This window comes from Taudactylus pleione, unplaced genomic scaffold, assembly GCF_031769625.1.
Source record: "Taudactylus pleione unplaced genomic scaffold, aTauple2 ptg000517l, whole genome shotgun sequence".
Taxonomy (NCBI): domain Eukaryota; kingdom Metazoa; phylum Chordata; class Amphibia; order Anura; family Myobatrachidae; genus Taudactylus; species Taudactylus pleione.
The window spans coordinates 4,282,250-4,570,607 of record NW_028284919.1 but is presented as its reverse complement, the minus strand read 5'-3'; positions in this window follow the sequence as shown (position 1 = coordinate 4,570,607).

Sequence of the window (288,358 nt, the reverse complement as noted above, 5' to 3'; positions counted from 1 at the left end):
GGGACAAACTAAACAATCCTAAATCTAACTTTCACTTTTTAATACTTTGTTGCAAATCCTTTGCAGGCAATTACAGCCTGAAGTCTGGAACGCATAGACAGCACCAGACGCTGGGTTTCATCCCTGGTGATGCTCTGCCAGGCCTCTACTGCAAATGTCTTCAGTTTCTGCTTGTTCTTGGGGCATTTTCCCTTAAGTTTTGTCTTTATCAAGTGAAATGCATGCTCAATCGGATTCTGGTCAGGGGATTGACTTGGCCATTGCATAACATTCCACTTTTTAGCCTTAAAAAACTCTTTGGTTGCTTTTGCAGTATGCTTCAGGTCATTGTCCATCTGCACTGTGAAGCGCCGTCCAATGAGTTCTGAAGCATTTGACTGAATATGAGAATATAATATTGCCCGAAACACTTCAGAATTCATTCTGCTGCTTTTGTCAGCAGTCACAGCATCAATAAATACAAGGGAACCAGTTCCATTGGCAGCCATACATGCCCACGCCATGACACTACCACCATCATGCTTCACTGATGAGGTGGTATGTTTTGGATCATGAGAAGTTCCTTTGCTTCTCCATAATCTTCTCTTCCCATCACTCTGGTACAAGTTGATCTTTGTCTCATCTGTCCATAGGATGTTGTTCCAGAACTGTAATGGCTTTTTTAGATGTTGTTTGGCAAACTCTAATCTGGTCTTCCTGTTTTTGTGGCTCACCAATGGTTTACATCCTGTGGTGAACCCTCTATATTCACTCTTGTGAAATCTTCTCTTGATTGTTGACTTTGACACATATACACCTACCTCCTGGAGAGTGTTCTTGATTTGGCCAACTGTTGTGAAGGGGTTTTCTTCACCAGGGAAATAATTCTTCTGTCATCCACCACAGTTGTTTTCTATGGTCTTCCAGGTCTTTTGGTGTTGCTGAGCTCTCTGATGCGTTCTTTCTTTTTAAGAATGTTCCAAACAGTTGATTTGGCCACACCTAATGTTTTTGCTATCTCTCTGATGGGTTTGTTTTGATTTTTCAGCCTAATGATGGCTTGTTTCACTGATAGTGACAGCTCTTTGGATCTCATATTGAGAGTCGACAGCAACTGATTCCAAATGCAAATGTCACACCTAGAATCAACTCCAGACCTCTTACCTGCTTAATTGATAATGAAATAACGAGGGAATAGCCCACACCTGTCCATGAAATAGCATTTGAGTTGATAGTCCCATTACTTTTGGCCCCTTAAAAAGTGGGAGGCAAATATAGAAACCGTTGTAATTCCTACACTGTTCACCTGATTTGGATGTAATTACCCACAAATTAAATCTGAAAGTCTGCAGTTAAAGCACATCTTGTTTGTTTCATTTCAAAGCCATTGTGGTGGTGAATAGAGGCCAAAATATGAAAATTCTGTCAATGTCCCAATATTTATGCACCTGACTGTATATCCTAAGATACATCCTACATGCATAAATCATGTGTTAGTAGCAATTTAAAACTACAGCATGCATACCATTTATTATTAGATGCCATTTAAAACTAAAACTTCCTATATATTAGCCTTATCATTTCATTTTCTACTGTGTTGCTCTTCAAATACCAGCAACATTTATTTAAAAGCAGGTGAATAGTTTTGTCACATAATATGCACTTAATGTAATCTCTCTGCAAAGAATTACTGAATATTGTGATATACACAGAGTGAATGTAAGAGGCTAATCTAAGGCTTATTTAGTAGTATCGTCTGGGAAAATGTTAAGGGATCATTAAATTTATTATTAAATTACCATTTTATATGGGACCAGCTGCTTATTATAATCCCATTGCACAATTGTTTAAATGTTAAGCATTTCATGAGATATAGTTCAAATGTTATACTGTTTAAATACTGACATTCAACTGGGATATTTTATTAATACTGATGGACTCAGTCTGAAATGTGATTGGATAGTTCCCAAAATCATAATCCTAGTTACGTCTTTAATAGTTGTAATGTAAGTAAATTCCATCTATGCACATTGTCTGTGTATTCAAGAGCATTTCCAATGAAAAAAATCATGTATACATTAGAAGTATAAGCAATGTTGATCCCAGCGTACGTGTGTGTGTGTGATGTCCCATTGATTCATACGCTACACATATAATTTCTGGATAAAAATGCAAAAGGGTTTAGAATTTGAATTTGTCTCAGGTTTATGCTTCAGGCATATGTCTACATGTTGTACTGCCTGAGGAGGAAACTGAAATGGAATCTTCTATCCTTTCTATCATAAACACCTATACATGACTTTTGAGCAGGTTGAAAGTCAAATATTGTCATTTGTAGTCATTATTAGATCTAAAGATAAGGTAAATACTGTACAACCAATTTAGAATTTCCTATTAAGAAAATTACAATTCCTATCTAATTCTCATTATTTTGCAAGCCCTCAAAACATACCTTGTGAGACTGTTAAACAGTGGGTTTAGTTGTTTTTTTGTCTCGGTATTAGTTGAAGATGTCCCTATAGGGCAGTGATTCCCAACCTTGGTCCTCAAGGCACACTAACAGTCCTGGTATTAGTGATATCCATGCTTGAGCACAGAGGGTTAAATCAAACCAACTGAAGTACTAATTAAGTCACATGTGTTCAAGTATGGCTTTACTTATAATATGACCTGTTAGTGTGCCTTGAGGACCGTGGTTGGGACACCCTGCTATAGGGGGTATTTAAAAATTATTTATAAATGTCTAGTAAAATACGTGGCAAGCTGTCCTGTTTAAATGATCTTATTATTTGGCATATTTACCATAATTAACATCCACATGTGTTGCCAAGTTGGTTGACCTTCTAATTTAAGAAGTATTATGATCCAGATATTCTAGGCCAGTGGTCAGGGGCGTAACTAGAGGTATGGGTGCCTCATAGCAAAATTTCCACAGGGCCTCCATAGGTATAGCTATGCCCCACCCACCAGCCCTGCATTACTAACTTCCTGTGCCAGGCGTGCCACTCCATCTCTCCTCACTGAAGCTGGGAGGAGGTGTGGTCATGGTTCAGGGATGTCCTAGCAGGCTCAGCACAGCCACACCTCCCAGTTTCTGTGAGTGTGAGACGTATTCAGAAGAGAGAGGCCCGCAGCAACTTGCTTATTAGTCACAGGGGCATATCCAATTGGGTGCAAGGTTTAACGAGGTTAAAAACCTCACACCCAATTTTGGATTACTGTGGGTATGGGCGCTCCCAATACCCGCGGTATCCAATAGAGAAAAGGATGCATTCCTTCCATCTTGTCACTGGGGAGGGGGCTGCTGGGAGGCTCTGGGGGTGCTGGGAGGTGCAAGGGCTGCTAGGAGATGTAGTTCTTCCAGCACCTGCTACAGGGGGTGTACACTCACACCGGGGGCGGGGGGGTGTCACTCACACCGGGGGTCACTCACAAACACATTCACTCACTCATACACACTTACATACGCTCGCAAAAACTCACATACTCACCTTGCTGCAGAAGAGCCGGCTCCCGACGCTGGTGGAAGAAGACACCGCTTCAGAAGGTGAGTAATTAAGGACTAATTAAGCTAATTCGAAACTTTCAATTGCTTAATTAGTACTCAGAGGGGATGTCGCCAGGGTCCCAGAGCAAGTCCCACAAGTTTTTACTAAAATGAACAATTTTATGAAAAATCAGACTTGCTCTGGAGGTGCGAGAAAAAAAAGATGTGGTGACTTCTATAGAAACTACTGCATCCCATTTTCAGGCACCTTATTGAATAGCAAAACCCTGCGGCTGCAGGAAAAAGCCAGCACTGCGGGGTTTTTCAAATATCCCACCTGTAAATGACTGCTTTTAGTCAAGTGTGCCTGTGACTAAAAAGCAGTTTGCAGGAGGGATCATTATCAGCTTCTCTCCTTGTAATGCCACTGAGCTGAACTGGGTGCAGAGGGAAGCGGGCCAAGAGGTGCTCATAGATACCACACCCCCTGCACCCATGGTAGTTGCCAGTGGTTCTCAAACTCGGACCTCAGGACACCAAACAGTTTATGTTTTGCAAGTCACCAGTGAATCTTTAAAATGTGCCTGTCTCTGAGAAGAAGAAAATAAACCTGCTGCTAATAGGTATATTAGTAGTGTGAGGGCAAAAAGTTAACGTGAGGGCTCTCTGATATGATGGCATTAGAAGGAGCGTGTAGAGAAAGTGTCTGATGGTAAATAAATGGGCATGGGGAGTAGAAGTCATATAAAGGGATAAGGGACATGTGTGGGCGCTGATGGTATATAAAAGGGGCTGTGTGTGCTCTGGTAGCATACCATGTAAATGGGCATGTGGGGGTCTATGATGGCATATAAAAGTGAATTTGTGGGCTCTAATGGCATATAAATCGCATTTCTGGACGTGGATGGCATATAAAGAGCCATGTGGTGCAGATGACATATAAAGGGTCATGTGTGGGCTCTGATGGCATATAAATAGGTATGTATGGACGTTGATTGCATATTAAGGGCATATGGAGCATATTATATTTAAAGGGGCATACAATGGTGCCAATGGCATATAAAGAGGCATATTGAGGGATCTAATTGCATATAAAATGGAAATGTGGTGCAGTTGTCTCTTTGGGCATATGGATGGGGTCTGTTGACATTAACTGGGACTTCTGGGGCAGTCCGATGGCATATAGGAATGTCTCATGGAATATAAGGGGCATATGGGGTTTCCCATCACTGGCGTAGAGGCAAAAAAAGAAATGAAGCACATGCTGAGAGGTATGTTATGGAAACATGTTTGGCTTATGGATAAATGGGAGGTAGATCTGTGAATCTGATGTCATAAGTTATTTTTCTGTCTTTATTAGAATGGTAAGAAAATGGGCTGAAATTGGACAAATAAATGCTTGTAACCTTACTGCTCTGGCTGCGTCCCCTGTTCAGGAATCACAAATGTAAAAAGTGGTAACCATATGGCCACACCCCTTTGGTGACACTCGCCTCTGCAGGGGATGTACATACTATGGGGCGTAGACATGCCCTGTATGCTTTGCCATGCTCGCTAGTACTGGAACTTGACAAATCTCTTGGTAGCTGTAGCTGGCTGTATGAGTTCTATGAGGCATGGAGGAGAGCAGGGCCCAGAGATGACAATTCAGACATTACGCCGGGTCCTGACCCTGCTGTGTGTATATGCAATAAAGCCCTAGAACTGAACTGAAAGCACAAATGGGGCAACACTGTGCATGCTCTGTCCAATTCATATGCACAGAAGAGTATGTTACAGACTCCTGAGAGCCATAAACAGTGATATACATCACATATGTATGAGTAACACTCTATAATTAACTAATAGTAAGTTCCATAACGCAATACCAATGAGATATCAGCTTTAATTGCAGCACATTACACCTACAGTATGTAAATACAGTAATACACGTGGCATTTGTTTGTCAGATTATTAACTGCTCAACCTGTTTTGCTTTATTAGTATGCCAAGCAGGATGCAGCATCCTGTTCACTCACAATTAAGTTGCTTATAATAAACCAGTCATGAACAGTTCTTTAGTTCCTCTTGGCAATTTTATTAGCTGTAAATTTAACTTCACAATTAAAGTACTTTAAATGTTTACATTACAATACGAAAGGATCATTATAATCCTGCATTTTAAACATCCTCAATACATTATACATGTACCTTAACTTATTCCTTCACTATGCAGGTGATGGAAATTGGTGATATTTCACACAAATTGAGTTTCATAGTGAAACACTAACAGGCAAGATTTTAAGGATAGCTGTACTTGAGCACAGATGTCTTCATTAGTACCTCAGTTATTTTGATGTAACCATCTGTGCTCAAACATGGATATCATTAAAACCTGGACTGTTAGTGTGCCTTGAGGACAGATGTTGTGAAACACTGCTCTAGGTGCAAACAAATGGCAACTTCTGCCATTGTCATCACAGCTAGTATTGCTTCCATGTTATACTGTGTGTAATTATTCTGATTATACATTTACATTTGTTTGCAGTGCAGAAACCCCAAATAGCAATTATGCATTTGTTTATTATTGTAAATCCTGATCTACAAACAATAAATTACTTATTGATGCTGTCATATAGTGAGATGACCTGGCACATCGATCTTGCCCTAAGTCACAAATTATTTTTATTAAACATAATGTCAGTAAGCATGGAAATAATGTAGTCAAAATGATTCCTTTATAGGCTAGAGCTCATAGTGAATCCGCCACCATTTCCAGAATACTTTATTAATAAACTTCTGTACTTAAGAGAAGGCTAAATTATTAGTTGTCTCAATAATACATCCAATACACTCTAGCTCCCCACACTCAGAGTGTATATCAGAAGTTCCCAAACGCTGTCCTCAAGTCCATGTCTGCATATATTGGCAAACGTCTACAACTTTATGCAAATGCAGCTACATAGCCCTTCCCTGGTATACATCCATGCGTATGAATGTACGAGGACTGATTCGCCCACAGTCAGTGCCCGTAGGTGCTGAAATACCGATTAGTGTATCTTTTGATGCGCCATCGGTCGCACTATCAAAACTTGCACCTGCCCATTGGCAGGTGCAGTTTCTCCATGAGAGTATGGCCTCCTATGTGGAGTGTTTGTACGTTTGTGTACACAGCCACTTTCACCGACACACATGTGACATTCCCACAACACACCCTTAAGAATGACCATGCCCATGCTTCCACTTATCTACCTCCCTGTCACCGCCCACTAAATTTTTCGAGGGTCCTGAGACCAGGCATCTCCTGTGCACCTCAATCGTGACTCCAACTCTGTGCGCACATTTTCTAGACGCATTGCGCAGTGCGACTTAGTCACGTAAATCGTTCCACTGCATCCGGCATCTGCAATGTGTGTGACTCAGAATCAGGCTCTAACTGTATATAGAAATATATATTCTCTCATCAAATTCCAACTGTAGAAGAATAAAATACCTGTAGAACAGAATGATCAACAACATTTTATATCATAGTCATATTCATTAGCCACGAATAGGAGAAGATGAGTATGGTTTTTTTTTCACACAGGTACCCTATGGATAATCTACTGGACAAGGGGACTGATGCTACAGGGATACATAGGTGAGTATGAGTACATGTGTCTGTACATGTGTGAGTGCACAGTTAATAAACTTATACTCTGCACAGTGTGTCCTGTTTTTTTTAATATTGCTTTTGCAGTGGAACTACAGGTACCAGCAGGCCCATAATCCCCGAATGCTCATACTTATGGTTCTCCAAGTACCAGCATGCGGGGGAGGCTTGCTGGGACCTGCAGTTCTACAGCAAAAGACAATGATTAATACTTTTTCAAATGTACTACACCGACACTATCAACCCGCCACCCGCCGCCCAGGGGTGGCGGGGATAGCCCTGGTCTATCAGCCTAGGCTAGGGGTGCCCTGGAGAGGGGGACCCCTTAATTAGAGGGGTCCCCAACTCCCCAGGGATCCCTGGCCTGGGCTGACTAGCAGTGAGGGCTGATGCTGCGGCTGGGGGGCCCTGTGAGAGGCAGATTACAGGGGGACCCTATGCAATTTTTTTCCACTGTAATTCCAGAACCAGGACTGGATCAGAGCCCAGTGCAGGTTGTGCTAAGTACAGGGGAAACCCTATGTAATTTGACCCCATGTCATTTTTTTACTTAATTTAACTGTTTGTAAGCTTGTTACAGTAAAATACATGCATACATCAGTGAGATGCATCCATGTGTGTGTGATAACTGCACATGCTGAAAGTGAAAGCATGAAGCAGTTCTATTCAGTCGGGGATTTGCAGTTCGTTTTGAAGTAGGATTTGCTGTTCGACTTGTACATGAACATGCCAAATTGAACAGCAAATCACTGTTCAAAACCGAACCAAATCGAATTAGATTTAGAAAATGCTTCTAAAATCGAATCTTAGTAAATTAAGGATTTGAAGAGTGATTTGTACTTTCGATTTGATTCGGTTTGAGGTAAGCTAAATCGAACTTCAAAACGAAAGTAAAATCAAATTTTGATAAATATACCCCTAAACCTCTATTTTCAATATGCTGACACTCAAGGGTGGATTGGGATGGAAAACCAGCGTGGGAAATTGCTGGAAGCAGCCCTTATGGGGGTGGGTCTGTTGAGGGGGTGGGGTCTGTTGAGGAGGGCAGGATACTCCCTCCTTTTAGGGCCGGAGTGGAGCAGGATCGGCAACAGAAATCTTGTGAATGATAAACTCTTTTTGGGGCACCCATCCCTTTGAACTAGGTACAGGCCAGTCAGTTTGGAAGTCTTTTTTCTTACCTATATTGTGGTTCCTCTGCAACGGGGGAACCTCTGAAGAATTTGAACTTCACTGGACAGCGTCTTCAGCCGGTATTCACTATTCATGTAGATCACACTGTTTAGAAGATGCCTGTTTACATAGAAATATAACCAATGTCATCATCATAACAAGATAATGTATAGTAACAAAAGTTTTTGTGCAGGGAAAAATGTGAATTTCCCTGATCAAACAATTTCTGTGTCTTTTCAGGCCCCTGTGTTACTCCAGACCCCCTTACGTCTCTCAAACCTCAGGCCCCCTGTGGTTCTCCAGGCTCCCTGTGTCTCTCTCCAGGACCCCTGCGTCTCTCCATACCCAGGCCCACCTGTAGCTCTCAGCCCCTTTCCTCCAGCCCCAGTGTGTCTCTCATCCTCATTCCCCCAGCATGTCTCAGCCTCATTTCTCGGACCCAGTGTGTCAGCCTCATTCTTCCCAGCACCAGTGTGTGTCTCAGCCCCAGTGTGTCAGCCTCATTCCCCCCAGCCCCAGTGTGTGTCACAGCCCCAGTGTGTCAGCCTCATTCCCCCCAGCACCAGTGTGTGTTTCAGCCCCAGTGTGTCAGCCTCATTCCCCCCAGCCCCAGTGTGTGTCTCAGCCCCAGTGTGTGCCTGCCTCATTCACCCCAACCCCAGTGTGTCAGCCTCATTCCCCCCAGCCCCAGTGTGTGTCTCAGCCCCAGTGTGTCAGCCTCATTCCCCCCAGCCCCAGTGTGTCTCAGCCCCAGTGTGTGCCTGCCTCATTCACCCCAACCCCAGTGTGTCAGCCTCATTTCCCCCAGCCCCAGTGTGTGTCTCAGCCCCAGTGTGACAGCCTCATTCCCCCCAGCCCCAGTGTGTCTCAGCCCCAGTGTGTGCCTGCCTCATTCACCCCAAACCCAGTGTGTCAGCCTCATTCCCCCCAGCCCCAGTGTGTGTCTCAGCCCCAGTGTGTCAGCCTCATTCCCCCAGCCCCAGTGTGTGTCTCAGCCCCAGTGTGTCAGCCTTATTCCCCCCTGCCCCAGTGTGTGTCTCAGCCCCAGTGTGTGCCTGCCTCATTCACCCCAACCCCAGTGTGTCAGCATCATTCCCCCCAGCGCCAGTGTGTGTCTCAGCCCCGGTGTGTCAGCCTCATTCTCCCCAGCACCAGTGTGTATCACGGCTTGCCTACTATTCCTCTATGGCATTAAGGTCTAAGGAGTTTCCTGGCCATGGACCCAAAATTTCGATGCTTTGTTCCCCGAGCCACTTCGTTATCACAACAGTAAAGCATCCTGAGACCATTCATGTGTGGGGATGATACTCAGCCAAGGGAGTGGGATCACTCACAATTTTGCCTAAGAACACAGCCATGAATAAAGAATGGTACCAAAACATCCTCCAAGAGCAACTTCTCCCAACCATCCAAGAACAGTTTGGTGACGAACAATGCCTTTTCCAGCATGATGGAGCACCTTGCCATAAGGCTAAAGTGATAACTAAGTGGCTCAGGGAACAAAACATCGACATCTTGAGTCCATGGCCAGGAAACTCCCCAGACCTTAATCTCATTGAGAGCTTGTGGTCAATCCTCAAGAGGCGGGTGGACAAACAAAATCCCTCAAATTCTGACAAACTCCAAGCATTGATTAGGCAAGAATGGACGGCCATCAGTCAGTATGTGGCCCAGAATTTGATTGACAGCATACCAGGATGAATTGCAGAGGTCTTGAAAAAGAAGGGTCAATACTGCAAATATTGACTCTTTGCATAAATGTAATGTAATTGTCAATAAAAGCCTTTGACACTTATTAAATGCTTGTAATTTTACTTTAGTATACCATAGTAAGCAGCAAACTTTGTGAAAACCAATACTTGTGTCATTCTCAAAACTTTTTGCCATGGCTATACTCTGAAAACATTGTGGAGAATTGAGAACATTCCAGTATGCACTATACGATTCCAAACTGTATTAAGCAATTCACAGGACATAGCATAGACAGGGACACCAAACTGCTGATAAAGCTGCACAGCTCACACACAGGAAAAATGGTCAGTGGGGAATTCTGCCGATTCAGTTGGAATATCAGTATTCTTGTGTGGAACAAAACTGCTGTACAGATAATGAATACTACACTGTCAGGGATTTCTTTCCTGAAATTTTAATTTTGTCATTAAAGCCAAAATGCTACTTTTGTTAATCTTTTCTCTGACATAAAATATATTAAACATACTGTAATTGACCGTCATATCTCGAGGAAACCTTGAGAGCAGAAATGGGAGACAGGTCCTTTGTAATTATGTAAAGCTATAATGTTGTCTTGGTTTATTCTTTATGAAAACAAATCCATTGATCAAAAATCCAACAGATTTCCATAATAATAATAAAATGATGGTTTTCATTTAATTGTTTTTCAGACAATAATTTAAATAGCAGTACAAACTTATTGCTTTTTTGCATATTTACAAATAGCTTGATTTTATCATTTAAGGTAAAATAATAGCAAGTATGTGAATTAATTATCTATTGTAGTGTCCATGTCATTTTTTACAGGTTACAAGGTCTCTTTATCAGCTCATGCATTGTATGATGAATGTGTTACCTGAAGGTGAGATTTAAGAATTGATAGCATTGTATTATTTAGGATTATGTACAGTGATGATCAATCACAAGAGATGTAGTGTCTTATGTCTATAGATCGTAAGATTTTGAGCAGGGCCCTATAACTTATTTGTCTGTTTATTATTACCCAGTCTTATTTTAGTAATACATTTGTTCACAACTGGTATGGCTATGGAGTATGTTGGAGCTAATAAATAAATGCATTTATTAATAATAATAATAATAATAGACTGGTTGTATTTTGCAGCAGTGCATGTAACCTTTTTTCATAACAGGTCTTAATATGGTAATGTACAGAAATATGGTCTAATGCAGCTCACTTTCCATGAGATGGCAGACTTGTTCTAACATTTGTGCTTTGTTTCTTCCAGTAATCATATAGTCATGCTTTATAAAGTGATAAAAAGACAGTGTCATTTTTGGCTGAAAGCAGTATTTTCTAAATCCATTAAATCTCCTTAATGCATATAAATATATGTGTCTATGATTATTAGGATTCTGCATTCATGAGGGCACCCAGGCAAGTAAATTGTGGCTTCTGTGTAATGACAATCGGTCCATAAATATTGGAACATTGACAGAATTTTCAGAGTTTGGCCTCTATTCACCACCACAATGGCATTGAAATGAAACAAACAAGATGTGCTTTAACTGCAGACTTTCAGATTTAATTTGAGGTTAATTACATCCAAATCAGGTGAACGGTGTAGGAATTACAACAGTTTCAATATGTGCCTCCCACTTTTTAAGGGGACAAAAGTAATGGGACTATCAACTCAAAAGCTATTTCATGGACAGGTGTGGGCTATTCCCTCGTTATTTCATTATCAATTAAGCAGGTAAAAGGTCTGGAGTTGATTCTAGGTGTGACATTTGCATTTGGAATCAGTTGCTGTCAACTCTCAATATGAGATCCAAAGAGCTGTCACTATCAGTGAAGCAAGCCATCATTAGGCTGAAAAATCAAAACAAACCCATCAGAGAGATAGCAAAAACATTAGGTGTGGCCAAATCAACTATTTGGAACATTCTTAAAAAGAAAGAACGCACCGGAGAGCTCAGCAACACCAAAAGACCCGGAAGACCACGGAAAACAACTGTGGTGGATGACAAAAGAATTATTTCCCTGGTGAAGGAAAACCCCTTCACAACAGTTGGCCAAATCAAGAACACTCTCCAGGAGGTAGATGTATATGTGTCAAAGTCAACAATCAAGAGAAGACTTCACAAGGGTGAATATAGAGGGTTCACCACAAGATATAAACCATTGGTGAGCCATAAAAACAGGAAAACCAGATTAGAGTTTGCCAAACAACATCTAAAAAAGCCATTACAGTTCTGGAACAACATCCTATGGACAGATGAGACAAAGATCAACTTGTACCAGAGTGATGGGAAGAGAAGAGAAGGAAAGGAACTGCTCATGATCCAAAACATACCACCTCATCAGTGAAGCATGGTGGTGGTAATGTCATGGCGTGGGCATGTTTGGCTGCCAAAGGAACTGGTTCCCTTGTATTTATTGATGATGTGACTGCTGACAAAAGCAGCAGAATGAATTCTGAAGTGTTTCGGGCAATATTATATGCTCATATTCAGTCAAATGCTTTAGAACTCATTGGACGGCGCTTCACAGTGCAGATGGACAATGACCCGAAGCATACTGCAAAAGCAACCAAAGAGTTTTTTAAGGTTAAAAAGTGGAATGTTATGCAATGGCCAAGTCAATCTCCTGACCTGAATCCGATTGAGTATGCATTTCACTTGATGAAAACAAAACTGAAGGGAAAATGCCCCAAGAACAAGCAGGAACCGAAGACATTTGCAGTAGAGGCCTGGCAGAGCATCACCAGGGATGAAACCCAGCGTCTGGTGATGTCTATGCGTTCCAGACTTCAGGCTGTAATTACCTGCAAAGGATTTGCAACAAAGTATTAAAAAGTGAAAGTTAGATTTAGGATTGGTTAGTTTGTCCCATTACTTTTGGCCCCTTAAAAAGTGGGAGGCACATATAGAAACCATTGTAATTCCTACACCGTTCACCTGATTTGGATGTAATTACCCTCAAATTAAATCTGAAAGTCTGCAGTTAAATCACATCTTGTTTGTTTAATTTCAAAGCCATTGTGGTGGTGAATAGAGGCCAAAATCTGAAAATTCTGTCAATGTCCCAATATTTATGGACCTGACTGTATGTATATATATATTATATTATATATATATATATATATATATTATATACTATAATATATATATATATATATACACATACATACACATACATACATACACACACATACACACACACACAGGCTGTGCACTCACCAAAGTAAACCAAGGGGTTTTAGCTCATGTTTTGGTCAAAACATCTAAGCTTGCAGCCCCGATTCAGGAACTCCACTTTTCTGCAACAACCTACTCTATCAATCAGATTCAGAAAGTATCCATAAGGATTTCCTCACTGTGGCGTGTCTCTCACCCCCCCTGCTCTCTGTAACTACCTGCGCTGTGCCTCCACCGCCGTTGTCACCAGGCCATCTGGCGCTATAGCTAGAGTCTATCCCTTCCACCGCACCTGCCCATGCCTGTAGTAACCCTCACTCTTCTTCCTGCCCACCCACAATGTAACTGTTCTGTGCTGACCCCCACCACCGTTGTCCCCAAGCTTCTAGATGTCAGTCCTTGCCGCAGCTGCACATCTCCTCACTGCCGCTGTGGGCAATGCTCCCTCCTGGTTCCCCCCGGTCTAGAACTATCATGTGGTGGGCCCCGCTACCCCTCCACCTGCGGCTGCCAGTGTCAGCACCAGCCCCCCTCCCCCCACGGCATGCCTGTATCTGGTGCATGGTATCAGATACGCCATCTCAGAGTGGCAAACAGTATCACTCACAAGTTCTGAAAAAAAATGCTTTTTCTGAACTTGATGAATTACACAATTTCCACATTTCCATACTAAAGTATGGGGATTGTGGAAATCATCAAGGCACAATTCTAACCAGGAGATATCTGTTATATCTCCTGCATTACATAATTGATGAATGGGACTGACACTTAAATTATACAAAATTAGATGAAAATGTTAGGAACCACACTTTTCTGCAAGTACCTACTCTATCAATCATAAAGTTGGTAACTGCTACCATATCAGAATCAAACTTTAAATATGTCTCCTGGTTTAAAGCTCACCTGTATACACACATTACCAGAAATCAAAAGTGGTGAAGAAGATCGCAGAATACAACAGACGTGTAGAAAATCAAACAGGTTACAGACACAAGACGCTGAGATCTGATAACAGTGGAGAATATCTCAGAGAGGTGGAACAATTCTTAAGGAAATATGGAAGAGAGCATGAATTGAACATTGCCTATACTTCTGAGCAAAATGGTGTCAGGGAACAAGCAAACCATACACTAGTGGAGAGAGCAAGATGCGTGCTAAATGATGCAGGCCTAGACAAGCAGCTTTGGGCAGAAGCTGTGTCCGCAGTAGTTTGTTTCAAGAACTGTTCTCCTACAGTTGCCTTAAAGGACATAACTACTAAAGCATGGTCAAAGAGAAAACCAAGTGTAAGACATCTCAGAACATTTGGAAGTACTGCCTACATGCATATGCCAAAAGAGAAGAGGCACAAGCTGGATTCAAAGTCAGTAAAGTGCATCATGCTTGGCTATTGCCATGAGAGTATAAGTTACAGATTGTAGAATCTAAATACCAAAAATCTTGTCAAGTGCAGAGATGTTGTCATCTTTAAAGAAACAATTAAAATTGTAGAAAAGCTGGAAGTTCATATGCAAAAGTATGTGCAGATTGTCCTCTTCCATCTCTGGTGCTTTGATGGCAAATGTGCACACGCATCGTGCCATGCAACTTGCCGCGCATGCGTGCACCACCACACACCAGGCCAGTCAGTCGACCAGTAGTTCCAAAGCAGTCCTTAGCATCCAACGTGCAAATTACGAGCTGAAGAAAGTCCACCAGGTATCCTCCAATGTGTTCCAAGGGGAGATATATAGTCCAACAAAAGTCAAATAGGTCACAGAAGTCCAGAAAAAAAATGCTCAACATGTTTCGCTGGGGTATAACCACCCAGCTTCCTCAGGAGTATAGATGTGTGGGTTACAAGTAGACCTTTAAATACCCACTAGTAAAATACCCACTAGTAAAATCAAAGCACTTGTGGTTAATTGAATAATACAAAAGCAAAAACCGTCCATCATTTCTAACTTAAAACTATAATGAGGCAATCTTACTTAGTCCCCAACTCATATGGATGAATTTCAGTAAAAGAACAAAGAAACAGCATACTTACATATCCCAGAGTTCCGATCACATGACCAGTGACATGGGACTTGTACCAATTAGTGGATCGCTGTCTAAAAATACTATAGTTTGAGTCATCCACTGGTGTATGCGTACATAACTCTGCATTATTATCACCTGCACACACATCATTTCCAACACCATTGATAATGAAAAGCCTTACCCCCTTAAAGCTAGACATTAGTATTCAAACCCAACTATCCTCCATGTTCTTCCTTTTTTCATATAGTGTAGAATGTTAATATCTCCTGTTTCTTTGTAATTGTTTCTATCTTCTCTGGCAGTAATTTCCATAGGGCTTTGTGTCATAATACTATATGAAAAGGGGCACTCTATAATGGCACCATCAAGATAGTTTTCAGAAACGGATGAACCGACTGAATATTTTAAAGGTCTGCTGGAATAATCAGGTGTCCCTGTAAAGAAAAGACCACTTATCTTGGTCATGAAATTTCTATGGGAAAATAATTAGCTCTTGTTATATGGAGTGTGCTACTGTGTTACCTCCATGATGCCCCAAACCTGAAGCATATGTCCCTTACCAAGATGGCCACCATTAGGTAGTCTGCGTATGCACAGAGCTATCGTGGATCACTGTGTTTGAGAGCCTGTACTAGATGGATGGTGGACCAGCTATATTACCCACAATACTGTCTACATACATGACCAAATGGTCCACTATATGCTCCTCTCCATCTCCGCTGCCTTGTATACATAACGGAGTACGGCTGTACTAAACGGGTAACTACAATAAACCCAAGCTCCTTGTTAAGTCAATCTGGTTGGTGTGTTTACAACAATACTTCTGCTAGTGTTTACTATTTACTATTTCTGTATAGCACTGTTATGAAAACCCCCAGGAATGCGCCAGAATCACGATGTAGCAGATAAATACAATGAGTTTATTTGCAGAAACATAAAAACAAACTTTGGTTGTGGTTGGATAGTGCTGATGAAATTAAACGGAGTCTGGGAATACACATCAGACAGGTAATAGAGAGATTAAAAAGTTCCTTAAACTTTACTGATGCTGTGATTTGTAAATACAAGAACGTGAATAACAGGAAAGCAAATGAACAGAATCTTGAGTAAAAATGCAAATGGTATCAGCCAAAACAGACTGTATCAGGTATAGAAAGATTCTCAGACACATGAAACTTAATTTTGAAAATGCAGATGAATTTGGCTAGTAATCCAGAAACCAGAATAGCAGACAGGATCAGGATAAGCAACCTCTTAACATCACATCAGGAACATTAATGACCAGCAATGAATGCTGGCCACAGGCAGGCTAAAAAGCCATCTGACAAGTGTAGTCCATGCTTACTACTTAATTAATCAATCACCTGATCTCCAGCAAAGTCCAAACAGCAGCACCTCTGGCAGGAACCATAACTACAGTTAATTTCAGAAGGGCCTGGTGACCCCTGCTGGTTAAAAAGCATATAGCAAGGACAATAGCAAAACAGACAATACTAACATAATGCCCCCATTATTTTTCACATCAGAGGAAGAATATAGAGAGGCATTAGTATACCCTGCAGAATTTAAGCAGTCATCCAAGAGAGCAAGAACATCTGGTGGACTGAATCTCTTCACAACTGCCCTAAAGAAACCAGACAGATCCACTAAAGTCCACTAAAGAATGTTCCCACATCAGAGCCTCTCTTCTGAAGCTCATCAACATAGCGGCTACTATATCTTGTTAGGTAACAACAGTTAATTCCATACGTTGGTGATTAAAACTTCAAACTGGGAGATATTCCAGACAACTGGAGTGTGTGTTAATTTGGGAATCTGAACTTAACTCTCTCAGATGGGACAACAGTGACCTCTGAGATACTGGACTGAACAAACATAGGAGGTACCGGACTGGCAGCAGACATCCCTTGGGCCTCAGGCAAAGCAGGCACCTCTGGCAAGGCAGACATCAGTTGCACCTCTGGCAAAGCAAACATCGACTGCACCTCTGTTAAAGCAAACATCGACTGCACCACTGGCAAAATGGACCCTCTCGGACCTCTGATAAACTGGAAGTGTTGGGTGACCGGGCAACCCTGAAAGAAAAAACAACACCTGAACTGGCGGGCGACATGGCAGCACTCTCCTCATGCCTAAAGGCAAGGGCAATGTGATCGTCAGACCAGGAGGCCAGGGCAATAGGGTCCTCAGGCCAAGAGGCCAGGGCAATAGCATGATATGACTGACAAGTCTGGCAGGATACTTGAAGCCATAGATGGGTCCTCGGAGAACCCTCCTGGGGCAAGATGCTCAGGGAGGACATCGTGAAGCATGTCCCCCGGCTGTGGCATTTCACCCTAGCTAGTTAGAGCCCGGTGCTGGTGTGGAAATACAGGGGACCCCTACTCATTTTGTCCCCTGTATTTTCACAACCAGGGCCTACTTACACAGCCCAGTGCTAGTTGTGATTCTGTGGGGGGGACCCAACGTTAAATTCCGATTTTGCATATCACATCACGTTTTTCTGCAAAACATTTATTTATGAATAAGTAATTATTTTCATATTCATTAAAGTGTATCCTGCCTACATTTATTATAAAACATTGTCTTAAATGAATTCAGTCAGTAGTATAGAACGTTGCAATTCCGTTCTCGTCATAAAACTTCCCCTCGCCCAGTGCCAGATTAAGGTCCACATTTTCCTGGAGCTGAAATTTGCAAAGGGCCTAAACCCCATACTGTCTAAAGGAACATTACACACACACACACACACACACACACACACACACACACACACACACACACACACACACCTACAACTACAAGGTGAGCTGGCGAAGGTAGAATCAAATACAACAGATGCAACACAGTTTTGCCCTGTACCGGCCCATTTTAACCCCTGCCTACCACCACATACACACACACAATACATATACCAGTACACACCACTCATACAGTACACACACTAATTGATGCTACTCATCAAGTAGCCATCATAAACTAAACTGAAGGAAGCCATTTTATCAGGCCCTGACATTAGAAAGTTAATAAAAGATTAACATTTCGGGCGAGTAATGAATAGTGTGGAACTTTCGGCATGGACTTCATTCAAACAAGTGATTTCAACATTTTTAGACAATGTCAAGGATCCAAACTACAAATAAATTGTCAGGGAAATGCTTAATAGTTACAGAAACCTTGGCTGCAATGTGCGTTTAAAGGTACACTTTTTGAATTCATATATTGAGCATTTCCCAAATAATCTCGGAGACGCACATTGTGTGAAGAACAGGGTGAGCGGTTCCACCAAGACGTTAAAGATGTAAAAATAAGATACCAGGGTCGTTGGAACGTCAGCATGATGGCTGACTACTGCTGGATGATACACACAGATGACACAGAAAAAGCTTATAAGCGAGAAGCAACAAAACGAAGTTTGAAGACAGAAAAACCCCAAGATATTAACGATTTTTTCAATAATTATGGTTTTGTTTCTATTATTGTTTGATTTTATTGTTATTTTATTATGTAATTAAGACAAAAACACAATGATATCATCTACACTTCTTCGTATTTCACAATAAATATATAAAAAACAATTAACCTTCTTGTTTTTTCTTAACCCCCTTATAGGTAAATGTGATTTGGTGATTTTTTTTAATATACTATTTCTTGAAGTACACGGGAGTATAATTAAGAATATAAAAGTATTATTAAAAAAGCTTTCAATACCTTTAATTTTTTGTAGACCTGTGTTATAGAATCCAAAGTAACAGACTCTTCAGCATTCTCTGGCTTGTTTAGGCTGGTCATTTTGTTATGAAGGAATGCACCAGTATCACAATGTAGCAGTGTAATACAATGAGTTTATTTGCAGAAACATAAAAACAAACTTTGGTTGTGGTTGGATAGTGCAGATGAAATTAAACAGAGTCTGGGAATACACAGCAGACAGGTAATAGACAGATGAATAAGTACTTTAAAAACTTTACTGATACTGTGATTTGAAAGTGCAGGAGTCCAGAACATGAATAACAGGAAAGCCGATGAACAGAGGGCCTTATTCAGACCTGGACGCTATGCTGTGCTCGTTCACAATAAGCAATTTTTCGCAATCTGCGCATGCGTATGAGTCGCAATGTGCGTGCGCGAATCAGTCACTAAGATGGGAAAGTGCTCGCCCGTAGCCGGGCCGCTATTTTGATTGACAGATAGTGCCATTTGTGGGTGGTAACGGGAAGGTGCTTGAAAACAGGAGTGTGGATGTGCGAATGCAGGCGTGCCTGACTGTCAGAACGGCGTTTAATAGGTGTGCATAATTAGCAAAGTAGCGTCATAACACACGTGACTAGGTTGTATTTTAGCCAGACCTGCTTGCAGTGTTGTGGTGGGAAAGGTTACCACAAGCACTGCGAGCAGCTCCGATGGCTCTCGATTAATCCTACAACTGCCGGAGATGACGTGTGTTGCGGGTGGCAAAGGGGCGTCTTTATACAGGTGCGAGCGCATAGTGCGGCCGCTCGCTATTACTTAGTGGGCGGCTTTATGCGACGCAGAGCGAGCGCATGATTTAAATAGCTGGCCCATTTTAGCCAGCGAGCGGATACAAATAGCGTCCGGGTCTGAATCAGGCCCAGAATCTTGAGTAAAAAAAGCAAATGGTATCAGGCAAAAACAGGCTGTATCACATAGAGCAAGATTCTCAGACACATGAAACTTAACTTTGCAAATGCAGATGAACTTGGCTAGTAATCCAGAATAGCAAACAAGACCAGGATAAGCGACCTCTTAACATCAAACTAGGAACATTAATGACCAGCAATGAATGCTTGAATGCTGGCCTCAGGCAGACTAAAAAGCTATCTGACAGGTGTAGTCCATGCTTGCTACTTAATTAATCAATCACCAGGCACCTGATCTCAGCTAAATCCAAACAGCAGCACCTCTGGCAGGAACCATAATTGCAGTTCATTTCAGAAGGGCCTGGTCATCCCCGCTGGTTAAAAAGCATATAGCAAGGACAACAGCAAAACAGACAATAGTAACAAGCACAAAATAGTACACACATATCAACAGCAATTTTCTATTAAGTAGTTTGTCAGTTGTAATTTCATACAGAAGCTAATTGCACCACATTTATCCTGCACCTCACTTATCTATAAGAAAAATACAAAAGTTGTAAAAAAAAAAATAATCTACCGAATGAATAACCATGCACTGACAATATACAGCAAGCATTTGCTTAGTGGAATTCTACTTTCAAAAAATACAATGTAGTTATGTACTGTCAATAAGCTCAATAATTTGCTCATCTCAGGATAACACACCAGGGCTTTGTAACTCAACTTTGATACAGTCTGATGCAGGGCCGGTGTAAGGTTTCTGGGCACCCTAGGTAAAGATTCACCCTACCGCCCCTGTTCCCCAAAATACACCCAGAAATCTACATTAAGCCTCAAATCTCCAATACATAATTATGCCACACATCAATGTTACAAATACATAATTATGCCTCACATCAGTGCCCTTGCTACACAATATGCCACACTTTAGTGCTCCCAATACATAATTATGCCTCACATCAGTGTCCCCAATACATAATTATGCCATACATCAGTGTCCCCAGGACATAATTATGCCTCACATCAGTGTCCCAATACATAATTATGCCACACATCAGTGTCCCAATACCTAATTATGCACACATCAGTGTCCCCAGTACATAATTATGCATACATCAGTGTCCCAATACATAATTATACACACATCAGTGTCCCAATACTTAATTATGCACACATCAGTGTCCTCAATACATAATTATGCATACATCAGTGTCCCAATACATAATTATGCATACATCAGTGTCCCAATACATAATTATGCATACATCAGTGTCCCAATACTTAATTATGCACACATCAGTGTCCCCAATACATAATTATGCCTCACATCAGTGTCCCAATACATAATTATGCCTCACATCAGTGTCCCAATACATAATTATGCCTCACATCAGTGTCCTCAATACATAATTATGCATACATCAGTGTCCCAATACATAATTATGCACACATCAGTGTCCTCAATACATAATTATGCATACATCAGTGTCCCAATACATAATTATGCATACATCAGTGTCCCAATACTTAATTATGCACACATCAGTGTCCCCAATACATAATTATGCATACATCAGTGTCCCCAATACATAATTATGCCTCACATCAGTGTCCCAATACATAATTATGCCCAATACATAATTATGCCATACATCAGTGTCCCAAATACATAATTATGCCCAATACATAATTATGCCATACATCAGTGTCCCAATACATAATTATGCCCAATACATAATTATGCCTCACATCAGTGTCCCAATACATAATTATGCCCAATACATAATTATGCCATACATCAGTGTCCCAAATACATAATTAAGCCACTCATCAGTGCCCCATTACATAATATGCCACACATCAGTGTCTCAATACATAATTATGCCACACATCAGTGTCCCAATACATAAGTATGCCTCACATCAGTGTCCCAATACATACTGTAATTATGCCACACATCAGTGCCCCCAATATATCAATATGCCACCCATCAGTGTCCTCATTACATAATATGCCATACATCAGTGTCTCAGTACATAATTATGCCACCCATCATTGTCCCAATACATAATTATGCCACCCATCATTGCACCCAATACATAATATGCCACACAGCCGTGTCTCCTATACATTAATTATACCACAAAACATGTAAATACATTCATTTACCTCAGGTGAGGTTGACACAGAAGCAGACAGAACCTATGGGTTTATGCTGGCCATGGAGCCGAGATTCTGAAATGGTGAAAAACTGAGATCTGCCTGTGAAGCATGGCATTCAGGCCAGGGGTTTCTTTATAATGGGTGCAAGGTGTGCGGTGCACATGGGCCCAGGGGGGCCCACACTGCACATCCTGCTCCCATAGTTAATTAAACTTACCTTTCCGCGGATTCCGGTTTGCTGCCGCACCGGCGCTGCAGTGTAGCAAAAGATCACAGGGAACATGGCGGTGGCCATTTGTCTGGTGACTTGTGCATGCACAGAGGAGATGTCCCCAGGAAAAAGGCGCAGGCGCCATTAGCAGTAGATTCTGGCATGAAGCCATGAAGGGGACAGGGAACATTCTTCCATCTGCAAAATAGTTGTAATGTGATCCCCATGAACAAAGAAGCACTGTAAGTACATGCAAAGTGCATCCCCAGAGAATGACAGGACCCACAAGGTTTCCTGCACTATACACTTACAATCCGTCCGTTGATTGGCAAGAGCGTTCTGACTCTTAGCCAATCATGGCTATAGTACAGGAACCCATGTTAGGAGAAGCATCCCGTGGAAGCACTGTAATGTACAGTAAGTACTTGCAGTGCTGCTGTGTCCGTTGGGATCGGAAATTCCTTTTTTTTGTTTTAAGAAGTCCTTGGACTTCTACTGGGAGAAGGGGACCAACCATTTCCAGGGTAAAGGTAAGTATGTAGTGTGAGTGCGAGTGAATGTGTAATTAAAAATACATAATTTGGTATGTGCGTACTGTCTTTTTTAATATTTTTTTCACAGTGGCGGTACAGGTGCCAGTGGGTTAAAAGGTTGACAGGTAAATGGTCAACATGGACTTAAAGTATACTGCGCTAAGCACTGAAAATAAATAATGAGTAGATATAAAATATAAAGGTTTGCTATCTGTTATTGAACAGGAGGCTTGTAATATATAAAAAAATATTTAATACATGTATAGCAAATATATCAACATTTAGCATATATAAAAATAAAACAATAGAGAATCAATATTAAAATAAAAATGGTGTATGGTTAGATTGCAATCACACAGAAATGAATAGCAGTGGCTGTTTCTCATTGAAAAGGCTTGAGGTAATTGAGATACTATGTATCTAGAATAGACGAGAGTCCCAAAATACAATGTTTATACTGTGGCATTTCAGCAACACTTCCACTGTTAGTTTTAAAACACAGGTGTTTGTTGGCAGAAAGATTCTGCTGGGAGCGAATCCTCACTACTGGCGTCCCAGTGTGAGAGTAATAACCGCAATAGTATACTGCTTAGCTTGTAGGCATTGAATTGAATGAACCCGATATAGTGTGTCCACGCTATTTATCCGTCCTGGCTCTGCTTGTGCCTGGCTGTGTAGAGCCGCTGCCAGAGGAATTGCAAGTTGCTGTAAACGGGGAAAGCAGTAAGCTGTATGTGGTGGGCGGTCAGATGGTCCAGAGGCTCGCCGGAATATTGCCGGAAGGTTGCAATGGAGTGCACAGTCAAGAATGGTGTGGGGGGACCTCGTCTGTCTGGATGACGTCAACGCGTTCAGGGGGGCCCACACTGCACACCCTGCACTCATAGTTAATTAAACTTACCTTTCCGCGGATTCCGGTTTGCTGCTCTGCAGCACAGCACCAGCGCTGCAGTGTAGCAAAAGATCACAGGGAAAATGGCGATGGCCATTTTTCTGGTGACTTGTGCATGCACAGAGGAGATGTCCCCAGGAAAAAGGCGAAGGTGCCATTAGCAGTAGATTCTGGCATGAAGCCATGAAGGGGACAGGAAACATTCTTCCGTTTGCAAAATGGTTGTAATGTGATCCCCATGAACAAAGAAGCACTGTAAGTACATGCAAAGTGCATCCCCAGAGAATGACAGGACCCACAAGGTTTCCTGCACTATACACTTACAATCAGCCCGTTGATTGGCAAGAGCATTCTGACTCTTAGCCAATCATGGCTATAGTACAGGAACCCACGTTAGGAGAAGCATCCCGTGGAAGCACTGTAATGTACAGTAAGTACTTGCAGTGCTGCTGTGTCCGTTGGGATCGGAAATTCCTTTTTTTTGTTTTAAGAAGTCCTTGGACTTCTACTGGGAGAAGGGGACCAACCATTTCCAGGGTAAAGGTAAGTTTGTAGTGTGAGTGCGAGTGAATGTGTAATTAAAAATACATAATTTGGTATGTGTGTACTGTCTTAATATTTTTTTCACAGTGGAGATACAGATGCCAGCTGGTTAAAAGGTTGACAGGTAAATGGTCAACATGGACTTAGGTTGACAATGTCAAAAGCTTGACATGGTCAAAATGTCAACATGCAAATGGTCAACACAGAAAAGGTTGGCACTTTTTTTGGGATATTTTAACCCTAATCCTCCCCGTTGTGCCTAACCCTAGCCTTCTCCCTGGTGCCTAACCCTATACCTTTCCCTAGTGTAACCTTAACTGTCCCCTTCTGCAGCCTAACCCTAACCCAAGTGCCAAATCCTAAACCTAACCCTAAAAATCTTGAAGATCCAATTGTCAACATTTTTTGTCGACCATTTGCATGTTGACCTTTTTGACCATGTTGACCTTTCAACCCTGTCAACCTTATGTACTGTCGACCATTTGCCTCTCTCCCTTTTGATACTGTCGAACCTTTAACCCTGTCGATCTATTCACTTTCTACCCTCTGTTGTCTATCTATTGACTGTCTATCTAGTTACTGTCTACCATCTGAATACTGTGCCCCTTACATGCAGTATGCCACACAGTAGTGCCCCATATTCTTATTATGCCACACAGTAGTGTCACTTATTCACAATTTGCCACACAGTTGGATCCAAATTCATATTGTGCCACACAGTAGAGCCCAAATATGTATTAGGCCTCCCAGTATGAGCCTAAATTCATATTATGGTACACAGTATGAACCCAAATTCATATTATGGCACACAGTAGTGTTATGATCTGCAGGATCATCTTGGTGGCGGGTCCCAGCCATATTAGGAGACTGGAATGCTGCATCATGCCTTGATTCCAGGTCTAGCTATTGCAGGCAGCTAGAACTCTGTCTTTTTCTGTGTGCAGCTCATTGCTGCATTCCTGCCTGTCAATTTGTGTGCAGAGCTCAGCTGCATACTATCCTGTGATTGGGGAGGATTCTGCTGATTGGTTCCTGATTCTGATAAATTACACCCAGCCCTACACTTCCTGCCGATGATATTGTCTGACTTCCAGAGTATGTGTTTGTCCCTGTGCTCAGAAGCCTGAGTTTTAGCCAGTCTCACCTCGTTCTGCAGTTCCTACATTCAGTTTCCTGTTCCTGCACCTGCTGAAGTCCTCTCAGCTAAGTCTTTGTTTTACTACATTGCTATGTGCTCTGTCAGTGCTGTGTATTACTGAGTGCTTCCTGGAAAATTACCTATGATCTCTGTGCAAGTTAATATCTCAGCCCTGAATTACTACTGTGGATTATTGTGCAGACTTTATTTCACCACTGTTCTAATAAGAGTACTGTGTCTTAGCACTGGTGTTTTCAGTATATTCTGCCTCCGTGGCATTCCACCAGTGCTCAGGTATAGTACTGATCATTACATGTATGGTTAAAGCTAATAGATCAGTGTTGTTGCCTGGTCCATTCCATGTGTATTGTTGTGCTCTGCATATGCCCAGCCATGTCGGTTTCTAGTTACTATGTTCTTGTGGAACTCTAATTATTGTTTTTACCAACTGCAAGCACCATACCAAATCTACACAGTGAATTCCATCTGTGCTATTTTCCAAGTGAATCTCATCTCTGCTGTTAAATTTCTGCAAGTACAAATATCTGCCTTGCACAGTGTATATATATATATATATATATATATATATATATATATATCCATGCTGTATATATCTGCAAATACAAAGCCTCAGTAAATGCTATTCTGCTTATTACCAACTTAGAGCTATAGTACCTCTGCCATTATATGCTGTGTTGGATTCTGTGCTGATGCTATATCTACAATTCTTGCTGTTGTGGATAATTGTTGCTGTCTGCTAATTCCACCTGACTGCTACCCAGATAATCTGTCCTGCAATTAACCCTGTTGATGCTTGTTCTGGTTCTGCTATTACCCTGACCTTCTAGTGTATCCATATCTACTCAACCTGGTGATCACCTAAGTACCGGTGAGTGTATTTAACTCTATGGGAACAACTGTTGTTATTATAGGCAGAGGATCTCAGTAGGAGGCTCTAGGAGTCTTATGTATATGAAGGAGTGTTTCATGGCAAGTAGTGCCTAAATTCATATTATACCACACAGTAGGGGCTCAAATTCATATTATGCCACACAGTATAAGCCCAAATTCACATTGTCACACAGTATGAGCCCAAATTCTTATTATGCCACATAGTATGATCCCAAATACATATGCCACATGTGGGATGATGAGTAATATAGGCAGAGAGGAGTTGGGGAGAGATGAGGGGAGGCCCTCTGCCCCTCCTTTTCCTCTACCGGACCCCATAGTCTCTGTCATTGACATCACATGAGTAGCAGCACAGCAGTATACTGTACTAATGAGCCAGTCTGATTCATTACAAAGCCACCAGCTGCGGACCCCTTCATAGAGGCATGCTCTGGATTAGTTTTTGTATCTTTCTTACAAGACCAACCATTACATGTTAAGCAAAAGCACCAAATGTGCATAAAAAAAGTATCTCAAATGATCCAATGATTTTTAACACTGTGTATATGAAGGCAAATGATTTGCAGCAGGTTAAATTATATATTACTTTGCTGAATCAATAATGGAAGTGTATCAGATAAATAAATTCAGAGCACTTTTAAAACAATAACACTACTGAGTATATTTACTAAAATATATTTCACCAATTAAATGGTTATTTGTGAGTACATTACAGTTTTTGTTATGTAAATTTAGAGCTATAGCCATGTTTACAGAATTGTACTTTTCTTCATTTCATTATGCAGCCTTTTATGCCTTACATTTTATTTGGAGTTTAATAACATGCTAAATTAATGTGAACATTTTTAATTCTGTTGGAAAGCAATAATTTATTTCATGCTCCTTTAATTCTGTTTTGAATAGGTACTTACTGTGAAGCCGGTAATAGCTATAATTTTCAATTATTATGCCTACTTACATTTACAGGCTAATAACATCCTCTTTTTTATTTAGAAAATAAAAATAGAAATAATTAACCACATTTATTTATTCTGAAACATATGTAAGCTGGTTTATATAAGGTTTTACAAATGTTTCTATTTTTGATACAATGCAAATACTGAGTGTCAGACGGCCGCAAGATGTCTAAGATTTAGCTTGTAGATTTAAAGTGGCAACACCTGAAAATGAAAACCCAACCTGGTTTTACTTTTTAAATTATTACCTCTTTAAATCTATGGACTAAATTGACATCTTTTAGCTAATACTTATACTCCTGAAAGTGTCACCTTTCCATTGAAGATGACATACTGTATACATAATGATTAACTAAAGGCAAGTCAAGTGTCACAACTTTCTTAGCATAAGGCTCATACCATCAACGTGTTGCATCCATTACAAAACAAGACCAAATAAAATCATGCATTTATAAACACATAAAAATTATTATCATAACTGTTTTTTTTTGCTTGAATCAAGTGATTTTTATTGAAATTTTATAATTAATTACAAAAAAGGAAAAAATCTAAACTAAACACTGTTATATCAAAATCAGAATATAATTCCAATTATATTAAACTGATATTGCATAAATACAAATACTGGGATAGCAAACTAAACAAAATACATTATAATTATAAGTGTGACACACTCTCAATTCACAGAGAGCTACTTACGGGCAGCTGACAATAGAAAAGATTAAAAAACACATCTGAAGATAAAAAACACTAAAGCTCTCAAAAAACTAAAAAACTACTGCTACTAAACTACAAATTGAACGATTACGGGTTCACATCTGACCCATGGTCCCTACTGAGGTCACCACCTATCCCATTTATCATATAATGTATTAATCTCACCTTGACTTATAAATAATTGTCTTTCCTGTTTAACTACATCATTAACTAAGGCCCGCCACTCGAAAGGGTCAGGTAAATCAGACGCTTACCAACTCCTAGTCACCACAACCTTTGCTAAAGTACCCAGACATAGGGGTCTATTCAGCAAGGATTTTCTTACATAAAAAATGCGAAAATCATAATTTCCGCATCTTTTATGTAAATCCCCTATTCAGCAATGGGATAATGGAGAAGATAACGTAATTCTCTTCTCCAATAATTCCCATCTCACAAAGTACCGCACTGTAGGTATTAGCCATTGATGTCTGCAGTGTTGTTCAGTAAAGCAAAAAGCGTTAAACCACCCGAAAAATCCTTACTTTATATAACGCCATCTCAGAATGGCGTTATATGAAGAAATTACATTAAATTCCACGAAAACTGCAGGGACAGAGGGAAATTTTCCCATAAGTCCCTGCAGCATTGTATAACACCACCCAGTCTCTGTCCCTGGTTTGCAGTGACAGCCAGTGGCGTAACTAGGGCAGGGCGAGCGGGGTTCGTGCCCGCCCGACCCGCCCGCCCTAGATAGCCAGTGTAGCGCCGACCGCAAGGAGTGCGGTCAGCGCTACACATTTGCACAGGACCGGCGCTAGGCTTCCAGCGCCGGTCCTGTGCTGCACGCCTGAGCCCGTTCCCTCCCCCTGAACGCTTGCCCAATAGCGCCAGGAGGCGGACTCAGGCTGTGCATAGCACACACATCGCCGCCAGCGCTGGCGGCGATGCGTGTGTTAAACAGCAGCCAATGAGAGTCAGATAGACTCTCATTGACTGCTGCAGCACCCACTGCAAGAGCCGGACTTCCGTCCGGCTCCTGCAGTGGGTAATGGGACTGACGTCATGACGTCATGACGTCAGTCCCTTAATGCTGAGCGCGCCAGCCCAGGCGGGCTGGAGGGCGGGAGCGGCATCGCGATCGCGGACAGGAGCAGCGTGAAATCAGGTAAGTATATTTTTATATATATTTATTTTTAAACCTTACCTATCTGCACAACGGGGGAGGGGTTGGCTACTACTGGGGGTGCCATTGGGAGGACCTCTACTGGGGGGGGGGTACTCTACTGGGGACTACTACTTGGGGGGGGGACTACCACTGGGGGCATTCTAAAAGGGGCACTGCACTCGGGGGACCACTAATGGGGGCAATAATAGGAAGGACCACTACAGGGACCACTGGATAGGGGGGGTCACTACTGGGAGCCTGCATCAGGGGGACCACTACTGGGGGCACTGCATGGGAGGGGGGGACACTACTGCTGGGGGCACCATATAAGGGGCTTACTGCTAGGGGCCCTGCGGGGACCACTACAGGGGGCACTAGATAGGGGGGATCACTACAGGGTGCCTGCATAAGGGGACTACTACTGGGAAAACTGCATGGGGGTGACTACAGTTGGGAGCACTATATAAAAGGGCACTGTATAAGGGGATACCGCTACTGGGCGCCCTGCATTGTGGGGACTGCTACTGGGGGCACTGCATAAGGGGGAACACTACGTGGGGCACTGCATTTGGGGGGGCCACTACTGGGGGTACTGAGTAAGGGGAACTAATTGGGGGCTGTATAAAGGGACCACTACTGGGGATACTGTATAATGGGCACTACTATGGGCCTGCATGAGAGGGACCACAGCTGCATACTGGGGGTACTACTGGGGTTAAGGTGCATATGGATAGGAATGTTCAGTTTGAAAATAAAGGGGTGTGTCATGTTGACACGCCCCATTTTTAAGTGACCACGCCCATTTTTTGGCGCGCGCGCCGTCGGCGCGCGCACATGGGGGTGGTGGTGGGGGGCTCCATTTTCAAATTTGCCTTGGGCTCCAAATACCCTAGTTACACCACTGGTGACAGCGGACAGGTAAGTCACTCTAGAGACTGTTAAACCTGCCGAAATTGATTGACATTTGTACACAGGCTTTATATTAGCCTGTATACATGTATATTTATGTTCTATTATATTTAACATTTAAATATAAATGTTAAATATAAAAGAACATACATATACATGAATACAGGCTAATATAAAGCCTGTATACACATGTCAATCACTTTGGACAGGCTGGAGATGCACTTACCCATCGGCGGTCACCTGAAAGCAGGTATGAAGACTGTTCGGATGCGCACGAATGAGCATGCGCAGTAGCGGTAACAGCAGGTATTGTTTTCGGAAACCAAAAACAATCCCTTCTGTAACATCACAGGGTCAGTGTGTTACCACAACCGCTGTCCCTACCCAAAATAACGCTGAATAGCAGCCATAAATATTTAGAATTGATAAAAATTGTGATGATGTTGCCCGATAATATTCTGGGCAACATCGTCACTATTGCTGAATAGACCCTATAGGGTGTTCTTATAAATGTTCTTAGAGTATATTTCCTCTATATCTAAACCAAATAAACAAAGTTTGGGACAAAGTGGGGTAAGGCAGGATTCTGTAAGTATAATATCCTCCCAGATAGCAAAAAGGAAAAACTCTTGGACAAGACCACAACAAGTGCTAAAATTCATAATCCTCTGCCTACATTTGGGGCAATGGGTTTCAGATCTCAGAACTGCCCGGTACATCGAGACCTGGGTACGGTAAGTTCTATGTAAGACATAGTAATAAATTTGCTGGTACCTTACACATGGAGTAGTAAACTTAATGGAGCCTATAATTTGTATCCATTGCTCCTCAGAAAGAGCACCTATATCTACCTCCCATTCAAGTTTAAGAGAATTAAAAAGGTGTGGATGTAGGTGGGAATTCAGAGTGGCTTACACCTTGGAAATATGGCCTCTAGAGCTAAATTTTGAAGCAAGATTTTAATTGGTGAGACAGACATGGGAGGAGAGGATCTACCAAATTGCATCTGTACTGCAGGCCATAACTGTAGATATCTAAAAAATGCAGAGTTAGGAAGATTGTATTCGCTGCTCATTTGTTGGAAGGACTTAAAGCACCCCGCCTCAAATAATTAACCCAAGGAGGTAACCCCCTTCAACAGCCACAGATTGTAGTGAGAAAGACCCATCAATTTCTGGGGGTAAATTTACTAAGAATCGATTTTGGGTGAGATTGCAATCTCACACGAGTTTAGCCTGTTTTTCCGCCTCACAAATTTACTAAGGGCAAACACAAGTGAACTCGCACTAAACAGACATGTAAACTCGCATGAGTTTTCAAATCTCGACAAAATACACCATCGGCAAAACTCGCAAGTACTTTCCATAGAAAGTAATACAACTCGCAAATTTACCAAGATTTTGAAACTCACACGGGAAATTCACAAACTCACACCAAAATAGAATTTTGAAATAGACGACCTCCTGAGGTGAGTGTTTGTGTGAGTTTGGATTTGTTTGGAAATGTTCACATGTGTTTCAACTTGCAATTACTGGACACACAATGATGATGCATATAAAAGTTTCTCAAGTTGCTGCATTGCTTTGTGTGCAGAGTTTTCTTCCACTGATGTCAACTGCATGTGGCTGGGATTTCAGAGGCTCTACCAGCAGTCTGAAAACAACCAAAAGCAAGAAACTGAGCAGGCTCAGGAGGTAATGCAGGTACCAGAAAGGCTGCGCAGGCCATGTTTTTTAGAAGGCATTTGAACCTGAACGCATTGGCTGATGTCGAGGTCATACAGATGTTCAGGCTGAACTGTAACAACATATTCCATCTGTATGACCGAGTCAAACAGGACCTAGACCCTGACACAGCACGATCACACTCTGTCTCAGGCCTGCATAAGCTTCTGGCTGTGCTGCACTTTCTGGCTACTGGGAATTTTCAGTCTGTCACTGGTAGAGTTCTCGGTATATCCCAGTCCACATTTTCAAGATACCTAACCCAGGTTTTTTTGTGGCATTTCAACCACTAATGGATTCCTGCATCTGCTTCCCTAGCCACGAGACACAGTGGCATGCGGTCAGGGTAGCTTTTTATAACATGGCAGGCATGCCAAATGTCTTGGGCGCTATTGACTGCACACACATTGAGCTGAGACCACCTAGAGGGCGTGCACACATTTACATTTATAGGCATCATGCACATTCCATAAATGTGCAGGTGGTTTGTGATGCAAAAATGAAAATCATGAGTGTTGTAGTAGGCTACCCTGGCTCCTGTCATGATGTTTTCATCCGGACAAATGCTGGAGGGATGGTTGATGGGTCAGTACCTTTGTCAGTGTCACTTTTCTGTTTATCTACATACTTATCTATTTTGCTTAATTTATTTACTATGTTTTACTTTCAGGTGATGCTGGGTATGGGTGTCTTAGTTGGCTTCCGACTCCGTTGTCACTTCCGATTCTCCTGCTGAGCATAATTATAATCGTGTCCATAAGTCCACTCGATCTATGATAGAGCGTACATTTGGGCTGCTGAAATCTCGTTTCCGATGTCTTGATAAATTGGGTGGCCTTTTACTATATTCTTGTTTAAAAGTGTCTGCTATTGTGCTCAGCTGCTGTCTTTTGCATAATTTGTGTTTGCAGCAGCCGCTTCCGGCTGATTAAGCTTTAGACAATGAGCAGACAGGGGACTCTGGGCCTGATTCAGACCTGGACGCTATTTACGGATGCTCGTTCTTAAAAAGGGGCCAGATATTTAATTTGAGCGCTCGCTCTTTGCGGTGTGTTGACGCCTCTATGTATGAGCGAACGTCCGAAAAATGCGCTCGCTATTTTGTAAAGACGCCCCTTTGCCGTTCGCATCACACGTCATCTCCATTATTTATTAGATTAATCGGCAACATCAAAAGGCATCTGAACTGCTCGCAGTGCTTGTGGTAGGATTTTCTTTCCCCTAATACTGCGAGAAGTTCAGGCTAAAAGAAAACCAAGTGACGTGGTCGATGACGCTCCTTTACTAATTATGCACTCCCATTAAACACCCTTTTGACCGTTAGGCACGCCTGCATTCGGATCTCCACTCCCCCGTTTTCAAGCACCTTCCCCTGTTACCACCCACAAACGGTACAATCTGTCAATCAAATTAGCAGCCCCTCGTTGTTTTACGAGCGCACGATTTCTGACCGCAATGACTGGTTTGCGCATGCACATTGTGAACCATACGCATGCGCAGTTGTGCGAACATCGCTCAGAGTGAACAAGCGGCCGCTTACGAGCGGCTGCTTACGAGTGGCTCTGAATCAGGCCCTCTGTTGTATCTGGTGATAATTTGAGCACAGAGAGTGGGAGGAAGATCAGGCTCCAGCTCATCACTCAGCATTTCAGTGGTAAGTTTCATCGCTTTGTTTGGTGAAGTAACCTAACTCTGTTTTTTCCTTTAGAATGTAATATCACCTTGTTTTTATGTTTTAATGTTTTTCAATACTGTACACGTGATTATTTGTGCAAGTCATACATCTCAAATTTTATGGGTTCACCATGTATGCCCCATTAAATGTCATAACATAACCTTTTAGTGGGTTGCTTATTTGTCTAGGCCTACTGCAAAGAAAATTCTTATTTTTAAAAATATCAGCATTGTTACATCCTTCTGCTATGGTACAATTGGTTTGCTTCCAATATTTTAATGTAATTTTTAACTAGGTTTGTATGTATTTAAAATTTTAAATCTACATACAGTAGAACAAGCACTATGCATTGTGGTACCAAATATATCTATTTAATAAATAATTTTAGGCAAACACAAACCACACTTTGGTCATTTTTCTTTATTGCAAATGTGTTTTAGATGTCACGTTTCCATTGTTGGTATTTTCATATACAATACAGTAAAGTAAATTAATAGTCAAGTGGTGCAAATTTTAAAGGCACAATATTTTGGCAGTTTATGACATAGGCCCTCATTCAGAGCCGCTCGCTAGCGGCAGTACGCTCGTTCCGAGCGATGTTCGCACATCTGCGCATGCGTACAGTTTTTAGTACGCATGCGCGAACCAGTCAGTGCGGGCGAAAATCGTTTGTACGCTATATAGCGAGTGCCTGCTATTTTGAGTGACAGAATGAGGCGTATGTGGGTGGTAACAGGAGAAGGTGCTTGAAAACGGGGGCTTGGAATTCGAACGCAGGCGTGCTTAAAGGTCAAAACGGGCATTTTAAGGGAGTGCATAATTAATACAGCAGCATCATTGACCACGTCACTTGGTTTTTTTTAACTCAGAACTGCTCGCAAAATAGCGGTTGAAAAAACCAACCACAAGAATAGCGAGCAGTTCATACGCTGTACGATGTACTCGATTAATCTAATAAATAGCGGACATGACGTATGGTGTGAGCGGCCAGGGGGCGTTTTTATCAAATAAACGAGCGTATGTTTTGCTCGCTCGTTCAGACTTAGAGGTGTGAACAGACTGCAATGTGCGAACGGATCATTTGAATAGCCACCCCTTGTTTTTGAACGAACGACCGCAAATAGCGAACGGCTCTGAATGAGGGCCATAGTCCTTTTTTAAAACAAGAAGGTTGTTTTTTTGTGTACATTTTTGACATTTTTGGTCCAACGTGTGTTTATTTATTTTTTTTAACCTTCTTTTTACATAGCAATATGATATCTGACTAAAAGGTAAGTTTGTATAGATAGCCCCCATATTTTTGGGGTTGTGTGCCATTTTTTTTTGTTATTGTAGTTTTGTTTTTTGTTTTGAAAAAATATTTTAAAATGGGTTATTCCAAAAGTTGTGTGTTGTTTTTGAAACCAACATGTACAGTACCCTTTCTGTCATAAATATTTCACACAACATTGTGTACACTCACTCTAATGTTATTCAGATGTGCACACAAGTATTTGTTTTGCAGTTTTGAAAATATGTAACTTTCCACAAACAAGCAAGAAACAAACACTTGCATGTTCCCTTTATGTATGTGGTACACATACATATAGCAACAGAATATGTACACCAAATAATGTGTTTAATGTCTTAATATTAGAAAGATGCTTTACTAGAAAAATATAAAACGTACATATAATTTAATTTTAAGCCCATAACAGTTTACACTTTAACCATATGATTTTGTTATTTTATGGTAAGTTGTAAGTTCACAACAAGTGCACATTTACATGGTTTGGCCCAGAAAAAAAAGTTCAAACATCAAGGGCAACTTACACACAATAAGAATGTATTTTGTTTTGGACTAACTGAATATTTTTAAAACCTACCCGTAAGTGGGTTTACCACCCTGACCCACTTGCATTCCACCTCTAGTGTGTGGTGTCCATCTTGGGGGTGTGTTTACAGGTGTATTTGTCTGGGAAGCCTTACCCTTGAGTCGGGTAAGCGCCCTAAGATTTGTGTACCAAAATTTACCATTGTCGCATTTAAGTCACGTAGAGCAGTTTTCTGGCTCTCCAGTAAATGTAAGAAAGTGACATGAAAATGGTTATTAGCTTCCTTATATCTTTCTTGGTTATCCTGCATCATTAAAAGGGTGGTTTGGAATCTACTATTACCTTCTCTAATTACTCAAGGCATTGGCCACTCGTATGTGTTGGACTGTTTGACCAGACACGGACCTATTACGCCTGTGTGAATGTTTGTTTAACAAATTAATTTGACAAACTTGGGTGGTCAGAAGACTGAGCTGCTGCTTCTGATACTCTAACATAGCTTGGTAATAGGACAGCTCTGGTTGACCAGGAGGAGGAGGAGGAGGTGGAGTAGGGGTTGCCTGTAGTTCTGGTGTTGTCTGATGTTCTGTATGCTGAGCTGACATGGAAGGAGTCACCTGTAATATTGTCAGAGTAACTAGATCATTATCTGCTTCTGCAGGTTCCAAATTGCTGATATCTTCGTCCAGATCCGCAGGTGTGTTATGCAAGACTTCAAAATAGAATTGGGTAAGTATTGTTTGCAGCACACATAAATTTTAAACATACACAAGGGTTTATGACATATTTTGGCACATCAAATCATAATATAATGATTATACTTATTTAAAGCATCACTGTGCTGACAATGGCCCTCATTCAGAGCCGTACGCTCTGAGCAGAGCGCACGCTCTGAATGAGGGCCGCCCTCCATAAAAATGGAGCGTCCTCCTGGACGCTCGTATAGCTGTGGGTCACCACCCACAGCCTATACGAGCGTGCAGTTTGATGGCCGCGATGGTCGTGACCATCGCGACCATCGAAACTGCGAGCCGGAGCCTGCGGTTGAGGTTTTCAACCGCAAGCTCCGGAGTGATTTTGGCTCTATCAGAGCCAAAATCACTCCCACTGACATCACTAGTGATGTCAGTGGGCTGGCTTCTGACGGGAGGCGTTCCCGTGGGAACGCCCCTGTCAGGGAGGCACACCCCCGGCACGCCCACCAAAGGGGGCGTGCTGTCAATCAACATCGACAGCACGCCCCCTTTGATCAGACACAACGAGCGAAGGACTTTCCTTCGCTCGTCGCGTCTGGCGCATGCGCACGACGGAGCTCCCTCCGTCGTGCGCATGCTCAGTGCAGAACATCGACCCACTTGCGAGCGGACAGCCGCTCGCGAGTGGGTCTGAATCAGGGCCAATGTTCTTTTCTACCTTTTTTTTTGTTGATTTTCCAACATACATCAAGACATAAGGGGTGTGCATTAAGTGGAACAACAGACATTGTAAAATCTCAATGCCAAAAATTTATACAATGTGTGGGTTTTGTTTCAAAGTGAGGGATCTTTAAAATAGGGGTGTGCACCGGCCACTTTTCGTGTTTTGTGTTTTGGTTTTGGATTTGGATCTTTCTTCGTGTTTTGGATCTGGATTGGTTTTGCCAAATCCACCCTTCGGTGTTTTGGGTTCTGGGTTTTGTGTTTTGGATCTGTATTTTTTTTTAAAAAAAGCATAAAAACAGCTAAAGTCACAGAATCTGTTGATTTTTCTGCTCCTATGCTATTATTAACCTCAAAAACCTTAATTTACACTCATTTCCAGTCTATTCTGAACACCTCACACCTCACAATAGTGTTTTTATGTACAAAAGGTTGCACCGAGGTAGATGGATGACTATGCTAAGCGACACGAGTGGGCGGCACAAACACGTGGCCCATCTAGGAGTGACACTGCAGTGGCAGACAGGATGGCAGTTTGAAAAACTAGGCCCCAAACAGTACATAATGCAAAGAAAAAAAAGAAGTGCAAGATGGAATTGTCCTTGGGCCCTCCCACCCACCCTTATGTTGTATAAACAGGACTTGCACACTTTAACAAACCAATCATTTCAGCGCCAGGGTCTGCCACACGACTGGTTCGTTTGGGCCCCCACAAAACAAGCTGGCAAATAATCTGACCCTGCACAAACTGGCTCTACGGAGGCAAGATGTCGTCCTCATCCTCCTCATTCACCGATTCCTCACCCTCTTCAGTGTTGTGTACATCCTCATCCTCACAGAGTATTAATTCGTCCCCACTGGAATCCACCACCACAGGTCCCTCTGTACGTTCTAGAGGCTGGTGTCCCTGGAAGAGTTGATAATTCATTTTTATGAACATCATCTTCTCCACATTTTGTGGAAGCAACCTCCTACGCCTTTTGCTGACAAGGTTCCCGGCTGCACTAAACACTCTTTCAAAGTGCACACTGGAGGGGGGGCAACTCAGGTAAAATAGAGCCAGTTTGTACAGGGGCCTCCAAATTGCCTCTTTTTCCTGCCAATACATGTATGGACTGTCTGACATGTCTACTTGGATGCTGTCACCGATGTAATCCTTTAACAGACAGACGCACGCTTGTCGCTGCTGCTTTGAGGATGCAGGTGTGGCTACAGCCCACACATTTCACAAAGAGAAAAAAAAAAGATTTTTTTTATTGTTTGTGGAGCGCACTTTGAGGGATACACCACCCTTTAACAGACAGACGCACGCTTGTTGCTGCTGCTTTGAGGATGCAGGTGCGGCTACTGCGCATACATTTCACACACAAACACAGAAAAAAAGATTATTTTATTTTGGTTGGAGCGCACTTTGGGGGTTACACCACCCTTTAACAGACAGACGCACGCTTGTCGCTGCTGCTTTGAGGATGCAGGTGCGGCTACAGCCCACACAATTCACAAAGACAGAAAAAAAAAGAATTTTTTTATTGTTTGTGGAGCGCACTTTGAGGGTTACACCACCCTTTAACAGACAAATGCACACTTGTGACTGCTGCTTTAAGGATGCAGTTGCGGCTACAGCCCACACATTTCACAAAGACAGAAAAATAAAGAAGAATTTTTTTATTGTTTGTGGAGCGCACTTTGAGGGTTACACCACCCTTTAACAGACAGACGTACACTTGTCGCTGCTGCTTTAAGGATGCAGGTGCGGCTACAGCCCACACATTTCACAAAGACAGAAAAAAAAGAAGATTTTTTTTATTGTTTGTGGAGCGCACGTTGAGGGTTACACAACCCTTTAACAGACAAACTCACGCTTGGCCCTGCTGCTTTGAGGATGCAGGTGCGGCTACTGCGCATATATTTCACACACAAATACAGAAAAAAGACGATTATTTTATTTTGCTGGAGCGCACTTTGGGGGTAACACCACCCTTTAACAGACAGACGCACGCTTGTCGCTGCTGCTTTGAGGACAGTATCATATGCAGTAACAGTAGACTTGTCAGAAATTGTTGGCACGTCCTTCAGTCCGGAACAGATGTCCAAAACGGCCCTTGACTTATGACACAGGCGCACGCTTGGCGCTGCTACTGTGTTGATGCATGTGCGGCTACATCGCACACAAGTCACAAACACATAAAAAAATAGTTTTTTATTTTTTGGAGCACTTTGAGGGTTACACCACCCTTTAACAGACAGACGCACACTTGTCGCTGCTGCTTTGAGGATGCAGGTGCGGCTACAGCCCACACATTTCACAAAGACAGGAAAAAAAGAAGAATTTTTTTATTGTTTGTGGAGCGCAGTTTGAGGCTTACACCACCCTTTAACAGACAGACGCACGCTTGTCGCTGCTGCTTTGAGGATGCAGGTGCGGCTACAGCCCACACATTTCACAAAGACAGAAAAAAAAAAGAATTTTTTTATTGTTTGTGGAGCGCACTTTGAGGGTTACACCACCCTTTAACAGACAGACGCACGCTTGTCGCTGCTGCTTTGAGGATGCAGGTGGAATCTAGATGGGATTTGGAACCGGGAACACACTACCTCCATCAATTGTCTAAATCCCACTGCACTAATGGCGGATACCGGACGCACGTCTAATATTCTGATAACAGTAGTTCACCGGCAGCAATAATGTAACACAGTCTTTGAGCCTTGAGAAAAATAAGAGTCCATATATTGTTGCTATGTAAGGATGCCATTTCTTTATCTATTGGTAATTTCCTTTCATGAGAGTCAATGCTTGACATTGCCCAGTGGAGTGTTTGGGGATCACAGCAGATGAAGTTTGCATATTGGCCAGCTGCTGTGGAACTACACATCCCAGTATGGTCTGCCACAGTTTTCCTAAGAGGGCATGCAAATTCTGTAGCATGCCATGCTGGTATATGTAGTTCCACAACAGTTGGAGGGATGCATATTGTGCACCACCTGGTCTACATAATGACATGACACCTTATCAAAGGATTTGGCAATGCAAAACTAGGGCAACATACATCTTAGAATGTTTGAAAAATAAAACTTTCAAATGTTATGAAAACCACATTGTATAAGCCAGTAACCGACAAAAGCAAAGAACATTGACAAACATAAAAAATATAATCACTGAGACATAAGCCCAATAAAATGACAAAACATACATTACTTTACAAAGTCAATAGTGGCCAAAAGCAAAGAAACATTGAAAGCCTACCCAGAAACACAAAAACCAACACTTTACAGTACTTTGCCTTCAAATAGCTACCTACAAATAGGGCCCACCAAAAAATAAATAAAAAAACATTCACATGTCCACTTACCACTGTGCCTGGGGGCATCGGTATCCCGGACAGTGAGCCGTCTCACAACCTCAGGTGGTATCATGGGCTTGACTACTTCCTCATAGTGAAGGTAGTCTGCCTGGTAGGGTGAGCCTCTGCCACTTTCTCTTGCTGCCTTGGCCTCGGGCACCATCTTATCTTTCACACAACATTTGATGTCGAGAAGCACTTTTTAATGTTATCCAGAGTCCAGCAAGTGGTCCCTCAGCATTTACTGCACTCTCAACCGACGCCCAGATGGCATTCTTGCGACGAGCCGATGTGCTTGCAGCCTTATGGCCAAACAGCAGGTGGTGGTGTTCATGGCCCTTGTTCTCCTGAACAAGGGCCATGTTTTCCTCCCAAGTAAACTTTACATTGCGCCCTGTCTTTGTCTTGCCCCTCTGCCTGGGTGCCTCATCACTGCTGTCTGAACTGCTCATTCTGCCTGCTTGAGCAGCAAACACCTCCACCTCACTCTCTCCCTGCCTCGGACATAATCCTACCCACCTCCCTACAGAAACACAGAACACAGAAAAGGAAATAACAAAGAAACACAAACCTCCTCTCCTACTAAACACACACACAAAACACTGACAGGACAAAAATAAAAACACAATGGAGACTGAAAATCAAGACAAACAGATAACTTACTAGACAACAAATAAGCACAAAACAACTTCCACACACCAAGCACCAATCAAATACAAAAGCACCAAACTCACCAACACCACTAGACAGAGCCGGCCCTAGGCATAGGCAGAATAAGCACATTCCTAGGGCAGCATCTGAGCAGAGTGGGCACCACTGAGGCTGGTTATAATTATCTAACTTAGCAATTTCGGGTGGATGGACATTTATTTAGTGTGGGCAGCGGCGATGGATCCGATCCGTGAAGCAGGGTGATCAGGGTCTTGATTTTTCTCCCCCCTGCAGCTTCTGATCAGATCATTCTGACAGAAGCTGGAAGTGGGTGCCGGAGAGACTGTGACCCTGAGCTCCCTGCATTGCTCTGCTTGCTGTATGTCAGTGAGTGATTCAGGCACAGCAACGTCAGGGTCATGTGTCATCACGTTTGAAAGTCAGATCTCCCAGTCAGCCTGCACGGTGCAGCTTCGAAGAGCACAGAGGGGGCAGAAGAAAAAGTGAGAGAAAAACAGAACAAAGAAATGCTTGAGCAGGAAAATAGAGAAGTAAAGGAAGGGGGTACATTTTTTTTTAACCTGTCGGTTGTCTGAATAGTTATTTTACTTGCTCTTTGGGTCAGCCACAAAGTGTCTGATTTGTATAAATTCCAGTGTGACTGATGGGGTTTTGCAGAATCCAGGGTCAGGGTGTTCCTGCTTATTCTCTAGTGTTCCCTGTTGCCTGAATCCATTTAGGTTAAAGCCTGACAGACATGGAGCATTAATGGAGTCCCATAGCCCCTCTACACTTGCAAGAACTTTGTTTGTTTGGTTAGTATCTAGAAGATATGCATTGATTGTTGGTATATGGAGTATGTTACTGTGCTTCCTCCATGATGCTCCATACTTGAAGCATCAGTCCTTTTACCAGGATGACCACCATTCTATAATCTGCATATGCATGGCCCCATCTTTTCACTGTGCTTGAGCGTCATGGTGATATATGGACATGTACTACTTAGTTCTGTGTGAGTAACCTCTGTAATACTGCAATCCTACCTACATGCATGACCAACTGCTCTACTGCATGCTCCCCTCAATCTCCACTACCTAACTGTGAGTATGGATGTACTAAAACTGAGCACTATAATAAATCCAAGTACTTAGTTAAGTCTAGCTGGCTGCTGTGTCTACTACAATACTTTCTGCTGGAGTCTACTATTAACAATGTGTACACACATACACATAACATGTTATTGGCCCAGACCTCCAGACACCCAAGATGCCATAGAACACTGAATTACAGGTAAGTTAACCAGTGTATAAAGATGCATAAAGTAGCTGCATCCATGATGGGCTTTACTAAACTTAATGGCTCAAAAAAATATTCCACATGGAAGTTTGCAATGGAAATGCAACTTAAGCATTGGCAGCTGTGGAAAGTTACAATTAACCCAGGTAACAGTCCAATCCCAGATGATATAGACAGAGCCATGGGAACAATAGGCTTAAGTGTTTAACAATATATTTATTCTATCATATATGGGAAAATGTCAGCTGATGACATGGACAGCAGTGCACGCTTCATATGAGGACAAGGGTCTCTTAATCTGAGGCGCATACTGTATAATACTAAATTGAGTGAATGCACAAGTATCAGTGACTACATCCACAGGATGCTGTTTATATCTCAGAAATAAATGTCAGTAGGAGTCCAAGTCAATGACAAGGAGATCGCTATGGTGATGCTACAGAACTTAACACCTGAATTTAATTTCTAGTGGTAGCTCTAGAAGTTAATACAGAGACCATTAGGACAAAACTGCTACAGTTCCAAGATTGAGTATCAGTTTACTTAAGTGTTAAGAATACTATATTACCCAATAAGGATGCAAAGCCCAGAAAATTAAAGCAAAAGTCAAACCTGAAGCTGAAAGCATGCCAGAAGGTGAAACAACAAGTGAAAATTACTAGTTGGGGAATAGGTGTTCCATGAGGAGTAATAAAGGGTTACCCCAAAAAGGTATAATGAAGAATATGCAAACTTCATCTGCTGTGATCCCCAAACACTCCACTGGGCAATGTCAAGCATTGACTCTCATGAAAGGAAATTACCAATAGATAAAGAAATGGCATCCTTACATAGCAACAATATATGGACTCTTATTGACAGAGTCACTGCAAGACAACCAAAAACTAGTGGGTCTTCTGTAAAAAGTGAAATGTTAAATATGTTGCCCGTTACAAAGCATGTCTTGTTGCAAAAATCCAGGATTGACTACGATGAAATCTTCTCGCCTGTGGCTGGGTACAGTACTGTACACTTCATTTAGTAATTGCTATATCTCTCATGTATAATTTATTGCTGTACCAGCTGGATAATGACTCAGCTTTCTTGAATGGACAAAACAAAAAATTATGCAGGAAGCGCTAATCAATGAAACAGTTTTTATTCACAAAAACACACAAATATAACATAAAAAAATTACACATAGTATCACATATACAAATTTGCTTAAAAGGTTAAACATCCAGGGTAAATATCCCCAGCCTTACACTTAATAAAACACAAGAGTGGTCTGAATGCCCTATATTGAGCAGCATTTAGAAAACATTACCAGGCTTTAAAAATAGCAACTTGTTGCAATGGTGTTTCTCCATTTATCTATAAGAAACAGACACCTCATAATAAATGTAACAATGTCTTTGTATATGGAAATCTTCTCCAGTATAGGTAGTATATTCCACCTTTATAGTATGGACAATCCGCTGGAACAGATATATAATTTAAAGCATAAGACAACTCTTAAGTCTCAATATGAGATAGTAAAAACCTTTCCAGCCAGATAATATTCCTCTATAGACAGTTCAAATCAATTTACTTATATTATTGCATAGTCCAGAAACTTTTGCATAAGGTGTATACATGCAAAGAAAAAAAATGTCACTGTGGATCAGTACTTTGTATTGTGGCAGGGAGGGAAAAAATGGAATGGTGGTTGACAAGTACTATTTTAGCATGCATGCATCTCACCACATAATAACTCCTTCGCCAGCTTATCCTCTCCCATGTAATCTCTGACTTGTAGTATATTACTAAGCACAGTTGAATTGTAAGGTCAGCAGGCTGGGATTATAGGGAGGGGCGACAGGGGTGGTCGGCCCGGAGCCCCCACACATAGGGGGGGCCCCCACACTGTCCCCAGACCCAATCCCTAAAATTAACTGTTTTTTTTTTCTTTCATCAGAGCCGCCTGCCGCAGCCCGCGATTAAGCCCCACCCCCAGCATTTGGCTCCACCCCCTTCTGCTGCTGCTGGCCAATATGCCTTTCCCTGCCTCTGAAGCAGTAAGTAATATATATATATATATATATATATATATGTACTGTGTATATGTCTGTGTGTGTGTGTATGTGTGTGTGTATATATATATATATATATATGGTGGCAGTATTACCAGAGGTGGCACTGGTGAGCAGCAGATTCTGTGTGGGGCAGGGGAGATCCACCCACACAGACTAGAAAAGCATTGTGGGAAGATGCCTAATTGCTGCCTTGTGGATAGAGCTTCGGTGTGGGCTGATGAGACGGCAGACCAGTCAGAGAGCCCAGTGAAGCTTAGCGAGCCATTGGGGGCCAGGAGGCCTGTGTCTGGACCTTGCAGGAGGCAAGGGGGGACCACAAACTCTCAGACTGTGTGACAAGAAAGCAGTGAAGCTGCAGGCTGAGTAAGCCATGGCCTAAATCTGTAGGATACAGTAAAGGCTACCCAGACTGTACTTGTGTAGCTGTGGCAGCCAAGCCAAGCCAGGATAGACCTGCAAAAAGCAGGCAGAGACTTTGTTGGCAGACTAGCTGCACCACGATAGAGAGGGCTCAAGAAGTAAGTTAATTGCCCTAAACAGGGGCTAGGTTGTTTATTATTTTCTGTTCCTTTGTGTTGTACCTGTTTTTCCCTGCTGGAAGTAAAGCACTATCTCATTTATTAAACTTGAAAGCTGTGTGTGGACCCTCATTAAGCACCCTAAATACTGCGCCAATCCACCCTCTGCCAAGCTAATTACCCCAAGATATCACAATATATATATATATATATATATAATATGTGTCTATATGTGTGTGTGGGCCCCCACACGTTTGTTTTCAGGGCCCCCATAGACCTTAATCCGGTCGTGAAGGTCAGCATATTACCACTCCTGCTTAGTTGGAGAACTCCATGATCAGCACAATGTGTATGCTCCATCTACTTCAAACAGAGTCACAAAATTTCTCCACAGGTGAACTCAGTATATGTTACGCGTTTCCCCGCCTCCTACGCCCCTCGGCGGCTTCCTCAGACAAAACAGCAAGTGACTATAGGCCCCCATACATCAGAGATTGATTGCAGCTATCGTGCAATTTGCAATCGATTGTGTGTAAAAATCTTTCCCTTTTTCAATCAATTGTGGCAATTCTGCAATCTGCAATCGATTGAAAAAGGGAAAGATTTTTATATACAATCGATTGCAAATTGCACGATTGCAGCAATCTATCTCTGATGTATGGGTGCCTAAATACTCTGCCAAATCAATGCATTTTTATCAGCTGTTCACAACTAACGATTACTCGCAACTGTGCTTTAGCCCTTGTATTGGGCCAGCTTCTAAGTGCAATACTTGTTATACCGCCTTCACTCCACATTAGGTTCAGCTGTACGGTCATTCTACAGGACATGTTTGTTTAGTCACAAAAAACTCCCCATGCACATGTTTTTAGTACTCCACTAATTCATTATTAATAATATATATAAAAAAGAAAAAACTTTTTCCATACCATATTTCCTTAGAGATATTATATAAAATTAACCATTAATAACCTTAATAACCTAGAGCAGTCTATATACCCAGTTTACTGCTGAATAATTATCCACACTGCCTGTCGTATTCACAAAAAACCTATTAATCCAATTAACCCTATAATAGTATGCCTGCTATACCATAAATTAGAATATCACATTCTACACTCATATTAATACATTAAATGGCATAAAACATTGACATTATTATACCATATAAAAATTAGGGGTGAGCGGGTTCGGATTTCTGAAATCCGAACCCCCCCGAGCCCCCCCGATCCGAGGCCGATCCGAGTCAGGCTCGACTTTTCCCGCCTGACTCGGATCTGAAATCGAGGCAAAACGTCATCATCCCGCCTTCCGGGTCTCGCGGGTTTTGGATCCTATATAAGGTACCCGCGTCTGCGCCATTTTCTCACTCGGCTGTGGACAGTGAAGAGGGAGGGTGGGAGTTAGGGCTGGCTGGGCTGTGTAGTGTAGTGTAGTGTAGTGCAGAGTAGTGTTGTGCTGTGCTGTGCTGCGCTGTGCTGCTGTTGTCCATAGGGGCTGTGTCCACTACTTCAAAGTCCATAGGGGCTGGCTGTGTTGTGCTGTGCTGCTGTTGTTAATAGGGGCTGTGTCCACTACTTCAAAGTCCATAGGGGCTGGCTGGACTGTGTTGTGCAGTCAGTTGTCCATAGGGGCTGTGTCCACTCCAAAGTCCTGTGCAGTGTCCCAGTCCTAAAGGGGTGCTGTAGTGTTATCCAGGGGGTGCTCTGTCCATCAGGGGTGCTCCCCCCAAGTGCTAAAAAATTTTTTTTATTATCTGTGTTTGTGAATTGTGTGTGCAGTAGCCGCACGTGCATCAACAAAGTAGTGCCAAGCATGCGCCTGTGTCATAAGTAAAGGGCCGGCTGGCTTGACCGTTAAAGGGTGCTGTAACCCCCAAAGTACACTCCAGTCCAAACCAAATAAAGAAATATTTTCTGTGTTTGTGAATTTTGCGCAGTAGCCGCACGTGCATCAACAAAGTAGTGCCAAGCGTGCGCCTGTGTCATAAGTAAAGGGCCGGCTGGCTTGACCGTTAAAGGGTGCTGTAACCCCCAAAGTACACTCCAAACCAAATAAAAAAATATTTTCTGTGTTTGTGAATTGTGTGCGCAGTAGCCGCACGTGCATCAACAAAGTAGTGCCAAGCGTGCGCCTGTGTCATAAGTAAAGGGCCGGCTGGCTTGACCGTTAAAGGGTGCTGTAACTCCCAAAGTACACTCCAAACCAAATAAAAAAATATTTTCTGTGTTTGTGAATTGTGTGCACTGTGGCTGCACGTGCATCAACAAAGGAGCAGCGCCAAGCGTGCGCCTGTGTCCCATAAGTAAAGAGCCGGCGGGCTCATTTCTTAAAGGGTGGTGTAACCCACAAAGTGCACTACTCTCCAGAAAAAATAAAAAAATATTTTCTGTGTTTGTGTGCGCCTTAGCCGCACGTATATATCAATATAACATAAATGGAGGACCAAACTTTCTCCGATAAAAATAAAATAGGGAAAGATCTAGAACCACTTCCTCCTGGTGCTGTTGCTGCTCCTGGGAGTTGTTCATCATCCCAGAGAGGAAGTAGGAACACCACTACTTTTACTAAACAATTGACCCTCCAACAGTCACTAGCGATGAGGATGAAGTACGACAGCAGTCATCCTGAAGCAAAACGTATAACTGAGGCCTTGACTGCTATGTTGGTGTTAGACGTGCATCCGGTATCCGCCATTAGTGCAGTGGGATTTAGACAATTGATGGAGGTAGTGTGTCCCCAGTTCCAAATCCCGTCTAGATTCCACCTGCATCCTCAAAGCAGCAGCGACAAGCGTGCGTCTGTCTGTTAAAGGGTGGTGTAACCCTCAAAGTGCACTCCACAAACAATAAAAAAATTCTTCTTTTTTGTTCTCTTTGTGAAATGTGTGGGCTGTAGCCGCACCTGTATCCTTAAAGCAGCAGCAACAAGCGTGCATCTGTCTGTTAAAGGGTGGTGTAACCCTCAAAGTGCGCTCCACAAATAATAAAAAAATTCTTATTTTTTTTCTCTTTGTGAAATGTGTGGGCTGTAGCCGCACCTGCATCCTTAAAGCAGCAGCGACAAGCGTGTGTCTGTCTGTTAAAGGGTGGTGTAACCCTCAAAGTGCGCTCCACAAATAATAAAAAAAATCTTTTTTTTTCTGTTTTTGTGAATTGTGTGGGCTGTAGCCGCACTTGCATCCTCAAAGCAGCAGTGATAAGCGTGCGTCTGTCTGTTAAAGGGTGGTGTAACCCTCAAAGTGCTCCAAAAAATAAAAAACTATTTTTTTTATTTGTTTGTGACTTGTGTGTGATGTAGCCGCACGTGCATCAAGACAGTAGCAGCGCCAAGCGTGCGCCTGTGTCATAAGTCAAGGGCCAGTTTGGACATCTGTCCGGACTGAAGGACGTGCCAACAATTTCTGACAAGTCTACTGTCACTGCATATGATACTGTCCTCAAAGCAGCAGTGACAAGCGTGCGTCTGTCTGTTAAAGAGTGGTGTAACCCTCAAAGTGCGCTCCACAAACAATAAAAATATTCTTCTTTTTTTTTCTGTCTTTGTGAAATGTGTGGGCTGTAGCTGCACCTGCATCCTTAAAGCAGCAGTGACAAGCGTGCGTCTGTCTGTTAAAGGGTGGTGTAACCCTCAAAGTGCGCTCCACAAACAATAAAAAAAGTCTTCTTTTTTTTCCTGTCTTTGTGAATTATGTGGACTGTAGCCGCACTTGCATCCTCAAAGCAGCTGCGACAAGCGTGCGTCTGTCTTTTTATGGGTGGTGTAACCCTCAAAGTGCTCCAAAAAATAAAAAAATATTTTTTTATGTGTTCGTGACTTGTGTGCGATGTAGCCGCACGTGCATCAACACAGTAGCAGCGCCAAGCGTGCGCCTGTGTCATAAGTCAAGGGCCAGTTTGGACATCTGGTCCGGACTGAAGGACGTGCCAACAGTTTCTGACAAGTCTACTGTCACTGCATATGATACTGTCCTCAAAGCAGCAGCGACAACCGTGCGTCTGTCTGTTAAAGGGTGGTGTAACCCTCAAAGTGCGCTCCACAAACAATAAAAAAATTCTTCCTTTTTTTTCTGTCTTTGTGAAATGTGTGGGCTGTAGCCGCACCTGCATCCTTAAAGCAGCAGCGACAAGCGTGCGTCTGTCTGTTAAAGGATTACATCGGTGACAGCATCCAAGTAGGCATGTCAGACAGTCCGTACCTGTACTGGCAGGAAAAAGAAGCAATTTGGAGGTCCCTGTATAAATTGGCTCTATTTTACCTGAGTTGCCCCCCCTCCAGTGGGTACTCCGAAAGAGTGTTTAGTGCAGCCGGGAACCTTGTCAGCGAAAGGCGTAGGAGGTTGCTTCCACAAAATGTGGAGAAGATGATGTTCATAAAATTAATTATCAACTCTTCCAGGGAGACCAGCCTCCAGAACGTACAGAGGGACCTGTGGTTGTGGATTCCAGCGGGGACAAATTAATACTCTGTGAGGATGAGGATGTACACAACACTGAAGAGGGTGAGGAATCGGTGGATGAGGAGGATGAGGACGACATCTTGCCTCCGTAGAGCTAGTTTGTGCAGGGACAGATTAATTGCCAGCTTGTTTTGTGAGGGCCCAAACGAAACAATCATTTCAGCCACAGTCGTGTGGCAGACTCTGACGCTGACATGTTTGGTTTGTTAAAGTGTGCATGTCCTGTTTATACAACATAAGGGTGGGTGGGAGGGCCCAAGGACAATTCCATCTTGCACTTCTTTTTTTTTCTTTGAATTATGTACTGTTTGGGGCCTAGTTTTTCAAACTGCCATCCTGTCTGCCACTGCAGTGTCACTCATAGATGGACCATGTGTTTGTGCCGCCCACTCGTATCTCTTAGCATAGTCATCCAGCTACCTCGGTGCAACCTTTTGGATATAAAAACACTATTGTGAGGTGTGAGGTGTTCAGAATAGACTGGAAATGAGTGGAAATGAAGGTTATTGAGGTAAATAATAGCATAGGAGCAGAAAAACACACAAATTCTGTGATTTTAGCTGTTTTTATGCATTTTAAAAAAAAAATACAGATCCAAAACACAAAACCCAGAACCCAAAACACGAAGAAAGATCCAGATCCAAAACCAAAACACAAAACACGAAAAGTGGCCGGTGCACACCCCTAATAAAAATATATGTGTGTGCTTTATATGATGTTTATATTTACTCATTAGTCGGAACATAAATCATGTCATCACTCCAAACAGAGGGCCAGATTCAGACCCAGTCGCAAGCGCTCGTAACCGTGTCGATGGTGGCCCACAGCCGGCTCCGTCGTGCGCATGCACGAGACCCCACTAGCAACGGGCCCTCCGTCGCTCCGGGTCTCGCCCCTTTGGTGGGCGGGCCGGGGGTGTGGCTGCCCAAACGGAGGCATTCCCATGAGAACGCCTGCCGTTTGGGGGTGGCCCCACTGACATCACAAGTGATGTCAGTGGAGAGCTTCCGGCTCTGTTAGAGCCGAAAGCTCTCTGGGGCTTGCAATGAACCACAAGGGTCTCGTCGCAAGCCCGATGGTCGCGATGGTCTTGACCATCGCGATCATAATCATGGCCGCTCGCTATAGCTGTGGGTGGTTACCCACAGCTATGCGAGCGGCCAAAAGGCCACTCCAACAAAAAAGAGCCCGACCCTGATTCAGAGCGAGCACTCTGTCAGAGCGAGCGGCTCTGAATCAGGCCCAGAGATCATAGGTCCCCTCACTAAACATAACAATAAATAAATATTGCTATACATTTTTTATTTTATTATTATTCTTAACTACTATCAGCTATTTTTTATTATTTGTATTTTTGTTGTTTTATATTTACTGTTTACTTATATTTTTCCACATATGTTTAATGAGACACTTATAGTTCACATATTCGCCAGACATATGTATCATATCGTCCCTATATGCAGAGCCCGTATGTCCAAATCCGAGGCTATGGACCTCATTCAGAGCCGGACGCTATTTGCGCTCGCTCGTTCAGAAAAAAGGGGTGGCTATTCAAATGAACCGTTCGCTCTTTGCAGTCTGTTCACGCCTCTAGGTCTGAACGAGCGAACCAAACATGCGGTCGTTTTTTGGAAAACTACGCCCCCTGGCCGCTCGCATCCTACGTCATGTCCGCTATTTATTAGATTAATTGAGTGCATCGACCAGCGTATGAACTGCTCGCTATTCTTGTGATTGGTTTTTCCTACCGCAATCTTGCGAGCAGTTCTGACTATAAAATAAACCAGTGACGTGGTCAATGACGCTGCTGTATTAATTATGCACACCCATAAAACGCCCGTTTTGACCTTTAAGCACGCCTGCGTTCGGATCTCCACTCCCCGTTTTCAAGCACCTTCCCCTGTTACCACCCACATACGCCTCCTCCTGTCACTTAAAATAGCAGGCATTCGCTATTTAGCGAACAAACGATTTTCGGCCGCACTGACAGGTTCGTGCATGCGTATTACGATCCGTACACATGCGCAGTTGTGCAAACATCGCTCGGAACGAATGAGCAGCCGCTTACGAGCGGCTCTGAATCAGGCCCTATGTTCCATGAATCTGACATGGAGAGGTCTGATTGTGCAGCCTACGTATTGCAGGCTGCAATCACATTCTAATAAATAAATAACATAGGATGATCTACAGTTCAAAAAGTCCCTAATCTCAAAATTTTCATTAGACACATATGACATAAACCCAGAGTTCTTTCTTTCTGTATGTTCGCAAGCAGTGCAATTCGTAGTCCCACACCTATAAAAACCTTGCGGTTAATGGGGAAGCCAGTTTTTCTTATCTATACATTTATTCTCAGATCTTTTGAAGTGGCTCAGAGCAAGTTTCAATTTCAAATTCTCTGATTTCTTAAATATTACCGATCTTTCTGGGACTATCAGATGTCCCTTGAAATGGAGACTTGATTGAAGAGATATATGTGCATTATAAATGATGACATGTTCCAAGAGGGGAAAGTCTGTTTGTTACAGAAATCATTGTACGGTTTGAAGCAGAGAAACCGTTGTTGGTACATAAAATTAGATGTTATACTAATGGAAGTGGACTTTATGCACTCAGAGACTGATTACTGCCTATACCACAATACTATAGATCAGAGACTGTTCATCATTGTTGTATATATGGATGACAGGTCAGGAGAAACCCATCGTCAGTGTCAAGCATCTGCTGGAGCTGAAGTTCAAGTTAAAAGACTTAGGACCAGGACCTCACCTGTTTAAGAATCTTACAAAACTTGGAGAAATTAATTGTCACAATCAACCAAGAGGGATACATTGGTTCAGTACTTAATAAGCTTGCAATGTCTGGTGCAAAGCCAGTTAGTACTCCTATTGACAAAGGCACTAAACTCACAAATACCATGTCACCAACAAGCAAAGCAGAGATAGAGGATATGAGTCAAGTTCCTTATCAGAGAGCTGTTGAAAATCTGATGTATGCAAGCATTGAAACTTGCCCTGACATTACACATGCCATAAACCAAGTCATTCAGTTTGCTATACATCCTGGTAGAGATCACTGGTTTAAAAGAATCCTGAAATACTTCAAGGGTTCAGCTTCCTTAAAGTGAGAATTCTGAACTGAAGTCTTTTTCTGATGCCGACTGGGAAGTAAATGAGGATGACCTTTGTTCTTACAAGAGATGTGCATGGACCACTATGTTTTGGTTTTGGCAAAAACACCCTCAAGTGTTTTGGCTCTTATCTGTTTGGATATCTTTAAAATTGATGAAAAATAACCAGATAAAATCATGTAATTTGGATCTGTTTATATGCAATACAAAAACCGTGATTCGGTTTTTAAATCCGAGTTCCTGAAATTACAGCAAACCAGAGCCAGGACTCGGTGCTACTCTGGACCCCAGAAGTGATCCGTGCCGGGACTCAATTCAACTTGGAGCCCAAAAGTTTGGGTGTTTTTGGTTTTTAACAAAACCGAACCGCACATCTCTAGTTTTTAATTTTTATACAGGGTATCTGTTTGTACTGGCAGGTGCACACATCAGCTGGGCACATGGAAGTCAACCCACTGTAGCTATATCTACCACTAAGGCAGAGTATATGGCACTAACGGAGACTGCCAAGGAAGCCTTATGCTTGAAAAAGACTTTATGTGAGTTAAATATTCTGCATAGGGATGAAATCATCAACATAAAGTGTGACAACAAAAGTGCACTATCTTATAGCATAAGCACCATGGACAGTCTAAGCACATAGGTATCAAAATCACTTTTTCCATGAGCTTGTGGAGAAAAAGTCTGTAAGCAGCACCTTTGTTTCAAATGAGGAGAATATTGCTTAGATGTTGAAAAAGGGACTGACGTCACAGAGCCTAAGTGTGTTCCTGAAAGAATATACACTAGAACATATATCGATTTATTTTTATTGTTTTGATTTGCTGTATAACCCCACTTTTTCTGGTAACAGGTGGACTTTGCCAATATAATTACAGTAAGTGTAGTGTGATATATGTATATGTGACCAGAGACAGCCCAGAGCAAGGGCGTGGGATGTTGGAGAGGAGTACACTGCTGCACTATCTTCTTTCTCCTTCTACAGCATACACACTGGGCTCTAGGACCAGAGTCAGCAGGGAGGTGTAACCTCTGACCTGAGACTACTGAGCATGTGCAGCTGCAGCTATCTTCACTGTATAGAGTGATACAGTCGGCAGAGCACTTAGATCCTGCTATTGCTCTACCTATTACCTGCAATACCACTGTTTGATATCACCACTGGTTACCCCCTGCATTACTACTGTGTTCTTGCATTACAGCTGAAGCTCTGTCACCTGCTGTTTACCAATAAATCATGCAAATAAGAGAATTACATCATTATCCTGCAGCAATCCTATTTTAGGATTTTATATTTATTGGTATTGTTGTTTTATATGTTTCTCAACCCAGTTATTAAGTATTCTTTAGTCATTAATTTATTTTGTGTACTAGGGTGCTACTGGAAAAATCAGATGTTCACGTCCCCTTCTCCAGCAGAATTCCCATGGGTTTACCTGTGAAAAAAAATCATGGCGTAGCTTTGGTCCCCTTCTCCTGTAGGGTCCACAGGACTTGGCAAAACAAAAAAAAGAGTACCTGATCCATTTCAAACATGTAGAGATGTATGTGAACATGTAGAGATGGGCATGTGAACATTTGGTAGGAGATAAGTATGTGTGAGTGTGTTAGGTATGTAATAAACTTTTAAATTCTATGGTGTGTGTGTACTGTCTTTTTTTAACCATTTTTTTACAGTGGGGGTACGGGTGCCGGCCACCTGATGGCACTTGTAGTTCCACAAGTGCCAAAAGGCAGGCAAGTTGCCCCTGTAGTTCTACTGTAAAAAACAATAGTATCATTCTAATTTTCCCAGGGGTGCAAGCAAGAGCCCCGGGCTTCATTGTAAGCCTGGGGTGCTTGGGAGAGGTAGGACCCCTTTATTGGGAGGGGGGCCCACCTCCCATAAGATCCCCAGCTTGTGCTAACAAGCTTGGGGTGTTAATGCTTTGTCTGGGGAGAAACAGTGAAAGGGACCCCTGGCTGTGGCATTACACCCCAACTAGACTTGAGTCCGGTGCTGGTTTAAAAAATAGGAGGAACCCCACACAATTTTTTCCCCTATTTTTAAAACCAGGACAGGCTCTGGAGTCCAGTGCTGGTTCCTTAAATACAGGGGGAACCCTACACATTTTCCCCATATTTTTAGAACCAGGACTAGCTCTGGAGCCCGGGGCTGGTTATGCCTTGGGGGAAGGGGGCACGCAATTTTTTTAAAATTAACCATTTTGTTAAAAATACACAAGCAACCTGCATGTATCTCACTGATATGTGCAGGCTGCTTGTTCAAGAGGGAAACACGGGCAGGAAACATGGGTAGGAATGATCACATACACCATCGGGAAACACGATCCTAACAAACACGGGAGCTTGGTAAATTCACACATTTTTCTGAAACCCCCCCCCCCTCTAGATTCTGATTGTTCCTACCTGTGTTTAAACATGGACAGACACAGACACGATTCTTAGTAAATTTACCCCTTAGACCAGGGATGGGGAACTTTTTTTATGCCGAGGGCCGTAACAACTTACATGTGCGGTTGGCTAAGTGTGGCCTGGCAGTATCGTGTAGCCATATGACGCCTGTTCACAGTAACCCAGGTAGTTTTTGACTAATTGCTCTCCACAAGCGGCTAAATGTGTCTCAGTAGCGGACAGCATTCACAGTATCTCCATTGGTGAGGAAATTAGCAAGAATTACACCCTTGTGGTCCCAAAACACGGTTGCCATTACCTTCTTTGCTGATGGAGTTGTTTTACATTTCTTTGAAGGCGGGGACAATGCGTGTTTCCATGTCATGGATACTTGCTTCATCTGCGGTGTCACATGCTGCACCCACGTTTCATCTCTTGTAACAATACGCTGCAGGAACTGCACTCCCTCCTCATGGTACCATGTCAATTGCATGAGAGACATTCCCATCCTATTTGTTTTGTGAACTTCTGTGAGTTGCTTCGGTACCCAACGTGAACACTTTTTCCTGTACCCCAGTTGCTCATGAACGATGTACACAGTACTCACTGATGTTCAGTTTGTCAGCAAAATAACTAACTGGAATTTGTCTATCTTCCTAAATCAGGCCTTCAGTGTGGCACAAATTGTCATCTGTAGTGAACATGTTTGACTGGCGGATCGCTGTTCATCTTGACTGTTTGCCCTGCCTTTATCAAAGGCAAAAAAACCCAATCCTGTTGTCGTGACATGACATTATCACCATACAGCTCGACAAGTTGGCGATGAATTTCAGCTGCTGATGTGCTCTTTAGATTAGAGATGTGTGGGTTCAGTTTTACTCGGATATGTTTGGATCTCAAAAACAGCATCTTATTGGCTATCGGTTATATTATGTTTTGGATAGCCAATAAAATAAATCCGAACTTACGATAATTTTGGCAAAAAGAACCGAGTAAACCGAACCCACACATCTCTAATTTAGATGCAGAAATCTGATCACACTACACACCTCAATGTTTGACCATGTTTCCGCCAGCCCCGCCATCTTACATCTGATGTTGGGAGAGTATGACTGATATGAGGCGCAGCCTACTGACCGTGAGGAGTAGCAGCAGTCTACCTGCTCTGGCCTGGTGGGAAATTAGAATGAAAAAGAGAACATTACACACTTGTTACCTTACTTATTTAACCACCCTCATATAATTCCTTCCTTTAACCCCATATAGGTAAAAGCATCAGCATTTCTTAATAACGGTAGCTATAATATAACACTGTTTTCATTAATGATGTTGCTATATTAGTATCTAATTGTATCATTTATTTGTCCTCCTAGTCGTACAGTATGCTAGGGCTATAGTACTGATTGCTGCAATAACATTTACAGGGTCACAGTACATAATCACAGTGCTACATTCTATCTCAGTGGTCTCCGAGGTTAATTGAGGTGTGAGCTACTCGAGATAAATTATATCTCCTGAAGAGCTACTAAAATTATAGAAAAAAAAATCTGGCTAATAACTGAACAATTGAAGTTCATTTAATGAAAATGAATAAAATGTTTAATAGAAGACAACAATGCATTTAATTAATACAGTGATACCATTGCAATTTGTAAATAGCGTTAAAGAACAGGCACATTTCACTGTTAATTACCAGCTCCAAGGAGGTACGTGCAGTAGAGGAGCAAAAGATATAGGCAGGGCTGCTGTGTGATTTTCCAGGAGGGGTGGGCAGGAGTCACTTGTGGTGTTTGTCACGTATTGTGCCGCTCCACCATGGCGCCATGGGTGGAACCACGGGGAAGCACATCAGGTGATCGTAGCAGCTATGGCAATCACTTGTCTCGTTTCCCCGTGGCTCTACCCACGACATTGATACCATAGGGGAGCATGCATCAGAGGTCACTTCCACTTAGTGGACACAGCAGTACTGCAGCTTGGCAAGCTACCAAAATTAAGATTGCGAGCTACCAATAGCTCGCGAGCTACGGGTTGGAGACCACTGATATATCTAATAGGTAACAATGTTTTATTCCAGTTTTGATATTGCTACATTTGTTTCTAAGTATATCATTGATCTGTTCTCCTGATCATATCTCAGTGCTGTAGCACCTTCCCCCTGTTTTGTATTAGTTTCACACTTTTGTTTGTTAATATTATTAATACTACAGTTGGTGATTGAGGTGCAGCATTAAGGGGCCTATGTATTAATAATCGCAGAGGTGTCGCGATTATTAAGAATCCGTTTCGCAGTGGATAATCAAATTTTTAATGAAAATATCCCCGCTATGTTCTCAGTGAAATTAGCAGGAACAGCGATTGCGATTTCCTCTGTTATTACAAGTTAAATCCCAGCATTTTGGAGGAGTCTTTTACATTTCCTCCAGGGGAAACCTTTTTTTACACAGAAGCATGCACGGATCTCACTGATCTGTACATGCATCTGTGTAATTCACAACTGCTCATGCTAAAAATTCCAGCATGAAGCAGGTCTATTATTTTGGGGATTTGAAGTTTGATTTGGTGTTCGATTTGGACATGGGCATGCAAAATCGAAAAAAAATCATTATTCAAAATTGAACCAAATCGAATTATATTTAGAAAAGGCTTCCAAAATTTAATTTTAGTAAATGTGGGATTTTGACAGGGATTTCTACATTCGATTTGATTCAATTTCAAGTGAGATAAATCAAACATAAAATCGAATGCAATCTCAAACTTTGATAACTATGGGCCTGATTCAGACCCACTCGCGAGCGGCTGTCCGCTCGCAAGTGGGTCGATGGTCTGCACTGAGCATGCGCACGACGGAGGGAGCTCCGTCGTGCGCATGCGCCAGACACGACGAGCGAAGGACTTTCCTTCGCTCGTTGTGTCCGATCAAAGGGGGCGTGCTGTCAATGTTGATTGACAGCACGCCCCCTTTGGTGGGCGTGCCGGGGGCGTGCCTCCCTGTCGGGGGCGTTCCCACGGGAACGCCTCCCGTCAGAAGCCGGCCCACTGACATCACTAGTGATGTCAGTGGGAGTGATTTTGGCTCTGATAGAGCCAAAATCACTCCGGAGCTTGCGGTTGAAAACCTCAACCGCAGGCTCCGGCTCGCAATTTCGATGGTCGCGATGGTCACGACCATCGCGGCCATCAAAATGCACGCTCGTATAGCCTGTGGGTGGTGACCCACAGCTATACGAGCGTCCAGGAGGACGCTCCATGAAAATGGAGCCCGGCCCTCATGCAGAGCGTGCGCTCTGCTCAGAGCGTACGGCTCTGAATGAGGGCCTATGCCCCTTAGTTTCATATCTCCATGTTTTGCAGAGTCACTTCACTGGAGAAAAGCAGGTCAATGTGTCCTGGTTAGTTGGTACAGAGGGCGCTGTTCCTATTTACAACTCATATCATTCAAATCATTTCACTTCACTACCCTTCTGGCCAGACAAAGACATGTCTTTTTTGTGATACCTTAAAAATAGAGTTTTAGCTGGGTACACACTTAAGCAACCCAGCGGCTGACGCGCCAACCACCCGACTGATTTGGTAAGCTATACACACAAGCTATACACACTCTGACCAGACATCACAACTAGGCTGGCATTTAAATTTGTTTGCCCAGTAGTGATGTCAGTGTCGGCGGTCCCTGGGGCCAGTGTACGGGTTATTGATGGGTCGCCAGTACACATAGCCAGATATACCGATATATATTTGCATGATATATCAGCATCGGCTGTGCTGCAGAGCCAACCTAATATGTCTGTGAATGGTATTGTTCACAAACATATTGGGTGTAAACACCCGCTAATACCCTAGCGATATATCGTTCGTCGTCCGAACAAAGAATATATCGACGAGTGTGTACCCAGCTTAATAGCTTGTAATGTAACACCTTGTCACTTGTATCATTTCATTACACTCAAGTTATTTCCGGAAAGAAAGATATTTAAGTGAGGACACATCTGTATCTCCATTAAAAAAATACAAATAGTTTAATAAAAAGATAGATAAAATAATTTTAGCGTTTACAAGAATGTAGGTATTTTGTACTTTTCATTAAAATTATATCGGGATATCATGATTTGAGCTCACAAATCCAGAACATCTCCCCTTGTGAAAGTCTCTAGTGGGATTCTCCTCCCTGGTCTATAGGCTCTAAGGCAGGCCTGGCCAATGGAATGGGATTGAAATGCTGCCGGTTTAAATCTCAACAGCAGATGGCCGACGGAGGAGATCCCAACAGAGGTAAGTATGTTCCCTATCCCTAACCCTCCCTTAGGGGTGCCTAACACTAACTTCTTCCCTAGTGCCTAACCATAACCTCCCCCCAGGGGTGCCAAAACCTACCCCCCCCTCCCCGCACCCTAAACCTAACCCTCCCGGGGGGTGCCTGACCATACCCCCCCTTCCCCTAGCCTAACCCTAACCTTCCCCAGGGGGGGGGTGCCTAACCCTAAGTCCCCCTGGGGTCCCTAAACCTAACTCCCCCATCCCCAGGCTAAGTGTAATACTTACCCCGTCGTCAACGATTGGGAAGGCGGGGGTCGGGGTTCCAGCGTCAGGATTAACATAGGCATCGGTATTTCGATGCCTATGTTAAATCCCTTGCTGGGATTACACTGTCGGTATTAAGACTGGCAGCCATTGCTCTCCAACAGTTGTGAAACATCAAGTCCCAGCATGATTTACCAACTGATCGGTGGGAGGGTATGCTGGGAGTTGTAGTTTCACAAGATCTGGAGAGCAACAGGTTGGCCAGGCCTGCTCTAAGGTTTTAACCACTTCCCTGCTGTGGTCACATTGTTTGTGACCACACCAGGCTGTGCATTACCTGACATGGTCACAAACAATGCGACTAGTCAGAAACGCACACTGGGCGGCTGCCAGAAGATAATCTTCCAGCAGCCACAAATGGCAGAGGGTCCCCCTGACCACACTGCATCCTTGAAAACTCCCATAGTGTCTGCCATGCTTCTGATCATTGCTGGAGCAGCCACTGGGGAAATGCAAAGTTGCGATGTAGTGACAGTACAATCATCGATAATCCGATATATTGATAACTAAAAAAATCTATATTTATGTTGTTGTGATGCTCTGAAAGTTTGTACAGTGTTGCACCACTAGCACCAGGTTCAGGTGTGTTCGGAATGCTTCGTTGGCCGATTCCCCCGTGACAGAGAGGCAAGCCTGTATTCCCCTTTTGCAGACACAATGATCAGTCAGGAGGGAAAGGTGCAACGCAATTTTATTGTAACCAATCAAAGATTAACACTTAACACAGGAAATGTTTACCATTCACAGATTGAATTAAATAAATTACACTTTTCAATGTCAAGGTATTTATTTATTACCTCCCCGTCCTCTACCGGTGACCCCAGCTGGCAAGCAAGTGACACCAACAAGAAGCACAATTTCTGCAGAACTTTTACTTAAAACAAATGAGAGGCCTAAACAGGAAACCCGCTGGTCGAGCTTGTATCAATAATGCACCGGCAGCTTATAACCTTGGAATACAGTCTGTGCTAACGCTCCTTTTGCTGAGGATAACGTGGGAAAAACACATGCAGGTTAGGCTTGTATCAGCAGTGCGCCAGCAGCCTATAGCTTTGGAATACAGTCTGTGTTAATGCTTACTTTTGCTAAGAAAAACATGGGAAAACGCATGCAGGTTAGGCTTGTATCAGTAGTGCACCAGCAGCCTAAAGCTTTGAAGAACAGTCTGTGCTGATAGCAGTAGTTCACTGGCAACAATAATGTAACACAGTCTCTGAGCCTTGGGAAAAATAAGGACAACACTGAGGCTATGCTGATAATAGTAGTTTACCGGCAGCTTGCAATAATGTAACACAGTCTTTGAGCCTTGAGAAAAATAAGGACAACACTGAGGCTATGCTGATAGCAGTAGTTCACTGGCAGCAATAATGTAACACAGTCTTTGAGTCTTGAGAAAAAATAAGGATAACACTGAGGCTATTCTGATAACAGTAGTTCACCGGCAGCAATAATGTAACACAGTCTTTGAGCCTTGAGAAAAATAAGTACAACACTGAGGCTATGCTGATAGCAGTAGTTCACCAGCAGCTATAATGTAACACAGTCTTTGAGCCTTGAGAAAATAGGGACAACACTGAGGCTATGCTGATAGCAGTAGTTCACCGGCAGCTATAATATAACACAGTTTTCCTAAATGCCTATGCCATAAATTACTACCACCAGAATTGCCAGCCGGGGTTACACAGGGCTAAATAAACAAGTAATGTACATTACATCAGCATGAATGGACTTTGAAATGGTTACCGGGCCAAACAGTGTATAAGAGACAATTTACATTAACACCAGTACCAGTAAATATTCAAACATTTCATGCAAGCAAAATATTAATCAGCATTGACAATAATAACATAGCGAGCAGTGAACAGCTTTACAGAGTATTATAACAGATAAAGGGCCACGGAGGGCCACTATCAACCACTTTAGCTAACACACGAGTCAAACAGTAAACAGAGCCAAATGCATATCACATGGCATTACATTTAGTATAAAGCTAGACATAAAATACTTTATACATCACCCACAGTGGCATTGGACATGAGCCGACACCCATAAGTCACGTCCCCTCCTGGACATGAACCAGAGGTTCACAGGAAAGAAAATGACCACCAATACAATTCTTGGGGGACAGAAGAGGTGACCTATCTTTTACTTCCCCCCTATCTCATCACTACACACACTTTACCTAATTTAAGACACTATGGCCCTCATTCAGACCCGGACGCAAGTGGCCGTTCGTACGTTCGGCGTACGTACAAACATATGTAAATTCAAGCACTCGCTCGTATTTTCGAACGCAGCTAAACATCCTCCCCAAACTCTACCGACCCCTCCTCTAACTAACGAGCGTGCCAAATAGCGAGCGTACATCCTCAAAGTGGCTTGAAGGGAACGCACGCACAAGTACAAACCGGAAGTGGGACTGTCAGATTCCGATTACCTGCTCCTTTAATCTGCCTACCTCCCTCAATCGTATCATGCCAATCAATATATCAATTAGCTTAATTGTTTTTTTTTTTTTTTTTGGACAATGCAATAAACTTTAATCTTGTCCGTGTTTGTGTTTACCCGCAGAATACGTACGGCTTAAACATTCGCTTTTCTTTGTCAAAATACATGTTAGAGCCAATTAAACATTTGTTTTATTTGTTTTTAACCACGCATATTTTCCTCGGTTCATTTCTTTATTTAAATTTGCTTACGCATGTCACTGCATCAAGCCTATCATAACTCTCAAGAGATTTGTGGCCCTGTCGAACACATGACTCATACACTAACCAATAGAATTGGTCCTGTTAATTACCCAAATACATTAGCCAATCAAATTTATTTTCGGGTCTTTATTAAAAATGATTTTTAACAAATACACCATTGCCATCATGAGAGCCTCGGCATTCACCAGGCGCGAGCTGCTGGTGTTAACCGAGGTGATGGATAGGCGGATCACCAGCCAGCCTCCACCCATCACAAATAGAGAAAAGCGTTCCGCATATGCGGAGGTACGTGGCCGCCTGCGTTCCTTCGGCTCACGCCGCCAGATCGGCCAGCTGGAGCGCAGGTGGTCCGACCTGCAACGGCGGACGCCCCGCTTGCTGGCATGCTTTCGCATGCAGATCGCGGAATGTAAGTTTTTGGGACTGTGGTTTTCATGTTTATCTTTGTGGCCCTAACTGCGTGTGCATGTTTTCATGTATGTCCTATTTATTCATTGTACTCATATCTGCATGGCCATGTTTTCATGTATGTCCTATTTATTCATTGTACTCATATCTGCATGGCCATGTTTTCATGTATGTCCTATTTAGTCATTGTACTCATATCTGCATGGCCATGTTTTCATGTATGTCCTATTTAGTCATTGTACTCATATCTGCATGGCCATGTTTTCATGTATGTCCTATTTAGTCATTGTACTCATATCTGCATGGCCATGTTTTCATGTATGTCCTATTTAGTCATTGTACTCATATCTGCATGGCCATGTTTTCATGTATGTCCTATTTAGTCATTGTACTCATATCTGCATGGCCATGTTTTCATGTATGTCCTATTTAGTCATTGTACTCATATCTGCATGGCCATGTTTACATATTTGTGTTGTCATAAATTAGTGTTTAACTAGGTTTTGGTTGAAACTAACCACAATTTGTTTCACATCTTTTAGGGGCAGAGCGAAGACTACGGCGTCATCGGCGTCAAAGACGGCGCTCTTGCCCACTTTCCCCAACCCCAAGCCAAACCTCCACACCCCCAAATTCCCGTATTTCCCCCTCCTCCCCAGCCTGCACAGACCCTGTGGAGGATGTTTCGGGGCTCCTTCCCCTCCATCCCAATTCCCCCTCTCCTCCAACCACCCCTCTTGTAACTACCCCCTCCCCTGAATCCCAAATCACCCCGCCAACCTCGTTGGGGAATGGAGGCACCTCCGAGGTGGACGAGGGAGTGGCTTCTGGAGCAGCTGTTAGTTTGAACAGTATGCTTTTTTTTTAGTTTAGTTTTTTGCAAAAACTGTTTGTATGTAATCATGTGTCTGTGCCTTTTTTTGTGTTTTTTCGGAGAATTTGTTGGAGTTTTCGGTTTGTCTTTACCTGTTATTGCTGATTTCACCATACACATATCACACCTGTCTGAATCTGATCTTTTGACTTTTAATTTTTGGGGGGACCATTTTTGGGTGCTTGGTATTTTCGGTATAATTCTGCTTTGGGTCCCAATATTGACATTTTTGGTTAGCTTGGTTGGGCTTGTTTTTTAATGTGGTCTCATTATTGATGTATTAATCCCCACACTTTTCTAACCCACAGAGGAACAGAGGCGTATGGCGGAATTAGCCACATGTGTTGGACGGATGCGTGCCCACGTCATCGGGCTGCTGGTGGTCCTTGACCATATGTCGGTCCTCCTTCGGAACTAGTTTTAGGTTTTATTTGTAAAAAAGTTTTATAAATTAAAAATTTAAACTTAACCTTCTGTCTCATTCCTTGTTTCCAAATCAGAGATTGTTTACACTGACATAAGTAGACTCTTCCAGCAAGGATTTGCAATTATTGTCACTAAGATTGTGTGTTGTATTTTTTAGGAAAACAGGCACAAGAAACACCTAACAGTAACAATCTGATTGGCCTTTTTTGGTGTTGTACAAATTATATATTACTACATTTTACAGGTTCCTATTTGGGGGGCAACCTGCTTAGGCTGATATTACGAAGCCAACTGATTGTACAGGATTCCTTTGGGTGTTGGTTTGGACCCAGAAAACATCTTACATTTTAGCTCAACTTGCTTCATTACAGGCTTACCCCTTAGGCAAATTTAACGTGGGTGAACCTGGTTACACTTGCTTGTAATGGGCAAAAAAAGGTACAAAATTACACTCTCAAAACATTTATTCACAACATAACTAAAATAACAAAGTGTTCACTCACAAACAATACACACAGTGATAATCATAAATACAACCCATACAACAACCTTTTACATAAAAAAAAAAAAAATCAAGAACTGGTTGACGAAGGACCATGCCAACATGATTCCACAAATGTGGCGTTGCAATATGGGTTCCATAATATATTTCCAAAGTGTCCCCATGAAGGTTTTTTTAGGGTAGCAGGAAGTAGTCATCGTTGGAGTCCCAAAGATTATGAAAACAAACAGAAGATGGAGAAAAAAACACAAAATAATTAGATGTTCTCAAACAATCCTTACCACATTGTGTCTAAACACTGTTGTGTTGCCAATAATTACCTAAAATATCTGGCCACCACATCATCGCGTATGGCCCCCCCACATACAGACTTCTGACCAACCTCGGGGGGGCCATCCTCAGGTAAGGCATCCTCTGGCTGCATTGGGACACCACTCCTTATGGCGATGTGGTGAAATATCCCACACAGGACTACAATTTTAGAAACCATATCCGGCAAATACATGAGCTCGCCACCAGAGCGGTGGAAGCATCTGAATCGGCCTTTTAAAAGGCCGATACAGCGCTCCACCACTTGCCTGGTGGCTGTAAGTGCAGCATTAAAATTACTTTGTGGCCCTGGTGTGGGAGCCAAATAAGGAGTGAGCAGCCAGGGCGTGCAAAGGTAGCCACTGTCTCCTGTGAAAAAGAAGTGACAACATCAGGATCACTGTGTATCAAGCTTAACATTGTTATGTTCTAAAGGTCTCCACTTACCCAGAAGCCACACATCACCAGCTTGTAGGTTGTTTAATTTTTGCCATATCCCTGATTGCCGGATGACGAATGAGTCATGTGCACTTCCTGGTAATTTTGCATTCAGGGACAGGATCTAGAGGGAGGCATCACATACCACCATTACATTCAGGGAGTGATAGTGTTTGCGGTTGCGAAATATGGCCTCCAGCCGTGCTGGAGGCTGAAGTGGTATGTGAGTACCATCCACAACCCCTATGATGTGTGGGAAGCCAGCTATTTGGTAAAAATTGGCCTTGGCCACACTAAGGGCACCCATATCCAAAGGCATTTGAATAAAATGATGGAGGTGCTTGAAAAGTGCCTCCATCACTGCCCTCAGGATCCGGGAAAAGGAGGATTGGGAGATGCCCGCCACTATTCCCACCGCTGTTTGAAATGATCCTGAGGCACAGAAATGTAACACCGCCATAAATTGCGTAAGTGGTGGTATTGCTGTAGGACTGTCAATTTGCCGCTCAAGATCACTCTCTATTAATGAGAGAGTGTCTATGATGATTTTGGGAGGAAGACCGTAGCGTCTTAACACCTCATCATCGGGCATTCCAAAAAGGGTGACATGTGTTCGATATATCTGGGGCCTTGCATGCCTACGATGCCTACGCCTGGGACGAGATTGAGGTTGGTCGGCTTCCGGGAGCATGGCCATAACAATCCGAACAAGATCAACCTGAAATGGCAAGATTTGAATGTAAGGCTTTTTTCCCCCCCAAAAAAACAGATTTTTACTTAGCTTTATGATACAATCCATTGATGCTTACATGCCGGGGTATTGTCATGATTGGGCCAAACTCTACATAATCACAATATAAAAATGCAACAATTTAGGGTCGGCATTTAGGATTCTAAATTGGGTGCAAGACAAAACATAAAAGGGGAGAAACACACATTTGGCCAAATAGCAAAACGACAGTGCGCAGACTACCTCAAATTGGGCCAAAATGTAATCAACAAATGCTAAAGGGAAAACACAACCAATTTACCGGGTCTAAATAAGCATTTAAAAATGCGCTAATTAGTTCGCAAATACCAGTCACAATAGAAACAGTTAAAAATGCGCTAATTAGTTCGCAAATACCAGTCACAATAGAAACAGTTAAAAATGCGCTAATTAGTTCGCAAATACCAGTCACAATAGAAACAGTTAAAAATGCGCTAATAAGTTCGCAAATACAAGTACAAAAATACGCAGATAGAAAAACAAGAATTTTTAGAAACATTTCTGACTAATAAAACCAAAGGTTAAAAGTGTAAGGCCAAACAAAGTTGCGTAAATACAAACATGATCATTTAATAACCAAGTGAAAATATAAACTTACCAATAGATAATATATAAGTCTCCGGATCAAAAGGTCGTTGGGGCAGAGCCAAATAAATACACGCCAAAAAAAAACCCACCAGAAAAAAAGCGAACGGAAAAAAAAAAAGAAAAAGACCAAACAAAAACAACTCCCACCAACTCCAAATCCAAAACCCGCCAACAATCAACTCCGACCAACGTAACCTCCAACAATCAACAAACGCCACCTCGACTCGAGACGCCCCAAGCCATAAATAGTGTTTAGTTTCCCGCACAAATTAAGGAGGGATCATAGGAATGCACAATCAATGATGCGGCCGAAAAATAAGGACGCATGTATAAATACGTCACGAGCCAACAAAAAAGTTCTGGGGTATTTCTTGTTTGGAGAAAAGACATGGCTACAGACCAGGGAAACAATGGGCAACAGTCTGGCGGTAAGTATTTCAGGCATTTGTAAACAATGATTAATTTGAAACATAATATAGTGCAAGTTGTGAAGCTTACAATTCTCAACATTTAAACAAATAGGTGAGGAGGATGACATGGAAGAGGCTGCTGGGCCCAGTATTCCGGCCAAAGCTGGCAAAAAGAAAAGGCAGCCACAATTCACAAGAAAGGAGATGGAGGTTTTGGTTCAGAAGTGTGTGGACATCCTGCCACAGGCAGACAGGAATATGAGTGCAAGCCAGAAGTGGAGAATGTGGGAGGAGGTAGCCGTTGCTATCAATAGGGTGGGTGATTATGTCCGTCTAGCCCGGGATGTCAAACGGCGGTAAGTAAAAACTTGACCCCCCCATAAAACCAAAACCCATTTAAAACAAAAGGATAATGGTTCCAATTTCACCCACAGATGGGCCGACTTCAAATATCGCCTGAAGCAAAAACTGGCGGACAGGGCTAGGCATGCAAGGGGGAGAGGTGGGGGTCCCACCCCTGTGTCATTGGAGTTGAATGATTTAGAAGAGCTGGCACAGGGGTGTGTGCAGCCTGTGGAGGTGTTTGGCGTGTCCAACATGGATACGGACATGCCAGACTTTGCGGCTCCTCATCTTGTCCAAGGTAAATATTGTGATGTCACCAACTCTGAAATGTTATTGTGCCAATATGTAGATTCTAATGTGACTCTTTTCTCATTTTTCCAACAGAGACACAGGCGGATGAGTCTGCTCCAGAGGGGAGCCTTGACCGCAGAATTTCTGCAGGCTCTGCAGGGGAGGAACCAGTACATCCGGCTGAGGACCCTGCAGAAGCCAGTCCAGGGCAATCCCCCTCGCAGGCAGTGTCCCTCCTCACAGAACTCAATTTTAAATCGGATTTCCATACGGAGATTCTGCAGAGGATGGACGCCAGTCTGGTACGGGTGGCTGAGGCCCTGGAGCAAAATGCTGCGGCCAACGTGACCATTGGTCAGGCCCTGGCGGAAAATACCAGGGCCAACATCCGCATCGCCAATGCCCTGGAGCAGCTCATTCGCCAGCACATGGTGGAGCCGACCTCCCTTCCTGCCGGAACATCAGGATCCTCCACCTCTGGCACAACATCAGCCAATCCTCCAAATGTGTCTAGCCCTGTGCCTAGTCCAGAGGCCACAACATCTGCCTCTGGACAGGCCAGCCCGATGACATCCCGGACCCGGTCTGGTGCCCTCCCTCCCCCTGCCAAACGGGGGAAAAAACGTTGACAGCACTGGCTACTTTTCCCACACTCCTTCTGTGCTTGCCCCATATTCCTTTCTGGCCAAAACTTCCCTCTCCTTTCTTGTGAATTGTTTTTAATTTTTCGCTTTACGTTTCCATAACTTTTATGTTTGCACAATTATTAAATTTTTTGGAATGAACACTGCAAAAAATGTTTGGGTAAAAAATGTGCATGAAATTGTTTTTATTTTCCAATAAATTTGAAAAAAAAGGACGACATTGTATTCTGACATTATTGTAGAAATGGTTTACATTTAATCCTGGCCCACAAGGCAAAAACGCGCATCACCAACATTTTACCTGAGAAAAAAAAAGAGCTCTTTAAGGAACGTTTTTAAAATAACATAAGGATGCAAATTCACCAGCCAAAAGCAAAATGGCCAAAAACACACAAACATGATGACATTATTGTTACAATAGGCCAAAAACCAAATATCAACCCAAAACCCCCCCCCCCCACAAATGTACACTAATTGATTGTGTAATCCTGACATTAGCAGCTATGATTTCCACCTGCGTACGGTTTTGTGCTAACCCTAAAAACTGATTTCAAAACACATTCCAAGCCGGTTTTCAATACAACACTAATTGATTTTCTGACAAGCCGTGATTAATCGATGCAACATCGTGGAGTGCCGGGACGGAGGAGAAGGCCATCGCCAATGTGGTCCAGTAATCCAGACCCTAAGCTGTGAGCATTTTGAACGGAAAGAGGATCATCCAGTGACGTAGGAGTTGGTACGAACACATTTGACGTTCGCATCTGATAATGTATGTACGCCCCAAAAACGCCTCGCCGTGCCTGCGTTTTTCCATCTCCACCCCCGTGACTGCCCAAAAACGCCCTGTTCTGTCAATCACATTTGACATGTCACTTCCTGTACGCTATTTGACAAACGAGACAAAAAAAGCTCGCAATCTGCCGTACACACATGCGCAGTGTTACACCGACGCATGCGCGCTTTCTCAACATCGGAACGCAACGAGCGTACTGCTGTTAACGAACGGCTCTGAATCAGGCCCTATGACCCCTTTCTACACCCAGTTGTGTGGGAGACTAACTCCTGGTCCCAGCTTTTACACAAAACCTAGTCTCCCAGGTTAATCATGGTTAGCCACAAGGTAAAGGATAATGCAATAGACCCAAGGGACCCAGATAGGATAGGTGTACATAGGGGCAGGGCCTTAATGGAGGGAAGATAGGAGCTGTGGAGGGACAGAGTATAGGGAGGTTCTGGTATGATCTCACCCCTGGCAGTGTCTATTCAGCCTCCTCCGATGTCCAGGGCAACTCTGGGATGCACCGCACTGGAGCTCCCAGCTGCAGACCTCCGGCAGGTATTTTACAAGGGGCAACAGGTGCAAAATCCCTTTCCACAGGGGCTCTGTCCAGCAAACAAACAAACACAGCAGCAGGAGGGATCCTGAAGCGCTCTTCCTCTGGTGCTGTCTTTTCTTCTGCCCGTGCTTGTGCCAGCAGGGTTTTCGTCACTGGTGTGACCTTTTCCTCAGCTGGGGCTTAATCCGCGATGATGGAGCGATGAGAACTCCTTCCCAGGCAGCTCCTCTTCTCTCCCAGCATGCGCAGACTTCCACATGCTGCGCCTCCTGATAACAGGCACTTAGGAAGGCAGTCCTTTATTCAGAGGGGGCTTCTTCCAAAGCAGGGTCCTCTATGCAAATCCCCAGGTAAGCTTCCTCCAGGGACTCACATGCAGCATCTGATCACCTCTCCTGGCAGATTGGATAGGTAGCCTTCTGGGCTAATGTGAAGTCTGGTAATTGTAATCCAGGGCAAACATAAAAGTTATAACATTCTCATGTTTACAGCTCCAAGGGCACTCCACGGAAACTCCTTACAGACAGCACACCAGGTGCAGTATTTGTAATCCAGGGTAAATGAGAGGGGTTTCTGCACCCCTATTTTATAAATCCAGGGGCACTCCACAGACAAATCCTCCCTGACTCCTTTTACAGAAATTCCTCCCAGACTCAGCTCTGACAGCCCTGGGGATGGTATTTTATAAGCTCTCTCATATTCTCCTCCCTGTCAGTCTGGCATCTATGAGTGGCCAGGGGGTACCCAGCAACAGGCCGCCTACAGGGATCTCTGCCTGGACACTAGGGCTGCCTATCAATGGGGCAGGATTTTCCCTCCAAAAATGGGTTGCTGACCAAGAGGCACTTCCTACCTCCCTGTCTGCACATGCTCAGTAAGGTCCGAGGGAGAAAGGTCAGCAAAAGTTCACTGTATTATCCTATGGGACCAATGGTGCTATATGATCTTATAAAAAAAAAAACTGACAGGGGCTTGTAGGGTAACTATATCCCCTAACTAGTTAAAGGGGAACCCCATAACTATGGGGTACCACATTGTGTTTAATAAAAATGATTTTTTTTTAAAGAAAATTGTGAAACATTATTAGCCAGTTAAGTGGTTAAAGGATAAGAGGTTTAGATAAGAGCTATGTTTAACTAGAAAATATTTGGAGAGTCAGTGGCTTTTTTACTTGTTAAGAACCTTCCTAATAAGCTCTTAGGGGCAGATTCAGTGAGCTGCAAGCTGCCATTGGCAACTCTTATTACGCATTTTTCATAACGCATTACATTAGGCAGATTCTGTTTGCTGCTTCATTCATTCTTCCGTCAGCTTTTGCGTTTACGAAGAATTGAAGATCCCCCTGGATTCTCATTTTCAAAATGTGTTGATATATCACAAAGATTGTAGAGCAAATTATCAATTATTTAATATCCTTTTCTCAGTTATCATGCTTAAATGATGCCTTTGAATTAAAACCCAAAAACACATGTTACAGTGCCCACACTTGAAAAAGCTGTAGGGTTTAGTTCCAAAAAGAGTTAGGGACATTGGCCCTCATTCAGAGGCGGTCGCAAGAAGCGAGAGCTCGCTCTGAATGAGGGCGGCCCCTTGACTTTTCAAGTGCGGCCTCCTGGTCGCTAGCTATGCTGTGGGTTACCACCCACAGCTTTAGCGACCGACCAGGTTGATGGTCGCGATGGTCAAGACGGAACGCCTCCGTTTAACCAACCCCCCCGCCACGCCTACAAAATGGGTCGAGCTGTCGATCAACATCGACAGCTGCCCCTTTTGACGTCAGCTCCGGAGCGAGAGAATTTCTCTCTTGTTCCGGGGCTTGCGCACGAGCAGTGCAGCCGCTGCATGTGCGCAGGGCCTAAACATCGACCTGGTTGCGAGTGCTCAGTGCTTGCAACCGGGTCTGAATAAGGTCCATTGTCCTACGCAGAAGCAGGCACAGGGGGTGCCGCTTTGGCACTTCCCCCTCTGCCGGGTCATGGACTACTCCGCCCCCCTCCCTAAGGGACAGACTACTTACCTTGTTGGCCAGGTGAGTAGTGCATGTTCCGGAGGGAGGGGGGGACAGGGAAGACCATGACCCAGGAGAGGGGGAAGTGCGAAGCGGCACCCCCTGTGCTGGCTTCTGCGCATACCTATGGTTAGGGCCTGATTTGGTGTTGCACATAAAGTGGCCACAGCTGTGGTCCTGATTCAGAGATGTACATTAATGCCGCCACAGCTGCACATTTGTACACAGAGACTGTGCAAATATTGTATATGCAAATGTTGCAGCAGCAGGGATTTCTTTTGAGACATCCACCAACAGCTTTGCAAATTGAAATGACTGAGGGCCTGATTCAGCAAAGATCGCTATTCTGCTTAGACACATGCAACGAAGTTGCTAATATTAGCAGTGATATGTAAATGTTTGCATTCGCATTGCGATCACAGCCTGCCATAAGGACGCCCACTTCCCCTTACTCACATCTGTATACTTTGACAACATAATGAAACAATTGGTAACATTGGACCCATATGCACAGTTAAGGCAGGTCAGACCTCACTCAGGATTTGTTTACTTCAGCGGACGCTATCAGGGCTCAGGCTGCGTATGGTATCTCCGTGGCTAATTTATGCACGCCCCTGCAACGGCGTTGAAACGAACTGGCACGCCTGCATTCGTCCGACCACCCTCCCGTCACCACTCACAAATGGCACTTCCTGTCAATCACTCTGCCATTTGTCTGCGTAGCCTCTGCGATTGCATGCCCGATCACAGCAACTGGTTCGTGCATGCACACTGTGATGCATACACATGCGCAGTGCAAATTTATCGACCGATTGGTGCGTATAAGCAACTGCGTTCCTTGCTGAATCAGGCCCTGAGTACAGAAGCAGCTCAGTCGCTGATCAGAATTATGGTCATGCAGAATGGCCGATGGAACTGAGATTCTGGAGCCATCTTCACTGTGTATGGAATCACAGTAGCAGTCTGAGACATGCCCAGAAAATGGTCTCAAAATGCCTGCGTTCGAGTTGCCATTCGCCCCTTTGCCTCCCATAAACGGTTCCTTCGTATCAATCACTTTGTCAATAAATCCTCACTGCGAGCGACAATGGTAATAGAAATTGACACAAAGGACTAAGGACCTCATTCAGAGGCGGTCATTAGTTGCAAGCAGTCGCACTGAATCAGGGCGGCCGCTTGCATCGTGAACGACCGCCTCCTTGTCGATCGCTAAGCTGTGGGTTAACACCTACAGCTCTAGCGACCGACATGGGTGATGGTCGCGATGGTCAAGACCATTGCGACTATCGGGGCTTATGACTGGGTCTGGGCACTTGAACGAGCAGGAAGCTCCCCACTGACATCGCTAGCCGGGTCTCGCGCATGCGCACGACGGAGCCGGCTCCGTCGTGTGCATGCCCAGTGGGGCAACAATGAGTCGGTTGCGAGCGCTCAGCGCTTGCAACCGACTCTGAATGACCCTCTAAGGCCCTAATTCAGAGGCGCTCGCAAAATGCGAGCACTCGTTCTGAATGTGGGCGGTCGCTTGGGTTTTGAAGTGCGGCCTCCTGGTCGCTAGCTAAGCTGTGGGTTACCACCCACAGCTTTAGCGACCGACCAGGTCGATGTTCACGATGGTCAAGACCATTGCAACCATCGGGGCTTGCGACGAGACCCTAAGATTGGGCCTCGGCAACCGCAAGCCCCAGGGAGCTTCCTGCTCTGATCGAGCAGGAAGCTCGCCACTGACATCACTGCTGAGCGGCCGCCCACAAAACGGCAGGCGTTCCTTAAGGAACGCCTCCATTTGTGTAACCACCCCCCCACCACGTCTACAAAATGGGGCAAGCTGTCGATCAACATCGACAGCCGCCCCTTTTGTAGTGAGCTCCGGAGCGAGAGAATTTTTGCACTGCGCGTGCGCAGGGCCTAGACATCGACCCGCTTGCGAGCGCTCAGTGCTTGCGAGCGGGTCTGAATGAGGTCCTAAGGGCCTGATTCAGCAAGTAACGCAGTTGCTAATACGTATGCAATTGGGCGATTGTTTCGTATGCATCGCAGTGCGCGTGTTGGAGCCGGCTGCTGCGATCGTGACTGTGATCGCAGTGACTATGCAGACCCATTGCAGGGCGATTGACAGGAAGTGCCATTTGTGGGAGGTGATGAGGGTAGTCTGCGAAATACAGAAATACAGACGTCCCAGTGCGCTCAGGCACCGTTGCATGGGCGTGCATAAATTATCCACTGCAACACCCTACGCAGCCTGAGGACTCATAGCGTGCGTGGAAGTTACCAATTTCTGAGTAAGGTACGAGCTTTTGCAAGTGTGCAAGAGGCAGCGATGGTAATCGATTGTACCGATGGTTTTGCAGTATTGCTAAACATTACAGATGTGTGCTAAGTGGGCATCCTTGTGTAGTGCTGCGATGGGATAGCGATTGCAATGGATTAGCATACTATCGCAGTTGAACTGCGTGCGTAATCGCAATTGCATACACAGTTGCGATCCATAGTGAATCAGGCTCTAAGATACATGTTCAGAAGACAGTGGGCCTGATTCAGACCCACTCGCGAGCGGCTGTCCGCTCGCAAGTGGGTCGATGTTATGGACTGAGCATGCGCACGACGGAGGGAGCTTCGTCGTGCACATGCGCCAGACGCGACGAGCGAAGGAAAGTCCTTCGCTCGTTGTGTCCGATCAAAGGGGGCGTGCTGTCAATGTTGATTGACAGCACGCCCCCTTTGGTGGGCGTGCCAGGGGCGTGCCTCACTGACGGGGGCGTTCCCACGGGAACGCCTTCCGTCAAAAGCCGGCCCACTGACATCACTAGTGATGTCAGTGGGAGTGATTTTGGCTCTGATAGAGGCAAAATCACTCCGCAGCTTGCGGTTGAAAACCTCAACCGCAGGCTCCGGCTCGCAAATTCGATGGTCGTGATGGTCTCGACCATCGCGACCATCACAATGCACGCTCGTATAGCCTGTGGGTGGTGACCCACAGCTATACGAGCGTCCAGGAGGACGCTCCATGAAAATGGAGCCCGGCCCTCATTCAGAGCGTGCACTCTGCTCAGAGCGTACGGCTCTGAATGAGGGCCAGTGTTACAAATGGTCAGTAATGAAGGTTATCATGTGTTTTTTGGTTTCTTGTGTTCCAAAATCTAAAAGATCCTTCCCATCAGTATCTTTTCCATCATGATAGTATCATTTGTCCTATAACATTCACATTATGGGGGCATAGGGAAACAGATAGAACATGATGTTATCCAGACATTCCACTGGGTGTCACTCTCTTCACTTGTTTCTTTTTTAAATCTACATATAATCCTGTTTTTCAATTGTACCATCAACATTTTGCTGATGCATATATGGTACATGCTGCTCAAACGTTTATTTAAAGAAAAGCAGTAAAAACAGTTTCTGCATTTGTATACAATTTGCACTAGGACATTTATCTGTGTCTGGGCAATGTTAATAATAAACTACCATACCTAGTGAATGATCTGGCTCTCCTCTGGCCCCACTGCCCTTCCCTAAACTTACCCCACTGGCTGTAACGGGATGTAGTCAGGAAGCCGGCGGTCGAAATACTGACCACCGGTTTCCCGACAGTGAAAGCCCGGCATGGGACTAATGATAGGTGTCTAAATACCAACGCCTATCATTAGCCCCATGCCAAAATCCCGACTCCCGGCATACCGAACATAGGTAAGCTGGGCTTTGGGAGCTGTTAGATGTGGGGGGTGGTTAGGTTTAGGGACTCCCGTGGGGATTTAGGGTTTAGGATTAGGCACCCCCTCCCTGGGGTAGGGGAAGGGGGAAGGCTAGGGGAGGGGGGGGATTAGTACCAGGCACCCCAGGGGGGAGGATAGGGTTAGGCACCCCCCCCTGGGAGGGTTAGGTTTAGGGTGCAGGGAGGGGGGTTAGGTTTAGGCACCCCTGGCTGGAGGTTAGGCTTAGGCACTAGGGGGGGAGGTTAGGGTTAGACACCACTAAGAGAGGGATTGTGATCGGGAAGTGATCCAGTGAGCACGCAGAGTCTTCACACAGTGATTGACAGCAATTGAACGCCTGAGAGTGGTGATGGTGGGTGGTCAGAGAAATGCAGGAGGCCTGTACGTTTAAACGCCGTTACAGGGGCATGCATAATTAAGCCCCTGCGATAGCATACACTGGCAGAAGTCTAGATAGTGACAGGAAGTTTAGCAGTTTCTGCGGTATGGTCAGGTCAGCCGCAACTGGGCGGATGGTTCCAATGTTACTCGATGGTACCGATGTTTTCGCTGACTTCCGGATGCATGTCATGGGAAGTGGGCAGGCTTTATACAGTGATGGGTGTCTTGGTATAGTGCTGCGGTTGCAATGCGATTGAATTCATTAGCATATTTTATCAGCGAGCGGGGTGCGTGCTTACGCAGCCTTGCGAACGAACCTGAATCAGGCTCTGTAACCCCAGTAATATGTAGGACAATACTACACATATAAATAGATCCCTTAGTGCTAAACAGGAGAAATATAAAGATAAAGATTCTTTGAAAGTCAAAACCAAGGAAATACTGTCCAATACAGATTGAGTCTCCCATATCCAAAATGCTTTGGACCAGGGGTATTTTGGATAACGGGATATTCCGTATTTTGGAATATATGCATACCATAATGAAATATCTTGGGAATAGGACCCAAATATACACACAGAATACATTTATGTGTTATATACACCTTATACACACAGCCTGCAGGTAATTTTATACAATATATTCAGTAATTTATACACACAGCCTGAAGGTTATTTTATACAATATTTTAAATAATTTGTGCCTTAGACAAAGTTTGTGTACATTGAATCATCAAAAATCTAAAGTTTCATTATCTCAGTCATGCCAAAAAAATTCCTTATTTCGGAATATTTTGATATGGGAGACTCAACCTGTAATACAAATGAATGAAATATGCAAAAATAGCAGAGAATATATATTGTGATAGGGACACTGGTAAAGTGGTCAGTGGTAGATACATTTGTCCTAGGTTTTTGACCTATGTGTTCTAAAAAACCCTAGGAGAAAGTCTGCAGTGAAGCAGATTTGAGTGTCGGCGTTTTGAAAAGCCGGTTTGGGACCTGGGGGTGTGGATGTGAGGAGAGGGAGGGCTCCATCCACAGGCCACTCTGGGTTTTGGCCTTTTGGCCTGTTAGCAGGCTCACTAGGGTCTGCACCTGGAACTGGTTGATATAGGCTTTGTGTGATTGTAAGCTATGTATTCATACCTGGGAGAGCAAGCTGACTGGCTGGCTCAGAGACACTTGCTGAAAATTACCAGTAAGTCTTGTGCATACGCTTGTGTTGATGGTGGAAACAGTAGGCCCCACTATTTCTTTAGAGAGGGAACTCTTGTCTAGTTAGTGTCCGGACAGGGCTAGGATTTACTTTTATGTTTTGTTTTCCTTTTTTGTTGCACAATAAAGACTGGTACCGACAAGTAGAACGAGACCCCAGATAGGTGTACCATTTTCCCGGCTGCCGTGTGTGAAGAGGGAGTCCATCTACCCCAGGAGAGGGACCCCTAATCTGGTCCTGTTGCAATATTTATATTGATTTTTGTATATTTAATATTTTATCTATGTGTGATTTCTGTACATTAAATTGTTAAACTTGTTAAAACTTGTTTTCACATTGTATTTCAGCCAGACCAATTTCTTTGTGGTAATTTATTATCTGTGCAATTCCATACATATTTATTTTGGAGTTTATATTTGGTTTTTATTCACAAATCGATTGTTGGAACTATCTGCTATTTTTACATATTTTATTTTTTTGTATTATTGAAAGTATTTCCTTTATTTTGACTCTAATAGGATTTTATGTATAAATTTCTATTTAGCACTAAGAGATTTTTTTATGTGCATAGTATTGTCTTTGTAGCGAATTTATCCAAGGCTGCTGTGCAATATTATATATTACTGTACCCTTGTTACAGGGCCATAACTAGGGTAGAGTGACCATGGCACAGGGCACCATAGGGGGGGGGGGGGGGGGCGCTGTTCAAGCCTGTCAATTTTCTGTTTATTGTCATTTTCACTTGTAGCTTCCTCTTCTTTTATCCCCAGGAGCTCCTGGCCTCCCCTATCTCTTACCTGGCCCTTCCCCATGGGGCCATGGCCCTTTTCTGGGTGCTTGTCTAATGTCCCTATTTGAAAAATGATAGGGGGGTGCCAATGCTCTTTCTGGCACAGGGCACCAAAAAGTCTAGTTACGGCTCTGTGTGTGTGTGTCTATATATATATATATCATATAAAGTCGAGTCACATTATTATAACCACCTCCTACATTTGACGTTGGCAGCACGTAGCCCATGAAGTACATCACGTGCCTTGCATTGGCTTGGTGCGTAAACTGTATAAGGTGTGCGATAGGCCATCTGCACACTTATCACTCGTTGCTGTCATGAGTAAAAGGGTTGATTTATCAGAGTTACAAAAAGGGATGATTATTTGCTTTTGGGCCAAGGGTGGCAGTATTTCTGAAACAGCGCAGTTTGTGAACTATACTCATGCTGCTGTGGTGAAGGTGTATCGTGACTGAAGCACCACTGCTATTAATGTGAAAGGTGAACGTTGGCTATGAAGGTGTGTGAGGGCTGACCGACAAGCTACTGTACAGTGGAGCAGCTCACCAAAAAAATTAACCTGGGGGCCCCCAGACGTGTGTCTAAAATGACAGTTCAGTGAACCCTGCTGCTTATGTGGCTCCTGTTATGGGTTGGATGGTTAATCAGACCAGGTTTGTCAGAGGACTGCTGCCAGTTAACTAGTTGTGGCCAAGTGAAGAATATGCAATGCAGCCTGTGAGCTGTAGGAGCAGCCTTGAGGGCTGGTTGTGGCCTTTATAGTTGTGGCCAAGAGACTGGTGATGTGAAGCAGCCTTGGGACTGTTGGAGCAGGGTCGGAGGCTGCTACCAGTGCTGCCGGGATGACACTGGCGACGGCGTGTTTAATAGCGCACCTGGATCGCAGGGCTGCTACCAGTGCCGCCGGGATGACACTGGTGATGGTGTGCATAATAGCGCACCTGGAGCGCAGAGTTGCTACCAGTGTTGCCGGGATGACACTGGCAACGGTGTGCTAAGTTCTGCAGCTGGAATGTAGAGCTGCTACCAGTGCCGCCAGGATGAAACTGATGACGGGGTGCTAGGTTGTGCACCTGGAACGCAGAGTAGCTACCAATGCCGCCGGGATGACACTGGCGACGGGGTGCTAGGTTATGCACCTGGAATGCAGAGTAGCTACCAGTGCCGCCGGAGTGACACTGGCGACGGTGTGCTAGGTTGCGCACCTGGAATGCAGAGTAGCTACCAGTTCCGCCGGGATGACATTGGCGACGGTGTGCTAGGTTGTGCACCTCGAATGCAGAGTAGCTACCAGTGCCGCCGGGATGACACAAGTCACCAGGTGATGACAGATGCTTCTGGGGTAAGAAGCGCTCCGTGCTACCCAGATGGTACAAGCAGCACGTGTGGATGAGATGCAGGTAGAGCTGCCTAGATGGAATAAATGGCCAAAACAAAACATAGCTAGACTGTTTCAGGAACTCAAACTGACATGCAGGAGACAGGAACCGGAAGTATGAAAGAACTTCTATCACCGGCATGGATTGCTGGGCTGGGTGGAATTTAACAGAGATAAAGTCCAATCAAAGCAAGTCTCCCTTAATGACAGATTATAAGCACCTGGGCTGTGTTCAGACAGAAGAAACAATCAATGTGCACCTGATGCTGCAGACACAGACAGGCAGTAATTAATGCTGTGCCTCAGGCTGGAAACTGCAGATCCTAACAGCTCCAAAGCGAATGGATGGTCACTGCACCTATGCTAACGAAGGTGCATCAGCAGAAAAGGCTTCAATATTCATGCTTGTATCAGAATTGGACCTCCGCTGAAGGGTGAAGGGCTGCCTTCTCCAATGAGTCACATTTTCTGCTTAATCGAATGGATTGACGTTGGCGTGTCAGGCAAGAAACATCGGAGAACAAACACCCTGCAACTATTGCTTGAAGAACACAAGCTGGTGGTGGCATTCTATGGGCCCATTCATCCATGTGGAAGACACCCCCAACCGATATGGTTATGAATCTCTCCTTGCAGAGCACGTGCACCCATACATGCTTATTGTCTCCCCTGAGGTGAATGGGATCTTCCAGCAAGAAAATGTGACATGTCACATTGCTAGAAATGTCCTGCAGTGGTTGGACGAGCATGACCAAGACTTCCAAGTGCTTCCCTGGCCCCCTAATTTCCCGGACTTGAACCCAATTAAGCATCTGTGGGACCACCTTGATCATTGTGTTAGTTCTATGGATACTACACCACGCAACCTCTAGCAGCTGTGGGATGCACTGCAGTCAGCATGGCTCCAGATACCTGTGCCAACCTATCAATACCTTATTGAGTCACAGTCCATCTAGCTGTTGTCCATATTGCAAACGGCAGTCAATCTGGCTAGTAGCTGGTGGTCATGATAATGTGACTTGACTGCATGTGTGTGTGTGTGTATATATATATATATATATATATATATATATAAACAGTCAGGTCCATAAATATTGGGACATTGACAGAATTTTCAGATTTTGGCCTCTATTCACCACCACAATGGTTTTAAAATGAAACAAACAAGATGTGCTTTAACACAGACTTTCAGATTTAATTTGAGGGTAATTACATCCAAATCGGGTGAACGGTGTAGGAATTACAATGGTTTCAATATGTGCCTCCCACTTTTTAAGGGGCCAAAAGTAATGGGACTATCAACTCAAAAGCTATTTCATGGACAGGTGTGGGCTATTCCCTCATTATTTCATTATCATTTAAGCAGGTAAAAGGTCTGGAGTTGATTCTAGGTGTGACATTTGCATTTGGAATCAGTTGATGTCGACTCTCAATATGAGATCCAAAGAGCTGTCACTATCAGTGAAGCAAGCCATCATTAGGCTGAAAAATCAAAACAAACCCATTAGAGAGATAGCAAAAACATTAGGTGTGGCCAAATCAACTGTTTGGAATATTCTTAAAAAGAAAGAACGCACCGGAGAGCTCAGCAACACCAAAAGACCCGGAAGACCACGGAAAACAACTGTGGTGGATGATAGAAGAATTATTTCCCTGGTGAAGAAAAACCCCTTCACAACAGTTGGCCAAATCAAGAACACTCTCCAGGAGGTAGATGTATATGTGTCAAAGTCAACAATCAAGAGAAGACTTCACAAGAGTGAATATAGAGGGTTCACCACAAGAACCAAACCATTGGTGAGCCACAAAAACAGGAAGACCAGATTAGACTTTGCCAAACAACATCTAAAAAAGCCATTACAGTTCTGGAACAACATCCTATGGATAGATGAGACAAAGATAAACTTGTACCAGAGTGATGTGATGAGAAGAGAAGGAAAGGAACTGCTCATGATCCAAAACATACCACCTCATCAGTGAAGCATGGTGGTGGTAGTGTCATGGCGTGGGCATGTATGGCTGCCAATGGAACTGGTTCCCTTGTATTTATTGATGATGTGACTGCTGACAAAAGCAGCAGAATGAATTCTGAAGTGTTTCGGGCAATATTATATGCTCATATTCAGTCAAATGCTTCAGAACTCATTGGACGGCGCTTCACAGTGCAGATGGACAATGACCCGAAGCATACTACAAAAGCAACCAAAGAGTTTTTTAAGGCTAAAAAGTGGAATATTATGCAATGGCCAAGTCAATCCCCTGACCTGAAACCGATTGAGCATGCATTTCACTTGATGAAGACAAAAGTGAAGGGAAAATGCCCCAAGAACAAGCTGGAACTGAAGACATTTGCAGTAGAGGCCTGGCAGAGCATCACCAGGGATGAAACCCAGTGTCTGGTGATGTCTATGCATTCCAGACTTCAAGCTGTAATTGCCTGCAAAGGATTTGCAACAAAGTATTAAAAAGTGAAAGTTAGATTTAGGATTGTTTAGTTTGTCCCATTACTTTTGGCCCCTTAAAAAGTGGGAGGCACATATAGAAACCATTGTAATTCCTACACCAATCACCTGATTTGGTCTGCAGTTAAATCACATCTTGTTTGTTTAATTTCCAAGCTATTGTGGTGGTGAATAGAGGCCAAAATATGAACATTCTGTCAATGTCCCAATATTTATGGACCTGACTGTATATATTTTATATATATATTGTGAAAAGGATCATGCTAGATTAAAAGGTTCAAGCTGCTCCTTTATTCTCAGGCAGGTGAGCAGCATCAGGTAAGCTTTGGACAGCATATATACTTCACAGCATGGCAGTTTACAGTTCACAGGCAAGTTGGAAACACATCCATATGGCTTCCTATTGTAACCCCACACTCACCCAGCCTATCATCCGGGTGACTGATTCACCATCGGAAGCATTGTGGATTTGCACTGACACAATTTTAAAGACAGATAACAGGTGCTGCTAATTAGCCTTGCTTGTGGCTTACAACTGATCCCAGGAAAACATGGACTGGATCTCATTACCATGCTGTTTATTGCTCCATCTCTGCACAAATCTGCTGCTCCACATTAACCTCATTTGAAAGCATGCTGTCCCTGTCACACTCATTCCCGCCTAGCTTCAACCACCCTGGTGATGCTAAGACTTTTTCAGACGAGCTCTCTGCCTTGCCCACCTCTATTTGCGTTATCCAACCAGGAACACAATCCTCTACAACTTTCCAGAGCTCACCTTACACCCCCACTTCCTCCTCTAGCTTCACCATACAGTTGCTCGAAGGTTCGAGACCCTCGAACCTTCTGGAAAGGGCATCAGCATTGAGGTGCTGTTTCCTTGATCAATGCTGTACCTCAAATTTGAATGGCTGTAAAGCCAAAAACCAGTGGGTCACCCGGGCATTCACCTCTTTATTTGTGTGCATGCACTGTTACTGTGATCTGTGTCTAGCCAGAATTCTTGCCCTAACAGATAAAATTTTAGCGACTCTACTACCCACTTAATTGCCAAGCACTCCTGTTCCACAGTTGAGTACTTGCAATCTCTGGGCAGCAATTTTCAGCTAAGATAAAGGTTTCTCCAGGGCCGGTGCAAGGTTTCTTGGCACCCTAGGCATTTCTTCAGCATTGCACCCCCCCACCCTCGGATAGCTACACAAGCCCTTATACAGTGCCCCCAGCAGTGGTCCCCTCTATGCAGTGCCCCCAGTAGTGCCCCTTAAACATTGGCCCCAGTAGTGGCCCCCTATGCAGTGCTCCCAGAAGTGGTCCCCCTATGCAGTGCCTCTTATATAATTCTCCCAGTAGTAGTCCCACCCATGCAGTGCCCCCTATATAGTTCCCCAGGTAGTGGTCCCCCTATGCAGTGCCCCTTATATAATACCCCCAGTGGTAGTCCCCCCCCTGTGCAGTGACCCTTATATAGTGTCTCCAGTACTAGTCCCCCCTGTGCAGTGCCCCTTATATAATGCCCCCAGTACTAACCCCCCCAGTGCAGTGCCCCCAGTAGTGGTCCCCCTGATGCAGTGCTCCCAGTAGTTGTCCCCCCCAGCAGTGCCTCCAGTAGTCTCCCCCCCAGTAGTAGTCCACACCTATGCAGTGCCCCCAGTAGTAGTCCCCACCTATGCAGTTCCCCCAGCAGTAATCCCCACCTTTGCAGTGCCCCCAGTAGTAGTCCCCACCTATGCAGTTCCCCCAGCAGTAATCCCCACCTTTGCAGTGCCCGCAGTAGTTGTCCCATCAGTGCAGTGCCCCCAGCAGTAATCCCCCCCAGCAGTGCCCCCAGTAGTAGTCCCCCCCAGTAGTGCCCCCAGTAGTAGTTGTGCACCCAGTAGTAGCCTCCCCCCTGCAGTGCCCCCAGTAGTAATCATGCCCTCAGTAGTAGCCTCCCCCCAGCAGTGCCCCCATTAGTAGTCTCCCTCCAGCAGTGCCCCCAGTAGTCCCCCCAGCAGTGCCCTCAGTAGTAGCCTCCCCCCAGCAGTGCCCCCAGTAGTAGTCGTGCCCCCAGTAGTAGCCTCCCCTCACCAATGCTCCCAGTAGTGACATCCCCGAAAGAAAAAAACAAAAACCTCCACTTACCATAATCCCAGCTCCGGCATCCGCTCCTCTGTCCCCTGGGCCAGCCTGCTCTGCATGATGGGAGAGACATCATGACACCTCTCCCATCAATCACTGCAGGAGTCGGAAAATGGAGCTCATGAGTGAGCTCCAGCCCAGCTCCGGCAGTGGGCGCAGCAGCCGATGAGAGTCTGCTTGACTCTCATCAGCTGCTAAAACAAACACACAGCTGCCGGCGCCTGTGTGTTTGTTCCTAGTAGTGTACCGCGGACTGCACTTATGTGCGGTCCACACTACCGCCCTGCAGTAGCCGGCGCTCTTAGGCAGCTGCCTAAGTTTGCCTAGTGGTAGCGCCAGTCTTGGGTTTCTCCTCCCCGCCTATCTCCTGGGAAAAGCATGTCCCAGAGGCATCAGTCTGCAACACAAACTTCTTCTTAAAGTCAGGAGCTTGCAAAACAGGCTCTACACAACAGGGTGTACACACAGCAGTTTCTTCTGGCCTAGAAACCATTATCTGGTCTGGGGATTGTTTCTTAAGGCACTCAGGGCCTGATTCATCAAGGAACGCAGTTGCTAATATGCACACAATCGGTCGATTAATTCGCAGTGCATCGCAGTGCGCAAGTGCGAACTAGCATTTGCAATACGAACTGCAATTGCAGAGGGTACGCAGACCCAGAGCAGAGTGATTGACAGGAAGTGCCATTTGTGGGTGGTGATGGGGGGTGGTCAGGTGAATGTAGGCGTGCCAGTGCGTTATGTACACGCAGAGGTGTACATAAATTATCCACTTTGTGGCCATACGCAGCCTGAGGCCTCATAGCGTGTGCTAAAGTTAGCAATTCCTGAGTGAGGTCTGACCTGCCTTAACTGTGATATGGTTATACACAGTAGGCCTGATTCAGAGCCCGGACGCTCTTTCAGAGCGCTCGCTCTGAATCAGGGCGGCATTTTTTTTTTTGAGAGACGGCCTCCTGGCTGCTCGCTAAGCTGTGGGTGACCACCCACAGCTTTTGTGGGTGGCCAGGTGATGGTCGCGACCATCGTCCATTGCAATCCCCAGCGAGCGTCCGGCTCTAATTGAGCCGGAAGCTCACTACTGAGGCCGCCCCCAAATGGCAGGCGTTCCTTTGGAAACGCCTCTGTTTGGCCAACCATCCCCCCTGCCCGCCTCCAAAACGGGATGAGCTGTCAATCACAATCGACAGCCGCCCCATTTTTGTGCGAGACCTGTAGCAACGGAGCGCCCGTCGCTGGCCGGGTCACACACATGCGCACGCCGGAGCCGGCTCCGGCGTGCGCATGTGCAGTGGGGGACCATCGACCCGCTTGTGAGCGCTGTGCGCTCGCGAGCGGGTCTGAATCAGGCCCAGTATGCAGTAACACTTACGCACCAAGGTCTTGTGCGGTGAGCTCTAAATCTCAGAGGTTTGTCCCCTCTCTGTAAGTAAATAATAGAAAATGGTCCAAGGAAAGCTTGGTAGATTGAGCTCAAGGAAAGCTTGGTAAAGGACCTTCCTCTGGGAGACTATAACTACTCAACGTCCACACTAAGCATTGCTCTACAATTCTCCCAGAGGAAGGTCCAATAAGAACAGAAACGCGTTGGAGCTATTATCATTACCCTTCACAAACACAAAGGACTCAAGCTGCTAACACAAGTATCAGAGTGTGCTATTGCTGACACAATTTTATATCTATCAATTAAACACTTTTCATTGAACACATTTCACATCTGTTTCCTGATTACAGAATTCTACTACATTGGTATAATTCCACATTAATCTGTACATGAATTTTGTTATTTAACAAGCATGTTTTAGATTTGAGTCATACAGAACACAATCACATCATTCAGGTTGAGCTCAATCTACCAATCTTTCCTTGGACCATTTCCTATTAACTGTGATATGGGTCTGATGTTACCGATTATTTTACTATGTTGCCCAAGTATACGGATGTGAGTAAGGGGAAGTGGGCTTCCTTATGTTAGGCTGTGATCGCAATGCGATTGCAAACATTTGCATTTCACTGCTGATATTAGCAACTGTGTAGCATGCGTAATAGCAGAATAGCGATCCTTGCTGAAACAGGCCCTCACTCAGTGGAGCCGCCCTAGTGGCAAAATCACATATGAATCTGCGGTAACCCACCAGACCAAGGAATGTTCTGAATTGTGATTTACATATGGGTTTAGGCCAGGTGAGGACTGCTTCCACCTTACTGGGGTGAGGTTTAACCTGCCCTCCACCTAAGATATATCCCAAGTATTTTGCCTCCACCATTCCAATGGCATATTTCTCAGGGTTAGCGGTAATCCCATCTGCCCGTAAAGACTGTAACACTGCCTCTACCTTTGGAAAGTGTGACTCCCAGTCTGAGCTAAAGATGACTATGTCGTCTAAATATGCAGATGCATACTCCGTGTGGGACCAAAGCAACTTATTCATAGTCCTTCTCTGGGGTAGAGAAGGCTATTTTTGATTTAAGAATAGAAAGGTTACTGCACTCACCCCTATGTGTGTAGTATGTAGATTGGGAAGGGATACCACTATCTAGTTGGAAAATGATTTCTCAAGATGTTACTCTATTGCACAAATACCCACCCTATTGGAGAAGCAGTTGTAATGGAGCTTAAATGTCGCTAATGATGGCTTAGGCCTGATGGTTAAGTATCACAAATGTATTGGTCACAACACAAAGTGAACTATATCATAAATATAATACATAATGCAACAACAAAGCTATAGACAGTGATGAAATAATTGGGGTATCACATCCATCAATTAGACATATAAGGGAAATGGCTAAGAAAATAAATTTGTTAAGAAAAAGAGTCTCTATAAAACATATGCTGCTGTGATGGATGTAGTTCATGCCTAGGTGGTACTAGGAGTCTATAATAGAGAGCAGCGTCCCGCTCTACTACTCGGAAGTTCCCAGTCACAGACTGGTATGTGTAGAATAGCCAGAGAGCAGTCTTAATTGCTTACAGAGTGTACCTTAGTTGTAGTAGCGGTCACATTCAGGCAGTGGTGTTTGCTGTCACTGGAGTAAAAGTCAGTTCTCATACAGGGGATGCAGCATCCGGTGCACTTTTTACGGTGGTCCGCTGGGCATCGACCTCTTTTGGGAGTCTGTGATTGGAGCAGTGTTGCCATGGAATGCCCTGTTGGGGGCTAACCGGTGGGGTCCTTTTCCTTCCTCTCCTATTGTTTGGTACACAGCCACGCTTGCTGCTGTTGAGATCGCTGCGGTCTTACACTCACTTCCAGGTGGTGCGGTCACGTGGCATGGCTTGGGGAGGTACAGCTAGGAATGCGGCTGCTGCCTTGTGTTCTGTATAGTTAGTGGTCCCAAAGCGTTTCAGCCTTCAGGCCTTCCTCTTGCTCCACCATCAATCATCGCCCGAACATGCCAGTCAATCTGCTGTTAACGACAGATTGACCATGTTCAGGGATGATGGAGGGTGCCTACACTGAATGACTAATCGTTCAGTGTAGGCACTGCAGGGGATGGGGAACGATTGGACAATTACGATGTCGTAATCTTGCTGTCTTTCCAGGGTCGCGTAGTGGATACGCACCTTAACACTCAGGGATTTCCCTAACAGCAGATTTCTCTAACAGCAGATCCACATTTGTCTTTCTGCATTCAATCAAAGTTGGCCCCCCCTGCTCAGTGCACAGTCACACTGGGGAGCAGTAAATGGACTATCACGATAACCCTGATAACTCTGAATAAAAAGTCCAGTACAATGAAGTAATGATCAACGTTTCAGTGCATGTTTAATGTGCACTAATAAGAAATAAGAATAATTTACTTTATACTGTAATAGGAGGTGGTGATCTCCTTAACTTGAATACTTGTGATATGCTGGTATTAATGTCCTGCAGTTACTGTACTTTTTTATATGCAGTGTGTTGTATGATGTATTATAAAACATTATACCTGTAGTAATTCATATATATATATCTATGGTTTGTTATATTCAAAATGTGCTAAAGGGAACATTCAATTTTATATTATACTATTGGAGTCACATTGTATTCAAAAGCTAAAGGGGGCAAAAACGATGACTTTTCTATTAAAGCAGCACATTATTACTATTATTCTACTGAAAGTGGCTCATATTATTGTTAGTAGAGTAAAAGGGGATACAGATTATATTATTAGACTAAAGGTGACACATTTATTAATATTATTCTATGTCAGAGGCCGCAGATTATTGTTATTAGACTAAACTGGGCACTGATTTATTAGACTAAATTGCACATGGGAATTTGAGGCTGCATAATATTATGCCACCTCCTTTGTGGGATGACCACACCCCTTTAACTGATGATCACACCTACCCAATGGCTGGTCACACCCCTTCAGTAGGCCCGTCATTGCATTTCCCTGGTGGGCTTTAATGCTTCAGTCTGCCCCCTGCTTACACCTAAAAGCACTTTTCATGAGAATTTATGAAACTTGCTGACCAGCCCCTGCCAGTGGGTACTAAGGGGGTCATTCAGACCCGCTCGCGAGCGCAGGACGCTCGCAAGCCGGTCGATGTTACCCCAATGCACATGCGCACGACGGAGGGAGCTCCATCGTGTGCATGCGCAAGACCCGGACAGCGGGTCTCGCACCAAAGGGGGCGTGCTGTCGATGGTGACTGACAGCACGCCCCCTTTGGTGTCTGGGTCCGGCCCCACTGACATCACTAGTGATGTCAGTGGGAGTGATTTTGGCTCTGATAGAGCCAAATCACTCCAGGGCTTGCGGTCACCGAGACCCTACCGCAGGGTCTCGTCGCAAGCCCGATGGTTGCGATGGTCTTGACCATCGTGACCATCTTTTTGGCCGCTCGCATATGCTGTGGGTGGTCACACACAGCTATGCGAGTGGCTAGGAGGCCGCTCCATTTGTAGGTAGGAGGGCACTGATTCAGAGCGAGCGCTCTGGTCAGAGCGTCCGGCTCTGAATCAGGCCCTAAATTCTAGAGATTAAATTGTAATACATTGTAAGCTTGTGGACAGAGGGCCTGATTCACTACGGATCACAACTGAGATTGCAATAGAGATTACACACACAGTCTCAGTGCGATCCTATGCCAACCCACTGCGATCGCTATGCCGTACAGCACTACATAAGGCCTACTTTACCTTACACATATCCGTAATCCTTCGCAAGACTGCAAAGCCATCTGTAACATCAAGTACCATCGCAGCCTCACGCACACTTGCATAAGCTCTGACCTTACTCAGGAATTGCTAACCTCGTCGCACGCTGTGAGTACTCAGGCTGCGTATGGCATCGCAGTGGATAATTTATGCAAACCCCTATAATGGCGTTCGAATGCACTGGCATGCCTGTGTTTCACCGATCACCCCCCGTCACCTCCCGCAAACAGCACTTCCTATCAGTCACTCTGCGAAGTGTCTGTATAGTCACTACGATTGCAGTCCCGATCGCAGTGGCCGGTTCACGCACTGCGCTGCATTCGCATGCGCAGATCGCAACAATTGGCCGATTTTGTGCATAATCGCTAGGGGTGTGCACCGGCCACTTTTCGTGTTTTGTGTTTTGGTTTTGGATCTGGATCTTTCTTCGTGTTTTGGATCTGGATTGGTTTTGCCAAAACCACCCTTCCGTGTTTTGGGTTCTGGGTTTTGTGTTTTGGATCTGGATTTTTTCTTAAAAAATAAAAAAAAATGCTAAAATCACATAAAATTTGCCTTTTTTTGTTCCTACGCTATTAATAACCCCAATAACATTAATTTCCACTCATTTCCACTCTATTCTGAACACCTCACACCTCACAATATTGTTTTTAGGCCAAAAGGTTGCACCAAGGTAGCTGGATGACTATGCTAAGCGACACAAGTGGGCGGCACTAACATGTGGCCCATCTAGGAGTGGCACTGCAGTGGCAGACAGGAAGCCAATCAGCGTTATGGTGCCCATTTGCATGTAGCACGAACCCGGGAGATCCGTGCTACATACATCTGTGTCATTGACACAGAGCACTGACGGGTCCGTGAGACCCATCTGTGCTGCTGTGGTAAAAAAAAAAAAAAAAACCTGTGTAAAAAAAGAAAAAAATGGCGTGCACCCACCCAAAAAAGAGGAACCAGCCCCGGGCATTAGTAACCCAGTGCTGAGTGTGCTTAAATACAGGGGATAAACGACGTAGGGGTCCCCTGAACTTAAGCACAACCAGCAGCGGGCTAGTCAGAACCAGCGCTGGTTGCCAAAATACGGGGGACAAACGACGTAGGGGTCCCCCGTATTCTGCACAACCAGCTCTGGGCTCTGATCCGGTCCTGGTTCTGGAAATACAGGGGGAAAAAATTAGTAGGGTTCCCCTGTATGTTCCAGAACCAGCACTGGACTTTTTCTAGCGGGGGGCTGATGCCACAGCCAGGGGAGCCCTTTCACCGGGCCCCCCAGCCGCAGCATCAGCCCTGACCGCTAGTCAGCCCAGGCCGGGGATCCCTGGAGTGCTGGGGACCCCCCAATAAAGGGGTCACCCTCTCCAGGGCACCCCAGGCCCAGGCTGATAGCCCGGGGCTATCCCCGCCACCCCTGGTGGCGGTGGGTGGCGGGTTGATTGTGTGGTGTGGTGTAAATAAAGAATATCAAACATTGTCTTTACAAGTAGAACTGCAAGTCCCAGCTAGCCTGCCCCGCATGCTGGTACTTGGAGAACCACAAGGGCCCACTAGTACCTGTAGTTCACCTGTAAAAAAAATGTTTAAAAAAACACAGGACACACACACCGTGACAGTATAAGTTTATTAAACATACATACACACACACACACACACACACACACATATGTACACATACTCACCTATGTAACCTGTAGCATCGGTCCACTTGTCCGGTAAAGTATCCATAGGGGACCTGTGAAAAAAAACATACTCACCATCTCCTATGCGAGGTTCTGTCCTCTTCGTTCCAAAGTAGGCATCCCCGGACTTGGCAAAAAAAAAAAATGAAAACGCGATCCACGAACTTAGTACCGTTCTATAGAACGGTACTTCCCGAATGAGAGCTTAGCGGCGGGGTATCACCATGGAAACCCCGCTGCTAAGCGTTCATTGGCTGAGAGAGGCCATCTCCCGTCTCTCAGCCAATGAACGGCTCCCTCCATTGTAGTCAATGGTGGGAACCGCAGGGAAAACTTTAATAACCTTGCGGCTATCAGCCTGGGCCTGGGGTGCCCTGGAGAGGGTGACCCCTTTATTGGGGGGGGTCCCCAGCTCTCCAGGGATCCCCGGCCTGGGCTGACTAGCGGTCAGGGCTGATGCTGCGGCTGGGGGGCCCGGTGAAAGGGCTCCCCTGGCTGTGGCATCAGCCCCCCGCTAGAAGAAGTCCAGTGCTGGTTCTGGAACATACAGGGGAACCCTACTAATTTTTTCCCCCTGTATTTCCAGAACCAGGACCAGATCAGAGCCCAGAGCTGGTTGCGCAGAATACGTCGTTTGTCCCCCGTATTTTGGCAACCAGCGCTGGTTCTGACTAGCCCGGTGCTGGTTGTGCTTAAGTACAGGTGACCCCTACGTCGTTTGTCCCCTGTATTTAAGCACACCCAGCACTGGGTCACTAATGCCCGGGGCTGGTTGCTCTTTTTTGGGGGGGGGGGGCACGCCATTTTTTTCTTTTTTTACACAGGTTTTTTTTTTTTTTTTACCACAGCAGCACAGACGGGTCTCACGGACCCGTCAGTGCTCTGTGTCAATGACACAGATGCAAGTAGCACGGATCTCCTGGTCCGTGCGTGCATCTGTGTCATTGAAATACACAGCAGCACAGACGGGTCTCACTGACCCATCTGTGCTCTGTGTCACTGTCAATCACACAGATGCATGTAGCACGGATCTCACGAGTCCGTGCTACATGCAAATGAGCACCATAATGCTGATTGGCTGAGAGCCGTGACAGACGGCTCTGTCAGCCAATCAGCACTTTGCCCATTAAAGGCAAAGGCATTTTTTTTTAAATGGCCGCTTGAGGCAAAACCTCGAGATCTGACAGCAGATCTCGAGGTTTTGCCTCGGGAGAGGGATCCAGGGCAGACAGGGAGATCCGAGCTTGGGCTCGGATCGCCCCGGATCCCCGAAGTTCGGGTGGGTTCGGTTCTCAGGGAACCAAACCCGCTCATCCCTAATAATCGCAGTTGTGATCAGTTGTGAATCAGGCCCAGAAACTGCTCTACTTGTGTATGACTGATTATCTTGGTACATTCCTGCTTCTCAGACTATAAACTATTCTAAATTTAAATGAATATTAAGAATTAAAATTCTATTAATAGAAAATCTAACTCCAAAGACTAACTGGTGATTGCCCTAAATTAAACTATTCCTGAGTGTGCTTTTTAGATGTTCCAGCACAATTTACTGGGATTTCTTTAGTAGATTCTAAATTAGATGCTATAAGTGGCAAGGGAATTCCTGCTCTGCCGCTGGAAAGAGCAATCATTTTCCCCAATAAGTAAGATGCCCAGGAACTGATACCTGTATATGTGATGCTGTCACTATTGAGGCAGCTCTGCAATGTTTATTCCTAATGCTAACAGAAGCTTTGCATGCAAATGAGGGGATGGATCCAGTTTTGCAGAGTCTGAACCCAAGAAGTCTTATTTCAGTTGTACATTGTCTCTGTTTGATCTTGCTAAATGTATATTAGTATATCTATTCAATACAGAAGCTAGGTTGAGCGTTTTATACTACAAACTAAACACAAAATTCTGCATAATATTTCAATAAACCAATAATTTTTGTATATATATATAAATAGATAGAGAGTAATGAATATGTGTATCTTTATATATGTATAAATAGAAATGTATATTGTCCAATTGAAAAAAGGGATTGTACACATAAGAATTGGAAACGTTTGTAATAAGTAATCCATTTCTCTCTCCCCCATCTTCCTCACGTCTCTCTTCCCCACCACCTCTCTCTTCCTCCCATCCCTCTCACCCTCTTCCTGCAATTCCTCTCTTCCCTCCTCCTGCCCTCTCTCTCCCTCCTCTCTCTCATCTAACTCTTTCTTTCCTCTCTCTGCCACCTTCATCACCTTCATCTTTCAACATTTCCATCTCCCCCATTTCCTCACATTTATTTTTCACCACCTCTTCCTCTCACCTTTCTCACACTCTTCCTCCCATCTGTCTGTCTCCTTTTCCTCCAATCTCTCTCATTCTCCCTTTTCCTCCCATCTCTCTCCCTCTCTTCCTCCCATCTCTCCCTCTCATCTCTTGCCCTACCATCTCTTCAGGGCCGGACTGCCCATCTGGCACTTCTGGCAAATGCCAAAACGGCTGATGGGCAGATGGGCCGGTCCAGCGTTAAACCCCGGTGCCCTGCTCGGTCGGGATACTGACAAGCGAGGCCAGGCCCCCATGACTCGTGGCATGCCCCTGTGAGAATTAACCACTCCCCTATTGAGGCAATGCCATGCCCCTTTTTACACCTGCATGAACGGGGACTGCCAAGGCAGCTTAGCAGCCACAGTCCATCCCTGCATCTCTCTCTCTTCCTCCCTTCTCTCACTCACTTCCTCCCTTCTCTCTCCATATCCCCCCTTTCTCTCTTTCTCTCCTGTTCAGCACCTTTTATCCCATGTGGGAAGAGGAACAGCGTTTGAGGGGTGTGGGAGAGCAGCTAGTCCAGGACCTTCTCTTGTGTAGGATTTGGGAGGCCCAAAGGGGCACACTTGGTTATGGACCTTCTCCTCACTGTTGACTGGGTCAGCTCTAGAAGAGCATAAATTTGATGAACTGACTTGTTGGAGAGTTGTCATCCTATCACAGTGCCACATTGAAAGTGACTTACATGAAGCTGTTCTGTATGTCCTATTCTACTGCTAAAAGCTGTATGTTTGATTTTATGTACCTGCTAGTAATGTGAATGGCTGAGATGGTCAAACACATTGAGGAGTGTCCACATACTTTTGACTTTGTGGTGTAAGTGTGAGCTACTGTAGATGTAAAAGAGATAGCAATTTACCTTTTCTAATTTACAGTTTTTGATTTGGAATTTAATTAAAATCACACACATTAGCAATATCACCATAGTTATTAATTTACCAGTATTACTATATGGAGCATGCCAGAAGTACTGACAATGATTACACCAGTACAGTTTTTAAAAAAACTATGGGCTCTATTTACTACAATCCGCATTTGTAATGCAGATTGTAGTGTGACATTACCGATAGAATTCGCATTGCGAATTCAGTCAATATCACAGGGATTTACTACAAATGCCTTGCAGGAACAGAGCTTGCGAGAAAGCTTTGTCCCTGCGAATCCCCTCTGCAGCCTTATCACAGTATTTTTGCAAGTGCCCCGCGCATGCGCCGATCGGCCACCGCTGCTACCCCCCCTGTCGCCAAGCCCCGCCCCTGTCTCTAGTCATGCCCCCATTTCCATTACTCTGGGGGCATGACCGGCACTCCCGAAGATGCTGGGCTGTCTCCACACTTTCCCCTGCACTATGTATATGTTGTGCATATGCCCAGCTTTTAAGCAGAGCAGAGGTGTGAAAGTGCTTCCCCTGGGTGGGACAGCTGGACATTCACCGAAAAGCTGGACTGTTCTACCCAAAGTGGGACAGTAGGGGGTTATGTATAAAGCACTAGCTTGTCATTGATTATACAATGATTTTGCCCAAATTGATCACATCAATCATAAACTGATCAGACTCTTTGCCCATTGGTTATATTTGCAAACAATCCCTCTATTATCAAAGAGTTTTGCAATGCGTAAAAAACATTATTGGCAGAATGTAACAAATGCGTTATGAGCATTTTGAAAACCACTACGAGTTGTAAAACTAGTTTTGAGATGTGATGTCATTTATTTATACTTTTCGCAAATTTCTTTCCGACACCCTGAAATCTAAAGCCTTGCGCATGTGCCAGGAAAGAAGCGCATTCATCAAAACCACAAACAATTCCCTCATGAAGAAAAGCTTAATTTAATTAATTTAATAAATCATTTAAAATATATCATATATTATTACTTATAGGTGTCAACTAATTAAAGTTTCAGCTCCTGCTCACTAGAAACAAGTAGACCCAGGAAAAGGAGGAGCTGTAAAACATGGGAGGTCCTCTCATACATGGGTGGGCTCTCAGATCCCCCTCTCCTAAAGTTATCTCCTTCGTGTTTTGGATTTGGATCTGGTTTTGCAAAACCACCCTTGTGTGTTTTGGTTTTGGCTTTAGATCTGTATCTTTTTAAAAAAAATTATAAAAACAGGCAAAACCACATAATTTGGGCCAGTTTTTGTTCCTACAGTATTATTAACCTTAATAACATTTATTCCCAGTCATTTGTAGTCAATTCTGACCACCTCACAGCTCACAGTATTGATTTTACACTCTTTATTTTTTTTTGTCCAGAACTTTGGGCCCGGAGCCCTGACCGAGGCAGCAGCGATTGATGACACAGGCAGCACTAGGTTGCTGCTGTCTGATAGTAAGTGCGGCTAACACACACGCGCACACAGGAAAAAAAAATACACTTTTTATTATATATCCAGATGGACACAGCAGACTGCACCAGCCCAGATTGACACAGCAGACTGCACCAGCCCAGATGGACACAGCAGACTGCACCAGCCCAGATGGACACAGCAGACTGCACCAGCCCAGATGGACACAGCAGACTGCACCAGCCCAGATGGACACAGCAGACTGCACCAGCCCAGATGGACACAGCAGACAGCACCAGCCCAGATGGACCCAGCAGACACCACCAGCCCAGATGGACCCAGCAGACATCACCAGCCCAGATGGACCCAGCAGACACCACCAGCCCAGATGGACCCAGCAGACACCACCAGCCCAGATGGAACCAGCAGACAGCACCAGCCCAGATCAGAGCTGGCCCTAGCAAATTTGGTGCCCTAGACAAAATTTTGGCAGGTGCCCCTAGCAGATAATCCCACCACCAATTTTAAAGTGGGTACACAGCTGAAAGATATATCTGCAGATTATGGTTATTCATACACAGTGAACAACCATCTTCTCTGGTCCCCCTGCCGGGGGTCGCATCACGACCCCCTACCTGTCGGCTTCTACAGCAAGTGTACGGCGGGCGGTAGACTGCCCTTACACACAGCACGATGAGCAGATATATCTGTCATATCTGTGAATTGAATTCAAGTGAACGACCGATGTTGTATGCTATAATATAAATGATATAATATATTAATATATATATTATTATGCATATTATCATATACTGTATATATTGTTAAATGTATGCCCAGCATAAGACCAGACACAAGGAAGTGCGTGTATGTGTATATATATAATTATATATATATATATATATATATATATATATACACACACACACAAACACATTTATATATGTGTATATATATATATATATATATATATATATACACATATATTTATTAGGGGTGTGCTCGGGCTGCACTTTTCGTGTTCTGTGTTTTGGTTTTGGATCTGGATCTCTCTTCGTGTTTTGGATCTGAATTGGTTTTGCCAAAACCACCCTTCGGTGTTTTGGGTTCTGGGTTTTGTGTTTTGGATCTGTATTTTTTTTTAAAAAAGCATAAAAACAGCTAAAATCACAGAATGTTGATTTTTCTGCTCCTATGCTATTATTAACCTCAAAAATCTTAATTTCCACACATTTCCAGTCTATTCTGAACACCTCACACCTCATAATAGTGTTTTTATGTCCAAAAGGTTGCACCGAGGTAGATGGATGACTATGCTAAGCGACACGAGTGGGCGGCACAAACACGTGGCCCATCTAGGAGTGACACTGCAGTGGCAGACAGGATGGCAGTTTGAAAACCAGGCCGCAAACCGTACATAATGCAAAGAAAAAAAAGAGGTGCAAGATGGAATTGTCCTTGGGCCCTCCCACCCACCCTTATGTTGTATAAACAGGACATGCACACTTCAACAAACCAATCATTTCAGAGCCAGGATCTGCTACACGACTGTGGCTGAAATGATTGGTTCGTTTGGGCCCCCACAAAACAAGCTGGCAATTAATCTGTCCCTGCACAAACTGGCTCTACGGAGGCAAGATGTCATCCTCATCCTCCTCACTCACCGATTCCTCACCCTATTCAGTGTTGTGTACATCCTCATCCTCACAGAGTATTAATTTGTCTGCGCTGGAATCCACCACCACAGGTCCCTCTGTACGTTCTGGAGGCTGGTCTCCCTAGAAGAGTTGATAATTAATTTTTATGAACATCATCTTGTAATCCTTTAACAGACAGACGCACGCTTGTCGCTGCTGCTTTGAGGATGCAGGTGCGGCTACAGCCCACACAATTCACAAGGACAGAAAAAAAAAGAATTTTTTATTTTTTGTGGAGCGCACTTTGAGGGTTACACCACCCTTTAACAGACAGACGCACGCTTGTCGCTGCTGCTTTGAGGATGCAGGTGCGGCTACTGCGCATACATTTCACACACAAACAGAAAAAAAGAAGAAGATTATTTTATTTTGGTTGGAGAGCACTTTGGGGGTAACACCACCCTTTAACAGACAGACGCTCGCTTGTCGCTGCTGCTATGAGAACAGTATCATATGCAGTGACAGTAGACTTGTCAGAAATTGTTGGCACGTCCTTCAGTCCGGACCAGATGTCCAAACCGGCCCTTGACTTATGACACAGGCGTACGCTTGGCACTGCTACTGTGTTGATGCACGTGTGGCTACATCGCACACAAGTCACAAACACATAAAAAAAAAATTTTTTTATTTTTTGGAGCACTTTGAGGGTTACACCACCCTTTAACAGACAGATGCACGCTTGTCGCTGCTGCTTTGAGGATGCAGGTGCAGCTACAGCCCACACAATTCACAAAGACAGAAAAAAAAAGAAGAATTTTTTTATTGTTTGTGGAGGGCACTTTGAGGGTTACACCACCCTTTAATAGACAGATGCACGCTTGTCGCTGCTGCTTTGAGCATGCAGGTGGAATCTAGACGGGATTTGGAACCGGGGACACACTACCTCCATCAATTGTCTAAATCCCACTGCACAAATGGCAGGTATACCGGACGCACGTCTAACACCAACATAGCAGTCAAGGCCTCAGTTATACGTTTTGCTTCAGGATGACTGCTGTCGTACTTCATCCTCCTCGCTAGGGACTGTTGGAGGGTCAATTGTTTAGTAAAAGTAGTGGTGTTCCTACTTCCTCTCTGGGAAGATGAACAACTCCCAGCAGCAGCAACAGCACTAGGAGGAAGTGGTTCTTGATCTTTCCCTATTTTATTTTTATCGGAGAAAGTTTGGTCCTCCATTTATGTTATATTGATATATAAGTGCAGCTAAGGCGCACACAAACAGAGAAAATATTTTTTTATTTTTGTTGGACACTAGTGCACTTTGTGGGTTACACCACCCTTTAAGAAATGAGTCAGCCGGCCCTTTACTTATGGGACAGAGGCGCACGCTTGGCGCTGCTCCTTTGTTGATGCACGTGCAGCCACAGTGCACACAATTCACAAACACAGAATTTTTTTTTTTATTTTGTTTGGAGTGCACTTTGGGTGTTACAGCACCCATTAATGGTCAAGCCAGCTGGCACTTTACCTATGACACAGGCGCACGCTTGGCACTACTTTGTTGATGCACATGCAGCTACTGCGCACACAATTCACAAACACAAAAAAAAAATATTTTTTTATTTTGTTTGGAGTGCCCTTTGGGGGTTACAGCACCCTTTAATGGTTAGCCAGCCAGCCGGCCTTTACCTATAACACAGGCGCACGCTTGGCGCTACTTTATTGATGCACGTGCAGCCACAGTGCACACAATTCACAAACACAGAAAATATTTATTTATTTTCACTTGGGGGGAGCACCCCTGATGGACAGAGCACCCCCTGGACAACACTACAGCACCCATTTAGGACTGGGACACTGCACAGGACTTTGGAGTGGACACAGCCCCTATGGACAACAGCAGCACAACACAGCCAGCCCCTATGAACTTTGGAGGAGTGGACACAGCCCCTATGGAAAACAGCAGCACAGCACAGCACAGCCAGCCCCTATGAACTTTGGAGGAGTGGACACAGCCCCTATGGACAACAGCAGCACAGCGCAGCACAGCACAGCACAACACTACACTACACAGCCCAGCCAGCCCTAACTCCCACCCTCCCTCTTCACTGTCCACAGCCAAGTGAGAAAATGGCGCCGACGCGGGTACCTTATATAGAAACCAAAACCCGCGAGACCCGGAAGGCGGGATGATGATGTTTTGCCTCGATTTCAGATCCGAGTCAGGCGGGAAAAGTCGAGCCTCGGATCGGGGGGGCTCGGGGGGGTTCGGATTTCTGAACTCCGAACCCGCTCACCCCTAATATATATATAAATATATATATATTAATATATCACACACATATATATATATATATGTATATATATCCACACAATTTAATATACTGTATATATATATCACACATATATACACACATACAAACACATTTACTGTATATAATATATACACAGACATTTCTATATCACACATATATATACACACATTAATATATACATATATAATATACAGTATATACACATACATTAAGATACATACCATATATATATACATACACATACTGTATGAATAAATATACATATATGTATATATATATATATACACATACATACATATACACACATACATAAACACACATACATAAACAGCATATATATATATAACGTATACACACAGACACACAAACACACATAAATATATATATATATATATATAATATACACGCATAAATGCATATGTGAGTGCCCCAGCGCTGCCCCTCACCCAGCCTTAGCTAACATACCATGAGACTCATTCTTGTTGGTTGTCTGGTCAGCCAGGCTGGAGTGGGAGTCGACGGGGCCATCCTGAGTCCTGGGCTGTGCAGTTACTGCCTGCAGTGCCAAGTGAAGTGATGCCTGCCTCCGATGCCTGCCTGGTCCGATGGGCGCTGGGTGGCGGGCTGGGAAAATGGAGGCGGAGCCGTGAATTGTCACGGCTCTGCTCCGCAAAGGATGATGGGAGGAGTGGCCGCGGCAGGGCATGCACAGCATCCCCGGCCTCCAGCAGCAGCCGCCATCTTCGTCCTTTGTAGTCAGAATGAGCTTCTATGCAGAAGCTCATTCTGACCTGGCTCCCACCTGACCAATGCGCTGACGAATCGCAGCTGAGCTCCGATAGCGGTGGCGGCGGGGGCAGCTGCAGAGCCATGGAATGCCCTTAGGCATTCCAGATGCCCTAGGCATTTGCTTAGAATGCCTATGCCTAGGGCCGGCTCTGTTCACTTTCCACAGCTGGAGTGAAATGGCACCGACGCGGGAACTCCTCATAAAGCAGAGACGAAATCTCGCGAGCTGCAAGATTTCGTCTCTGAGAGGTTTTGCCTCGGTTTGAGGTCCAGGGCCGTAGGGGGAACCGAACGCACGTTCGGTTCTCGCCTCGGATCTCTAAATTCGGGTGGGTTTGGATCTCTGAGATCCAAACTCGCTCATCTCTACTTCTTATGAATAAGCTATTTCTACCCCATTTAGAAACTATCGCTACCATCTTTCACAAAAAAAACTTTAGTTTCCTGCTTAATACATATGATTGATACTACATAATCGCATTTTTCATGTGAAAATTAATTTCATCACTTTTTTTTATGTGAAATGCAACTTGATTGGCCCCTATGAGGATCACTATTGTAAAAGCAGGAGTACAGGAACAGGATTTATCAACTATAGGAATTTGTAGTTAGACATTCGTCTATGGAATTCCTGACAGGTTCTCAGTTTGTAGAGTACCCGGAACTGGGGTCGCAGGGCCGAAGTGGCTCACACTAGAATGAATGAAACTAGGAGAGTGAATGATACTTCTGCTCATTCAGTATCACCTTTATGGAATATAGGAGAAGAGAGAAAATCTAGGTTTAACTAAGTATGCTACCTGGCCAGGGCCATAGAGGGTCAGCCCGGGGGAAGGGGGCATGTTCTGGGCTGCTGACAGGTAAGAGGGAGGCATCGTCAGGCCCCTCCAAAAAGCCCAGGCTCAGGTAATTAGTAGCCGATCCCCCCCTCTCAGCGCCTCTGTATTTGGCTGTCTAACATACTAGGGGTGAGATGTACTAAAGGGAAACCCCCCGAAAATATTTTACTGCATACCTCATATGTACTAAGAACTGGAAAGCGATGCAGGTGGTGTTACCCAATAGAGACCGATGGGCTTCCTTTCGTGATGCCTCTCCAATTGAATCCCTCCCATCACCACCCGCGGCCTTCTGCACATGCGCAGAAGGATGCCAGAGGGACTTCTGCGTGTTAAACACGGAAGTCCCTCTCTTATCGGGAGAGCTGTCCTTAGCAATATTCTAGGTACATACCATGGTAATTAACCGCGGTATGTACCCGAAGACAGGCGGGATGTACTGCATCGTGGATGCAATGCTTAGTGCATCCTGCTCTATTGTATGTCGGCAATGGCAGCTAGAACAACTTGACAGTCAGGAGTAGCTCTGAGCACAGATAGTATGTGGTGAAAGAGACTGCATGCAGGAGGCTAGGTATAGCAGATTGTAATGATGCACAGATCTTGCTGCAGGGGGTAGACAGCACACTGATGTAGGAAGCACTGATTACGACAGGTGAGCAGATGGTAACTCCTTGCTCAGGTGCATTTTAAGTGAGGAGGGGGCCCTTGTGCAGCCTCCGTTTGTGCCCCCTCCTCCCTGTCAGCGTGGCCAGAATCTACTGCGCATGCGCGGGTCTCTGGGAAAGTGGTGCCCGTGCCTTTTTCCCAGGGGACATCTTTTCTGCACATGCGCGAGTAACCCGGAAAATGGCAGCCGCCATTTTCCCTGTGATTTTTTGCTGCTCTGCAGCGCTGGTCCGGCACAAGGGTAAGTATAACTGTGAGTGCAGGGTGTGTGGTGTGGGCCCCCCTGGACCCAGGGGCCTGTGTGCACTGCACACCCTGCACCTGCTATAAATATGCCCTGTCCTTGCTGTACAATGGTGAACACTGATAGTTGGCTGAAGGCCTGATTCAGCATGGATCGATAATGCAACAGCATTCGCAGATCGGCCGATGGTGCGTACTGGACATGTGTATGCACCCCAGTGCTAATGAGCATGTTAGCATTGTGATCGCACTGCGATCAAACGCAGATAAAAAGCCATTACAGAATGGGGAAGTGACGGGGGAGAAACGCAGGAGGGCCTGTCCGTTTGAAAAGCCATTAAATGGGTGTGCATAAATTAGCCAATGCGATGGCATACGTAGCTTGAATACTCACTGCGTGCGACGAGACTTGCAGTTTCTGAAACAGACCAGACCTTCTGTAATTCTGCGTGAGGGTCAAATGTTACTAGATGTTACCGCTGTATACACAGGACTGCGAGGTCTTACAGATGTGAGAAAGCGGTCGTATGCGTCTTTATTCTGGCTCAGCAGTTGCAGACATTAGCATATTTTCACAGCAGAACTGTGTGCGTAATCACAGCTGTGATTGCAATAGTGATCCATAATGAATCAGGCCCTGAATCCACTAGATTGGGAACACTCAAGTAGAACAATGGAAACAACTGGTAAAGATGCTGGAACTCAGGAACTGTGTAGAGAGTAGTTTAAATAGGGAGCTCTATGACAGGATTGGATGTGAAAATCATGTGCAGCATAGGGACACTGGGAATGGCTGTAACTACTCAGCTGATTTCAGGCAAGATGGTGGTGCGCTTGCTGCGCTGGACCGCAACTACAGGAGAATCTTGACATGAATGGCCAGCAGACATGCGCCGGCCAGTAAAGAGGGTATAAGTACCTGACTTGTGATACATGTGATATGAAAATGGACAAAACCACATTAAATAAAATACACAATTTAGAAATGTTATGTTTTTAATGTTATTTGTGCACTTTTCATGCATTGACCTTTTATCCCTATAATCGACAGGCTCTCAAACTCGATCCTCAGGACCCCAAACTGCATGTTTTCCAGGTCTCCTCACAGAATCACTAGTGAAATAATTAGCTCCACCTGTGGATCTTTTAAAATGTGTCAGTGAGTAATGAGTACACCTGTGCACCTGCTGGGAGACCTGGAAAACGTGACCTGTGTGGGGTCCTGAGAGCTGAGTTTGCGAACCACTGCTATATATTGTATGTCTGAAAATACAGCCTGCTGCATTCTAACATTTTCATTACATGTTAAATGTTATAATGAGAACAGGTCCATTTAATTAGCCTGTTTAATGTTTTTTTATGAGTTATTTAAGTGTGAAAAGCACAAATTCAGCAGCTGTGTGAATAAGCCATGACAGTTCAGTTCTCTTTTATGCTGAGGATGTTGCTCACTTGATGATTCAGCATTAACAGTTGGCTCTGATGCCCCTGGCCTGTAGTATATTATACCTCTTTTTCACCAAAAACCCAGGTCCGACCTGTGTTTTCCGACATGGTTCCAACCATGTCAGACATCGTTTAAACAGCACCATCGATCTGGGTTATTCTCAGGTCAGCCTCGTTCACACTGAACCCGGGGTCTGCCCTGCTAAACTTGTGAGGTCATAAAAAGTGGGAGGTGACTGCTCCACAATTACTAATCAGCTAATTTTAGGCATGACCCAGGTCGGATAACCCAGGTTGCGCCATTTACACTTCACCATTACTCAGGTCCATCCTGTGTCCGACCCTGGTAGCTAACTGGGTTGGATTGCCGGGTCACTTGACCATGGTTATTTTTCAGGGACCCTTTTACACTGAGCTGCAACACGGGTAGACCTAGCAAAAACCCAGGTTTTTGCTCTGGTGTAAAAGTGGTATTAAACTGGGTATAAGTGTCTGTGACACCTTCCAGTTGCAAGCTATACCTTGAAATGGACATTAGAAGCGATAGTTCCCTCTGTGGGTTATACAGTAACTAACAGCAACAACTAGAAGATCGTATCATAGTATATGGTATATTTTTCATTCAAACATTTTTTGCCGTTCAGTTATATTTAAATGAATATACATTAAAAACATTGTATCTTGACTGTTTTCCTTTAATGTTGTCTTTTTTTATTATCATTAATTTCTGTGTTAGCATTAACTTCTGCGGGATACTGATAAATCTTAATTGGCTCAGGGATGAGCACCCTGCATTGCTAATGGATTCTCTGTTTCTCAATCTGTCCCAATTATCTTGTCTACATATCTGATTGTAGGTCTGTACCACTTACCTATTCCTCTGAGGTTCATTATACTGTATATATAGCTTACATAAAATGGGCAACTTATTAAATAAACTGCATGTGTATGCAAGCAATACATTTAATGGTTTAATTGTTATTCTCTGATTGTATTAGGAAATTAAAATGATTTGTGTACAGTATATATTGCTCCCTGAAAATGAGAGGCTTGATCGCCGCAGTTATCCAATTTCATTAAAATTGTTAATCTTTCTATACTCATTCTTGGCCTGATTCATAGTTACAAACAATTTTAAATAAAGGAGAAATCTTCTTCATCAACTTTGTGCAATGTACTTAATGAAAATACAGAAACAGCCATAATACATTAACTGGAATAGATGTTCTCGAAATTATCTGTAATTATCTGAATTATACAGTATATTGGCAAAACCGATGGATGGCAGCGATGTGTGATGGATGTCAGTCCACATGATGAATAACTTGTCCAGGTTGTGGTTTATTAACCAGGCAGAACGGGTTGCTGAATAACACAGGGTTAATGCAGGAGGCATACAATATACATATGAGGTTCAACAGATCCAGCCAGGAATGTGTGGGGATTTAATACCGGTGGTGTGCTGCTTAGTAAGGCACACAGCTGCACCATACTTGTCAACTTTTCTTCCATGTCGGCCCAGAGGGTCCGTGGCAGCTGCGTAGGTGGGCTGTGTGTGGGGCGTGGCAGCACGATCCCATCATCATGGCCCTAACCCCACTATAAAGTGTCAAGAATCTCAGGCAGGGAGCACGGTTATGCTGATGCAATTCAGTGTGAATCCCGTCATCGCAAGGACCGCCCACTTGTGCATTGTAAATGGGCAGCTGCAGGGGTTTACGAGCATATGGCAGGAGAGTGCAGACGTCTAAAGGTGTGTCCAGGAGACATGCCCTATTTTCAGAACGACCAGGAGCCATCTGATTTTCTGGAGCCTCCCGACTATTCCAGGAGAGTAGGCAAGTATGAGCTGCACTAACACACAGTGCAGTGGAGTATATAGTGCAACTAGCAGTGGTGACGCAGTGACACTTGCAGGGTCTCTGGTGTAGCTCACCCTCTCCACACAACAGAGGCACACAGGCTACAGCCTTCCACAATGGAGGACGGAGCTAAAGCCACATGTACAAGCCACATACAGTATGCACAGTAGCACATCTAGCTGGCCAGGTCGGAGGCTGTGTCGACATAGCTCCGGCAGTGCGAGGTTTTGGCGGCTCAGGTGACATCTGAGAGTGCACTCCTCCAACATGAACATTTACAAACCTGTAGAACAGGAGAGTTCAAATTTAAATTGCCCCATTGGGTTTTAAAAGGGGGTAGGGGCTTCTTTATAATGGGTTCAAGGTGTGCGGTGCACACAGGCCCCTGGGTCCAGGGGGGCCCACACCACACACCCTAAACCCATAGTTAATTGTACTGACCTTTCCATCTACTTCGGTGTCCTACTTTGCAGCGCCGGACCGTCGCTGCAGAGCAGCAAAAATTCACAGGGAAAATGGCGGCTGCCATTTTCCCTGTGACTTGGGCATGTGCAGAAGACATGTCCCTGGGAAAAAGGTGCAGGCACCATTTCTCTGGAGACCCACGCAGGCGCAGTAGATTCTGGCATGAAGCCAGATTCTACTGCACTGTCAGAGAAGAAGGTGCCCAAACGGAGGCTGCACAGGCCCCCTCCTCTCTTAAAACATCCTTGAAAGGGGGTATTCAATTAGTGGCACTATGCAGTTGTAAATTGTAATGCGTAAAATGACCACTCTATTGATTGAATGTTAATCGATTCTATGAAATAAATCACCTATAGAACAGTCAATAACATAAATAAAGTCTGGGAGTTGCTGTCTACACTGGTATTAGTTACTTGTCATGCAAAAGAAACTGAAAACTCCAAAAATTCCACTCGTTCTTCTCATCACATAGTTTAAAGATAATTCCATCTTTTAATAATACCTATAATATATATAATATTTGCCCAACAATCGTGTTTGTGTTTCTTATTATTATCATGACCTCAGATACACCTTCTGTAGATGAGGGCCTGGTGATGCTGTGTTCTACTTATGCATCTCCAAAACTTAACCCTCTTCTCTTCTCTACATTAGTAAGAACAATGTATGCGCAGTAAAATCCCCAAGCCAATCCTGCATAGAACCAATGGTTTCAGAGAAGATAACTCACTGCAATTAAAGTAGAAGTGGGCAAGGTAGTATCACCAAACATAGCAGTGCTTGTTACCTGCTCAACTAAACAGTATTATTTCAGGGTAGCCCAGGCATTACTGGATTTTCTTTTCATTTACTGAAATGCCATAAAATATCATTGGTAGAACATATACAGTATGAATTGGTTGAACTTGATGGACATCTGTCTTTTTTCAACCTTGCTAATAATGTTATTATGGACCTGATACAGAGGTGGACAGATTTAGAACACCAGATGCTCTTTGCATGCGTCCAAGATACACTGCACATGTGCCCCGATGTTTACTGCCGACGGACGCATTTTGGAATCTACAGGCATTCCTGAGCGGGGTGGCTTTCGTGGGCGGGCGTGTTGGGAGGGTGCCGGTGTCAGGGACTGCATTGAACCGGCATCCATATACCAACGTACATTCTGAGCAACGAAAGGGTTGCTCTAATGTCTGATGGTGCGGTCGATGTTTGCGACATTCAATGCACCACAGTGGATTAGAGCCGCAGCTGGTGGGCATCTCAGTTGGATGCCCGTTGGCTGCGGAATTAGCATATATTCACAGTAGCAGCTGTGACTTCTACTGCACCTCGTCCTCCTCTGATTCCGGCCCTATGTAACATAGGCAATGTAAAATTTTCAGCATCAAGAAGAAACAATTTAATTCTGGGATCAGAAAATATAATATGGTGATTTAACTTGGGAGAAGATGTATCAAAATTTCTAAAAGAGGCCATGTGGAGAAGTTGCCCATAGCCCAAGAGTAGATATCATTTATCAAGTACATTCTATAAAATGAGAGCAGAAGCTAATTGGCTGCTATTGGCAATTTCTCCACCTGTACTCTTTAGAAGTTTAGCTACATCTCCCCCTTCATCACTAAGGGAGGGATGAATGGACAGAACCGCTCAATCAGATGCAAGTCACATGGCAGGATTATATTTCCTCTTTCCTGATCAGCTAATGATTACAGTTCTTCTGTATGAGGATATCTGATCTGATCACATTTTTGTAGGTTGGATCTCTCTGCATAACCTAAGGCCAAAATGTCAAAACTGGCTAACATAGTGCCTGATTTAGAGATGGACGCTGTAGCTGGTTCTTTATGTCTATTGTCATTTGTCACCTCTTAGTTCACTGTTCTTTCTGTCTGGTTGTTTCCACGTTGATAACAATGCCATGGAATGTTACTTAGAATTTGTAGAATTTGTAGAATTGGTTAATCAACCTAAAAAGTGACGGTTCTAATTATCTTTAGTAAAAACTTAGCCCTCTGTTAGTCAATAGTCAGTAATTACTTTGTATAATACATCTATTCCATATTTCCTTTCTTGAGAGGATTCTCAGTTTGTCAGCTTTGACCAATTTCCTTTATTGAATCCCTTATTTGAATGTAGTTATTTTTGGACCAAATGAAGACTTCTAAAAAAGCATTGACTATCACAGGATTTCTTTATTTTACCAGACTCCACGAAGAGACTCATAATTATCTCCGTATCCAGGATGAATGGCAAAATCGATGCAAAGAATTAGCAAGGTACTAACTATTATGCTTGTGTATCCAAATTTAGTCCAGTCAATAAATGACTTTCTTCTATTAAGTAGACTTAAAAAGCTACTTAACATGAAGTATGAGGAAAATTCCAGACACGGTTTACAGCTTTGTTAATAGCATTGTAAATCATGAGCAGAGCAAAGCTACTGGAAAGCACCTATTAAAGACTTTGGAACTGGGGAAATTTTATGTACAGTATGTATATACAGAGTGTACAGTGTTTAGTATATCAGTAACACATCTTGAGCACACAGTCTCAGGACCTGATTCAGCACAGGACGGAATTGCACGCAAGCTGGCTGCCGCAAATACAACAAAGAGGCCAGGAAATCCCTGTAAGCCGACGGAGGTTCTGGCCTCTTTCTTCCCCCCCGTTTCGGGAGACATGAGCAGTACGGGTCTGGCGCCTGCGTAGATTCCCGACCTTTGGGAATCTGCGTTCAGCAGTGCACTAGCGTCTACTGCTGAATAAGACCCTCAGCAGTGCAATAGCGTCTTACAGCTGAATAAGACCCTGAGTCTTGAGAATAAAACTCCACATTTGCATATTCCTACTCTAATATCCAGAAGATTCACATATTTTGTGGTGCTAACCCAGAATTCTGGTACTGTAGACAACTACCCCATATCCCATCCACTTCTAAAGTGAAATGGGCAGGGTTTGCCTCCTGATGCATAATACAATCAATTACTGCAAATTCCCCACAGTCACTCCAGGGACCTCCACAACCAGGATTCCACAAAGTAGGACACTATGGTTTAATTTCACTCAGATATTGGTTTTACCAGTACATTGCAGATAGGTAGCGTTCATTCTAGCACCTTGCACCTATCACATCCTGAGCAGTTCCTCTTTCCTGCCTAGGGTTTCTCACTCTGCTCTGGAGTTTCTAACACACTCTGGACTGTATCTCAAAAGTTTTTTGCATTAGCTGAGTGTACTAGAAGCACCAGAGCAGAGAGTGACACCCAAGGCAGGGAAGATGATCTGCACTGGTTGTGACAAGAACAGGGTAATAGAATGAATGCTAGATAGGGTATGTCAGTTTCTCAGAATGTCAAAATGAGAATAGTGACATGGTGTGAATGTTGACGTTTACAGAATATCGACATATAACATGTCGACATTCACATGTTGACACATTGTCAACATTGTGAATATTGACAGCCAGAATATCAAAACTTTTGGGGGTTAGTGCTAGAATTAAGGCTAAGATTTGGGTTTTGCTAAAATTACGGTTAGTATTAAGGTTAGAGTTATGCTTTAGTTAGATTTAGGACTAGGCTTATCCTTAGATGAAATATTAATGGAAAATCCTATTATCAATATTGTGCCTTTCATTGGTCAACAATTTGTGCATGTCGACATTATGAGCATGTCGATATTATGCTATCGACATTCTGAATGTTGACAAAACATATCACACCTTTTCTATGCTATATAAATTTGTCTCCTTGTAGGGGATAACCCCCCCATGCTAATACACACACCATACTTGCCTACACTCACGGAATTCATGGGAGGCTCCAGAGGGGCTGCCAAAATGTTGGTAAGTATGCACTGAATAGTACCAAACTTACCGACTTTTAGATATACTTTTCTGGGAGCAGCCTGGACAGCTGCTGCTGTAGGCTGGTTCGGGGGGTGGGGCCAGACTGGTGACTTAATTAGGCCCCACCCCATTTCCCAGAAAAGTCTGCAATTCATGTGCCCAAGAGGAGGTGGCGGGCTAAATGATGCAAATTGTATAATGTAGTCCCGCCCCCTCCTAACGGTCCAGATTAATCTCCCCATCCTGCCCACTTTACTAGGAAGTGGGCAGGATGCGGGAGATCTGCCTACACTTCCTAGGCAAGTATGAATAGTACCCAGGTTCGGACTGGCCCACACGGGTACAAGGGAAATCTCTGGTGTGCCCCACTGCCTGAGGGCCCCACCTCCTCTTCTAATGTCAGGTCTCAGACAGTGCACTTGAATTATACATTGCTGCTCTAATACAAGGTCAGTTACCTGGTAGAGCAGGGACATGGTTGAACAGACCATGCACTTTAGTATACATGTTGTCTGCAGGCTATGTTCTCTATAATGGTTAGCCAAACCTTTGTGGTGGCTGGCCACACCCATCTGGAGGCTGGCCATACCCTTCAAGCATGGGCCCCTACCACTGCCTTCCCCCGGTGGGCTATTCAAGCCCCAGTCCGGCACTGATAGTAACCACTACCTCCTTCTGCAGCAGCCGCTAGTACATACTTGCCAACTCTCCCTGATTGTCAGGGAGACTCCCAGAAACAGAAGCAATCTCCTTGTCTCCCTGAAGAGCCTAGCAATCTCCCTGATTCTACCTTACCCCCATTATGAATTTGTTATATATAAAAATAAACAGAGATAGTTACATTCAAATGGTATCATTAGTATCATTTCCCTGCATTGGTTGTAAGGCTATGGCTACATGCATTTTCAGTAATACATCAGTGTGTTTTCATAAAATAATAGATCTTACTAACTGCTTTTGGGCTCGTTTACATTTGGATGTAAGTTAGTTTTATGACACGCCCCTCAGATGTAGCAGTACACGCCCACTTTACCGCTGCGTTCATAGGTGTTGCTTTTACAATCTCCCTGAATGCTTTTTCAAAAGTAGGTAAGCATGTGCTAGTACTGTAGCTTTACACACTTTCTTCTCTGGAAGGTGCAGTGACAGAACTAATAAATAATTGAGGGAACAGAGACTAAGGAATAGTACCCTAAGAAACTAGCTAAAGGTCCTTATTGACAGGCTTACTAACATAGGGACTCCGTAGAGAAGCCCATTAAGGAGACAGTGTGCACTGCAACCTGTTTAGCTCATAGTCAGTGAGCTATTAAAATATGCTTTAGCAAACTATTTCCTGAGTGAGTAAGAGGAGGGGTAGATTTACTAAACTTCTAAAACAGACAAGTGGTGATGTTGGCCATAGCAACCAATCAGATTCTAGGGAGTATATTTACTAAAGTGAGAGTTTTTAGAAGTGGAGATGTTGCCCATAGCAGATTCTAATCAACATGTAATTAGCACCTTCTAGAATATAATAGCTAGAATATGATTGGTTGCTATGGTCAACATCTCCACCTGTAAAAACTCTCACCTTAGTAAATATACCCCTAGCTATCATTTCTCTATTGCATTCTTGAAAATAATACACAGAATCTGATTGGTTGCTACAGGCAACACCACCTCTTGTCTGTTTTAGAAGCTTTAGTGAATGTACCCCTAACCAAATTCTGCCTTGTGTAAATACAAAGACTTTCCTGTGATCCTCTTGCATAATCCACGTTATAGTGACCATTGTGAGCTGTACAGCAGCATTTCCTACAGCCATACCAAGTCTAAATACTCATATACTATTATGACAGTCAGCTGTTACGGTTTTTGCATGGTTGTGTAAGACCTCTAGAGCCAGGAAGAGGATCTTCTACCAACAACAGCCACCCGCTGTTTCTTTAGTGATTTATTTACACACCGGTACTTAGGTGGCCGTCTGGGGTTACAGTGACTGCCATCCCCCCGTACCCAAGCCAAGCCAAACAATTACAAATATTTGTGTGTGTTTGTGCGAGTTTATTAGTAAATTGCGGCAATACAGGATTTTCTATTGTTGCAATAATTGTCCATATTCTTATTCTATTGTTATCACTGCGTCTTGTTAAATATACATAGGCTTGCCATATCATCCCTTTAATTCGGAACACGTGTGTGTTACCCAGGTTCTGTGGCTGATTAAAACCAGGTGAAAGGGAGACTTGAAGCGTAACATATATTATACACCGTAAGCATTTGTGTAGTATATAAGAATACATATTGTTTTTTTATGTGCTTGGAATCAGCAATAGTAAACTCACTAAAACCAGCATAGCTGTTATTTATTTTTTTATACACAGTCACTATGTCCTATGAAAACATTACTGTTCCTAATGCACTTTTTCATTTTCAATTTATAAGTAGCAAAGTTGAACTTGCAATGAAAGTAAAATGCAATAAAACTACTATCCAATATACAGAAGAAAATTGAAATGTAGTGCGCTGTGCAAAATGCAATTGGAATGTAATTTATTGAGGGCACTTTACATGAAATACAATAGATTTCGAGCACAAAGGTACCTCCAGAAACAAATGAGGACATTTTCATATGATATTTAATAGAAGAAAATGCAATTTGAGAGGTTACATTTTATTATAACTAGCTTGAATTTTATAGGAAATGAAAGAAGACCTATTTTTGGCCTGCTTTTTCATTGCAGTACTGAAAATAAATACTGTCTGTTAAAAACTCCTGAATTAGCATTTTTACATGTATCCCATTTGTATCAGAGGATCTTGCATTTAATAATATAAGAAATGTTGATTCTTTCAATAGTCACATAACATAAGTCACCCAGTGGTTTTATTATTTCATGAACTGAACAACAAGTAACTACGTATAAATAAAAACACAAACAACTGAAATGCAATTAAACAGGTCACAGCCAAATTTATTGATTAAATTAGAAATGGCAATTAAGGGTGACGGGAAAAGCAACGTTAACCTCAGCATCATCCCATTAATGATATTTAAATATATTTAAATATATGGGGGGGGGAGGACCACCCCAGCGCAAACAGGATTGACTGGAACAACTCCCCATTAATTGGCCCAGCCTGGCCCCTCCCTGAGATAGAGACCAGGTCCTCCCCTTTTGTAAAAACAATCTAACTGTCCTCAAAGAGGGGAATTCCACCAAAACACTATTGCACTACTAAAGGCCACTGGGAAGCACTGCTTTCCTCCAAAGCCTAGTTCAAGAAACGAAGGCCTACCAACCCCTGTGACCCCCTATATCCTTGCTACAGAAACTAGCAGATTTCCTTGATAAAACAAATGTAACCCTTCCCCAGTCAGATGGACCCTGATAAAACGTTTCCTCTTCATACCTCAAGTGGGGGTGCATGATGACCTTACCTTCAAAACTCACAACCCTCCTTAATATGGCTGCATTCACTTTCCTCCTAACTTTGTCTAAGGCTGCACTTCCCTGAGTATACCTCCAAATCTTTGGGGGACAATTTTTTACCAAACGGCACCCACTCATGGCCAGCGTGTACAAAGCACCTGCAGGTCCACCTTAATGGCATTAATTAGCACAGTACTCTTACAACTGCATAAATCATTATCCCCTAAACTCACAACCACCCAATCTGGGGTTGCAAACATCTCCTCATTAAACATACTGTATGTTCAAGTACATTGCTCCACCACATGCCCCTAATCTTAAACCATCTCACCTCCCATGCACCCAACAGCTCTACAAGCTAACTGATTCTTGCTGGCCCAATAGATATAAAAACGCTGATACCTGTACAAACTAAACCACTGTAGCAGTGAACCCTTAACCTTAAAATATATATAGTAATATACAGTTGTATCAAATCCAATATCCAGCAAATGGGTAATTGGTTATATATTGCATTAAATAACAAAATGATGTGAAGTTGTTGTACTGAAGAAGTTATTAGTGAAACAGAAGACAGCAGGCAGTATTAACAGATGTGTCCTATTACATCCTTGCCGATCACGCTACAAACGTGCGCACACATCACGCCATGTGAATACCCGCAACAGCGTACGGTATGGTACACTATGGTGTACATTGCGTTCACACCATACAATCCTATGGAGTTGCAGGTGCGTATGCAGTGCGTGTATCCGCTCATGGGCGCATGGATGTGTGGCACAATTTGCTGCGTACGCAGTAAAGATGTAAAAGGACACATCTGTATAATAGTAAAGGTTTGTATAGATAAAGAAACTCAGCAGTCAGCAGTCAAATGCCCATTTGAACGCTTAATACATGCTCAAATTGATCCAAAATCCAATCGATGGTAAATGAGTTAGGTGGTCCACAGTAAACACTATTGTCCTGAAACAGGGGGATGTTGTTGGACCAATGAATGAATCACAACCAAACAATGAGAGGCTGTAGATAGTATGCAGACAGCCTGCTCTTTCCATTGGCAATCCCAAACTATTCAGCTGTAGAAGTGAAATGGTCCTTGGGGCACTGCTGAGCATGAACCCTAAATGGTTAATGTGATCCTCTGGTAAGTAGTATTCAATAGAATACTTTTGACCAAGTCACTGGTGCTATTATTGTATGCTATGGTGCTACCATTGCAGGACATGCACATGGCTGCTCCAGCACATGCCCAGCTACAAAAATGTGCAAATTTGCGTAAAAATTTATATAGTGTGCACCTCTGAACCAACCCCTAAGCCAATGAGCTCACTCTTTACAATTAACTGGGAAGGAAGCCTTATTTAGCACCTCCCCTAGACTCTCCCCTCCATGCTTACTGACCCCCGGCTGTACTAAAATCTTTTGTAGAGATGTGCGCAGACCCCAATGTTTTGGTTTCAGTTCTAGATCTGTTTAAAATTTAATGAAAACAGCTAAAATCATGTAACTTGGACCTGTTTTTGTTCCTATAGTATTATCAATGCCATTCATTTCCAGTCATTTCCATTCAATTTTGACCACCTGACAGCATCTGAAATCATGAGAGAGGGACTTAAATGCAATCCAAAACACACGAGCTCCATTTACAAGATCCAAGTTTGAACTTGGCGAGAAGACTCGAGTCGAGACTCGTTTCTATTCAGAACCCCGAAGTGATCAGAGCCGGGACTCTGTTTGACTCGAAACCTCCTAGTCAAATTGCAATGCTTAAGCTGCTCCTCACACTGGGCACTATACATTTGCTAGTTTGGGACACAGAGCAATGGAGGAATATATGGTCAGGTGAATTATTGTTTACCAAGTCCGACCTAGAGAGATCAGTGCTCACTTGGCATAAACCTAAAGAACAGTCCTGGTGCTCTAATGTTGTGGTGCACATTTTCCTGCCATGTTTTGAATGCAGTCATTATTATAGAAGGCTAATAACTTCTTTGTGGTATCATCTTCACCCCATGTTGAAGCATTTGTTTATGAAGGGAAACAAGTCCAATATAACAATTCTCCTATGCAGAGGGCACATGTGGTGGTCACCTAACAGAAAATAGAATGACAAGGATGTTATCCATACTGTATGTCATGTTCTTCTAAGTCACCTGATCGGAACCCAGTTGAACATTTATGGGTCATTTTGGCATAATGCCTGAAACAGTGTTTTCTGCCACTATAAATTAGGTATCAGGCAAGTGACATCATTGCAGGACTGAAGCTAAGACACCTAATGTACAGGTCATTATGGCCACATCTGGAGATCCAACAATCTTAATAATTAAATAAAATTATATTAAAGTTTCCATTTCTCCAAATACCTGTATTAGGCAATACAGATGCTCCTCACTTAACAACCTACCTGTTTAACAACCGCTTGGACTTAAAACCAGCGCTCCGACCAGCTGGAACTCATAGTACAATATCTAAAATGTTACTCTGAATGTCTGTTTTCATAACTTTAATTGTACTGTACAGTATGTAAGAGTTATGCAAAATAACACACAGTTACAGCATGACGTTTGAGTTTCCTTTAGACCTTTTCTTTATTCAGAATAAATAAAAACGATTACCTGTATTAAGTATATTTGTTTCCTCATTTAGGTACCAATTCGTTTAGCGACCTACCGGTAGTCGTAGGAACGGAAACTCAGTCGTTAAGAGAGGAGCATCTGTATTTATAATTGCACTACAGCCTCCTTTCTGTAAATAAAAATTAAATTCATGTAAATAAATGGCAGCAAAATTTAAATAAATGTAACTTTGATTTTACACTATTCTCATTATAGAAAGCCTGCGTTTTATCCCCACTTCATTAAATTCATGTATTCAATTAAAATATGTTGGCAACAGAATATGATTGTTTTTTTCAGAAGCTCGGACAATGCTCTAAAGAAAGTGAGAATTGAAATTGTGTAAGTAAAGAAATTTAAATTAGACATTAGGGATTATGAGGTGAACCGAGTTTACAACAGCCAGAGGGAAATTGATGTTCTATGGGTCGATATACTTCTGCATGCAATCAAAGATCAAACACAATGATGTCAAAATATCAATCTTTGAGGAGGAACAAACTATTTCCTACAATTCATCTGAATGGAACAATATTAAAGAATACTTCCTTTTCTATTTTAGCTGTAAAGAGAGAGGCTACTCTGCAACCTCTGAATGGCAACATCACCGTAAGAAAAAAAAAATTGACACTTAAAACATGGAAGGTTCGGATCTGAGAGTTGTGGAACCAACAGCAAAAGACTGAACATCATGTTAGAAATTAATTCCATCTGACTTGACCAATCAGTATCTCAATTTTGAGAGAAATATCATTGAGGAGTTACTAGTGTTTTACATTGTCTCTCCTCTAAATGGCTTTACCACAAAGATCAAACTAGATAAATCATATTGAGCAAAAAATAAAAATATTTTAACAAGTTACTGAAACAGGTTTTGTTAGGTAAGAGCAGGAGGGCTAAGGTTGCAATACAGTAGTTTTCTCAAAAAGACCAGGAAAGATTAGTGACGAATGAGAACATTCACAATTAATAGATAAGCCAATTTAATATTTTTGTTTACAAGAAACCTGATCTTCATTGTCACAATTTAAATGTCGTAGTATTTTAATACTACTGTTAATTGTTATTCGTTATATACTTTTATGAAATTAGTAATAATGATGTAGATAATATTCAATGGAAATCCATTAAATATAATTTTATCAGAATCATTTAAGTAAAACTAGAGATGTGTACGGACCCCCATGTTTTATTTTGGTTTTGGATCTAGATTCATCTTCGTGCTTTCGTTTCGCAAAATCACCCTCAAGTATTTTGGTTTTGGATTCGGATTAAAAACTGAGTTCGTCTTCTTAATCTGAATACCGAATAGGCAACAGATCCGAACTGGGACTCGGTTCGAAGCGGGTCACAAAAGTGAATGCGAACCTTGACTCGGAATCCCTAAATTTGGGTGTGTTCGGATTTCAGAAATCCAGACCCTCACATCTCTAAATAAAATTTAATCTAAAGTATTTTCTTATCAGGCCAAAGCGGTAGAAAATATGGTGGCACTCAGGGTCTTTTGAAATCATTCTATATTGAAAGGTTCCATAGAGCTGTTGCAAGTGGAGTAGACAACATGAACCTCAGTACTCCGCACCTTTGTGGTAGCTTGTCTGAAACAGATATCCAGATCATCCATTTGTGATTTGTAATTAGGGGTGTGCACCGGCCACTTTTCGTGTTTTGGTTTTGGATCTGGATCTTTCTTCGTGTTTTGGATCTGGATTGGTTTTACCAAAACCACCCTTTTGTGTTTTGGGTTCTGGGTTTTGTGTTTTGGATCTGTATTTTTTTGAAAAGAATAAAAACAGCTAAAATCACAGAATTTATGTTTTTTTCTGCTCCTATGCTATTATTAACCTCAATAACATTAATTTCCACTCATTTCCAGTCTATTCTGAACACCTCACACCTCACAATATTGTTTTTAGTCCAAAACGTTGCACCGAGGTAGCTGGATGACTATGCTAAGCAACACGAGTTGGCGGCACAAACACGTGGCCCATCTATGAGTGACACTGCAGTGACAGACAGGATGGAAGTTTGAAAAACTAGGCCCCAAACAGTACATAATGCAAAGAAAAAAAAAGAGGTGCAAGATGGAATTGTCCTTGGGCCCTCCCACCCACCCTTATGTTGTATAAACAGGACATGCACACTTTAACAAACCAATCATTTCAGCGCCAGGGTCTGCCACACGACTATGGCTGAAATGGTTGGTTCGTTTGGGCCCCCACAAAACAAGCTGGCAATTAATCTGTCCCTGCACAAACTGGCTCTACGGAGGCAAGATGTCATCCTCATCCTCCTCATCCACCGATTCTTCACCCTCTTCAGTGTTGTGTACATCCTCATCCTCACAGAGTATTAATTCGTCTCCGCTGGAATCCACCACCACAGGTCCCTCTGTACATTCTGGAGGCTGGTCTCCCTGGAAGAGTTGATAATTCATATTTATGAACATCATCTTCTCCTCATTTTGTGGAAGCAACCTCCTACGCCTTTCGCTGACAAGGTTCCCGGCTGCACTAAACACTCTTTCGGAGTACACACTGGAGGGGGGGCAACTCAGGTAAAATGGAGCCAGTTTGTACAGGGGCCTCCAAATTGCTTCTTTTTCCTGCCAATACAGGTATGGACTGTCTGACATCCCTACTTGGATGCTGTCACCAATGAAATCCTCCGCCATTCTGTCAGTGGTGACAGTATCATACGCAGTGACAGTAGACATGTCAGAAATTGTTGGCACGTCCTTCAGTCCGGACCAGATGTCCAAACCGGCCCTTGACTTATGACACAGGCGCACGCTTGGCATTGCTACTGTGTTGATGCACGTGCAGCTACAGCGCATACAAGTCACAAACAGAAAAAAAAATGTTTTTTATTTTTTGGAGCACTTTGGGGGTTACATCACCCTTTAACAGACTTATGGGATACAGGAGCACACTTGGCACTGCTCCTTTGTTGATGCACATGCGGCTACTGCATATACATTTCGCACACAAACACAGCAAAAAAAGAAAAATTGTTTATTTTTTGTGGAGCACACTTTGGGGGTTACACCACCCTTTAACAGACTTATGGGACACAGGTGCACGCTTTGCGCTGCTCCTTTGTTGATGCACGTGCAGCTACAGTGCACACAATTCACAAAGACAGAAAAAAATAATTTTTTAATTTTTGTGGAGCGCACTTTGGGGGTTACACCTCCCTTTAACAGACAGATGCACGCTTAGCGCTGCTGCTTTGAGGATGCACGTACAGTGCAGACAATTCACAAACACAGAAGAAAATGTTTTATTTTTGTTGGAGTGCACTTTCGGGGTTACACCACCCTTTAACAGACAGACGCACGCTTGGCGCTGCTGCTTTGAGGATGCATGTACAGTGCACACAATGCACAACACAGAAAAGAAGAATTTTCTATTTTTGTTGGAGTGCACTTTGGGGGTTACACCACCCTTTAAGAGATGAGCCAGCCGGTCCTTTACTTATGGGACACAGGCGCACGCTTGGCACTGCTCCTTTGTTGATGGACTTGCGGCTACAGCGCACACAATTCACAAACACAGAAAATATTTTTTATTTTTGTTGGAGTGCACTTTGGGATCTTACACCACCCTTTAAGAGATGAGCCAGCTGGCCCTTTACTTATGGGAAACAGGCGCACCCTTGGCGCTGCTCCTCTGTTGATGCACGTGCAGCCACAGTGCACACAATTCACAAACACAGAAAATATTTTTTTATTTTGTTTGGTGTGTACTTTGGGGGTTACAGCACCCTTTAATGGTCAAGCCAGCCGGCCCTTTACTTATGACACAGGCGCACGCTTGACGCTACTTTGTTGATGCACGTGCGGCTACTGTGCACACAATTCACAAACACAAAAAAAATATTTTTTTAATTTTTTTTGGAGTGCACTTTGGGGGTTACAGCACCTTTTAATGGACAAGCCAGCCAGCCCTTTACTTATGGGACACAGGGGCACGCTTGGCACTACTTTGTTGATGCACGTGCGGCTACTGTGCACACAATTCACAAACACAAAAAAAATATTTTTTTAATTTTTTTTGGAGTGCACTTTGGGGGTTACAGCACCTTTTAATGGACAAGCCAGCCGGCCCTTTACTTATGGGACACAGGTGCACGCTTGGCGCTGCTCCTTTGTTGATGCACGTGCAGCCACAGTGCACACAATTCACAAACACAGAAAATATTTTTTCATTTTGTTTGGATAGCACTTTGGGGGTTACACCACAGATGAGCCAGCCGACCCTTTACTTATGACACAGGCGCATGCTTGGCGCTACTTTGTTTATGCACGTGCGGCTACTGCGCACACAATTCACAAACACAATTTTATTTTTTTTTATAGTTTTTTGGAGTGCACTTTGGGGAATACAGCACCCTTTAATGGACAAGCCAGCCGGCCCTTAACTTATGACACAGGCGCATGCTTGGCATTACTTTGTTGATGCTTGTGGGGCTACTGTGCACACAGGGCCTGATTCAGAGCCGGACGCTATTTGCGCTCACTCGTTCAGAAAATAGGGGTGGCTATTCAAATGAACCGTTCGCTCTTTGCGGTCTGTTCACGCCTCTATGTCTGAACGAGCGAACAAAACTTGCGGTCGTTTTTTTAAAAAATACGTCCCCTGGCCGCTCGCATCCTACGTCATGTCCGCTAGTTATTAGATTAATCGAGTACATCGACCAGCGTATGACCTGCTCGCTATTCTTGTGGTTGGTGTTTGCTACCACAATTTTGCAAGCAGTTCTGGCTATAAAATAACCCAGTGACGTGGTCAATGACGCTGCTGTATTAATTATGCACACCCATAAAATGCCCGTTTTGACCTTTAAGCACGCCTGCGTTCGGATCTCCACTCCCCGTTTTCAAGCACCTTCCCCTGTTACCACCCACATACGCCTCTTTCTGTTACTCAAAATAGCAGGCATTCGCTATTTAGCGAACAAACGATTTTCGGCCGCACTGACTGGTTCACGCATGTGTATTATGATCCATACGCATGCGCAGTTGGGCAAACATTGCTTGGAGCGAACAAGTGGCCGCTTACGAGCGGCTCTGAATCAGGCCCACAATTCACAAACAAAAAAAATAATTTTTTTTTGGAGTGCACTTTGGGGGTTACAGCACCCTTTAGCGGACAAGCCAGCCGGCCCTTGATTTATGACACAGGCACACGCTTGGCGCTACTTTGTTGATGCATGTGCGGCTACTGCGCACACAATTCACAAACACAGAAAAACAAAAAATTTTTTTTGGAGTGCACTTTGGGGGTAACAGCACCCCTGATGCACAGATCACCTCCTGGACAACACTACAGCACCTCTCTAGGACTACAGCCTTTATGGGACACTGCACAATACAGTCCAGCCAGCCCCTATAGAGTTTGGAGTGGACACAGCTCCTATGGACAACTGACTGCACAACACAGCCCAGCCAGCCCCTATGACAGCAGCACAACACAGCCCAACCAGCCCCTATGGGCAACAGCAGCACAACACAGCCCAGCCAGCCCCTATGGACAACAGCAGCACAAGCTCCCACCCTCCCTCTTCACTGTCCACAGCCGGAGTGAGAAATGGTGCAGACGCGGGGACCTTTTATAGAATCCAAAACCCGCGAGATCCGGAAGGCGGGATGATGACGTTTTGCCTCGATTTCAGATCCGAGTCAGGTGGGAAAAGTCGAGCCTGACTCAGATACAACTCAGATCGGGGGGGCTTGGGGGGGTTCGGATTTCAGAAATCCGAACCCGCTCATCCCTATTTGTAATATAAGAAAGTAGAATATATTATCATTTATTCCTTATAACTAAGTTATATCTTTAAATAATCATTACAATCACATAATGGAGGTTCAGTACTTTTGGATGGACATTTGTTGTTGAATTGCGGACTGTAGGCACAAGTTTGTGAGTGTATTTGATGTGTTATTCATATATTTTTATGTACTATGTTTCAGTGTATCAATAATTTAAGATGAATGAAAGAACTACTGTATGTACTGAAAGTTTTGAGAGGTGGTGCCAATTTGCCATAGTGATTGGTACTGGTTACAATGGGTGGAGAGTTACAGAATATATTCTACTGTAGGTCAAAGGTGGGAGGCCACACCCCTGATAAAGTCATTCTGGATAAATGTGTTTCACGGCCTACTACATTGTTGTACAGTTGATCCATATATAGTGGTAGACAGGTGAGCAGTTCCCTGAGACCACACCAGGAGCAATAGTTGTGTCTTTCATACACGAGTACTACATTAGATAAGCGCAGATTTTTAATGCTTTTGTCAGCAGATTTTATATGGACTTTGTAAGGACTTTTTAATAAATTGCTAATTTGTCAAAGGGTATGGCACCAGTGTTGAGATTATTTTGATTCTAAATTTATAAAATGTGAACTACAGAGCGCTTGTAAGTATGTTATTAAAGTGCAAATGCAATACGTTTTGGAAAAAATTGTTAGTATAAGCAATGTTTATAGCTCTTTTGAGTATTTAATGTCCGTAACATAGAAGGGTTCCGATATAATGCCATGCAGTGATATGCAATATTAGAGACAGATCGGGTGTTCTAACTAACTCTCCCTAATGCTGCCTACCTTGCGGCTTTTATTTATCGCTCTGTCTAGCTGGTTCCCTCTGATAGTGTCCATCTTGTTCATCCGTGTCCAACGGCACAATGCTGTGACGTCACTGTCTGTACGGTGTGCACTAAACCAACGTGTTTCAGGCTCCTGGCCCTTTGTCAAGGATTAGCCTTGACAAGATGGACACTATCAGAGGGAACCAGCCAGACAGAGCGATAGACAGAAGCCACAAGGTAGGTAGCATTAGGGACAGTTAGTTAGAGCACCCGATCTGTCTCTAATATTGCACCGCACTGCATGCCATTATATCAGAACCCTTCTATGTTACGGACTTTATTGTTTGAATATTTATGTGAAGTTGCTGAAATAGTAACTTCCTATAGCACAGATTTTTATTGTTTCTCTTGATTCTAATTTTCCTGAAAGTCCCTGGACTAGAATAAATAAGTGTAAAAGTCTGAGCTGGAATTAATTTAAAAACCACCAGATAAGCTTTATTTTATATTTGATAAGGTATGTGAAATTTTGGCTTTTCAGTTTGTCCAGTCACTCAGAAATAATGGACTACTGTATGCATAATTCCTTGTTCATGTTTAAATAGGCTAAAGTGGAATTTAAAGGTTGGTGTTGGATTATACAAGAAGTTCTCCACCCTGAGCCTTTACTATTCTACATTGATTGCTAATAAGAACACACACGCACACACATACTGTGTATATATATATATATATATATATATATATGTGTATGTATATATATATATATATCCCATAGACAAGAAATGCTTACAGAATCACATGTCTTATTAAGGCTTAAGACATGATCTTAAATTTCACAAAACCGACTGAATTTCTGCCACTCAAACTTAAAAAAGCAATGAAATTCCAATCATTAAGGCTGATGCCTTAATGGACGTGTTCCTTGCGCAATACAGAATGGTATGCCATCACACCCTGTGGTGAACTGCAGATTCACAGAGTGAGATTGCTGTCACTCACAAAGTGGTGGAGCTGCTAATTCACAGAATTGTGTGCTCATTGGAATACACACATGCAGTCTATGCAACTGAGGTCTGAGCAGTTATGTGGCACACACATCCCACTCAGTGCCCACAATCTACCCATTCAGTCACTACAACAATCCCATTGGGTTCCAACATCCTTCTCACTCCATACATCCATCTCATTCAGAATACACATTCAGCTCCCTAATTGCTAAAACTATCATACTCTTTCTATGCATATACACTATCTTCGCCTCCATGCTGCTATAACTTCCCCAATCCCTACAGCTTTGTGGTCTCCTAACTGTGTTAGTTCTTTATTCCCTCATCCGCAACAATATGTCTTTCCCTATATGTGCCATTCTGTCTTCCTGCAACCGTGCCACTCTGTTTCCTACCATCTACACCACTGCCTTCCCCCCAGCCATGCCACTCTGTCTTCCCCTCATCTGTGCACTCTTTCTTCCTCTATCTGCACTACTCTGGCCCCCCCAAACACACCACTCTGAATCTCCCTCCACCCGAACCACACTTCATGTTTCACATGTCGCTTTAAGGCTTTTAAGACATGATCTTGGACTTCACAATACCTACTGAATTTCTGGCACTCAAACTTAAAAAAGCAATGAAATTCTGATCATTAAGGCTGACGCCTTAATGGACATGTTCCTTGCACAATACAGGTATGATATGCCATCACACCCTGCGGTTAACTGCAGATTGCTGTCACTCCCAAAATGGTGAAGCTGCCAATTCACAGAATTGTGTGCTCATTGGAATACACACATGCAATCTATGCAACTGAGGTCTGAGCAGAAGCCAGAGCTGCACAGATGAAATAAGAGTGGTGTAGATGGGGAAGAGACAGAGTGGTGTGGATGGGGGATACAGAAAGGCATGGAGAGGCGGGGAAGATTAAGCAGCACAGATGGGGGAGCCAAAGTGATGCAGATGGGTGGAAAACAGTGGTACAGATGCAGGGGTGACAGAGTGGCACAGATTGGGAGAACAGAGTGAAGTGGAGGGGGTACAGAGCGGCATGGAAGCGGGAAGACAGAGCAAAGTCAGATTGGTACAGATGAGGGAATACAGACTAGCACAATGGGACACACACACAACAGCAGGGATTGGGGAAGACAGATTGGTGCGGATGTCAATGTGCTCCATCATGCTGGAAAAGGCATTGTTCATCACCAAACTGTTCTTAGATGGTTGGGAGAAGTTGCTCTTGGAGGATGTTTGGTACCATTCTTTATTCATGGCCTTGTTCTTAGGCAAAATTGTGAGTGAGCCCACTCCCTTGGCTGAGAAGCAACCCCACACATGAATGTCTCAGGGTGCTTTACTGTTGGCATGACACAGGACTGATGGTAGCACTCACCTTTCCCTCTCAGGACAAACATTTTTCCAGATGCCCCAAACAATCCGAAAGGGGATTCATCAGAGAAAATAACTTTACCCCAGCCCTGAATACAGTGAATACAGTGCTTTGGAGGCAAAAACTGCTGACAGTATTTGGCGTTTTGAAGCTACTGCCAAATGCCATTCCTAATATATTTACTCTTTTTGTTATTACCACCAAGGAATAAATGGTTAAAATGTAGACTTGTGAACAACCTGCCTCTGTACCATCAGCCTTAAAATATTGCACCTACAGTGCATCTGGAAAGTATTCACAAAGCTTCACTTTTTCCATATTTTGTTATGTTACAGCCTTGTTCCAAAATGGAATAAATTTTAATAATAATTTTTGTCCTCAAAATTCTACACACAATACCCCATAATGACAACGTCTAAAAAGTTTTTTTGAGAATTTTGCTAATTTAATTACAAAAAAACCCTAACAAATCACATGTACATAAGTATTCACAGCCTTTGCCATGAAGCTCAAAATTGAGCTCAAGTGCATCCTGTTTCTACTAATCATCCTTGAGATGGTCCTACAGCTTAACTGGAGTCCACCTGTGATAAATTCAGTTGATTGGGCATGATTTTGAAAGGCATACACCTGTCTTTATAGGGTCCCACACTTGACAGTGCATGTCAGAGCACAAACCAAGAATGAAGTCCAAGGAATTGACTGTAGACCTCCGAGACAGGATTGTCTCGAGGCAGAAATCTGGGGAAGGGTACAGAAAAGTATCTGCTGCTTTGAAGGTCCAAATGAGCACAGTGGCCTCCATCATCTGTAAACGGAAGACATTAGGAACCACCAAGACTCTTCCTAGAGTTGGCCGGCCATCTAAACTGAGCAATCAGGGGAGAAGGGCCCTAGTCAGGGAGGTGACCAAGGGCTACAGCATTCCTCGGTGGAGAGAGGAGAGCCTTCCAGAAGTATCAACCATCTCTGCAGCAATCCACCAATCAGGCCTGTATGGTAGAGTGGCCAGACAGAAGCCACTTCTTAGTAAAAAGCACATGGCAGCCCACCTGGAGTTTGCCAAAATGCACCTAAAGGACTCTCAGACCATGAAATACAAAATTATCTGGTCTGATGAGACAAAGATTGAACTCTTTGGCATGAATGCTAGGCGTTATGTTTGGTGAAAACCAGGCCAATACCATCCCTACAGTGAAGCATGGTGGTGGCAGATTCATGCTGTTGGGATGTTTTTCAGCGGAAGGAACTGGGAGACTAGTCAGGATAGAGGGAAAGATGAATACAGCAATGTACAGAGACATCCTGGATGAAAACCTGCTCCAGAGCGCTCTTGACCTCAGACTGGGGCGACGGTTCATCTTTCAGCAGGACAACGACCCTAAGCACACAGCCAATATATCAAAGGAGTGGCTTCAGAACAACTCTGTGAATGTCCTTGAGTGGCCCAGCCAGAGCCCAGACTTGAATCCAATTGAACATCTCTGGAGAGATCTGAAAATGGCTGTGCACCAACACTTCCCATCCAACCTGATGGAGCTTGAGAGGTGCTGCAAAGAGGAATGGGCGAAACTGCCCAAAGATAGGTGTGCCAAGCTTGTGACATCATATTCAAAAAGACTTGAGGCTGGAATTGCTGCCAAAGGTGCATCAACAAAGTATTGAGCAAAAGTTGTGATTACTTGTGTACATGTGATTTCTTAGTTGTTTTATTTAAATTAAATTTGCAAAAATCTCATTATGGGGTATTGTGTGTAGAATTTTGATGACAAAAATGAATTTATTCCATTTTGGAATAAGGCTGTAACATAACAAAATGTGGAAAAAGTGAAGCGCTGTGAATACTTTCCAGATGCACTGTACATTTGTATATTTATGTCTGACATGCATTTGTATGTTTATGTCTGACATGCATCACTGTTCTTACATGTTTCAGGTCACCAGTAGAAATTACATGTAATCTTAGTCTTTAAAATATATTGATGTTAAAAATGTATATTTAAAATTATACCTGTGTCTTACATTTAATAAGACGATGAAATAAAATGCCCTTTAGTTTTGTTGATGCTGAAAGAGAGACTTCTCTGGATTTTCAAGTAACAATGTCATCCAAGGTCTTAACGGAGTGTTGGATTTGACAGATTGTAATAGGTGCTTCTTGACACTCTCTTGACAGTTCTTTTTTATCATTCTACTCACTGCATTCATGTGTTACAATTTTTTATTGCTGTGAGATGATAACTATTTACGTACACTTCTGTATATGTGTTGCTGTCTATATTATTTACATTGCTAATCTATTGTGTTTGATTCAATTTACTTTTCACAATCATGTTAATAAACAAGTTATAATGTGAGCTATTTAAAGCCAGCTCTTACACATTGTCGGTTTGTTTGATGAAAGAACTACAGTGCTACTGAATGTGCAGATGATGAATAGGATTGTTCCACTTGAGACATCATCTTTTATGGAGTTTCTGTAGGGGGAAGCCGTTATTCTCTGAAGGGCTTCACATCATCTACTCCCCCGCTGGCTGACTGTATGCTGTCATCATCTGATCAGGCATTGAGCTGTATGCACCAATATTTTCTTCCTAATAGTAAGCATTCATTTTTGTTGTGTGCTACATTCATTAACATATCGAAGGATAATTACACATGGTTGCGCTTCTGCCTCATTTTCCTTACATTAATCAAAATGTTAATGTTCACAACCCTGAATTTTCAGTTACAACATCTACACTTGTTGAGCTTTTTAATCATATTGGCTTTCACTGTCCATGTGAATATTTAATGTTAGGCATGCTTATATCATGTATTTGGTAGTCCTGCTTCACAATAAAAATGCTCTGAACTAGACCTTGTGTATAGCATACCCTCCAGGGCCAGATTAACAATGGGGCAGATGGGACTACAGCCCCAGGCCTCCACATAAATATAGGTCCATCATCATGACAGCTGCCCATCTGACCACTCAGCCGACCATAAATCATAAGTATTAAAATTGTGTTTCTATTTTGTTCACAGTACGAGGCAATTTTTTACTTTTACCTACTTAGGGTGGGTTGTATTTTGCATTGCATATTTCATGCAATACATCCCGCCACTTATCGCACGCATAGTGACGTATATATAATGCCATATGCATGTAAAATTGCGATTAAAAATTCAAAGGACATCTCTTCCAATACGAGCTGTCCTTTGCGGTGTGGGGACTTGAGTTTATGACCCAAGAGTCTAGTGCATGCATGAGCCACGGTGGACACTGAGAGGATCCACGGCTTCTATAGGCAATGGCATCTATAGATAGTGTTGCCTATTGGGTACAAGCTCCTGTAAGTTTCACTTTCCAGAGATTGATACATAAGGGGAATGCGGTCAAACCTCCGAAAACTGCAGTTTTCAATATGTATGACTGCATTTCAGTGTTAGTACAAGTACAACCCACCCTTAGGGGAACATTGATATTGATAGTGAAGATGTTGTACACGACCACATGGCATTGGCCACACCCACACAGCACTGGTCACAGCTCTTCCGCCTCTGACAATAGAGCCTTGATTATTTCCAGCCCTAGGCCTATGATGCCTTTGTTCCAACTCTGACACCCTTATTTCTACTTTGTCAATTAGTCACCACATGCAGTAAGATTATGGCCCATATTCAATTAAGGGACGTATTCAATTAGACGCGAAAAGCCATTATCCGCGGAAAAGAATCGCAAGATTTCGGCTTTTCACGTGGTCGGAATTTATCTCCAAATTCAATTCCAGCCAGGTTTCTTGTACACGGAGAGACAATGCAATGTAATAGGTAAAAAAGATTCGCCACAGAATAGCAGGTGAAAAGTAGAGCACATTTTTTATTTTGGGGTGCAGAAGTTGGGAAACCACTTAGAACCCATGGTACAGCCCCCCAAAGGACGTCACCCAAAAAAGGGGGGTAAAAACAGGAACACCCCAAAAAATGCCTTTGAAATTTGGGAAGCAATCGGGAAGCCAACTGCCTATATACCGGCAGCCGGCTTCCTGACTGTCTTATCCCGGCAAGGGTGAAATGCCGGGCGTCTAGATGTAGATGCCCGCATTCCCCCGACGCCGGGAGACCGGCGCCCCGCATCACGATCGTAGTGATGCCGTGCGCCGCGAGCGGACAGCCGCGGGGGGGGAGGGTTAGGTTTAGGGCTCCCGGGGGGGACTTAGGGTTAGGCACCCCCCCGGGAGGGTTAGGGTTAGGCTAGGGGGAGGGAGGGTTAGGGTTAGGCACCCCCGGGGGGGACTTAGGGTTAGGCACCCCCTCAGGGGACTTATTTTTAGGCAGCGGGGAAGGGGGTGGTTAGGGTTAGGCACTTGGGGGGGAAGTTAGGGTTAGGCACCCCTAAGGAGGGTTAGGGTTAGGGGGGTTAGGTTAGGTTAGTGGATAGTTACCTACCCACGATCGGGATTTCCAGCACTGTCGGGCTGCCGCTGACAGGAATCGAACCGCCGCCCATGCGGCCAGCGGTATATCATACCCATTCCTGAAATTTTGGGGGAAAATGAAAAAAGTGGGTGGACAACTTCAAAAACTAGCGAAATAAGGTTCTGTGGGTGCCCTAAGAAGGGGCCAAGTGTTTTTGGGATTGCAGGTGCTTGTATGCAGGAGGGATTTCACTTTGTCTAAAACTTGACTTTAGAGACATTAAAATATGCTAGCACCCATTTACAAGCACCCCAAATTTGATGAAACTACTTATTTACTCCAAAAAACACTGCTTTATGCCATTCTTCACCACTTTTACCAAGACACTAATAGCAAGCAATTACCACCACTTCAGTACCCTAACTAGTTAAATTAGGGCTAATACTAAACTACCTTAATGATTTCCAACGTCACCCCATCTCTTTCTGATTCCCCCAATTCTGGCAGTACTTTCCGCCTGTTTTACATTCGCTGCTTGGCGTTTTCGCCTGTTTTGGAATTGAATACAGCAAATAACGGGGACGCGCACGATAAGTTTCCGTGTCCAAAACACACGATGTAGATAAAAAGTCTGCCAGGCAGAACTTTATTGCGGATGCTGCCCTAAGGGTTCGATTCAGACGCGTTCACTAGGCTGCACTCGCTCGCAGCTGGACGATTGTTGCAAACTGCGCATGCATATAAGCTGCAGTGTGCGTGCACGAACCAGTCACTGCGATCGGGAGACTATCGCTCTCTGCATATTGCCAGAGCGCTAGTTTGAGTGGTGACTGGGACAGGTCTGTGTAAACGGGGTGTGCTTGCACTAGCACAGGTGTGGCTGGGCGTTTTTACACCAACTTAAGGGTGTGAATAATTAACACATAGCATTAGCATATGCGTCATGCGAGAGAAATAAAGGCAGCGGTGATCGCAGTGCTTGCACTAGCCTAGAGTCTACCTTAAACACTGCGTGGTAGTTCGATGTCACCCGATGGTACTAACAATGGCCCTCATTCAGAGGCGCACGTTAACAACAGTACGCTCGTTGCGTTCCGATGTTGACTAACCGCGCATGCGTCGGTGTTACACTGCGCATGTGCGTATGGCAGATTGCGAGCTTTTTTTCTCTCGTTCCTAAAATAGCGTACAGGAAGTGACATGTCAAATGTGATTGACAGAACAGGGCGTTTTTGGGTGTTGACGGGGGTGGAGATGGAAAAACGCAGGCGTGGCGAGGCGTTTTTGGGGCGTACATACATTAGCAGATGCGAACGTCAAATGTGTTCGGACCGTCTCATACGTCACTGGAACATCCTCTTTCCCTTCAAAATGCTCGCACAGCTTAGGGTCTGGATTACTCGACCACATTGGCGATGGCCTTCTCCTCCGTCCCGGGACTCCACGATGTTGCAGCGATTAATCGCGGGTGGGCACAAAAGCAATTAGTGTTGTATTGAAAACCGGCTTGGTATGTGTTTGGAAAGCAGTTTATTGGGCTAGCACAAAAGCGCACGCAGGTGGAAATCATACCTGCTAATGTCAGGATTACAGAATCAATTTGCGTACATTTTTGGGGTTTTATTTTGGCCTCAATTTGTTGTTTATGGCCTATTGTGACAATAATGTCATCATGTTTTAATTAGCTCCCCTTTTTTTTTTTACTGTGGAATTTGCATCGTTATGTGAATTTTTAAACGTTCCTTCTGGGTAAGTGGAGACCTTTAGTACATAACAATGTTAAGCTTGATACACAGTGTTCCTGATGTCTCTTATTTTTCACAGGAGACAGTGGATACCCTTGCATGTCCTGGCTGTCACTCCTTATTTGGCTCCCACACCAGGCCCACAAAGTGAATATAATTCCGCACTTACAGCCACCAGGCAAGTGGTGGAGCGCTGTATCGGCCTTTTAAAAGGCCGATTCAGATGCCTCCACCGCTCTGGTGGCGAGCTCATGTATTTGCCGGATATGGTGTCGAAAATTGTGGTCCTGTGTGGGATATTTCACAACATCGCCATAAGGAGTGGTGTCCCAATGCAGCCAGAGGATGCCTTACCTGAGGATGGCCCCCCCGAGGTTGGTCGGAGGTCAGTATGTGGGGGGGCCATACGCGATGATGTGGTGGCCAGATTTTTTAGGTAAGTTTTACCAAAACTACAGTGTTTATACCTAATGTGTTTGTGTTTGTTTGCGAACATCTAATTTATTTTAATTTTTTTCACCATCTTCTGTTTGTTCACATAATCTTTGGCACTCCAACGCTCACTACTTCCTGCTACCCTTACCAAACCTGGATCTGGTGATTTTGGGCATATATCCTGGAACCCATATCGCAACGCCATGTTTGTGGAATCTTGTTGGCATGGTCCTTCGTCAACCAGTTCTTGATTGTTTTTTTTATTTAAATATTTTATTTGTATGTGTTGTATTTGAGATTATCACTGTGTTTTTTTTTGAGGGAGTGACCACTTTGATTTCTCATTTATGTTGTGAATAAATGTTTGGAGAGTGAAATGGTCTTCCTTTTTTTGGACGTTAACAGCAAGTGTAACCAGGTTAACACACCTTACATTTGACTAAGGGGTAATCCAGTACTGACACCAGTTGATGTAAACTGAAATATGTTTTCAGGTTCCCAACCCACACCAAAAGGAAGCCTGTCCAAACCTTTGGATTTGGAAGATTGGCCTAAGCAGCTTGCACACCAACTAGGAACCTGTAAAATGTAGAAATATCTAATTGACACTACACCCAAAAAGGGAAATGACATTGTTACCGTTATGTTTTTCTTGTGGCTGTTTTACATACAAATACAAAACACAATCTAACTTTTAAAAAAGGGAAATCCTTGCAGGAACAGTCTACTTATGTCAGGGAAAACTATTTTTGTTTTGGAAAAAAAGAATGAGCCAGAACGTATATTCGAAATTAAAAATTTATTTAGAAAACGAAAAAAAACAAAAAAAACTACTGGCGAAGGATGCCAGACAGCCGGTCAAGGCCCACAAGAACGCCAATGACATGTTGGCGCATCTCGCCAACACATTCGTCCACCTCTTGCCGACGCCTCTGTTCCTCTGTGGGTGAGAAAAGTGTGTGGATTAATAAAACAATAGGGAATCCACATTAAAAAAACAACAACACAACGAAATCACTCCTAAACCTAAAAAAAAGAAACCAAAACAAAAAGGGGGTGCTGCCAAAAATACAAGGCCTATGTACAAATTCCCACAGGTGTGATATGTGTATGTTGAAATCAGCAGGAAGAGGTAAAGGCAAACTGCTAAATCACCAAAAGTAAACCAAAAAATCACGATTAAAGGCACGACACATGATTACATACAAACAGTTTGTGCTTTAAAAAAAATGCGAAATAAAAACATACCGGGAGCCAAAACGGGAGCTCCGGAAGTCCCTCCATGTTCTTCCTCGGAGGAGCCTTCATTCCCCAAAGAACGGGGAGGGGTAATGACGGACTCCGGGGAGGGGGTAATTGGAAGAGGGGTGGGTGGAGGAGAGGGGGAAGTGGGATGGAGGAGAAGGAGGCCCGACAGTTCCGGGAGAGGGTCTTGGAAGGCTGGGGAGGAGTGGGGTATAGGGGAAATATTTGGGGTGGAGTGTTGGCTGGGGGTTGGGGATAGTGGGCGGGAACGCCGTCTGGCCGGACGGTGACGGCGTAGTCTTGGCTGTCCACCTAAAATATGTCAAACAAATTGAGGTTAGTTTCTGGCCAAATCCGGGGCCCAAAAAAAAACAAAAAACCCACCAACAAAAAACATGCAAATAGGAGTAGAATGAAAAAAACAGAAATAGAGGGAAAACATGGCCATGCAGATATGAGGACAAATAATAAATAGGACAGACAGGAAAACATGCACACGCAGATATGAGGACAAATAATAAATAGGACAGACAGGAAAACATGCACACGCAGTTTGCCCCACAAACACAAACATGAAAACCACAATACATAACACTTACTTTCCTGTATCTGCATACGAAAGCATGCCAGCAAGCGGGGCTTTCGCCGTTGCAGGTCTGACCACCTGCGCTCCAGCTGCCCGATGTTGCGGCGTGAACCGAAGGACCGCAGCGGGACCGTGCCTCCGCATACGCGGAGCGCTTCTGCCGGTTGGTGATGGGTGGAGGCTGGCTGGTGATACGGCGATCCATCACCTCCGTAAGCACCAGCAGCTCGCGCCTGGTGAATGCGGAGGCTCTCATGATGGCAATGGTGTTTTTCATACAAAACAGTTTTGATAAAGTGTGCAAAAAATTTCTGATTGGCTAATGTATTTTGGAAATTAACAGGAGCAATTTTATTGGTTAGTGTATGAGTCATGTGTTCAACAGGGCTAGAAATCTCTGGAGAGTTATGATAGGCTTGATGCAGTGACATGCGTAAGCAAATTTAAATAAAGAAATGAACCCCGGGAAATATGCGGGGATCCACAGCAATAGAACAATTGTTTAATTGTGGTTCACATGTTTTTTGAACAATAAAAGCGAATGTTCCACCCGTACGTATTCTGCGGGTAAACACAAAAACGGACAAGAGTAAAGTTTCTTGCATTGTGTTGAAAAAAAAAAAAACAATTAAGCTAATTGATACATTGATTGGCATGATACGATTGATGGAGGTAGGCAGAATAAAGGAGCAGGTAATCGACATCTGACAAGGCCACTTCCGGTTTATACTTGTGCGTGCGTTCCCTTCAAGCCATTTCGGGGATGTACGCTCGCTATTTCGCACGCTCGTTAGTTAGAGGAGGGGTCGCCTGAGTTTAGGGAGGAATTTTAGATGCGAACGAAAATACGAGCGAGTCATTGAATTTAAATAATTTTGTACGTACGCCTAACGTACGTGCGCCCGCTTGCGAGTGGGTCTGAATGAGGTCCAATGTTTTCATACACTTCCTGGAGATGACATGTGAAAGTGGGCATCTTTTCTCCAGGTTGTTGGGCGTATAACTTCACCCGGCGATCGCATGTTCAGAAATAGGAGGCGTCCTCATACCTTAGTGTGCGATAGCATCATTTGCATATTTTCTTTCCTTACGGCAGTGATCGAACACAGCCTAGTGAACGGGTCTGAATGAGCTCCTAAGTGCGAAAAGTTGCGTTTGGCAAAAAGCGTTCGCGCGTGCAAACTTTTCATGCATAAGTGCATATCGTGCTATCCAATTGCTGGAGTGTTCGCTTGTGCGAAAACTCCATAGGCAGAAACCGGCAAAAACTTTTCCCCATCTTAGGGCAGGTGACAAAATGTGCAAAATCCCTATTTTTGGCTAAAATTGTGCGGACTTGGGGCCTGATTCAGAGCCGTTCACTAGATGCGATCGCTTGCTCCCAGCGTATGCAAATCCAGCACACACCCAGCAAGGCAGACGATCGCTCGGCAAGGCATTAGCACGCCCACTATGTCTTGGCAAATGATCACTTTGTGTATGTAGACGCCCACCAGCCATTCATAAGAAGCCCACTTGCGCACGTCATCTCCAGGACTGCAGGAAAACATTGGTACATCGAGCACCATCGGATGTGCTCGCAGCACTTGAGGTTGACTATACCTGCCCGCAAGCACTGCGATCTCTTCAGTGTGAAATACAACCAGATGACATGTACAATGACGCTGCCTGTTAATTATGCACGCCCATGAAACGGCGTTGAAACACACAGGCACGCTTGCATTTGCACCTCCACTCCCCCGTTTCTAGTGGCCTGCCCCTGGACCCACCCACAAACGGCCTCTCCTGTCACTCACTCTGCTGGGCTGTCTATGCTCAGCGAGCGAGCGCTTCCTGATCTGTCGCAGTGGTTCATGCACGCGCAATGCATACGCATGCGCAGAACACAAACATCGGTCAGCAACGAGCGATCGCATCCTAGCGAGCAGGTCTGAATCAGATCCTTGGTTCAGAACCCTTTGGACACACCCCCTAATGACTAATTAGGCAAAAACAAAATTAGCTTAATTCCTCCTAAAAATTAGTATACATGTCATTTTTGGGGTGAAAATGTAAAAAGTGTTGGAAAACGGGTTTAAAGTAGCGGGTCAAGTATTTTGGGGGGCTGTATGGATGGGACAGGTGTTTTTAGGATTGCAGGTGTATTTTTAAAAATTTTGAAAACTGCATTTTATAGACACAAAAATATACCAGCATCAATTTTAATGTACCCCCAATTTTACTACAGCAATTATTTTTGCCAAAAAATAGCTTTTTATAATTTTTCCACACTTACAGTACGCAAATATGTATATAACAGTCATTTGACTCAATTTAAGAACCCAAAATACTTTTATTAGGGCAATTAAAACACTTATATATTGATTTCCAGTATCATTTAGGTTTTTATGGGGTACAGACTGATTTCCCAAAAATGTGCTGTTCTTTTCACTAGTTTCGCCATGCTCAATTATGGCACATATGCGCTTTCGCGTGTTTTGTAATGGGATAGGGCGAAAATAGCGGGAGCGCACATTGCGAAAATACACAAAAAGATCTCATCAAAACTGGCAAATGGGGCGAAAACTCTGAGACTCTTCCTAGAGTTGGCCGGCCATCTAAACTGAGCAATCGGGGAAGAAGGGCCCTAGTCAGGGAGGTGACCAAGAGCTACAGCATTCCTCGGTGGAGAGAGGAGAGCCTTCCAGAAGTATCAACCATCTCTGCAGCAATCCACCAATCAGGCCTGTATGGTAGAGTGGCCAGACAGAAGCCACTTCTTAGTAAAAAGCACATGGCAGCCCACCTGGAGTTTGCCAAAATGCACCTAAAGGACTCTCAGATCTCAGAGACCATCGCGACCATCGGGGCTTACGACGAGACCCTAGGGTAGGGTCTCCCTTGTCGTAAGCCCCGGAGAGCTTCTGGCTCTGTCTGAGCCGGAAGCTCTCCACTGACATCACTAGTGATGTCAGTGGGGCCGCCCCCAAACGGTAGGCATTCCCACAGGAACGCCTCCGTTTGGGCTGCCACCCCCCCGGCCCACCTTCCAAACGGGGCGAGCTGTCAATCAACATCGACAGCTCGCCCCCTTTGGATTGAGACCAGCTACGACCGGCGCTGTCGGTCGTAGCTGGTCTCACGCATGCACACGACGGCGCCGGCGCTGTCGTGCGCATGCTCTGTGGGGGGCCATCGACCCGGTCCGAGCGCATCGGCGCTAACGACCGGGTCTGAATGACCCCCTATGTTTGGAGAAAACCAGGCACCGCTCATCACCAGGGCAATACCATCCCTACAGTGAAGCATGGTGGTGGCAGCATCATGCTGTGGGGATATTTTTCAGCGACAGGAACTGGGAGACTAGGCAGGATAGAGGGAAAGATGAATGCAGCAATGTACAAGGACATCCTGGATGACAATCTACTCCAGAGCACTTTTGAGCTCAGACTGGGGCGACGGTTCGTCTTTCAGCAGGACAACGACCCTAAGCACACAGCCAATATATCAAAGGAGTGGCTGCAGGACAACTCTGTGAATGTCCTTGAGTGGCCCAACCGGAGCCCAGACTTGAATCCAATTGAACATCTCTGGAGAGATCTGAAAATGGCTGTGCACCGACGCTTCCATCCAACTTGATGTAGCTTGAGAGGTGCTACAAAGAGGAATGAGCAAAACAGGCCAAAGATATGTGTGCCAAGCTTGTGGCATCATATTCAAAAATACTTGAGGCTGTAATTGCTGCCAAAGGTGCATCAAAAAAGTATTGAGCAAAGGTTGTGAATACTTATATACATGTGATTTCTTAGGTTTTATTTTTTAATTAAATTTGCAAAAATCTCAAAAAGTTGTCATTATGGGGTATTGTGTGTAGAATTTTGAGGCCAAAAATGAATTTATTCCATTGTGGAATAAGGCTGTAACATTGAAGTGTTGTGAATACTTTCCGGATGCACTGTATATGTGTGTTAGTATGTGTTCACTGTTTATGTGTGAGAGTATGTTTTATATATATATATATATATATATATATTGTTATAAATATATATATTTATATTTAAGCCGCCCCGCCCACCCCCAAAAAATCTTGCGTTTGCCCCTGCCTTCATGTGGGAGTAGGCTCTGTGTGGGGCTTTCGGGGTGGGGGGGCTGGGGTTTAGGCTCGGTGTGGCTTGGATGGGGCCCCCCACAACTTAGTTGCTCTGGGGCCCCCACAAGTCTTAATACGGCCCTGCCGTTATCTCACATCCATAATACCTTGCAAACCACCACAAACATCGGTTACATCGAGAACCAGCTCATGCAGAATTACAGCAGCCCTGACCTTACTTAGAAATTGCTAACCTCTTTGCACACAGTGAGTACTCAAGCTGCATATGCAATCGAAGTGGCTAATTTATGCACGCCCACGCAACAGCGTTCAAATGGCATTCTCCAACCACCGCCCCGCCACCACCCCCAAACGCTCACTGCCTGTCAATCACTCTGTGATGGCTCTGCGTGGTCTGCTTGATCGCAGCGATGCATATGCATGCGCAGTACTCAACAATCGGCCAACTGCGAGTGCTGTTGCAGTTGCGATCCTTAATGAATCAGGCCCTGTGTGTTTTGTCTTTGTGTTACAGCGTAGGAAGTAAAAGTAAAATATAGAATGTGTTCAGGTTTTAGACAGTGCACCACATCTGTATGTAAGATTGTTATTTGTTCCATTAGGTCCATGAGGTTAGGGTACTGTTTATGCAGTTTGTTAGTTTTGTGTGGTTGTCTTTCATATCAGGGCATCTAACTAGTTGATTGGTTGGAATGAAAATCTGGTAAGGTATGAAAGCAAATGACAATCAGCAATTTGCTTCCAAACGCTGGAGAATGGACAAAAACTGTTGTTTGAACATATTGTTTAGATCAAACATTTAACAATCTTGGACAGAAAATCTTTACGTGTTTACCCAGCTTTAGAACTATGGAGTCAAAGTGAGGAGAGTAATTACTGTTTAGATTTTCGGGATTGTATTCCGCTCTTTCCCATAAACCTTCCTTCTGGGATGACATAGGATATGGAAAACAGGGCCTGATTCAGAGCCGGATGCACTGAATCAGGGCGTGTTTTTTTTTTTCCATCCGGCCTTTTGGACGCTCGGATAGCTGTGGGTTACCACCCACAGCTTATGCGAGCGTCCATGATGATGGTCGCGATGGTCAAGACCATCGCGACCATCGGGCTTGCGACGAGACCCTTCGGTAGGGTCTCGTTGCCGCAAGCCCTGGAGTAATTTTGGCTCTATCAGAGCCCAAATCACTCCCACTGACATCACTAGTGATGTCAGTGGGGCCGGACCCAGACTGTAGGCGTTCCCATGGGAACGCCTCCGTCTGGCAGCCACGCCCCCGGCACGCCCACTAAAGAGGGCGTGCTGTCACTCACCACTGACAGCTCGCCCTCTTTGGTGCGAGACCCATAACGACGGCTACCCCGTCGTTATTCGGGTCTCGCGCATGCGCACGACGGAGCTCCCTCCGTCATGCGCATGCGCACTAGGGCACCATCGACCCGCTTGCGAGCGCTCAGCGCTCACGAGCGGGTCTGAATCAGGCCCACAGACAGGATAGGCAGATGCAGGATATTGAACACGGGGCCTGATTCAGAGGCGCACGCTATTTGCGTGCACTCGCTCTAAATCAGGGCGTCCCTATTTTTTTTTGTCTGGCCTCCAGGCCGCTCGCACAGCTGTGGGTGACCACCCACAGCATGTGCGTGCAGCCTGGCGATGGTCACGATTATCGAGAACATCTGGCTTGCGAGGAGACCCTGTGGTAGGGTCTCAGGTCTCGCAAGCCCGAGTGGACTTCCTGCTCTAATAGAGCAGGAAGTCCACTACTGACATCACTAGTGATGTCAGTAGGGCCGCCCACATTGTGCAGCCACCCCCCCCTCCCTGCCTACAACATGGGGCGAGCGTCGATCAAAAATGACAGCCGCCCCATCTTGTAGCGAGCCCGGAGCGAGTGATTTCTCACTCGCTCCGGGGCTCGCGTACTCATTGGCCCACCATCGACCCGCTTCCGAGTGCTATGCGCTCGCGAGCGGGTCTGAATCAGGCCCGCAGACAGGACAGGCAGACATAGTATATGGAACACAAACCGGATAGGTAGACGCAGGATATAATGTATAACACAGATAGAATAAGCAGACGCAGGATATAGAACACAGACAGGACACTAAGGGCCGTATTCAATTAGCGGCAATATTATCGCACCCACGATAATATCGCCGATTTTTCAAGTAAAAATGGAGAAAACTTTTCGCCATTTTAAAAAAGGGGGAAAATGTGCAAAATCCCTATATTTGTGTAAAAATGCGGGGATTTCTTTCAGAAGCCTTTGGACAGTCCCCCTAATGATACTCAAGTGAAATTTTTTTTTTTGTGAAAAATGCATTTATTGTATTGGGGCTGGTATTTCAGAGGGACATAAAGATGCGCCAAGTATTTTAAACATCGCACGTGGCTGGCGCAGGCATTTTTTTTAGGGGTTTTAAAAACCACCTGCCCGAGGCTGGAGAAAAGTTTTCTCCAGTTTTTAGGCAAATAACGGCCGTTTTTCATCATTGTTGGCGAAATCGTCCTCAAATCGTCCGCAAGTTGGATGAACCTGGCCGATCGGACAGCCGATTTGCAAACAACAGCCAAAAGGCCGGATTTCGCCTCTGATTGAATACGGCCCTAAGTATGGAACATAGACGGAACAGGCATCAAACACTTGCACTTAGCACTTACATTTGCTGTGCTGCTACTGTATTGCTGGCAGCAGAGGGGAAGGAGGTATGCAGATGGAAAAGCACACACCAGAGGCTTCCTCCTATTCCATCTGATTTGAAGGCCTGAAGGACAGCACTAGCGCTGCTGGTTGGCTCCTGCCCTGTATTCTGTACTCCACTTGCTCCATACTGCCTGCATTGGCAGAAGGTCAAATTCCACAGCTGTCACGTCCCATGTGAAAGAAAGGGGTCCTATATACTAGAGATGTGCGCCGACCCACATGGTTTTGGTTTTGGATCTGGATCTCCCTGGTTTTAGATCTGAATCTGGTTTTGGATTTTTCTCCTCTGTGTTTTGTTTTTGTGTTTTGTTTTTGGTTTTGGATCTGGATTTTTTCTTAAAAAATCATAAAAACAGCTAAAACCACAGAATTTGGGCCTATTTTTGTTCCTACAGTATTATTAATCTTAATAACAATCATTTTCAGGCATTTCTAGGCATTTTTAACCACCTCACAGCTCACAATATTGATTTCACTATTTTTCCCCAATATAGGCCAAAGGCTGCAGCGAGCTGGCTGGGTAAAGTAAGCAACAGAGCAGCGGCACAAACTCACGGCAGTTTAAAAAACTATTAGACATCTATGAAACATTGTCACACAGCAGTGGCAGACAGGATGGCAGTTTAATAAACTATAATAATGTCAGTCGGCAATGCCCCAAATTGTGCCAAATGTAAAGGAAAGAGGTGCAAGATGGAATTGTCCATCCCACCCACTCTTATGTGGGATATTAAAAAGGACATGCATAGTTTAACAAACCAAGCACTTTAGCGACTAGGACTGACACTTTCGTGGCTGAACTCCTTGGTTTGTTTGGGCCCCACAAAACATTTTGTTGGAAGGGCTACCTTCAATTATTAAGGAGGAGGTTGATGATGATGGTGTTGATGGTGGAGATTGCATGTTATGGTCATTTTTTAATTTTTCACCATCTAATACTAACACAGCTGTCATGGCGTCAGTGATCCGCTGTGAAACTGGATGACAGCTGTTATACTTACTTCCTCTATCAAAGGACTGTTTAATAGTCAATTGTTTTTTTAAATTACTTCCGATCACGAATGAGGATGTAGGTGATGATGCAGGTGTTGGTGTTGGAAATCGAAGACGCTTGGATCCCACAGAGAGGGAGCAGGTAGGTGACACTGGACTTGTTATGTTTTGAGTTTTGGAACTTGGCGACATACACTTTGATATTTGATGAATGCGCTCCAAGTGACGTAACAAGGAGGAGGTTCCTAGGTGGTTTAGATCCCTCCCTCTACTCACTCTTGCATGGCAACGGGCACATATGGCTTGACAACTGTTGTCCGGATCAGGATGGAAATAATTCCACACATGAGAAGTAGATTTTTTTGTCTTTTGTCCCGGCATGACAACAATGGGCTTTGGCTTTTTCAAACCATGGGCAACAGCTGTTGCCTTACTTGCACAAAGGACATCCTCGGCATCAACATCCTCATCACCAATATCTTCATCAACATCCTCATCATCCTTAGCACCTTCAACTACCAAAATATCCTCCTCCTCCATGTGCAATTCCACAGAAGCATCCTCAATGACTATGTCTGCAAGATGTTGACTGCCCTTCCCCACATTTACAGAGGGCACACAAATGTTGGAACTTGGAGGATCCTCCAGTACACTAGTATTTAGGTCGGGCTCACACATGGTACCCGCGGACACACTTGCACTCTCCTCGGGGATTTGTGATTTCAATTTCTCAGGGCACACAGTTGTCTTCCGGAGTTGTAGTCGGGCAGCACAAGGTTACAACTTGCGTTGCTTGCTGGCTCTTGTGCGCTACTGTGGTTAAACCTAACATCCAAACACACACAGAAGAAAAAAATATATAAGACACTTGTATTGTTTTTTTTTTGATTGAGCACGACTGGAGTTACTGGATCTTGTGCGCTACTGTGGTTAAGCCTAACACACGCACACACAGAAGAAAAAAATATAACTATATAAGATACTTGTACAGGTTGAGTCTCCCATATCCAAATATTCCGAAATACAGAATATTTTTAGCATGACTGAGAAAGTGAAACATAAATGAATTTCATGTATGTACACAAACGTTTTTGAATACACAAAATTATTGAAAATATTGTATAAAATGACCTGCAGGCTGCGTGTATAAGGTGTATATAGAACATAAATGCATTCTGTGTTTAGATTTGGGTCCCATTCCCAAGATATTTCATTATGGTATGCAAATATTACAAAATACGGAATATTCTGATATCCAAAATACACCTGGTCCCAAGGATTTTGGATATGGGAGACTCAACCTGTATTGTTTTTTTTTGATTGAGCAGCCCTTATGGCTGGCTCTTGTGCGCTACTGCGGTTAAGCCTAACACCCACGAGCACACACAGAAAAATGTAATAAAGACACTTTTATTTTTTTTATTTTGGAGTTCAGAACTTGGGCCCAGAGATGAACACAGCACAAGCCCAGGATACAGCAGACAGCCCTGATGTATCAGCAGACAGCACAGTGACAGTGACAGCACTGTGACCAGAATGGATCAGCACACAGCACAGTAATAGTGACAGCACCGTGACCAGAGACCGGAATGGATCAGGACTCAGGAGACAGCACAGTGACAGCACCGTGACCAGAGACCAGAATGGATCAGCACCAGCCCAGGACACAGCAGATAACACCAGCACTTCTCCCAGCCCTACACTACCCACCCTCCCTGTTCAATCTCCACAGCCGGAGTGAAATGGCGTCTGTCGCGTGTTCCCTGTATACTACATTGATCATAGAGATGAAAGCTCGCGAACCAAGAGATTCCGTCTCTATGGTTTTGCCTCAGTTTCGAAAACCGAGTAAGGCGGGTACCTCCGTGCCTGCTTGGGTCCGACTCGGATATGCTAAATTCGGGTGGGTTTGGTTCTCTGGGAACCGAACCCGCTCATCTCTACTATATACTAGGGGTGTGCACCGGCCACTTTTCGTGTTTTGTGTTTTGGTTTTGGATCTGGATCTTTCTTCGTGTTTTGGATCTGGATTGGTTTTGCCAAAACCATCCTTCCATGTTTTGGGTTCTGGGTTTTGTGTTTTGGATCTGTATTTTTTTAAAAAAAAGCATAAAAACAGCAAAAATCACAGAATTTGTGGGTTTTTCTGCACCTATGCTATTATTAACCTCAATAACCTTAATTTCCACTCATTTCCAGTCTATTCTGAACACCTCACACCTCACAATAGTGTTTTTATGTCCAAAAGGTTGCACCGAGGTAGCTGGATGACTATGCTAAGCGATACGAGTGAGCGGCACAAACACGTGGCCCATCTAGGAGTGGCACTGCAGTGGCAGACAGGATGGCAGTTTGAAAAACTAGGCCCCAAACTGTACATAATGCAAATGCAAAGAAAAAAAAGAGGTGCAAGATGGAATTGTCCTTGGGCCCTCCCACCCACCCTTATGTTGTATAAACAGGACATGCACACTTTAACAAACCAATCATTTCAGCGCCAGGGTCTGCCACACGACTGTGGCTGAAATGATTGGTTCGTTTGGGCCCCCACAAAACAAGCTGGCAATTAATCTGTCCCTGCACAAACTGGCTCTACGGAGGCAAGATGTCGTCCTCATCCTCCTCATCCACCGATTCCTCACCCTCTTCAGTGTTGTGTACATCCTCATCCTCACAGAGAATTAACTCGTCCCCGCTGGAATCCACCACCACAGGTCTCTCTGTACGTTCTGGAGGCTGGTCTCCCTGGAAGAGTTGATAATTCATTTTTATGAACATCATCTTCTCCACATTTTGTGGAAGCAACCTCCTATGCCTTTCGCTGACAAGGTTCCCGGCTGCACTAAACACTCTTCGGAGTACACACTGGAGGGGGGGCAACTAAGGTAAAATAGAGCCAGTTTGTACAGGGGCCTCCAAATTGCCTCTTTTTCCTGCCAGTACAGGTACGGACTGTCTGACATGCCTACTTGGATGCTGTCACCGATGTAATCCTCCACCATTCTGTCAATGGTGACAGTATCATATGCAGTGACAGTAGACATGTCAGAAATTGTTGCCAGGTCCTTCAGTCCGGACCAGATGTCCAAACTTGGTCCTGCCTGCCCTGCATCACCGCCAGCGGGTTGCTTAGGATACCTAAGTTTTTTCCTGGCAGCCCCAGTTGTGGGAGAAAATGAAGAAGGAGCTGTTGACGTGTCACGTTCTGCTTCAGCTGACAGTGTTTTCACCAGCAGGTCTTTGCACCTCTGCAGGCTTGTAGTGGTCTGATTTCAACAGATTGACCACCAAAGCGAATGAAGGGCTTCATCCACAAGTCCCACATGCCGAGCGGAATTGCTCCATCTTAGCTCCTCCTTCACTTTCTCCAGCTGCTTCTGCAAAAGCCTGATGAGGGGAATGACCTGACTCAAGCTGGCAGTGTCTGAACTGACTTCACCTGTGGCAAGTTCGAAGGGCTGGAGAACCTTGCACAACACGGAAATCATTCTCCACTGCGCTTGAGTCAGGTGCATACCCCCTACTTTGCCTATGTCATAGGTGGATGTATAGGCTTGAATGGCCTTTTGCTGCTCCTCCATCCTCTGAAGCATATAGAGGGTTGAGTTCCACTACATCACAACCTCTTGCTTCAGGTGATAGCGGGGCAGGTTCAAGAGTGTTTGCTGGCACTCCAGTCTTCAGCACGCAGTTGCTGAATGGCGAAAGTGGGCAGAAATTTTTCGGGCCACCCAAAGCGTCTCCTGCACGCCCCTGTCGCTTTTCAGAAAATTCTGCACCACCAAGTTTATTGTGTGAGCAAAACATGGGACGTGCTGGAATTTGCCCAGATGTAATGCCCGCACAATGTTGTTGGCGTTGTCAGATATCACAAATCCCCAGGAGAGTCTAAGTGGGGTAAGCCACTGGGAGATGATTTCCCTCAGTTTCTCTAAGAGGTTGTTGGCGGTGTGCCTCTTACTGAAACCGGTGATACACAGCGTAGCCTGCCTTGGAACGAGCTGGCGTTTCTGAGATGCTGCTACTGGTGACGCTGCTGCTGTTGCTGCATAAGGTGATACATCTACCCAGTGGGCTATAACAGTCATATAGTCCTTAGTCTGCCCTGTTCTACTTGTCCACATGTCCGTGGTTAAGTGGACATTGGGTACAACGGCATTTTTCAGGACACTGAGGACACTTTTTCTGACGTTTCTGTACAGTTCTCGGTATCGCCTGCCTAGTGAAGTGGAATCTAGATGGGATTTGGAACCGGGGACACACTACCTCCATCAATTGTCTAAATCCCACTGCACTAATGGCGGATACCGGATGCACGTCTAACACCAACATAGCAGTCAAGGCCTCAGTTATACGTTTTGCTTCAGGATGATTGCTGTCGTACTTCATCCTCCCCGCTAAGGACTGTTGGAGGGTCAATTGTTTAGTAAAAGTAGTGGTGTTCCTACTTCCTCTCTTGGATGATGAATGACTCCCAGCAGCAGCAACAGCAGAAGCAGCAGGTGGAGTAGCAATGCAGGATCCTCCGGAGGAATCCCGGATAGGAGAGTCAGTCATGCCAGTGACATGGCCTGCAGGACAACATCCGATCCTAACTACGGAGGAAATTGACGAGGTGGGAGTTGACGGTGTGGTTTGCAGGTGCTTGGATACAACAGGACAACTGGATTTAGGTGTCCCTGGACTGCTTACGGTCTTAGCCAAAGTTTCTGAACTTGAAAGTAACTTTTTATGAATGCGCTGCAGGTGCCGTATAAGGGAGGATGTTCCTAGGTGGTTAACGTCCCTACCCCTACTTATTTCACCTTTACATATGGTACATATGGCAAGACAGTTGTTGTCCGGATTTGGATAGAAATATTGCCAGACCAAAGAGATGGAATGTTTGGTCTTCTGCCCAGGCATGACCGTGATGGATTTTTTCATCCCACGGACAACAACTGTCTCCCCCGGAGCCTGATTTAAACAAACCACATCACCATTAGAATCCTCCTCGCCAACTTCCTCCTCAGCGCCAGCTACACCAGTATCCTCATCCTGTTGTACTTCATCAGTGACATCTTCAGTTTGCACATCAGCAAGTGGACTGTGGGTGCTCCTTTCAGCACTTGCAGGGGGGTGCAAATGGTGGAAAGAGCCACCTCTTCCCGTCCAGTGCTGGGAAGGTCAGGCATCGCAACCACCACCACACTTGGACTCTCCTTGGGGATTTGTGATATCTTCTTATAACGCACAGTTCTTCACTGTGCTTTTGCAAGCTTAACTCGTTTGATTTTTTTAGTATGAGGAGGGCTTCCATCGTCATGTGAAGCTGAACCACTAGTCATGAACATAGGGAAAGACCTTAGCCATTCCTTGCCACTCCATGTCTTAAATGGCATATTGGCAAGTTTACGTTTCTCTTCAGATGATTTAAATGTTTTTTTCAAGGTCATTTTCCTGAACTTTGCCATTTGGGATTGTATGTGCCCTCTACTATGACATTGGGCATCGGCCTTGGCAGACGACGTTGATGGCATGTTATCGTCTATGTCATGACTAGTGGCAGCAGCTTCAGCACTAGGAGGAAGTGGTTCTTGATCTTTCTCTATTTTATTTTTATCGGAGAAAGTTTGGTCCTCCATTTATGATATATTGATATATACGTGCGGCTAAGGCGCACACAAACACAGAAAATAATTTTTTATTTTTGTTGGAGACTAGTGTACTTTGTGGGTTACACCACCCTTTAAGAAATGAGCCAGCCGGCCCTTTACTTATGGGACACAGGCGCACGCTTGGCGCTGCTCCTTTGTTGATGCACGTGCAGCTACAGCCCACACAATTCACAAACACAGAAAATATTTTTTTATTTTGTTTGGAGTGCCCTTTGGGGGCTACAGTACCCTTTAGCAGTCAATCTAGCCGGCCCTTTATTTATGGGACACAGGCGCACGCTTGGCACTACTTTGTTGATGCACGTGCGGCTACTGCGCACAGAATTCACAAACACAAAAAAATATATTTTTTTATTTTGTTTGGAGTGCCCTTTGGGGGTTACAGCACCCTTTAGCGGTCAATCCAGCCGGCCCTTTATTTATGGGACACAGGTGCACGCTTGGCACTACTTTGTTGATGCACGTGCGGCTACTGCGCACACAATTCACAAACACAAAAAAATATATTTTTTTATTTTGTTTGGAGTGCCCTTTGGGGGTTACAGCACCCTTTAGCGGTCAATCCAGCCGGCCCTTTATTTATGGGACACAGGCGCACGCTTGGCACTACTTTGTTGATGCACGTGCGGCTACTGCGCACAGAATTCACAAACACAAAAAAATATATTTTTTTATTTTGTTTGGAGTGCCCTTTGGGGGTTACAGCACCCTTTAGCGGTCAATCCAGCCGGCCCTTTATTTATGGGACACAGGCGCACGCTTGGCACTACTTTGTTGATGCACGTGCGGCTACTGCGCACAGAATTCACAAACACAAAAAAATATATTTTTTTATTTTGTTTGGAGTGCCCTTTGGGGGTTACAGCACCCTTTAGCAGTCAATCCAGCCGGCCCTTTATTTATGGGACACAGGCGCATGCTTGGCACTACTTTGTTGATGCACGTGCGGCTACTGCGCACACAATTCACAAACACAAAATAATATATTTTTTTATTTTGTTTGGAGTGCCCTTTGGGGGATACAGCACCCTTCAGTGGTCAATCCAACCGGTCCTTTATTTATGGGACACAGGCGCACGCTTGGCACTACTTTGTTGATGCACTTGTGGCTACTGCGCACACAATTCACAAACACAAAAAAATATATATTTTTATTTTGTTTGGAGTGCCCTTTGGGGGTTACAGCACCCTTTAGCGGTCAATCCAGCCGGCCCTTTATTTATGGGACACAGGCGCACACTTGGCACTACTTTGTTGATGCACGTGCGGCTACTGCGCACACAATTCACAAACACAAAAAAATATTTATTTTTTATTTTTGTTTGGAGTGCCCTTTGGGGGTTACAGCACCCTTTAGCGGTCAATCCAGCCGGCCCTTTATTTATGGGACACAGGCGCACGCTTGGCACTATTTTGTTGATGCACGTGCGGCTACTGCGCACACAATTCACAAACACAAAAAAATATATATTTTTATTTTGTTTGGAGTGCCCTTTGCGGGTTACAGCACCCTTTAACGGACAAGCCAGCCGGCCTTTTACTTATGGGACACAGGCGCACGCTTGGCGCTGCTCCTTTGTTGATGCATGTGCAGCCACAGTGCACACAATTCACAACCACAGAAAAAAAAAATATTTTTTTTGCACTTGGGGGGAGCACCCCTGACGGACAGAGCACCCCCTGGACAACACTACAGCACCCCTCTAGGACTGGGACACTGCACAGGACTTTGGAGTGGACACAGCCCATATGGACAACTGACTGCACAACTCAGTCCCGCCAGCCCCTATGGACTTTGAAGTAGTGGACACAGCCCCTATGGACAACAGCAGCACAGCGCAGCACAGCACAACACTACACTGCACTACACTACACTACACTACACAGCCCAGCCAGCCCTAACTCCCACCCTCCCTCTTCATTGTCCACAGCAGATTGAGAAAATGGCGCCGACGCGGGTACCTTATATAGGATCCAAAACCCGCGAGACCCGGAAGGCGGGATGATGACATTTTGCCTCGATTTCAGATCCGAGTCAGGCGGAAAAAGTCGAGCCTGCGTCAGATTGGCCTCGGATCAGGGGGGCTCGGGGGGTTCAGATTTCAGAAATCCGAACCCGCTCACCCCTACTATATACATGCTGCTTATTCCCTTCCTATACATGCTCCTTATGCCTCTCCTATACATTCTGCTTATGGCCCTTCTATACTTGTTCCTTATTCCCCTCCTATGTATGCTGCTTATACCCCTCCTATACATCTGATGACAGGCTTGGAGGACACACATACATGCTGGGCACAGGGCTGGTTCTAGACCAAGGGGAGTCCTAGGTGGGAATTTCTTTTGGTGCCCCCCACCCCCTCCCTGCCCCCATAGACTCAGATACACACTGCCACCATATATTCACACATATTGCCCTCCATAGCCTCACACATACTCACATACCCCATAGCCTCAGCCATACTCACTGCACCCCATAGCCTTACACATACACACACGCTGCCCCCATGGCCTCACACATACAGATACACTACCTCCCATAGCCTTATAAACATACTGGCCCCTAGCCTCACATATGCACACGCTGATCCCCCATAGCCTCACACACATGCTGCCCCCATAGCCTCCCCAATATCCTGCTCCCCTCACAGAGAACACTGTCCCCTCACACAGCACCTGCTTACAGATCACACTGTCTCACACAGCACCCTATTCACAGATCACACCGTCCCCATCTCACAGAACTGTTACGGTTCTCGCATGGTTGTGTAAGATCTCTAGAGCCAATGGGAGGATCTTCCACCAATAACAGCCACCCATTGTTCCCTTAGTGATTTATACTCACACCGGTACTTGGGTGGCTCCCTGGATTTAAACCTCCAGCAGTAGAGACTTACACAACTAATGAGACACCGCAGGACTGCTGACAAGAAACAATGCTGAGGAGTGGCACTCCTTCCACTACTGGTACTAGTTGGAGTGAGGCTGCTGGTGAATGGTACTAGAACAGGAGTGATGGACAGTATACTCTAGCAGCGACAAATGATTAGGTCTCAGGAACATCTAGGGACTATGGTCCTGCTGGGTTGTCAGGCAAGAAGCGACTAGACAAACAATACAGGCTGCACAGCAGGAGTGACCTGGACTGTGATATTGCAGGATTTCAGACAAGAACTAGACAGGCAAGATAATGGAAAAATACTGGACTGGCAAATAACAAACATGGACTAGACAGGCAAGATAACAGACAAAGGCTAGACAGGCCAATAACAGACATGAACAAGACATACAAATAACAAACAAGGACTAGACAGGCCTTGCACAATACTGTGGCAGAGCTACTGGCTGAAGTAGCAGACTAGGTTCAAGGTGCGACCATGCGATCTGTGGTGCGTCAGGAACAATACGGAGTGGCCTTGAGGGCCGAGGTGCGGCCTTGAGGGCCGAGGTGCAACAGAAAAAACACGGAGTGGGCTTGAGGGCCGAGATGTGACTGAAACAACACGGAGTGACCTTGAGGGCCGAGGCACAACCTTGAGGGCCGAGGTGCAATAAGAACAACACTGAGTGGCCTTGAGGGCTGAAGTACGACCTTGAGGGCTGAGGTGCGGCTATGACAGCCGAATTGCAGCTAGATGTAGACAGGCTGTGATGCGCTGGTGGCAGCGAGTTTGAGAACACTGCAGGCTAGAATCAGCTGGAAACAGACTGACATGGCTTGACAGGACTGTGGTATAGAAATACCATAAGCAGCGTAAAGGTAGGTCGAGGCTGCAGGAGTCACTGCTCTGGAAGATCCAAACAGCAAGGACGTGAGCAGATGGAACCACAGAAGATGACTCACAGGAAACTTCTAATCCAGCAGAAAGGTACAGGACACAGGAGGAATAACTCAGAATACAGGAACTGTAGAACAAGGTAAGACCGGCTAGGACTCAGGCTTCTGAGCACAGGACAAACATACTCTGGTAGTCAGACAATATCACTGGTAGGAAGTGTAGGGCTGATTGTAATTTATCATAAGCAGGAACCAATCAGAGCAATCTCTGCAGAAATCCTCCCTAATGAGAGGATAGTATGCAGCTGAGCTCTAAACACAAACTCACAGGCAGGAATGCAGCAGTAAGCTGCACACAGACACGGAGTTCCAGCTACCTCCAAGAGCCGGAACTGGATTTAAGGCATGATGCAGTGTCCCAGTGACCTAATACAGCCGGGACCTGCCACCAAGATGATCTTTTGTCACGGATCATAACAAGATCACACTGCCTCCTCACACAGCCCCCCTCACAGATCACACTGCCCCCTCACACAGCACCCATTACAGATCACACTGTTGCCTCACACAGCACCCCCCTCACAGATTACACTGCCCCCATCTCACATATCACACTGCCTCCTCACACTGCCCCCTTCACAGATTACACTGGCCCCTCACACAGCAGCCCCCCCCTCTCCGATCACACTGGCCCCTCACACAGCAGCCCCTCCTTTAGCGTTCACACTGTCCTTTCACATAGCAGCCCCCCCTCACAGATCACACTGTCCATTCACATACAGCCCCCCTCACAGATTACTCTGTCCCCTCACACAGCAGCCCCCCCACCTCACAGATCGCACTGAACCCCCTACCTGACACCTCTAGCACTAACCTGCTTTCCTCAGGCCTTTTCTGACTGTGACCCTGCCCATTCTGGTGGCCCCACCTCTGGTGGCACTGATTATCAAACTAAACCTTGCAATAGTGACATCCCAACTGCAAACAAAACAAATATAAAATATGTAAGGGAAAACTAGCATGAGCATATGTTTTCTCCTGCAGGTGGCTTCAGGTCTTGCATGCCTTCTAAACCTGGACCTACACTACGAGACCTTTCTATAACATGTCCTATCCAGACAAAATACTGTATAGCTCATAGAGCAAATATGAAAGTAATAAAATGCTTCTTGTAATCAAATGCAATTTACATTATTCAGCCTCTTTAATATGTAAAGTCCAAACTGTTCTGCAGGCAAGATAAACGACATGCTATCAGTAAACTGAAACGCAGAAAGTACTCCATTGGTATGAAAAATAGAGCACAGATTGCAAAGAAAGAATCTAAAGCCTATCACAGCAGGAACATTACCAATCATTCAAAACAATGGTGTTTACTTACAATTGATGTCATTACTTCCAAATGTGCTACAGATGTTCCATATACAGTATAACCTAAATAGTCAATCGAGGGACTGTCTGACACAGGGCCAATATGATTGATGATGGTACAATGCTAATATTTCATATTTTGTATTCCACATGGCAGAACATTTCCTCATATACTGTACAATGCAACAGAAATGGAGTTTAACATTTTGCTAAGTATGAAATAAACAGGAGCAGAACACAGTTTTACCATGCCCCATAGCAAATGTTGAAGGGAGAACCTAACAATACTCTGACCCCCAACCTACTGTATGCTCAGAAGAACACAGCAGGGGACATTGGGAGATTGGTCTGACATTGCAGCCCCCAAAGTAGTTGTACCCCGGCAGTTTTTCTGCTGCTGGGAACAAATATTGTTGTATATTTGCTAACGTATAGTCATATCGTAAAGATGTTGACTGCTGACAGTGGAAGGTTGTCCTCAGTGTTTTTACTTTTTAGTTTCATACTAAGGTTCACAAAATAATATGCTGCAAAATTAAAAGATGAACAAACATTGTACAGCCTGAAAAACTAAAAAATTAGATATTACTTGCAACATAAGTGACCTAAAGTAACCAATGTTTTGCATTTAATGTATATGTTTAAAAAAGACTGATACGTAACATACATGTCAAGTTCTTGGCGTCTCTTCAAATTGACCATGTTTTTGTCTCTCAACCTCCAGAATTTCATGAGACTGGGATATGGGGAGAATTTTATCCAACCCACTGCCATGCCGACTGTGCTGGGAAGCTTTCACCCTGTAGTCAGCTCCCAGAAATGATTGGTGGATTATACAGGCCATTTACCATTAATAGACTAAAGATTCTCTATCTTAAAGAGGCCTGAATTATCCACCAGTGCTGTATTCTACAGTATTTATGAAAGCTTCCCAACACGGGTTGTGTAGGTAAATATTGGTAACTTTCACAATCCCCACAAATCCCATGAATAAATAAGCATAGTTTACCTCAGATATATAGGGAATCCCCATAGTTGTACCTCCTACACCTCTCACTCTCACCTTTCTTTCCTTCAATCAATCCTCAATGTTAATGCTTAACTTATTTCCTTCTTTTGCCCTTCTGCTTCTGCCTTTCATATCTGCCAGACACTTCACTTACTCCCTGTCCCCTACAAAATTCAGTTCAAATTCCTCACTTTCACCTATGTTTGATGTCTGTGAAGTTATTCTGTGTTATGAATTACACTAATAACACCATAATTAGCCACTACAACCAGAGCCAATTGCTTCAGCTATAACAGACTCTTTTGCCACGGTCAATATAAATATAGTGAATTAGAATAATTCATAACCACTGACAAGAGATTATGCAGCAGTATCACACATACACAATAAAGATCTTGATACTATGGTAGGAAAACCTCAACACTTTCAAGGTGTAACAACCATTGAAATACCCAGATAAATAATGGTTATAAATAGAATGATAAGGAAATCAAAACTTCAAGGGCTGATATAGAAAATTTGTCAGAAAGACTCCAGATTCAGAGCAGGAAGCACAAAATAAAGGAACAATCCAAAATCAGACATGATAAATCAAGCAGAGAACCAATCAGGAGAAAAACAAAAATCTACCTAGCAGGAAGCTATAACAGGTACAATTGCCAAGGCAGCTACAGTATGTAAAGGTAGGGCAACCAAGGAAGTGGAGTCTGCCCTGGGGGATAGTCTGTGTATCCTAGTGTCGAAGCTGGATAATTGGCTGAGACAAGATCAGTTTAAAATTGGATCGCAGCAACGCCATCTTGCGACTGGCCGCAGGACGCCATCTTGGAAATGAGATCGCAAGACGCCATTTTGCGAATGGCCGCCTATGCGCCATTTTAGATAAACTCACACAGTACATGTGGCGATATTACTATTAGCATCATGCGATTGCACCTTTCACCATTTCTCATACACACATTAATACGCACAATTGCGCTGTTAACTAGTCGCATATTAGCGAATGCATAAGATCCTGTATGAAAACGCTGAATATTAGCTCCATGCACATGCATCTGCCCCAAGTTAACTAGCGTCTTTACATCAAACCCCACATCAAACGCTGAATGCGGCCAGCCTGTGTCTCCCATAGACTTCTATAGTGAGAATTCCCCATTGAAGTCTATGATGGGAATCGCTACATCGTAGCCGCAAAGTTACCTCAGGTTAATCTTGTGGTAACATCACTGATACAATGTCGCGACATTGTATCATTGATGTAACCACAAGAATAACCTCAATTAATCTTGCGGTTACGATGTAGCGGCTCCCTGCATAGACTTCTATGGGGAATTCTCACCATAGAAGTCTATGGGAGACACAGGCTGACCACATTCAGCCAATCAGGGAGCTGCTCCGACGGAGATGCTCCCTGATTGGCTGGCGGCCCCTTCACTGATGGGGCACACGTGTGCCCCGGTCATTTACGCGGAGCAAAGGTATGTGTACACACATACCTTTGCTCAGTCCGCATGGATCGGGTTTTGTGCGTGTTTGTTATTTTAACCCCTGGATTGCCTACTTGGACAAGTGGACACGATGGACGCATAGGAGAGGTGAGTATGGATTTTTTATTTCAGGTACACCCCTATGGATTACTTCGGATACTAGGTGAGTATGTGTGAGTGTGAGTGTTCATGTATTTTTAATTAAAATTTGACATTCATGGTGTATGCTTGTTTATTTATGTATTTCTTTAGTTGTGGAACTACAAGTGCCAGCAGGCCTGTAATGCCCCGCATGCTGGTATTTGTGGTTCTCCAAACACCAGCATGCAGGGGAGGCTTGCTGGTACTTGTGGTTCTACAACTAAAGACAATATGGAAACTTTATTTTTACACTTTACACTAACACTATCAACCCGGCACCCATGTCCATAGGGTGCCGGGGATAGCCCCGGGCTATCAGTCTAGGCCTGTGGTGCCCTGGAGAGGGGGGCCCCTTTATTGGGGGGGTACCCAACTCCCCAGGGACCCCCGGCCTGGACTGACTAGCGGTCAGGGATAATGCTTTGGCCGGGGAAACCAGTGAAAGGTTTTCCCTGGCTGTGGCATTATCCCCCCGCTAGAAAGAGTTCGGTGCTGGTTCTGGAATTTTCAGTGGACCCCTACTAGTTTTGTCCCCTGATTTTCCAGAACCAGGACCAGCTCAACAAAGCCCTGTGCTGGTTATTAATATACAGGGGCCCCCTACGCATTTTGGCCCCTGTATTTTTAGAACCAGAACAGGCTTTCTAAAGCCCGGGGCTGGTTATACTTTTGAGGAGGGGGGTGCACATTTTTTTTTTAAATAAAAACATTTTACATAAGTACACACAGAAACATATACATATCTCATGGATATGTGCATGTTTCTGTGTTAATCTGACCTGCTCAGGATATACTCGCTAGCCTGAAGCAGGTCTAATATTTGGGGACTTTTGGTAATCTTTTTTTTGCGAGTCTGAAACAGATACTCTATTACACTGGGCGAGTTGATTGCTTTCAATGTGAAAACATCTGGATGTGAGTTTGAGAATGGGGAGTTTTAGTAACTCTGAAAAATGCGAGTTTTAGTGAACAGGCACCCTATTACATTGGAGAGTTGTGAAAAATTGCGAGTTTAGCACCAAAGTCGCAATTTACCAAAACAGACACCCTATTACATTTGGCCCCACCAGTTGTTAGAGGCTGGACTGTGTCTATTTGAACCAACCTGTTAAATGCCTTGTAACATATGCCCTCTCCTTTAGGACCAATGGTATTAGCAACAAACTTCTGTATTGTGTTGTTTATTCCTGGGGGGTATAAATATGTGTGCTCTGACCCTGGGTTCCTAGTCTTCGTGCTGAATGCTGATTGATGGGGGTTTCTTGCTGATGCCTACATCTGGACCAGAGAGCACTGCGTATGTATAATTGTACTAGGGTCTGTATAATTTCTTTGTGCTAAGATTATATGAGGATCATAGCCTGTAACTGCTGTACTTTTTACTTGAATAATACTTTGTGCTTTGGAACCACAGGTTCTAGGTCTGGAGTCTATATTTACTGTATGACTGCGTACGCAAATTAGCGTTATCCTTAGAGGTTTATAGGCAGGATATTAGAAGGTATAGGCAGGGGTATATAGCAGTTCAAAGGCAGTATCATTAGTTGGGGGCTCGTAGTGAAGTCACTTACCCACTCACATGGCACTTATGGTTATCGATTTCTCACCAAAGGGTGGAGTGGCCACATGCAGGGTTTACCTGCAACCGCTCGGTGCTGAGAGATCGCTACCAATTTTTCATGTGAGCCAGGGACGCTGACTAGAATCAAGGGACAAGAGAGGAAAAAGTTTGTTTTCCTTTGTTGATAGAACCTAACATTTAAAGGGGTGCCGCAGTATTGAACACGCGGCTGAGTCACAGTTTTGCGCACAGTAAAGACGCACTTTTGTGTATGCAGCTAAAGGTTGTCATACGGTTGTGTGGTAGTCGCATACGTACTTCCGGTCATGCTGCCACGTGTTTAAACAAAGCCGTTGAGGTTTACATTCTTTTCAATTGTTGTCAATATCTGGGTTAAGGTGTATTTTTCTGTGCAGGAAAAAAAAGTGTGTAACAGTGAGTATTTGTTGGTAGGGGTAACTTGTTCCCTAAAGTTAGAGGTACCGTATGACTGTTAAGGGCTAAGTGCTAGCCGCTCGGTAAACAGCTTACCATTCTATACACAGTAGCAGGTGTACATGTTATCTTTGTTGTATAGAGGTGCATGGAAGTAGCCGACTTAAACTTCCATAGGTGTGGAAGTTGCCTTCTTAAATCTTATTCGGGTGTGTGGAGTAGCCTTCTTCAAATCTTCACAGGTGTGTGGGTGCTGCCGTTTAAATCATCCACAGGTAAGTGAAAGTATCTTGATTGTCTTTCACCAGTTTAAATCTTTATTGAAAAATGTAGGAGTTGTCTCAGAATGGGAGGCATGCAAACAATAGAGATGTTAGACAATGATGTGCTGCTAATGGAAGCGCCGTTTGGATCAGCCCGTCGTATTATGCATACTATGTACGGTACTTATGCAATAAGGTATTGTGATGTATGGTTTAAAATGACGATGAAGAGTGTTAGACCGTTTCCCAGAATTGGTAGTTTTGATAAAGATGTATTAGATAATGTCCGGGATCACATCAGTCTGATGCACTCCCGAGAGAAAAAGGTCAAATATTATGAATGTTTAAAGTTGTGGCAGCATGAAGGGGACGCGTGGCTTAAAAATGTGCAAGCGACGCAAACTAGTGTTGCGAGCGCATTGCCAGAGAATACATCCGCGACGCTGAATTGCAATGTGGCGAGCCACAAAATGGCACACACGTGCAGCAAGGTAGCGTTGTGGAAGGTATTGCCAGCAGTTCACGCGTGCAACCCCCACTTTATGTGGATGGAGGTGCAAGTACAGTTATCAAAAATACCCATAAAAATTTAACAAGCAATTTGTACCCTCTCTTAAGCAACTATAAAGAAAATGTTCATGATGTGGATGATGAGCCTATTGTAATGTCTGCCATTTCCCATGCTGTACAAATGGTAGATGCTACGCCACGACAATCACGAGTGGTGCCGCCATCTCCATTGGTAATAGCAAGGGAAGTGCTAACACCCTCTGCACCCGTAGAGGAAGTTGTTAATACCATACGTAGCAGCAACAGATTAAACCACCAGCCAGGTAACAAGGTCAAAGGTATTAGACTACCGGTCTGCATCCCATTCGGACAATAACTGTTCCGAATGGAAATGCAGATGCGAACAGTGTAGTGCCTACGAGGGAAGTGGTAATGCATTGTCCTTGGACAAGAGCAGAACTAAATTCCATCATAAATGATTTCCCCGATCCCAAAAAGGAACTAGCCAAATCAGAGATTTTTGAGGAATTTGGGTAGTTCTCATGAGCCAACTAATAAAGATTGGCATGTAGTGTTAAGGGCCTGTCTACCACGCAATACCAACGTGACAAAATTTATCATGGATTGTGTATTGGATGGTGATGTTCCCTTAATGGACCAAGTCAACCAAGGTAACATTTCCCGCATTGTAACTCAATTGGGTATATATTTTCCGGTAGTAGTTAACTGGAACAAAATTTTCACCATAAAGCAAAATTAGAGTGAATCTGCAGAAGAGTATTGCGACCGGGCTCTGCAGGTTATCACCCAGTACACTGGGATAGAAGATATTAAAGATAGCACTCACCACAGGGGAATGATAGTCACGGTACTCATGGACGGTCTTAAGGAAAACTTAAAGACTTGGGTTCAGACCTCACAACCTGGCTGGAGGGGAGTCACAATAGATACACTCATAGAATCTGCCATAGAACATGATAAGAACATCTCAAAGAAGAGAGAGACCCAGAGCGAAAAACTAATGGCTGTCAGTATTCAAGCTCTGGAAGGAATGACGGTAACATCACAGCCAACAGACACACTTGCATCTACACACACCTACACCTGAACAGTTATATGCCCTCACTAATCCCACACAACAGCAAACACAGCTCTATTCTACTAACCCTACACAACCACAGGTCCCACACTACTCACAAACTTTGCATCCCCCACAATACCCTTATCCTCCATATCCCTACCCATATCCACCACCTTTTCCCCCTGCTCAAACCTCACAACAACCCATGTCTTCACCCGATCCACGAATATGTTTTAATTGTAATCAGCCAGGACATTTAAGTAGAACTTGCACAGTAAAAAGGGTAGGACCCCCAAACCAGAGAGTACCTGAATATCCCCATAAGGGATATGCACAGAGACCAGCAAATATCCAGCAGGCACCAGCTCCAATTGTGGCCATTAATGCTTTATTGGAGAATGGTAGCCAACGCTAGGGGTCAGGTCATACCTGTAGTCTACAGATAGTCAGGTTAATGGGAAGTACTAGGGAAGAACCGGTCATGATGATATCCTTTTCTTGTAGACACAGGGGCGACCAGGTCAGTGATAAAATCTCCCATTAATTTACAGGTGACCAACGAGACAGTACCAACAATGGGTGTAACAGGTAAAGTGCAACATTATCCTTTAACAAAGTCCACAGAGGTTACTATTGGGCTGTTGCATACCAGACATTCTTTTCTTTTGGCTGCTGCGGCTCCTACTAACCTGCTGGGCAGAGACTTGTTATGTAAGATGGGATTTGTTATAGATTGCACCCCTGATGGTGTATTTTTAGATATCCCCGAGAGAGTTGTGCATGAGGTGCGGGATATGTTGGACACTCCCCAAAGGATAATGTATCACTCTACCAGTTTAAATGAAAATCCATCCCAGGTAGATCAAATGTTGTCCCAAATTCCAGATTCCCTTTGGACTAAGGATGGACAGGACACTGGATTAATGGCAAACGTCAGCCCCGTAATGGTAAATTTATAAGGTGGTAGGCAAGCTCCAAAATTTCCCCAGTAGCCACTAAAACAGGAGGTAGAATTAGGGTTTTTTCCAATAATTGAGCGATTATTGCAACAGGGAATTTTAGTTTGTACAGCTAGTGTAGCCAACAGTCGCATCTTTCCAGTGAAGAAGAGTGGTGGGAGGGGTTACAGGCTGGTACAGGACCTTAAAGGTGTTAATAAGGTAGTAGAGAGCCAATTCCCTGTAGTGTCAAATCCAGCTGTCATTCTTATGCAGATCCCTCCAAACACAACCTATTTCACTGTCATTGACCTCTTTTCTGCTTTCTTCTCTGTGCCTCTCCGCCCTGACTGTCAGTATCTATTCACATTTACATACAGAGGTGTGCAATATACATGGACACGGTTGCGCCAAGGTTTCATAGACAGCCCCAGTATCTTTTCCCAGGCATTGCACGACTGTTTACAATCTGTTCAACATGTAAATGGCTCTGTTCTAATTCAATATGTGGACGATTTATTGCTGTGTTCTGATTCGTTTATGTCATGTTTGAATGATACTAAACTTTTGTTGCATCATCTCTCGCATATAGGACACAAGGTGCCAAAGGACAAACTACAGCCCTGCCAATCCAGAGTAAAATATTTGGGACACTGCCTAACCCAGGGGTTAAGACATCTCACAAATGATAGAATCCAGGCCATACAGAACATGACACTGCCGCAGAATCAACACCAAATTCGTACCTTCTTGGGAATGTGTGAATACAGTAGAATGTGGATCCCAGGTTTTTCTATTTTGGCTTTGCCTTTACAGAACTTAGGACCTCATTCAGAGTAGGTCAAAGCGGCCGCTCGGTCGTACGGGAAAAGGCGCCATATATGCAAATGATTCCCTCGCAAGTTGCGTCCCTAAGTTCGGATCGGTAGCTGGCCGACCATGGGGAGGAAGTGGTCGGAAGACAAAAAAATACGCCCTCTTCTCGTACGCATTACACATCATTTACGGGCATATAAGGATTAATCGAGACCATCGGGAACCATCGGAACTGGTCGTAGAGCTTAAGGTTGACCATACCCTCTCTAAAGCTCTACGATCATGTCAGTGTAAAAACCTCCCATGTCACATGTGCCATGATGCTACTTTTTTAATTATGCACTCCCATAAACCGTATGCACTCCCACAAAACGCAGTTCGCATAATTAGGCACACCTGCGTTCGGATCACTCCCCTATTTTCAAGCACCTTCCCGTGTTACCACCCACAAATGCCTCAATCTGTCACTCAAACTACCGACCTGGCTGTGTTCAAGGAGAGAGAAATTTCTGATTGTAGTGGCTAGTTTGCGCACGTGCATTGCGAACTTTACGCATGCGCAGTATAGCAAACATCGGTGGCGTACGACCGTGCGGCTGCTTCGACCGACTGTGAATGAGGTCCTTAATCTCTACCTCAAAGCCCAATCATGTCATACACACAGAGGAATCAGAGCAGGCTTTCCTTAATCTTAAGGATAGTCTGACCAAAGCACCTACATTGGGAATACCTGATTATGAGATACCTTTTGATTTGTATTGTACGGAAGCCAAAGGTTGTGCTGCAGGTGTCCTTACACAAAAACATGGTGATGCCAGTAGGCCCATAGCATACTACAGTGCCCAATTGGACACTGTGGCGAGATCACTCCCCACATGTTTGAGAAGTGTAGCAGCTACCGCTCTATTGGTGAGTAAAAGTGAGGACGTAGTATTGGGTCATGATATGATTGTCTATACTCCCCACGCTGTATCTGCTCTGCTGAACTCTGCTCAAACCAGGCACATCTCTTCGGCTAGGTTTACCAAATGGAACTAGCTCTAATCGCACCTGCGAACATCACTGTTAAACATTGCAGCACGCTGAATCCAGCAACGTATTAACCATATGTACAACATGATGTACAAAGGGTGGAAGGAGATGAGTTGCTGGCGGAGGGTGAGTTCAGCGGACATAATGATACACACGATTATATGGAATATCTGAATCAGACCTTTACTGCTAGACCTGACATACACGACACACCTTTAGAGAATGTAGATGTGCCTTTTTACACGGATTGGAGTTGTCATAGACAAACAGACACAGGTGAATTATGTACAGGTTATGCTGTTGTAAATGACACAGACATCATAGAAGCCAAACCTTTTGGTCCTCCCCACTCAGTCCAGGTGGCACTAACTAGAGTGTGTGAACTGGCAGCAGGCAAATCTGCTAACATTTACACTGACTCGAGGTACGCGTTCGGGGTTGTGCATGATTTCGGGGCTCTATGGCGTCTGAGAAATTTTATGACAGCAGCAGGCACACCAGTTGCACATTCCCGACACATAAAACATCTTTTAGAAGCAATCCAACTGCCCAAAGCGGTGGCAGTAATCAAGTGTAAAGCCCATACATGTGAGGATGACCCGGTGTCACTGGGCAACAACAGAGCCGATGAAGCTGCAAAATGGGCAGCAGGGTTAAAAATGTTTTCTCCCACTGAAAAAAATATGTCTTTCCAAACAATTGATATGTTGAAATTAATTGAGATGCAAAATTTGTGTTCAATTCAGGAAAAGTCCATTTGGAAGTCCAAGGGATGTGGGCAAGAGTCCTCCGGGCTATGGAGGGATGGACAAGGTAAGCCAGTAGCCCCCAAGGCATATTACCCCAGCCTGGCTGAGACAGCACATGGTCTGACTCATCTGGGAAAGCAAGGTATGTGCAAGTTGGTGAGAGCATACTGGTGTGCACCAAAAGACAGCAATGTCCTGTCTGACCTGCTTGAGGAAGAACATAGGGAAAGCGATCCCTACCGAACCATCCCACATTCCACCGACTGATGGACCTTTCCAGGTGATATAAATTGATTTCATCCAATTACCACCCTGCAGGAATCTTAAGTATGTATTAGTGTGCACTGATTTATTTTCTAATTGGGTTGAGGCCTACCTATACTGCTGCATTTACTGCCAAGAAAATAGTTCAGGAATTTTTATGCAGATACGGTATCCATAAAATCATCGAGAGTGACAGGGGTACTCATTTCACAGGTGATGTTTTTCAAAATATGTGTAAGCTGATGGGTATTAATAGCCGACTTCACACCCCCTACCGACCGCAAGCCAGTGCCAAGGTAGAGAGGATGAACTGGACTATTAAAAATAAATTAAGTAAAATCATGGCAGAGACTGGACTAGGTTGGCTAGAAGCATTACCTTTGGTCCTGCATAGTATAAAGACCCCCTCTAAATCTGTCTCCCTTTGAAATACTGTTCGGTAGACAACCTCATTTGATTATAAGACCACAGGAAGGCTTGAAAGGTAACAATGAGGTAACTGTAAAGTATCTTATATCAATGAGTAAGCAGTTAAAACAACAGCAGCAGAAACTGAAATTGTTGTCCAATGACATGCCTGAAACTAACTGTCATGATGTTGAACCAGGAGAATATGTTATGATCAGAAATTTCTTGCATTCAGGTTGTTTGATTGATCGGTGGGAAGGTCCGTACCAGGTGCTGCTGACAAGTACTACATCTTTGAAGGTGGCTGAGAGAGATACCTGGGTCCATTCCACTCACTGCAAAAAGGTCAACCAACCGGTGGAGAAACGAGTTGGAGACAAGGCTGATAGCGTGAACCTGTCGCTCGTGAGCTTGTTCCTGGAGGATTGAAAAGGTTGTAGTGAGATACTTGAACTAAAAGAAATCTGCAGGTCTTGGTGTGGCAATGGATGGGCCTGCTGTGTTCATTTTCATATTCTCTTTTAGAGAGTTCACCATCCTGGTCGGTTCGGGAATGTCCAGTTTCTATGAAGGGGGACCGATTGTGGAGAGGGGAGTTGATGACAGTGCTGATGGAGTGGAGTCCGAAGGAGTGCAATGCCAATCAGGGGAGTGTCTGACCAATCTTAGTACTGTTATTGTGAAGAGAGCTGTTATTCCGGATACTCAGGGACGGTGTGGAGGTTTATTGTCTGAAGATTCCTGTATTTGTGAGCTTTGTGGGTCCCTAGTTGATGAGAATTGTCTCCAACGGTGCCATCCTAAATATAACCCTTACTGGGGTGGGTAACCTTTAGAGGATTATCATAGCATGGTAGGCAAAGTGTTAAATCAAACTGATAGCTGGGTGTGTTCACATGTGCCACAGAGACAGCATAATGTAGGGTTGGTGCCATTTCCGCTGAATATCACAGAAATTTTAGAATTACAGAAAGGAAAAACATTGGATGGAAAATTCCTCTCATCCAAACCACCTCATTTCAAACTCTATCAATTCCAAGTAGATAGATCACTTTTGTGTTTAAACATAACCAACCCCAATAAACCTGGGAGTTGGGAAGTGACAGGGAATAATCAGACAATGACCTTCTCACAAAGAGCTGATAATGAGTCCATAAACCATGATCTGTTACGCTCAATTAAATCTAGTGGGAGACAGTTTAGGTACCGGTATGCATTGAGTTCCACCAAAGAAATTATTGGTAAGGTGCCAGATGGTTATCGTGCTAAAATAATACAGCCAGAAACTTGCATGTACCAGATGGAAGACACAGAAATTGGATTGTTTGCAAGGGAAATGTGCTTAATGATAATGATGCATACCATTCCTTATGTTCTCCCTGATAATGTATATTTTATATGTGGAAGAAAAGCGTATAAGTGGCTCTCTCCGAGTTCCGAAGGTTTGTGTTACCTGGGAAGAGTAGTCCCAGAAGTTATGACCCTCACACATGTTGAAATGCTTGGTATACATAAAAACACTGTCACCATATCTTCACACACAATATGAACACAGAGGCAAACGAAATATGATACCTGGTGATGTGCACAAAGCCACTCAGTTAATTAGTGAGACAACTGGCTTTCAAGCTTTAGTCGCATTGGATCCCACCAGGATCGCTCGGGGTACATTAAACTTTAGATATATTCAGGAACTTGCTAAATTGATAGATATTATCACCGAGATGTACGATGACACATTCAGGTATACAGGGAGAGAATTGCAAGCGTACAAGAAAGAACTGGTGCAACACAGGCTAGTGTTAAATTATTTAACTGCTGTTACTGGAGGGTATTGCATAACGTTGGCCACCCAATTTGGAGTAAAATGTTGCACCTATGTCACCAGTGATACCAGCGACCCTAAGGAAGTGATAGACCGGAAGATGGATGAAATTATGCAGCTAAAATGGGAATTTTGTAAGAACCATAATGCTTCCGTGGCTGAAGTAGAGGAGAAGATATAAGGATGGGTTTCATGGCTGAACCCAGTGAAATGGTTCTGAGGTCTAGGGGAATGGGTCCGGGAAGTGATCGCCAGCATCTGCAAATTCTTAATCCTTATACTGATTGTCATCATAACAATTGGCATATGTGTCCGGTGTGTTCCTATTGTGTTGAAGTGTGGAAAATGTAAAAATAGAGTAAAATGAAAGAACGAAATTATGATGGTGGTCAGTATGAATACTGAGGTAAATACAGTACTGCATTACAACCCTGAACTAGGAAATACGATCATTTAATGCATTTATATTTAGACATGCATAGAATGTATTATTGAAATGTTATTTTAAAACACCTCAGATAATGTAAAGTCTCAAAATTTCCCATTCAAGACTGCCTTTATAGGACTGGTGTATCCTCCACACCTTTCACATGATCTTCCAAGATCCGTGGTGTGCGTATAATAGTAGTTTTATGACCCCACTCAGAGACACATTATTGATGGATTAAGAACCACCTTGTGGAATCCCATAATAACACTAAATAGTACATAAATGTAAGCCTAAATTATATTTTAAAATCAGATTTTGATAGCATGTTGTTCGCTATCAAAGGGTGGACTGTCAAAGCTGGATAATTGGCTGAGACAAGATCAGTTTAAAATGGGATCGCAGCGATGCCATCTTGCAACTGGCCGCAGGACGCCATCTTGGAAATGAGATCGCAAGATGCCATTTTGCGAATGGCCACCTAAGCGCCATTTTAGATAAACTCACACTTTAGTACATGTGGAAATATTACTATTAGCATCATGCGATTGCACCTTTCACCATTTCTCATACACACATTAATACGCACAATTGCACTGTTAACTAGTCGCATATTAGTGAATGCATAAGATCCTGTATGAAAACGCTGAATATTAGCTCTATGCACACGCATCTGCCCCAAGTTAACTAGCGTCTTTACATCAAACCCCACATACTCACACATTACATATTCACATACAAGGTTCCATAAGCTTTAAGGTATAAAATTCGAGTATGCATATTCATTATCATTGCAAGAAAATAAAGGTTATTTCCAAACTAAGGTTTTATATGTGATAAGTAAGCCATGTTTGGTATTGTACTGATGCATACTCTCTCAACAGTATCCCGGTAATATCGATGGAGAGATCGCAACATGCATTCTCAACTTATGGACTGCAGAGACTTCAAGCAACAAATTGTACATTATATGAACAACTGTTAGGATTTGCATGAGGCGGAAAACCAGAGACCCCCAGTTGTTAGAGGCTGGGTTGTGTCTATTTGAACCAACCTGATAAATGCCTTGTAACATATGCCCTCTCCTTTAGGACCAATGGTATTAGCAACAAACTTGTGTTGTTTATTCCTGGGGGGTATAAATATGTGTGCTCTGACCCTGGGTTCCTAGTCTTCGTGCTGAATGTTGATTGATGGTGGTTTCTTGCCTACATCTGGACCAGAGAGCACTGCGTATGTATAATTTTACTTGGGTCTTTATAATTTGTTTGCGCTAAGATTATATGATTATCATAGCGTGTAACTGCTGTACTTTTTACTTGAATAATACTTTGTGCTTTGGAACCACAGGTTCTAGGTCTGGAGTCTTTATTTACTGTGTGACTGCGTATGCAAATTAGCGTCATCCTTAGAGGTTTATAGGCAGGATATTAGAAGGTACAGGCAGGGGTATATAGAGGTTCAAAGGCAGTATCATTACTAGACAACCTGACCAGGTGCTTGGCTGGTCCTGCAATGTTTTGTAAGTCACTTTTTTCTTGTTTCATTCATTTTTTATTGGGGGGTCCCCACTTTCCAAAGAATTCTGGTTTCGGAAGACTAGTAGGGAGTGCTGAGTGCTTTGGCAGGAGGACCAAGTGAAGAGTGTCCCCCTTCTGTGGCATTACACCCCTACTAGAAAGAACTTGGTGCTGGTTGTGTAAAATACAGTGGACTTCTACTTTCCCCTCTCCGTTTTTTCACAACCAGGACCAGCTCAAAAAATCCCAGTGCTATGTGAGAAAGGGGGGGGGGGGTCTCCACACATTTTGTTTCCAATTTTTAACACTTTCATTGTGAAGTGGTCAAAATTGATTGGAAATGACTGGAAATTAATGATTTTGGCCATTTTTATAAATAAAGTAAAAAAAATACAGTTCCAAAACCAAAACATTTGAGGGTGGTTTTGGCAAAACCAAAACCAAACACGATGATGAATTAGAACCAAAACCAAAACAAGGGGGTTGGTGAACATATCTAATCATAATGCATCCACATCAGTTATAATCCTTGCATCCTGCACTGCTACCCGCTGGTGACATGTACAGTATGCTCCACTCAAACTCTGCTCCATGCTGAGACTGTGCATAGCTGTGAATACGGATGTACTGGGCTGTTCATTGACCCAGGATATACGCTGGTGTGTACCATTACTCTGCCATACCATACCATCAGTATACCCATATTCCAACAAAGCCATGGCCTGGGATTTTTTTTACTACTATTATTAATTATGCAAGGGCTGTAGCTTTTTTCATTAAACCAGGCCTGGGGGTTTTCTTTTTAACTATTTAAGCCATGGCCCCATGGGCACTTTTATAAATTAAATATGGGTTATAGCTAGGCCAGGCCCACCATCCTCCTTAACATGGCTGAGTCAGAGAGACAGACTTATGGTGGGTACACATCTAAGCGATATAACTACAGATCAAGTGAGGCACGCCTGCGTTTGGCACCTCCAATCCCCCGTTTCTAGTTGCCTGCCCCTGTTACCACCCACAAATGGCTTCTCCTGTCACTCATTCTGCTGGGCTGTCTGTTCTCGGCGAGCGAACGCTTCCCGATCTACTGCATTGGTTCACGCATGCGCACTGTGATGCATACGCATGCACAGAATGTGAAATTCGGACAGCTACGAGCGAATGCTTCTTAGCGACCGGGTCTGAATCACGCCCTCAGTCTCAGAGTCCTCACTGCAGATAACAATAAATTTCCTGTTTGACGCGCTTGTCACACCACCAGCCCTGCCCACTATGCAGTGACACAGTCATGCTGGGAACCAGGGGTGGCAGCAGAAATCTTGGACTCAAACTCATGGGCCCACCATAGTGAGTCAGCAATTCTAACCAATGAGTCCAGAAGCTGTGCTCAGGTCTGGGAAGGGCTGCTGAGATTTCGATGGACCCAGGTGCTGGGGAGACATAACCATGTGCTTAACAGTAGTGCATGCAGGGGGGTTTCAGAGTACCCAGAAACCCTCCCTGACAGAGGGGAGAGCTAGCACCGCAAAATTAAGCCTCGCCCCCTCGTGGCAAAATGCTGTGATTCGCGGGTCAATGGGGAGGAGGTGGGTCCAATATGAAGCAATATAATTAGAATTGCATCATTTGGCTTCGGCTCCTACCAATTGACCCGCAAATTGCTGAACTTTACCGCAAGGGGCTTATCAACATGGTGCCTGGTCCCGTCTCCATCGCCAACCTGCTGCATGGTAAGTGTGTGTGTGAAATATATGTGTGTGCTTGTATATATGTATCTGTATACATATATATTAGATATTTATGCAAGTGTGTGTACTGTATGTGTGTATATATATATATATATATATATATAAAATCTACTATATAAAAGCGAAAATTTGTCCTTCTGTCTTTCTATAAAAATCCACAGTTTACAAGCCATGATCGTGAAATTTTACATTCGAGCGTATTAAAACACAGCAGAGGCAACTAAAAAAATTTGAAATCAAAATTAATTACTGTTAATTTTTAATGATTGAAAAACCACAATTTTTGCATAGCATTCACCCTCTACAGGTCAGGTACGGAATTACAAAAGGATTTAGCTTATCTACTATTTTTTCTTGTCTATCTTCTCTACTAAATCGAAATAAATTACTGTTACTTTTTAAATTAATTAAAAAACACCATTTTTGCATAACATTCACCCTCTAAAGGTCAGGTTTGGATTACAAAAGGATTTAGCTTTTCTACTATTTTTTCTTTTCTATCTTCTCTACTATATCAAAGCGAAAATTTGTCCTTCTGTCTTTCTATACAAATCTATAGTTTACAAGCGAAGATCGTGACATTTTACATACTAGCATATTAAAACACTGTGGAGGCAACTAAAAATTTTTTAAATCAAAATTAATTACTGTTAATTTTTTATTAAATTAAAATCACAATTTTTGCTGTATGCTCATTGTGGGACCTCATGGCATATGGGTAGGGCCTCGGAGCAAATGTTTTGAGTTGTCATGTTTTGTCATGCTCTTATTGTTTATTATCGAAGAGAGCTTTAACAGGCTTTGCCAGCATTCTCAGCTCTCTGACTATATCAAATTACGCTACAACATTTACTTCTTTCTTCCAACTGTGTCAAAATGATGACTTTGCAAGTACCCTGCTGCACTGTGAACTGCCAAAATATTACACATGGAATGCTTCTCCCAAAGTTTTTCTGCGCAGAAAACAGGGAGTCACTGTAGATGGTCATCCTGGTATTAGAGCAACAGAAGCTCTTGGCCGTGTTTACACTGTACATCCTACACATTTTGAATACTTCTATCTCCGAAGTTTGCTTTACACAGTTACAGGTCCTACTTCCTTCGAAGACATTAGGACTGTTGATGGGGAAGTTTGTCACACTTTTCGTGAGGCCTGCCTAAGGAGAGGTTGGTTGGAGGTTGATGTGTAAACAAACATGAAAATTGACTTTTATTTATCAAATGAGTTGCAAAATGAATAGAACATATAGTCAAGACATTGGCAAAGTTAGAAATAATGATTTTTATTTGAAATAATAATTTTGTCCTCCAAATTTTTCTTTTCTCAAACAATGCTCCTTTTGCAGCAATTACAGCATTGCAGATCTTTGGCATTCCCTCTGTTAATTTTTTGAGGTAATCTGAAGAAATTTCACCCCACGCTTCCTGAAGCACCTCTCACAAGTTGGATTGGCTTGATGGGCACTTCTTGCATACCATACGTCAAGCTGCCCCCACAACAGCTCAATGGGGTTGAGATCTGGTGACTGTGCTGACCATTCCATTACAGACAGAATACCAGCTGCCTGCTTCTTCCCTAAATAGTTCCTGAATAATTTGGAGGTGTGCTTTTGGGTTATTGTCCTGTTGGAGGAGGAAATTGGCTCCAATCAAGCGCTGTCCACAGGGTTTGGCATGGCATTGCAAAATGGAGTGATAGCCTTCCTTATTCAAAATCCTTTTTACCTTGTACAAATCTCCCACTTTTGACCAGCACCAAAGCAGCCCCAGACCATCACATTACCTCCACCATGCTTGACAGATGGTGTCAGGAACTCTTCCAGCATCTTTTCACTTGTTCTGGCCTCACAAATGTTCTTCTGTGTGATCCAATCACCTCAAACTTCGATTTGTCTGTCCATAACACTTTTTTCCAATCTTCTTCTGTCCAATGTCTGTGTTCTTTTGCCCATATTAATCTTTTCCTTTTATTGGCCAGTCTCAGATATGGCTTTTTCTTGGCAACTCTGCCTAGAAAGCCAGCATCCTGGAGTCGCCTCTTCACTGTAGACGTTGACACTGGCATTTTGTGGGTACCGTTTAATGAAGCTGCCAGTTGAGGACTTGTGAGGCATCTATTTCTCAAACTAGAGACTCTAATGTACTTGTCTTCTTGCACAGTTGTGCACCGGGGCCTCCCACTTCTCATTCTACTTTGGTTAGAGCCTATTTGTGCTGTTCTCTGAAGGGAGTAGTACACTCCGTTGTAGGAAATGTTCAGTTTCTTCGCAATATCTCACATAGAATAGCCTTCATTTCTAAAACCAAGAATAGACTGTTGAGTTTCACATGAAAGGTCTCTTTTTCTGGCCATTTTGGAGTATAATCGAACCCACAAATGTGATGCTCCAGATACTCAACTAGCTCAAAGGAAGGCCAGTTTTATAGCTTCTCTAACCAGCAAACCCGTTTTCAGCTGTGCTAACATAATTGCACAAGGGTTTTCAAGGGTTTTCTAATTATCCATTAGTCTTCTAACGTGCTTAGCAAATACAATGTACCATTAGAACACTGGAATGATGGTTGCTGGAAATAGGCCTCTATACACCTACTGTATGTAGATATTCCTTTAAAAACCAGATGATTGCAGCTAGTATAGTCATTTACCACAGTAACAATGTATAGAGTGTATTTCTGATTAATTTAATGTTATCTTCATTGAAAAAAACAGTGCTTTTCTTTCAAAAATAAGGAAATTTAGAAGTGACCCCAAACTTTTGAACGGTAGTATATTATATATATATAAAATTAGAACCCCCCCTTAAATATCCTGCATTTTCCCCTGCTTAAGTAGAAGAGCACAGTAATGGAAGGGTTAAAGGTATGCAGAAACTTGCCAGCATGTCTAATGAAAGGTCCCTGGATAGTGGGACATGTACTAGTGGCAGAGTCCCTGTATATAGAAGACGATTGTATGTCTGGAGTAGGTGTATATGGGGTGACGGAATGAGAAAGGGTCCTTGTCCCCTTCATGACCTGTGAGGCCCTCACCCCCTGTGCAGCCCGCTTGCCCCTGCCCTCCCGGTGAGTGATGAATGAAGTCACTGGGAGGCGGTGCTTAATTGTGGAATTGTGGCAGGGCTGGGAGAAATGGCTTAACCATAGTACTGCCGGGTACTACACATGTACCACCATGATCCTCTCTAAATAGAAGGATACCTGGGACTAGCAAAGGTTATTGCTTGTGATACCCAGTGATAGATTTTGCTGGCTTTAGAACTTGGTCAATAGGAAGGAAGAATACCTATTTCCAGCAAAAACACCCATTTACACTGGATTTATTGGTATTTTCCTTATAATAAATAGACCCCTAACTTACCTACCACACCAAAACACACACATGCCAATTAATATATCAAATTATTTTTTAACTGTAGGAGGGACTACAGAAAACATACATAGAATATACATATTCTGCACAGACAATGCTCTGATCGGAATCAAACCCATGACCTCACCATAGTGAGTCAGCAATTCTAACCACTTAGTCCAGGAGTTGTGCTCATAGGTCTGGGCAGGGCTGCTGAGATTTCGATGGGCCCGGGTACTGGGGAGGCATAACCAGTGGATGGGCTGTGGCTACACCCTCTTGTGGTGTAGATCATGAGAGGTGAGTGTGGTTACAGAATTGCAGGTGGTGCAGTTATGCCTCAACTTCACTTCCAGGTTCCTTAAGAGACATCTTTGGCCCTAGGGAAGAAGGGACTGTGATGGATGCCCTGAGTGTCCTATTTGATGGCCTGGCTATGGCCAGATGGTAGAGTTAGCAGTTCCCTGGGTGTGCCAGTGATACAAATATACTAGATTTGTGCAGGTTCGGTTCCCAGGGAACCAACAACAACAGAATTTAGGGGTTCTGAGTCCGAGTCCAAAATCGAACCGAGTCGCGGTCACCTCGGAACTCGGTTTTAAAAACTGAACTTGGGATTTGGGTTGCATGTAAACAGGTCCAAATTACATGATTTTTTAAAAAACAGATCCAAAACTAAAATACTTGAATCCAGATCCAAAAACCAAAACCAAAATTCGGGGGTCAGTGCACATCTTTAAAATATTTACTATATTAATTTCATTAATCATTTTAATTTCTCTCCTCTTCAAATACCAGGTTCAATAGTTGTCAAATAACTATGCAGTTTGTTAAATGACATTTTAGGCTAACAATAAGAGGGACTTTGTAACAATTTGCTGATGTAATGACACTGTTAGCAGTCTAGGACTGTTGAGTTTGTAATAATAAGTGCCTGAGAGTTATGCGAAATGAGCTGTACAATCTACAGGGCACAGTGGCATATACTTTTGATATCTGTACTCAATCAGCCAGTGCTTTTCCATATAACTGTCTGCTGGAATTGCTCTGCCTACTATTTCCATCTAATCACTAACGTGATGTGATACGCTAACAGTAATATCTTCAAATGGAATAAAGCATAGAAATAGCTAAAAGTGAATCACTTGGTCATTCATCACCTCTCAAGCAGCGAAATTGAATTTTCAAAAAAAAAATGTAAAACACATTTACTGAAAAATAAGACTTTAGCTCAATTCTGAGATTATTAGAAAGGCCTTTGACAGAAAGGATATGAATCATGACAACATGGTGGAATAATGAAACTGTTGGAGGTACTGTATATTTAGTAAAGCAAGGTAACAGGCATGTTCAGCCTCTGAGGGATGTTTCTGAGAATTTACTGAGATTTCCCCAGGTATGTCTGAAGCTGATGGATATTCCTGGCCCAAACCAGCCGCAAGGAAATAACTAGCCATGCAAAATGAACATATTACATAATAGCTATTATCTAAATGTAAATTTTCTTAACTATCATTTGAAATATTAAGTCCGAACTTAACCTAAGAAATATTGGATGATTCAATAAGATTGTGTTACCTGTCATTCTCTGTTAGTAGTAGTAGCAACAACTGAATTTCTGTAGTGATTTGCCCAAACTTTTGGCTCAAAATTCAAATATGGTTGTCAAATGTTTTTCAAATTTCACCAGTGATTGAGATAATGTATGAGTCACACTGTCCAGTTTCTCTTCCAGGACTTTCTGTCAGTCATTCCACTGTTGCATGATGCATCAGCAAGTCAGGGAAAGTTTCAGAGTAAGGGGTAAATTTATCATAAAATGCGGTGTCCCCCTGAATAGTGAGAATCCTTATTGCCACATATCTGGGCAATAAGGATTCTTTACTCACTTGAATGTATTGATATACATCATCCTTGCGATCAAAAAGAAGTAAAGTGATGCTTTCAGCTGATGCTTCAGCTGTGGGGTGTCGGCTTCCCACCGGTGAGGGATCACCGACAGGGCTGCCCCATTGCTAAAGCCATCTTCAGGTGACGGTAGCCCATGCAGACAAGATTGCAATGCTTTGCAAATCTTGTTAAATACCATCCTTATAGGCAATACCGTTGTACTGTACAATCTCTGGAGGTCATTTATAAAGTGCACTTGGTGAGACCAGAAATTGCCTTGTTTTAGCATAAGTGCACTCAGATTGTTTGCCGGGTATGTGTCATCATATCAGAAATATCCCTAGTGTGTGCAGTGGAGGAACATGTGAAGGTGCACACATTACAATTTTGTTAATATCACTTCTAAGTATATTCTCTTACTACTGTGCAACCATCCCTTCCAGTAAACTAAATGTTTACATTGCTCTTCTAAGATACTGCTTTGTTTACTCATATTTACTGAGGGGACATCTGAATATCTCACAGGGCTCACAGGATTAAGTGGAAACACATCTGAAACGTGACATGATTGGTTAAACAATGGGCAGGATTGACTGAATTACCATATGGCACAGTATGAGTGAATTGGGGATCTTATTTTGTCCTAATTGTACTGGGAAACATGTTGAGAGTAATCCCTTCGAGTACATGAAGCTTTTTATTATATTGATCATAATTCGCAAAGCAGTGCAAATGATAAGTACACAATCCATCCCATTAATAGCTATGGGCAAGACTCAGAGACTAACAGCTATGAGATGGTGCAAAATTCAAGATATTCGAGACAGCAAAAGTGACAGTTTTCATCTCTATTCAGCAAAGAATGCCTCTGAAATTGTACTTATATACATCTTAAGCTCAATGAAAACTGATTTTCACATTGCTCTTAAAAATTAACCCCATAGACCATATGCAGTCCAACTTTTCCCTACAGCCTGCACACACTCCACAAGCTTGATTCAAAAACCCATGTGCCATAACAGACACGCATAGCTCAAAGCTGTTGTTGTGCTGTGCATAGTCCATTGTCGCTTCTGTAATGACCTCATCAGTGTGTATGGAAGTGAAGAAAGTCAGGGGACAGGCCACTGATGGTCACAGCTAATGGCATGACTCACAAAAAGAATACATAGACTTTTTTCCTATAACAGTCCAGGAAGAATGACTGGTAGATGAACTGCAAGCTCTGTCTATAAAGATGCTACCTTTCGTCTATGCACCATGATTGGCCTTTTTAGAGGGACAAATCTGGATTGCTATGCAAATTAATGCAGCCATATTTTAATATCATTCAAATCAATTTACCCATTTGTAGTCAAAATCTTGTGTGTTAGATACTGCTGCTGTAGGCGATTCTCCCACCCAGTCAGCTGTCACGGTCAAGTAATCTTTAGTTTGGCCATTAACACATGACCACATATCTGTAGTTAAGTGGATAGTTGGTACAATGGCATTTTATAGGCAAAGAATAAGGATGGCTGTTCTGGTAAAATGGAATTGAGATGAAGGAGTTTGGTAGCAGGGACACAAGACCTTAACTAATTGTCTAAAACCAGATGCATTGATGGCAGGTATTGGACGCAGATCTAATGCTAACATAGCCATCATGGCTTCAGTGATCTGTTGTGAAACAGGATGGTGGCTGTCAAACTTGGTTCCTCTTGCAAATGCTTGTTTTACAGTCAATTGTTGTTTGAAACGACTAGTCTTCATGGCCCCCTACTGTAATGTAGATTCGCCCCCAAAATCAGCAGCATCCGTAGCTGTAGGATTGCATGTGCTGGGATCTATCTATGCTGTTGGTAGCTGATGCTGGACTGCTTGTTATTAGTTTAGAGGATTTTCAGATTTTGATAAATAATATGCATGGACTTTCTATAAATGATGTAACAGGAAGGAGATAATTAGATGGTTAATATCACTACCTCTACTTACTGTACTTTGGCCTCACAATGGTCAGGGCCGGTGCTAGGGATCTTGGCACCCACCGCTGTCCAGTGCTCCCCCTCTGTCCCTTCCCTCACTGCACAAAAATGTATAGCTATGAAACTGTGCTATAAAGCCACCTTCATAACATAGCGAAATAATAACCCAGATAGTCAATAGTTAAAATTTTAATACAATCAGTAAGTGAGATGCTGCTATCAATAACACAGTGGTCACCTGGTGTGCTATATCAGAAAAGAGGTGTAATGATAGCGCAACTAATGATGGATAATGTATATCGAGATTCATGAACAACAGTAAACTCGAGATAACACTTGATGTAATCTATAGCATGGCAGATTCTTTTTTTTAAAAAACATATATTTATTACACATTCAATGATTAAATCATGTTAAAAACATTTGCAATTGGTAAATGCAATAATTGTATAAAAAGTATTTTTGGAAGTCAATATATAGAGAACGGGATGTGGAAATATGGATTAAAAAAATAAAGATGAAAATAGGAATGAATGTAAAAATATGTAAAAAATCGAGTTGATGAATTATCATGTCCCTGATGAGAAAAAGTCTTTGGAGATCTCAAAACACTTTGCTGGAAAATTAATATGAAATTACCTAACCTGCAGGTTGGTTTTGTTTTAAATCTGTGTCTCACAATGTGTAGAGATGCTTGGTCCGATGGTGTCTCTGAGGTATGTAATCAGCTCGGCGGCTGATGGGTGCAATGAACCGAGGGAGATTGGTGATCCTGTGGGTTGATGAAGTGAGAGGCCAGTGTATCACGGATTATTAGAATGCTTGTGCAGATAATGTTCCCCCAATCATGCTGTCAGCTGAACGGCTGAAGCAGTAGTTGGAGGAAGATTCTTGTATATACCGGGATCCAGCTCAGAATGACAGGTGTGGTCACAATAGCATCCAGTGAGAACAGACAGAATTACAGTCCAGATCAGCATGTCGGGTCTGACAAACGCGTTTCTCTGTATGAACAGCTTTGTCACTGCGCCCTTCCCCTGTGCATAAAATAATTATGGTAGCAGATGGGTGGAGGGTGGGGAACTTCTCCAGCTGGACCTCGGTGCCCCTGTCACTGAGATTACTGCAGCCACACACAAAGAACATGCCTGGAGCCGGCCCTGCAAATGGTACAGCCTTGAAAAATGTCAGGATTTGGAAATAAAATATTTAACATGAAAGAGGTGGCTTTTTTGGTCTTATGTCCTGGCATTATAATGTGCTTCTTCTTATCACTGGCAAGAATTCCTGCCACTGTTGGCTGACATACTTTAACACAAACAACATCTGCCTCTTGTATTTGATCAACTTTTTCTTGTCCAACACAATTACATCAACATCCTCATCAGATACACAAATATTCCCCTCATCCTATAGCACTTCCTTGGTAGCATCCTCAAATTCTATGTCACCATCATTACTTTAACTACCTAACATTTGCAGCAGTGGGTGCAGAAATGGTGGAATGAGGCTTCTCTAGGATTACAGTGCCAGAAATCTCAGACTCAAACACAGCAATCATGGACACCTATAGACTCTCCACAGGGATCTGTGAAGTTTTTGCACACAGTTTGTTCTTTGGCCTTAGTGTTCTTTTTGTGCACTCATTTGCTAGTTTTAAAGGTGACACATCTAAACTCAGAGCGAGCAGGTGTTGCATGCAAAGTCACAGAAGATGCCTGATTGTGTTTGGCCCCAGTTTCCACAATAGACATTCTAGTGCATGAAACAGCAGTAGCAGGACCACCACTCACAAAGAAAGGGCATGGTCTGAGTCTTTCCTTGCCACTGTGTGTGGTGAATGGCATGTTGGCATAGTTACTTTTTTCAGCAATACATTTTTCTTTTATGGTTACAGGTAATGTTTAATTTTTGATTGTGCAACACTGTTTAGATTTAAGGTGCCCTTTGCACCTTCTTTCCCTTTGACCACCTTTAGTAGATGCTGAAGAAGTACTATGTCTGGCAGCAGCCGCAGCACTAGTACTGGGTTGCCCCTGCTCTTTTATCAACTGATCCATGATTGGGTTTATTTTTTATACCAGGAAAGCACTAAAGCTACTATTGTTGAACATTTTTTATTTAAAACAGGAAAAGAGGTCTTCCTTTTTTGCTGTGCCGCTCAGATACAGCAGAGTATTTTTTGTCATCTTGAAATCAACACTGTCTCGGCCCTCATACACAAGAAACAAGCAATATACTGCAGTGTAGACATATTTCCGTGAGAAAAAGTGCAATTCATTTTAACAATCATAACCATATTTTACTTTTTGCAACACCACACACAGTAGACTCTGGACCTGATTCAGAGCCGCTCGCAAGATGCGATCGCTCGCTTGCAAAAAGGGGCCGGGTATGCAAAGCAAGTGATCTCTCTTTGCGCTGTAAGGACACCCTCTATGACTTAGTGAGCGACGGCAGTTAGCAGTGACCTCCCACCTGTCACTCACAGCACACGTCATATCCGGGAAGTGTCTGATTAATTGTGAACATCGAGGGCCATCGGAGCTGCTTGCAGTGCTTGGGGTTTACCTAACCTATCCCAAGCAGTGCGAGCAGTTCAGGCTAAAAAACAACCAAGTCACGTGTGCGATGACGCTACTTTACTAATTATGCACACCCATTAAACACCGTTCTGAAGGTCAGACACGCCACTCCCCCGTTCACAAGCACCTTCCCGTTACCACCCACAAACGGCGCAATCTGTCACTCAAAGTAGCGTCCTGTCTGTGTACTACGAGTGCTTGATTGTACATCGCAGACGCTAGTTTGCGCACATGAACTGCGACTTAGAAAAAATGCGCAGATGGGCGACAATCGCTCCTAGTGAGCGAGCGCAGCTTAGTGAGCGGCTCTGAATCATGTCCTCTGTGTTTGCAGTGTGTGTCTGACAAACAAACAAACATTCAGTGACAATGATGCCTTCAGTCATCCTGCCCAACTAGTGCATCTATTTACTACCACTGCCTCTGTCCTAATGCGGCATCCTGATGGCGTCCTAATGGTGTTTATAAAGGTTTTATATACATAGGGCCTGATTCATTATGGATCACAACTGCGAATGCAATAGCGATTACGCACATGCAGTTCCACTGCGACCATCGGTACAATCGAGAACCATTGCAGGCCTACATTTTTGTGTAGGCCCCATTGCAAACATTTATTATTATTACCAGTTATTTATATAGCACACATATTCCGCAGCGCTTTACAGAGAATAGTTGGCCATTCACATCTGTCCCTGCCCCAGTGGAGCTTACAATCTATATTCCCTATCACATGCACACATACTACAATTTATTGGGAGACAATTAACCTACCAGTATATTTTTGGAATGTGGGAGGAAACCCACGCATGCACAGGGAGAATATACAAACTCTGCACAGTGGTGGGAATCGAACCCACAACCTCAGTGGTGTGAGGCAGTAATGCTAATCATTACACCGTCTGTGCTGCCCCATTTGTAATAACCCTGAAGTACCACCCAATGGAAAAAATTTATATAACACATGAAATTTTGACAGGGCAGGTGAGTTCTCGTCAGCTCTGGGCATGCACTATACAGCCTTTTTCCCAGTCTTTGTGATCTCAGTTGGTTACAATCTCTGTAATGGAGGCCTACTTTATTGCACAAAGTGATCAAATCATTATGTGTGGCAGCAAGGGGTCCAAAATTGTATGTCATGTTGACCTATACTAAAAGTGCCCCACTTGAGATACATGAAACTGGTAAATGCAGATTTTGATAGGGTCCTTAGAATAGGGTTGTAATAGACATACAATATAGTAGAAGTAACAAATAGTAAAGAGTAACACATTTCCCACAATGGAGAAGCCCAGTACTATACCTCATAATAAAGAGATATTAGTTATCCTTTTGAATACAAAACCAGGGTGAAAATTGATGACTGATTGAGAAATCCTCTACAGAACTGTCAACACCACTATGGGGGTGATGTATCAAATCTTCTAAAGAGAACAAGTGAATTTGTGCTTACAAATGTGTCCTCATACTGTACATGTAACCTCCTTTGCGCGTTAAACAGCCATTCTAGTTGTGCCATGCCGTGAAGCACTAGCATCTTTACGTGCAACTTTTTACCTTCGAACTTATCATATTTGCACAGTTTTGATATGTAGCACAAGCAGCTTCTGCTGATTAAAATGATATGCAGCATGCCTATATACTGTGTACGACTGCGGGTGTATCTGCATGGAAAATGTAATCTCACTAACGTGTATTATCGTGTTACCATATAATACCTTCTTAAATACAATGTAACTTATCTTCTAAAATAAAGACACAGACAACAGTGTTGGCGTTTAAATATTTTGTCAAATTTATTTTTTGACAAGTCATTACATTTTTAGACTATGAGTTAATACTAATAATGGTGATGGCACAAAAAGAACGCACAGGACAATAACAACAAAACCGTTCAAACAAACACACACAAGCCAAGCATTGGTGATCAACTCTCCTTTAACTTCAACCACCGCTCCAGGTGGTATAGCCATTTCCCGTCCAGGACAATTGGCTGTCGTCTTACTCCACTTCAAGAAGAGCGCACACACTAAGCCTACCTATTAACATAAACTCACTCCAAGTGGTGTTCTTTTCCGCCAAGCGAGGCCTAAACCGATGCGCCGCCACCATAACTCAACCCTGTAACAAGACACCCTCAATAAGCAGAAAAATCAGGCAATCCTGCAGGACTAAAAATGCATGCCATCCGCACGAAACAAGTGTACATCGCGAAATTGAATAAACACAAGCTCCAATATACCACCACCATTCTCCACTATACCACCAACATTCACCACTACAGTATTTTACTTTCCTCCTAGCCACATCCAACTGCACCAGAACCAACATTCCTCCACACACTCCTGCAGACAATGAAAGAACACACAACTGGCAGTAAGGCAGGGCATCTGTTATCTATCAAATGGATCTAATGACAACAGAGAGCAAATACAATGCAGTTTGCTGACTTAAATCATTCCCAATGAAGGGTAGAGAGGAAAAATTGTCTGCAATTGATGCACAGACTTAATTATAACATTGATTAGTCTTGAAAATATGTATAGAAATAATACAGTCCGTGAAATATTAAATGAAATTAAAGTGTTATATAGGTAAGAAAAACGTGTAATTAAACTAGTGTCTCGGCACAAAACTGGTGTTTCCAATATTTTTCTAAAATATATGGTAGTATCCTGGATATCTATATATTATCATTCATTAAATCTATTACAATAAATAGTTATTTAAACCAAATGCCACTCTGTCAGTATTATTTCAAACATGATTATAACACTGCTTTGAATGGCGTTCTTATGTACACATAGCATAACCTAAGTGGATATGGTTATTCCCGCACAGATGCAGCACAAAGAAAGCAGTCGAACACAGACACACCATACCGACAAGACATGAAAACGTAACAAAGACGGGGGAAGGGGGAGGGGAACAATGTAGTTAACCAGACTTGAGGCAAAAAACTAAAAACCCCCGGAGTAAACTAACCATCACACCATATCATATAATTCAGAAGCCAATTGGGCCCCCGGGGGAAATAAAAAATTCCTCATAGACTCCCACAGTAGGTCGGCGAGTGGTTAGGCCTTCGGTGAGCTACGTTGGAGCAAAATAGCTAACCCGGACGAATATAATGTCGTAACGCAGCAGGACGACACCGATCAAGGGATTGGATATCCCCGTCGGATAAGCCAGCAGAAGCCGCAGATGAAGCAGCTCTTATTCCAAATGAGTGAGTGCCGAACTTGCCCGGCTTGAGCTATGAAGAAAACAAACAACACTGCAAAACATGATAAAATTGGTATTTCGTAACCGGGAATACCTCCTTGTGCATCAACCATGTCCCATCCCATCGTCATGCATCTGCTCAAAAGCGCGTGCCAGCGCCACCGGTCATACTGCAGGAATGGGATATGGTTGAAGTGAAGCCAGTGCCTTCTACCAACCTGGTGTTCACTGGAGCGCTGTATAAGGCCTAACATTGCTTCCAGGCATATAAATTATGTCCCCAATAGTGAGTGGTGGGTCAGCCCTTTTAAAGGGGGCAACTAATTCGCAGACCCATGAAGCATCATGGGAAAAAAAAACATAATTGAAAACAGCAAGCATACAAAACTGAATATAAAAACAACTGAAGGGACCACAGCCGGCAAGTAAAGCAAGCAACATGGACATATCAATGGGACACCTGCAGTCAATCGCTTTAAGGGTCGACCTGGACCAACCCCCTGCAGGCCCCTGAAATTATGAAGGCCCGTCATACAATGCCGAGAAAAATAGACACGCATGCTAAAATATGCTGTATCACAGTGAGCGCCCTGGCGAATACAGATCCCAAATAAAAGTCAGCATGACGCTCTGCAAGCTCTTACATGCCTGAACCACCGAAACCAGAAAAAAATGCTCCCATTCCAGCCAACTCACCTGCTAGCAGCGCAAAATCTTGGGGCAATGTTTTGTGTACCAGGCACAAGCCTGGCAACAAAATGTACATTAAACAGCAGGCAACACAGAACAATTTTTCCTAGCAAACGAACAACCGGGGAGAGGACGAACTCTGAGGTCAAGTGCATGCAATGCGCCCAGGGTGCCGCAACAAATTATACTTACATTAACCAAGCGGTCCCCCTAGAGTTCTAAAGTGACCATACTGGGGAACAGCTCAAGCAACAGCATGTTCTTAGTATACCCCTATGCAACCCACGACAACGGCAACGGTGAAGCGTACCACGAACCGTTGAGGTAAGCTAAAAAGCCAGTACGACAGCAGCGTCAGTAAAAGTTGGAGATGAGTGTTACCGCAGAAGTACTCAGCCACCTCCTTATGGGGATATAGTTGTAGCCAGCGCCACATATGACCAAGGCGTATAGAGGATGCCGTCTTAAGGAGATCCGCCATCGACAGCTGGATGACTGGGGGCAGTACCAGATTTGGCACGGAAGCAAGCCTTTTCAGGGTGACGCCCCAAAGTTTCTGAGGGAGGGTCTCAGGGGTAGCACACCACAAATATAATAAAAACCTGCCTGCCAATTATGGCAGGAGCAATAGGCCTCCTCACCTCAATCGCTGGCCAGCCTGCTGATCAATAGATGACCCAGGCGTGGAAGACTGGGATGCTAGCAAAGGGGTCAAAAAAACAGGCCCGAGATGACAGCATATGGAGTGCAGCAATAGCAGCAGCTGGGTAAGAGGGGGGTGCACAGCCACGGGAGACAATGCACCTGACGCGGGTGTAACAAAACCTGGGGAGTAGTGAGGGTAGTTCCAGTGGATCTTGAAATGGACAGAAGGCACCATACAGAATTACAGAATTCATGGGGCATTACATAGTATAATGGCCGCTTGTTTTTTTTTCGGTTAGCTTGCACTATAACCTAAAGAGGTGGATATTTATTTATTGTTATTTATTAGGAGACCTGGATTAATAATAATGGTGGTAGACAGAACATGAATAGTAGTACTCACATTACTATAGGTGCAATATATATTTTCGAAGTAGGAGCATAGCTATGAATGTAGCTTAACATAAGTGTTCCCACTACAGTGAAAGCTGCTTAGGGCAGTAATTGCAGTTATATGCTGTGCACCCTGTGGAATTTTTACTATAGCACATGTATTCTGCCAATGTAAGTTAAATGCTCAGAATAACTAAGACAATCTCTTTCATCAATTGATATCAATGATTCAAAGGAGATCACAGTTAGATCCTAGGTACAATACTTAAATAAGGCAGTGTCAAAGCAGCTACCCATTAATGTCAGATAGTGCATCACTAAAGTGTTCTATTACACCAATAGGACTTCAATGCCCAGCAGAAAGACTGCCACTGTCTGCTGTTTCTACTCCTCACTCCAGTATTCCCCCGCAGGCTTGTCATAGCACACTAGCTGGAGAGAGAGTGATTTTCAAATCCCCTTTTTATATTTCTTAAATGCTCTCCCCACCTTTCCCTCAATGTCTTGGTGGTCCTTCCAATAAATTGGAGGCCACACTTACATTCAATAAGGTACACACAATTACGACTATTACAAGTTATGAAATCCTCAATATTAAATTTTTGATTCATAGAGTTAGATACATATTCCACTACTTTACTTTCTTGTGAAGTGTGATTTCTACATACTATACAGAGTCCACATCTATAAAACCCTTTACTCTATCCTATTGTTTTTTTTTTTACAGGGATAGCACTTTTGACAACTTTATTCTTAATATTAGGAGCTCTTCTATATACGAATTAAGGGTGTTCTGGTATCACTGATTTAATTACTGGGTCTTGTTGTAATAAATACCAGTGCTTCTTAATTATACGTTCCATTTGTTTATGTTGTCCATTAAATGTGATTATGAATGGCAGTGCAAAATCTTCTGTATCTCCTGTTCTTTCTTTCTTTTTTAACAAATCATCTCTATTAACGTTGGTGCTTTCATCAATATGCGGAACTAAACTTGATTTCTTACACCCTTTATACATAAATCTTTTCGTTAAAACATTGGCTTGTTTTTTAAAAACCTCTGCGTCAGTACAGTTCCTTCTAACTCTTTGTAATTGACCTCTGGGTATATTGTTTAACCATGATGGGTGATGGTTACTTCTTATATCAATATATGAATTGCTATCGGTCATTTTAAAATAATTTTTCGTCTTGATAATATCATTTTCTATATAAATATTAAGATCTAAAAAATTCACCTCAGATTTGCTGAAATTAAATGTAAGTTCTATATTCTTATCATTAACGTTTAATTTCTTACAAAAATTGGTTAAAATATCCTCCTCTCCTTCCCATATAAAAAAAATATCATCTATGTATCGAAACCACTTTTTTATGACCCGCATACTAATTATTTCTCCAAATAGTGGTTTCTTCCCATAGACCCATGAACAGGTTCGCGTATGATGGCACAAACCATGTGCCCATTGCTGTACCGCACAACTGTTGGAAAAATTCCTCATTAAACCAAAAAAGTTATTATTTAAAATGAATAAAATACTCTTAATAATAAAATTGATCTTTTGTTCAAGCATACCTCTTTTTTCCAAAAAGAATCTTACAGCATCTATCCCTTGCATGTGATTAATAATAGTATATAGCGAACTGACATCTGCTGTCACTAAATAATAATCCTTCTGCCATTCGACTTCTTTCATTTTATTCAGGATATCTGTAGTATCTTTCAAATATGACCTAATTTTAATAACCTCTGCTTGAAGATGGTGATCTACATAGTGGGAGAGGTTTGATGTAACGGCATCCATTCCTGATACAATTGGCCGTCCCGGTGGGTTCTTACTGTCTATGTATTTTCGGTAAAACATAAAATACTGGAATAGAAGACTTTTCTCTCACAATGTATTTTTCCTCATTCTCAGATAGGATGCCCTCTAATTTGGCTTCTCTAATCATTTTAGCGAGTTCTCTCTCAATTCTTGCATTGGGGTTGCTTCGCAGTTTTTTATAAGTCAAAACATTACCTAACTGTTTCTGGACCTCAGCCTCATATTTCCATCTATCCATCACAACAACCCCCCCTTGTCAGTGGGTTTGATGATTATGTTTTGATGTTTACTTAGGTCTATAAGTGCTTGTCTTTCTTTTACTGTAAGATTACTGTTTTTGCCCCATTTTGGGGTAATCTGTTCTAACTCTGAACAGACTACTCTGTTAAAACTGTCAATGAAACAGCCACGATTAAATACAAGATTGAAGGTAGATTTGGGGCGGAAGGTTTCTCTAGAGTAGTTATTGACGTCTCCTTTACTTAAAAAATATTTCTTTAGAGATACCTTCCTAATGAATTTTTGTATATCTATATAGGTTTCAAATTTGTTCATTTTATTATTGGAGGCAAATTTCAAATCCTTTTTTAAGAACGTAACTTTCCTCATTAGTAAGTCAATACTCACTTAAATTGAAAACTTTTGTCTCAATTAAATCCTTATCACCAGCGGATGAGGTATCGTCCTCCTGGTTGGAAATGGATATTTTACCTCCTGCCCCTCTTTTCCCTCTTTTTCTTTTTCTGTATTAATGCTAGTACCGTTTTTCTCTGACTCCTTCCTAAAAAAGTCGGTTCATTGAGCAAACTGAACCTATTAGATGCTCGTATTTGATCTTTCCTCTGACTTTCGTTAGCATACCACTCATCTTTAGCTATATATCCTTCTTTAAGAGGAGTAAAAAATTGTTTATTATTGAATAAGGGATTTCTTCTCTCTCTTTCTTTTCTTTCTTTATTTCTATGAAATCTGCCAAAAGATTCCTTTTCACCTCTATGATGGTCCTTTTGCCATCTGTGTGTTCTAGGTGTATATCCTCGTTCTATGAATCTGGATCTTAAAGGACCCCAATTTATTCCTCTATAATCTTTATTTCTAACTCTTTCTCTTTCCTGTCATTTCTTATTCCTTTTTTCTTCAGACAAAATACAACTACAGGGAGTTTCCTCTCTTTCAAATCTATTTATAGAAGTTGCTAAACTTTCATGTTCACTGACAGGTGATAAGTTATTCACATCCTCCTTATGGGTATATGACCCTTTTTCCAGATCCAGTTTATCCCTCATAAATTTTTTCTTTTTCCTCAGAATTATTTCTTTTTCTTTTTTTAATTACCTTATATTCTAGTTCTCTTTCAAGATTTTTACAAACTATTAATTTTCTATATGGTTCAATTTTCTTAGTCAAATCACTGATTTCTTCTTCTACCTTACTTAAATCGTTCCTTCTTTCTCATACTATTAATTCCATAAAAGAAAAGGAACAATCCTCTAAAATTTTTTGCCATCTGGTATTGAATTCTATATTGTTGTTTTTTGAAGATTACATTTTTGAAACCCTAAGTCCTCTGGGGATCATATGTACTGCTAAATATTTCTCCAGAGTGACTGTTTCCCACCAGATTCTACTTTCCTTCAATAAACAATATTCCAATTTTTTAATAGAGTCCTCTAGTTCTTCATCAATCCATTCATTTTCTAAATCTTCAGAGACATTCCTCATGTTAAAGATGGAATTTATTAACATCTTCCTTTGATCCTGGTAACCCAACATGGTGCAGCAAATCACAACAGTGACTGAAACAATATAAAAACAAACAAATATAATTTGTGCTCCAAAATAGGGAGTGCAGCCACTTGACTCAAAATATGAAGGTCACTTTCTCCAAAATTGAACTGAAATAGATAAACAAAAAGACGGGTGCAATCCACTAAGTTACAATCAAAGTCTCTTATCACTGTCACATGCAGAACGTCTTGTTTGTTCATAAGTAAAAATTCCAATTGTCATCCATCGATGTAAGTAAAAAGACTGTTTATTCAATCATAAGGCTCACAGGAACCGCACATAAAACAGAAGAAAACAAAAGAAAAAAATAGATAGTGAAGTACAGTAAATGTAAATTTGTTAAAACAATAATCTCCACGATTAGTGGGAATGCAAATGCGTACCAGAGGTAAAGGTGTAATCACTACACCAGCATGCGTGTGATATAACAGATTTAAATCTGGACTAAAAAGCTGTTCCAGCACAAGCAAGTGCACATACTCCTCCAAGATGTTCCCCTCTGGTAAAGTTGCTCCCTCTTTTCACCAATGCGTTTAGACCACCAGGGTCTTTATCAAGGTGTATATACTAGAGTGAAAACTGTTCTTATATACCCCCTCCCTTCCTGTCATTGGTTAGTTAGTGGGGAGGTAAGATATCCTGATTTTCCCAAATATTCATTAATCAATACAGTAAATAAATAAACAAAGCCATAATAAGCATAATCCTTTCTTAGAAAGTCGTTTCTTTTAAGATACATCAACTTATTTAAGTAAATATATTACTTCCATGTTCAGATGGCTGCTGACACGCACCTGAAGGATGCTGGGTAATAAGCTCACTGCCCACCATGTGATCATTATACACCGATCACGGGTCAGTCGAAGTATGTTACTGTCAAGGAAACCTCCCATAGCTGCATCACGTGGATGGGATTCCCCGACCACATGACCCGCATCTCCGAGTGTACACAGAGAACATCAGACTATCACATGATCGGAACTCTCCGACCACGTGACTAAGTGTCTGGAGGTGCAACGTAAACTGCCACACCTCCAAAACAAAGGGAGAGATTCATTTGGCCACATCACGTGTATAAAAAAAACCACGTGATTGACATCTACAAGCGGTACTATGACAGATGTCAATAAGTGATGTGTTCCTTATCAGGGGACATGAGAATACCAGAATTAATTATCATAATATATACTGCTTACCTCATAAAAAATATATAATATAAATGGAAAGATAGAACCATACAAGGTAATAATAAATCCTAAATAAAAAAGTCAATACTTGATATAATCTAAGAGGCTAATTCTAAGCATAGTGCATTGCTGTGCAAAAGAGCAAATAAATACAGTGGTATGTACATAATATACAATGAATAAAAATGCAGGTAATAATTATCTGGATCATAAAAACCATTTGATCACAAAGGGAATGGTATTGTGTGCAAAAGAACAAATAAAGTGCAAGTAGGAATTTATAATGGGCATAACATTAGAATAAGAACTATAAAATATTAAAAATCATAAAAACCATTTGATTTCAAATTCACTGTTGAGACCTGATGGCATCAATGTTCGTAATTCATAAATCAATTTCATCTTAGTTCTTGCTAATTCGTTATCAATCCCACTATTTCTCCAATGTTGTTTAGTTTGTTTGATGCCAACCACTGTTTTAATCCCATCAATAGAGCAGGAATGGTGTTGTTTAAAATGACTTGAGAGAGAGTGATTTTCAAATCCCCTTTTTATATTTCTTAAATGCTCTCCCCACTTTTCCCTCAATGTCCTGGTGGTCCTTCTAATATATTGGAGGCCACACTTACATTCAATAAGGTACACACAATTACGACTATGACAAGTTATGAAATCCTCAATATCAAATTTTTGTTTTGTAGAGTTAGATACATATTCAACTACTTTACTTTCTTGAAAAGTGTGATTTCTACATACTATAGGTAGTCCACATCTATAAAACCCGTAACTCTTTATCCTATTGTTTTTTTTTACAGGGATAACACTTATTAGGAGCTCTTCTATATACGAATTTAGGGTGTTCTGGTATCACTGATTTAATTACTGGGTCTTGTTGTAATAAATACCAGTGCTTCTTAATTATATGTTCCATTTGTTTATGTTGTCCATTAAATGTGGTTATGAATGGCAGTGCAAAATCTTCTGTATCTCCTGTTCTTTCTTTCTTTTTTAATAAATCATCTCTATTAACATTGGTGATTTTATTAATATGCGGAACTAAACTTGATTTCTTATACCCTTTATACATAAATCTTTTCATTAAAACATCGACTTGTTTTTAAAAAACCTCTACGTCCGTACAGTTCCTTCTAACTCTTTGTAATTGACCTCTGGGTATATTGTTTAAACATGATGGGTGATGGTTACTTCTTATATTGATATATGAATTGCTATCGGTCATTTTAAAATAATTTTTCGTCTTGATAATATCATTTTCTATATAAATATTAAGATCTAAAAAATTCACCTCAGATTTGCTGAAATTAAATGTAAGTTCTATATTCTTATCATTAACGTTTAATTTCTTACAAAAATTGGTTAAAATATCCTCCTCTCCTTCCCATATAAAAAAAATATCATCTATGTATCGAAACCACTTTTTTATGACCCGCATACTAATTATTTCTCCAAATAGTGGTTTCTTCCCATAGACCCATGAACAGGTTCGCGTATGATGGCACAAACCATGTGCCCATTGCTGTACCGCACAACTGTTGGAAAAATTCCTCATTAAACCAAAAACAGTTATTATTTAAAATGAATAAAATACTCTTAATAATAAAATTGATCTTTTGTTCAAGCATACCTCTTTTTTCAAAAAAGAATCTTACAGCATCTATCCCTTGCATGTGATTAATAATGGTATATAGCGAACTGACATCTGCTGTCACTAAATAATAATCCTTCTGCCATTCGACTTCTTTCATTTTATTCAGGATATCTGTAGTATCTTTCAAATATGACCTAATTTTAATAACCTCTGCTTGAAGATGGTGATCTACATAGTGGGAGAGGTTTGATGTAACGGCATCCATTCCTGATACAATTGGCCATCCCGGTGGGTTCTTACTGTCTTTATGTATTTTCGGTAAAACATAAAATACTGGAATAGAAGACTTTTCTCTCACAATGTATTTTTCCTCATTCTCAGATAGGATGCCCTCTAATTTGGCTTCTCTAATCATTTTAGCGAGTTCTCTCTCAATTCTTGCATTGGGGTTGCTTCGCAGTTTTTTATAAGTCAAAACATTACCTAACTGTTTCTGGACCTCAGCCTCATATTTCCATCTATCCATCACAACAACCCCCCCTTGTCAGTGGGTTTGATGATTATGTTTTGATGTTTACTTAGGTCTATAAGTGCTTGTCTTTCTTTTACTGTAAGATTACTGTTTTTGCCCCATTTTGGGGTAATCTGTTCTAACTCTGAACAGACTACTCTGTTAAAACTGTCAATGAAACAGCCACGATTAAATACAAGATTGAAGGTAGATTTGGGGCGGAAGGTTTCTCTAGAGTAGTTATTGACGTCTCCTTTACTTAAAAAATATTTCTTTAGAGATACCTTCCTAATGAATTTTTGTATATCTATATAGGTTTCAAATTTGTTCATTTTATTATTGGAGGCAAATTTCAAATCCTTTTTTAAGAACGTAACTTTCCTCATTAGTAAGTCAATACTCACTTAAATTGAAAACTTTTGTCTCAATTAAATCCTTATCACCAGCGGATGAGGTATCGTCCTCCTGGTTGGAAATGGATATTTTACCTCCTGCCCCTCTTTTCCCTCTTTTTCTTTTTCTGTATTAATGCTAGTACCGTTTTTCTCTGACTCCTTCCTAAAAAAGTCGGTTCATTGAGCAAACTGAACCTATTAGATGCTCGTATTTGATCTTTCCTCTGACTTTCGTTAGCATACCACTCATCTTTAGCTATATATCCTTCTTTAAGAGGAGTAAAAAATTGTTTATTATTGAATAAGGGATTTCTTCTCTCTCTTTCTTTTCTTTCTTTATTTCTATGAAATCTGCCAAAAGATTCCTTTTCACCTCTATGATGGTCCTTTTGCCATCTGTGTGTTCTAGGTGTATATCCTCGTTCTATGAATCTGGATCTTAAAGGACCCCAATTTATTCCTCTATAATCTTTATTTCTAACTCTTTCTCTTTCCTGTCATTTCTTATTCCTTTTTTCTTCAGACAAAATACAACTACAGGGAGTTTCCTCTCTTTCAAATCTATTTATAGAAGTTGCTAAACTTTCATGTTCACTGACAGGTGATAAGTTATTCACATCCTCCTTATGGGTATATGACCCTTTTTCCAGATCCAGTTTATCCCTCATAAATTTTTTCTTTTTCCTCAGAATTATTTCTTTTTCTTTTTTTAATTACCTTATATTCTAGTTCTCTTTCAAGATTTTTACAAACTATTAATTTTCTATATGGTTCAATTTTCTTAGTCAAATCACTGATTTCTTCTTCTACCTTACTTAAATCGTTCCTTCTTTCTCATACTATTAATTCCATAAAAGAAAAGGAACAATCCTCTAAAATTTTTTGCCATCTGGTATTGAATTCTATATTGTTGTTTTTTGAAGATTACATTTTTGAAACCCTAAGTCCTCTGGGGATCATATGTACTGCTAAATATTTCTCCAGAGTGACTGTTTCCCACCAGATTCTACTTTCCTTCAATAAACAATATTCCAATTTTTTAATAGAGTCCTCTAGTTCTTCATCAATCCATTCATTTTCTAAATCTTCAGAGACATTCCTCATGTTAAAGATGGAATTTATTAACATCTTCCTTTGATCCTGGTAACCCAACATGGTGCAGCAAATCACAACAGTGACTGAAACAATATAAAAACAAACAAATATAATTTGTGCTCCAAAATAGGGAGTGCAGCCACTTGACTCAAAATATGAAGGTCACTTTCTCCAAAATTGAACTGAAATAGATAAACAAAAAGACGGGTGCAATCCACTAAGTTACAATCAAAGTCTCTTATCACTGTCACATGCAGAACGTCTTGTTTGTTCATAAGTAAAAATTCCAATTGTCATCCATCGATGTAAGTAAAAAGACTGTTTATTCAATCATAAGGCTCACAGGAACCGCACATAAAACAGAAGAAAACAAAAGAAAAAAATAGATAGTGAAGTACAGTAAATGTAAATTTGTTAAAACAATAATCTCCACGATTAGTGGGAATGCAAATGCGTACCAGAGGTAAAGGTGTAATCACTACACCAGCATGCGTGTGATATAACAGATTTAAATCTGGACTAAAAAGCTGTTCCAGCACAAGCAAGTGCACATACTCCTCCAAGATGTTCCCCTCTGGTAAAGTTGCTCCCTCTTTTCACCAATGCGTTTAGACCACCAGGGTCTTTATCAAGGTGTATATACTAGAGTGAAAACTGTTCTTATATACCCCCTCCCTTCCTGTCATTGGTTAGTTAGTGGGGAGGTAAGATATCCTGATTTTCCCAAATATTCATTAATCAATACAGTAAATAAATAAACAAAGCCATAATAAGCATAATCCTTTCTTAGAAAGTCGTTTCTTTTAAGATACATCAACTTATTTAAGTAAATATATTACTTCCATGTTCAGATGGCTGCTGACACGCACCTGAAGGATGCTGGGTAATAAGCTCACTGCCCACCATGTGATCATTATACACCGATCACGGGTCAGTCGAAGTATGTTACTGTCAAGGAAACCTCCCATAGCTGCATCACGTGGATGGGATTCCCCGACCACATGACCCGCATCTCCGAGTGTACACAGAGAACATCAGACTATCACATGATCGGAACTCTCCGACCACGTGACTAAGTGTCTGGAGGTGCAACGTAAACTGCCACACCTCCAAAACAAAGGGAGAGATTCATTTGGCCACATCACGTGTATAAAAAAAACCACGTGATTGACATCTACAAGCGGTACTATGACAGATGTCAATAAGTGATGTGTTCCTTATCAGGGGACATGAGAATACCAGAATTAATTATCATAATATATACTGCTTACCTCATAAAAAATATATAATATAAATGGAAAGATAGAACCATACAAGGTAATAATAAATCCTAAATAAAAAAGTCAATACTTGATATAATCTAAGAGGCTAATTCTAAGCATAGTGCATTGCTGTGCAAAAGAGCAAATAAATACAGTGGTATGTACATAATATACAATGAATAAAAATGCAGGTAATAATTATCTGGATCATAAAAACCATTTGATCACAAAGGGAATGGTATTGTGTGCAAAAGAACAAATAAAGTGCAAGTAGGAATTTATAATGGGCATAACATTAGAATAAGAACTATAAAATATTAAAAATCATAAAAACCATTTGATTTCAAATTCACTGTTGAGACCTGATGGCATCAATGTTCGTAATTCATAAATCAATTTCATCTTAGTTCTTGCTAATTCGTTATCAATCCCACTATTTCTCCAATGTTGTTTAGTTTGTTTGATGCCAACCACTGTTTTAATCCCATCAATAGAGCAGGAATGGTGTTGTTTAAAATGACTTGAGAGAGAGTGATTTTCAAATCCCCTTTTTATATTTCTTAAATGCTCTCCCCACTTTTCCCTCAATGTCCTGGTGGTCCTTCTAATATATTGGAGGCCACACTTACATTCAATAAGGTACACACAATTACGACTATGACAAGTTATGAAATCCTCAATATCAAATTTTTGTTTTGTAGAGTTAGATACATATTCAACTACTTTACTTTCTTGAAAAGTGTGATTTCTACATACTATAGGTAGTCCACATCTATAAAACCCGTAACTCTTTATCCTATTGTTTTTTTTTACAGGGATAACACTTATTAGGAGCTCTTCTATATACGAATTTAGGGTGTTCTGGTATCACTGATTTAATTACTGGGTCTTGTTGTAATAAATACCAGTGCTTCTTAATTATATGTTCCATTTGTTTATGTTGTCCATTAAATGTGGTTATGAATGGCAGTGCAAAATCTTCTGTATCTCCTGTTCTTTCTTTCTTTTTTAATAAATCATCTCTATTAACATTGGTGATTTTATTAATATGCGGAACTAAACTTGATTTCTTATACCCTTTATACATAAATCTTTTCATTAAAACATCGACTTGTTTTTAAAAAACCTCTACGTCCGTACAGTTCCTTCTAACTCTTTGTAATTGACCTCTGGGTATATTGTTTAAACATGATGGGTGATGGTTACTTCTTATATTGATATATGAATTGCTATCGGTCATTTTAAAATAATTTTTCGTCTTGATAATATCATTTTCTATATAAATATTAAGATCTAAAAAATTCACCTCAGATTTGCTGAAATTAAATGTAAGTTCTATATTCTTATCATTAACGTTTAATTTCTTACAAAAATTGGTTAAAATATCCTCCTCTCCTTCCCATATAAAAAAAATATCATCTATGTATCGAAACCACTTTTTTATGACCCGCATACTAATTATTTCTCCAAATAGTGGTTTCTTCCCATAGACCCATGAACAGGTTCGCGTATGATGGCACAAACCATGTGCCCATTGCTGTACCGCACAACTGTTGGAAAAATTCCTCATTAAACCAAAAACAGTTATTATTTAAAATGAATAAAATACTCTTAATAATAAAATTGATCTTTTGTTCAAGCATACCTCTTTTTTCAAAAAAGAATCTTACAGCATCTATCCCTTGCATGTGATTAATAATGGTATATAGCGAACTGACATCTGCTAAATAATAATCCTTCTGCCATTCGACTTCTTTCATTTTATTCAGGATATCTGTAGTATCTTTCAAATATGACCTAATTTTAATAACCTCTGCTTGAAGATGGTGATCTACATAGTGGGAGAGGTTTGAAGTAACGGCATCCGTTCCTGATACAATTGGTCGTCCCGGTGGGTTCTTACTGTCTTTATGTATTTTCGGTAAAACATAAAATATTGGAATAGAAGACTTTTCTCTCACAATGTATTTTTCCTCATTCTCAGATAGGATGCCCTCTAATTTGGCTTCTCTAATCATTTTAGCGAGTTCTCTCTCAATTCTTGCATTGGGGTTGCTTCGCAGTTTTTTATAAGTCAAAACATTACCTAACTGTTTCTGGACCTCAGCCTCATATTTCCATCTATCCATCACAACAACCCCCCCCCCTTGTCAGTGGGTTTGATGATTATGTTTTAATTTTTACTTAGGTCTATAAGTGCTTGCCTTTCTTTTACTGTAAGATTACTGTTTTTGCCCCATTTCGGGGTAATCTGTTCTAACTCTGAACAGAATACTCTGTTAAAACTGTCAATGAAACAGCCACGATTAAATACAAGATTGAAGGTAGATTTGGGGTGGAAGGTTTCTCTAGTGTAGTTATTGATGTCTCCTTTACTTAAAAAATATTTCTTTAGAGATACTTTCCTAATGAATTTTTGTATATCTATATAGGTTTCAAATTTGTTCATTTTATTATTGGGGGCAAATTTCAATCCTTTTTTAAGAATGGAACTTTCCTCATTAGTGAGTGTATACTCACTTAAATTGAAGACTTTTGTCACAATTAAATCCTTATCACCAGCGGATGAGGTATCGTCCTCCTGGTTGGAAATGGATTTTTTACCTCCTGCCCCTCTTTTCCCTCTTTTTCTGTATTAATGCTGGTACCATTTCCTCTGACTCCTTCCTAAAATAGTCGGTTCATTGAGCAAACTGAACCTATTAGATGTTCGTATTTGATCTTTCCTCTGACTTTCGTTAGCATACCACTCATCTTTAGTTATATATCCTTCTTTTAGAGGAGTAAAAAATTGTTTATTATTGAATAAGGGATTTCTTCTCTCTCTTTCTTTTCTTTCTTTATTTCTATGAAATCTGCCAAAAGATTCCTTTTCACCTCTATGATGGTCCTTTTGCCATCTGTGTGTTCTAGGTGTATATCCTCGTTCTATGAATCTGGATCTTAAAGGACCCCGATTTATTCCTCTATAATCTTTATTTCTAACTCTTTCTCTTTCCTGTCATTTCTTATTCCTTTTTTCTTCAGACAAAATGCAGCTACAGGGAGTTTCCTATCTTTCAAATCTATTTATAGAAGTTGCTAAACTTTCATGTTCACTGACAGGTGATAAGTTATTCACATCCTCCTTATGGGTATATGACCCTTTTTCCAGATCCAGTTTATCCCTCTTAATTTTTTTCTTTTTCCTCAGGATTATTTCTTTTTCTTTTTTTAATTACCTTATATTCTAGTTCTCTTTCAAGATTTTTACATACTATTAATTTTCTATATGGTTCAATTTTCTTAGTCAAATCACTGATTTCTTCTTCTACCTTACTTAAATCGTTCCTTCTTTCTCATACTATTAATTCCATAAAAGAAAAGGAACAATCCTCTAAAATTTTTTGCCATCTGGTATTGAATTCTATATTGTTGTTTTTTGAAGATGAAATTTTTTAAACCCTAAGTCCTCTGGGGATCATATGAACTGCTAAATATTTCTCCAGAGTTACTGTTTCCCGCCAGATTCTACTTTCCTTAAATAGACAATATTTCAATTTTTTAATAGAGTCCACTAGTTCTTCATCTATCCATTCATTTTCTAAATCTTCAGAGACATTCCTCATGTTAAAGATGGAATCTATTAACATCTTCCTTTGATCCCGGTAACCCAACATGGTGCAGCAAATTACAGCAGTGACTGAAACAATATAAAAACAAACAAATATAATTTGTTTATTTATTTACTGTATTGTTTAATGAATATTTTGGAAAATCAGGATATCTTACCTCCCCACTAATTAACCAATGACAGGAAGGGAGGGGGTATATAAGAACAGTTTTCACTCTAGTATATACACCTTGATAAAGACCCTGGTGGTCTAAATGCATTGGTGAAAAGAGGGAGCAACTTTACCAGAGGGGAACATCTTGGAGGAGTATGTGCACTTGCTTGTGCTGGAACAGCTTTTTAGTCCAGATTTAAATCTGTTATATCACACGCATGCTGGTGTAGTGATTACACCTTTACCTCTGGTATGCATTTGCGTTCCCACTAATCGTGGAGATTATTGTTTTAACAAATTTACATTTACTGTACTTCACTATCTATTTTTTTCTTTTGTTTTCTTCTGTTTTATGTGCAGTTCCTGTGAGCCTTATGATTGAATAAACAGTCTTTTTACTTACATCAATGGATGACAATCGGAATTTTTACTTATGAACAAACAAGACGTTCTGCATGTGACAGTAATAAGAGACTTTGATTGTAACTTAGTGGAGAGCGCCCGACTTGTTGTTTAAGTATCTATATCAGTTAATTTTTGGAGAAAGTGACCTCCATATTTTGAGTCAAGTGGCTGCACTCCCTATTTTGGAGCGCAAATTATATTTGTTTGTTTTTACTATAGAGACGGAGCCAGCGGCAACATGATGAGCCGTGCTCCGTCTCACAGCACAGGTGGGGCCGAAGTTTCTGGCCTCGGCTGTGCTAAGGTGCGCGGCCGCGCCGGGCACCATGTGGGGAGGAAGGATTGGAGGCGGCGGAACCGCCCGCCACCTCCGAACACCAGAGATAAAGGGCAGGTGCCGACAGCCGTGGTCATAGCTGCGGCCCTGCCCTACTGTGCAACCATACCGTCAGCCCCAGACCCCGATAAGCGCGATGCCCGGCTCGGGAGGGGGTGGGGGTGGTATGCTGGTGCAGCAGCACAGGAGCCTGTAATGTATATAGCCCGGCAGCACCTACAGACAGCAGTCATTGGAAACAGAGGAGCGATAGGGGTGACATTATGAAGGGCAAGAGATAGAGACAAGGAAGGAGTCACAGTGGGAAAGAATACAGGGAAGGCATGAAAGAATAAGGGAATAGAATGAAAGTATATGGGAAGAGAATAAAAGAATGGCAGGAGGGAAGAGAACAGGAGAAGGAGAAAAGCAAAGGAGATTTATGCAGGAGATTTAAGTGACAAAGTGTTCTTCTCTGTCCTGGAAAAAAACTGTAGCAAAGAGGCAGATTTGCATACATCACTCCATTATATACTCTTAGACCACTCCCCGTGAAACATTCATTGACTGCATAATACCAGCTAAACTTAAAGGGGCAATATCCAACACGTCATTAAACTGACAACACTCAAACCACTCGTGGTTTAATGTCCCTTAGGCTTAAATTGACAGCCTTCGGTCTTACTTACTGTATGTTACAGTGTCAGCGGCTGTAACACTGTAACGTAGTGCATGCAAATACACCCACAGTCGCACACAGAATATAGGCATGCTGCATATAATTTTATTCAATAGAAACTTCTGCTACCTATTCTGTGATGCAAGGTTAGCATCACAGAAGACAGGATGAATAAGAAAGCCCACAAGGGCTAGGAAATCTAAAATTTCAGAGAATGGCAAAGTATGCATAATGAGATACAGCACAGCAAGTTACATAACAAACAACACTGATGGCACATACATACCTAACAAAACTTCCAACAGGTAGAGCTTTATTGTACACAGCTTCAAGAAGGAACTTCAGAAGCTTAGTGTATGCTTTGTATGAAACAACTTCTTAATGCATTTAGCATAATTTATTTTAGCTGGATCACAGAATTTTTAACAATTTCAATAAACCAGAAATTGAAGACTGGTGAAAAACACCACTATAAAATTTTCAATTCACACCTTAATTATAACTGGAGAAGACTAATAAATACTGAACAATTTGTCGGTGACCCTGCGCACCGGATCTTTGATAATGGTTTGGAGTGTGCTGCAGTAAGATATAGGTTGCCCTATCCTAGAGGTATAACTTAGAACGAAAGGATTACTTACGGACTGCGCTCTCTCCCTTTTTGTGGACCTGTCTGCATTGTGAAGATATAACTTCATCTATAGTCTTCCATTAAATAATATAGACACTATTTTGGGTAAATATTATTTTATTGCTGTTTTATCGTAAATCAAGATCTAATAATATAGTGCCTTTGTGGACAATATATCATGCATCCAATGTGCTCTCATTCAAGCAAGTCTACACAATGTATAGGTTATTGAGTAATTTGTCACAATGAATTATTTTTTTATGTTCTGCAGATGTTAATGGTATACTAATAGACAATGTCACTGATCAGCAGCAGTTGTTGCTCCAAAACTATATAACAACAAAAAAAATTTTTGTAAAGCAGCGCTTGGGATATTCAATCAACAGGATAAGATATACATTTATTTAAAATTCACAACAATAAAGATCAATATAGAAAAAGTCACAGCTGTTATAAACAGATTATACCACTAATGGATGCATGCCATTTCAAAAGCTGTTTATATTAATAAGTTATATATGAGTATCAATTAGTGTCCAGAAATAGTTCCAGAATCATTCTGTCACTCTATGCTATTCAAGAGTGATATAAATGCATTTATATAGAATGATTTGATGTATATGACACACTCTCAGTAAGACCAAAGTTCGTGATTGTAGCTAATGGGGTCACCGTGGTCCGTCCAGAAAAGATCTCCAATATGCAGAAAAAAGAAGTTTTATAAAAACATGCACTCACAACTCGTGAGAACTGAAGTCCTGGTAAAATACCTGGATAGGCTCTGATGAGGTTACCGGGTCGAGCAGGTGGCTGAGAGACCCCGGGATGCTTGTACGTTCAATCAGAACAGTCCTTGTTGTCGGAGACAATCTCCGATGACGGGAGACTCCTTCCTTCCCTGCTCTCCGTGAATTGGCCGCGGCTCAGAACCTTCGTTTGTGCCCAAATGTGTCTTGCATGATGAGCAAGACTGGGTGTTAAAGGTGAACGGCAGCTGCAGTCTGCAGGACACCTGCCCAGATCGGCTGTAAATGAAGTGGGTCCGGCTTGCAAGCAACAGTTTCCCCACTCCAGCTGATGTATATCTTGGACACAGTGGTGCTTGAAATAATGTGTGTGGTGCCGACTTTGGAGGTGAATCAGCAAAGAGTCCCAAATGCAAATAACCTGTAACTAATGGACAGTAGGTATTTTCAATTGTCTCATATACAGCAGCCCATGCAGTATCTCGCCTAACGTGTTTCCCTGTGTAGCACAGCTTCGTCAGAGGCAGCAGGAATGGTTGGACTCCACATAATCTTGGTATATATCCTGCTTTTGTAATTGCTTAATTGAAAGGTTCTGGAGTTTAACTCTTTCCCAGCGTTTATTCAGCTGTGAGGTGATATTCACACAGTCTTAAAATTTATTCATACAGATTAAAATACAGTATTGTTATCAACTTCATTATTGTATATAAAGAAACAGTCGGAAAAAAATAATAAATATTAATATCCATACCTAAAACTTAAATATTAAAAATCAGGAATAAGAAATCAAAAATAATGATAATAGGACAACCAGAATCTCATTTTGGTATGTATATACCACATACCCCTCCTAATAGTAATATAGACCCTAAACATGTTATTACCCATCTGTCTCATAGGTGAAACAATAAATAAAATTATATACTGTAACCTAATAAATAATTATAAATAGATACATATTGGGATCTTTATATAGCCTCTCTGGAGTAATATAAGGTATAGTGCCCATCCACTAAGGGATTTTCAGTTTCAAAACTTGATTGGATTAAATCCTCCAAAGCTTTCCTTTTACTGTAAGCATATAATGGTAACATGGGAAATGTAAAAATGGATAAACAAACCCATTGAGTAAGAAGAATGCAGATATATAGAGTCTAAAACAATCCCATAGTAAATGTTCTATGAACGAGGCTGTGGATATTTCATGGGGGGTGATGAGGTACACAACGGAGAATGGTGGGACCGTATAGTCTCTACAATTCTGCACGTATATCCCCATCCCCTCCCTAAAGAACACAGTTCAATTCCACAGCCTCGTTCAGACCCTCTGGAGAAATGGTATTAAGCTTGAACATCCAGTACAATTCCTGATCCCCACCCTGATCTGTACTCTTTATATGTTCTAGCCCCACAACTTTTAGGCAATCATCCTTATTGTTATGGCATTCCATAAAGTGTCTAGATACACTATGGTTTGTCTTGCAATTAATAACATTGCATCTATGTTCCAAGAACCTCTTTTTTAGAGGCCTTGTAGTACGCCCCACATGAAAAAGTGGACATGACCAAAAGATTAAGTATACCACAAAGTCCATGTCACAATTTATAAATTGTTTTATTTTAATTTGAATCTCCTAAGATAATGGTGTAAAATTACGTTGAACCTTGTAAACATGTTTGCAGGTAATGCATTGATTTTTCCCACACTTATAGAAGCCATCCGGTCTCTTTGGTAGCCATTGTTCCTTGTTGGTATACTGTTGATTAGGCATATTCCTCAAGAAACTGGGAACTAGCATATTTTTTAGATTTTTATTCTTTTTATAAACTACCGTGGGTCTATTGGGAATGTTATTACAGAGAATTGGATCACACTTTAAAATAGAATAGTTTTGTGTAATGATTTTCTTAATCTCAGATGACTTGCAGTTGAATTTGGAAACATATAGCAAAGTTTCCCCCCCTGTTTCAAATACATTTTCCTTTTTCCCTTCTTTTTTATGCAATAAGTCATTCTGTTTTAAATTCTTTGTATCTTGTATTGCTTTTTGTAATAATAATTCCGGATATGACCTCTCCCTAAAATGTTGTAACATATTTTCTGCCTGTCTATCAAAGGTTTCTTGATTGGAACAATTTCTCCTAATCCTCAATAGCTGCCCCCTTGGTATGGTCTTCCATGGTCTATAATGGCTACTGGAGAAATGCAAATAATTATTAGCATCCGTTGGTTTACAGAATGTTGATGCAACTATTGTATTGTTTTGAATTTCTAATGTAATGTCTAAAAAAATAATAGTTGACTTACTATATGTATGTGTGAATGTTAAATTGTATGTATTGGAATTAAGATATTCCACAAACAAAACGGCTGTTTCAATTGGACCATTCCATACTATAAATAAGTCATCTATATATCAACCATAGAGCACCAGGTTCGCATCCCAGGGCCCCCCCTCCACATGGGTAGACTCAAAGTCCCCCATGTAGAGATTGGCATAACTGGGTGCAAACCTGGCGCCCATTGCAGTCCCCATTGTTTGTAAGTAATAATTATTTTGAAATAGGAAATAGTTATGATGAAGAATAAACTTTATACACTCAACAATAAATTTTTGATGATCTTTCATCAGATCATTATCTCTGTGTAATCTTGCTTCAATTACAGAAACACCACGTTCGAGAGGAATATTGGTGTATAATGCTGACACATCCAGTGTTAAAAATGCATATGTCTCCTGCCAAACAATGTTTTGTATTAAGTTTAAAAAATGGGTTGTATCCCTGATATATGATTTCAAACTAGTGACCCTAGACTGTAGAAAATAATCTATATAGAATGAAAGGTTGGATGTTAAAGAGTTAATCCCAGAAATGATGGGGCGACCTGGAGGTGAAACCAAGGATTTGTGTAATTTTGGTAAATAGTAAAAGGTGGGTATTATCGGAAATGGAATAAGCAAAAAATCATTTTCTTTTTTAGTGATAATGCCCTTGTTATAAGCTTTATCTAAAATTACCAAAAACTCCTCCTGGAAACAGGATGTAGGATTAGAGGAAATAATCCGATAACATTTTTTATCACCTAATTGTCTAAATGATTCATGTAGATAATCAATTTTATTTAATATAACAAGACCACCCCCCCCCCTTGTCGGCTTCCTTGATGACTATGGAAGTGTCCTTAGTCAAATTTTTAAAGGCAATTGTTTCTTTACTGTTAAGATTGAATTTGGTGTTTTTGTCTTTTTTGTTACATATTTCCCTAAATTTCTCTAATGTGGTTTTATAGAACTGGTCTATATATTTGGTTTTATAAGACATGGGATTAAATTCTGATTTGGTTGTAAATTTATCCCTATTTTCAATGGGAAACAAGGATACTGGTGAATTTCTTATAGAGGTATCAATGTCCGCTTCTTGTTGTATGCCTGATTCTCCTAAGAGTTCAGTTAGCGTATTCAGTGCTGGAATATCATGTGAGTCTAGAACTATAGGAGAAGCTTCCTCTCCTTTCTTTTTAATATTTTTATTACAAAATAATTTCTTACGACACAACGTTCTAGTGAACCTGTTGAGTTCCAAAAATAGGTCAAATAGATTGGGTTCAACCGTAGGGGAAAATTTTAGTCCTTTAGTTAACAATGAGTCCTCATCTGGATGGAGGACTTTGTTAGATAAATTAAAAATCCCTGTTTTTCTCTTTTCTAATAATATTTAGTTTTTTCTCTTTCGTTGAATATGTCTTCCTCCTCTCCCCCCTCTGAATTTGCTACCCTTGTTCTTTTGTACGGACTTGTGTACTGTTGCATCCTTTTCTGTGGTTGTTCCCTCCAATCCAAATCCCGCCTCCTGGATAAAAAATGAGCCTCAATGGGTTTACCTTGTTTAGGGTGTTCTTTATTTGTGTGGTTATCCTTTGGTCTCGCACCCATCTCACGGGATTTTGCATATTTAGGGATGTCGTTAGTATTTTGATTATTCTTATTAAAGCTATGTTTCCTTTTATGTATCAAATTTTGTTCACATCTAATATCCCCTTTTTCTTGATGTATGGGTCTATTATAGATTCTTTGTTCTGATGTTTGCCCAGAGATATTACATTTATAGTGTGGTTTACGGCCACTAAATCTTTTAAAGTTCCTAACCTAACCTCTCTTATAGTCCTCTATATCTCGCATAAATTGTTTTTCTAATAATACAGTGCCTTTGTGGACAATATATCATGCACCCAATGTGCTCTCATTCAAGCAAGTCTACACAATGTATAGGTTATTGAGTAATTTGTCACAATGGATTTTTTTTATGTTGTTCTGCAGATGTTAATAGTATACTAATAGTCAATATCACTGATCAGCAGCAGTTGTTGCTACAAACTGCCTGGTTACTGATGTCTATGTGTTGTAAGCAACTCTGTAAACACAGGTTGTAATGGTACCTTAAGTGACCATTGGAGAGTGGTGTCCCTTTTATAATTGTGATGCGCCTCTTCGTGCTTGTGTGTCCCTATGTTCGGTGGCTCCTGCTGGTGTGGATCTGGTGGATGAGCATGGTTGTGCGGCTCAAATGGCTGTCTTCTCCAGCAGGGATGCTACCTCTAGTTCACCAGGCCTTGGTTCTCCGGAGGGTGTCTGTCTGCGGAGGTGCCTGGCTCCAGATGGTGAAGCCTCCCCCAGTCCCTGCAAGGGCTCTGTTGCGGGTCTCCTTCCTCCGGCCTGAGCGCTCTGTGCAGCTCGTTTCACTTCCGGCTACTACTGGGTTCTGATCAGGTGAAAACGGATGCTGGTTTGTAATGTCTTCCCGCTGCTCGCGGGTGCAGGCTATATTCCGCTCTGGTTTAGGTGAAGTTCAAATAAGGTGTGGGAGCTGTTTCCCAATGCATTTCAGCCTTTCTTGTCTTTTTCTTTGTGGGATGTACTGAAGATGATGCAGTAGTTTCTTTGTCATTAAATAGTTCCTATAAAACACTTAAATGGTGTTGCGCTAATGTTCATACATACTCTATATAAAAAACTTGACATGTCAGAAATAAAGAACCAAGATGCCAATTTAGTATCTATTCAAAAATGATTTATATATATAAAAACAACAAATAATAAATAATACAAAATCATACATAGAAAATAGGTCTTAATGAATACAATAAAAAACCTTATGTAAATGTATAAATTACTGACTGGTCAGTATAAAAAGTAAATCAATCTTACTTAAAATATTTATATCAAGATCACAGTTCTCACTGGATATATATATTAAGTCTTTCAGTCCTGAGTAATCAGACTTTTCATAGCTCTATAGCTGTGTTTTGTATCGATGGAATAAAGAGTCCTGGTTTTAAAAATAGGGATCTTAAAAACATTCTCGCTCCCAGTGTTCTAAGAAAGAATGCTATCAGTAATAATTGCTCTAGTTTAAATTGGCTCCCTGCATTTCCTAAGGGCTGCTATTGATGTGGAGGTAATAGATGTATTACATGTGCTTTTATGGCTAAAAAAAACACAGAAATGACATCCTTTAGAACCAATGCAAAATACATTATTCTGTAGTTTATCAATTGCAATACTACCTACTGTGTGTACGTCCTGCAGTGCCCATGTGGCCTGCAATACGTAGGTAGAACCACTCGCTCCATTAAAACTAGGTTCAGGGAACACAGATTAAATATATTGAAAAAATACAGACTACATAGTGTATCTCAACACTTTGCTGAAGCTCATAATGGGGACCCCATGGGATTAACTTTTTTAGGGGTCCAATATGTTTAATCTACTAACTGGGGGGGATAGGTACAAGACCTTATGTAGCAAAGAGGCATTATGGATGTTTAGACTACAAACATTATTCCCTTTGGGATTTAATGACAATATTGATTTTGAATAATTTGCCAATTGATATGGTAGTGATTCATTGTCAATCTGGACATACACGTATATTTCCATCTTTATGTGTTTACTTGCATTTTATACTAATAGATTTGACTAGTTTAGACTTTATTGAAAATGGGTTATCCCGTACTGGGATCCATTTCCATCTAGGAGTGGAACTTCTCCCTGTGATATATAGGTTTGCTGTTTGTTAAGCAGCGGATCTGTAATAGTGGAATAAGTTAGAGGCTACTCCCTGGTAATGCAGAACGATTTAAGTCCTATTGGAAAATAATATAAGAATTTTAAGAAGTTTATTAGATGTACTTTTAAGAATTAAATGAGAGCTGTTGGATATGTCTCCTTGAGTTAATTAAGCTATGATCGACACCTTTTTGAGCTAGATGCACTATTAACAGTTATTTTAGTCACTTGTGAGCAACCACTATTAAGTGAGGTGGATGGTACAGAGGTGTCGTCATGTTTTCTGGTGTTCTTTACCCTTAAAGATCAAGGTTTGAGTCTTGATTTGGATGCACATCCTAACTTTAAACATGATAATTAGAGATGAGTGGGTTCAGTTTCCAGAGATCCGAACCCACCCGAATTTAGCAGAACTGAGTCTGATCCAAGCAGGTTCGGTGTTTCCCGCCTGACTCGGATCTCGAAACCGAGGCAAAACAATAGAGTCTGAAATCTTGCAGTTTGCAAGCTTTCGTCTCTATGATCAATGTAGTATATAAGGGACCACGCGACGGACGCCATTTCACTCCAGCTGTGGAGACTGAACAGGGAGGGTGGGTAGTGTAGGGCTGGGAGAGGTGCTGGTGCCATCTGCTGTGTCCTGGGCTGGTGACTGCTGATCGATTCTGGGCTGGTGCCTGTGACAGCTGTCACTGTGCTGTCTGCTATGTCCAAACTGGGCTGTTGCTGATCCATCTGGGCTGTCTGTGCTGTCTTCTGTGTCCTGGGCTGGTGTTTTTCATGTCTGCTGTGTCCATCTGCGCTGGTGCAGAACTGTAGATACATCTGAGCTGGTGCTGTATCCATCTGGGCCCAAGTTCTGGACTCAAAAAAAAAAAAGAAGAAAAAAAAATATAGTAAAAAAAAAAATCAATCAAAGTTTCTTTTATATTTTTCTGTGTGTGTATGTGTGTGTGCGTGCATGTTAGGCTTAACCGCAGTACCGCACAAGATCCAGCCAACAACGCAAGTTGCAAGCTAGTGCTGCCCGACTCCACTCGTGATCAATCTGTGCTCTGGGCCCAAGTTCAAGTTCTGGAGCATAAAAAAAAATAAAAATCAATTGTCTTTTTTTCTAATAATTGTCTGCGTGTCTGTGCGTGTTAGGCTTAGCCACATAAGATCTAGCAAGTCGGCAACACAAGCTAGTGTTGCCCGACTCCAGTCGTGATCAATCTATGCTCTGGGCCCAAGTTCTGGAGCATAAAAAAATTTTAAATCAATTGTCTTTTTTTCTAATAATTGTTTGTGTGTCTGTGCATGTTAGTCTTAGCCGCACAAGATCTAGCAAGTTGGCAACACAAGCTAGTGCTGCCCGACTCCAGTCATGATCAATCTGTGCTCTGGGCCCAAGTTCTGGAGCATAAATTTTTTTTAAATCAATTGTCTTTTTTTTTTAATCTTTAACTTTAACTGTCTGTGTGTGTGCATGTATCCAGCCAGCAATGCAACTTGCAACCTAGTGCTGCCGGACTCCAGTCATGATTAATCTATGCTCTGGGCCCAAGTTCTGGAGATGAAAAAAAATTAAAATATATTGTCTTTTTTTTATCACATTTTTTTTGTGTACTTGTCAGCCACACCTGGCTGTCACTGTCTTCGGCGTAGGTGCACAGGGGTGCTGTGCTCCTGTCTGTCGAGGGGCTGCTGCCCAAAATAATAAACAATTTTTATTGTGTGCATGTTAGCCACACCTTTCATTGGTGTAGCTGTGCAGGGGTGCTGTGCTGTTGTCAGTCAAGGGGCTGCATGAATATTGCAATGAAAACTTTTTTTAAGTTATTGGGTTACAAAAAGTTTTTTTTTTTTAATCTTAAACATAGCAGAAATGTTATCCTAACAGCTTATAAAGTTATATGCTCTAAAAAACTAAAGCCTATATTTATTTACAAACCTATATAGAGTAGACATCCTAAATTCTAAAACTGTTCTATTCAAAAATGTACACAAAAGTCAGGAGAGGCCTCAGACAACATGAAAAAAGATGCTCTAGGTGCTGAACTTCAAGGGATTTCTCCATCATGTTCTGCAGTGTGGAAAGGTTTCATTCACATGTGTTCTATAAAGCAGTTCAAAGTTACAGCCTTCAAAGTGTCTGGCTATAACACCCACCTTTGCTAGGAATTACCAAAGATATTACAAGCAAAGGATTCATCTGTCCGGAATCTGTCTGGGAATTCATGGATCGTATTTGGCCTGAATGCACTAAGACATCCAGTGATTTTGTCACTTTGTTCTGTAGCCGACTTTATTCTTGCCTGAATCGCAAACTGAAATACGAAATACTAAGCATAGACAACATGGAGGCCTTTGTTATTCCGCTGCCTGCATGCCAACCAATACCTCCCAGACTACACCCACTGGGGGGACCAGGTCTTGATAATGACCATCCCCATCTGTTGCTAGGCTTTCTTCTTCCAAACCATCCATCCTGGACATCCTGTCCAAAAAGGGTGAGCACGGTACAGAAAGAGGAGCTAGATGTCCCCGATGACATTTTTTTCTTCTATAATAGATGATGTGGAGAGATAAGAGCTTTAGATGTTGGAACAGGGGCTCCCACCTATTTGGATTCCCTCCAGAGAACAGAGCTCTGTTCCTCAGGAAGTGTTTATGCCTGAGCTGATAGGTAGGTAGTCTCTGTCTGTTGGTAAACACCCTTCAGGAGATGGCAACCCAAAATAACAACAACTATAATAATGTGTCCACTGATGATAACCAGCCTGATCCCTTAAAAGCAACATACCCCATATGGCCAACTCATAACATGACACCCAGTTTGCAGCCTCCTCTTCCTTATGACACTAATCCAGTCACCATGGTTGATCAATCAGCCATGTGTGGTCCACCCTATTTTTGGCCTTCTACATTCTAACATTCACATATCTAAGAAGTGGACAGTGGGAAAAATGGCAATTTGAAGGCCACTAACTAATTCCGTTACAGAACAGAAGGTTTGCAAAGGATTATTTAAGTCATTTGTTAATTTATTTTTGGAAAGCACGCTTCCTGGTCCCCTTCTGGGATGAAAAAAATCAACTCCCAGCAAGCAGGCATGGCGCTCAAGAAAGAATTCCCAAGAAAGACAAAACGTAATACTTAAACCTTAAGTCTGAAATGTTACATTTGCTGCTCTGTTCCGCTTGTTCACAATATCTCATATGGTTAAGTGGACTGTGGGAGCAATGGCAGTTTGAAGGCCACTAACTAACTATGTTATTTTTATGTCCCTGTACAGGTTGGGAAATGCCTTTATAGAAGATTTGCAAAGCATTATTTAAGTCAATTGTTTATTTATTTTTGGAAAGAATGCTTCCTGGTCCCCTTCTGGGATGAAAAAAAATCAACTCTCAGCAGCAGCAGCCATGCTCAAGGATTCTTCTGTGGCAAGGACTGATGTAAATGCCTCCTCCCCTCCCCTTCTCCCTCATAAATTTTCTTTGGAATCAAAAAATGAAATTAAATTTACTACCAATCAACCCTTCCTGTCCCTGCCCTACCTTCAACTACATACATACTCCAACTCCCCCAGGCCTCTCTTGAATAATAAAAGTGTTTCCTGATGTGTCATGTTTGAAGTTGAACTGCCATGTATTTGTGCCATCCACTGCTGCAGCTTAGCTTAGTCAGCCAGCTATCTTGGTGCAAATTTTGGGTGTAAACTAGATAAACAAATCGATATAAGCTATGAGGTAGTCAAAATTGACTGGAAACGAGTGGAAATAAATGTTATTGAGGTTATTAATACTGTAGGAACAAAAAAAGGCAAATTTTATGTGATTTTAGCTTTTTTTTTTTTTTTTAAGAAAAAATCCTGATCCAAAACCAAAACATGAAAACAAAACATGGAAGTGAGGTTTTGGCAAAACCAATCCAGATCCAAAACCAGGGGAGATCCAGATCCGAAACCAAAACACAGGGGTCGGCGCACATCTCTAATGATAATAGGTGCTACCATGCTAAGACCTGTAGTTCTACTGCAAAAAAGAGACCTGCTCCTCCCCCTTCTTTTTTGCTATACATATTTTAAGTAAGATTGATTTACTTTTTATACTGACTAGTCAGTAATTTATACATTTACATGAGGTTTTTTATTCTTGGTCTTCATTAAGAGCTATTGTCTATGCATGATTTTGTAGTATTTCTTATTTATTGTTCATCATTTATATAAATAATTTTTGAATAGATATTAGATTGGCGTCTTGGTTCTTTATTTCCGACATGTCAAGTTTTATATATACAGTATGTATGAACATTAGCGCAACACCATTTAAGTGTTTTATAGGAACTATTTAATGACAAAGAAACCACTGCATCATCTTCAATACATCCCCAGAGGAAGGCCAGTGTTGCGACACAACTCCCACACCTTACTTGAACTTCATCTAACCCGGAGTGGAATATAGACTGCACCCATGAGCAGCAGGAATACATTACAAGCCGACATCTGCAGTCACGTGAATGGGACCCAGAAGAAGCCGAAAGTGGAAAGAGCTGCAAAGAGGTCTCAGGCCAGAGGAAGGACACCCACAATGGAGCCCTTGCAGGGACTCTAGGGGGCTACACCATATGGAGCCAGGCACCTCCGCTGACGGACACCCTCCGGAGAACCAAGGCCTGGTGAACTAGAGGTAGCATCCCTGCTGGAGAAGACAGCCGTTTGAGCTGCACGACCATGCTCGACCACCAGATCCACACCAGCAGGAGCCACCGAACATAGGGACACTCAAGGACGAAGAGGTGCACCACAATGTTAATAGAAGCGGAACGCCACTCTCCAATGGTCACTTAAGGTACCACTACAACCTGTGTTTACAGAGTTGCTTACAACACATAGACATCAGTAACCAGGCAGTTTGTAGCAACAACTGCTGCTGATCAGTGACATTGACTATTAGTATACTATTAACATCTGCAGAACAACATAAAAAAAATCCATTGTGACAAATTACTCAATAACCTATACATTGTGTAGACTTGCTTGAATGAGAGCACATTGGATGCATGATATATTGTCCACAAAGGCAGTGTATTATTAGATCTTGATTTACGATAAACACAGCAATAAAATAATATTTACCCAAAATAGTGTATATATTATTTAATGGAAGACTATAGATGAAGTTATATCTTTCCAGTGCAGACAGGTCCACAAAAGGGGAGAGCGCAGTCAGTAACTAATCCTTTTGTTCTAAATACTGAACAAGTCTATCAGCCGGCCACTGAAGGCTCAACTGATGCAGGCTACAGGAATTCAGTGCTAGAGCATGACTGGAACTGAGTGTCTGAAGCACATCTGGAGCAGACTGCAGGAAAAACTGGAACTGGTGCAGGAGCACTAACAGAGCAGGCTGTAGTGATATATGCTGTGAAGCAATACTGGAGCAGGTTTGCAGGATTATACTGGAGAGAAATGCTGTGAAGCAAATATTGGTGCAGATGTGCGGGAACAAAATCAGGCTGAATGCTGTGAATGAAACACTGGAGCAAGTGTGCTAGAACACACTGAGGCTGTATGCTGTGAAACAAATACCGAGGCAGGTTTACTGGAACACACTGAGACTGAATGCTGTGAAGCAAAATTGGAGCCATGGTACTGAACCCCTGATAGATACAGTATGTTGCACTGACAATATGCTGTCACTAGTTTCTGGTTCAATTCAGGTGCTTTATGGGCCTGAGTCATTGTTGTATGCTAATAGCATTACTGTTTTGCTTTGATACAGCAGTGATGCAAACATATGATAATGAAAGAGGAGACATTTGAAGAAAAAAGACGCCTTCTGTCAGCATCGCAGGTCTTAGTGCTGGGCCTTAAGGCACAGCACTGGATCACCATTGCAGTCATTACCCATCTGAGTATATCTAAGCTTACTCAGAATGGGTGATGGAACTCCTCTGCTGGGACCAGGAAATCTGCATCAGAAGACATAGACCCTCCTCCATTTTGGGGAGTGGTACCCATCATCACCCATTCCCCACCCTTAAACAGCCGCAGCCTGTCAATCAGGCTGTGGCATCCAGGGCAGTGCAGTGGCATTGCAGGACATGTGCACTGCGGCCTGGCACTAGCATAGTCAACCCACCATAAGACTTGTATGCAAATCATCGGTTGCGTACAAGTTTGAATCAGGCCCTATGCTCTAATAGACTGGGTGAAATATGTGAATGAAGTTGTTGGAAGCTGGTAGGCAAAGCGGGTCATGTGATCATATCCAAGATGGGGCGCCCATGGTTCAGAATGGCAGGAACCTCCAGGAGGAAAGCACCTGCCACAAATGCCTAAATAATTTGGGGGGAAGTTTGACTGGGTGAGTAAAAGTGATTGTGTACCAAGGGTTTCAGAAGGGAAATGTAAAATAATTGGGAATCTGAACATAGGGAGGTAATTTAAGCATGTAAGAGACAGGGTTAATTACCAGATACATACTGAAAGACCTAATGTACCATGGGGAAAATTTTGTTAATGGATCCTGGAGATGAAGATTGGGTGTGTATAACTATACTTATCTACAGGCCGCAAACTTGGAATATGTTTTTTGTCTGCGTGAAACCTGTAGCATTGAGATGCTTTAAGGAGAGAGGCCTATACTAGCAGACAGTTTTTGGAGAAGAGACTCAGTTGTTGGAACAAGGGCTGAAGGAATGGGGAGAATTATAGAATTTAAGGGTATAATCCCTAAACTGTATGGTATGGAGTAGATGCAGAGGATTCATTGTAGTGGTTGTTGTGGGTGAATTCTGCCCTTAGAAGAAGATTGGACCACTCGTCTTATGATGATGAGATTTACAGGCGTAGAAAAGTCTCCATATCTTGGTTGACCCACTCCTTCTGGCCATTCAATTCATACAAGGCTTTGCACAGAGATCACCAACATCTAGCCATAAATTGTACTCTTTGGTCAGACACTATTTAGACAGGATAGCCATAGAGACCAAAGATTCCCTGGATGAATAGTTGTGCCAGAACAGAACAATATCTGGATATTGAAGTATGAGATAAACAAAGACCACTGTGCCTGGCACGGGTTCATACACTGTGCTGAGATTTTTGTTGTCAGTGTAGATGGTAACTGAGAAGTGAGCATCTTCCATTAGAAAAAAATTGTCATAGGATGCTTTCTTAGAGAGGACTGCCCCCATTCTAATAGATGAGACACCAACTTTGTTTGAGCTGCTAGAAGTTCAACATAGCATCTGTGAGGTTTCTGAACTGCTGGGGCTGTGTAGGGAATACCTTTCTTCCACTTTACTGTGTTTTGGAGGTATGTAAACATGTTGGGTTTCCTGACTGTTATTAAATGTAGCCGAGCAGTCTAATTAATCTCTCCTCTTGGAAGATGCTGTGGCTGGACTTCCTGCGTTGCCACCTCTTGTCTGTATTGTGTACCCATCCACATTTCAAGCTTTTATTACCTTGCATTAAATGTATGACTATGATGCACCCTGTCCTAACCTGTGTGATTGCTGTACTTAGGAGGTAAGGGAAAAAGTGGTAGACCTTAAGTCTTATCCTGGTTTCCTCACAGCATCCCCATACTAATTGACTTAATTGGCACCCTTCTAGGTAAGAGCTGTAATTGGAGAAACAACCAAGAAATGCCCCTATATGAATTTGTGGTAATAATTGGTGAAACCGAGGAACTGCTGTACAGCTTTCAGAGTGGTGGACTGTGTCCAATTGAGGATAGACTGAACTTTCTCTGAATCTGTAAACCCAAGCTAGATATGATATTTTCTAGGAAGGGAATAGAGTTGAACTCTAACACACATTTTTCTAACTTGCAGAACAGATTATTTTGTCTAAGGCGGAGAAGAACCTCTTTTACATGTCAATGATGAGACTCAAGGTTTCTGGAAAAGATGAGGATGTCAGCGAGGTACACAACAAAAGTGACATAAAGCAAGCCTGGAAAGATTTTGTTTACAGTGTTTAGAAAATCACAAGGAGCATTGCACAGACCGAAGGGCATTACCAGATACTCACAAGTGCCATCCCGAATTTTAAAGTCTGCCTTCCACTCGTCACTCTGGCGAATTCTAATTAAGTTGTATTTACATCTAAGGTACAGTTTAGTAAAAGTAGCTGCTCCTTTGAATCTGTGAAATAAATTTGAGATCGGTGGAAGTAGTTTTTAGTTGTGATTTCATTCAAACCAATAGAATCAATACACAGGTGTAGGCCCCATCTTTTTTCTTAACAAAAAAGAACCCTGCCCATGCAGGAGAGGTAGAAGGGCAGATGAACCATCTTTGCAAATTCTTTTTAATATATTCAGATATTGACTGGATTTGGGAAGAGAGAGAGGTTAGTGACATATGCTGTGAAGCAACACTGGAGCAGGTTTGCTGGATTATAATGGAACAAAATGCTGTTAAGCAAATACTTGAGCAGGTTTGCTGGAACACACTGAGACTGAACCGCTGAAGCAAAACTGGAGCAGGAAATGAACCAGGAGCCAGGATACTGATCCTCTGAGAAAGATGTGCTGTCAGCAGTTTCTTGTTTAAATAGCAAGCTCTTTATTCTGATAGACTGGGCAGAATAAAGTTGCCGAAGTTGCCGGACTGAAGTTGCCGGAAGCTGAAAGGCAGAGCTGGTCATATAAACCAATCCAAGATTGTGGCGGCCATGGTTCAGAATATTGTTAACTGCTGGGAGGAGAACCCCATCCACAGTAACATATAAGTGTCTTCAAAATAGAGAATAAACAATTAAGACAGCACTCTTTCAAAATAGAAGGAATGAAGGCCCTGATTCAGAGCCGGACGCTCTGACAGAGCGCTCGCTCTGAATCAGGGCCGTTTTTGTTTTTTTTAGAACGGCCTCCTGGCCGCTCGCATAGCTGTGGGTGACCACCCACAGCTATAGCGAGCGGCCAGGAAGATGGGCGCGATGGTCAAGACCATCACGACCATCGGGCTTGCGACGAGACCCTTGTGGTAGGATCTCCTTGCCGCAAGCCCCAGAGAGATTTCGGCTCTAACAGAGCCGAAATCTCTCCCACTGACATCACTCATGACGTCAGTGGGGCCGCCCCCAAACAGAGGCGTTCACATGGGAATACCTCCATTTGGGCAGCCACTCCCCTGGCCCGCCCACCAAAGGTGGCGAGCTGTCACTCAACATCGACAGCTCACCCCCTTTGTTGTGAGACCCGGAGCAACAGAGTGCCCATCGCTATCCAGGTCTCGCGCATGCGCACGACGGAGCAGGCTCCGTCATGCGCATGCGCACTGGCCCACCATCAACCCGGTTGCGAGCGCACAGCGCTTGCGACCGGGTCTGAATCAGGCCTGAAGTCTTTTGTGGAATAACTACAGTATTATTTTTTTAGTTAAAAATTCAAACATATAAATGAACCATGGTAAAATATCTCATACATAAACATTGAATAATCAATTATTAATTAAAATTACAACTCTGATAAAAGAGCATCAGATAATTTGTAATATAAATGTAGAAAGTAATCCAATATGCAAAATTAGTATAATCCTAAAAAATATGTAGTCATATTGTACATACGGAAAAATTACAATCTCACTGTTCATGTAAAGAGATTTTCTCTGTAGAATAATTTTGTAACAACAGTGTACCCAGGGCCACCAAGAGGGGGGGAGCAGATACTAATTTCCTGGGCCTGGGCTTGTAGGATGGGCCCAAAAGGGGCCCAAGGCCAACGCTGCCCCCCCCACTCCGCTCTTACTTGTCACCAGCAGTCTCTCTCCCCAACCCAGCACATCCTACTGTGTGCTGGGCTGCAGTTGGATCAGAGAGGCTTCTGCAATTGAGCAGCAGGGGCTGTAGGGGGAAAGATGACACTGATCACATTTAACTAAGGGGTTCCCAGCACCCCCCTGTTCAGCAAAAGCGGTGCTGTAAATTCTTTTTTATATATTTTCTTAGGGGACAGTGCAATGCCTCCCATGAATAGGCAACACCCTCTTAAATGTACCCAAGCCTGGCCAAGCTTTCTATGGCCCTCAGTGTCCCGGAGCATTGATAAAGTAGATAAATAAATTAGGGCTGTGCACCGGCAACTTTTCGTGTTTTGATTTTGGATCTGGATCTTTCTTCGTGTTTTGGATCTGGATTGGTTTTGCCAAAACCACCCTTCCGTGTTTTGGGTTCTGGATTTTGTGTTTTGGTCTGTATTTTCTTTTTAAAAAGCATAAAAACAGCTAAAATCACAGAATTTGTGGGTTTTTCTGCTTCTATGCTATTATTAACCTCAATAACATTACTTTCCACTCATTTCCAGTCTATTCTGAACACCTCACACCTCACAATATTGTTTTTAGTCCAAAAGGTTGCACCGAGGTAGCTGGATGACTATGCTAAGAAACACGAGTGGGTGGCACAAACACGTGGCCCATCTAGGAGTGACACTGCAGTGGCAGACAGGATGGCAGTTTGAAAAACTAGGCCCCAAACAGTACATAATGCAAAGAAAAAAAAGAGATGCAAGATGGAATTGTCCTTGGGCCCTCCCACCCACCCTTATGTTGTATAAACAGAACATGCACACTTTAACAAACAAATCATTTCAGCACCAGGGTCTGCCACACGACTGTGGCTGAAATGATTGGTTTGTTTGGGCCCCCACAAAACAAGCTGGCAATTAATCTGTCCCTGCACAAACAGGCTCTACAGAGGCAAGATGTCATCCTCATCTTCCTCATCCACCGACTCTTCACCCTCTTCAGTGTTGTGTACATCCTCATCCTCACAGAGTATTAATTCGTCCCCGCTGGAATCCACCACCACAGGTCCCTCTGTACGTTCTGGAGGCTGGTCTCCCTGGAATAGTTGATAATTAATTTTTATGAACATCATCTTCTCCACATTTTGTGGAAGCAACCTCCTACGCCTTTCGCTGACAAGGTTCCCGGCTGCACTAAACACTCTTTCGGAGTACACACTGGAGGGGGGGCAACTCTGGTAAAATAGAGCCAGTTTGTACAGGGGCCTCCAAATTGCCTCTTTTTCCTGCCATCCCTACTTGGATGCTGTCACCAATGTAATCCTCCACCATTCTGTCAGTGGTGACAGTATCATATGCAGTGACAGTAGACATGTCAGAAATTGTTGGCACGTCCTTCAGTCCAGACCAGATGTCCAAACCGGCCCTTGACTTATGACACAGGCGCACGCTTGGCGCTGCTACTGTGTTGATGCACGTGCGGCTACAGCCCACACAAGTCACAAACACAGAAAAAAAATTGTTTTTTATTTTTTGGAGCACTTTGGGGTTACCCCACCCTTTAACAGACTTATTGGACACAGGCGCACGCTTGGTGCTGCTCCTTTGTTGATGCACGTGCGCCTACTGCGCATACATTTCGCACACAAACAGAAAATAAAGAAGAATTGTTTATTTTTTGTGGAGCACACTTTTGGGGGTTACACCACCCTTTAACAGACTTATAGGACACAGGCGCACGCTTGGCGCTGCTCCTTTGTTGATGTACGTGCGGCTACTGCGCATGCATTTCGCACACAAACACAGAAAAAAAGAAGAGTTGTTTATTTTTTGTGGAGCGCACTTTTGGGGGTTACACCACCCTTTAACAGACTTATGGGAAACAGGCGCACGCTTGCGCTGCTCCTTTGTTGATGCATGTGCGGCTACTGCGCATACATTTTGCACACAAACACAGAAAAAAAAGAAGAATTGTTTATTTTTTGTGGAGTGCACTTTGGGGGTTACACCACCCTTTAACAGACTTATGGGACACAGGCGCACGCTTGGCGCTGCTCCTTTGTTGAGGCACGTGCGGCTACTGCGCATACATTTCGCACACAAATATAGAAAAAAAAGAAGAATTGTTGATTTTTTGTGGAGTGCACTTTGGGGGTTACACCACCCTTTAACAGACTTATGGGACACAGGTGCACGCTTGGCGCTGCTCCTTTGTTGATGCACGTGCAACCACAGTGCACACAATTCACAAACACAGACAGAAAATTATTTTTTATTTTTGTTGGAGTGCACTTTGGGGGTTACACCACCCTTTAAGAGATGAGCCAGCCGACCCTTTACTTATGGGACACAGGCGCATGCTTGGCACTGCTCCTCTGTTGATGCACGTGCCATCACAGTGCACACAATTCACAAACACAGAAAATAACTTTCTATTTTGTTTGGAGTGCACTTTGGGGGTTACAGCACCCTTTAATGGTCAAGCCAGCCGGCCCTTGATTTGTTGATGCACGTGTGGCTACAGCACACACAACTCACAAACACAGAAAAAATTATTTTTTTATTTGTTTGGAGTGCACTTTGGGAATTACACCACCCTTTAACGTACAATCCAGCCGACCCTTGATTTATGACACAGGCGCACGCTTGGCGATACTTTGTTGATACAAGTGCGGCTACTATGCTCTCAATTCACATACACAGAAAAAAATGTTTTAATTTTTTTTTGGAGTGCACTTTGGGGGAGCACCCCTGATGGACAGATCACCCCCTGGACAACACTACAGCACCCCTTTAGGACTTCAGCCTTTATGGGACACTGCACAACACAGTCCAGCCAGCCCCTATAGACTTTGGAGTGGACACAGCCCCTATGGACAACTGACTGCACAACACAGCCCAGCCAGCCCCTATGACAGCAGCACAACACAGCCCAGCCAGCCCCTATGGACAACAGCAGCACAACACAGCCTAGTCAGCTCCTATGGACAACAGCAGCACAACACAGCCCAGTCAGCCCCTATGGACAACAGCAGCACAACACAGCCCAGTCAGTCCTAGCTCCCACCCTCCCTCTTCACTGTCCACAGCCGGAGTGAGAAATGGCGCAGACACGGGGACCTTTTATAGAATCCAAAACCTGCGAGATCAGGAAGGCGGGATGATGAAGTTTTGCCTCGATTTCAGTTCCGAGATAGGCGGGAAAATCCGAGCAGGACTCGGTTCCCGGTTCGGATCGGGGGGGGGCTTGGGGGGGGTTCGGATTTCAGAAATCCGAACCCGCTCATACCTAAAATAAATATACAGTGACCTAGGTTAAATGTAATGGTTTTGGCACATGATCCACATCTAATGGTTTTGGCACACAGAAGATGTTAGCACTGGACATAGTTGGCAACTGTCAGGCTAGAAGAAAAACAGCACCAGGTGTTCTGGCAGTAATTCTGGTCTCTCACTCCTGGAGCTGTGCAGAACCACCCAGCACTTCTTCAGGTGTATATCGGCAAACAATCAACAAGTGGGAAAGTGGGAGAGCAGCACCAAAAGGGTTGACAGCGGCTCTCCCTCTCAGGTCTGTAGGAGACACCCAACTCACCTTATATCATTGTGCCGGATGCTTGCAGATAGATTGTTACATGGAGGCAGGAGGGATTAACAATCCTGGATATTAGCTTCTGAGTGGCAGGTATTGTAAATGGATGAGCAGAAAATTATAACCTGGATGTAACTGTTGATATACATCAACACCAAATATGCGGTTAAGCATTTTTGGAGGTTTGACTGCAATCACTGTGTGCATTTCACTTTCCAGAGCTTGTTCCTGCAACACTGTCTATTGATTACATTGCATACTAGAAGCCTATGGGCTTCTTATCTGAGTTTTCCACTGAGAGGAATACAATAGGATCCCTCCCAGGTTCCCCCATTGCAGAAGGTCTCATGGGTCATAAACCTGGAGGACCCACACCACAAAAAACAGCTCATATTGGGAAAGCTGTCCTTTGTTTAAATCTTCATGCATACAGCGTTACTTAATGTTGGTATGCATGCGATCAATGGCAGGATGCATCACATTCAAAATGCGATACTTGATACATCCCACCCCCACTCTCAGCTCTCAGGTGGATATAAACTGTCAGATGCAGTTGCTCTTGATAGGGATGTAAGCAGCCGAGCATGATATAAGTGGATATAGAGCCAAGGAGGCTGACAGGTGTCTTGGACTCTTCTAGTTGAGCTTCCCCTAGTTGAGTTATTGTCAATCAGAGATTAATGAGTCTGTATCCAAGTACTTTGGAGCCATCTTGCAGTATACTTTGCTTAAGGCATTTCAATGCCTTATCGGCACTTTTGTCAGAAGCAAGTTTGAGGCAGATAGGCTTGTTCTGTTGATATAGCCAGGAACAGATGTAATCAATTAATTAATTAGATAAACTCCTTTCAGATCTTTGAAAAATGTGTAGATATATCTCTGCAAGTACCATCTATATGATTAAAAATACATAAGAGACTTAATTGAATAGCATAACATTTTGTATATATAAACAAATGGAGTAAATATATGTTATATCTATATTACATATAATATATAATATGAATATATCTTGTGTAATCGTCAATATCTAATTTCTATAATGGGAATAGCTCATAATTGAACAAACTAAGGGCCTGATTCAGACCCGCTCACGAGCGAGCGCATATCGCTCGCAGGCGGGTCGATGGTGGCTCATTGTACACGCGTGGCGCGTGCCACTCGTGTGCGCAAGCCCCATAGCAAGTGAGAACTTCATTTGCTCCGGGGATCACAACAAAACGGGGCAGCTGTTGATGTTGATCGACAGCTCGCCCCGTTTTGTAGGCGGGGAGGGGGGGTGGCTGCACAAATGGAGGAGTTCCCGGAGGAATGCCTGCCGTTTGTGGGCGGCCCAACTGACATCACTCGTGATGTCAGTAGTGGACTTCCTGCTCTATTCCTGCTCTATTAGAGCAGGAAGTCCACTCGGCATTGCGAGTGCTGAGACCCTACCTTAGGGTCTCCTCGCAATGCCGATGGTCGCGATAATCGCAACCATCGCCAGGCCGCTTGCACAAGCTGTGGGTTACACTAGATATCAAAAATCTAGGATGGTATGGTTTGCTGGCGCTCGGGATCCCGGCAGTCAAAAACCCAATGCCAGCATCCTGACCAAGTTACTATCCCGACAGCTCTAAATAAGTAAGCCCAACCTAACACCTAACCCTACCTCTAACCCTAACCCTCCCTTCCCAGTGCCTAAAACTAACCTCCCCTCTAGTGCCTAAACCTAACCTCCCCCTCTCCACACCCTAAACCTAACCCTCCCCACTTAGTGCCTAACCCTCCCCCTTGTGCCTATTCCTAACTTCTAACCCTTCCCCTAACCACACTACTTACCTTCGGGATCCAGGCAGATAGGATTCAAGTACCAGTATTCTGATAAACATTGGGATTCTGGCGTCTGCATTTTGAACTCCGGAATCCACACTGTCAGGATTCTGAACGTATCCCCTAAATCCACATCCACCATTTAATTTAAACTTTCTGAATGCAATGTCTGTAGCTCATGAATCCAAAAGGACTCACTGAGACATAGGAGGAGATTTATCAAAGCTTGAAGAGAGATAAAGTGGAGAGAGATAAAGTATCAACCAATCAGCTTCTAAATGTCATTTTACAGGCTGTATTTGAAAAATGACAGGAGCTGATTGGTTGGTACTTTATCTCTCTCCCATAATCTAATATATTGATCTCCACCTCTTTCTGCTTGTTTAATCTCTTCAATACCCGTGAAATCATATTGATGGGCTTCAAGACAAAGTTGCGATATGCTATGATCCTATTTTTTATTAGTTTTCCTCTGATGTTCCAATAGTCTAACACGTAAACTACGGGTAGTTCTCCTAACATATCATACTCCACATGTGCATTGCAACAAATAGATTATATATATGTAGTTACAATTAATGAAGGAGGTGATATTGTACCTAAATTTATTGGGAATGGGATTGAAAATCTGGCGGCTTTAGCAGCTGATTCAAATCCCGACAGTAGCTGCCCGACAGGATGAAAATCCCGATAGAGGGAGGTAAGTATGCTAACCTTCCCTGTCTCCCCCCAACCCTCTCTTAGTGGTGCCTATCCCTAACCGACCCCTAGTGCCTAACCCTAACCTCTCCCTGGGGGTACCCAACCCTAACCCCCCCTCTGCTCCCTAAACCTAACCCTCCCAGGGGGTGCCTAACCCTAACCTCTCCCTGGGGGTGCCTAACCCTCCCCCCTAGGGGTGCCTAACCCTAATCACCCCCAAAACCTTTATGCTAACCCCACTAACTGCCCTAAACCTGACCATCAGCCCCCGCGCAGCTAACAGGATGGGTGCTCCGGACTTACTTCATTTGGGCACGCGTCGTCGTGGATTCCGGCGTCAGGTTTATGATAGGTGTCGGTATTTCGACATCTATCATAAATCCTTAGCTGGCATTCTGCTGTCGGGATTGTAACCGGTGGTCTATCGGCCGCCAGTCACATAACTGCATCCCGATTAATGATGTCGGAGGAATAAGATACTGCTTTATGGTTAATGTATGCACATGTGGTGCCTATGTTTAAACCACATGTGAAACACCCCATAACTGGTTTTGGAGCCATGTATCTATTAATTGTGAGTTATGCTCCTTTTATTATTATTATTGTCTTTTAAAAAAAAAAACTTGATTTGAAAATGTTCCAAGTTTTGACCACTTTAATATTTGGTACAAACATAAAATCTTTTGGTTGGTCCGGATTAATTTCTTGATTCCAAGTGATGCATTATTAAATTGACTAATTACATTTATTTAATTTTAAAGAATAATAAAAATTGAAATTGGTCATTGTTTTCAGATTTTTTGGATCCAACCATTGATGTGTCTGAAAAAAAAATATTTCCTGACTAGCTGAGTTATCTTATTATAGGAATCTGTTAACTGTGAATCTGGATATTTTTTCCCTTTAAAGCCATTTAATAGATCTTTAGCATGTTTTTCAAAATAGTTTTTGATTGAGCAATTTCTATGTAAGTGTCGCAATTGTCCAGAAGGTATATTGTGCAATCATTTTTTAGGATTATTGCTATAAAAGTGTATGAATTGTTCGTATCCACCACTTTTTGATATGCACAAAAAATTATTTGATTATTGTGTATAGAGAGGTTGATATCCAAGAAATTGTTCAAGGTAGAAATGTAAGTACTAGTGAAAGATAGTGATAGGGGTTAGTGTTATGAAACTGGACATAAGTCCTAATTTCCATTCCAAACAAAAAACAAATCATCTATATAATGGCCATAGAGGACAAGGATCACAGCAAACTCACAACCACAAATTAGGTGCTCCTCAAAGATACCCATATAGAGGTTTGCGAAGCTCAGTGCGAACCTGGTTCCAATGACCTTAAATAATAAGTGTGATTAAAGTAGAGATGTGTAGTATGGTTTTCCTGAAATGCAAAAACATCCATCTCAGGGGATCCAAGTCGAATCGAGTACCAGTTCGGAATCACTTTGGGCATCCGAGTGGAACAGAGTCTCGGCTCAGGTCTGCTATCAGTTTAGAACTCAGATTTAAAAACTGAACTTGGGTTTTGGATTGCATGTAAACAGGTCCAATTTACATGCTTTTAGCCATTGTTATAAATTTTTTAGCAATTTTATGAAAACCAAAACCGAACCAAAACCGAATCTGAACCAAAACATTTGAGGGTGGTTTTACCAAAACCAATACACGATGATGAATTACAGTAGAACCAAAACCAAAACACGGGGGTTCATGCACATCTCTTGATTAAAGAGAAAGTAATTGTGGGTAAATATTAAGTGAATACACTTTAAATTAAATGTGTACTATCTCCCTGCAGTCGTATCATGATAGTATAAAATTGGTCTCATTGCATTAAGTCCCAAAGTAGTACTATGAGTTCTACTTGACTGAATGAACTAATTGTAGTAAATTAGTTGTGCCTCTGATGTGCGACCTATTGGAGACAGCTCAACATTGCAGATGGGTGCCAATGAATAATGATAGATTGCATGTGAGGCATCCTATGCTAGAGATGATTTGTGAATATTGGGGCGGTGGTAATACATGGGAGTGATGGGATGTGGGGATGTGTAGGAAATTTTCTAATCTATCACCCACTCTGTCACTGCTGAATCAAGTACTATTTTTAGTTCCAATTGGAACTTCTGTGTAAGATCTTGGTTTAAATTTGCCAGCTACTATATGTCCAAGACTAACATCTAGATGTAAAAACCAGCGGTTTGGTGGGTCGATATGCAGTACTTACTAAGCATCGTATTTGAGTGTCTTTTGAATTTTGATGGAATTAGCCATATTTTTTTCTATCTAAAACCCAGTTGGATTGCCCTCTTTACAATAGACTCTGCTGTTAAATACAATTACGTATTGGTCTTCAATCTGCAGCAAATTCAAAGCTCTGCACAGATCAATATGATCTGTGCAAGTTTTGTTATGTAAAATAAAGAATAAAAGGCTTATTAAAAAAAAAAGTGTGGGGTCCCTCCCTCAGCTCAATAACCAACCTGGACCTCTCAGCCTGGACTGGTGTTGAAAAATCACGTGAAAAAAACTGCATGGTGTTCCCCCTGTTTTCCAAAAGCCAGCAATGTTAGGTGGGTGGGGTTATGTTAAAGCAGGAAAACACACATAGTGGGGTCTCCCTTTGATAAAATAAACCAGCCCCAATCCAGTCATACCAGAGCTGGAATCCCTTTGAAAATCGGGACCCCACCAAAATATGGGGTCCCCTCTCCCGAGAGACAACCAGACCCGGGCTGAAAGTGGGGTTAATGCTAAAAGAATAGAGTATAATAATGTTCGTTACAGGTAGGCTACAAGTGCCAGCCCCATAAATGACTTGGGAAGTGCTCATTGGTTGAGAGGGGCACTCCCACGCTTCCAGCTACTCAGCACTTCCCCTGGGACAAAAATCTCAAGGGAAAAAAATCTAGTAAATTAACAACTGCACCACAACCAGGAAAGGCATACAACAATAATACACTTCTAGCTAATCTCTATGGGAGGCAATAATACAATTTGGAAGAAGTCATCTGTAGATGCCCCTGACCTTATCCAGGTGCTGGATCCTTCCATTTTTATAGCTGACATAAAAATGTGGCTTCTTTGCTCTGATCTCCAGTATGACCCATCTGTAATGGAAGCTATTATACATTTTTCCATATGCCCTGCCTAATAAGCTCCCCCAACAGCAGACATGGAGACCCATAATATTAGAATTAGATTTATTAAAAAAAATTATATATATATATATATATATATATATATAATTGCAAATTATATTAAAAAGAGTAAATGATGAAACAAATTGGTGTCCTCCTTCCTTAGACCTCAGCCTTGGTGGATTTTGGCCACGTCTTTTCACAAATCTTATGCTGGGTACACACTAGACAATATGTCGACCAATCCCGCGGATCGGAGCAACATACTTTGGGTACATCGTCTAGTGTTTACTCATGATATGCACGCTCCCGCTGCAGGGCCGACAGGCTATGTCGTAATGATGCCATGGTGTAGATAGCAGCATGACATGTCTCCCCCCCCATCAGACCCAGCATTGGCAAGTGTCTATGCACTTGCCGCATGCCGGGTCCCGTCACCGGTGATGTCGTGCTGGGTACATATCATCTAATGTGTACTCAGCTTTATACTTTTGGAACAAAAATGTAACATGTTTCTACTGCAGGTCCTGCAAGGAAAAATAAGTCAATTTACTGTAATGCCATTATATTAATTTGTCATAGAAGAATAAATGTTACGAATTATATGTTGGAAGATTGTGGTTTCAAAAGCATCTTTATATATGAAACAAAGTGCATACGTCCTTTCTCTTGCTCATGAATAAAACATAGCATACGCAGCCCCTTGCTTGTGTTCTAAGATATCTAATTTACAAGATTTAGCTAGGAATAGCTATGTACCATCCAACCTGATCCTTGTGCCCTCAACTTATCTCACAATACTATAGCTGTACTCCCAGGAAAACAGTGTCTCTTATCTTGACTTGGCTCCTATGAATACTCTGTAACTTGTCATGTTCATGGTATAACATAGTATTTTATACAGAGGCCTGAATTTACATTTTCTGCAGTCTTTAGCTATTTTACTGAACATCCCTATTGCAGATACTGCTTATTACACACTGTTATACCAAGCCTAACTGCATCCTATTTTCAGAACTTAAGTAAAAGGAAAGTATTTATTGTTGATTTGAGCCAATGGTTAAATATTTACAACATTTAAATAATATATTATTCATTAACAAAGTAAAAGTTATATGCAAAGTAAGCAGAGAGACTCCCCTGAAACACTGCTGCAGATATCCCTACAAATACAGACATTATTCAAATGTGATGTGGGTGATGACACATTAACAAGCTAAAATATTTGTCTATAATTAAACACTCAACATAATTGCAGTGATCTTTTATTAATGATAATTCTTACATTTCATTGACATTTCATGACATATTATGAAGTCATAATTGTCTGATTCTAGTTGGTATCCTATGTGTGGAAAATCTAAATCAATTACTATAGAGAAACTGTTAAACATCTAAATATGTGCACATGTAAGGTTTCCATCATTGCTGAATATTAACAAATCACTACTGTACCTATATGTTGTGTTTGGTAAGTCATTTATTAGCCATATAACTTAAGCATGAGGTGTTTAGGGAAACAAATTGAATGTTAAGAAAGCCCAGACATATACGGTTAAATTTCACGCAAATGAGTTTAGTGGCAGAACAGACTGATTTACACAGGTGCCAACTACAGTGATGCAAAGTGAAATTTTGCGCTTTTACTTAGCTATCCTGCAATATGGTCATTTCACATTTTAGCGCTCATGTAGAGCTGAATGCAAGCCCATTTGCCGATTGTCTTATGTATTTTCACTCTGCCCATTCCCTAGAACCAAGCATACGCAACTATGGGCAATTTAGAGTATTCCGCAAAACGAACATCTCAAGTTGTGTAACTGTCCTGTAACTGTGATTCTCACCTTGCCGAAATTCAGCCAGTGCATGTCAGCGGAATTTCAGACTATTCAGAGTTATGCGTACACATAGTTATACATGTGTCAGACAGATCTTGTCCACCTAGGGGTTTATTTACTAAAGTGATATTTTTCAGAAGTGGAGATGTTAGCCATAGCAACCAATCAGATTCTAGCTATTATCTTCTAGAAGGTGCTAGTTAAATGTTAAGTAAAATCTGATTGGTTACATATGCGCACGCAGGGGGGGTTTCAGAGTACCTAGAAACCCCTCTGCACTCCAACTCCATTGCAGCGCAGCTTAACAATATTTTTTTTTGTAAAGAGACCTGAGCCGGCAACTGTTCCTGGCTGAGTTGGCTGCAGGGGGAGCTGCAGTGGTTGCGGACAGCTCCTCCGGGGCAGTTCCCATGGGGCACCGCTCACCGGCATTGTGGGAGGCTGAGAGATTGGATCCTGCTAGGTGACAGTGACCGGTGCTCTCTCCCAGAAGCCGCACCGCAGGTGGGTGTAATGCATTGTGGGAGCAGCCGGGGGGGGGGAGTGATCTTTAATAAGACATGCCAGAGCTGTATTTCTATGGCTGAATTTGTGTCATTAAGTGAGAGGTGTGTTTGTGTCAGAGTGTATTTCAGTGTGTGTGTTTGTGTCAGTGTACAGTATGTGTCTAGGCTTTGTCAGTTGAGTGTGTCTGTCAGTGTGTGTCTAGGCTTTTTCAGTGTGTGTGTGTGTCTAGGCTCTGTCAGTGCAGTGTGTGTCTGTGTGGTGTGTCTAGGCTTTGTCAGTGTGTGTGTGTCTGTGTCAGTGTGTGTGTATAGGCTTTGTCAGTGCAGCTTGTGTGTCTGTGTCAGTGTGTGTGTATATAGGCTTTGTCAGTGCAGTGTGTGTGTCTGTGTCAGTGTGTGTGTCTAGGCTTTGTCAGTGTATGTGTCTGTGTCAGTGTGTGTTTTCTTTGTCAGTGTGTATGTGTGTGTAGGCTTTTATCAGTGTATGTGTGTATTTAGTCTTTGTCAGTGCAGAGTGTGTGTCTGTGTCAGTGTGTGTGTCCAGGCTTTGTCAGTGTGTGTGTCTGTGTCAGTGTGTGTGTCTGCTTTGTCAGTGTGTATTGTGTGTGTAGGCTTTATCAGTGTGTGTCTGTATAGGCTTTGTCAGTGTGTGTGTGTGTGTCTGTGTCAGTGTGTGTGTCTAGGCTCTGTCAGTGCAGTGTGTGTGTCTGTGTGTGTCTAGGCTTTGTGTGTCTGTGTCAGTGTGTGTGTATAGGCTTTGTCAGTGTGTATGTGTGTGTAGGCTTTATCAGTGTGTGTATGTGTATAGGCTTTGTCAGTGCAGTGTGTGTGTCTGTGTCCATGTGTGTGTCTAAGTTTTGTCAGTGTGTGTCTGTGTCAGTCAGTGTGTGTGTGTCTGCTTTGTCAGTGTGTATGTGTAGTATATATATAGTTTATGTGCATTGTCATGTAATAGTAAGATGAGGTAGTGTACCTTTAAGGATCATGCAGCATAGAAGGACATGTGATCAGGAAGTGGAGAGATATAGAAGGAGGGTTGGCTGTATTTCCCCTTCGTGCTAGGGACCTGGAAGTGATGTGAGTGAGGGCGGAAGAGTAGTTCCTGCCCGTGACAGCCAGATAAAGGAGTACTTTGTTCCCACTAAAACAAATTTGTTGTCCCCTTGCGGGCTCGCTGCGCTCCCCACGCTTCCGGCACGGTGGTTCGCTGCACTTGCTACATGGTTATATTCCCCCTCAATGCCCACTTGGATGGCAGGGAATGACGCTGGACACTGGCTGATAATGTCAGGGTCCTCTCCATGAAGGGGATTTAGACATTACCATAGAAGGAGTAAGAGAAAGGAGAACAGCAATGAGGAGATGATGTCTTTATCTACCTGTACCAATGTAAGTATTACTGATAATAAATAAACTACATACAGTAAACAGCAAACTTGATGAGTCATTGCTATGAAGAAAGGTACATCAGGATATAACAACTGGCAACGAGGATGGCAGGATATAATAACTGGCAACGAGGATGGCAGGATATAATAACTGGCAACGAGGATGGCAGGATATAATAACTGGCAACGAGGATGGGATACTTTACAAATCTTTATTTGCTTTCAAAGATTACACATAAAACATTCAACCAGACCATTAGCTTGTGGCCACAGGGGAGTCATTTTTTTATGTTGAATTCCAAAATGTTTCATGAATTTGCTGAAATCAGCACCTTGAAATGGCGGACCATTATCTGTCATTAGTGTTCCTGGAATTCCATAGGTAGTGAAGATTTTATCCAACGCTGGTAAGACAGATGTGGCAGATGTTGAAGATATTATTTCAAGAACAGGATATCGTGAATATTCATCCACAGCTACTAGTATATATTTACCATTGTATAATGGGCCATAGAAGGCAACATCAACATTTTCCCAGACATTGTCAGGTAGGTCAGTCATCCGTAATGGTTCACTGTTAGTGGGTAGGCTTTGTCAGTGCAGTGTGTGTATCTGCTTTGCCAGTGTGTATGTGTGTGTGTAGGCTTTATCAGTGTGTGTAGGCTTTGTCAGTGTGGGTGTGTCTGTGTCAGTATGTGCATCTGTGTACATATATATGTCACTGTGTATTTTTACAATGCCGCCTTTTTATTTCTTCGAGGAGCTGAAAAGCTCCACATAAATATAGACAAGTAGACTGGCACTCCAAATAATAAAGTTCAGCAACCGGGGTGCAGATCCTAAGAACTAAGCAGACCACTCAGTCTTGAACATACAATCAGATACAGGCAGCACTCCTTGGGTACTCAATAATCCAAGCTTGTTAATCCATTACTGTGCAACGTTTCAAATGCAATTATTACATATTTCGTCAAGGCATTGACGAAATATGTAATAAATTCATCTGAAACGCTGCACAGTAATGGATTAACAAACTTGGATTATTGATTATTGAGTACCTGAGGAGTGCTGCCTGTATGTGGTTAGATTTTTTTGCCATTGGTTTTGTAACCAAGTATTGGAAACCCCCCTTTCAAAATCCTGCTTTTGCCACTGGGTTACTATGGGCAACATCTCCACTTCAAAAAACTCTCACTTTAGTAAATATACCCCCCTAATGTAGGACTGCTGCAGGTGCACGCTGGTATAATGATGACTGTGAAATAAAGATGTGCATGGACCCCCATGTTTTGGTTTTGGTTCTAATTCATCATCATGTTTTGGTTTTGCCAAAACCACCCTCATATGTTTTTGTTTTGGATCTGTATTGCTTTTTAAAAAAAAAATAAAAAAAAATAGCTTCAATCATGTATTTTTTCTGCTCCTACAGTATTATTAACCTCAATAATATTAATTTCCAGTCAATTTGGACCACCTCACAGCTCACAATATTGTTTTCATGGGATGCGGTCAATATCTCAACTGTGGGGATTCTGGCGGTCAGAATCCAGACCGCCAGTCAGAATCCTGGCGCTGGCATTCTGACTGCTGGAATCCTGAAGGTAAGTAGCGGGGTTAGGACGTGGGTTAGGGGTTAGGTTTAGGCACTCGGGGGAGGGTTTGGAGCTAGGCACTTATCGGAGAGGGTTAGGTTTAGGGTGTGGGGAGGGAGAGGTTAGGGTTAGGTACTAGGGTGGGAGGTTAGGTTCAGACACTGGGGAAGGATGGTTCAGGTTAGGGTAGGGATAGGGGGGTTAGGATACTGACCGAGAGGTGTCGGTATCCTAACCCTGTCGGAATACTGGTGTCGGAATTCTGCCCACCAGGATCCTGAGCGCTGGCATCCCGTACCCATCCCGTTTTCACCAGTATTGGCTAAACTAAGCGACAGAGCAGCGACACAAATGCATGGCAGTTTTAAAAGAATATAGCATATCTAGAAAACATTGCGGTATAGCAGTTGCAGACAGGTTTGCAGTTTATTAAAGGCAAACATGGGAGTAAAATCACGATTTTAAAAAGGCATGAATAATTTCACTCTGTTGGGAAAACATTGCTATTCAATACAAATGAATTAGCATGCCTTAATGGTGAGATGGATAACCAAGCAAGTTTCTGGCTACAGCTGATTACATATACAAAATGGACAAAAAGAAAAAAAAGAAGCATTGTCTTTTATTTGGCACACTTTAAAGAATATCATAAATTTGAACTTTTATTACGTATGTTTAAAATTGTTAATGCCTCTCCAGTGAAGTATTAAGAGCAATATAGTAAACATGCAGTAATTTTAATAATATTGAAAAATTAAGTAAAAATTGTGATTTAAAATAATTTTGTTAGTCTCACCTTTCATTTATTTATATGCTATGATGTCTTATGAAAATACAACAGTAGAGAAAAGTAGTCCATATGGCATGTAGAAACATGTTGTTACACTGTATCCAGGGCACGTATTGGATTTCTGCGGAGAACATCGGGGGGCATAAAGGTGAGTATTGGATCTTATTTAACAGGTAATTCGTTGGGATACTTTACGTTGATACGGGAACGGGAACATCTGGAAACAGGTGAGTATGTGTAAGTGTGTTTATGGATGCAATAAAGCTTTATTTTCACGGTGTGTTGTGTGTTTTATTAACCAATTCCTTACAGGTGAACTACAGGTACCAGTGGGTCCTTAATGCCCCGCATGCTGCTACTTGTGGTTCTCCAAGTACCAGCATGCGGGGGAGGCTTGCTGTGACCTGTAGTTCCACTGTAAAGACAATTATGAAAATTAACATTTTTACACTACACCTAACACTATCAACCCGCCACCCACCGCCCAGGGGTGGCGGGGATAGCCCCGGGCTATCAGCCTAGGCCAGGGGTCCCCTGGAGAGGGTGACTCCTTTATTTGGGGGTCCCCAACTCCCCAGAGATCCCTGGCCTGGGCTCACTAACGGTCAGAGCTGATGCTGCGGTTGGGGGGCCCAGTGAAAGGGCACCCCTGGCTGTGGCATCAGTCCCCCGTTAGAAAGGGTCCAGGGCTGGTTTTAAATATACGGGGTACCTCATGTCAATTTTTTTCTCCGTATATTTAAAACCAGCTCTGTGCCTGGTGCTGGTTCTTAAATTACATTGGAACCCTACACATTTTTTTCCCTGTAATGTTAAGAACCAGGACTAGCTGGCAAGTCCAGGGCTGGTTAGTGTTTTGAAGGGGAACCTCACGGAATTTTTTTTTTAAATTAACCGTATTTTTACCATTTACAGAAAGAAACATACACAATTCACAATGATTTGCGTATGTTTCTGACCATCTCGCAGCTCAAGGGGTTGAGAGTTTGAAATGTGATTTTGACAGAGAGTTTGCTCCTATCTCACCCAAGCTTGTCATCCCGATAATTGGTAAATTTGAGAGATGTATGTGTTAGGTGAAAAGTACTTCCGATTTGGCCTGATGGTGATTTGATTCAAGATTGCTATCTCACCCGAGTTTTACCAGCGAGATGAGAGAAATCTCTCTCTAACTCATCCGACTTTACCTTTAGTAAATTTGCAAGCAGGAAAAAAATGAACAAATCACCCAAGATGGTCATCTCGACCTTTCTCGATTCTTAGTAAATTTACCCCATAGAGTCTCAATGGGATCACGTTCGGTGTTAAGAGTAACACTAAGTCCCTCACTGATCCGTGACTCCATAATATCTCCCAAACCCCTTTATCTCTTTACATAGAGATAATGTGCGTATTACATTCAGTTTTTATCACAGCATAATATTCTGCAGGCGCGCTAACCGCTGTCAACTTACGTTTCACTGAAACATGGCAACCCAATTGTTCTTTCCAGCGTGACTTTATTGGTAATAGAGAGCCTATCAACACGCTCCTCCTGGAGCATTTGAACTGCCCAACTGATCACTGGTAAGTATTGTCTTCAACCAGGAAGCACACTATCCAATGACTCTTTCTCTCTATTCCAACAGTGATCATCCAATCCGTGCCTGGGGTGTGTGTCATTCCCGGTTACTAGATTAGCATATACAGATGTGTCCTCATACACCTTGTATAAAGAAAGTGAAACCATAATAAATTGGTGATCGCACCTAATATTACAATCTTTTTAATATCTTAACATACGGTAAGTATGAATAATATGTATTAAACTTCAAATGTTTATTAATTAGATGGTGATCATTTTAATTATAAATATTACCCATTCATAAATAAAACAAACCACAGTACACTAGTGATTTTGCATAATATTGGCATCCCTTAAACATACCACAATGTAAGCCAGTGGTCTCCAACGTTAATTAAGGTGTGAGTTACTTTAGAAAAATTAAACCACCTACTAAAATTGTAGAAAAAAAAATCTGGCTAATAACTGAACAATTGAAGGTAATGTAATGAAAATAAAAAAAATGTTTCATTGAAAACAACAATGCCTTTATTTATTACAGTGATATTGTTGTAGTATTGTTGTAGTTTGTAAATAAAATTCAAGCACAAGCACATGCAATAGAGGAGCAAAAATATAGCCAGGGTTGGGTGGGAGTCACTCGCTCTGTCGTAGTGTAAACGCCATGGGAGGAGCCATGGGGAAGCACGTCAGATGATTGCTGTTGAGGCTGTGGCAATCACCTGATGTGCTTCCTTGTGGCTCCATCCATGGTATCGATGGCACGGGGTAGCACACGTCAGAGGTCACTTCCTCTTTGTTGACTCGGCAGTACTGCAGCTAGGTGAGCTGCCAAATTTAAGGCTGCGAGCTACCAGTAGCTCACGAGCTACAGGTTGGAGACCACTGATGTAAGCTATTGCATAGGTAAGTATAATTAATCCTTAACTATTTACTTAAACAGTAGGTGATCATGCTCATTCCAAATGATAAGTATATGGAGATTCATATATCATGACACTAATATAGTAGTGATTATAAGTATAGATACACCACAATATAGGCTATTATAAAAGTAAGTATAATTAATCTTCAGCTTTTTCAGAGGTTCCCAAATGCAGTCCTCAAGACACCCCAACAGTTCAGGTTAATTTTTAAAGATATCCATGGTTGAGCATAGGTGGTTAAATCAAATTGACTGAGATACTAATTAAGTTACCTCTGGTCAACATGGATATCCTTAAAACCTGGGCTGGCCTGGGAACCTCTGAGCTATTTATTTAAATAGTAGGTGATAATCCTCATTCCAAATGATAAGTGCGTGGAGCTTAACTATATCATGACACTAATATAGTATTGATGATAGATATGTTGTTTATTAATATATAGTCAAAACTAAATAATATATATATATATATATATATATATATATATATATATATGGTACTTGGATTGTCCGGCACTCAAATAATATACTCAACTGTCCGGGTGCCCCTCCTGCTGTAGTCCATATGGTACAGGTATAATAAAGAAGAAAAGAGATGGATGGCACTCCGGTCTACCCACTGTTGAGTGGTTTGATTTATTGATTGTACACCAGAGTACCATCCATCTCTTTTCATATATATATATATATAGATATATATACTGTATATAGTCAGGATATGTGTCCACACTAACGTTATATGATTTACAACTTGCTGGGGTGACCACCCATAAAATACCACCAGATCCTTTATATAGACACGAAAAAAAGGGGTGCACTCACCAGTCTTCAAAAATTCCTTTATTCCAGCAGTAGAAAATATTATATAAACAGGATCAACGTTTCGGTCCCAAACGAGCTCCGTCGTGCGCATGCGTGAGACCCGGCGAGCGACGAGAAATACGTCGCTCGGGGTCTCGCACCAAAGGGGGCGTGCTGTCGATGGTGAGTGACAGCACACCCCCTTTGGTGGGCGTGCCGGTGGCGTGGCTGCCAGACGGAGGCGTTCCCATGGGAACGCCTACCGTCTGAGTCCGGCCCCACAGACATCATTAATGATGTCAGTGGGAGTGACTTTGGCTCTGATAGAGCCAAAATCACTCCTGGGCTTGCGGCAGCGAGACCCTACTGCAGGGTCTCGTCATAAGCCCGATGGTCGCGATGGTCTTTGACCATCGCGACCATCATCATGGACGCTCGCTATAGCTGTGGTTGGTAACCCTCAGCAATGCGAGCGTCCATGAGGACGCTCCAAAAACAGGTAGGAGGGCCCTGATTCAGAGCCAGCGCTCTGGTCAGAGCGTTCAGCTCTGAATCAGGCCCTATATTACAAAACCACCACAAGATCGCCAAAGTGACCGGAAAAAATGAATAAAAATAGGAATGAAAATAAAAAGATAAATAGCAAAAAATGTATCAAAAAATATATATTAGGTGGTGCACCCCTGAAGTTAGTTCATTTTAGGTCAATCTAAGAATATGCCCAAATGTATCGCCTCATTTAGGCCTCTCGGATAGATGGTATCCAATTTATGTGTCCAGAGTGCTTCTTACGCAATAGTATCCTAGCTCGATCTCCTCCTCATCTCGGGGGGGGGGCAACCTATCTATAATCATACATTTCAGCGAGGCTAGAGCATGTTGTGCCTCCTGAAAATGTCGAGCAACCAGTTTATCAGAAGCCCCGGTTACTAAAGCATTCCTAATCGAGGATCTGTGGTTTGCCATCCTCTCGCAGAATGGGCGAATGGTCTTGCATACATAGTATAATGAACATGGGCATGTCAGAATATAAATAACATGATCGGATGTACACGTGACCTGATGTCGTATTTGGATTTTTTGTCCTGTGTGGGGTTGATGGAAAAATTGTCCAACCATCATGCTCCTGCATGTGGTACAGTTCACACATCTGTAACATCTTAATCTTGTTGGATTTATCCAAGTTGGTGTATTCTGTGGCATAATCATATCCGGGCGCATAAGCATGTTTTTGAGGTTATGACCCCATTTGTAGCTCATCAGAGGTTTCTCAGGTAGTCGTCCTTTCAAGATTGGATCACTAGTGACAACATGCCAGTGCTCATATGCTGCTTTGCTAATAAATGGTCCTGCTGTATCGAATGTCATGGAAATGACAAAGGGATTAACCATCTCCACCTTTTGTTTCTTTTGGTTGCCTTCCAAGAAGATGTTTCTTGCCTTCAATAGGCAACTCTCTGTGGTTATTAAATTATAACCTCTCTTAAGAAATCTTTCTTGTATTTCCCTTAGTTGAATTTCAGCTGTCTCAAGGTCAGAATTATTTCGGAGGACCCATAGAAACTGGGAAACAGGTAGGTTGCATTTCAATGACTCAGGGTGATGACTTTTAAAATCTAAAAAAGTATTATGGTCAGTCGGCTTTCTGTAGAGGCTGTAACCATAGCCCAAATCAGTGGTGTATATGGTTACATCCAAAAAATCTATATGTGTACAATCATATGTCATAGTCAATTTAATAGGGGTATCAAGGTTATTCAGGTAGTCTAACATACCCAGGAGTGACTCCTCCGAACCACTCCAAATAAGCTGGATATCATCTATAAATCTACAGTAAAAACCAATACTACCTCCAAACGACGGGAACAAATAATTCCTCTCAAAGGCATCCATGTAGATGTTCGCATATGCCGGTGGGATGTTACTACCCATCGCAGTTCCGGCCATTTGGAGGTAGAACTGGTCCCCGTATCTAAAATAGTTACAAGTCAATGTTACTTCAAGTAATTCCATCAGGAATTCAATTGGTGGTAGTCCAACATGTGAATCAGAAAGAGCTCTTCTAACTGCCGCAATACCCTCCTCATGGGGAATGACAGTATACAAAGACGATACGTCTAAAGTTACCAAAATACCATCATTGACCTTAGGTAAAGATCTAATTTTATCCAATAGATCACTTGTGTCCTTCAGATAACTTTCAATTTTTCTGACACTATTTCTGACACTATTTTGGAAAAAATGGTCCAAATATTGGTCCACCGGGGCAAATAGAAAGTTACGGGCAGAGATTATTGGTCGCCCCGGGGGTTTGTCAAGTGTTTTGTGTATCTTAGGCACTAAATATAATATGGGGCATATCGGAAATTCTGTTTTCATATATCCATATGCATTCTGATCTATCCAATTATTATTTAAAGCTACCTCTAATATCCTAAAAGTCTGCTCCCCCTTTATCTGCTGGCCTTATGGTGATATTATTATTGTTTTTAAATTGTCGTAGTGCTGTTCTCTCTAGTGGTGAAAAGTTATGTCTAGCCCTCTTTTGAATTCTTACAGAATCTTGTATACTTTGATCGAGTAGTCTGCTAAAAGTTTTGATGCTGGGGTTTTGTGAAGGCGGATCGAAGGAGCTCTTGTTTTTAAATTTATTGATTTCTGTATTTGGTATATCATTAAATATTTCTTTCAATCTTAATTTACGACTGAGTTTGTAACTATTAACCAACCACATAAACTCATCATGGTAAGTGGTGGGCACAAAGGAGAGCTCCCTGGAAAGAAGACCCATCTCTGTGTTACTCAATGTATATGTAGACAAGTTAATTACGGATTCCTCTGTGCTTTGGTTGGCTTTCTCCCTCCTTTTGAACTTGCCCCGCCTCGGGTGGGGCCTTCTATGTTTACAGGAATATCAACTTGAGAATGGGTATATACACGTGGTAATGGAGGTTTGGTGCCAACTTGCGCATCAGAAGATTCCCTATCAGAGGATGTGTAGCTATCTAATTGAGACTGAATCCTAAATCTATTATTTCTAGGTCTATAGGTCACATTATCACTCCCAGTCAACCAGCGGTATGACCGATGCTCAAGGTAATCACGGTTCACCTTCTCAAGTTTTGCTCACTTAAATAATATTAAATCTTTCTGATAGCGTTCTATATTAGACTTCAGTTTCTCCAACCACTGATCAGTGCTATCACTTTGTAATGAGATCACAGCTTGTGGTTTAAACGTGGTGATCTCGGTCCTTTTTAAGCTAGGTACCGACTTCTTCTATTACTAATAACAAAAAATCGAATGAACATTTGTTCAAAACTGAACACCACTTGCTGCAAAAAAACAGGTTACTCCTCCCAATCGTGAGGATGTTTTTCAGTCTAAAACCACGTGGAATTTGTTTTTTTCCGATAGTAATCGGATAAAAACTGACCGTGGAGTAATAAGTTGATCTCTCTTTTCTCTAAGTGTAGCAATTTATGATAAAGTCAAGGGCACTCTCGGCAGGTAATTGCCCAAAATCATTAGTCTCAAATAGAACACGCTCAGCATCCTCATCTGTTAGTGCCAGTTGGTCATGTTCAGCATTGAATAACAATTCTGCTGTCGCTAACCCATCCATTAGTATTATTGTAAATCATGCAATGTCTAAAGCTGAAACCAATACACCACTGATTTGAAAACAATCAATAGAAAAACCAAAATAAAAATAAAAAAATAAAAAATAAAAAGTGGAGAAAAAATAAATAAAAAAATGAAAAAAATATAATAATAATAAAAATAGACAAAGAACACACAAGAAAAAGATCAGTCCATGTGTTGCTTGTAAAGAAGTAATTGCTTAATTTAACAGTTTCTTGATTCATGTATCCAAAAATATTCACTTGTCAAGGAGCTACGGGTGCAGGACAAAACAAAAAGTGTACAGTTAGGATGTGTCCACACTCACGTTATATGATTTAAAGCTTGCTGGAGTGACCACCCATAAAAAACCACCAGGTCCTTGATATAGACACGAAAAAAAGGGGTGCACTCACCAGTCTTTAAAAATTCCTTTGTTCCAGCAGTAGAAAATATTATATAAACAGGATCAGCGTTTCTGTCCCAAACATGGACCTTTGTCAAGATAACAATACAAACAACTGACACCCCTTATACATCCACCTAGCTAATTACTTAACCCCTCCCACCTATGGTGGGAGTTTACATGTAAACACCAAAGTGTGAGGATGACGAGCTGGCGCACTTGTCTGTGTATATGAGACTTTATATCTCTCTGATGGGTTTGTTTTGAATTTTCAGCCTAATGATGGCTTGCTTCACTGATAGTGACAGCTCTTTGGATCTCATATTGAGAGTCGACAGCAACTGATTCCAAATGCAAATGTCACACCTAGAATCAACTCCGGACCTTTTACCTGCTTAATTGATAATGAAATAACAAGGGAATAGCCCACACCTGTCCATGAAATAGCTTTTGAGTTGATAGTCCCATTACTTTTGGCCTCTTAAAAAGTGGGAGGCACATATAGAAACTGTTGTAATTCCTATACCGTTCACATGATTTGGATGTAATTACTCTCAAATTAAATCTGAAAGTCTGCAGTTAAAGCACATCTTGTTTGTTTCATTTCAAAGCCATTGTGGTGGTGAATAGAGGCCAATATATGAAAATTCTGTCAATGTCCCAATATTTATGCACCTGACTGTATATATATATATATAACCCTTATGTATATATACACAAGTGCCTGTATTATTGGCATCTATATTAATGAGAAAGAGACACTCCATACCTAATGTAAGCACAGCGATCCCCGTGGTGTAATCATACTGTCCCCGCGATGCTGGGAGTCTAATGGAACCCGCCAGCGTGCATTACACTGGCTCCCATTTTCTGTTTGCTGGAAAGCACGCGTGTATGTCACACAGGCAGCTCTAAGCGTAACCACTGCAAAGTCTGGGTTCACGTGATGGTTGCTAAGAAACCATCGCTTGCACATGATGCAGCTTATCCCTATGTATAAAAGTACATATCTTGTTCTTGGGGCATTTTCCCTTCAGTTTTGTCTTCATCAAGTGAAATGCATGCTCAATCAGATTTAGGTCAAGGGATTGACTTGGCCATTGCATAACATTCCACTTTTTAGCCTTAAAACTTCTTTGGTTGCTTTTGCAGTATGCTTCGGGTCATTGTCCATCTGCACTGTGAAGCCCTGTCCAATGAGTTCTGAAGCATTTGACTAAATATGAGCATATAATATTGCCGAAACACTTCAGAATTCATTGTGCTGCTTTTGTCAGCAGTCACATCATCAATAAATACAAGGGAACCAGTTCCATTGGCAGCCATACATGCCCACGCCATGACACTACCACCACCATGCTTAACTAATGAAGTGGTATGTTTTGGATTATGAGCAGTTCCTTTCCTTCTCCATACTCTTCTCTTCCCATCACTCGGTACAAGTTGATCTTTGTCTCATCTGTCCATATGATGTTGTTCCAGAACTGTAATGGCTTTTTTAGATGTTGTTTGGCAAACTCTAATCTGGTCTTCCTGTTTTTGTGGCTCACCAATGGTTTACATCTTGTGGTGAACCCTCTATATTCATTCTTGTGAAGTCTTCTCTTGATTGTTGACTTTGACACATATACACCTACCTCCTGGAGAGTGTTCTTGATTTGGCCAACTGTTGTGAAGGGGTTTTTCTTCACCAGGGAAATAATCCTTCTGTCATCCACCACAGTTGTTTTCCGTGGTCTTCCTGGTCTTTTGGTGTTGCTGAGCTCTCCGATGCATTCTTTCTTTTTAAGAATGTTCCAAACAGTTGATTTGGCCACACCTAATGTTTTTGCTATCTCTCTGATGGGTTTGTTTTGAATTTTCAGCCTAATGATGGCTTGCTTCACTGATAGTGACAGCTCTTTGGATCTCATATTGAGAGTCGACAGCAACTGATTCCAAATGCAAATGTCACACCTAGAATCAACTCCAGACCTTTTACCTGCTTAATTGATAATGAAATAACAAGGGAATAGCCCACACCTGTCCATGAAATAGCTTTTGAGTTGATAGTCCCATTACTTTTGGCCTCTTAAAAAGTGGGAGGCACATATAGAAACAGTTGTAATTCCTATACCGTTCACTTGATTTGGATGTAATTACCCTCAAATTAAATCTGAAAGTCTGCAGTTAAAGCACATCTTGTTTGTTTCATTTCAAAGCCATTGTGGTGGTGAATAGAGGCCAATATATGAAAATTCTGTCAATGTCCCAATATTTATGCACCTGACTGTATATATATATATATATATATATATATATATATATATATATATATATATATGGTGCATACAGTGTATATATACATTAATTAACAGTATAACATTACCATTAAACATGCTCTTGGCTCAATCATGAATTGTGTAAACAATAAAATAAAATAAAATTATAATTCATTAATATTATTGTTAATCTATTGCACAGGTACTCAAACCTGGTTCTCAGAACCCCGCACGGTGCATGTTTTCCAGGTCTCCTCACAGAATCACAAGTGAAATAATTAGCTCCACCTCTGGATCTTTTAAAATGTGTCAGTGAGTAATGAATACACTTGTGCACCTGCTGGGTGACCTGGAAAACATGACCTGTGTGGGGTCCTGAGGACAGAGTTTGAGAACCACTGATCTATTGAATTGAGAATTTATTATTAAAAAACAAATAAAAATTCTGTGAGTAAATAATCATCTCTCAGTGTATTACTCAGTGATTAACAGAAATCTGTCAAAATTGTCATGCCAACATGTAAATTGTATCATATCAAAATTTCAAATATTGTACACTCGTGTGGTGAAAAAATAATCAAAAACTAATATGTGTGTATTAATATTCAATGGTGAATCGTTGTGCTATCAAAATAGAATGATAGCTGATAATATGTATGAATCCCAATATGTGAAACTTTCTGTAAGTCCACACAATACCGATAGTGATAAGTGTTAACACAAACAAATAGGTGAACCATTCAATACACAAAATATAGGTGTTTATTTGAAATGTGAAAAGGGAATACTACCAGACCAAAGTACATATCTATAAACAAGGTTTCTTCATTTTAAACATCTATTAAGACATCATATAAGGTGTCTTTATCCTAAACTCCTACTACAGTAGGTATAGGAGTTGTTGATCCAATATTGGTGATGGTTGTTAAATTAATATCGGTGAACATATGATTACCAGGCTAAAAGTTAAGAAGATTTTAATAGAATGCATAATTAAATCTAAAATACAAGGGGGAATATAGCCGAGACTCATTTTGAGATCCTTATCCAAAGTGTAATGGTATCATAATATCGGATATTAGGACTTGCTACACTGTATAATCAATTCCAGTGAATTTTTAATACAAATAATTCATATAGGCCTCTTATGCTATACCAGTAGTGGAAATAGTTCTTCATTGTTTACAAATCCTCAGTATTCACCTCTATTAGAAAAGTGATTTCAGATGCATACTTAAAAGAATGTAAATTCAGTGAGGAGTATGAAATAATGCGTAGGAGACGGACACTTTTTGAAATTTGAATGTTTTTCAACTTCAAATGCTTATAAAAACTGTTACACTTAATGCAGTGCAATGATTCATATATCAAATGAAAGGAAATGTAATGCTGAATTCAACACAATAAACAGAGGTCAAATATTTGCATTACAAGGGAAGTTATGAAGTGAAAACAACACTTAGGGTGAAAATCCCTGTGTACTTATGATGTTACTGTCCTATCAGTATTTCGTTGGGTATCCTTTATTTTTCAAGACAGCAGCACAGCAACGTGCAATGTTTTGGAGCTCTTCCTTCTTTATTATGTGGTGCCATGAGACAATTATTGCCTCAATTAATTGTCTTTTATTGGATGGACGTCTCAGATGTACCAGTTTTTTCAAACAGAACCCCAAATGTTCTATGGGGTTCAGGTCTGGGCTGTTTCCTGGCCATCCCAGCACCTGTATGTCATTCTCCATGAACCACTGTTTGCATATCCATGCAGTTTGACAGGGATTGGCAGCTACTACTGATTGGCTGATAGTAGCTGTTACTACAATCCGCTTCTTGAATCTCACGCAACTGTGCTCCTATGTCTAACTGAAAGTAGCATAACTTCCCTTGTAATACAAATATTTGACCTCTGTTTATTGTGTTGAATTCAGCATTAAATTTCCTTTCATTTGATATATGAATCAATACACTGCATGAAGTGTAACAGTTTTATAAGCATTCGAAGTTGAAAAACATTAAAATTTCAAAAAGTGTCCACAATTTTGGCCACCACTGTATATTTCAGTATTTATGCTGATAAAGAGATATCATAAAAAAGGGGAATAGCTGTTGTTCTCATTTAATCCATTCGGATATAAACTGTTTGGAAGAAAGATAATTTTAGTTTTGAATTTTTACAATTCCCTATTGACATTTCCACCTCTTATGCCAAAATGTATTTGTTTCATCCCAAAGGCTTGTAAGCCCTTTGGATTTCCATTAGGAAAAGGTTTGCCACTGAGGTTAATGATTTGAATTTGATGTTATCTTGCTTGGCATTTCTAATATTGCCAATGTGTTCTAATAACCTCACTTTGGTCTTCTAATGTACCAATATAATGTTTACCACGTGGGCATTCCAGTTGGTATACCACTCCAGTAGAATTACAATTAATGTAGTTGGCAATGGTCCTTTTTTTCCATACCTACAAGTTAAGTAATTTTTGGTGAGTATATATTCTACTAATTAGCGTAAAAAAGAGTTAAGTTCATGATGTTTACTCATATCAAGAAAATATTTTACTACTTCAATTCCTTTGGTATGATGTATTGATGTATAATGGTATATAGACTTTCAACATAATATGTCGGTAACCATGTACCTGGATTGGCAGTTAGTTGTGTCTCTAATGTATGAAGGTAGTGAAAGTACATACTGTCATAAGTATTGGTCCACAAAAATACTAGCTTTTTCTGGTAGATTTGCCACGCCAGAAACTATTTGTCTCCCTGGTGGAGTAGTTTTATTTTTGTGGACCTTGGAAAGTAAATTTATTGTTGGTATCTTTGGATTGTTTGTCTTTAAGAAGTCAAAGTCTTTCTTGCTTATGACTCCATCTGCCAAAGCCTTGAGATTATGTTGGTGTAAAGATTGTGGAAACTTGAGGTGGGGGTTAAATGTTAACAATTTGTAACATTTGTTTATTACTAAGTTGTCTGTCAAGTTCTTTTAAATACATTGACCTAGGCCATATTTATTCCCCTTTGATAGATTATTATCATTACACCAAAATTACTTTTGATCTGCAAACAGCTTATCCAGGTCCCTGGATACAAGATCCAGATATACTTTCACTGGAGGGAATTTTTTGTAATCAGGAAAAAAGGAATTGGATTTAATGTGACAGAAGACCCTTTGTGGGGGACACTTGTGAAAATTGTATATTTTAAAATGTAACTTTTATTTTTAAAAGAATAATATGATTTTAAAATTAGATAAGCATACAAAATATAAGCCATAGTCTCATTATAGAGAGATTAGGGATAAAAAGGTTCCTTAATGTATTCACTTGTTATCTAATAAGATGCCTGGTGTTTATAATGTGCTTGATAATTATATTGTTGATGTAATCAATGTCTGTAGCACAAATCTCTTTTTTTACACATCTAAAAGTTTCAATAAACATAGAAAACAAAGTGATTGTTGTGTGTGTTTTTAATCATTATTCCATATAGTAAGAGATACAAAAAATCTCCTATTGCCCACTGCTGCCTTCTCTTTTTGATGATGTACAACAGCATAAACATCTGTAACATTGATGCAAATCAGGCAGCCATGCAGCATATGTGGCAAGTCTGACAAGCTGCAAACACTGTGGCTCTCATGACATGCAGTGAGCTCTCGTGCTGCTTAGGAGATTGCAATAGTTAATTTATGAAGGCTTACATACATGTGCAATTGCAAACAATTGCTCAATCTGCATAAAAAAGGCAATGCATACATCTCTGAACCAGGCCCTTAGCTAAAATAGACATGTATAATGTATAATGTATTTGTACAGAGACATAGGGGTACATTTACTAAGATTCATGTTTGGTTGAGAAAAAACATGACCTGGTTCACATGAACATGCTCGAGTATGTCCAGACTAAACTTGCAAATTTACAAAAATTCGTGTTTCACTGAATTGTTTTCTAATGGTGTATGTGATCTTGTTTCTACCCATGTTCCCTATGTCTGACTGCAGCCAAACACACCTGAACATGCAGCCTGCACTCATCAGTGAGATTTGTCCAGGTTGCATGTGTGTATTGTGTATTAAAATCATGTAATCGTGTGTCAAAAATATGAAAAAAAAACCCAGGGTGGGGTCCCCCCAAAAGCATGATGCCGCAGCCGAGGGACACACTTGACGGGGTCCTCTGGCCAAAACATTCTCACCTACAACTAGTCAGCCCAGGCTAGGGATCTCTGTGGAGGTGGGGATTCCTCCATTAAATGGGTACTTCCTCTCCACGGTATCCCATGTCAGGACTGAAGCCTAGGACTATCCCCCACATTCCTGGCTGTTGGATGCAGGGTTCATAGTGTTAATTAATTGTGTAAAACTAATACTGTCTTTTTCATGGGGACTAGTGGTCTTATCAAGCTTCCCCCGCATGCATGTACTTGTGTAACTACAAGTACGAGTATGCAGGGCATTAAGTGTCCTCTAGTACCTTTAGTCCACCTGTAAAAGAAATATAAAAAAAATGACAGGACACACACACCGAAGATTGTAATATTTTATTACACATACACTCACTGAATCACTCACTTGCACTCACACTTTCCTGCACTCACACTACATACTTACCTTGTCTCTTGTGCCAGTCTATCCTCTTGTCCAGTAGAATCCACAATTGTACCTGCAAAAATAAAACCATACTCACCCACCCCTTGGTTCATTCTATGTAGGCATCCATGGACTTGGAAAAAGAAAAAAAAGAAAACGCAGAGCCCACCAAACAGAGTTCGGAATGACAATACTTACTGAATGACAGTTCAATAGTAATAATTTCCTATAGAAATGGTTTAGCTGAATGCTCATTGGCTGAGAAAGGCGAGCCTCCACCTTTCAACCAATGAGCAGATGCCTCTTAGACTGCAATGGTGGGAATGCACTTTAATAACCCTGCGGTTCCCACCATTGATGTCTACGGGGGACAGCTCATTGGCTGAAAGACGGAGACTCGCCTCTCTCAGCCAATGAACATTCAGCCAATGCATTTCTATGAAAAATTATTATTTGATGGTTTCTGGGCTAAATTGCTGTTATATATGCTGATTGTCATTATTGCCCATTAAATAGAGATAAACAAACATTTGGTGGGCTCATTATTTGCCAATAGATCATTACTTTTACTTTTGCATACAGAATAGTTTTGTGCTAAGGGGGCATCAAAATATAAAAAATGGCATTATATCAAACCCTTCATTTTATCTTTATTTTACTATTAAGAAAAGTGCCTTAAACAATCTTTATTCTACATCCTTAAAAGTGAAGTGTGGCTTTTCTCACATATCTTGCTTAGGTCTCTACGGAACATTTCAGAACTGTGACAAAGCGTTATTTATTTTATTTCAGCTGTCTCTTCGTACTTCCCTAGATAGTAATGCCAAATCGTCTTATCCGCTCCTTGAAACATATTAGATGCAAGATTGGCAATTAAATAAAAGTTATGCAAAACAGATTATTCTTGTATATTAGCAATACTACTAAATAATATTTCTGAGTCATCTTGTGCACACAGGCTCTTAATAAGTCCCAGAAGCTGAACCGTTACTTGGATGCCTTCAGTGTGCACATTGTTCCTTTTTCTTATTCTCCCCCTAGTCTACTTTTCTACCTTAGGCCATATGCAGTTCTCCTATCGGGATACAATACGGTAACCCATCAAGGCCAATAGTTTTTTTTTTGCACACCTCTATAGGGTGCCAGACAAAATTGTTGATGTTAGTAATTGCAAATTGCCTTCATTACAACTGTTGTAATGGCACTTAGCAGCCATTGCTGTTAATTTAATTGCCTCCTTGAAGTCTGCAGAAAAATGTGGAAGTCTCATTCACTACCTTAGGCTAATGTTTAGTATTCCTAGGGCTAATTCCAGGGTCTGTGCATCTGCAAGTGGAATGCCCATTGATTTTACACCAGCTTACGCAACCTTCATTGTTAGTATCACCACTTGCACCAGCCCCATGCTAGGTGCAAGAGATCCGTCAGAAGCAGCCTCCCCCAATGCACACAACTCAGAGTCTCATGGCCAATATCATGGCCAATGCCCAATATCACAGAAACACACACAGATTCATTGAACTTACTATGCAAGTAGAATTGAAGAGCTAATGTTTGAAATACCACACAAAATATATAAATATAAATATAGAGCATTGAATTAGACAAAGACAATACATTCAACATATAAAATTTACAATACTAAAAGATCACATGGGTGCTCACTCAAATGTATAGGGTTACATACAATATATATCTATAAATGGTTCACTAAAGAGTCCCGTATAATGGCACCTATCCTTATATGAAATTCAAAAGAATAGTTCATGTGGATATACTAAAGTCTGAATAGGATATCCAAGGTAATAGAGCATGGATAGCCAGATAGTACCCATTGCCTAATGTAATAAATGCTGTTATATGTGATGTATTTACTCACACAACTTAGTTGAACTGGGACGCTCACCGCTTGTATTGTATAGAGACACTCTTAGGTAAAATTCAGTCTGCCTTTCAAATGGAGACTCTGGGCGTCCCGTACTCTTCTGCGGTTTCCTCCCTTTGGTAAAGTGGTATAAATGGCACAGATTTGTTACGGATGGGGAGAGTGCAATGATGCTCCTTGGATTACCATTGTTGATATTAAAATGATCCTCTATATACCCCTGCCTGTACCTTCTAAAATCCTTCCTATAAACCTCTAAGGATGACGCTAATTTGCGTACGCAGTCATACAATAAATAGAGACTCCAGACTCAGAACATGTGGTTCCGAAGCACAAAGTATTATTCAAATAAAAGTACAGTCAGTTACACGCTATGATCTGTGTACAATAAGCCCAAATAAATACAATGAGAGAGACAGGGAGAGAGACAGAGAGACAGAGAGAGACACACAGAGAGAGAGAGGCACACAGAGAGAGAGAGGCACACAGAGAGAGAGAGAGGCACACACACAGAGAGAGAGGCACACACAGAGAGAGAGAGAGGCACACACAGAGAGAGAGACACAGAGAGAGAGAGAGGCACACAGAGAGAGAGAGAGGCACACACAGAGAGAGAGAGGCACACACAGAGAGAGAGACACACAGAGAGATAGAGAGAGAGAGAGACACAATTTAGGCGCAAAAGGAAATTATACAGACCCCAAGTACAGTATACATACACAGGCGCTTCCGGACCCAGAGATAGGCATCAGCAAGAGACCCTTAGTCATACAGCGTTCAGCATGAAGACTGAAAACCAGCATTTGTGCACTCATATTTATACCCCCCCAGAATAAACAAGACAATAGGGAAGTCTGTTGCTGATATCATTGGCTCCCAGAGGAGAAGCATATGTTACAGCACATTTAACAGGCTGGTTCAAATAGACTCTCCCTGCCTCTAACAGCTGGGGATCTTTCTAATCACGCCCTCTATAACATCCTAACAGTTGTTCATGAAATAAAACATTTTGTTGCTTGCAGGTTCTGTGATCCATAACTTGAGAATGCACGATGCGATCTCCACACCGATAGTACAGGAATTCTGTTGAAAGAGTCCACATCAGTACGGACCCAAACACTGCTTTCTTATCATGTACAGAACCTAAGTTATCAAATATCTTTATTTCACAGCATTTATACTAACTGAACCAACTTAAATCATATACTTTAAAGCTTATTAAACTTTATGTGTGAATATGTAATGTGTGAGTATTCCGGGTTTGATATAAAGACGTATTAATGTGTGTATGAAGATGGGTGTGCTTGACTCTAACATCTTAGCAGCGTGACATGCTGGGCCAGATAGTTCTACATGTCCTCTGCTTTCCTGTGTTCAAAGGAAAGAAAACTCTTTATTCTCCTGGTCTCTTTTGTGAAAATGCAAAATATCCTAGCTACAAGAGACAGACCTAAGGTGACACTCTAGCCTTTGAAATCATGTCATTGCAGGAAGCTTGCTAATGTATTCTAGCCAGACCACCCGTAGTGGGCAAACACTATGCAGGAAGCTTATCTACACAAGCCAGTTGTCACCTGGCCACTTGCTCTAATGCAATACTGTAAAGCCATTTCTGGAATATATCCTTTATAATACGTAAAGTAATGAAATAGGCTTTTAGTGAATCGCCGTAACCTATAGTGATGGTCACAGATGCATTCGCATGATGCTAATGGTATTATCGCCACATGTACTAAAATGTGAGTTTATCTAAAATGGCGCTTAGGCGGCCATTCGCAGGATGGTGTCGCTGCGATTCAATTTTAAACTGATCTTGTATCAGTCAATAATCCAGCTTCGCCATCATGATGTCCTTTTTGGTTTTCTTATTGTCATAAATTGTATTCATTGATTATTATTATTTTTTTATTTACTATTCTGAATATGGCATGTATCCTTTTTTGTGTTATGTATATTGTGAAATATGATTCCTTCCCCCCTGTTCCCTGTGTTTATTTTTTCTGTATACCTCCCCTTCCATTTTCATTACAACAAAACTTTAATAAAAATATATTGATGATGAAAAAAACAAAATATTTTGTTAATAACCCTTCTTCGATCAATATATTATTCACAAATCCATGTGGGATTTATTCCTGTTTTGTAATCCATAAGGAGATAAAAAATAATAAAATAATCTATACACAATTGATACTGCTCCTTGTGGAGCGGCCCCATGATTGGCAGGCAGGGTGGCCTCTCGCTACTAACCAATACAGAGTGGCTGCTTCAATGAACTATTCTATTTTCAGTGTAGTTCATTGATTGGTTAGATTTCAAGTGGGGTCTAACCACTAATCAATCCAACCAACTCTCTCATGCTCTAAGCAAAGCCACTCTGTATCTGTATGGATTAATAGCGACACGCTACCTGACCTGTGAATCATGGCACGGCTCTCAAAGGATCAATATACAAGGAGGTATTATGGTTTTTGTGGTTTACTTTTTCTGAGCATACTGGCATCTGTAGTTATTTTTTTGCTGGTCCAATTTTGATGACAGCATGCTGAACAGGTCAAGGCATTGCATCAATGGTATCCATAGTGTATAACACTGTGTATTTATATTTTTTATTTAAAACTAAATTGCTGTCTGAGAAACAACATAAATCAACATTTCACTGATCATCAGAATTACAACACAACACAACACAACTATTAATATCTCATACACAAAGAGCCCCATCCATGTGTGAGTTCTGTTACAGTGAGCTAAAAACAAATGAGGCTTGGAAGAAAATACAAACAAGAATCAATGATCCTAATGATGAGTGCATTAACCGTACATGTATCAAAAGCCTAACTGATATTGAATGCTTACTTTTCTATTTTTGGTTTTGCAGGCATTTGATAGAAACAGCGGCATGATAAATAATGAGCTCCACGTAGAAATAAATGATCCATATTGAAAGTGTTATTTGTTCTCTATTCACTATTAATAAAGGGAGCAATAGATAAGATTAGCCATTTAACCATTTCACCATTTCACCATGGGCGGGGCTACTCTTTGTGCATAGCCTTAAGGTAGAGTTTTTATTAGTGGTATCTTTTCCCAGATTGCTCAGTCTCAGGTAATTTGAACATGAAACTAATTTTTTTTTATGTAACTTGGAAAGCTCAGCCACTGAGACCCCAGCAGTTTCTGCAGACCTATTAGTAGTTTAATTCAAGATCACATATGCTTTGATCCTATGTATCAAATAATAAATGGGGTGATTGTCTGCTGAATACTCAACCAGTTCCTGCAGTAGACATTCCTGGCTGGATTGCATCTTAACAGGGGGACAAGAAGTCTGGGGTTCACCTATCCTAGTTAGTCAGTGCAGTGTTTCTTTTTAAGTGTTAAATGTGTCCTTCCCAGAGACTCCCAGGCCTGCTCTGGGCCTTTTCCTGACCTCTTTAGGCTGTTGGATGTACATATAGAGACAGACTTAGAGGCAGTGGCATCAGTAAGGCGGTGAGGATCGCATCGGGTATCACAATCCATGGGGGTCAGACCAAAATTTCAGCTGCTTCTCAGTGACAGGTAGCCGGGCACTACACTGTGATGTTATCATGCAGTGCCCAGCTCCCAGTAACTCATGAAGAGCCATCAGTGTGGGGAGAGTTTCTGGGGCAGCCAGGGATGACCATCAATGGTTAAAATCCATTGATTGCCATGCACCGATGGTAGATGGTTTTACCATTGATGGTAGAAATTCAGATAGTTTCCCGCCTTCGATGGTAACTGTGTACCCAATGTTTTTATTTTTACACTTGCACTGCAGCACAGAGCTACTGGGTGTTAGCCACCCTGACATGATCCAGTCCCTCCTGCCTTGTACTTCCTAGGTCCAGCCTTCCCTGGTCTAGCCCTCCCTGCCCTGTGCCCCTTCTAGATCCAGCCTTCTTGGCCCTGGACTATCTCAGGTATAGTCATTCCTGTCCTGCACCCCCCAGGTTGTCTTCTCTGCCTTGTGCCCCCCAGCCTTTTCTGTCATGTACCCCACCACCAAGGTCCAGCCTTTCCTGTTATGTGCCTCCCCCCCCCTGGGCCAGCCCGGTGTCCCCTGATTAAGGTTTAGCCTTCCTTTCCCTGTACCAACCCCACCATATCTAGCCATCCCTGTGCCCCCAATAGGTCCAGCCCTCTCTGTCCTGCACTACCCTTGGTCTTGCCCTCCCTGCCATGTGTCCCCCAGGTCCAGCCCTCCCTGCCCTGCATCCCCCTTGGTCCAGCCCTCCCTGCACTGCATCCCCCTTGGTCCAGCCCTCCCTCCCCTGCAACACCCAGATCCTATGACCCTCCAGTTGCAGTCCTCCAATATCCAGATGTCACTCGTCTTCTATATAATCCCCAGCAGCTTTCCCCTGTGCCCTTGCCTCCTACCTTTCCCCTGTGCCCTTCACAAACCACTTTCCCTTTGCTTCCACTTTCATCTTACACTTCTCCATTCTTTCCTTTCCATCCTCCTTCTCTTTCTGCTGATGACGATGGAGTCCTGCTGGTCGACGATCAGAAGCTACATGTAGAAACCTATGCATGGCTGGTAAGCACAATCTTCTTATTTAAATATTTTTTTCCCTCTATTGCTGCTATCACTGGGGAAAACCCAGAACGCAGCAACATTTGCCAGTTTTTGCTATATTAACCGCAAAAGTGTTATTTTGGTACTTTTTGTTTATCTGGCTTTTACAATGTTTTTTTATGTGGATCTGGCTTCTTCAGTAATTTTCAGTGATTTTATTTTATGTGGATCTGCCTATTAAAATGTATTTTATGTGTATCTGGCTATTTCAATGTATTTTATGTGGACCACCTCACTGACTGAAGGTCAGCAGTCAGTCAGAAGTCCAGCCCCGCACACCACTCACATGCAGCAATGAGTGTGCCTGTGCCAGGATGGACAGCCCATCGCCCCACCCTCATTATCTACTTACCCACATTTTATATCTTCATAGGAGGGCAAGGTGGCTACTTGCATCTTGACCTCTGTGGGCATGTGATCAGCCTCAGGGAGGAAGAGTTGATGACATCAGCGCAGGCCAAGTTTCTGCTGCACATGCATGAGCCTTCGGTGTTCCATTTTCTCCATCAATTGCAACCATTGATGGAGAGCACATTGATGGCCATCCCTAGCCCAGCATCTCTGTAAGTGCAAGAGCATGCCCCCATGAAATCGGGACCGTGTCATGAGGCCACGACCCTTCCCCACATTGCCACTTACCCACATTGCCACTTCCCCTTTTTGGGCACAGGCTCTACCGGTGTGCAAAGTATGTGTGGTGTACTGAATAATACCAATCCCAGTGACACCACTGTGTAGAGCAGTGATTCCCAACCACGGTCCTCAAGGCACACTAACAGTCCTGGTTTTAGTGATATCCAGGCTTAAGCACAGATGGTTAAATCAAAATAACTGAGGTACTAATTAAGTCACCTGTGCCCAGCTATGGCTAGCCTTAAAACCTGGACTGTTAGTGTGCCTTGAGGACCGTGGTTGGGAACCCCTGGTGTAGAGGTTAACATAAGTTCATTTTGCAGGGTAGATGTACAAATATATGTACTGTACATGAGCACAACAGCTTTCAGCATCTAGATTTGTGCATATATTGTGCTGCTTATACTAGAAGATAGTTGGAGAGTTGAGTACGGTAAGGGTGGTGGGTGCAATATAAAAAAATATATATAGTGTAAACACTTGTGGCACTACAAGTGCTAGCATGCACTGACAGCCAGTAACTGCACGCTGCTATTTGTAGGAAAACAAGCGCCAGTCTGCACATGGACAACAGTGCATACTCAGTGGCACCGAGAGGGGGGGCGGGTACAAATTACCTGGGCCTGGGCTTCCTGGAGGGGCCCGGCGTGGGCCCGGGTCCGGCACCGTCCCTCTCCCTTCTACATCACAGCAACTCAGCACACGCTGCTGTTTGCTGGGCTGCAGTGGGAGACTGATCGCGCCCCCCATTGGCTGTTCACCGGGCTGAAGGGCTCACAGTGCCCCCCTCCCTGCACGTTTTTTTCTTTTTTTTTTTCCCCCAAGGGAGCGTGGCCACGCATCCCGCAATTAGGCCATGCCCCCTGTCACACGGGCCCGGCGCGGCTCTTGACGGCCCTGTGCATACTTTCACAAGTAGGACCACAATTGTGCCTTACAAGTGTTGGATCATTGGATCATAATTAATAAAATTAATAGTAGTACTCCCTAAATTCATCTTGCTTCCTTTATAAGAATAAATGCTGAATAGTACACCTTTGATGTAAATTAATAATTAAGTCTGCCCAAGTAATATAAATAAATGATTAATAGTGTCCGCTTATTATAAATACATAATGAATAGTGCCTCTTTACGATAAAGTTCAGAATGAATATTGGCCCTGAGCCAGCTCCACCTCCTTTGTGCATTACGTCATGATGTCGTTCATAAGGGAGCGGGGTAGATGGCACCTGGAACTGCAGCAGTGCACAAAGCATCTTCAAGACGCTCCGGGCAGCTGTAATTATGCCAGGGTACCTGTCCATTGGACGCTACAGATGGCACTGCTGCAGCTATACTGACTGCAGGGTGTCATTCCAGGTACTCTGCAGCCCAGCCTGCGCTCTGTTTGGTGGTTTACCTCTTTTGAGGGCTGTTATACATGATGCTGATGATAATGGTAATAGCTACTACAGTACCTTTGGATTGCTCTAGTTTGCTGATTATATTTAAACCATTGGTGTGGCTCCAATATTATATAATCTGCATTACTTAATTGACATTTCCATTTGGACTATGGCCCTGAATCAGACCCGCTCGCTGACGGAGGCAGGCAGCCCGCAGGTCTGAAGGGCATTTTTTTTTTCCAGTCCGGCCTTCTGGCCGCTCGCTAAGCTGTGGGTGACCACCCACAGCTTTAGCGAGCGGCCAGGTGATGTTCGCGATGGTCGCGACCATCGCGACCATCGGGCTTGCGACGAGACCCTTGTGGTAGGGTCTCGTCTGCCGCAATAGAGCCAGAAGCTCACCACTGACATCACTCGTGATGTCAGTGGGGCCGCCTCCAAATGGCAGGCGTTCCGTCGGGAACGCCTCCGTTTGGCCAGCCACCCTCCCGACCCGCCTACCAAACGGAGCGAGCTGTCGATTAACATCGACAGCCATCCCTTTTGGATGCGAGCGCCGGAGCGAGTGATTTCTTACTCGCTCCAGGGCTCGCGCACGCGCAGTGCCCAGCCATCGACCCGCTTGCGATCGGGTCTTAATCAGGGCCTATGTCAGGAAAGAAGATTCCCATTTCATTTTTATAGAACCAAATATATTTTTTACTTTAATTTGTATTTGGTATTTGTACTTTAATTACAGTTTTGTATTGAAAATGGAATTAACATTTAAGACACTTGTCTCACTTGTTTATATGTTTATACTTTAATAAATTATTATAATGTGCAAATAGGCTAATGTAAAAGTTTTGCTACTATTATGCTATAATGCCACATTGCTACACCGTCTGCTTATCCATCATTTTGGTTTGGCTGAAAGTAAAACTGAATGTACCAAAACAAAATTGGTGATGTAAACCCAAATGATGTCTCACAGGGCCGGATTCAGATTTGGGAATAGAGTAAAGCTGGCCACACACTAAGCGACTTGCAAATGATGCAATGTCCTTAACGATTTCCCTTGAACTCCCCGGCAGCTCCCTGGCAGTCCTGGATAAACGATATCGTGCATAAAGTGTTCATATGACAAATGATCTAATAATGGCATATCGTGCATCCTTAACGATTTCCAGTGCATTGATAAAGAGCTTGCCAGATTTTACCTACAGTAGGTAAGATCTGAAGATACTATTAACGACCCGCGGGACCGCGCATCGGATTGTTATCGCTCAGTGGAAACTGCACGATTTACACAACTTTATCGTTATGATGCATCGAAATCGTGCAAATCGTGCAGATAATCGTCTAGTGTGTGGGAACCTTAAGATAGCGCAAGTAACTGTGTACCTGGACAAACCATGTTGCAATGCAAGGGGTGCAAATATTTATTTTTTGCATGTGGGGTAATTATTGAATGCTTTTGTATGTAGCCCTCAAATGCTGGAAAGCTTTATTTTTATACTGCAATTTAGATGTCAGTTTGGACACACCCCTCCCAAATTTACATTTTAAATTTGCCTGACCTGCAGTGCAGCATTGTTTTACCAAGATGATCAGTGACTTATTCTTTCTTACTCTATTCCCAAATCTGAATCAAAAGCACATCAACAATTTCATCATAACATAACATATGCAGTATAGCTTTGCTGTTAATGACTAATTTGGGAAAATGCTGTCATTTCTATTAAAAATATTTAAAAAATGAATATTTTTTATATCTGATACTATACTGATATTCATTCACATTGTCATCATTTAAAGTGTAAAAAGAAGACCAAATATTAATCTTCTGTTAACTGGCCTTCATTTCAAACTTTCCATTATGATTATAAAGGCAGTTGTCCTGCTGTTTTCCCTTACTGTTCCATAATCTCTGCATTGGCTTCCACTACCGCTCAGAAATCAGGATAACATACATCTTTAAAATGCAAAGTAGTCCTCACAATTTTACTCCATCTTATACATTCAAACTAATCTCAAAGTATTTTTCTATGTGCATATCAGGATTTGTTTCACAAATAATCTCTCTTGTTGAATCCTCTTACATCTCTCCAGGATAGAGAAGTCAGATGTTTGGGGCTTAATATTGTGATATTTAAAGGTTGCAACTGCACAACATTGACATTTTTCTTACATAACAGGTGCACAAATAAAGACAGTTAAGCCGTGTACACACTAGACGATATTTTGAACGAACGATATGGTTATCATTCAATCGTTCAAAATAGCGGCTAGTGTGTATGCGAAAAATGACCAGCGACGCGGGCTTCTGATGGTCGTTTACGATAACCCCAGTCGGCTGTATATGTAGCCCAATCTGGGGTTATCGCGAGCGATGTCATGCTGCTGAATGCAGCATGGCCCCGCTCTCCCCCCGCTGTCATCCGTCACTGGTTGGCATCGGCAAGTGTGTGTACCCCAGTCGGGCCCGTCTATGACGATATAGCCGCATACACACATCGTGTAGTGTGTATGCAGCTTTAGAGTCCAATATAAGTGTGAGATACTGAGGCATTCTTATGTGCCAGCCTGGTGCACCTGGTACCCTTAGTAATCACATAGGTAAAGATAATTAGTGTGGAACACTCAGGTTTATATACTGAAATTAACAAGTGCCAGGGGAATCACCAACCATCAAGTCTACAACTCAGTCTTATCTAAATGGCTATATTAACTGTGTCCTTATGTAGCACTATCACAGCTGCTTAGCCACACTCTTCACTCCTCTGCAGCGAGGTAGGGACCAAGGGCTCTATTTACTACAATCCTCATATTGAATGCAGATTGTAGTGTGATATTATCGACTAAATTCGCATTGCGAATTCAGGCAATATCACAGGGATTTACTACAAATCCCTTGCAGGGACAGAGCTTGCAATAAAGCTCTGTCCCTGCGAATCCCCTGACAAATACCGTAACAAAGTGCCTGCGCATGTGCTGACCGGCCGCTGCTGCTACCCCCTTCCGGCGCTAAGTCCCGTCCCCCATGATCGCGGACCCCCCGTGACCCCCCTCCCCCCCTGTGACCCCCCTCTTCCTTAATTACACTTACCTGCATGATCCGGGCCTCCAGTGATGTCCTCCATGTCCTCCGGTCAGGTGATCTCCCATACTGCACTGGGACCCGATCACCTGATGACCGGGCCACAGTGCACTATGGGAGATCAGCTGACCGGAGGGGAGCCATCACCGGACGCCCCATCACTGGTCCATGGAGTTAGGTAAGTAAAAAAAAATTTTGACAATTTTTTTTTCTTTTTTTTACTGTAATCAGCTTGCGGTCTGTTTAGACCACACAGCTGATTACTGGGACCGACTCCCGGCTCTGCTCTGCCTTTTAGAGCAGAGCAGGAGTCTGGTAACTGGGGGAGACCCTGGATAATGCCACCTCCAGGTGGTGTTATTATCACAGGGCTTTCCCCAATATTTTTTTACAATTTATTTTTAGTAACTTTGGACAGATCACATTTCCTATTACAATTATGGGAAATGTGATCTGATTACTAAAAATAAGTGATACTTAATGGTTGGAGTATAATTTTACAAATTCTTCTCCAATTGCCCTGTAATAACTATAGGTGATACTAAAATAATGTGAAAAGGGTGTGAAAACACCCTTTTTCACTTTATTTTAGTCAAAATAATGTTAATAAATAAAGCTCCAAGTCTGACATCCTTTAGCTTTTTCAAGATATTCATGGTAACAAATACACAGAAGTTTTGGTGATCCACTGCTCCCGTACAAATCCTGGCCAGCCAGACATGAGCAGTTATCCCAGAGTCAGAACTGTTACCAATAGCAGCCCACATTGTCAGTATGATGCCACCCTTATCCATACCTGTCTTCCCACAGAGTCTTTAAATAACACACTTGTCCAGTATTCATTCTTGCTTCATTAAAGATAGTCCTCCCGATTCATCAAGCCTCTTCCATGAGTGGCTCCAGGAGGTCCGCTGGTCCTGAAGCTAAATAATAAGCACCTATTTGATTCAACAGAAGGCTAAAATCATATTAGTTTATGAGACCCATAAACATAACACCCTTTTTACCCTGTGTAGTCTTTTTAGGGGATTTGATGATCTAGAACAACCAGTAATTATGGCACAACATGGCTGACTGCTAGAACAGGAAGTACTGCAAAGTCTCTCACATCAGCTGGCACAAATTCACTGTGTGCCTCCAGTTAGTGTGATGCATCAATGCCTTCTTGTGAAGGCAGCTCCTTTAGGGGAGATGTTAGGCAATCCATTAATACCTAATGACCAACATACTAGCATCACTTAAATATTTAACTGGCTAATATATATATTTTTAAAAAAAGCGCTCAGAAATTGTGGGGTATTTTTATGATTGAATTTGGTTAAGAACATATATTTAAAACATATCCAATATGATTTTTTGTAAAAACATTTTTTTTGAAACACAGAGGGGTAAATTTACTAAAGTGAGAGTTTTAAAAGTGAGTTTTAAAAGTGATGTTGCCCATAGCAACCAATCAGATTCTAGCTTTTATCTTCTAGAAGGTGCTAGTTAAATGTTAAGTAGAATCTGTTTGGTTGCTATGGGCAACATCACTTTTGAAACTCACTTATAGAAACTCTCACTTTAGTAAATTTACCTCATAACATTAATTTTATTTTCTTTAAAATATCGACCGGTGATATTTTATAAAAAAAAGAATTATCGGGCTATCGCAACTATGTGACATTTCCCCGGCAGCTGCTCCTCTCTGCAGAATCCGGGTATACACTGGGGGTTGGTTCATTTCCATTTCCTTGGTGACTGCTCCTTTATGCAGCCACTGGGTGAGGTGTCCTGCCGTGCTGGCTGATCAGCAATGATCAGAAGCATGGTAGACAATGGGGGAGAGTGCAGGGATGTAGAGGGGCTGGGAGGTCGCTCTGCTATTAATGGCTACATGAAGATTATCTTCCAGCAGCCGCCCAGTGGGCATTTATGACTGGTTGCATTGTTTGTCAGGCAAGTGGTTAAGAATGGTACATGAACACATTGCAAGTACCTCACCAAAAATTTTTTTTATCAGTAATATAAACTTTTTGGTGCCACACAGGATTACCCTTATTTATTTTTCAATGTGTTTTCGATGAATTGTACAGAGGGGAGGTAATTAGGTAGAAAATGGTGGTTAAGTCTGCACTGTGATTATTTTGCCTGAAAAAGTGATTTTGAAGTTTTGGAGGCTAGAGGAAAGTGTTATTATAGCAGAAAGGACATTCCACATACAGTAGTGGCTGCAGCCTAAACCCTGTAGTCGGAATCAGGTAATAAGTGTGGATGAAAGATGTAGATCTTGCATATATCAGAGGGGTCTAGTTGGGAAATATTTTGAGACAAGTGAAGAGATGTGCTGTATGTTACTGCAGATTTGTTGATGGCCTTGCATGTTAGTAGAACTACTTTATCTTGGATTTGTACATAGTGGAGCATCTATATTTTGCATGGCAAATTAGTCTATCTGCTGCATTTTAAATATATTGTAATGGGTAAAAGTCTGGTTAGTGGAAGACATATATAAAATATATATTTTTTTGTAAGTTTCAATTGCACTGGTATTTTTTATATTTACTGTGTTTAATTGCACAATTGTATTCACATAACCAAATACTTTTCAAACACATTTACATTAATAAACTTTAACCTTCTGAAAGTTGGAAAATATAGAAAAATAAATAAATATGAGCTTTAATTTAATTATTGATTTAACCTTTAAGATGAACTTGAAGTGCACAGTATATAATTAAACTTTATATTAACATCAGTTGGATTTCTTTGCTCTGTGTGATAAGAATATTTGTGTATTTTTTTATCATTCTTAATAATTTTTTATCATTCTCAAAGGATCTCGCAGCTTTTGTAGAAGTAGAATAGACATATGAAGAAAATGTGAATGGTGGAAGAAAGACAATTGTAGAGTCTTTATTAATCCAAGCAGAATAATTCTAAGCAAATAGATATGTCAGAGGTAAAAATACAAAATAGCAAAGAAAGTAAGGTAGAAATAATACATTATACCCATCATTTAGAGTTGGCTGTAAATCAATTTATGGGCTGTAAATATGCAAAATTTCCACAAACTATGGGCCTGATTCACAGATGTTCACTATTGCTATGTTTACACACTTGAGTGATAATTGGGAATCTGCGCATGCATCTAAGTCACACGGCGCATGCATCAAAGTCCATTTCCATAGTCACTCTCAGGGTCGTAACTAATGGTGTGCAGCTGGTGCGGCTGCACCGAGCGCAGGGCTCTGTGGGTAACACTGTTGCAGCTCCAGGCACTGCTGCAGCTTCAGGTGATGGCAACCCCGCCCCCTTATGCGCAACGGCCAGCACAGAGTGCTGAGAGTCTTAGTTACTTCTACAAATAAACAACAAGCAAATAGACCAATTAATTTTATATATAAGATGTATATATGTGTGTATATATATATGTGCGTGTGTATATAAATATTTATATATATATAATGAAACAAACAAGATGTGCTTTAACTGCAGACTTTCAGATTTAATTTGAGCATAATTACATCCAAATCAGGTGAATGGTGTAGGAATTACAACAGTTTCTATAAGTGCCTCCCACTTTTTAAGGGGCCAAAAGTAATGGGACTATCAACTCAAAAGCTATTTCATGGACAGGTGTGGGCTATGCTCTCATTATTTCAATATCAATTAAGCAGGTAAAAGGTCTGGAGTTGATTCTAGGTGTGACATTTGCATTTGGAATCAGTTGCTGTCGACTCTCAATATGAGATCCAAAGAGCTGTCACTATCATAGAAGCAAGCCATCATTAGGCTGAAAAATCAAAACAAACCCATCAGAGAGATAGCAAAAACATTAGGTGTGGCCAAATCAACTGTTTGTAATATTCTTAAAAAGAAAGAATGCATCGGAGAGCTCAGCGACACCAAAAGACCTGGAAGACCACGGAAAACAACTGTGGTGGATGACAGGAGAATTATTTTCCTGGTGAAGAAAAACTCCTTCACAACAGTTGGCCAATCAAGAACACTCTCCAGGAGGTAGGTGTATATGTGTCAAAGTCAACAATCAAGAGAAGACTTCACAAGAGTGAATATAGAGGGTTCACCACAAGACATAAACCATTGGTGAGCGACAAAAACAGGAAGACCAGATTAGAGTTTGCCAAACAACATCTAAAAAAGCCATTACAGTTCTGGAACAACATCATATGGACAGATGAGACAAAGATCAACTTGTACCAGAGTGATGGGAAGAGAAGAGTATGGAGAAGGAAAGGAACTGCTCATAATCCAAAACATACCACTTCATTAGTTAAGCATGGTGGTGGTAGTGTCATGGCGTGGGCATGTATGGCTGCCAATGGAACTGGTTCCCTTGTATTTATTGATGATGTGACTGCTGACAAAAGCAGCAGAATGAATTCTGAAGTGTTTCGGCAATATTATATGCTCATATTTAGTCAAATGCTTCAGAACTCATTGGACGGGGCTTCACAGTGCAGATGGACAATGACCTGAAGCATACTGCAAAAGCAACCAAAGAGGTTTTAAGGCTAAAAAGTGGAATGTTATGCAATGGCCAAGTCAATCCCCTGACCTGAATCCGATTGAGCATGCATTTCACTTGATGAAGACAAAACTGAAGGGAAAATGCCCCAAGAACAAGATATGTACTTTTATACATAAGGATAAGCTGCATCGTGTGCAAGCGATGGTTTCTTAGCAACCATCACGTGACCCCAGACTTTGCTGTGGTTAAGTTTAGAGCTGCCTGTGTGACATACACGCGTGCTCTCCTGCAAACAGAAAATGGGAGCCAGTGGAACGCACGCTGGCATCTTCCATTAGACTCCCAGCATCGCGGGGACAGTATGATTACACCACAGGGATCGCTGTGCTTACATTAGGTATGGAGTGTCTCTTTCTCATTAATATAGATGCCAATAATACAGGCACTTGTGTATATGTACATAAGGGTTAGATACTGACTTTGGTGTTTACATGTAAACTCCCACCATAGGTGGGAGGGGTTAAGTAATTAGCTAGGTGGGTATATAAGGGGTGTCAGTTGTTTGTATTGTTATCTTGACAAAGGTCCATGTTTGGGACCAAAACGTTGATCCTGTTTATATAATATTTTCTACTACTGGAACAAAGGAATTGGTGAAGAAAAACCCCTTCACAACAGTTGGCCAATCAAGAACACTCTCCAGGAGGTAGGTGTATATGTGTCAAAGTCAACAATTAAGAGAAGACTTCACAAGAGTGAATATAGATGGTTCAACACAAGATGTAACCATTGGTGAGCCACAAAAACAGGAAGACCAGATTAGAGTTTGCCAAATAACATCTAAAAAAGCCATTACAGTTCTGGAACAACATCCTATGGACAGATGAGACAAAGATCAACTTGTACTAGAGTGATGGGAAGAGAAGAGTATGGAGAAGGAAAGGAACTGCTCATGATCCAAAACATACCACCTCATCAGTGAAGCATGGTGATGGTAGTGTCATGGTGTGGGCATGTATGACTGCCAAAGGAACTGGTTCCCTTGTATTTATTGATGATGTGACTGCTGACAAAAGCAGCAGAATGAATTCTGAAGTGTTTCGGGCAATATTATATGCTCATATTCAGTCAAATGGTTCAGAACTCATTGTACGGCGCTTCACAGTGCAGATGAACAATGACCAGAAGCATACTGCAAAAGCAACCAAAGAGTTTTTTAAGGCTAAAAAGTGGAATGTTATGCAATGGCCAAGTCAATCCCCTGACCTGAATCCGATTGAGCATGCAATTCCCTTGATGAAGACAAAACTGAAGGGAAAATGCCCCAAGAACAAGCAGGAACTGAAGACATTTGCAGTAGAGGCCTGGCAGAGCATCACCAGGGATGAAACCCAGTGTCTGGTGATGTCTATGCGTTCCAGACTTCAGGCTGTAATTGCCTGCAAAGGATTTGCAACAAAGTATTAAAAAGTGAAAGTTAGATTTAGGATTGTTTAGTTTGTCCCATTACTTTTGGCCCTTTAAAAAGTGGGAGGCACTTATAGAAACTGTTGTAATTCCTACACCATTCACCTGATTTGGATGTAATTACCCTCAAATTAAATCTGAAAGTCTGCAGTTAAAGCACATCTTGTTTGTTTCACTTCAAAGCCATTGTGGTGGTAAATAGAGGCCAAAATATGAAAATTCTGTCAATGTCCCAATATTTATGCACCTGACTGTATATATATATATATATATATATTAGGGGTGTGCACCGGCCACTTTTCGTGTTTTGTGTTTTGGTTTTGGATCTGGATCTTTCTTCGTGTTTTGGATCTGGATTGGTTTTGCCAAAACCACCCTTCCGAGTTTTGGGTTCTGGGTTTTGTGTTTTGGATCTGGATTTTTTCTTAAAAAATAAAAAAAAACGCTAAAATCACATAAAATGGGCCTTTTTTTGTTCCTACGCTATTAATAACCCCAATAACATTAATTTCCACTCATTTCCACTCTATTCTGAACACCTCACACCTCACAATATTGTTTTTAGGCCAAAAGGTTGCACCGAGGTAGCTGGATGACTATGCTAAGTGACACAAGTGGGCGGCACAAACACGTGGCCCATCTAGGAGTGGCACTGCAGTGGCAGACAGGAAGCCAATCAGCGTTATGGTGCCCATTTGCATGTAGCACGAACCCAGGAGATCCGTGCTACATGCATCTGTGTGATTGGCACAGAGCAATGACAGGTCCGTGAGACCCGTCTGTGCTGCTGTGGTAAAAAAAAAAAAAAAACCTGTGTAAAAAAAGAAAAAAATGGTGTGCACCCCCCCAAAAAAGAGCAACCAGCCCCGGGCATTAGTAACCCAGTGCTGGGTGTGCTTAAATACAGGGGACAAACGACGTAGGGGTCCCCTGTACTTAAGCACAACCAGCACTGGGCTAGTCAGAACCAGCGCTGGTTGCCAAAATACGGGGGACAAACGACGTAGGGGTCCCCCGTATTCTGCGCAACCAGCTCTGGGCTCTGATCCGGTCCTGGTTCTGGAAATACAGGGGAAAAAAATTAGTAGGGTTCCCGCTGGTTGTGCTTAAGTACAGGGGACCCCTACGTTGTTTGTCCCCTGTATTTAAGCACACCCAGCACTGGGTCACTAATGCCCGGGGCTGGTTGCTCTTTTTTTGGGGGGGGCACACCATTTTTTTCTTTTTTTTTTACCACAGCAGCACAGACGGGTCTCACGGACCCGTCAGTGCTCTGTGTCAATGACACAGATGCAAGTAGCATGGATCTCCTGGTCCGTGCGTGCATCTGTGTCATTGAAATACACAGCAGCACAGACGGGTCTCACTGACCCATCTGTGCTCTGTGTCACTGTCAGTCACACAGATGCATGTAGCACGGATCTCACGAGTCCGTGCTACATGCAAATGAGCACCATAATGCTGATTGGCTGAGAGCCGTGACAGACGGCTCTTTCAGCCAATCAGCACTTTGCCCATTAAAGGCAAAGGCATTTTTTTTTAAATGGCCGCTCGAGGCAAAACCTCGAGATCCGACAGCAGATCTCGAGGTTTTGCCTCGGGAGAGGGATCCGGGGCAGACAGGGAGATCCGAGCTTGGGCTCGGATCGCCCCGGATCCCCGAAGTTCGGGTGGGTTCGGTTCTCATGGAACCGAACCCGCTCATCCATAATATATATATATATATATATATATATTAATAATATATATATACTGTATATGAGTGTATAAGACAAGGGGGTGTAGGCTATGAGTAGTACAAGCCTGACCATCCCTACCCACACTGGGTGTGACGGGAGGGACTACTCGGTTCTACTTGGAACCCCAAAGTGATTCCATACTCGGACTCGATTCGACTCGGAAACCCTATTCATTTTCAGGAAAACCAAGCCGCACATCTCTATTAGTAATGAGTGATAACAAGCATATCACTCCTTATTAAAGAGGGCCCTAATTGGTGAGCAGGACCATGCTGTTGTTCTTCTCTTCTTGACAGTATTCATCATGACACAACCCTCAGCGAAAATTTTACCTTGTAAGTACATGTGCTTTTTCTTGTGCTTGACTAGTTTCAGTTGTTATTAATCTCCAACCTTTCTCCTATCCCAGGATTGATCCTACAATAAACAATTAAAACCACATGCAAAATGCAAGGGCATGAGAGACAACAGGTGATCATATTCTGTTCTATGGGAAACGGGCGGCTAGAGGTGAGGAGCTCAATTACAGTAGCTCAATCAATTTGGTTATAGATGAGGCTTATCCAGAGCAGACTACGATGAAGTGAATCAGGACTTACTTTCATCATCTCATTAGAGTTTAGACGGTAGCAAATAACTAATTTAGAAATTAGGGCCTGATTCAGACCCGCTCGCTAAGATGCATACTCTCGCTGCTGCCGATGGTATGCAGTGTGCATGCATTGTGCGCATGCATCGCAGAGCGCATGTGCATACCAAGGCGAAAGTTCACAATGCATTCACTCGCTGCGCATAGACAGCCCAGCAGAGTGAGTGACAGGGGAAGCCGTTTGTAGGTGGTAACAGGGGCTGGCCATTAAAAACGGGGGAGTGGAGGTGCAAACACAGGCATGCCTGAGCATCTCAACGGTCTTTTAGAGGTGTGCATAATTAAAAGACAGCAATATAGTACCCGTCACCTGGCTTGTTTTTACACTGAAGTGCTCGCAGTGCTTGCAGCAGGGTATGGTCAACCTCAAGCGCTGCGATACCATCCGATGCTACCTGATGTACCGGTGGTTGCATACACTTCCTGGACATGATGTGCACAAGTGGGCGTCTTAAAACAGGCTGGGTGTCTGCATACACTATGTGATCGCTGTCTAAGAAATACAGGGCGTGCTAATGCATTGCTGTGCGGTAGCACTGCCTACGCAACTTGCATACACATAGTGCGAGCGGATATGAATCAGGCCCTTAGTGCAAAGCTGAATTAAGCTTTTGAAAAATTATTTGAACAGTCTGATGTTCAAAAAGTGGTGTACCAAAATTAAAACAAATAAAAAAACTTTATGTGAAAGAAAAACTGTTTAGATTATTTTGGAATCTGTATGCTTTATAAAAAATGACTAACCATTGAAAAAGTGGCCAAGCTGGTTAAGAGTTTTACTGACATTTAGTCCAAAGAAAAAAGAAGATCATTTGAGTCCCCCAACTGTCAGGAAATGGATGGAGTGGATAAATGTACATATGGGGTCAAGCCCTGCAGCAATGTCTAGGCATACTCTGCTACAAATAGTTGTTGAGGTTGCTCAGAATTTTTACAGGTAACCTATCCCAGACAGCCAATGTGACTCCCACTGACATCCAGTCAGTTCCTGCAGTAACTATTTCTAGTTCAGATCATTTATCTGTGTTTGCATTGGAAAATCTTCAGCGAGTACCATAGTTTACCTAGTCTAACTTTGATGGGGTCCCTGTCCAGTTCAGGGGCATACTTATAATGGGTGCAGGGTGTGCGGGGCACACAGGTCCCTGGGTCCAGGGGGGCCCCGCACCGCACACCCTGCACACATTATAATACTTACCTCTCCGGAGTCCCACGTCGGTGCGGCATCCAGCGCTGTAAAACGACTGGAAAATGGCCATGGTGGCCATTTTCCCATCGTTTGCGCATGCGCAGTACAGGGAAAATGGCCGCCGCGCCCATTTAACCGGTGACCTGTGCATACACTATATGTGAGGTTCTGGTTTTGTTGTGGGCCCGGGGTGGTGATAGGAGCAGACACTGAAGCAGGTTTAAATGAAAATGTGGAACTTTTAATGAGTGGTTTGGTAGACATGAATATGACAAAAAAACTAAAGTCCAGATATAGCACTAAGGACCTCACTCAAAGTCGGTCGTTAGGTCCGCTCTATCGTAAGGGAAAAGGGTCCGGATATGTAAATGAAACGATCGCAAGATGCGCCGCTAAGATGGGCTCGCTAGCTGAACGAGTGAGGGTAAGAAGCGGCCATAAGACTAAATACACGCCCCCTTTGCGATCGCAACACACGTAATCTCCGGGGATATAATTATTAATCGAGACCATCGGGACCCATCGGAGCTGATCGCAGAGCTAAAGGCTGACCATACCCTCACTCAAGCACTACGATCTAGCCAGTGTAAAAACCACCCATGTCACGTGTGCCATGACACTACTTTTTAAATTATGCACTCCCATTAAACTCCATTTGCATAGTCAGTCATGCCTGCGTTCGGATCTTCACTCCCCCGTTCACAAGCACCTTCCCCTGTTACCTCCCTCAAGCGGCTCATTCTGTCACTCAAACTAACGACCTGGCTGTGTTCAAGGAGAGAGAAATTTCTGATCGCAACAGCTAGTTTGCGCATGCGCATTGCGAATCTAACGCATGCGTGGTTTAGTGAACATCACTGGGTACGACCGACTCTGAATGAGGTCCTAAGTGCACTTGGGAGCAATGGTGAAGTAGTGGGAGAAAGTAAAGTTCGTCACCGGCAACGGAAAATGTCCAGGTAGTGAATGGTTAATAGAAAATGTCCAGGTAGTGGCAGACAATGGGAACTGTCCAGGTAATGACTGGTTAATAGAGAATGTCCAGGTAGTGGCAGACAATGGGAGCTGTCCAGATAATTACTGGTTAATAGAGAAAATGTCAATGTAATGACAGGCAGGGAAAATCAGGTGTAGTGGTTGAAATGAAGAATGCAGGCTGAGGAAGAATCATCCAGCAGAGTCTCAGTGGAGGCAAGGTGGAGGGTGAACAGCAGACTCAAGTACTCAGGCAAGGGGAAGGTAATGGAGGATGCAGGTTAGTCCAGTGGGGTTGGAGCAGACAAGCAGGCAGGCAGGTAGCGTTTCACAGGAACAGGTGGTGAGTACAGGGAACTCTCTCTCACCTATGCTGAGAAACACGTTGCACTGGTAATGAAGTGAGGCTCTGAACCTCCCTAAATACCAAGTGCTGTGCCGTGACTGGCCAGAGAGAGCATGCGACAAACCAGGATTGGGCGATTGGGTCACGTGACCGAAGGCAAGATGGCGGCGCCCATGTCGGAGCAGAACGGAAGCACCATCCGGCCTCACCAGCACAAAGTGACGACATGTCCGCACAGAACCACACACAGCCAATGCCCCTCGCCAAACACCAGCGCCACCGCCAGACGCCCCCCACCATAGTGACCTCACAGGTAACACCCATCGACCACCATGCCGAGTCTATAACTCCGGCGCTGGCCGCACACTTCTCAGTGCACTGCCGGCCGCTGGGCGGAGAGGAGGGGGCCCGTGTCGGAGACTGCACACGGGCCCCCTCCTCTCTAGAAACGCCCCTGGTCCAGTTTGTTGCACTGGTCAATATCAAAGGGAATTATGATCTGGAGCTGGTATTAACAGACTCTGAAGCTTTTATAAGTTTAATTTCATTTGACTCAATATAAACTGGGGGCATTCAATAGAAGATATCAGTGTTACGGTTCTCGCATGGTTGTGTTAGACCTCTAGAGCCAACGAGAGGATCTTCCACCAATAGCAGCCACCCATTGTTCCCTTAGTGATTTATTCTCACACCGATAATTAGGTGGCCATCTGGATTTAAGCCTCCAGCAGTATAGGCTTACACTACTGACGAGAAACAGCAGGACTTCTGACTAAAAACAGGACAGAACTGAGGAGTAGCAGTTCATCCACTACTGGAACTAGCTGGAGTGAGACTGCAGGCAGATGATTACTATTTCAGATATAAAAGACAAGATACACAAGCAGCGACAGATGGTGATGATCTCAGATATGTCTTGGGACTATGGTGCAGCTAGGTTGCCAGGCAAGGAATGGCTAGACAATGAGTACAAGCTGCAGAGCAGGAGCAACCTGGACAGTGATACTTCCAGATTGACAGACAGGGACTAGACAGGAAGACAACCGATGTGGCAGGGCTGCATTACAGTCAACAACAGGACAGACAGAAATGCACTATAATGTGGCTGGGTCACTGGAGAAGTAACAGACTAGGTTCAAGGTGCTGCCTTGCGGGTCGGGATGCAACCAGAGCAACACGGTGTGGCCTTCAGGGCTGAGGTGCAGCCTTGAGGGCCGAGGTGCAACAGGAACAACACTGTGCAGCCTTGAGGGATGAGGTGTGGCCTTAAGGGCCGAGGTGCGACAGAAACAACATGTTGTTGTTTTGAGTGCCAAGGTACGACAAGAACAACACAGTATGGACTTGAGGACCGAGGTTCGGCCTTGAGGGCCGAGGTGCGACAGGAACAACATGGTGCGACCTTGAGGGTTGATGTATGACAATAGCAACATAGTATGGACTTGGGGGCCAAGGTGTGACAGGAACACACGGTGCAGCCCTGGGGGCCGAAGTACGACAAGCCACTGACTGAGCAGACAAGTGAACACAGGCATGGCTGTAACACAGGCTGGAAGCATTGAGGTAGAGAACACTGCTGGCTTGAATCGGCTGGACAAAGGCTGACGCAGCTAGACTGGACTGCGGTATGGAAATGTCATGGGCTGCAGAGTAGTAGGCAGCAGCTGCAGAAGTCACTGCTCCAGAAAGTCCCAGCAATAAGGACGTGAACAGCAAGGACATGAGCAGATGGACCCACAGCAGATGGCTCGACTTCTGATCAGGCAGACAGGCACAGGACACAGGAGAAATACTGTCAGCATGCAGGAACTGCAGAACAAGGTGAGACCGGCTACAAATCAAGCTTCTGAGCACAGGACAAACACATACTCTGGAAGTCAGACAACATCACTGGCAGGAAGTGTAGGGCTGGCTGTAATTTATAAGAAGCAGGGACCAATTAGCACAATCCTTGCAGAAAGCCTCCCTAATCACAGGGTAGTATGCAGCTGATCTCTGCACACAAACTGACAGGCAGGAATGCAGCAATAAGCTGCACACAGACAGAGGGTCTCATTCAAACCCGCTCGCAAGTGCACGATGCTCGCAAGCAGGTCGATGGTACCCAAATGCGCATGCGCACGATGGAGGCTGCTCCATCGTGCGCATGCGCGAGACACGGCGAGCAACGGGGAAGCTGTCGCTTTGGGTCTCGCACCAAAGGGGGCGTGCTGTCGATGGTGAGTGACAGCAAGCCCCCTTTGGTGGGCGTGCCAGGGCGTGGCTGCCCAGATGGAGGCGTTCCCATGGGAACGCCTAGCATCTGGGTCTGGCCCCACTGACATCACTAGTGATGTCAGTGGGAGTGGTTTTGGCTCTGATAGAGCCAAAATCACTCCAGGGCTTGCGGCAGCGAGATCCTACCACAGGGTCTCATCGCAAGCCCAATGGTCACAATGGTCTTGACCATTGCGACCATCATCATGGACGCTCGCATAAGCTATGGGTGGTAACCCACAGCTATGCGAGCGTCCAGGAGGACGCACCAAAAAAAAACAAAAACGCCCTGATTCAGAGCTGGCGCTTGTTCAGAGCGTCCGGCTCTGAATCAGGCCCAGAGTTCCAGCTATCTGCAAGAGCCAGAACTGGTATCAAGGCATGATGCAGTGTCCCAGTCACCTAATACGGCCGGGACCTGCCACCAAGATGATCCTCTGCCGCGGATCAAAACAATCAGTGGCCTGTCACCCTTGGGTTGCGTCATATGTAGTGGGTGAGCAATTCTTCAAATGCTAGCTCAACATTGGGGAATTATGTAGCTAGACAGGAATGTTGGAATATGACAACCAGAATGAATTACATGTTTATCACATGCTCTTAGGCCATTGAGGTAAATGATGGAAGATGAATTAGGATATTAGCTGAGTTCACACATCAGATATGAGAGGCTACCAAGAGAAATCCCAGTTTAGTAACTATGACTTGAAGTGTGGGACACAGAGGAACCCATAGCTTTACAAAATCAGCTTAACTTTATGTATCAGCTCTCTGGAGACAGACCATAGGAGAATTGCTAAGTCACAGTGCCTTAAAGGGTTCTCACTCTCATTTTTCATGCCATGAAATAAAGTGCCACAGTTTTTACCAGGCATAGATGTCACAAGAGGTAACTAGGTATTGTCAGACATCTGGCAGTTTGTAGGTTAATAATGAGTACTGAAAGGAGAGATGTTCAGAACATGGCTTGTTATCCCTACATACGTTAGATTGATTGCTGATATCACAGCAATACTTCCCTCACATCTCATTTGGCAGTTAATTTGCAAACCTCCGCTGCAAGTAAGGCGAATAGGTATTTTTAATTGTACTGGAGAATTCTCGTGAGTGCTCATTGGTGCGAAGTCTGCGAGTTTCAAGAAACAAACTCGCTACTCGCAATATGATTGACCCCTAAGTGTTTTAGTTTTTATTTTTCTATTTCTGAGAATACTTAAAGGTAGTTTAATGCTTATCACACATTCATCACATTAATTACATAGTTGTGTTTAATATTCCTTGCAAAGGTTAGTTAGGGTTATTAACATCACCTGGAGATGTAGTCAATCAACCTGATGTAGTCCTAGTTAGTTTAATGTCCCCTTCCAATACATATACCCTCTTCTTCAATATAGTAATATGGTACAGGTTATCGGCTACAAATCTAAAAGTAGCTGTGTAAATGAACTGTGGGCCTGATTCAGACCCGCTCGCGAGCGCTGAGCGCTCGCAAGCGGGTCGATGGTGCCCTAGTGCGCATGCGCATGATGGAGGCTGCTCCGTCGTGCGCATGTGCGAGACCCGGCTAGCGACGGTGTTGATTGACAGCACGCCCCCTTTGGTGGGCGTGCCAGGGGTGTGGCTGCCAGACGGAGGAGTTCCCATGGGAACGCCTACCGTCTGGGTCCGGCCCCACTGACATCACTAGTGATGTCAGTGGGAGTGATTTGGGCTCTGATAGAGCCAAAATCAGTCCAGGGCTTGCGGTCACCGAGACCCTACCGCAGGGTCTTGTCGCAAGCCCGATGGTCGTGATGGTCTTGACCATCGCGACCTTTTTTTTGGCCGCTCGCATATGCTGTGGGTGGTCACCCAAAGTTATGTGAGCGACCAGAAGTCCGCTCCAAGTTTAGGTAGGAGGGCCCTGATTCAGAGCGAGCACTCTGGTCAGAGCGTCCGGCTCTGAATCAGGCCCTGTGTTTATTCCCTGTTTGTTATTCTCTGCAATACTTTGTGGTATTCTTACAATCAATATTGCAACAGTAACAATTGCTCCTGTGCGCAACTGATTTACATAGTCTGTGCTTTATATGCAGCTACTATTGAGCTCATGTGTTTATTGAACCAAATGCACAGTCCTGTATGTATGCATAACACAATGTTGCAATATGTGGTGTAAAATCCAATTTTTCAATAAATCTCAGTAGGATTATCTCTCTATGAGATGAAATGTTAGTTCTCTGATCATTCATGTTATTATAGTATAACTCATAAACATAATGTTGATATATGTAAATATATATACATATACAGTGCATCAGGAAAGTATTCACAGCGCTTCACTTTTTCCACATTTTGTTATGTTACAGCCTTATTCCAAAATGGAATAAATTTATTTTTGTCCTCGAAATTCTACACACAATACCCCATAATGACAACGTGTAAAAAGTTTTTTTTAGATATTTGCAAATTTAATAAAAAAAAACGAAGAAAGCACATGTACATAAGTATTCACAACCTTTGCCATGAAGCTCAAAATTGAGCTCAGGTGCATCCTGTGTCCATGCCACTCTGTAGCCCACATCCATGTCACTCTGTCCCCCCATACTGTGCCACTCTGTCTCCCCCCATCTGCGCCGATGTCTTCCCCCCATCTGCACCACTGTTTTCCACCATCTGCATCACTTTGTCCTCCCCCATCCGCACCGCCATTTTTCACCCATCTGCATCACTTTGGCACCCCCCATCTGTGCTCCTTAATCTTCCCCCCTCTCCATGCTTTTTTGTCTGCCCCATCCACACTGCTCTGTCTTCTCCCCCCATCCACACGACTCTTATCCCATCCGCGCAGCTCTATCTACTGCTCAGACCTCATTTGCATAGACTGCATGTGTGTATTCCAATGAGCACACAATTCTGTGAATTGACAGCAATCTCACTCTGTGAGAGTGCTGAATCTGCAGTTAACCTCAGGGTGTGATTGCAGACCATATCTGCATTGCGCAAGGAACATGTCTATTAATGCTTCAGCCTTAATGTTTGGAATTTCATTGCTTTTTGAGTTTGAATAGCAGAAATTCAGTAGTTTTTGTGAAAATTAAGATCATGTGTAAGAAACCTTAATGGGATGTGTGAAACCATAAGGTTTTTTTGTCTATGGAATTTCATTGCTTTTTGTAAAATGTATTAATTATCAGGAAAGAAGAATGGAAACAAAATGGTACACTAGCATAGGTGGAGGAGGGGCCAGCACACAGGGGTGTTGTGGGGGTGCAGAGTGAGAGATGGTTGTGGAGGTGGGCTGCAGGTGTGTGGGGCAGCGAAAGCAGGGGGGTGTGGAGCAGTTGCATCAGTGGGGCAGTGCACAGGGGCATCAGCGGGTTACAGAGGGCTCACCGGCGCTGGGCATGCATCTGAGAAAACAAAATCAATAAGACACAGATGCATGGATGTATCAGTGAGATCCATCTATGCATCTATGTTAAAAATTTAATATGTGTAACATAAAAAAGGATGTGCCCCTCCCCACTCAAAGCACAACCAGTCCCGAGCTTTTCACTGCCAGTTCTGTTTGTGAAAATACAGGGGAATAAAAGCATAGAGGTCTCCCATATTTAGCACAACCAGCACCAGGCTTTTCAGAGCCAGTCCTGGTTGTCAAAATACAGTGGACAAAATACATAGGGGTCCCCTGTATTTAGCACAACCAACACTGGGCTCAGCCAAGCTGGCCCTGGTTTTGGAAATACAGGGGACAAAAAGCATTGAGGTCCCCCATATTTTCTATAACTAGCAACGAGCTCTTTCTAGTGGGGAGATAATGCCACAGCCAGGAGAACCCTTTCTCCAGGTCCCCCAGCCGAAGCATTAACCCTGACCACTGGTCAGCCCAGACCAGGGATCTCTGGGGAGCTGGGGAGCCCCCCAATAAAGGAGTCCCCCTTTCCAGGGCACCCCAGGCTGGGCTATTCCAGAACCCCTGGAGTGGTGGGTGCCGGGTTGATTGTGTGAAGTGACCACCCTCCCCCTAAAGCACAACCAGCCCCAGGCTTTTCACTGCTGGTCCTGGTTGTGAAAATACAGAGGACAAAAGTGTAGTGGTCCCCTGGGTTTATCACAACCAGCACCAGGCTTTTTAGAGCCAGTCCTGGTTGCCAAAATACAGGGACAAAAGACATAGGGGTCCCCTGTGCTTAGCACAACCAGCACTGGGCTCTGAGCCAGTCTTGGTTTTGGGAATATAGGGAAAAAAAATTGTAAGGTTCCCCTGTATTTACCAAAACCAGCACCGGACTCTTTCTAGCAGGGGGTAATGCCACCACCAGAGGAGCCCTTTCTTTACCCCTGACCACTAGTTAGCACAGGCCAGGGATCCCTGGGGAGCTGGGGACCCCCCCAATAAAAAAATCCCCCTCTCCAGGGCACCCCAGGCCCAGGTTATCCCCGGCAACCCTGGAGCAGTGGGTGCTGGGTTGATTGTGTAAGTGTGGTGTTACATATTTTTCTTTGCTGGTGAACCAAGTACATGCTGGTACTTGGAGAACCACAACTACCAGCATGCAGTGCATTAGGGCCCACTGGCACCTGTAGTCCACCTGTAAAGAAAATATTAAAATAAACACAATGCAATAAATATAATATTGTAATATTTTCTTTTACTGTGTATTCACCTGTGGGCGGTGGCCTTTAAGCTCTTTTGTGTGGCCGCCGCCACCCCAGGGCTTTGGTGTCTTCGCCTGGTGGACAATGGCCTTTAAGATTTATTGCGTGGTCACCCCTCGCCTGGTGGGTGCCACTGCGCCACGGCTTCAGTTTCCTCGTCTGGTGGGCGCCAACCCGCCACTGCTTCTGGCATCTTCGGCTGGGGGGTGGCAGCCAATTAGCTCTTTTGTGTGGCTTCCACCTCCCCAGAGCTTCTGGTGTGCTCTTCACCTAGTGCGCGGCAGCCTTTAAGCTCTTTAGCATGGCTGCTGCCCATTAGGACTTCTTTCTTCAGGAGCTCTTCACTTCCGTCAGACTGCCATTCCACCTCCTCGCACTTGCTTATATAAGCCAGCCGAGGGTGCGGGGTGATGACATTGTGAACCGTAATTGGCTCGCGGCGGCCATCTTTGAGATTCCAGAATAGCGCTGAGGCACCATTTTTTAAATGTGCAGCACTGCCGAACTCTGTGATGACATCATGAGTCATGATTGGCTCAAGGCGGCATTTTTGAAATGAGCTCCACTGCCGAAATCTGTAGAATGTCTGGCAGGAACTGGATCATCTCGGATCTAGGCCCGCCGCTAACGCCTGCATCACTGCCGTTTCTGATATCACTGCTGGATCCCACCACCACTACCATTGGGTCCCAATGCCACAGCCGCTAAAGCTGCACTGTTGCTGCTGCTGAAGCCCACAATGCAGCTGCTGCTGAAGCCCACAATTCTGCTGCTGCTGAAGCCTGCACTGCCGCCGCTGCTGATGGCTGCACCACCCCCGGGTCCCCGTCTGGCTAACTCCCATAGCATCACCGGGTCCCGAACCACTGCTTACCGCCTGCTACAATTGCGGCGCCACTAATGCCCACAAAAGACAGCGTGCATGCAGGTGAAGCCACAATGAGTACCCTCCCCTGCTGGAGGCACCTACTGAGGCTGCGCAACAAGTTGAAGCTCCCTATCTATGTAAAGGGGCATTTGTGAGGCAAAAACAGTAACTTTCTCAATTACCTGAATGAAAAAGGCCTTACCCTGGAACAAGAGCTACCTAATAAAGCAAACCCCAAGTCTAAATTTGTCCTGTATCCTACTTTTCTAAAAATCCCCCATAGACTACAGCAGAAACGTGGTCCTAATTGAGAGTGGCCGAAAAAATAGACAGTTGGAGATTTAGATTACTCCCAAATCCTCTTTATTTTTTGCCCTGAAATTTAGCATGTAGCATGGAACTACAGTTCTACCTGTCCATGCCAAATTTCAGCTCAGTACCTTCTATAGCTTTTGAGGTGTAGCCCCTTAGATACCATGCCTCCCCCCCTCAGGAATTCTCTATGGGAGAATGCCGTTGTTTTCTATTCAGCCTTAATATAAGGGCACAATTTAATTTGCTTAGTCCCTTTGTACGGGATGCTCTTTGAATTTTAATATCTCCAAGACTAATTAAGATATTAATGTGATTCTTTTGTGATGAATTTCAATCAACAATAAATTACACAATTTGGAATAAAACTGTAAAAAATTTGATGAAAAAAAAATTAACAAAACCCATAATAAATGCTTTGGTACTGTATAGCTAACCTGAAAATGTCAAGAAAACTACCAGAACAAAATGCCGCACAGTGACCCGGGGGAAGCGGGATAGGGGTGAAAAATGCTGGCTGCTATTCTCATGCACTACTGGTGGTCTGTGCTCTCACATGGACCCAGCACCCTAGCCATGTGTGGACATTGTTTATGTTCTGCCCAGTCAGGCTCTTGATTGGCTGCCTGACTGCGTGACATAGCTATTACATAATGGGGGAGGGCACACGGGCGACACAACTTGTGAGGCTGCTGCCGTAGGGGGTGCTCTTCCCTCATCTACTTTCTCCAACACATCGATTCCAGGCTCGAAACTCCCAGCCAATCAGCACCGGGTTTGCGCCACGAAAGCAACGTCTCTGTTCTCTGCTTTCCACAAGAGCTGAGAGCAGCCGCTGATTGGCAGGAGGCTGGGAGACGGTGAGGCGGAGTAACAGTGTATTATCATTTGCATCTATAGGGGCTTAGCTTGCAATACCTCCTGGAAATGATTCATTTTGCTTCAGAGTCCATGGCCAAGTATATCATCGCACTTACAAATTGGCGAAATGTTGCAGTAAAAAAATCCCCAAAACCATAAAAGGGCGTGACTTAGCCAGTTATGTTACACACACATCTTTTATTACCCGATTCCATCGTATTAACATATGATCTAACCATTATCTAGCAAAGCAGTTTCCATACATATGTTGTGGGTTCAACTTGGTGAACTGTTCGCCACGGGCACACTAGTATAACATATATTTTGCAACTATCTGTATCATATGCTCCCTCACATATCTGAGCTTAATATGCAGCTACTTTACCAGTGAGATCATATACTGTATATCTGATAAATGTCTGAGTTGCTAATTGTAGACTTATATAGAGCTATAGCAGTTACAGTATATATGGTAGAATTGCAGTGTGATTGATTAAATAAATATTGGCTGGCTTGTAGAGCTAGTATCCATTTCTGCACCAATACATTAGTTACACACAGTATAGCTGTTCTCGGTGGAACGAGATAAGATTCTTTGGATACAAAGACGTTAATCAAGCCATACAAACAAATATCAGTTAAAAAGACATTTATTATAAAGTAAAAGAAAAAGTAAATTATTAATACTTAACTTGATTCTCAGATCATCTACTCAGAACATAAATGGTTTCCTTCCCAGGAGCCCCTACAACACTTTGGAGCTGGAACCTCGTACATCAAGCAATAGGCTGATTGTATACTAACAAATAACAGCTTATATAGAATAAAAACGCATACATAAGCATTTTAACAAGTATAAAGGTCATGTTCGGAAATATAGATAAATAATAATAGACAGGAGGGGGCACTGTTGTCTCAATTATGAATGTTGGAAATCTCACCAACAACTGTGTTTATGGTGTATGTACTCAGATAAAATGAAGGTAAGACCATGTTGACTCAGGATTAAGTATGTCTAGTCATGGAGAACTTTGGTCCTGATTCAGACCCGGACACTAAGCCGTGGGCACACGCTATGGCCGATAATCGCCCGTTTGCACATGCGTTTGCATCAATATGCGCATGCATGGGTCACTCACTTCGTTCGGAAATTGTGCACTCGTAGTTCATGGACTGGATGCTAATTTGAGTGACAGCGCCGTTTGTGGGTGGTAACGGGAAGGTGCTTGTGAACGGGGGAGTGGATGTGCAAATGCAGGCGTGTCTGGGGGTCTATACGGCGTTTTATGGGTGTGCATAATTAGCAAAGAAGCGTCATTGTACATGTCACTTGGTTGGATTTTAGACAGCACTGATCGCAGTGCTTGCGGTGGGATAGGGGCTACCTCAAGCGCTATGTGCAGCTCTGATGGCTCTCGATGTAACCAATTAATCACACACTTCCTGTAGATGAAGTGTGCTAAGAAAGAAAGGTTGGCGTCTTTATACTGGCGTGCGTTTGCTCTGCCGTCACTCTCTAAGGCATAGCGGGCATCCTACCAGACAGTGAGATTGTGGAATTTGCATACCCGGCCCCTTTTGACTGCGTGAGAGCGCAGCTTAGCGTCCGGGTCTGAATCGACCCCTTTGTCCTTTTCTTAGGTACTTTCTGTCAAAACCACTTTATGCAATGTCTGACCATTATCTATTGCCTGATACATTTAGAAAATCACTACACACAATATGGATTTCAGCCACCATTTTCTGCACTCCCATTACAATAGCTAAACACAGCTGCACACATACTGTATATATCTCTTTCTAGACTGTAAGATCTGTCACAGTGTTGTAGATTATTGTACAGTATAGTATTGGTATAACCAGTATTCTGATCATTAACGGGCTGCCCACATATTTGTAAAGGCATCCGTTATATGTGCATCATGGGAAGTCTCCGCATGAACAAATGGTATGATAATCACTATTGACTTACAGTATGAAAAATACATATTGCATTTCTTCACAATTGTATAACGTCTCTGCAGGAATAATGGCCCACAATCCAATCTATTCCATATATACCACACAGTGAAATCATACAGTAGCTATCTTAAGCTTTTCTCCAATAGAATTCTGTTCAAAATGTACTTAATTACATTCTCTGAAGGAAGGGTTACATAAATTCACTTGCACATCTCAATCATACTTAGCTTCCCCTTGCATGTCTAACCTTATGTTCTAGGCTACATATAGTTCCTCTCACATAGTAACTTTCAGTATGGATACATAAAGGTACACAGCATTTCATTGTACGCTTTCTCAAATATAAGCCAGTATAAGTACCAGCTATGCCTGACCAGTCATATCAGCATGACATGCTGTGCCAATCATTATATAGTATTTAGTAGTTACCCAGCCCATCTGCTACAATTTTCAACATAAATCTTTTACGTTATCTGTGTCAGGTTTACTGTAGAGTATTGTTCTTAAGGTCAAATCTGTGTCAATTATTTATCATATTGTTATATTACTGTAGGTGTTAATGTTAACTCCTTGAAATCGAAGTGGAGAGAGATAAAGTAGCAACCAATCAGCTCCTGTCTCCTTACAGGCAGTGCTGCCGACAGCTCCGACAGGCCTCAGTACTGGGAGGGAGCGTGGCTAACTCAGGGAAGTGTGGCCAGACCCTCTCCTTACAAAATAATAACAAAATACTATGTGTGTCACACAGGGGGCACAGGTAAGAGATCCGGTCCCCCTCCACACATAATACATTACACAGGGAGAGGACTGACTGCAGCAGCCTCTCTCCCTAGCTTAGAGCACATCAGTGCTTGCTGGGCTGGAGAGAAAGGCTGCTGTGAAGTGCCACAACTATGGGGGCAGTGGGGTGCTGCAGGACCTGGATCCCCACCGGGCCCCTCCAACAGGCCTGGGCCCATGTAAAGAGTACCCACCCACCCCTCTCTCAGCCCACTGCTTACAGGCTGTGGGGTCTATTTACTAAGCCTTGGATGGAGATAAAGTGAACAGCATGAAGGGGTAGTTTCAATAAAGCTTGGTGAGAGATAACATTGTTAGAGATAAAGCACCAACCAATTAGCTCCTAACCGTAATTTTTCAAAAACAGCCTGTAACATGATGGTCATGAGCTGATTGTTTGGTGCTTTATCTCTCACAATTTTATTTCTCTGTCATACAGGAAAAGGGGAAGAAGATTGATTGCACAGGAAAACAGTTAATTCTAACGATCTAATTATAGATTTATTGGATACACGTATCTAGGTATATTTCAAAAACTGGAGGTGCATCCCAGGAGTAAATATTATCAAGGTTTAGAAGAGGAGAGAAAAAAAAAAAAAAAAAGACTCCTATCAGGGCACACTCCTGTGCTGTATTGATGGCTACAAAATTAGTATTGGAGAAATAGGACAAACTGATTACATCTAAGTGAGATCATGATCATATGTGAAATTTACATTAATGTCTCAATTAGCAGACAGACCACCATATATTTACCCATTTAATATATCTGAAATAGATGTATTGATGTTGATATTAAAACTAAAGGTTATTAAATTCTTAAAATGAAACATAGACACTCGAAATCAACTTATTATACAAAGACAGCATAGACAAATATGAACATTGATAGTGTAAGATACACTATATCTATTAACAGTGATCCACTATATCCAGGTCTATTTGACAGTACTGGAAGTATAGTTATAAATATTTGCTGATGATATACACAGTTGAAATCGACAATTCATCGAAATGCCACCCTAAATAGTACACATGCGATACTTCACTAATCACAGAAACCATGCATATGGTGCTGGGGGTATAGTTATAAATATATGCACAATTGGAATAGATAATTCATCAAAGTACCACCCTACCTAGTACACATGGAACTTGTTTATGTTTATGTACTTTGTAAGTTGCTGCAGGACACTTGTGGTGCCATATAAATAAATGATAATAATAATAATAATAATAATAATAATAATGATAATAATATAAATTGTCCCATTTAGACTAATGAGTTTCATCTGCATGCATTACTTGTTCCCATTCACGGTTAGAGGATTTTTTTTGGGCTATGCCCACTCTGTGGAATGCTCTCTCATGCACAATAAGACTTTCCTCTAGTTTACAAACCTTCAGGCTTTCCCTTAAAACTCATTTCTTCAAACACCTTATAATAATCCAGAACCACCCAAATAACTTTCATAGCTTCCATATCTAATGACATCCCCTATATAAAATTCACCCATAACCTCACATACAGTCAGGTCCATAAATATTGGGGCATTTACATAATTTTCAGATTTTGGCCTCTATTCACCACCACAATGGTTTTGAAATGAAACAAACAAGATGTGCTTTAACTGCAGACTTTCAGATTTATTTTGAGGGTAATTACATCCAAATCAGGTGAACGGTGAAGGAATTACAACAGTTTCAATATGTGCCTCCCACTTTTTAAGGGGCCAAAAGTAATGGGACTATCAACTCAAATGCTGTTTCATGGACAGGTGTGGGCTATTCCCTCATTATTTCATTATCAATTAAGCAGGTAAAAGGTATGGAGTTGATTCTAGGTTTGACATTTGCATTTGGAATTTTTGCTGTCAACACTCAATATGAGATCCAAAGAGCTGTCACTATCAGTGAAGCAAGCCATCATTAGGCTGAAAAATCAAAACAACCCCATCAGAGAGATAGCAAAAACATTAGGTGTGGCCAAATCAACAGTTTGGAACATTCTTAAAAAGAAAGAACGCACCGGAGAGCTCAGCAACACCAAAAGACCCGGAAGACCACGGAAAACAACTGTGGTGGATGGCAAAAGAATTATTTCCCTGGTGAAGAAAAACCCCTTCACAACAGTTGGCCAAATCAAGAACACTCTCCAGGAGGTAGATGTATATGTGTCAAAGTCAACAATCAAGAGAAGACTTCACAAGAGTGAATATAGAGGGTTCACCACAAGATGCAAACCATTGGTGAGCAGGTAAAAGGTCTGGAGTTGATTCTAGGTGTGACATTTGCATTTGGAATCAGTTGCTGTCAACTCTCAATATGTGATCCAAAGAGCTGTCACTATCAGTGAAGCAAGCCATTATTAGGCTGAAAAAATCAAAACAAACCCATCAGAGAGATAGCAAAAACATTAGGTGTGGCCAAATCAACAGTTGGCCAAATCAAGAACACTCTCCAGGAGGTAGATGTATTTGTGTCAAAGTCAACAATCAAGAGAAGACTTCACAAGAGTGAATATAGAGGGTTCACCACAAGATGCAAACCATTGGTGAGCCACAAAAACAGGAAGACCAGACTAGAGTTTGCCAAACAACATCTAAAAAGCCATTACAGTTCTGGAACAACATCCTATGGACAGATGAGACAAAGATCAACTTGAACCAGAGTGATGGGAAGAGAAGAGAAGGAAAGGAACTGCTCATGATCCAAAACATACCACCTCATCAGTGAAGCATGGTGGTGGTAGTGTCATGGCGTGGGCATGTATGGCTGCCAATGGAGCTGGTGCCCTTGTATTTATTGATGATGTGACTGCTGACAAAAGCAGAAGAATGAATTCTGAAGTGTTTCGGGCAATATTATATGCTCATATTCAGTCAAATGCTTCAGAACTCATTGGACAGCGCTTCACGGTGCAGATGGACAATGACCCGAAGCATACTGCAAAAGCAACTAAAGAGTTTTGTAAGGCTAAAAAGTGGAATGTTGTGCAATGGCCAAGTCAATCCCCTGACCTGAATCCGATTGAGCATGCATTTCACTTGATGAAGACAAAACTGAAGGGAAAATGCCCCAAGAACAAGCAGCAACTGAAGACATTTGCAGTAGAGGCCTGGCAGAGCATCACCAGGGATGAAACCCAGTGTCTGGTGATGTCTATGCGTTCCAGACTTCAGGCTGTAATTGTCTGTAAAGGATTTGCAACAAAGTATTAAAAAGTGAAAGTTAGATTTAGGATTGTTTAGTTTGTCCCATTACTTTTGGCCCCTAAAAAAGTGGGAGGCACATATAGAAACCGTTGTAATTCCTACACCGTTCACCTGATTTGGATGTAATTACCCTCAAATTAAATCTGAAAGTCTGCAGTTAAATCACATCTTGTTTGTTTCATTACAAAGCCATTGTGGTGGTGAATAGAGGCCAAAATATGAAAATTCTGTCAATGTCCCAATATTTATGGACCTGACTGTATGTTCCCTTTATTCACTTTCACTTCCTCCTGACCCTTGGGCAACATTCCTGTGTGCATATATCATAAAGCCCATTATGAACATTTGCAAGCCTGCTTGACCATTATGCAATAGGCAGCACTATTCTTGAGGATCAATGTCTATTTCCCTGTAGATCGAAAGCTTATGAACAGGGCTTTCCTACATCTATGTCTGTCTGTTATTTTGTTATATTACAGTTGTTTCCAATTGTAAAGTATAACGGAATATGGTGCGCTATATAAGAAACTGATAAAATAATGAATTATTGTATTAAATAAATAATAAATACATTTAGCTTTGTATATTTTATATTAGGATTTTTTCACTTTTATTGTTCTTTTATATTTGACACATAAATAGTGATAAACACCATTATTAATGCTATTGCTTCCATACGTATTTCTTTGTCTTGATATAATGCATGTTATAATAACACCAGTAGATTTTTCTGTTATTCAAAGCAATATTAGTCCAAAAATGTTTGTGGATTTATTTGTCAATCTTATGCTTTGGATCTCTGTATTGTATTTATTATCTAATATGTATTAAACTATTAATTCCTCTCAGGAAATTACAATTGTATCTAGGATTGATTCATGATTAGTTTATTGATGCTTTTCTTGTGCCAATAGTTAATTCCATCTGAAGGACACTATACAATACATAAAACATGAGTATAAAATGTATATTGAGAACTGCTGCGCATGGGTGGCTGCAGAAGGGAATTGTCAAAGGAGGGTCATCAACCGCCCATCATATGCACAATCAAAAATTAATTATACCCACTACTGCACACTACCATTAGCAACACTGCAATACAATAATATAATAACAGGTAATCAGTCAAAAAATACAGTCCAATGATACCACATCGGCGGTAAGAGTTCCAATGTCATGGATATTTTTTAATTTTAATCGGGTCTGCTATGGAACCTGCCCATATGAGAAAACTAGGCTTCCTTCCAATAGGTATCCTTACTCTGTCCATTCACACCTCAAAGCGAGACGCTCAGCATTAGCACAGCAGCTAATGAAGCGAGCAGCAGTGAGACAAGTCTCCCAGTAGAATTTCTAACTGGGGAAGCAACCAGAATAAGGGGAAGCGAGCAGAAAATAATAGATACCTTTATGAACATGTTGTTTCGCTTTTTAGTGTGAGTTATTGTACGCCCTCTTTCTTGCTCCCTATCACCTATTTCACAAGGGTGACTATTTCGATTGCATGTCTGCACGTTGGGGATAAGGAAATTGTGATTAATGATACCTTTATATGAGGAAACCATAACACTACTACATGAGTGCGGTAGGATTACCTATATTGCAAATAAAGGGGATGGATCAAGTCACATATATCCTATTACATCAGAGGGTTATGTCATGTATCTTGTGACATACTACACCATTGGTCTCCTTTCTTGTTTTGTTCTCTCTTCCAAATTTTGAAAGAACATTGGACAGAGGAAGGATGTCACGACCCAGGTTTTGCGGTGTGGAGGTGTGCAGTCCTTACTGGTGAGGGCACTGTGGCATGGTCCTTCTGGTGGGGGAGCTGGCATGTGGAGATTGGCATTGTATGTGCGCAGTGGTCTGCCAGCATTGGGCCGTCCTGACAGGGGTAAGACTAGTGGTGTCTCTGCATCACGGCTGTCTGGGCACCACCATGTTGTCTTTGGCCATGTGACATAGCAGGCCAATCGTCTGTGGGTCACCTGCTCTCTCTGGCACATTCTGTTGCTGGGTACTTAAGGGTGTTTGGAGTGCCCTGTAGATGCCAGTGCAACGTGTTTCACAGCGTCAGCTGTGAGAGAGAATTCCTGCATTCCTGAACTTGAGACTGGTGCTCCGGTGCTTGTCCTAGCTCCTTGTCTGCCTTCGGTTCCCTGCAGCCTGCACCGCTCTGCCTTGCCTTGCACTCAGCTGGTGATCGCCCTGCACCTTCCACCATACCCACTCCTGCCTGAACCTGTCTCCGCAGTTAACCCATTTCTGTACAGTCATCATCACAGTTTTACCATATTCTCCTCTCAGCCATCATCACAGCATTACCAGATTCTTCTTTTAAGCCATCAGCACAGCATTACCAGATTCTCCTTTCAGCCATCATCACAACATCACCGGATATCCCTCTAAGCCACTATTCATACCTGGATATCCATTGCACTTTTACAGTCTTCCTGGATTCACCACAATCATCTCTGTCACTGATCTGGACTTTCACTTATTCCCACTCACTACAGTTCCCTCCTGCCACATTTATTAGTTTGTTATTTCTGGACTTCAGTTTATCTTTCTGTTCATGTCTACCAACATTCACATTAAACAACCTACTTTTCAGTTTAAACTAGGGGTGAGCGTGTTCGGATTTCTGAAATCCGAGCCCCCCCGATCCGAGTCAGGCTCGACTTTTCCCGCCTGACTCGGATCTGAAATCGAGGCAAAACATCATCATCCCGCCTTCCGGGTCTCACGGGTTTTGGATCCTATATAAGGTACCCGAGTCTGAGCCATTTTCTCACTCGGCTGTGGACAGTGAAGAGGGAGGGTGGGAGTTAGGGCTGGCTGGGCTGTGTAGTGTAGTGCAGTGTAGTCTTGTGCTGTGCTGTGCTGCGCTGTGCTGCTGTTATCCATAGGGGCTGTGTCCACTACTTCAAAGTCCATAGAGGCTGGCTGGACTGTGTTGAGCAGTCAGTTGTCCATAGGGACTGTGTCCACTCCAAAGTCCTGTGCAGTGTCCCAGTCCTAAATGGGTGCTGTAGTGTTGTCCAGGGGGTGCTCTGTCCATCAGGGGTGCTCCCCACAAGTGCAAAAACATATATATTTTTTCTGTGTTTGTGAATTGTGTGCACTGTGGCTGCACGTGCATCAACAAAGTAGTGCCAAGCGTGTGCCTGTGTCCCATAAATAAAGTGCCAGCTGAATTGACCGCTAAAGGGTGCTGTAACCCCCAAAGGGCACTCCAAACAAAATAATTTTTTTTTTCTGTGTTTGTGAATTGTGTGCACTGTGACTGCACGTGCATCAACAAAGGAGCAGCGCCAAGCATGCGCCTGTGTCCCATAAGTAAAAGGCCGGCTGGATTGACCGCTAAAGGGTGCTGTATCCCCCATAGGGCACTCCAAACAAAATAAAAAAATATATTTTTTTGTGTTTGTGAATTGTGTGCGCAGTAGCCGCACGTGCATCAACAAAGAAATGCCAAGTGTGCGCCTGTGTCCCATAAATAAAGGGCTGGCTGGATTGACCACTAAAGGGTGCTTTAACCCCCAAAGGGCACTCCAAACAAAATTAAAAAATATTTTTTTTTGTGTTTGTGAATTGTGTGCGCAGTAGCCGCACATGCATCAACAAAGTAGTGCCAAGCGTGCGCCTGTGTCCCATAAATAAAGGGCAGGCTGGATTGATGGCTAAAGGGTGCTGTATTCCCCAAAGTGCACTCCAAACAAAATTAAAAAAAAATTTCTGTGTTTGTGAATTGTGTGCACTGTGGCTGCACGTGCATCAACAAAGGAGCAGCACCAAGCGTGCGCCTGTGTCCCATAAGTAAAAGGCCGGCTGGCTTGTCCGTTAAAGGGTGCTGTAACCCCCAAAGGGCACTCCAAACAAAATAAAAAAAACATTTTTTTTGTATTTGTGAATTGTGTGCGCAGTAGCCGCACGTGCATCAACAAAGTAGTGCCAAGCGTGCTCCTGTGTCTCATAAATAAAGGGCCAGCTGGATTGACCACTAAAGGGTGCTGTAACCCCCAAAGGGCACTCCAAACAAAATATTTTTTTTTTCTGTGTTTGTGAATTGTGTGCACTGTGACTGCACATACATCAACAAAGGAGCAGCGCCAAGCATGCGCCTGTGTCCCATAAGTAAAAGGCCAGCTGGATTGACCGCTAAAGGGTGCTGTATCCCCCATAGGGCACTCCAAACAAAATAAAAAAATATATTTTTTTATATTTGTGAATTGTGTGCGCAGTAGCCGCACGTGCATCAACAAAGTAGTGCCAAGCGTGCTCCTGTGTCCCATAAATAAAGGGCCTGCTGGATTGACCGCTAAAAGTTGCTGTAACCCCCAAAGGGCACTCCAAACAAAATAATTTTTTATTTCTGTGTTTGTGAATTGTGTGCACTGTGACTGCACGTGCATCAACAAAGGAGCAGTGCCAAGCTTGCGCCTGTGTCCCATAAGTAAAAGGCCGGCTGGATTGACCACTAAAGGGTGCTGTATCCCCCATAGGGCACTCCAAACAAAATAAAAAAATATTTTTTTTTGTGTTTGTGAATTGTGTGCGCAGTAGCCGCACGTGCATCAACAAAGAAATGCCAAGTGTGCGCCTGTGTCCCATAAATAAAAGGCTGGCTGGATTGACCACTAAAGGGTGCTTTAACCCCCAAAGGGCACTCCAAACAAAATTAAAAAATATATTTTTTTGTGTTTGTGAATTGTGTGCGCAGTAGCCAGACGTGCATCAACAAAGTAGTGCCAAGCGTGCTCCTGTGTCCCATAAATAAAGGGAAAGCTGGATTGACTGCTAAAAGGTGCTGTAACCCCCAAAGGGCACTCCAAGCAAAATAAAAAAATATTTTTTTTTGTGTTTGTGAATTGTGTGCGCAGTAGCCGCACATGCATCAACAAAGTAGTGCCAAGCGTGCGCCTGTGTCCCATAAATAAAGGGCAGGCTGGATTGATGGCTAAAGGGTGCTGTATTCCCCAAAGTGCACTCCAAACAAAATAAAAATGTTTTTTCTGTGTTTGTGAATTGTGTGCACTGTGGCTGCACGTGCATCCACAAAGGAGCAGCGCCAAGCGTGCTCCTGTGTCCCATAAGTAAAACGCCGGCTGGCTTGTCCGTTAAAGGGTGCTGTAACCCCCAAAGGGCACTCCAAACAAAATAAAAAAAACATTTTTTTTGTATTTGTGAATTGTGTGCGCAGTAGCCGCACGTGCATCAACAAAGTAGTGCCAAGCGTGCTCCTGTGTATCATAAATAAAGGGCCAGCTGGAATGACCGCTAAAGGGTGCTGTAACCCCCAAAGGGCACTCCAAACAAAATATTTTTTTTTTCTGTGTTTGTGAATTGTGTGCACTGTGACTGCACGTACATCAACAAAAGAGCAGCGCCAAGCATGCGCCTGTGTCCCATAAGTAAAAGGCCGGCTGGATTGACCGCTAAAGGGTGCTGTATCCCCCAAAGGGCACTCCAAACAAAATAGAAAAATATATTTTTTTGTATTTGTGAATTGTGTGCGCAGTAGCCGCACGTGCATCAACAAAGTAGTGCCAAGCGTGCTCCTGTGTCCCATAAATAAAGGGCCTGCTGGATTGACCGCTAAAGGGTGCTGTAACCCCCAAAGGGCACTACAAACAAAATAATTTTTTATTTCTGTGTTTGTGAATTGTGTGTTCTGTGACTGCACGTGCATCAACAAAGGAGCAGCGCCAAGCATGCGCCTGTGTCCCATAAGCAAAAGGCCGGCTGGATTGACCGCTAAAGGGTGCTGTATCCCCCATAGGGCACTCCAAACAAAATAAAAAAATATATTTTTTGTGTTTGTGAATTGTGTGCGCAGTAGCCGCACATGCATCAACAAAGTAATGCCAAGTGTGCGCCTGTGTCCCATAAATAAAGGGCTGGCTGGATTGACCACTAAAGGGTGCTTTAACCCCCAAAGGGCACTCCAAACAAAATTAAAAAATATATTTTTTTGTGTTTGTGAATTGTGTGCGCAGTAGCCGCACGTGCATCAACAAAGTAGTGCCAAGCGTGCTCCTGTGTCCCATAAATAAAGGGAAAGCTGGATTGACTGCTAAAAGGTGCTGTAACCCCCAAAGGGCACTCCAAACAAAATAAAAAAATATTTTTTTTTGTGTTTGTGAATTGTGTGCGCAGTAGCCGCACATGCATCAACAAAGTAGTACCAAGCGTGCGCCTGTGTCCCATAAATAAAGGGCAGGCTGGATTGATGGCTAAAGGGTGCTGTATTCCCCAAAGTGTACTCCAAACAAAATAAAAAATTTTATTCTGTGTTTGTGAATTGTGTGCACTGTGGCTGCACGTGCATCAACAAAGGAGCAGCGCCAAGCGTGTGCCTGTGTCCCATAAGTAAAAGGCTGGCTGGCTTGTCCATTAAAGGGTGCTGTAACCCCCAAAGGGCACTCCAAACACAATAAAAAAAACATTTTTTTTTTGTATTTGTATATTGTGTGCGCAGTAGCCGCACGTGCATCAACAAAGTAGTGCCAAGCGTGCTCCTGTGTATCATAAATAAAGGGCCAGCTGGAATGACCGCTAAAGGGTGCTGTAACCCCCAAAGGGCACTCCAAACAAAATATTTTTTTTTTCTGTGTTTGTGAATTGTGTGCACTGTGACTGCACGTGCATCAAAAAGGAGCAGCGCCAAGCATGCGCCTGTGTCCCATAAGTAAAAGGCCGGCTGGATTGACCACTAAAGGGTGCTGTATCCCCCATAGGGTACTCCAAACAAAATAAAAAAATATATTTTTTTGTGTTTGTTAATTGTGTGCGCAGTAGCCGCACATGCATCAACAAAGTAATGCCAAGTGTGCGCCTGTGTCCCATAAATAAAGGGCTGGCTGGATTGACCACTAAAGGGTGCTGTAACCCCCAATGGGCACTCCAAACAAAATAATTTTTTTTTCTGTGTTTGTGAATTGTGTGCACTGTGACTGCACGTGCATCAACAAAGGAGCAGCGCCAAGCATGCGCCTGTGTCCCATAAGTAAAAGGCCGGCTGGATTGACCGCTAAAGGGTGCTGTATCCCCCATAGGGCACTCCAAACAAAATAAAAAAATATATTTTTTTGTGTTTGTGAACTGTGTGCGCAGTAGCCGCACGTGCATCAACAAAGTAGTGCCAAGCGTGCTCCTGTGTCCCATAAATAAAGGGAAAGCTGGATTGACTGCTAAAAGGTGCTGTAACCCCCAAAGGGCACTCCAAACAAAATAAAAAAATATTTTTTTTTGTGTTTGTGAATTGTGTGCGCAGTAGCCGCACATGCATCAACAAAGTAGTGCCAAGCGTGCGCCTGTGTCCCATAAATAAAGGGCAGGCTGGATTGATGGCTAAAGGGTGCTGTATTCCCCAAAGTGCACTCCAAACAAAACAAAATTTTTTTTTCTGTGTTTGTGAATTGTGTGCACTGTGGCTGCACGTGCATCAACAAAGGAGCAGCGCCAAGCGTGCGCCTGTGTCCCATAAGTAAAAGGCCGGCTGGCTTGTCCATTAAAGGGTGCTGTAACCCCCAAAGGGCACTCCAAACACAATAAAAAAAACATTTTTTTTGTATTTGTGAATTGTGTGCGCAGTAGCCGCACGTGCATCAACAAAGTAGTGCCAAGCGTGCTCCTGTGTATCATAAATAAAGGGCCAGCTGGAATGACCGCTAAAGGGTGCTGTAACCCCCAAAGGGCACTCCAAACAAAATATTTTTTTTTTCTGTGTTTGTGAATTGTGTGCACTGTGACTGCACGTGCATCAACAAAGGAGCAGCGCCAAGCATGCGCCTGTGTCCCATAAGTAAAAGGCCGGCTGGATTGACCGCTAAAGGGTGCTGTATCCCCCATAGGGCACTCCAAAC